This window comes from Fundulus heteroclitus, chromosome 1 (assembly GCF_011125445.2).
Source record: "Fundulus heteroclitus isolate FHET01 chromosome 1, MU-UCD_Fhet_4.1, whole genome shotgun sequence".
Classification (NCBI taxonomy): Eukaryota; Metazoa; Chordata; class Actinopteri; order Cyprinodontiformes; family Fundulidae; genus Fundulus; species Fundulus heteroclitus.
In genome coordinates, this window is record NC_046361.1 from 14,461,711 (window position 1) to 14,748,735 (window position 287,025).

The 287,025-nt window shown below is 40.8% G+C and overlaps 15 protein-coding genes and 1 long non-coding RNA gene across 26 annotated transcripts in view; 7 read left to right on the forward strand and 9 right to left on the reverse strand.

Annotated features, from left to right (window-relative positions):
* The window catches only part of ubr4 (ubiquitin protein ligase E3 component n-recognin 4), a gene marked incomplete in the record, with an annotated part of 74,416 nt that extends 35,783 nt beyond the window's left edge, over positions 1-38,633 (reverse strand). The window contains 37 exon segments of the mRNA XM_036135910.1: positions 284-431; positions 3,700-3,770; positions 5,697-5,888; positions 6,053-6,116; positions 6,310-6,697; positions 6,791-6,891; positions 6,978-7,079; positions 7,512-7,718; positions 7,809-7,966; positions 10,140-10,237; positions 10,321-10,439; positions 10,787-11,016; positions 11,102-11,224; positions 12,338-12,520; positions 14,013-14,141; positions 14,253-14,332; positions 14,478-14,610; positions 15,623-15,902; positions 16,906-17,075; positions 17,192-17,277; positions 17,880-18,036; positions 18,120-18,307; positions 23,329-23,370; positions 23,879-23,996; positions 24,224-24,361; positions 25,217-25,316; positions 25,986-26,176; positions 26,313-26,372; positions 27,452-27,576; positions 28,880-29,004; positions 30,400-30,541; positions 30,663-30,762; positions 30,933-31,078; positions 31,208-31,337; positions 31,575-31,678; positions 31,794-31,891; positions 38,472-38,633. Coding sequence (XP_035991803.1) covers positions 284-431; positions 3,700-3,770; positions 5,697-5,888; positions 6,053-6,116; positions 6,310-6,697; positions 6,791-6,891; positions 6,978-7,079; positions 7,512-7,718; positions 7,809-7,966; positions 10,140-10,237; positions 10,321-10,439; positions 10,787-11,016; positions 11,102-11,224; positions 12,338-12,520; positions 14,013-14,141; positions 14,253-14,332; positions 14,478-14,610; positions 15,623-15,902; positions 16,906-17,075; positions 17,192-17,277; positions 17,880-18,036; positions 18,120-18,307; positions 23,329-23,370; positions 23,879-23,996; positions 24,224-24,361; positions 25,217-25,316; positions 25,986-26,176; positions 26,313-26,372; positions 27,452-27,576; positions 28,880-29,004; positions 30,400-30,541; positions 30,663-30,762; positions 30,933-31,078; positions 31,208-31,337; positions 31,575-31,678; positions 31,794-31,891; positions 38,472-38,596 — 5,151 coding nt within the window.
* Positions 38,634-41,028: 2,395 nt separating this feature from the next.
* On the forward strand, positions 41,029-53,451 carry emc1 (ER membrane protein complex subunit 1). Of its 2 annotated transcripts, XM_012877222.3 has the most exons (23): positions 41,029-41,168; positions 41,581-41,708; positions 41,811-41,876; positions 41,977-42,070; positions 42,167-42,295; positions 42,375-42,501; positions 42,607-42,756; positions 42,910-43,077; positions 43,551-43,628; positions 43,821-43,919; positions 44,053-44,149; positions 45,500-45,616; positions 45,812-45,820; positions 46,754-46,953; positions 47,134-47,283; positions 47,454-47,615; positions 48,040-48,159; positions 48,255-48,392; positions 49,455-49,628; positions 49,781-49,991; positions 50,080-50,164; positions 51,386-51,515; positions 52,601-53,451. In XM_012877222.3, the coding sequence occupies exons 1-23, from the start codon at positions 41,077-41,079 to the stop codon at positions 52,778-52,780; spliced, it is 2,904 nt and encodes a 967-aa protein (XP_012732676.2). In that variant the 5' UTR covers positions 41,029-41,076; the 3' UTR covers positions 52,781-53,451. The 2 variants fall into 2 exon arrangements, with proteins under 2 accessions (XP_012732676.2, XP_012732678.2); XM_012877224.3 differs by lacking the exon at positions 45,812-45,820 and having other exon boundaries at positions 52,601-52,780.
* Positions 53,452-53,633: 182 nt separating this feature from the next.
* On the reverse strand, positions 53,634-67,074 carry LOC105936396 (ERBB receptor feedback inhibitor 1). The gene is made up of 4 exons (XM_012877226.3): positions 66,789-67,074; positions 59,507-59,662; positions 58,359-58,441; positions 53,634-57,235 (listed from the first exon to the last, which is right to left on the reverse strand). The coding sequence occupies exons 2-4, from the start codon at positions 59,548-59,550 to the stop codon at positions 56,241-56,243; spliced, it is 1,122 nt and encodes a 373-aa protein (XP_012732680.2). The 5' UTR covers positions 59,551-59,662; positions 66,789-67,074; the 3' UTR covers positions 53,634-56,240.
* A 15,393-nt stretch (positions 67,075-82,467) lies between these two features.
* Positions 82,468-93,227, reverse strand: zgc:154075 (Gfo/Idh/MocA family oxidoreductase). The gene is made up of 14 exons (XM_021323891.2): positions 93,044-93,227; positions 92,431-92,539; positions 92,098-92,182; positions 91,926-91,999; positions 91,783-91,842; positions 91,500-91,607; positions 91,236-91,292; positions 90,126-90,256; positions 89,809-89,863; positions 88,972-89,064; positions 88,733-88,867; positions 83,710-83,811; positions 83,421-83,582; positions 82,468-83,284 (listed from the first exon to the last, which is right to left on the reverse strand). Exons 1-14 carry the CDS (start codon positions 93,055-93,057, stop codon positions 83,156-83,158), a joined length of 1,314 nt encoding a protein of 437 aa, XP_021179566.2. The 5' UTR covers positions 93,058-93,227; the 3' UTR covers positions 82,468-83,155.
* A 401-nt stretch (positions 93,228-93,628) lies between these two features.
* Positions 93,629-97,700, forward strand: taf10 (TAF10 RNA polymerase II, TATA box binding protein (TBP)-associated factor). The gene is made up of 5 exons (XM_012877244.3): positions 93,629-94,033; positions 96,161-96,318; positions 96,438-96,502; positions 97,177-97,291; positions 97,396-97,700. The coding sequence occupies exons 1-5, from the start codon at positions 93,901-93,903 to the stop codon at positions 97,483-97,485; spliced, it is 561 nt and encodes a 186-aa protein (XP_012732698.1). The 5' UTR covers positions 93,629-93,900; the 3' UTR covers positions 97,486-97,700.
* A 1,024-nt stretch (positions 97,701-98,724) lies between these two features.
* On the forward strand, positions 98,725-134,244 carry ppih (peptidylprolyl isomerase H (cyclophilin H)). The gene is made up of 9 exons (XM_012877245.3): positions 98,725-98,899; positions 118,038-118,102; positions 118,234-118,257; positions 120,027-120,071; positions 124,951-124,993; positions 125,589-125,681; positions 125,817-125,904; positions 126,011-126,051; positions 133,951-134,244. The coding sequence occupies exons 1-9, from the start codon at positions 98,834-98,836 to the stop codon at positions 134,017-134,019; spliced, it is 534 nt and encodes a 177-aa protein (XP_012732699.1). The 5' UTR covers positions 98,725-98,833; the 3' UTR covers positions 134,020-134,244.
* Positions 106,157-107,762, reverse strand: si:dkeyp-100a1.6 (probable G-protein coupled receptor 160). Its single transcript, XM_021323897.2, has one exon. It carries the CDS (start codon positions 107,701-107,703, stop codon positions 106,600-106,602), a length of 1,104 nt encoding a protein of 367 aa, XP_021179572.2. The 5' UTR covers positions 107,704-107,762; the 3' UTR covers positions 106,157-106,599.
* A 2,853-nt stretch (positions 134,245-137,097) lies between the features above and the next one.
* Positions 137,098-141,813, forward strand: ybx1 (Y box binding protein 1). 4 transcript variants are annotated; one of them, XM_012877231.3, is made up of 8 exons: positions 137,098-137,376; positions 139,533-139,596; positions 139,856-139,889; positions 139,973-140,062; positions 140,149-140,487; positions 140,769-140,866; positions 141,129-141,415; positions 141,516-141,813. In XM_012877231.3, exons 1-7 carry the CDS (start codon positions 137,268-137,270, stop codon positions 141,367-141,369), a joined length of 975 nt encoding a protein of 324 aa, XP_012732685.1. In that variant the 5' UTR covers positions 137,098-137,267; the 3' UTR covers positions 141,370-141,415; positions 141,516-141,813. The 4 variants fall into 4 exon arrangements, with proteins under 4 accessions (XP_012732685.1, XP_012732686.1, XP_012732687.1 ...); XM_012877232.3 differs by having other exon boundaries at positions 140,769-140,854; XM_012877233.3 differs by having other exon boundaries at positions 137,099-137,376; positions 140,149-140,424.
* A 45-nt stretch (positions 141,814-141,858) lies between these two features.
* arhgef16 (Rho guanine nucleotide exchange factor (GEF) 16) lies at positions 141,859-156,031 on the reverse strand. 2 transcript variants are annotated; one of them, XM_012877229.3, is made up of 15 exons: positions 155,900-156,031; positions 154,704-155,364; positions 153,993-154,038; positions 153,116-153,279; positions 152,816-152,872; positions 151,285-151,445; positions 147,976-148,128; positions 147,753-147,882; positions 146,429-146,503; positions 146,238-146,330; positions 145,971-146,122; positions 144,578-144,763; positions 144,215-144,285; positions 142,419-142,520; positions 141,859-142,297 (listed from the first exon to the last, which is right to left on the reverse strand). In XM_012877229.3, exons 2-15 carry the CDS (start codon positions 155,319-155,321, stop codon positions 142,158-142,160), a joined length of 2,148 nt encoding a protein of 715 aa, XP_012732683.2. In that variant the 5' UTR covers positions 155,322-155,364; positions 155,900-156,031; the 3' UTR covers positions 141,859-142,157. The 2 variants fall into 2 exon arrangements, with proteins under 2 accessions (XP_012732683.2, XP_012732682.2); XM_012877228.3 differs by having other exon boundaries at positions 155,807-156,029.
* Positions 156,032-156,824: 793 nt separating this feature from the next.
* On the reverse strand, positions 156,825-221,366 carry espn (espin). 6 transcript variants are annotated; one of them, XM_036136022.1, is made up of 15 exons: positions 220,336-221,366; positions 215,542-215,735; positions 202,209-202,395; positions 201,913-202,095; positions 197,806-197,937; positions 194,324-194,579; positions 193,691-193,974; positions 188,033-188,191; positions 183,317-183,557; positions 181,387-181,440; positions 175,103-175,248; positions 174,534-174,956; positions 163,438-163,517; positions 161,468-161,479; positions 156,825-159,601 (listed from the first exon to the last, which is right to left on the reverse strand). In XM_036136022.1, exons 1-15 carry the CDS (start codon positions 220,633-220,635, stop codon positions 159,454-159,456), a joined length of 2,799 nt encoding a protein of 932 aa, XP_035991915.1. In that variant the 5' UTR covers positions 220,636-221,366; the 3' UTR covers positions 156,825-159,453. The 6 variants fall into 6 exon arrangements, with proteins under 6 accessions (XP_035991915.1, XP_035991892.1, XP_012732720.2 ...); XM_036135999.1 differs by having other exon boundaries at positions 156,825-159,603; positions 161,469-161,496; XM_012877266.3 differs by having other exon boundaries at positions 188,033-188,194; positions 220,336-221,365.
* On the reverse strand, positions 167,489-173,017 carry LOC118562892 (espin-like protein). The gene has a single exon (XM_036136029.1). The coding sequence runs from the start codon at positions 171,079-171,081 to the stop codon at positions 169,057-169,059; it is 2,025 nt and encodes a 674-aa protein (XP_035991922.1). The 5' UTR covers positions 171,082-173,017; the 3' UTR covers positions 167,489-169,056.
* A 4,137-nt stretch (positions 221,367-225,503) lies between the features above and the next one.
* On the reverse strand, positions 225,504-227,341 carry LOC118562988. The gene is made up of 3 exons (XR_004930943.1): positions 227,246-227,341; positions 226,582-226,756; positions 225,504-225,992 (listed from the first exon to the last, which is right to left on the reverse strand). It is a non-coding gene; the product is annotated as an uncharacterized LOC118562988 (long non-coding RNA).
* Positions 227,342-235,654: 8,313 nt separating this feature from the next.
* Positions 235,655-236,930, forward strand: LOC105936425 (transcription factor HES-2). Its single transcript, XM_012877283.3, has 3 exons — positions 235,655-235,805; positions 235,901-236,084; positions 236,200-236,930. The coding sequence occupies exons 1-3, from the start codon at positions 235,698-235,700 to the stop codon at positions 236,529-236,531; spliced, it is 624 nt and encodes a 207-aa protein (XP_012732737.2). The 5' UTR covers positions 235,655-235,697; the 3' UTR covers positions 236,532-236,930.
* A 13,347-nt stretch (positions 236,931-250,277) lies between these two features.
* On the forward strand, positions 250,278-251,671 carry LOC105936426 (transcription factor HES-2). The gene is made up of 4 exons (XM_012877284.3): positions 250,278-250,380; positions 250,475-250,570; positions 250,685-250,772; positions 250,871-251,671. Exons 1-4 carry the CDS (start codon positions 250,291-250,293, stop codon positions 251,203-251,205), a joined length of 609 nt encoding a protein of 202 aa, XP_012732738.2. The 5' UTR covers positions 250,278-250,290; the 3' UTR covers positions 251,206-251,671.
* A 765-nt stretch (positions 251,672-252,436) lies between these two features.
* On the forward strand, positions 252,437-281,160 carry acot7 (acyl-CoA thioesterase 7). The gene is made up of 8 exons (XM_036144052.1): positions 252,437-252,791; positions 257,497-257,614; positions 260,104-260,260; positions 273,125-273,216; positions 276,500-276,614; positions 277,525-277,539; positions 277,724-277,810; positions 281,123-281,160. The coding sequence occupies exons 1-8, from the start codon at positions 252,742-252,744 to the stop codon at positions 281,158-281,160; spliced, it is 672 nt and encodes a 223-aa protein (XP_035999945.1). The 5' UTR covers positions 252,437-252,741.
* A 133-nt stretch (positions 281,161-281,293) lies between these two features.
* LOC118564830 (taste receptor type 1 member 1-like) overlaps positions 281,294-287,025 on the reverse strand; it is a 27,349-nt gene continuing 21,617 nt past the window's right edge. The window contains 2 exon segments of the mRNA XM_036144060.1: positions 281,294-281,571; positions 282,845-282,955. Of these exon segments, the coding sequence (XP_035999953.1) occupies positions 281,294-281,571; positions 282,845-282,955 (389 nt within the window).

Genomic DNA, 287,025 nt, shown 5'->3' on the forward strand with positions numbered 1-287,025 from the left:
CTCTACATCAAACAATAAACAAAGAAACATGTAGTGGATGGTTTTCTATTCGCATGCACACTTACTAAACAAATCCAACATTAAAGATTAACTAGGAAAGCTGGCCTACAAACTGAGAACAGAGACAGGCATTCATAGCATTTTAGTTCTGGCCACGGGTGTGGACTAGCTATAATCCTGATCAAATGAAATGACTGGATGGAAGTCAATGGGGGAATGACTTGCAAACCAAAGTTACCGCTGTTGCTCTCTTCCCATGATGACCTGAGGTATTCGGTCTCACCTGGCAGCTGCCATCCTCTTTGGCACCGCAGTCACAGAAGAAAGAGCCAAATTTGGCATAGGAGATCTCATGGTCTTTGTGACAGACCCTGGCGCACACTGTGCACACACCTACCCCATCTACCATCTTACAGGTATGACAGTGGTACCTACAAAAGGAAAAAAAAACAGATCAGGTTATACGTCTAGTACATTAGTGTAGCGACTAGGCGTGAGCAGGTTAATGATATTGAGCTATACTGAGGTTTAAGCAAGCTGCAGTTTTAAACCCCTTAAAATATTATGTCCCCGTTCTACTGTTTAAAGTCCTTTTAAGGAGACGTCACCGAACCGGTTGTGTTTCCACCTTAGCAAACTTCCTCTGCCTCTGAAAAAAACCTGCTAACATAGCAGCAGCTTCCTGCTGGACCAGATGAAATGATCTCTTTCATCAGGAGTTGGAGCTGGAATAGTAGCACCATCAAAACGTTGTGAGCGCCACATTTAAAACTTGATTTTTATCTTGTTTTTAAACAAACAAAAATAAGAATAATGAAATGTTGTATTAGCATCAGACTAACAAACTGGCTGGCTATTATCTTCCTGCGGTTTATTTTTATTTTGGAATGACTCGTCTCTCAGCATGAATTGGTGAATGCAAAGCTTTAAACTGAGCTCACAACGTATTATTTCCACTGTACCCATAAACACTAGTTCAGACTACTGCCTTAACTACCCAGATGAACACGATTCATTTTCAGAAACTATTGAGAGAAAATGTGTGTCCACAAAAGAGGACGCAGCACCACTGAAAAACCTATAGTAGGTATGCTAAGCCCATTGGTGGCACTAACAAAGAAACATGTAAAAAAGAGCGAGCATGTGCTGAGCAGACAAGTCGGGAAGTAAACGCAGCACCGTGGCGGTGGAATCAGACACAAGGATCCCGCTGTGTAGAGCGGGCTCGTTAGAAAGGAAGAGTCTGAGGACGCCGCTAACAGCCACAACACAACATGGTGCCATGTTTGTTGTTTTTTTGTGAGAGTGAGGCATATGCGTGTTACAGAGGGAGGCAAAGCCACAACATAATTAGTAAAAAAGATGCGGCTTCCATGTACGAGCAGAAAAATTAAACCTCTGATTTGAAATTGATCCACTCTGGGATCCGTTTCCAAACTGATCGTTTACAGTCTTCCAAGAAGCCACATCCATGTGGACGCACAGCCTAAACCACAAAATACCTTTGTATCCATGGGGACGGGCCTCAGTCTGCCTTTAACCAGTTAAGAACTTGCTCCAGCACGAACCCTGGTTACTCACTAGACCCACTTGGTGGAAAACCCCAATAATTGAAAATGCTAGTGTGAGCAAAGGACAAGACTGCACTGTCTTAAATGTAGAAGGTGCAAAGCTGCAAGGAAAATACCAATTGAGCAGCCAACTGCTGGCTCTATGCAGATACAGACTGACTAGATAGAATAATCTTGTTGTAGTTGTCTTAGTCTATAAAGAGCAGAATAAGAAAGAAGGGAATTCAAGGGGTCAAAAGAGGAAAGCCATCACTAAACAGAGGAGTATTATGCTTCCAACTCTCCAGTGTTTACAGCTCTGTCCCCCAACACTTTCCAGAGAGATTACATCAGCAGTCTCGTCATGATTCAGGTGACCAAATACTCCGCTCACACCAAGCAATAGCTTCTGACGACCCAGGACAGTGACTGGTGGGTCATTGATATACATCTGACTTAGCATGTGCAGAGGAGGATGGACCTCCATGTGCTTAAAAACAGCAGCGCACCAACAACAGGTTGCTCAATACGAGCCACTAGAATTGACAAAGACTCCTGGATAGGTGTCGTTTTCAGAAAGAACAGTGAAAGTCCGATTGGGTCCAATTTAAGCCTGTTTGCTGTTGCAATGACCCGGATAACTGAGCATTCAAGGACTTAAACGACAATGATATTTAGTAGCCTTTAGTCTACATTTCGGCTTCAACAGACAGCAGTTGGGGAGACAGTCGCGCAGGAGTTAGGGAGTTCGTCCTGCAATTGGCGGGTTGCCGGTTCAATCTCAGTCCTTGGGCAAGACACTTCACCCGAATTGCCTGCTGGCAGCGGTCAGAAGGCGGCTGATGTATGGCAGCCTCTCAGTTCTGTCAGTCTGCCCCAGGGCGGCTGTGGCTGCTAACATAACTCACCACCGTCAGGGTGTGAATGACTGATTGTAGTGTAAAGTGCTTTGAGGTCGTCAGACTAGTTAAAGCGCTGTACAAGTACAAGCCATTTATCATCAATGTTACATTATGTTTGCAGCAGTCAGAATTTTTTGTGATTTAAAAAAATAAATAAAAATAATCAGATCATGTGGAATTTCTGTTCTGTTCACACAATGATACTGTGACATTTTCACTGAATGTTATGCCGTGACAATTTCTTACCAGCCCATGTCTAGGAACAATAACATTGCAATTGTTTATGAATAAATTGTGAACATATATGTAATAGAACTGATTAAGCCTTTCACCACGCTTCTATGTTCACGTTTGCCATCAGCTTGACTTTCTATTCAATCTTGCACTACATTTAGAGATAAGCATCACTTCGGTTTTTATTCATACAATTCTAGGCTCTAATCACAAATAGGGCTAAAAAGGATTGACTTTTTTTTTTTCCCGAATTCTGAATTGATTCTCATTAATTCCAAAAGATCGATTTAAAAAAATGCCTTTTTGCACTGTAAACTTAAATGTGTGAGCCGGCATTTTCGGCTCATGCTCAACTCTAGGAGGTGAATTTTTTAAAGTCATAGTTTTAAAAATGCACCAGTTTAGTGCCCAAACAGGAGCTGTAGATATGTCTGGTGTCTGTTTTCTACCCTGGATCTGTTTGGGTGTTCTGCCCCACAGCATGTTTGGGAAAGCAACTGTCTCAGCATTCAGGGAGATGCTTTGGTCCTTACAGCCACCATTAACTATCATTACTTTATTAATTTGCTGTTGAATGTTAATATAATACTAGTATCAACATGTTGCATAACTACACAGTCATGTAACTCAGGTGACAGCTAATAAATATTTATAATACCAACAATCCAATTTGAGATCGGATAAAAAAATAATCAATTCTAAATCTTGAGAATTGGAATCGAATCGATTCTTGAAATTTGAATCCATACCCTAATCACAAGTCAAACTAACTTTTTGCCTTTCTCCCTACAGAGTAAAAAAGGCACTACAGTCACATTCTGATAAATATATAAGCCCACATGAGCTATAGATGGATAGGTTGGCATTGTCATGGACAAGAGGTGTGGGATACAGTTTTACAGTTATTTAGGGCAATGTTTGGTACCAAAAAACTAAATATAAAATACATGAGGTATTTAAAAGTGGTGGAATTCAAACTTAAAAGCAAACTAATGGGAAAAACTTGTTTTTACCAATGCTGGTTCATGAACTCCTTCTGAGTCACGGTAAAAGTGCAGAGTTTGTTGCAGAGTGAGTCTTCATCCTGTCAAACAATAACAACACGTTAACACTGTGGTTTATTTCTAAATTTTCTTATAGACTGTGAAAAACATAAGCGTTTAATCCTCCCCAAAGCAATCATCGGAAGTCAGAAACAGTGATAGAACAGAATAAATGTCTGTAAAAGTACAGGTAAAAAAAATATCATGAAAAAAAGGTAAATGTTTTTCACTCATTTCAAGAAGCGAAACTCATTCAGATTCCTTACAGATATTAAAACAGTGTCGTCTTATTGTAATACCAGGATTATGGCTTATAGATAATGAAAACCAAGAATTATTTCTTGCAAAATTAGAATGTTCTGAAAAAGTTTTAGAAAATGTACTTGCAATAGATTAATTTTGTCCCATTTCAAATATTATTGTGCAAACCCTACAAAGAGGATTTTTCTGGAAAGCTTTTGGTATGTTAAAATATTAAAATTAGGGCTGTCAAAATAACGCGTTAATTTCGATTAATTAATAATAAAAAAAAAATAACGGATTAAAAAAAATAACGCAAATTAATCGTATAGGGTAGTTCACTGCTATTGTTTTCATCCGGGTTTTTCACGCCTGCGCGCCGGACTGGAAGGCAGAAGGCGAGCACAGCGGCAGACGCCAACAGAGCAAACAACGAGTTCTCGACGTATTTTTCTTCTTTAGGTAACGTATCACAAGATCGTTTTAAGGGTAAGTTGATGGTTGATGGAATCAGATTGCCAGATACCGTCCAGATAGCGAGTCTGTGAATGCTGGCCAAACGATTTAGTCCGGCCCGGTGGCCAAATGCATTATCATTATTCAACGGCTGTATCTCCTCGCTGCATCGACCGATCTGCACTAGATTTTTTGTGAGTCGTGGGCGAGCGCTGCCCAACGCGTTTGTGTGTATCGCCCGGTGGACGGGTGGGGAAAATGCGTGACAGCTTCTGCGGTGGCTGGCGGCCGGCGGTGCGTGAAGGCGCTTGGCTGCAGGGCCGATCGACGCCGCTTGCGGCTTTAATTATTTAAGTAGGACAATGACCAGTGCACAATTAAGTTGTATTTACCGGAGATGAAGTGTAGACCGCAAATTCTGTCGGGGTATGGAATTTGTCTGCCTGGGTACTTTTCACTGAAAATATCCATTTCTTTCTTCGTCCTTCGGTAAACGAAAGAAACGTACATCCGACGATTTGGAATGCCTCTGTGGGCCTTTTGCCTATCGCCGTAACCCGGAAGTAGCGCGGACGTCACTTTACTGTTGTAAAGTGTTGATACGTTACTGTGTGCCACATATGCCACAACGACACATGTTAAAACGTCTGAAGGCATGAAATGTGAATAAGAGTTTTTGAACTTTAATGTATCTAATGACGATTATTCACTGAATCATTTGAATTTAAATATTTAAAATACTTTCACAGCAAAAATTATATGCAATTAATTTAGATTAATTAATTACAGAGTATGTAATTAATTCGATTAATTTTTTTAATCGATTGACAGCCCTAATTAAAATAAAACATTTGGAAACAAAACTTCAACTAAAGTAGTAATATGTAATTGTTTTGTTTGTTGTTTGTTCAAAATGTAAAATATCACACTATGAAAAAAAAAAACTATTGTTTTCCTGTGTTTTCCTCTAGCCAAGGGATAAAGATGCATAACGTTTTGCATATCAAACCCGAAATATCTTCCAACTTGCCCCATAAGCTTAAGATCAGTTTCAAAGATATTTGTTTTATGGCTAGTTATATTTCTTTTTCCCGATATTATCAGGGTTGAATTTTCTATCTAACTTAGCTAAAAAACCCGCCACAGATTAAGACACAATTATTAAAAGTTTGCAGTTCCACAGAGTTCTTCTTCCACATTTGAGTCAGCGAGAGAGTTATTAATAAAACCTTTTCTTCTTAGAAAATAGGAGCTGAAGCACAATATCTTACGGAGTCCTCTGCCTGGGAATCGTCGTCCTCTACGGCGAGTTCCTCCACCCAGTCTGAGTCCACTTCCATCGCCTTCTCTTCTCCCTCCACTAGCAGCGCAGAGGTACCCTGGCCGCTGCTTTGCCGCAGGGCGTTCATCACATCAGCCAAATAGGAAATTATGTGGCACGAGCATTCTAGCATAACGGCATGCTGATGATGCAAAAAAAAAAAAAAGAAGAAAAATAGTAAACAAAGGCAGCACTTATGACATCATATTTACAATTTAGGCCAAATTTAATGAAACAACTTATCAAATAAAGCAACATGATAGTTATATGGATCATCCATAGCAAATAGTAAAAAGAATGAATTACCTTTCCATGAGATAAGTTTGTGCTAACTTTCTCCACCACGTTCTTCTGTGTCAAATATTTTTTGCTGCAAAAATTATACATTTTACATTAAATGTACAAATAACTACACATATGGGTTACATAACCCAAACTATTACATTTTGTATTAAATGTCTTCAGCCATGCAAATTTGAAGCATTAATAAACAAACAAATCATTTAATGTTGTAGTAATTAAATTCAGGATTGGGACTTAAGCCAATTCAAGAGATTTCTTACCATCTTGTCAGCCAATCAATAGCTGCCCTGTGAAGCTGCAGGTGACCGGCCCCCTGTCCAGCACTGGCCAGTGTCGCCATGATGGCCATGAGCTCAGGGAAGCCTGTTCCATCCCCATTGGTCAGCATGTCTGTCGCCATGGGGATAAGTGTGCTGAGGAGGACGGTGCAAACTCCTTCGCCAACCTGACTATTGTCGCGCACAATATGCGTGGTGAGCAGCTGCAGCAGCTGTCGGTTCTCTTGCACGACTTCCAGCTGCTCCGTGTCCTTGGGTGGAGTCGCCGTCATGCGTGTGAGCCAGGACTGCAGGCGGGACGGCTCCACGCAGGCCAGCTGGGCCAGGGAACCGCACAAACATAACAGGCTGGGGTTTGGATTCTTCTCCGCTGCACAGGACAAAATATTCACTGCATTAGTGAATCAAAACTCAGCGCTGACAGAGCTGGTCATTTCTAAACGAATCCCAAGAGTTAACCTACTGAGCTGGAAAAGCTTGGTGAAGAACTTCAGCACCCTGTTACAGAACTTTGCAGACAGGTTTTCGTTGGCTGTGGCCATCATGATCTGGACAAGCTCGCCGCTGAAAGAGAAACGTAATTACGGCGCATGCAGCAAGCGTCAGATAATGTGAACCACCGCCGACTACGTTGTTAGCGGAAACAATACCTGAATGAAAAGAATTCCTCCATGGCTTTGCGGACCTGACTGCTCTCAAGCTGTTTCTCTAGGTACTGAAGGCATTCCTCAAGAACCGACTCATCCAAGCCACTAAAATATTTATCAAACGGGGAAAAAAGCCATGAGTTGTAAGGAGAATAGTTTCTGTTCACTGCACAAATGGATCTAAAAATAAGTAAAATGTTCTTAAAGTTAGTGTATTTATGCTTGATTTGAGCAGGTAAATAAGATTATCTGCCAATGGAATGAGAATTTTGACCCCTAAAATAAGATTATTAGACATCCTGCACTTAAAATAAGATGATGGAGATCAATTGTTCCTATTTTAAGTGAAAAAATCTTATTCCATTGGCAAATAGTCTTATTTTTCTGCTTAAATCAAGGAAAAATGCACACATTTTAAGAACATTTTACTTATTTCTAGTTCTGTTTTTGCAGTGTTCAGCAATATCGTCAATACCACAACACAACATTATTTTCCATCATAAGTAGAATGAATGAATCCCATCTCGTGTGGTGTACCTGTGAGGGTCAGAGTGATGTGCAATGATATTGTAGCATCCTGTGACCAAACGCTCGTAGATGCGAGCTAAGAAGGCATCAGACTCTGCTGGGCCCAGAATGCGCTCCAGCGAGGTGCTGCTGATTTCTGCTACACACTCTGTGCTGCTTTCCAGCAACAGGGGCAGCAGCGTGCTCACAACCTGCGTGGGATTCAACTCCTCTGTGCTAAACAGGGCAGACACACAACCGCGTTAAAAACATCACATTCAGATGTCCAAACGTTTGAATTTCAAACAGATCTAAACGGGAACTTACACTATGAGGTCCCCGGTGAGGCGAACCAAGGAGAGAAGGATGTGTTTGAGAGAGGAGGCCAGAGGCAGGGACTGACAACTCAGGGTACCCAGGTGAGCCGCTTGGATGGCACTGATGTAGCTCTCGGATGGGATGGTGTCATTAGCAAACGCATTTCGCTGGGAGAAAAAAATAAAAATCCTTTAACTTACAGAAATATTTGGTACAAGTAAAACTTCTTGTTGAGCTGTCTTAGCTAAATTGTGTGGAAGTATCTTCCTAATCTACAGCTGTTCACAAATACATCGTCTTTAAAAGCAAATGCAGTCAATTTGCTGTCATTTATATTTGCAATAAAGACAGAAAAAAATGGAAATTTGCTAACAGATTATTAATCATAGTTGATATTATGGTCATTATACCATACTGAGAATCGCAATGCTAACATTTTACTTTTCACAACCAAAACATTTTACTACACACATCCTACAACCCGGCACCTACAAGCTCAAACTAGTTTATTAGAGTTTTACGTGATAGAGCAACACAAAATAGTAAAGTTGAAGTAAAATCGTTTGTTTTTGAATTTTTGACAAAAATCTGAAATGTGTGGTGGACACATATTATGCCCCCTTGGGACTTTGTATAAATAACTGTGGCTGCGATCAAGAGGACTGACCACAAATCCTTTGAGGCATTTCTCTACCGGCTTAGTAAATCTAGAGAATAAAATTGTCGCCCATTCTTCTTTGCAGAAAAGCTCAAGCTCCCAGAAACTGGATAGAGCATGTGTGAAAATTAATTTTCAAGCTTTGCCTCTGAATCTCGTTTTAATTTGGGTCTGGACTTTAATTGGGCCATTCCAAAACACGGATACATTTTGTACATCCATGTTCCACAATTAAGTCTGACCAGCTTCTATTTGCCCTCTGAAAAAAAAAAAAAAAAAAAAACATTCCCACAGCATGATCCTGCCACCGCCATGTTTCACTGTGGGCATAGTTTGTTCAGGGTGATGTGCAGAGCAAGCTTTCTGCCATACTTAAGTTACCTAATCTTTTCCCTCATCATTTGTTCTATTGGTAATTTGTTTGTTTGTTTTTAAAAAAAATACATACATTTTGGTCTAATGTGATAAAAACCACCTCCATTCATAATTCGTCACCTTCTTAAAATAATGGTCTACGTAATTGTTTTTTCTTTTTTGCCAAAAATGATATTTTTGCATAAATCAACATAATAACTTACTGCCGTATTATTTTGTGCGTTTTCTGAAAAACCTGAAGAAAATGCCATAGGCCATTATTTTAGAAAGGTGACGATATGGTTGCCGCGTCCACTACACACCTTTGTGTTTTCTTTCCAATCATCTTTATTTTTGCTATTCTCCTACAGAAGCCAGAATCGTAAAGTGTGCAATTAATAATCCCAACTACTCAGGCAGCAGGCAGCTGCACTTCTCTGGTTTGTTCAGCATGTTTGGCCTCTCAGCCAAAAGGCTTTTTCAGGTCTGAACATTGTTGGAAATTATAAGTTGTAGCAGGACTATGATGTGGATGGAAGTAACAGGTCACTGTTACTTCCATCCACATTCAGACTTAAAGAAGCCAAACATCTTCAAGCAACAATAGAAATCCAGTTGCCTCCTACCAAACACCAGTCATGTCCTGGATTACCCAGACTATACTGCAAAAAGGGAACTAAAAGTTAGTGAAATGTTCTTGAAATTAGTGTATTTTTCTTTGATTTGAGCAGGTAAATAAGATTATCTGCCAATGAAATAAGATTCTTGTAATTAAAATAGGAACAATTCATCTCCATCATCTTATTTCTAGTGCAGGATATCTAATTATCTTATTTTAGGGGTAAAAATACTAATTCCATTGGCAAATAGTCTTATTTAGCTGCTCAAATCAAGGAAAATATACTGAATTTCAAGAAAATTTTACTTACTTTTAGTCCCCTTTTTGCAGTGTACACCAGCGTGTGTAAGTAGGGTTCTGCCGACAGTTTTCTCAGCCCCTGGACTGGGATTACATAGACCCAGTAAAATACACTAAAATTTCACACCATAGGAAAAGGCTCATATGAACTCATCTGCCGATAATGCATATCAGCCAGAGAAATTTCAATGTTTTCTACACAACCAATAATTATCAAAATGATCCAACTTCACTCAACTTTCTTGCAAAGCTACAAGAATATAAAACACTGCATAGATAAAACTGTTAAAAAGGCGTAGTTCATGTAGCTGCATACTGTGGCCAGATGCAGCTAGTTTCAATCAAAAGATTTTTACATGCAGGCCAAATATAAACTACATTTTAAAAAAATAGATGAATAATCACATACCCATGAGCCAATGTTGGGGAACTCATTTGTGTGGACGCTGTTCCAAGTTACACATACGGTTTGTACAGCCGATGGCAGGTTCTGCATCAAATTATGACCTGTGGAGTTTCATTTCGGTTTAAGTTAAATCTGGTATTTTATTTCTTTATTTGCCTGGAGTTTTAAAGCGTTCTCAACATACCCAGCAGGTTTGCCTTGCAGCGAGTGGAGCCGATGGACAGAACGGCAGCGTAACCTTGGAGCTTCGCATCGGTCAGCTTGTTTTCACCTTCCTCTGGGATGTTCAGCAGGAGGTAGGATCTGTTAAAGAGAAGTTGGACTTTATTGTCATTCAACTGCACATTCACAATGTACATTTGAGTGAAGTTTTGTTGCAAGGCTGCGAGTAAAAATGGAAGACAAAAGAGAAATATTATATATTTTAAGCCTTTGTCAGGAATGTGGCGGCAAACAAAAATTACATTTTATATGTACAGAAAAGTCTTGTGCAAGACCGTATGAGTAGTGCAACTATATGTAGCAGCAGATCACAAGCAAAACTTGTGATTTGAGGATAATCTTAGGTAATAGTTGAGCGTTTTTTAAAAAAAATTTTACATACTGCTCTTCAGCTTGAAACTGGACTTCCACAAGTGTCTGTCTCTTACCTTGTGAAGGCAGTATAAGTGTCGGTGAGCTGTAACGCAGCAGGCAGCAGGTTTTTGGTGATATCAGAGGACTTGTGGGCGTCGGCCTCAACTGCAACCTTGGACAAATGCTCATCTAAGGAAACCTGAACTTTAGAGATGACTGCATCCAGCGTATAAATAGCTTGCAGCGAGGGCAACTGATGGAGCGGAAGAACGGCATTTGGATCAACACTTGAGAAGGTGGAAATCTGAAACAGAGCATATTTGTAATAAGGTGATTATTTGGTATAAAACACCGTTTAACGAACAGAGAGAGTATGTTGTAATCAGTACCTGTCTGGCAATGTACTCTTCTGCAAGATCCACATCATATTTTACAGTGCTGCACTTTGCTACCGTCGTGTCAACGAGAGATGCTGCTTGGTCCGATTTCATTCCCTGCTTCACCAAGTGCTCCTGGTGACACAGACAGGAAGATGGCACAAAAACCAAAAGGTAAGAAAGATATTTCAGCAAATGTTTAGCATGGTGCAACATTTTAAAGGTATACTATGCAACCGGGGTTGATTTTCCAGCGAGGAAAGTAAAAGTGCACTGTCATAAAGATGCTCAGCTGTTCTGGTTTCTCCGTCAAGCCAGGCACGGTTGTTTTGAGCTTAGCAGACAGGCGAACGCAACGAAAAGTGGAAAAAACGGCAGTACAGACAATGACTAACACAGTGAAGGTATGAACATCAAGCTTCCCGCAGCGCTATCTTGGCGAGGCGGCCGCAGCCTCGCCAGTTTTATTATTATTATTATTATTTTTATTTTTTTTATGTTGGCGAGACGCTACCGCCTCGCCAAGCCGCAGCCGCCACCGCCGCGGTAGCGTCTCGCCAACATAAAAAAAATAAATAATAATAATAATAATAATAATAAAACTCGATATGCTTGCATGTTTATTTAACGATAACACGCGGTTCTATGTTGTTGCTTTCGCGCGTGCATATAGTGAATGGCAGGGCAAAAATACATGGAGTTCTCGCCGTAAAGCGAGACTTCTGTGTGTGCGGGCCGTGAGCTCTTGCAATTGCAAGTGCGGTATTTCCCCCACAGACCCCCAGGGCGGCCGAGAAAACCTTTGTTCGACCTGAAATGACTCATTTAATCATCCAAAACGGTATGGAACACATTAATTAACTGAAAAATGCTGCATAGTATGCCTTTAAGTGTTTACAAAAACCGCTGCTGCACCTTTATCCTGAAATTTACTGCAATTTACTGTGATCTTTCAAGCTGTATGCAAACGAAATTTCGTTCTGTACGCACTTTGTGCTTACAAAATTACAATAAAGTTGTCTAAGTCTAAGTCTAATAAACACTGTATTCTACAAGAATAACACCCGTGGGGGGAAAAAGCAGTGATTTTCGAAAAGTAAATCCTAAATGTTCAGTTTTGATGAATAATTTAGAGTAGAAAAAAAAGCTAAGTGATTATAAGCCAATGTCAAATCATTTAAGCCTTTTCTGACAAATAGAGTCTTGTGATTTTAAGGCAATCAGTAAAACGTTCACTTTGCAACAAACCTTCATCCACTGCACGTATGTAGACACCCGCAGGCGTGAGGACCATCGCAGCGTGTGCAAGATGTCGCTTTCACTGGGGTCGCTGCAGCCATTCTTCAGCAGCTCCATGAAAGCTTTGGAGGGCGGTAACACACCCAGGATTCTCCAGAGAACCAGAAAGAAGTACTGAAGGGAGCAGGCCTCCTGTGTTGTGTTAAAGCAGATCAGCATTAGACCGCCGTATAATGAGCTTTGAAAGCTTTTTTCAGTAATTCCTTTCAAAAAGTGAATCTTGTTAGTTACACTGCAAAAACAGCACTAAAAGTGAAATTTTCTTGAAATTGGTGTATTTTTCCTTGATTAGAGCAGGTAAATAAGACTATTTGCCAATGAAATAAGATTTTTGCACTTAAAATAAGAACAATTCATCTCCATTGTCTTATTTCAAGTGCAAGATGTCTAATTATGTTATTTTAGAGATGAATTGTTCATATTGTAAGTGCAAAAATCTTATTCCATTGGCAAATAGTCTTATCTAGCTGCTCAAATCAAGGAAAAATAAACTAATTTCAAGAATTTTTTACTTATTTTTAGTTCCCTTTTTGGAGTGTATATTCATTCATTACACACAGACTGATATATTTCAGGTGTTTATTTCTTTTAATTTTGATGATTATGACTGACAACTAATGAATATATAAATATACAAGTTTCACTTTTTGAATGACATTACTGAGGGGGAAAATAAACTTTTCATAATTTCTTAATATGACAAGCACCTGTATTTCTTTCCCAATGACACCTCAAATATTGTAATAAAACCACAATTAAAGAGCAATCACCAAACTATGAATTCATACAATGTTGTTCAACAAAACGCCTTATAGGATCAAAAACTTCAAAAATCTTGTGATAATGATTATTTGGTAAAAAAAATAGTGATGACAATATAAGTAGTGATATTTGTCCATTTTATCTGTGATATTTGTGTATTTTGTCTTTTCTCTGTTCCTCATTTGTGCTTCCTACAAACTGATACCTTTAGGATTTTGCACAACGCCCGAGCTGTTCAGCATGAGCATCTACTGTTCTGAGACTCTGGATAAATGTCCTTTGCAATATAAATATTGCACAAACAGATATTGTGATCACAATATATTCACAGTATTTTGAGCAGCTTTATGAAAACATGACCCATTCCTACTGCATAAAAACCAACACTTCTACAGGTCGTCAGGAAGCCTAATTCAGAATTAAGCACCTTACAGTAAATTACAGCCTCACAATGTGTCTGTTCTGACTTTTGAAATGAAAAACCTTCAACCAAAATACCTGAGAAATGTGGATGAAACAAGCAGTATAACACTACTTGCATAATTAAGTTCAGAGGGGAACACTAAACTTTAAAAAAAAAAAAAAGGGTCTTCAAGAGCACTGCAGCTCGGCAGCATCACACATGTAAAAATATATATCATACATCATAGACTGGCTGCATCTGGTCTACGCCCAGCGCTCATCGGTCCTCCTGTTCTACTCAGAAATGTGAAACTAGCCAAGAGCGGAGACAAAATAACCAATCCTGTCTCATTGTACATCTGCTCAACAGATTCAGTGGAGTGCCGACTGATGTGCCGTAATTGTAGAGAACCGCTGTTCCAACAACGCAAGCCTGGGATCTACAGGCTTGCTGACTCACCATAGGAGTGATGGGCTTATTCTCCAGTCTTCTGGCTGTATCAAACTGAGAGCCTGATTCCAGGAGGGAGATAAGACACGCATACAGCTCATCATACTTCACTGCCCCACTGACCAACTTTGGAAATACCTGCCAAGACAAACAGTGCGAGGTCTTACTTCATATGCATGATGAATTGCATTAGATCTGTGGAGATTAGAGAGGATGCTGAAACCCTAAAGATACAAATGTTAACCGTACTTTGCTATCCAGCCTGCTGATATCGTCTTCAGATGCCTCAGGGGAAAGAACACAGTAGAACTTGGGCTGAACATTTGAATCTGAAACAAAAGACAACAAGACATTCAAATTAGTTTGGAGTTAAAAAGGGACGTTTAATAACGCAACAGCATCATATTAAGAACTCAAAAGATAGACAAGGAAATGAGGGTGAGATGAAATTGATGTGATTTATAGGCCCCCTACCTGCTGAACAGTGTTTGGCCCAGTTCTCCTCCACCTCTTTAAATCCGTAGTAAAGCGGGAGACCGCTACGTTTCCCACCTTCCTGAACAGAACTCAGTCCACTGGACGGTGGCGAGAGGAGGTTGTACTGCACCTACAATTAATGTTCAAGCCGGTTAGTTTTTTTTGTCATCACGGCAAATATTCTATAAGCAACTATTTATCACTTTCACATTAGGCGTAAACTCCTCGGAAATGTCACCTCATATGGCATTCTCTCCTTCAGTCTAAAACAACTCTAAATCAACAGTTTTACTATTAATTCAGTGTTTTCTTGCAACCATGATAAGGGAATTAATGCATTCACTGCAGTAATTAACAAAAAGTAGACAAAATAGACAAAGAACAGAAGGTAATAAACACGCTACAACAGTGGCATTCAAATTATTTTCTATTTCAGCCAATATCATCGAGATGAAAATAGGGCCAGATTGTTATTTAACTTTTTTTTTTATATATATAAAAAAATATATATATTACTGTGGCTTTTTTAACCTGCAGAACAATAAAACAGACAATATTTGAATGAAAAGAACAAGGTAGTCTGTTTTTTCAAGGAAATTATTTGTAAATCATTGTAGATCAAAACATAAAAATTGTTTTTAAGAAAGGCTCGCAATGTAAAGAAAACTGACTATTTTGTATTCTAGAAACCTTTTTTGTCTGTTCACAGGGACAGGAAAGGTAAATGGGTCGCTCTGCCTTCAGAAATGTTGGTTGTGTTTGTCAACAAGATGAACGGGCGCGCTCTGGTCTGCTATCAAGTGAAAGTTGTTGGATGTTTGTAGCTGAATTTACTATGAAATTAAACTGAAGGCAAAAAAGCACTGGTAATAAAAAGACAAATGCTTTGTGTTGTACAAAAAAAACATTACATTTTAAGAAGATTTTAAATTATCAGTGAGAAACCTAAACTAAAAACAAACTATCTGCGCTCATGTACTGGGGAGCCACATTTTTAACCACAGATGCAGGCAGTACAAAATCATTTCAAGGGCAACAAATGGCCTGAGGGCCACATTAGGGCATCCTAGTCTAAGACATAAAGCCATGCTTATTATTATTAAAATGTATCATTTTAATTAAGAAACAATAGAAGTATTAACCTGCTCAAAGAGGTATAAGGGAGCCTTGGAGTAGTGACGCAGCAGGTAGTCAAAAACAAGCAGCAGGCGGGCCAGGTTTAGGGGTACAGACTTCAGCTGGGTTTCTCTGCTTTGTGCCACTTCAACAATGGCCTGGGTGACCATGGCCAGGACCGATCGTCGACCACGTTCAGACAGATTGTGGAAAAGGAGCAGGAGCAACTGGAGATGCTCCACATTAAGGTCGTCCTCTGACTGGACGGAGCCCTGGATGGTGTGTTGCTTCAGGGTTCCTAAAAACCTAAAATAAAAAACAGCAGAAGTCAGCAGGAGGAAAATGAGGGGAAAAGGTCACTAAAGACAAACGTGAGCATACTAGTAAACCTTCAAGTATGATTACAGAAATAACAGTCCACCAAGTTCCCTACATTTACCTTATCTCGTTTCAATCCTTTTTAAAAATCTGACACTAGTCTACTTTTTGTGCCTCTTGATTATGCATTTTATTACAGCACAGTTAAATGTGGTAACAACTCGCATAAACTCCACTCTGATTCATTTCAACAACAAGCATGGACAAAATATGCCATTTTATTATTTTTGGACTTGCAAAGCTTTGTTTCTGCAGATCATGCAGCTCTTTCTTTGGCATTACTTTAAACTGTTTTGTTGAAAATAAACAAAAGTAATTGCATTATGGTGCGTTAAGATCAAACGTGATTGGAGTGTCAGCGGCGTCTGGTTTTCATGCAAAGTCTATGGTGCGAAATCTGAAGTCTTGCCCTGTCAACCAATCAGAAGTGCTCTGCTTTGTGACATAGTGACATATTTTATCATGAGATGAAAAAAAAAAAAGCCAAGTCACTGTCTCGATTTCATCTGCCGTTGTGCACAAGACAGCAGCAAAGGAAAAGAACAGGGTAGCTCCTCCCAACACACGTCAGATACTTTCACATGTGTCCACACCTTGATCAGATGCCTTTTTGACACGTGAAACACATTCGGTCTGAATGTTCTGTTACAGTAAACCAGGTTTTAGGGCGTAAAATGCAATTAGAGAGTCTGCAAGAAAAGCCTGCTGCTCAGGGCTTTAAAAATCTTCTGATAGTGATGAGTGAAATGAACTACAGCTCAGATTCTATCATTTATATATCTGTACAGCCATACTTGAAGTGAAAAAAAAAACTGCTTTCTGCATTTTATGATACAATTTTAAGGAACAGCGGCATATGGTAAGTGATAACATTACATAATATTTGGCAGTCCATGAAAAGCACAGGTGAAACAGCTGCTAACGGTCTTACCTTTCCCAGACTTTCATGCACTCCGGCACATCTGGTTCTCCCTGCACGCTGGCTTTGTGCTGCCAGATGAGGAGAAGTCTGGAAAGGACTGACAGGGACTGAGGGTGAATGTACAGAGGCCAGGGACCTTCTGAAAAGGGAGCGACACCCAACTGCTGCAAGAGGGTGTTCTGTGAATGACAAGACAGAACAGTATCACCAGCCATTTCTTTTTATATATACACTTTACGGCACAAATCACTGGCCAAAGATCCCATCACTTTGGAAACATAAGCATTCGTCTTGCCTGAAGAACCGGAGATGGAAGATCTGAGGTCACCAGGGTGTGGTTGAAGTGGTACAGAGCTAAAGAAAACACTTCGTCTGAGGAACCTGAGACAAAATAACACAAAATCCTTTTATTTATATTCCGTAGAGCCATGAAAGGTAGGTTTATTAGACTTAGTGTTGCACCGATACCAGTATCGGACGGGGCCCCTATCCAGCACTAAAATGGTGGCATCTGTATTGCCGAGTACCAACAAATAGGGCACCGATACCATTTTGATGTTTGTATGTCACTTGAACGCAGCCTTCTCTCTCCCGACTAGTAATATACATGTTATTTAAGTTCATGAAAGTTGCACTATTTTAGCATTTGAGAGCCAAAACTCAGGGTTTAAAAGAGATTATTCAATTATTAATGTAATTATACTGTCTTACTGTTGCACTACTATTATACATGTTATAATTTCACAAATGTTGCACTATTTTGGCCTTTGAGAGCCAAAAGTTTATTCAACTATTGTCACCCATTCCAGGTAGGCAATAAAAAGTTCTACTACCCTAAGTAGTATGCAGTTCTTCATATATACACACATACATCAATTTCAAACAAATGGTATCGGTATCGGCCAATACTGCACAGCCAGGTATCGGGGGCAAAAAAATGGCATCGGCGCAACACTAATTAGAATATTTCTGCTAAAACGTACCTTTGACATCTTTATCTACGTCTTTAATGATGCTGGCAAGCGTAGCCATGTGCTGCTCTGTAAGAGAGACGCTCACATAGTTGCGGATGAAGTTGTTCCTGGACTTGAGCATTGAGGTGGTGATGAAGTTCAGAATGCTGGAGGCCAAACTGAGAAACTACAAGAACAGGGATGACTCGGAGGGGTGCCACAACATAACGTTTTTATAAGCTGCCGCTATGAAAAGCAGACGTGATTTACCATTTCTGGATCCTTCCGACCTGCTAAAATGTTGCCGTTCTCACTCGGGTTCTGTTTGCTGGGGCTCTTCAGTCTGGGTGACGTCTCCAGGGGTGGAGGAGGCGGGGGAGGTGGAGGAGCCACTTTTTCTTTGGTTGGTGAAATGGCCTCTTCAAACCACAGCCCCAGGATAGGTTCACTGTCATCATCTGCCAGACAAGTTCAGGTAATTTAACCACATTTGAGTGAATCCTGAAAAATCTTCCACATCTACAATCAGCCATTAGTGGAGGTACGACAGAAAACATGAAAAGCCTCGCGTTGCTTCGTGACATCTTTAAACGGCACAAGCAGTGGACAAGAGCCGAGGACCAGAGTGAACGGTGAACACTTTTCTATTTACTTCTGATTAACCACATAAATTTATTCTTGGATAACATTACACAAAAACAGCAATCCTTGCTTGCCAAGATAATGTAATTAACTTTGTATTTATTTGCATATATTACATAGTAAAACAAAAAGCAAAATGCTGAAACGAAATCTTTATTTCTTGACCTAAAAAGCTTATTTTCTAAAAGTTCTTCTTTAAAACAAATTTCCACCACTATGTTCACTACATTAAACTGAACAAAACTATGTGCCTGAAACTTAAGATGTATGCAAGTGTCTACTAAAGTACGTCTATCCAAGATAAGCACTTTGCAATGGCCTAAAGGTAATAGCAGTTTCTGATTGAGCACATTCTTGTCATGCATTTACGACACAGGCAACAGACAAATGACAGTGGGCTCACACTTTATGCAACATACACAGCTCGTCATTCTCTGAGGCAATCTCTATCTCACAAATAGGAAAACACATCAACGTTTTATTAAATAGCAGAGGCCATCATTTATGACGTGTTAGGAGTTTTTTTTTTTGTCTGATAGACTAACAACATGCAAAATTCCCATTTCCAAATATGACATTTTGTGGCCCGTTCACCTTTATAAACAAGGACAATGCTTTAAGTTGGTAATCAAATGCTAATATGTGATTTTCAAACAATAATAAAAACAGTGATCTGCTAAAATATTCTTCAAGACATTTACAATCAGTAATTTTTTTTTAATTTAGGACAGAAAGGAAATAATGTTTTCTTTCAGCATAAGGCCTGCATGAAGAAACAAGCAACGTATACTAAAGAGCTAAAAGAGCCTCTCATTGAGTTGCCTTGGTCTCATTTAGGTGGACATAAACACCGATTCCTAAATGAACAACATAAACTAACTTTGATCATGCAAAGATGGTGAAAGTATTAGACATTGCAGACAGAGAGGTTACTCATCAGTATCCAATCAAACACGGGATGTTTTCATCCGTAAAAATCCCAAAACAGATATTTTTAGGACTTGAACCTCAGAATTGAGGCGCATAGATGAACGCAGATAACTTAACATTTGCTGTTAAAAACGATGGTCTGGGAGCAGGAACGCTGAACGTTTACACACCTGCCCTTGAACTGTCCTGGTTACCGTTATAAGGAATTATTTCTTTTTTTTGTCTGTGATAATTTTGTCAACATCTGATTTAGCAGGTTTGTCTTTTATTTTATTGTATTTAATTATGTAGTTGTTGGGATTTTCCTCCAAGGTTGTTGTGAAAAAAAGAAAGAAAAAAGCAAAATGGCTGTTTTATATAAGAATTATTATAAAGTGTTAAAAAAAGAAGAAGAAAAGATGGTTGGTCCTTTTTTCTCACCCGACTTTAAATCACACAAAATGTTTCTCACCTTAGCCAGTCAGGATTACCACAATTATTTCTATTAGATAAATGCAAGAATGATGAAATAATTCTTATTGAGTTTTTGGTTTTTTACTTTTCTCTTTAAAGACGGACCTCTGTGTGTAAACGCTGCCAGTTTTACACACTTAATATAACAGAGGTCAATATGCATTTCAAGAATAAAAAAAAAAAAAAAAAAAAAACAGATCCTGATAAAGTTACACCAAAAGCAACATAATAAAAAAGCCAGATTACAGCTTGTCAAATTACTCTGCAATAGAAACCAGGATTTTTAAGATATTTCATAAGGTCATAAGTCCCTTTTACACAGGCTGCATTTGGCCGGGCTCTCCTCAGCTCTGCGAGCCTTTCCGTTATATTTATTTTTTTCCTACTGGGCTGGCTTTTTTCAGCCCTGCTCAGGAGAAGGGCCGATCAGAGCAGAATAGGGCCGAGTAGTGACATGAACAGACGACTGACCAAGGACGAGGAGAAACGAGGAGGTTTTTCATCAACGAAGAGCAGGGAATAGTTAAACTGTAGGTATGAAAAGTATAAGGGGGAAAAAAAATCTTCATGAACCACAACTACGGGCATTATCTTTTGAGGACCATCAAGATATTAGATTCCTGTAATTGCTGGAGATGCAACAGGAAATGGGCTGGTGACCAGTTTTAGAAACAACAACCAAAACCTCCTAATACCAGTCAGTGAATGAACCGTAGCACTTCATAGTCGAGCAAGTAACATTCTTCAGTGTGGCGACTATTGCTAAGAGTAGAAAAATTAGTTAGCCAGCTTCAGTTTTGATGGGTGGCTAAACTATCAAGGCAGGAAGCACAAATACAGTATGAAGCTATTTAAAAATAGAGTTTAATTAAATACAAAGATTTGTGTATTGTTAGTTTTTGATTTAAAATACAAGTAAAACCGTGTTTTATAGTGTCTGCTCTCTAACTTTCATTATGTTAAGACACCTCCGTTCCAAATATAGGTGATTAATAGCCGCTTATTGTGGAAGGGCACAAAGAAATGCTTTCCACGCCGTTTATTAATGTTCTTTTATGAGAAATCACAACCAGATGTTATCAGCAGCTAAGATGTTTAAAAAAAAAAAAACCTAGTGATTGGAAACTGGCTACATATTCCTTTACACATTCAACAACTCATAACTTAAAACAACCAACCCAATAAGCCCTATCCAGCAGGTTAACGCGTTGCTTAGCATGTCACAATGAATCCATTAACATACACTTCATTTCACCACCAACAAAAGCCATAAGCCCCCTTTGCATTTAGACAATTAAGCTTCAATTTACTCAATCATGCCAACACCCTTGCCTGTCCTCTGACCCGCAACACACACAACATACAAGCCTGGCGGTGAAGCTACCCGACAACAGTGAAATCATTTCAAGACACAAAAAGAGAGACACAGCTTTCATGTTGTAAAAGAACATCACATCCAGCTGTTCTTCACATCTGCATGCAAAACACAGAAATCAAAACGTTTTTGGTGACAGCGAGATGAAGCATATTGTGTTTCAGACCGTTACGTACAACTTAAAGTGACCGCATTCAAGAATGATACCAATATTTTGATGTGGGTTCTGTATTATTATTTTAATCAAGAGTCCAGAATTACCACCTCCGTGATAAAATGGTTTCAAACGTTCAAATTTGAAAACTGAAAAATAAAAAAGTCTGGGCTAAAGGGCACAAGGTCACGTGGGATTTGGAGACTCTCTTGTGTTAACCAGACTATTTTTAAATCATCAAATACAGTTCAGAGCTGTATTTGACAAATAAGTTATTTTTTTATTGTAATTAGTAATAAATATAAACAGAACAGTGCACATTTTAAACCAGAGACACTGATTTGCCTGACTTTTTAAAAAACATTCAAATGTCAACGAACCTTGTAGATCAATTAGGATTATGCATATCACCAGTCTTAATTAAGGTTGTGTTTAACACTTTAATAATAAAGAATCAGTGCTTCTGTCCCAGGATGTTACAAATGACTGGTTTAAAAATCAAACGGCGAGACAATCATAAGCTTAGACTGGAAGAGATAAGAGTGTTCTAGATATATAGGAACCCAAAAAAGTATCTAGTCACTGATTATGTTTAACACACAACCAGGACCGGGTTGAGTAAACGGCATTCTAATTTATTCTGAATGTAAATTGTGACTTTAAGCAAGCCTTGATATTACATTCAGCCGTGGTGAGAGGTCTTGATTATGCGTTATCAGACAAAGTTTAAAACTTCTACACTTTCACGGAGGCTCATTCACCACAGGAAAAAAGGTGTCTTTGTTCTCAGTGGGTGCTGCTAAAGCGATCTCATCAATTTACCATAATGTGTTGAACAGTCGTCCATGAGATGACACGTTAGTTAGGTGTGGATCTGATAATTCATCGTGGAGATGTAGCTTATCCAAATCTTCTAGGGATGCAATTTATTCAAATTCTATTGCGATCCAATTCACCTGTTAGTAGGTTGACAAATATTCATATTCAGTTTGGTGCACATGGGATTATTCAGGTGTGATTTAGAGCCAAACGTCTGAACAGGGAGGTATTAAAATTTGTCTCGCCCACATGAATCATAGTAGGATTCAACATCCCCTTGTTCTGTGTCATCAGACACAGCTTGAAGTCTACGAGTCAAGCTGTAAAAGGAGGACATTCACCAGTTTAAGAAGTCACTTCCTGTCATAAGTGGGTGGAGCTAATGCAATGTCAGAAAATGACAATGCCAACGTGTTGAATGCTGATCTCTGACTACATTAAAGCTACTGCTTAGTGGTTGGAAGATATGACACCTTCGTCTTTTATGTCAAGAAGCCAGATTTAGGGGCTTGGTCACACCGATATTCTAGCTTATGGGTCTAAGGTGATATTGGCAGCTGACCATTACGTTTTGCTGAGGGGCCTGATATGGACCAGTCTAAAAGATTTTGGTGTATATAACAATTTTGTTTTTCTTGCCGACAAGTCAAAGTTTGAGGTCTGGCCACATAAAGGTCAGGATTTTAAAACCTTTGGATCCCCATATGCCTTAGGAGCAAACTCGCCAAACTTTAACCTAATTAATCAAAACCTTTAGGATCAAAACGGCCAAAATTCCATTAGGCCTTCACAGTTTTTTTGCTGCTCGAGCCTAAATATAAGCACCCACATTTTAAGAGCATTGGTATTATCCTTAGAAAGACAGTGAGCCACAGATGAACCTCTGACAGAAACAATGTGAAATGGCTGCTAATAATCACAAGAAAATACTATTTTTAATAGTATTTTGTTACTTTTATAGGGCTGTTCATCTCTGGCTTGATCATTTTAGCTCATTAGGTTTACAACTCAAGAGCCTAATTTGTGTAACATAACATGAAAGAAAATGAATCTAAAACAGCGATGTGGACATCAAGTCTTTGACCTGAGGACAGAAAACTGCTGACCTGAGACACAAGCTGCACTTGTCTTCTCCTCTCTTCTCTCTGCTGAAATAGTAAACACTGTCAACTACACTGGCATTGTTTAAAGAAGGGAAGAAAAATTAACATCACTGTGCGCATGAATATGCATTTATCCTTCACTGCTGCCATTACCTGACTATAACTTAACTGATAAAACAGCTTTTTTTTTTTAAATCACAAAAAAAAAAAAAATCCAGTCATTCGACCAGGCCATCATTCTACACCCCGTCAATTTAATATTGTTTATTTTTAAGTTTCATTTCTAAAACTCTTATCTTCAAATAGCAAAACAATGTAGTTACCCACCAGCATTTTCTAAATAAAAGACCCCTATTCTAAAACAGCTAAATATTTCCCTCATCTCCAAAAGCCCTGAGTATTCATTTTTTCCAGCTATACATGCAAAACAGCCATTGCTTTCACGTAACTTAAAATATTGTCACGTTTCTCAAATTACAACTGCTTTGTTGAAATACATTCTAGCATTTATTAGCCCTTGATGCTTTGCCCAAATCCAGAAAGACAAAAGTACCTTGGCTGCTATCCTCCTCTGTGCTGCTGAAATCGTCTTCGTAGTAGGTGTTTGAATCTGTTGAAGCGCTGGCATCGCTGCTAACTGAGCCCTTCCTTTGGCGCTGGAGAACACAAGCCTGATAAAAGCAAACAGAAAAGCTTTCAACATAGCATTAAAACAGTATTTGTGCTTTATTCCTGCAGTTCATAAAACAAATCCACAACAGCAATATGCCGACATACCTCTCTGAGTACAATAAATCCAGTTGGCCACCGTTTTATGTAACACTACGTTGGTAAAGTCATCAGAAAAGCAGAATAACTCCCTGACGAATGTAATTGCAAACTATATGATCATTTGCACCTTTTTGTAAGAAGTGGAGAGGAGGGTGAAGAGCAGATTGGTCAGAGGAACAGAGTCGATGAGTCTTTGGACCCTCTGGATTGAAGTGCTTTGTGCCATGATGTTGAGCTCAGCGGGTGGTCCATCACTTAACCAACTCTGCAGAAAGCAGGAAGGGAGTTGTTGAGAAGAAACAAGTTCAGTGTTCCCTTGTTTATTTTTTCTGCATTTGAAATATGCTTTCAAGTTATTCAAACAAAACTCTACAGCACTGAACTCTACTAAATCATGCCTTGAATACTACTATTTGGGCTGGGCAACATGGCTTAAACATAAAACCTCTGGTTTTATTATACCAAATCCCATTAACAGATTGTTTTCCCCCTTCTATCCATTTTAAAAAACAAATTATTTTAAAAACTTGCTCTTATGTCAAGCATTTCTCCCAGGGGTTGACCTGAATTCAAGGTGACACTAAATGCAAGCTGTGAAACATGCTTGTAAAAGAAATGGGCCTGTCAGACACTTGGGATATAGCTTTGATTCTGAGATAACTTTTTATAAGTACTTTATGAAAGGAAAAACATATTGAGTTCAATATCGTATATCAGCATTCAGCCTAAAAATATTGAGACATTATTATTGGTTCATATTGCCCAGCCCTAGTTATTACACGCGTGAAGATTTAGGCCTCTTGCCATACATATGTGTAATTAATCTAAACGCAGCATGATGGTTTTCATATAAACACATTTTGCTGTGTTTTAATGAGTCCCTAAAATCTGTGGTTGATCACAGCAACATTTATTTTCGCACGTGTTTCAGAATAGCCAGAAGAAGTTTTCTTTCAGTTATTTTTGTAAATGGAAGAAGGTCCATCGACGGTTATTTCTAAATAAACATATGATTAAAAATCTAAACAGGATTTAATACCAGTATGTTTATTTAATAAAGGTTAAAGTCCTTTTTAGAAGATAACAGAATGCAAACAAAATTGTTGACAACTTTACTTACCCGATGCAGCGCCTCAACTTGCAAATCCTGGAAGAGGGACGTCAGAAGTTTGATGGCGTGATTGGCCAGAATAACAGACAATATTCCAAACCCTTGGTGTCTGAGGAAAAACAAAAAGCACAGAAACACACAAAATTGCTTAGAAAAAAACGTTTATAAAACACATAAAATAGCTAATTTGTTTAGTAGAAAATGGTTAAATTTTAGTGAAATACCTAATGAGACTGACTTACTATGGTATTTTTAAGAAATGCTAAATAAACAGAACAGTAAGAATAAAAAAAACTGAAGGAAATATTTAATACATGAAACAAAACCTGTTGTCTGAAAGTATTCATACCCCTGGCAGATTCAGATTTTTAATTATTTTCCTTTAACCAAGATTTTTTTTCTTATAGGAAATATGACAAGAATCTCTCAAAACGTAAAATATTTTACACGAAATATGAAAAAAAGGTTTTACTTTTCATTTTAATAAATGGTACCCTTCTCAATAATGAACAGAAAAATCTTCACTGACATTACAGCAAATAAAAACTTATAATTGGTGACCAGCTTTTTGTACGTTCCTCTATATTTTGACTTTATTTTTCAGTGATGGGCTGGAAGTCTGGCTGTTTCACTCCAAAACGTGAATAATGCTTTCAGCCAGAAGTAAAGTGCTGGTAAAAGTAAAAGATTACTTTTAACCCAAAATCTGCCTGGGGTGCTAATATTGCAGGTTTTAACTGTATATAGTTTTCTTCCATGTTAATAATTCAAAAATCACCCTTTGCCAGGGCCAAGTTTTGGCGATCCTGCGCCATCCTTGGTGCGAGCAGCAATATCCCGGACACGCAGGGCGGCCAAGGGGTCCTTCTCTTTGCCTTTATCTGCCAGGGCGGTCGGGCTCAGGTTCAGAATCAGGTACAGGCTGTTTAAGAGGCACCAGGCTCCGAGCAGCTGGAAGTTCTGATAATGCTAAAGTACACAAAGAGTGAGAAATATTTAAATATTTTCTTAAAATGAACAAGAAAATCTTTTATCATGTGAATGAAAAGCGTTAAGCGGGTTTTTCTGCATCTATTCTAGTTCACTAATCAAAGCTGGAACTCACCTCTCCTCCAGCTCGGCGGGAGTTGCTGATTGTTTGTCCGATCATTTCATAGATCTCCAGCTGGTAGAACACAAATTTTTCATTATTATATGTAATATTTTTAAATGAGAGTAAAAAAATATATAAGTCTTGACCTTTCCTTAAATTTAATAATGTGCAACTTTCCTTAACCTTATTCCTAAGATCTATTTTTATAATCATTCCAACATACATGAATTTTAGAAAATAACAAAATGAAATAAGTTAATATATACATATTATTTTTTATTAAACTTAACTAGAAACTTCAGCTAAATATAATTGTCAACTTAGGTTGATCTTTTAGTTGGCTATTGTTGCAGCATCCAGTAAATTATAGAATTACTACAACCCAGAAGGAACAAATGCCTGAAATGCATTTATGTAAAGGAGAAAGTTGATGGAAGACCCAAAAAGTGAAAAAAATAAAAATAAATAAATAAATAAATAAAAGTTTACGCAGGCGGCTTCGATCGATAATATTCTGAAGACTTAATGCAGAAGCCCAAATTACTTTTCCATCATGCCATCCTAATCACATAAGTAAATGTCCAGCCTCCACATAATAGAAATAAATTGTATTTAGTTTTGTCATTTTGGAGATGGCATTTAACACATATTATTCATTATTTTAAAGTGTAAAGGTCAAATAAAGGTTATTTTATGGGACACATAAAGGAGGGTGAATATTTTTGTAAAAAAAAAAACACAAAAGATGCTTCTAATAGTTTAAAATAATAAATTGATTTAAAAAAATAAAAAAAAAAATATATATATATATATATATATATATATATATATATATATATATATATATATATATATATATATATATATATATATATATATATATATATAATATTTAGTGGCAGCAATAAAACAAATGTTCAAATTTAAGATGCAAATAAATGTAATTTAGGAGCCATTGTGAAAAACCAAAAAGTGAGATTTGAAAATGTAAAACAGTAAACAACTTTTGTTTTCTTGTCTTGACTGTATATCTTATGAAAACATTTGAACAATTTAACATAATAAAGACAAAACCCTGAGCTTTAGCACTGAAACATTGCCAAAACTATTCTAAGCATAAATACTAATGATTTGGTACTCATGGCACTTACACATTTCTGAACAATCGTGGCAGCGTCGTTTTCATAATCCTCCTCTTTAGTTCCAGTGGAGGCCGAGCGCAGCTGCAGGCCGCTGCCCACCTGGAGAATGGCCATGCAGGTGGCCACACTCACACCTACAAAGAAGGATAAAGTGCTTTTAGATTTCACCAGTCCTCATACAAACAGTGACTGCAAGGAGGACAGGAAGGAAGGATGAAAGCAAGGAGGGAACAAACAAATACGGAATTACAGCAAGAAAGGAGGGAATGAAATGAGGACGATCACAAAAAGACAAACATCATTAGGAAGGAAAGTCACGGGGAAAGAAGAAAGGACACAAAGAAGGAAAGGAACAAAAAAGGGAAAAAGTAATAAGAAAGGAAGGAAACAAAAAGAAAAGGAGGATAGAAGGGTAGGTAGAGGAACACTAGTAAATATGGGTGGTTGGACACACGAAAGGAAAGAATGACATGAATGGGAGAGAGAAACAACACTCGTAAGAAAGGACACAAAGAAGGAATGACGGCGGGGGAAGGACAACCTTTAGACGACAGAACAGGGCATAAAGTCTGGAGGGGGAAAATTTTCTCCACACTCTTAGATCTCGTCCACACAGAGATGAGATTAGTTATTTTGATGTTTATGCATCAAAATATGGATCCGCCGTTTTGGGAGACCTAAATTATCACTTTAGAAACCGGGTCTCAGGGAGTAAATATTTCAACATTTTTTTTGGTTTTGGTTTTTCCCTGCGTGTTCATGCTAGACGTGTCCGTTCTGAAATGATGACGCCGTAGCTTCACCTCTCTGTAACTCGCATGCACCTCACTCTCACAACCAACAACAAACATGGCGCCGTTCAGTGTTGGGTTCACGCTAAAGCGACGAGCGGCTTTGTTATGACTGGTCCAGCTCATTCTCCTCCTCCTCGTCTACAACCATGAGCTCCAACTGGCTGCAGAGACCCGCATGCTTCTGGATCCACACCGAAGAATGAGATTGTTGCTGCGTTTACTTCATACAAGTTGTGGGCACATGCCTGGTGTTGTGTGTCTGTGGCAGTGTCACAGCGCCACCAATGGGCCCAGCATACCTACTACAGTGTTTTCAGTGGTGCTGCGCCCTATTGTGTGGGCTCACAGGTTTTTTTGTAATTGTTTATGAAACTTTACCGTGTGGACGGGGCCTTATTTTCTTTTTTCATACTTAAATAAAATATCACAATAAAATGTCATGGTTTTTACAGGGCGTATGTGCCCTGCTAGCAGTTATTATTTAGCCTATTGGGTCTACTGCCTTACAGGCTATGGAATCACTGTCAGAAGATCACGTACAACTTTAATGTCCTCGCTTCTTCTTTTTTTAGATTCTAAATTTATAGCAAACTGCTCCGCTGGATGATGCACCTTATTTTGTCCAAATAAACGTAACACTTACCAGCATAAAGACAGCTGAGGGCCAACACTGTCATATCCAGTAGTCTTCCTGGTGTCAGCGGTTCCAGTACAGGCAAGGAAAGTGTATCCAGAGCCATGGTCACATCAATTACCAGAGAGTGAAATCTAGATACAAATATGGAAAACAACAAAAGCTCAATAAAAAAAAAAAAAAAAAAAAAAAAAAAAAACGAAAGGTAGAGGTCAAATAAGCCTTCAAAGAAGACATTTTCATAATTTAAAACAAAATCATAGACGGGAATGCAAAAGCGTAACACTAGATCCCATAAAAGATATTTATTAGGGCTGGGCAACGATTAAAATATTTAATCGCGATTAATCGCCCTGATTAATCGCGATTAATCACATTGTATTTACAAACTCCAAGAATGAATTCAAAAGTAGTGTAAAGAGCACTTTTATTTTAATGTTCTGCTGCCATATGAACAAAAGTGTTGTAACATTTGTAGCACTTATTTTATACTGGATATTTTCCACCCATCTATTGAATTTAGTGCACTAGTTGATCTTTTCTTCATAAGAGAACAGCAAGCACTGCAGCCAAAATATGGCCTTTTTTGACCTGCTGTATATTAGCCAGTCCCTAAGCTTGATGTATCATGAAACTGTTGACCTTTTGGGTTTTGTGGTTTTTATTTTATTATTACAATTAAATAATAATAATAATAATAATAATAATAATAATAATAATAATAATAATAATAATAATAATGTTATGTTCAGTGTTTTTTCGCTAATCCACCTCTTATATATTTCAATCCTTATGTAATTTTGTCTGTGTTGTGTGCACCTGCCTGTTGCTTTAATCCTATAAATTTCCCCGTCGTGGGATAAAAAAGGATTAGCTAATGTTATCTTATCTTAAATAACACTTTTTAATATATGTACTAGGTTCTTTCAAGGTCTTAATTACATGTTATGTGTGGGCTCCAGTAACATCCATCCATCCATCCATCCACTGATCTACCTGGATGTTCCCTGGAGGACTGAAACGCCTCAGTCAGTGACGTCAGTCTGTGGGTCTGTCGGGGCAGTGAGAGAAGTTTCGTCTCCTCTCTCCGTTTCTGGGGCTCGACGTTTTCATGTTTTTTCACGTGCTTAGATAAATTTGTTGTGTTTCCACTGAAATGAACCGGCTTTTTACAAAACATACAGCTTGATTTCATTTACGGTATTAAAATAAAGCCAAACGGTGCTACTTCCTCTGTTCATGTTTTTTCGCTGCTGCAGTCTCTCTCAGCTGTTTGTGTATTTAGTTTGTGTGAGAGCTGAGCGGACGGGCCAGGCTGAGCCTGCGTGCTGATTGGCTGGCGCCGCTGAGCCATGTACGAGAGGGGAGGGGGAGCGGGAGAGTGCTGCTGACTGACACTGACTGAAAGCATGTGAGCAACATGCGTTAATGCGCGATAAAATAAATATCGCCGTTAATAGTCTAATGAATTAACGCGAAATTAACGCGTTAACTTGCCCAGCCCTAATATTTATAAAAACGATACGAACCCATTGCGGACGGCAGTGGCATCTGCCACTGTGGCCGGCATGATGAAGAAAGAGTTGGCTGAAACGGCATCTTGGAACCGGTTGATGTAACGTAGGAAGTACGGCAGGTTTAGACACACTCGTAGTAACTTTTCAGAGCCACCTGGGAGAAACAAAGAAAAAAGGGTTTTCAATTCCTTTCCCAAAAACAACAGGCTCCCACATTGTTAGAGCCAACCAGTCAACGCTCAATAATAGGCTGAAACTGATCGAGATCTACTGACCAAGTTCCTGTAAGCTCGACACGTTCTGAGAGACAAACGCGTTCTTCATTTTGGCCTGAAGAGCTTGATCTGTCGTTTGGTCATCTGAGTCGCTTTCAGCCTACAAAGTCGGCAGATTAAAGAAATTTGCATAAATATTTTTGAAACAAAAAGTGACAGAGCTTTCAAAAGGATGTGAAGCAGGACGTTTCCTGAATGACAAAGTGTTTCCATTCCAGAAATGTTTTTGACCCAAAACAAGTTGGTTCACTTGAACCGGTGTCAACTGACCTGCATGTGCGCTGCTGATGGCGAAGCCAAGATGGTGGTAAGGTCTGGGTTAAAAACCGAAGTCAGCTGATTAAAGAAGTTCATCTGCACTTCTTTATGTCGAAGCTCGGGGCTCACAACACTGGGCAGGTCCTTCTGATCTTCCACTAAAGAAATTAGGAACACGCATTTTTCCAAGTCAAGGAAAAGCAGGTGGTTTTTCAGTATTTGTGTATATTTGGCTTTATTTAAAGTTCTTCTATCACAACTACTATTGTTTGTTTGGGGGTACTCACCATCCGAGAGGGTCTTGATAGTTTGAGGCAACTTGGCAGACTTCATCATTGCAGTAAATGTAATGATCTCTGTGCGATCCAGTCTGCTGCAGCCAGTGCAAAGTCCTTTTATTAGAAGAATCAGATGTTTCTGGAAGGGGGGAAATAAACAGCATAATATAACGTAAGAGCAACAGGCAATCAAACAAAAATTGGACACATAAGCCAAAATATTAGGGATGATTCGGTTAATAAATAGATGCAAAATTATGCCAAATTAAGGCGGCAGACAGAGAGTCAGCATCTTGAAATTTACACAAAAAAATCCTTTTCAAATCCTAGTCTGAAAATAGCACAATCTGCTTCCTGGATTTTTTTTTTATCTCACCTGTGATACAGCACATGCTTCATCTGGATTCTCCAGTCGCAGCAAGGAAAATTCGATGAGTACTTTGCATGCTGCGGCCACAGAGAGCAGCTGATTTCTCGGTACTGGAAAACAATTTAAATATCAGTCAAGAATGCAAAAATCCAGCCTTTTCTTCATTAATTTAGAACGAGGAGTGTCTTATCGCGAGCACAAATGAGAAAATTACGGCATACTTACTTTGACCACAAACTGTGGTGATGTAATGTGCAGAAAGAGCCACAAACGAAGAGTAGAAAGGCTCATATTGTTTGTCGTGGTGAAGAATGTCCGATTCACTGCAAATGAAAGATGTAACAGTTTGTTACAACCCATGAGACGTGAATTTGTCTGTCAGCTTTTACAGCAATTTCATAAATGTGCCTTCACTGTAAGTGAGGCGTGAGGCGGCCTGTAACTCAATCCTGGAGGCTTGTCAGCAACTGACCAATCAACGCAATTTGTCCCCGAGTGAAACGCCCCTTACCTGCAGGTGCTGCGGACCCTTTACCCTGGACTTTGTTGGGATTTTGCATTATAGTCAGAGGGATTTCGTTAAAAACATCGGGAATAGTTAAACTTTGTCGGTGAGGAAAGTGCAAATCAGACATGTATTGTGCCGAACGTTCAGAGGGTGGAATACAGTTTATTCTTTTCCCAACACCTAAAAGGAGGCTGAACAAAATGTAAAAGATGGATGTAATGTATGTTGCAGGGTTTCCCGCAGCACTCTCTTGGCAAGGCGGCCGCCTCGCCAAACTCACGCTACTGCCTCGGCAACATTAAAAAAAAAAAAAAAAAAAAAAAAAAACCTAACTCGATATGCTGTTTATTTGACAGTAACAGGCGTTTTTTTGTTGTTGCTTTCGCGCGTGCATATAGTGAATGGCAGGAAAAAACACAGGCGCTCCGCTCGTCCGCGCAAAGCTTGTCTTCTGCCAGACCCCCCCCCCCCGCTCCGCGGGTCCGACAACTCAACGCCTCGCCTAAGCAAATTCCTGGGGGAAACACTGTGTTGCAAATTCTTGTTGCATAAGTTGAGTCTCTGTTGCCTATAATCAGTTAACAGGAGTTTTCATAAACCTCTTAATAGGTAGTGCAATATAAACTTTGAATTTCATTGTATATTCTGGCCATGGATAACTCAATGGCAGCATGGAAATATCTTCTGCAGTGGCAATTTTAAGTTACTAATATATTTTTTCATTCGTCCATTTCTCTGACCCTGCTGAGTTCTTCTACTATTATCCATTTTTGCCATATTTGTTGTTAATTCAACTTTTAGTGCTCTTTTCTTTTTTTTCTCTTAATAGTAGTCTTTTCTGTCTCTGCTCTGTCTTCTTTAACCCCAGTCAATCGAAGCAGATGACCGTTCACACTGGTTCTGGTTCTGCTGGAGGGTTTCCTTCCTGTTAATGGGGAGTTTTCCTCTCCACTGTCGCATCATGCTTGCTCAGTAATGAGGGATTGCTGCAAAGCCATGTACAATGCAGACGACTCTCCCTGTGGCTCTACGCTTCCCCAGGAGTGAATGCTGCTTGTCAGGATTCAATGCAATCTGCTGGGTTTCCTTAAATAGAAAACTTTCTGACCAATCTGTCTGGATGATTTGATTGATTTGACTTTGTAAAAGTGCCTCGAGATGACACGTGTTGTGAATTGGCACTACATGAGTTGAATTGAATTGGTACAGGACTCGTTTGAAAATGTTTTTCTACCTCGTCTTGTTTACCTTAATGATGGTAGAGAAAGCAAAAATGCCACTGTGAGCTTCACTACCATCTCCATTACATCGTCTTTGTTTGTTGGAGATCAGATCTGCCTGGGGTTCACTTCCACAGGGGCCAAGTGATCTTACAGTCACCGTCCCGTTAATTATTCACAAAAGAGGACAACACTGCTCCCTGTAGTGACATTTCTAAATAAATGTAACCTATTGCCGCTGCATGTAAACTATAAGAGTAAACAAATGGATTAGAAAATACACAGTTTATCCAGCTACTATGCCATCTCAACCAGATTTTATTAAAAAAAGTTGCTTCCAGCCGATAAAACAACTTGGTTCTAGTTTATTAATGGCTTAACCACAATTTATTTACCTTCTAAAACTATTTAGACCAATTTAAACAAGTGCAACCAAATATATTAAAGTCAGAGAACTTAAATCAATCAATCTTTAATGTCAACTACAATTTGTATTGTAATCGAAATTACAGTTTCAGTACAAACTGTCCATCAAGAGAAGTTTATTTTTAACTTATAGGAACTTTCAGCAACAAGGCGATTCAAAGTGCTTTATAAGAAGACACAGAAAAGCGTACATTGCAACGGTATAATTGAGGAAAGAAAAGTTAACAGCTTAAACAGGTCAGTCAGAAGCTATTCTAAAATGTGGGTTTTAACCTTAATTTGTGAGTTTCATAATTTTTGCAGTTTTCTGGGAGCATGTTCCAGATTAGTGGAGCATAACAACCAAAAGCTGCTCTTCCATGTGTGGTTCTGATTCTGGGGATGTAGAGTCAAACCAAAAGACCTTGGTGTTGTTGCTAAGTCATTCAGTGATTTATTAACCAACAAAAGGTATTTTAAAGTCTATTCTTGGAGATACAGCCAGTGTAAGGACTTCAGAACTGGTGTGATGTGATCTACTTTCTTTTATTGAGCGTTCTGATCGACGTTTTAGGCAGACCCAATGCAGTAATCAATTTGACTAAAGATAAACACATGGATGACTTTTTCATCCTGCTGGAACATTAGTCCTTTAATCCTCAAAAGGTTTTTCAGGTGACAGAAGGCTGACTGTAATTATCGTTGTGTACATCTGAAGGTCTCGATTTTGGGACTGATAAGTAGTTCCCAGCTGTAATAACTGAAGCCGTGTGTTGACTCTTGATCATTTCCTCCTTTGATCCAGAAATAATTACTCAGATTTTCTTTTTCTTCACCTGAAGAAAATGATGCTGCATCCACGCATTGATTTGTTCTATGCATTTACCCAGCGCTTGAATGGGTTTTAAAGCAAAATGCCTGAGCAAATTCTCAGTTATCCGGGTCATGACAAAGCAGATAGCTTAAATCGGAGCCCACTGGACTTTTGCTCAGTTTTTTATCTGAAAACATTTCACCGTCTATCCAGGCATCTCTCGTCAATTCTGGCAGCTAGCACTTCAGCAACCTGCCGTTGAAGCGCTGCTGTTTGTAAACAGAACAAATACACTGAGTCTAACACAGAGGGGAAAATGGAGACAGAAAAACATTGTCATTCCATGTGTCAGCCGTTTCTGAGATATTGCCTCAGAATACAGCAAACCCGTAAATTTAAACTATAATCACATTCATGAATACCGATACCAACTATTAAGCAACTTTTCAGACTTCTCTAGCGACTATTTTCTACAAAAGCGACAAGCAATGGATCTAGCAAACTTTTTCTGCCTTGTTTGAGACTTGGGCAACTAGTAAAAGCACTGATCACTCCGAGTTTAGCGTCTCTTCAGCAAACTGCGAGTGCAGCTGTGAGCCTCTCCCGCTTCGACGGCTCTGACAGGCGGTCAGTCAGCGTCGCCGTGCTGCTGCAGCAAACTCAGCTTGTTACCCATTGAAAACGAGTCACGCATGAGCAAAGCTTCCACTAGATTACAAAGCGGGATGTAAATATATTATAAACATAATCTTTAATGGGTAATGATCATTTTTTTCCTCCTCATGAAACACTTAAATAGATCCTTCCCAGTAACTGATTCACACGCAGCCTCTGTCATTTATTCCCCACATCCACTGTGGGTACCTCTGCTATCTTCTGGTTAAAATCGATAATCTAAAAACATAAATGTAGTCTGTATTCAGGTAAAATATTATTTAAATACTTTTAATTATTTTATAGAGCTCTTTTTTAACATATTTAAGGTGTTTTTAATAATTTTCTGTCTTGTCAGTGTTGATATTCCTCCCTCCTACAACATGTGCTTTAGCCTTTTGTTTATACATTATTTATGTTTCTATTGCTCTATTTTTATAAAGAAATATTAATTTTATACTTCTGTTTTGTTTGTTTTTGTTCCAAATGTTAAAATAAACCAGTTTTTTTTTTTTTTTTACCCTTTCATTTGATACAAAAAATAAAAAAAGAATTGATAAGGATACCAATAAAATACCGGATAGATAAGGAGTATCGCTAAGAGTAGCAGTTTCAATAAATCCTTAAACATAACCATCCCTAGTCCTCACCAGGAATTTTTTTTCAGCGTAACAGCGCGTGTTGCTGTGTCGGTAGGCTGGTTTGCACTGGTGCGTCGTTCCATTTCCTGAACGCATTCCCAAAGCAGAGCGTGGCGTAGTGCAGCTCGAAGGGGGCTGCTGGTTAAGCTAATAAAAGCTAGCATTAGCTAATGTGGCTCGGGAGCGTTACCGCTGCACTGATGTACGTTCAAGAGCTTTACTGACCTTTCTATGTTGCTCTCAAACATACGTGTCGTACTGACCGTTACGCTCGTCAACAATGAGTGTAACGGTCTAATTTCAGCATAACTTTGACAACTTTCAGCAGAAGGGCCCATTACACTGAAATGCGCTGCAAAGACAGAGCAGCCAAACCAGAGAAATACTGGGCCAAAGTCAGGTTGCCTCCGATTTAAGACTGTTTGGCCTTGAATGGATAAATAGTCACATTGTGGCCCGTTGTGATGTGGAGCTGTGTGCCGTCTGCATAGTTATGGTAACTTATCTTGTTGTTATAATCTGAGTTAGTGGGAGATTGTAGGTATTAAATAAGAGGGTTCCCAGATGTTACATCTGGGAACCCAAGCGTGTTTTTTGTCAACTCTGATGTAAAGTTACCTACTGACACAAAGAAGTCCCTGTCCTTCAAGTAACTCTCAAACCAGTCAGGTTACCGTGCCCGAAAGACCGACCCCAAAATCATCGTGTACAGCGATGCTGCAGTAACAAAATTGCAATAAGTCGTGCAGCACAAATATATTACACTGTTACTGAGACGTAAGAGTCAGCCAAATGTTTTCCTGTGTTCATTTTTACCTTTAGTGTTGTTTGCAGTGAGGCAATCCTGTTTAACCTACACAGCATTTACCAACAAAACAAATTAACACGACATTAACTTTTATTGTTGTGTTTAGTTGGTTGTTGTTTGACTTCATTGAATGTGTGTATAAGCTTCTGTTGATTGGTCTCTAAACAAATTAAAATTATTTTACTGGATTGGCATCAACTTACACAGAATACTTTTGAAAGAGTTGACCTTTAATTTGAGTCAATTTATTTGAAACAAAAACAATAACTTTTCAAACAAAATCAATGGTGATACAATTCGTGGCTCCCTTCTCAAATTGTTTAGAATAAAAGCAAGTACACTTTTATTTTTAAAATGATCAGTGTGCCAAGGTGCATAGAGCCGGAGGCCTGATTCTCTCAAAGACTCTTTATAAAAAAGGGAAAAGGGGACTCAACGAGTCAGGAATTTGCTCCAGTATATCAGCTATTCCAAATTGCTAGTTAAAAAAGGTCAAATCAGCTGGAACCAACAAGACTAGTACAGGCTGTCCTCTGGGTCCAGCGCTAGACAAGTCACTTTGTTCAGGCGAGATCACGCCATCGCAGGAAAACGTTACCGTTTTATATTTCTTCAAAGGTAGGTTGTGGGGAGTATTCCAGCTATTTTACTAAAAGAATAACTGAGTGAAGCGAAATCTATGACGTCAACGGTTGAATTAAAGATCAGAAACTGGAATCGAAATTATCAAAAAGTATCGTCCCGTCATCATCTTACACGTTAACGGTTGAAGATCAGAAACTGAAATCGAAATCATCAAAAAGTATCGCCCAGTCATCATCTTGCACGTTCTGCTCAATTCATATCCACAATAAGTCGTCTGTTTTAAACAGTAACTCATGATACAAGAGAAGCATGGAGCCAAGGGAGATGTTACAGAAATGCTGCAGAGATGTCCCTCATCCATAATGTGTTACATTCAGTGGCAACGAGCTGAAGGACCCTGATCCTACAAGGATTCTGTCCTTTTACTTTTAGTATTCTCACAACCTGGGTTGTTTTGGTGCAGCTGGCTCCCCCTGCGTTTTACTAAATCGCCTGCCTCAGGCCCTGAAACACACATCGATCCGTTTCTGGGGAAAATGAAACTCCTCGGCTGAACCTCCCGGGGGTGTATTGGTTACTTGTTTAAAAAAAAAAAAAACTCTCCAGGGAGTCCCAGAGGACAGCCTGGCTATTTCTGGCGTGACGGTCACTTAGCAGCGAACTCCTTGGCGTTAAATCGCCCAGGTTAACGCTTTTACTGACAGGCACGGGTCAGAGCAGATCACCTGATACAACAAAAACTAGCCGAGAAGAGGCTGCCCCCGCCTACTTTCAGTCAAAACACCCCGCAAAGACAACCTTTTTAACAGCTAATAGACCCCACGTCTGCGTTTTGGCCGGAGCTCACAAGCTCGGTCCACGGTCCGAGTCGTGGTCAGCGTGGTTCCTGCGGCTGACACGGTGCCCGAATGGTTCTGACAGCCGCGTTTCTACGCTACGCTGGAGTGCAGAGTTGAAGGCCCGCGGTTAGCTAGCTAGTGATGAAGCATATTTTTTTTAAAAGGCCGACGCTGCGGCGTTTCTAAACGTTTAGGAGACAACTGCGGTAGGCGAGCGAAGCGCACACACCTCTGCTAGGCGAACGTCGCGACGTGCCCGCAACGCGCCTGTCGGTGCAAGCTACGCGCGTTTCGAACAAGTTGGGAGACGCTAGCATGTCGGAGAGCAACTCGGTACCAGCGCAAGTTAAGCTGAGGCTACGTCCGGGGTAAACGCGGCCGGTCTGGAGGCAACGGGGGCAGGCGACACGCTGACACGTAGCCGGTTACCTGTTAATTATGGAGCCGATAAGCTGAGGTAGCTCCTTTGTTTCGAAAGCGGTGTATGAAGCTGATAAAAGCGGTCGCACTGCCGCTGTCCATTCGTGCTCCCCTTCTCCTCCGCTCGCCGCCATCTTGAAATCCCACAGAAAAAAAACTAACTGCCGAGGAAGAAGCTGTCAAGGGAAATCACAGGGGGCGCTCGGCAGTTCAAAGTTACACCAAACATTTTTTTTTTATTTGTTCAAATATTTCTCTTCGGTCTCGGTTTGCGTTTTCTGCACAAATTATTTCACATCACTTTTTGTCTGTGTATTTTTATTATTTTTGATTCTCTGGCCGTTTGGTGTACAGCTTCGTGCTACCTGTAGGCACGTGACAGTAGATTGGAAGTTCCTACATTTAATAAAATAAGTAAATTCATAATAATGTTTAAATAATGTATTAAATATGATATATATATATATATATATATATATATATATATATATATATATATATATATATATATATATATATATGTTGAATTTCAGTATTTCCATCATTAAGTCCATCATTAAGTGGTAGGGGTAGGGTCTATGTGGGATATTTTACAAATTATTTATTGGATTGTAATAGTGATGGCCATATTGACATTGTCCTAAAACAATGGCCTAAGTCTTTTTTTTTTCAGGAAACAATTAAAATAATATGGCAATAACTTATTGTGTTGATCTAGTAAAATAGAACGTTTTTCCACACACACACACACACACACACACACAAAATACTTAGGCCATTGTTTAAGGAAGGTGATGAATCCTTATTATAAGGAAAAAAAAGCGACAAGGAATTTTTATACATCGATAGCAATCAACTCTGTTCGACAATGTTTGTGTACCTTAAATGTGGTATTGTTTGTATTGTTACGTTTACTTCCTGAAATGCTTCTCTGCATTTGTTTCAATGAGCTCAACAATACATCTGTTTATGTTTTCAAATGTGAATAAATACAATTGTTGTTTTTACCTGTACAGCTGGACAACTGAATGTGACGTCTACATAAATGTACCCTTGTTGATAATGGGGTTTCTTTTTTTTTTCTTCTTTTTTGGAGGATGTGACTGTAGGATTCTGCTGTGTGCTGATAATCTTTTATGTATGTATTGCCCAACCAGATTGTTGCACACTTGGTCCTCAATACCTGTGTAGCATTTTTTACAGTATAAATTTATGTCACAATATATATTCCTTGCACCTTTATGTTCTTGGAAGTGAAAGGGCTATAATTTTATCCAAACCTCCAGTCAGATTTTTGTTGACAATTACTGCACTCTTCGTAAAACAAGGTTCACTTGAAGTTTTCCATGACCTGATTTCACCATGTGGAATGATGCAATGCTTACCATTTTAGAAGGACATTTTATGATCAAGACTTTTCTTTCAGTTGTTTGGCCAAAAAAAAAAAAAGAAAAAAACATTTTGTCCAGTTTGTTTCCTTTCTCAAAAATGTGTAATTAAACTGTACTCTAAAAAGATTCACATTTGTAAAGCCTTTCAATGTGTCTAAAAATGTGATTAAAGGTTAACTGTTCTGAATATTAGAGAGAGGCATACAGATGAAAAATGAAATTGAGAAAAAAGTCATAAGATCAATTCTGAAACACATTCATATCCTTTGTCCAGTAGCCTCACAATTCTGGAAGGAGACATCCACCACGATGAAAACTGTAATTGGTGTCCTTTCCTTTAGATGGGTTGCAAATTTAATCTTTATGGATAAGCTTTAATCCACAATGTCGAAGTTCATAACTGCAATTATCTCTTGATAAACACCTTATTTCTAAACATTTTGAAAAAAAATAATTAATAAAATGTATTTAATAGAAATTGCTGCTCATGTAATTTTATATATAGAAACAATCAAATATAAGAACAGAAGCAATAGCAACAAAACACCTAAACATTTCTTAAGTTGAGAAGTTTAATTTCTGTCCATACTGTACACTAATTAAAATAATTACTTAAGCAGTGATGGGGTAAATAAACTGTATTACGTTCATACAGCACTTGCTTTAGGATTTACTTGCATGAGAGATTTGAGATGAGAGACTTAAAATATGATCTTTTTATACTAAACATTTTTTTCCCAGACTGCTTTAAAATGATGCATATAAAAGGGATTCTTAAAATTCACTAAAGCCTCCTAGTTTTTAAACAAATAAAACTAGACATCTTGGATGCAATATTCCTATTGTCCCCTGTACATTATAAACTCATGATAAACTGTTTCATAGGAAATATGAAAGACCTCAATGATGAAATTATTATGTTTATATAATTGTATCACAGATAAAAAAAATCATGTTTAGAACACCCTTTTCACTTGAATTATGCATTTATTTACATAATGACAAATTTAAATGATTGATTTACTGTCACAGTTTTACTCAAATCATCGTTTAATGATCCTTTAAATTAATTTTTACACTATTGGCCCTCTGTACATTGGGGCTGTTGCGCATGCTTTGTACTTTTTGACCTGTTGGTGGCAGCACTGCGGTTTTAGAAGACAAATGGGAAGTCCAACAACTTCCGACTTCCTCCTCCGGTTGAGCAAGTCAAAGCTGCTGCAATGGAAAAGCTAATTTTGCTCTTACTGAAATTATGTATTCTGGTTTGTGTTGTGCATGCTGTATTTGAGGATCAAGTGGGAAAATTTGACTGGTAAGAGCAGCCCAATGGGTCATAAAAACTACCGTTGTTCTAAGGTATTTTTTGTACAATTTGAAGATGCTAATGCTAACACCTGTCAAAGGCATTAGCTGCGAGTCGGTGTGTCCAGTGAGCATTTTTCAGGAGAGGACTTTTTAACAGCAAATAAATTATTATCCGTAAATTATTTTTTATTAAGTCAGATTTCGAAATAATATTTAAGGAATAAACGAGCTACTTAAAAATCGTAAAAAATGTAAAGAGAATTAGGGTGATTTCTTTTTTTTTATAGAATTACAAGTTATTCATGTATGTTTTTTCATGTGTTAGTCATGACATCAGTTCTTTTTCTATTGCAAAAAATAGTGATGATTGTTATAAAAAATAGTGATGAGTGTTTTTTTCTTTGTGTGTTGTTTCACAGGAGGCAGCAATATGTAGGGAAAGTTCGTTTTTCTCATTTCGACACACAAATCCAGTCATCCAAAAAAGTCCTTGTAGCAACAGAGAGTAATGTTTTTGCTGCGTTAAATACCAGGACAGGAGAGCTTTGTGAGTATTATTTTTTTTTAGCTTTAAACAGACACATCTGTCATATATTCTCATCCTTCTGACAATGCACATAATACACTCTCCCATCCATGTCTAAAACAGTATGGCGACATGTGGACAAAACTGGTCCTGAGGGAAACATCGATGCTTATCTGCACTACGCACAAGGTGTCTCTATCGTCTTTTTTTATTTGGTTTGAGCTTGTGATTTTAGCTCTGTGTATGCGAGTTTATACATCATTAATAAAACTGTATATTTTCTCTTTAGATACTGTTCTTGTGGTTGGAAATGGGCGCATGTTGCGCTCCTGGGACGTAAACATTGGAGGTTTGAACTGGGAGATTTTGCTGGATTCTGGCAGGTGAGCACCGTTGTGGTTTGCAGTTGTGACGTATTAGATTGTGTATGTGGGCAATACCTTTAACTGCTTTTGTTATATTGTTGTTTTTGTTTTTAGTTTTCAATCGGCATGTTTAGTGGGGCAGCAAGGCATAGTCAAACATGTAGCTGTTTTGAAGAAAACTGTGATCTCTGTCCATTATTTGTCTAATGGGCATCAAAAATGGATAGAGAACTTGCCAGAAAGGTAAACATCTATTTTCTTCTTTAATAAAACATATGTAACATTATGTTTATTATTAATCCTGTTTTTTTTATTATTACAGTGAAACTGTGGATTATCAAACCGTGTATTCAGATGGAAATGGTCAAGTCTTTGTGTTGGGAATTGTTCCCCATTCCCATATCACTATAGTTGTTTACAGCATGGAGGATGGAGAGATAATCAAGCAGGTAACTCCTAATATATTAACCCTTAATAATGTTTTGTTTTTTATTATGCAAGAAGACCGCCCTGCCCTCTTGTTTATTCTTTGCGTTGGTTTGTGATTGTTTCAGGTCTCGGTTGAAGCTCCGTGGCTGTCCAACATACCAGGCAGCTGTGTTGTGGTTGGTCAGGGGATGCTGATGTGTGTAGACTCAACGACACTGTCCTTAAACATACTCGACTTGCACCAACAGCTACAGATGACACAGATCCCCCTGCAGGTATCAACCAAAACCAAACCTTTCAGCTCAATGAAACGACTTTACGATTTTGCCCATCTACACCAGTACTCTAAATATGTACAAAAATGATCAATGTGAATGCTTTCCCCCCTTTTTTTCCCCCCGCTAACTTCTCCAACATTTGTTTCACAGTCGCTCGGACTTGAAGTGGACCCAGGCTTTCATCCATCTCTGGTGTCACACCAGCCCAACCCTGCCCAAAAGCCATTATCAGAGTTCTTCCTTCAGCTTGGGCCTGAGCGCATTCTGCTCCTGCAGTTGAACAATGGGCAGATTGTAAAATTAAACGATTTCAAGCCTGTATGTAATTATTTCCTCATATTTTCACTTTTTGTAGTCTTTTCAAGTTCTTTGTATTACTGTATTCCTGTATTAAACTAATTCCAACGCAAAGCAGCTTTATTATAGCAGACGTTAGGCAATGGGGCCGTTTGGGCTCCTTTCACCAGAGATTAGCTGCCGACTAAACTCTGAAAGATGGTAAAGCTCTGATCTCTTAAGAGTCTCAAAATTCCTTTTGGAGAAAATTTGTTGGGGAAATGTATTCCAGGTTCTTTGGGTTCCAATGTGACCCAAAGCTCGATTAATCTTCTTGGCTCTAGTGAGTTTTTTTTAATTCTTTTAGACTCGTGTTTTTTTTGACGTGCACATGAAGAATCGCCTAAACTTAAGATCCAGATGTATTATTTTTGTACTTTGAACATAAAGTGTGTCCAAGATAAATAGTGTTAATTGAGAGTAAAAAAAAATCAGTGACATTTATCTCTCTTAAGTTGAAGGTTCTGCTGGCTTCGTTTGCTACCACTGGAGAGAAGACTGTAGCTGCTGTTATGTCACCCAAGAATGCGACTGTAAGTAAAAATAAGACTGCTCTGTCACATCTATTTATCTGGGTGTAAGTAGTATAAACTTTTAGTTTTAGTGAATATCAGTGAATAATTCTGGGTTTAGTCTGGCATTTTATGGAAGTGAGAAGCGAATGGATGAATGCCCTTCCTCAAATAAATGAATAATAAAAGTGATTACCTGTTACCTCCCCACAGGCTTACAGTATAAACCTCTTTAGCGCTGACACTGGGCGCAGACTTCTTGACACAACTCTGATTTTCCCTGTGGATCCTAACGGAGGCAAACCAGAGCGGGTAAAATTAACTTATTTTGCTTCCAGTTTTCATGCATTAAAATTATCTCACCACTGCTGGGCCATTAGTTTATCACATTTATGAGTTTAAGAAGCCTTTTTAATAGTGGTATCAACTTACATCCTGTTTGCAGCTGCATGTCCAAGCATTCCTGAAGAAGGATGACTCTGTTGGCTACAGGGTCATGGTGCAGACAGAAGACCACGCACTGACTTTCATACAACAACCAGGTAGGATGAAGCAAGGAAAGGGAGTGATGTTAGTCTTCAGTATTTGCATTTTCAGTCCTAGAATGAACTGTTCTGAATGCTATGGGGCAAATATGCCTGATTCTTTAGTCTTTATTACAGCTTTCTCTAGAGTTATACGAATGAACTCCACAGTTCTTTCAGAATGAGTATGTTGCAGCTTAATTGAGACTTATTTTCCTCTTGAAGCAGATTGTAAACACGAGTAAAGATGCCCTCACCATGCAATCTTATGCTTCACTGGCAGCGAGCAATGTTGTAGCTCCGGTCTGACATTCCCCAACTCTAGTGTGGCTTGCTTGGCCAAAATCTTGACTCAGAACTCTGCGTCTCTTTGTTGGTTTCATTGTTAAAAGAGGATGTGTCTGGAAGGTTTAACTGAAAGGACACACCAGCCTCCTATTTGTACAAATCCTTTGACGAGAGAGCCCCTTATGTCATTTTCAGGGTTTTCGCGACACTGGAGCCTATCCCAGCAGTCAGTTGGTGATGGGTGGGTTCACCAGTAGGTTTCCTGGCCAATCACGTGCATGTATGCGCTGTATAAAGTGACCGTTTAACCCTACATGCACATTTTTGTATCGCAGGGGAAAAAAAAAATCAACATGCACACAGGAGGAATGTCCACACGTCGCAAATTTAGGCCATAGCCGGGATTTGAACCGGCAAGCTCCTTGCTGTGAGGCGAGAGGTGGACCTGAACAATGACCAGAGATTGCTCAACAATTATGTGGAGCCTGAATAGAGCTGCCCTCTTCTAAAGAAAGTCAGGATCACATACTGTACTGAAAGGTTGTCGTCTCCTCCCACCGTTATTCTCGTCCACTTCCCAGGAGAGTCTTAGTCATGTAGGAGCCCAGAGTTCATAGTAGCAGAGGTATTTCCTTGCTGTGCTAAGTATTGCATTTTCTGTCCTATTTTTTAAGGCCATATTTTATATTGCCAATGTTTTCATTCATAGATAAAAAAAAATCTAGGTGAGCTCTTAAAGGTAGACTGTCTTTCACTCTGTCTGCTTTTATAAAAATGTCACTCTTGTCTTGTTGGTTTTTGAGAGCTAACAGGTCCATGATCTTTCCAGAATACGAATTAGTGAGCCATGCTTTGCCCCCCCTGGCGACATTAAAACATACGCTGCCTTTTAATCATGATAAATAACTCCAGACTCCCAGATTTCCCTGTGTGCAAATAGCTCTGGCCTTTTCCACAGGCCCTAGGGGAACAGAATGCCATGTTGTGGCATTAACGGAAAGCCCTGAACCCTGTAGGATTTCACAGGGTGTGGAGGGTAGAACGAGTGATTGCGGCGGAGTAATGAGTCTCTTTTTCCAGGGCGTGTAATGTGGACAAGAGAGGAGGCCTTGTCAGATGTGGTGACAATGGAAATGGTGGATCTGCCCCTCACTGGGACGCAAGCTGAGCTGGAGGGCGAGTTCGGCAAAAAGGCCGGTAAATGCTTCAACGTTTGTCCCAAATTTAGGAAATGAGCCAATGTTGTTGTTTTTTTTTTTCTCCCAAGTTGTTTTTGGCCGACGGCCATTTTTACCAAGTAGGTCTTAAATGGCTTGCGGTTGTGATTCACCTGGTTGGTTTGTTATCTTCACTCTTGTTTTGTTCTGTCTTGATTGCTGCGCATGGATTCAGCCATCCAAGGTAACGCGCCTCTCTTCACAGTTTGTTTGTGTTGGCCATCTCTATAAATGTTAGCGGCACGTGTTAAAGCCAAATCATTTAACCTTCTCTGTGATGGAGATGCACCGATCAGACTTTGTCATACCGGTCACTTTAAGAACTATAAAGAACGATAAATAAAGCATTCAGAAATGTTTTCTCTTGCCTTACTGCTGTCATCAGTTATTCATATTAGGAGCAGAGGTGATTTCTTGTCATTTGTTTATAAGCACAGTGCCTGTAAAGGCTTTAGAAAAAAGGTTTTAAAACAAAGTGATCAGTGTTTACATTTTAAACTGTATTTAACTTGTTGCATCAGCACAGCTAGCATTTCTAATACCACAGTATCATATTGTAGATGAGCTGAAATTTCCAAAAAGCTGCAAACATTTCCAAAGCAACTTTGCTATATTCCGATTAGCCTTCCTGTTCTCTGCTGATAATGTCTACTTCTCTCACTTTTCCCTGCCTGATTCCATTAACATGTTGTAGAAAAAGGTTTCCGTTTATCTACGTGTTTGCCTCTGAGCGCAATCTCTTTATTTTACATACCTAACTAATGTTAAAACGGCAAACCTTGAGCCTTTTTTTGGCCAGCATGACCTGATGCTGGCCGAAAAAAGCCGGAAAAAAAACCTGATTGCGCTCAACGTACGATGTGTTCACTGATCTGGAAAAAACATTGGATATTTGAGCTTCCGAGCAGCCAGTCAAAGGGTCAGAGCAGATCTAGCTGAAAATCGACATATTCAGTCACCAGATGATGTTCAAAGTGCTTCTCCTTTTAGTTTAGTCATCCATATTCTCCAAGAAGATGGTTGTATCTTGTTCCATTGAGTTTAGTTAAAATATGTGAATTATGACTCTTGGCGCTTAAAGTAGAGAACATATTTGTCCTTTCTTTAACTCTCCCAGATGGGTTGTTGTCTATGGTGTTGAAGAGGCTCTCGTCTCAGCTCATCATGCTGCAGGCCTGGATCGCTCACCTCTGGAAGCTGTTCTACGACGCCCGAAAACCCCGCAGTCAGGTCAAGAACGAAGTCTCCATCGAGAACCTGTCCAGGGACGAGTTCAACCTGCAGAAGATGATGGTTATGGTTACGTCATCCGGGAAGGTAAGCGCTCACCCTCCTATTGTCCCGTGTTTGTTTGTTTTTTTAGGGATGAGCTGGGGGGCATGAGCGTGGTTAGACCGGATCTGCTGAACGCGCTTTGAGTTCAGACCGTGTCCATAAAACGGGAGCTTCGAGGGATGTTTCTGTGCTCCTGATTCTTGGTTTTCTTTTCCCGTTAAGCTGTTTGGGATCGACAGCAAGACTGGGGGGATTTTGTGGAAGCACTACCTCGACAACGTCCCGTCGAACGCCGCTTTTAAATTAATGGTTCAGCGCACCACGGCGCACTTCCCTCACCCTCCGCAGTGCACGCTGCTCATCAAAGACAAGGTATCTAATAACAAAGAGTTTAACCCTTCAGGTCACTGGCTTTTATTTTATTCTAAAACCTGTGACCACAATTAGGTAAAGGACAACCATCTGGCACAAAAAGTGCTCGTCTAGCCCGTGTTACACAGCAGAAAAGGTTTATTAATAATACATGCTTGTCTTTGTCGCAGGACACGGGCCTGGCCACGCTTCATGTGTTTAACCCCATCTTTGGAAGGAGAAGTCAGGTCACACCACCCGCCCTACCTCAGCCCATTCTCCAGTCACTGATGCTCCCACTCATTGACCAGGATTATGCCAAAGTCCTGCTCCTCGTCGATGACCAGTACAAGGTCTGCAGCAAGTACCAAAACGGATCAGCACCTCTTATCGTCAGCTATGCATTATGCACAGGCCTATAATCACGTGAGATAGTTGCACTGCAAAAACAGACCTAAAAATAAGTAAAAAGTGTTGTTTTTTTTCTAGATTTGAGCTGGTAAATAAGATTATCTGCCAATGCAATGAGTATTTTAACCACTAAAATAAGATAACTAGACATCCTGCACTTGAAATAAGATGATGGAGATGAGTTGTTCCGATTTTAAGTGCATAAATCTTATTCCATTGGCAGATCATCTGATTTACCTGCTCAAATCAAGGACAGATACATTCATTTTAAGACAATTTTACTTATTTTTAGTTACGTTTTTGCAGTGCTTTAATTAAAGCCATTTCACGTTTACAACTGTGTCCTTATTATTGATTTTGTTGCAGGTTTCTGCCTTTCCTTCAACCAAGAATGTCCTGCAGCAGCTTCAGGAAACGGCTTCTTCCATCTTCTTTTTCATCGTCGACTCCAGTCAGGGAAGACTCTCTGGTTACAGACTGAGAACGGCAAGTTCATCTGTTGACGTCCCGTTTTATTCCCGCCGTAAACCAGCGTGAAATTATACTCGAACGTTAACCTTGGGGGATTTTTATGCTCTCAGGACTTGTCAACCGAGCAGGTCTGGGAGGTGGCCATTCCAACAGAAGTGCAGAAGATCGTCTTTGTTAAGGGCAAAAGGCCCAATGAGCACGTGCACTCACAGGGCAGAGTGATGGGAGACCGCAGTGTGCTGTATAAGGTACGATCTTCCTTTAAATGTAAAAAAGACTTCTAAAACGGCTACAATCACATTCCTTTTTGCCCACTCTGACTACAGACGGCTGTCATAATGTCTCATATTCAAATAGCAGTAATACAAATCTCTGTGTGCGCTCAGTATTAATCAGGATGGTGGCACAAACCCAGAAGGACCTCTCCAACGATGTGAGAAGGTTCTCCATCCTGCGTTTTAACATCTGTGCCCGTCGACCTTTCTGTCCTGCACATGTAGACAATTTTCCTTCCCAGTCAGGAATCTGACTTAATCATTTTCCAGCTCTGGATAAATGTGTATAAAAGAAACAAATCTCTATATTTCCACTTTGTTTCAATGTGTAATAGTTGTATTCATCCATCCATTTAGCACCCATGTTTTTTTTTTTTTTAGATAAATTTTTAAAGTTTGGCCACAGTAGAAACATTTCTCATAACTTTTCATCGTAAAAATGTCTTTATTTATACTTTAAGCCTTGGCAGGAACCTCTGGAAATAAGGTGTTGAGTTTGGCTATTTTATTTGGATAAAGTGGGGAACCATGTGCTAAGCTTTGTGAGGAATTTTAGCAGTTGTGTCTGTTTCTAATTATGCTGGATGGTCAGGTGAGCCGATGCATTTTTAGACCCCATCGCTACATGGGTAGTCTTCCAAAATCCTGTTTATTTCCCCCGGAACATATTTTTCCATTTTGCCACTGCAAAAGGGGAACTAAAATTAAGTAAATCTTTCTTGAAATTAGTGCATTTTTTTTTCTTGATTTTAGCAGGTAAATAAGATTATTTGCCAATGGTATAACATTTTTGCACTTAAAGTTGGAACAATTTATCTCCATTATCATTTTTCAAGTTCAGAATATCTAATTATCTTATTTTAGGGGTAGAACTACTAATCCCATTGGCAAATAGTCTTATTTACTTGCTCAAATCAATGAAAAATAGACTAATTTCTTGAAAATTTTACTGACTTTTAGTTCCCCTTTTGCAGTGACCGCAATTCAAAGTATTTAAATGGTTTAAATGTTATTTTTTTATCTTCCTGTTGATAGTACCTGAACCCAAATCTGCTGGCCGTGGTGACCGAAAGCACAGACTTGCATCAGGAGCGCAGCTTCATCGGGATCCTGCTGATCGATGGCGTGACCGGTCGGATCATCCATAAGGCTGTTCAGAGGAAAGCCAGAGGACCGGTGCATGTTGTGCACTCTGAAAACTGGGTTGTGGTAAGCAAGGAGAGATGTGTGAGGTCCCTAATGGCCACGCCCGTCCTTCGTTTTGTAGATGTGTAGTATCTGCAGCTCCCTAATTATCAGCAGGTAAAACCTTCAGGGCGAAATCATCTGTTATTCTTATCTTCCCATGCTGTCTCTGTCAGTATGAATACTGGAGCACAAAGTCTCGCAGGAATGAGTTCTCTGTAATTGAACTTTACGAGGGGATGGAGCTGTACAACAGCACGGTGTTCAGCTCGCTGGATCGGCCGCACGCTCCTCAGGTACTCCAGCAGTCTTACATCTTCCCCTCTTTCATCTCCACCATGGAGGCCACCCTGACTGAGAAGGGCATCACCAGTCGCCATTTGCTCAGTAAGTTTACTAATGTTGTCCTCTCCAAACGGTAAACCACCACGTTTAACACCTTTTTGTAAACATTTTTTTTTTCCATTTGTCACAGTTGGTCTGCCGTCCGGGGGGATTCTGTCGTTACCAAAGATGTTCCTGGACCCACGCAGGCCAGAAATCGTGTCTGAGCAGACGCGGTAAGTCTAGTCGGATGAGGTCTAACGCTGAGCTGATTTACAGCGTTTGGCAAAGGCAGCCATGCATTAAAATACATTTTATATGGCGTTTTCTGTGGCTATACCAGCACAAAGTAGTTCATATTTATTACAGGACTGTCTCAGAAAATTAGAATATTGTGATAAAGTTCTTTATTTTCTGTAATGCAATTAAAAAACATGAAATGTCATACAATCTGGATTCATTACAAATCAACTGAAATATCGCAAGCCTTTTATTGTTTTAATAACGCTGATTATGGCGTACAGCTGAAGTAAACCCAAATATCCTATCTCTAAATATTAGAATATCGTGAAAAAGTATACTAGTAGGCTATTCAACTAATCACTTGAATCGTCTAATTAACTCGAAACACTGCAGGGTTTCCTGAGCCTTGAAAAACACTCAGCCTGGTTCAGTAAACTAAATCACAAGTATGGTAGTGGTTAAGAGACGACATAAGATTCTCACAGTAACTGGTGTACTGACCATGGCATTACTGTCCTTGATTGGCCTGCCAATTCCCCTGACCTGAACCCCATAGAGAATTTGTGGGGTATTGTGAAGAAGAAGCTGAAAGACACCAGAGCCAACAATGCAAATGAGCTAAAGGCCGCTATTGAAGCATCCTGGGCATCCATAACACCTCAGCAATGCCACAGGCTGATTGCCTCCATGCCACGCCGCATTGATGCAGTAATCTGTGCAAAAGGATTCCCAACCAAGTACTGAGTGCATTAATGGACATTTTCAAATGTTTGATTTTGTTTTGCTGTTATAATTGTTTTTTAACTTGGTCTGAGGTAATGTTCTAATATTTTGAGATAGGATTTTTGAGTTTTCTTCAGCTGTACGCCATAATCAGCGATATTAAAACAATAAAAGGCTTGCGATATTTCAGTTGATTTGTAATGAATCCAGAATGTATGACAATTCATGTTTTTTTAATTGCATTACAGAAAATAAAGAACTTTATCACAATATTCTAATTTTCTGAGACAGTCCTGTATATGGAAGGACATTTGTACACACTTTCTGAGGATTAATACAATCATAACAGCACTCAGGCTTGTAAAAGATTGTGAAAATAAGCTATGGTTTTCCTTCCACTTCACAATTATGCACAACTTTGTGTTGGACTATCACAGAAATGTTATAGAAAATGGGGGGGGAAAGTCTGACATGGGCACTTTCTGTTCCAGGGAAGAAAACCTGATACCGTACGCACCAGAGCTGATCATCCGCACCGAGTGGTTCATCAACTACAACCAGACCGTGTCAAGAGTGCGAGGCATTTACACGGCCCCGTCCGGACTCGAGTCCACCTGCTTGGTGAGTCTGGTATTGAAATGCTAAACATTAACTAAAAATTACAAATTCTGTTTGTGTTTTAGCAAAAAAATGGCCTCTCTGAATTTAGCTGCGTTTCCAAATAGGTTAACCTGACTCCGCCAGATGGATTTGCTTCGCATATCCATCTGGAAACCTTCCGTTGAAGTAATTTTGGGAAGGGGCGAAAATACTGGTTAGCTGATTGGCCTATGTTGGTGATAGACGGGCCAAATAAACCAATCAGATCAACGAAGCATATGACGTACTAACAGCGACGACGAAAACACAACCACAAGCTCTTTCCGAAATCAGTCGGGAGAAGAGCAAAAACATCTTTTCCTCTGAGAAAAGCCTCCAGAGCAGTGTTTTGCTCTTCTTTCAGTGAAGAAATACTCTGTAATTCCGATAAAACTTGCTCGATAGCCACGCTAACGCTAGTTTCATCGGCTGAAGCCGCCATGTTGTTTAGACTGAACTGACGCGCTTCTCGTTGCGTCACACCTCAACCCGCCTCAAAGCCAACGCTGATTGGACGTTCGTTTGGTGAACGGCTCCAAATTTTCTTCAACGGAGAGTAGCCAGACTGATCTGCGAGTGAAACCTTGAAAGCTCGCGAGATCAGGATGGTCTCACGAGGCTACAAATAGGTAGCTTCTAATATCTAGTATTTTCGATTTAAAATGTCAATATTTATAGAATAAAGCCATGCCAGCCCTCTATGGTATGTGTTGTGATGCTGTTTAGGAAGAAATGTCTGCAGTGTTGTTAGGTTTTTAAGACAACCAGAATAATCAGGATCTAAGGAGACACTTCAACCAGGACGTGTGTGTGGTTGTGTTCGTCTACGGCATAAACGGCAGGCCTAAGCTGATCTAAGAGTTCAGTGGGTTTTCAGGCAGGCCGTTCCATCCTCCCAGCTATAGGATAGTGTTTGGTCTTTAATAATGGAGACACTGGCTGATCCTGTTATCCATCAGTATTCATCCTGTTTTTCCTGACTGAATTTATTTCCCCAGTGTCGGGCATTAAGAATGAATTATGCGCGAAATCTTTTCTTTTTTTTTTACATTTATTTTGCTCTCCAGGTGGTGGCATATGGTCTGGACATCTACCAGACCCGCGTGTATCCCTCGAAGCAGTTTGACGTGCTGAAGGACGACTACGACTACATGCTCATCAGCAGCGTCCTCTTCGCCCTTTTCTTCGCCACCATGATCAGCAAACGCCTGGCAGAAGTCAAACTGCTCAACCGGGCCTGGCGGTAAAGGCGACCGCATCGAGTCCCGCACCTGAGAGCGCCGCGGCTTGTACGGAGGCCCTCGCTCCGAGGAGAGGAGAGGAGACTGCTGGGGCTGAGCCTGCAGGGGGAAACACAGGCCCAACGTTCAATAAGGCCCTTAAGGAACTGCAGGGGACGGTGGGGAGGGGGTGAAACAAGGGGTTACAAAAAGGTTTTATGTGTTTTTTTTTGTTTTTTAACTTATTTTGCAAAAAGACTTAAATGCTCCATGATAGAAACATCTTTCCCCCACATCACTTTTAATAAATGTTGAACACATAATTAACTCCAAATTAATTTAACAGACTTGGGGTTATTAAATTATACTTGTCCAGTTAGGTGCTTATATATCGTTTATTCTTTAGAAATCGTACATAATTCAGCAGTTCTAAAGGAAAGCTTGTAAGAAATTAGAAAAATCAGAGCAGAGGAGGAAGAAAACTGATTGTGAGCCTTAATGGTTTGTGCTAAATTGCCTTGATGTAGTTTTGAACTGATGGTAGAGGAGCTGAACTCTGATGATGATCTCTGGTCAGCCGCTGAGATTACTAACAGAAGGTGCTGTTATTAAATTAAAGGAAAATATCCAACAGTAGACTTGATTTTTTTTTTTTTTTTTTTTTTTCCTGTTTTGAGCCATTAAAATCTTTTAAAGAACTCCAGAATGTTTTCCTTTTCTTTCCAAAAGCCTAAAAGATATTGAAGCGTTAAACTCCTCCAATATGAGTCACTTTACATGTGAACATTATGCATTCTGGTGTCTGTGTGCAGGATTTTCACGTGTTCGGTCACACTTACACCCGTTTCATTAGCATCTGGCAGAAAGATCACACACAAAATTACACAATGAATAAGTTATTTATTTAATTAAATAGACCATGAAACAATATTACAATCTGCAGCCTTTCTAGGGCCTAAATCCATGTTGAACCTTCATAAGGACTTCCACGAAGTCGGCGTAACAAAGGTTGTAAACGTGAGTCTGAACCTCAGCAGTGTAAACCTAACGGGATTTCATCTCCATCCACAGATCTTTGTCGAATAAATCTCAACATTTCAACACGTTAACACTACGTGTGCACATGGGAACAAATGATTATCATAAACGTGACAGCTGATTAGAGCTAAACAGGCCTCTTGTTTAAAAAAAATATATAAAAACTCAACCGCTAAAGGAAAGTAGGAGACTACGTATAAATGCAGGAATGGTAAAATTAAATTAAGAGCGCTGATGCCTCATTTTGATTTCCCATCAGTCTTGAGGTGCTGGTTTGTGAACCTTTCATTATAATATGTGCAAGTTGGACACTAATGCAACAAAATTACACAAGTTGGATGGTTACGCCTTAAAAATCGGTTAATAATCAGAAACAAGCAAATCCATTTCCAAAATCCAAACCTGAAAACATGACATTTTAAGCTATGAGTCCAATCAGCTGATGTCTCTAGCTCCGTAGGGTGTTTTACAAAGCAAACCCTTCACTGTCACATTTACCATAACTCTAAATGTTTAAAACGATTTGGCAAAATATCACACGTATAAATATACTAGACCCCTCGAGTACTATTACAAAAACTTGTGCAATCAGTCATAAAAACAAGCCCAGCTTGTACATTTTAAATCATTCGCTCTCTTAAGAAAAAAAAAAACTGAATCAATTCAGGCTGGTTTTAGTGGCATTAAGAACAAATTTAGGATTAAACACGACTCAGTGATTACACGCAGAAAACCGCAGGACGAGTACATCTCAGTAAAGTAGAATATCATTAAAAGATTCACATTTTTTAACAAAATCACTGATCCAATTTCTCAGAAAACGTAAATGTATGACCAATAAAAAAGCGGTTTTAAATCTATTAATGTTTTGTTATGGCCACCAGGGTAGAGCTGTTTTTTTTTCCAGAGAGCTGGATGGAAACAGTCCGTTGGCAGAAGCAGCAGGGAAACCCGCAGGCTTGACAGGGTTCTGAAGCAAAGTCCATTTCTGAATTTTTTGGGAGACCCACAAGGTGTGGACTGCAGCAACACCGGAAAGATCATGGACGTACTTCTCAGTAGGCTGATACTTCTGTATATAAAAAAAATCTTTTACCTATTGGTCTTATGTAATATTCAAGTTTTCTGAGAAACCGAATTTTGAGTATTTGTTAACTGTGAAGCCAGAATCACCTAAATCAACAGAAATGCATCACTGTGAGGAATAATTACCTACTGTCTGAGATCTTTTTTTTCTTCTTATTGAGTTACAGAAATTACTGATATTGTAATTTATTGAGACGTACTTAGTCGTGACGAGTTGTTACATGAGGTAAGTATTTTTCCTCCACCACTAGGGAAACGCTCTAATACTGTAGATTATTGGCGCAGGGTGAACAGTGAAAAAAAAACATCTCTGGAAAAAAATACTGACCGGTAGGATATTCAGTCGAAAACATCACAGTGAAACCAAAAGATAAAATAATCGATTGACAGGAAAATACCATAAGTACAGCAGTGTATGGTGTACACGTTAGAGGGGCCGGTCAGGCATGGGCCGAGGTTCTGCTTTACCGTCCCAGCGGTTCCTGGTCCTTTTAATAAAAAGGTACCAGAGAAAGTGCTGGGGTATTAAATAATGCGGCGCTGCCCCCTTTCCCACCGGTCGCTTTGTACTGCCAGTCAGCTGGCTGAAAAGAAAGGTTACTGCTGATAACAAAAATTGCATTTTTTTTGGTCAAATTTTATTCGACGAAAATGTAAAAATGCTGAGTAGATGCATGTGTTTCACATTGGTTTAAGATTAAATGGGATTAATTATTGTTCATTTGGCCCATAACATTTTGCCTTTCAGTATTTTGCTTTTTTGATTTATTGACTGAACGCACATAAACATAAAAAAAAAGAAAATGAAAAGAAATAAAAGCCATATCGCCCTTAAATCTGAGGTGGAACTGGCCCTGTGCTCCTTAAACCAGGTTTGTTTAAACTGCCAAACAGCACACTAAAACTTTGGGTTTTTTTTCCTTCTTTATATAAAAAGGTGCCAAAGTTCACAATTTGCGCTTTGAAGAAGTTCCTCGTAGTTTTGGACACTTCCGATATTTTCATAGACCAGATTCCTGAAAAGCTGTGAGACTGTGCTAAGCAACAAGCACACATCGGCAGTCGGTTTCAGCATTCACGATTTGTTTGAGCTTAAGTGATTAATAGTTTAGCAGTTCACGGTTAAAACCTGAAAAATTATTTAGGTAGACAGCCCGGCTAAGCTAGCAGCTGATGACATCTTGATGGTCTCCTAATGTCACTCTATAAAGAGCAGAAAGGCAAAAAGGTCAAATATTCTGCACAGGATGTTCCTAATTTTGTTATTAAGATCAAGAAACTGCATTTTTTTGGACCTAAAAGTGAGACGGTGACCGGCCCATGCCTAACGTCAGCTACTGTTTCTGTATTCACTGGAAGGTTTCTATCTCTTCTGCCAGACACAGCCGGTCCTGCCGGGCTCGCTGAGGAGCCGCGCCCGTGGCTCGGCGTGAGCAGGCCGCCCCGGCGGCAGCAGGATGTAATGCGTGGCGCTGGCCTGCTTGCCGTCCTTCAGAATGGGGACGATGCAGGGCGAGAACTGGGCGGCGGGCGGCGCCCTTTCGCTCTGCTGTCTCTGTAAAGTCTTACTCACATAATTCGGATTAGCAGCGAAGCTCTGAGTGACGGGCATCACTCCGTTGATGTAAATGGGGAGGCTTTTGGGGCTCGGGGTGCGCGGCGGGCAGGGCGGGACCAAGGGCACCCTTGGGGGGACTTTGGGGGGCTTGTCGTCGTCGTTGCGGCTGCCGGGCTTCCAGAGAGCTGAGGGTTTGGGCGGGATGGGGATACGGGGAGGGATTTGAGGTTTCTCAGGGGGGATGGGGGGAGAAAGAGGCCCCGAAGAGGAAAACGGGTTTCTGGGTGATGATTGGGGTTGCTCTGATTGTTTTTCTCCAAAGGCAGCCATGACAGCAGACATTTCATGCTGGTTGTCTCTCTTCTCGTGAGCAAAGTAATGCAAGTTATCGGCCGCCATCCTGCCTCCTCCACCCAGCGGTCTGTCCTCTCTGCTTGGCCAAGAGAAAGCCAGCGAGTCTCTCCCAGCGGGCCTGATCCCCAGTGAGCTCCCCCGGTAAGCGCTGTTAACCTGACCGCAGTCTTTGTCGCTGCCTCTGGTTATGGCCTTTGGGCAGCTTTTAGGCAGGAGGCGCTGGCGGTCGCTGGTGAAAAACTCAACCTCGCTGTCTGCAGCTTCGTCTGACATAAGGTCCTCAGGGTCAGGCGGCGGCGGCGGCGGCAGCGGCAGCGGTTTGGCCTCTTTCTGACGGCCTCTTCTCTGGGAGGAAGGGACCACCTGGTCTCCCTCGCAGGGCCGCAGGGCGTGACCCGACGCCGGGCGGTAAGCCTCCGAGTAGAAAGCAGGGAAGGAGATGCCGGCTGTGGAGGGAAGGAGACGCAAAGCATTAAAACCAAATAAGTTTCCCCCCCAAACTACCCCTTTAACTGGGAACTCGTTTTAGCTGACATGAAGTTTCCCGCAGAGGCGAGCAAAACAAAAAAAAAAAACAACACTCACAGAGGAAGAAACATGGAAAAAACAAGTCACAGTGAACACAGATAGAGGACAGGAAACCAGAGTGAAAACAGCCGCCTAGCCTATCCCCTTCTTCGTCAAACATCAGTCACAACACCCTGATTAACACAGGAAGCGTCATTATCTGCAGGGCGGCCCGCAATCTCAGCCGAGCTTCCCATAACCTTCTCCGTGGAAACATCCATCATGCCCCAGACTGCCGGAACAGCTGGTGACCAAAGAGCGATAGCTTCAACTCCTCCTGCTGCGATACGCAGCTCAGCGCCCTGATGCACACTCACCCGCTCCTTCTGAGGCTTTTTTTATTAGACAAACAAGGTTAAACCCAAGAAAATAGTCTCTGACGCTATCTATCTATCTATCTATCTATCTATCTATCTATCTATCTATCTATCTATCTATAGTTCAACTGGTTGTAAAATTAGAAAGAGTAATTCCCAATGATTTTTGAAAAAGAAAGTAAATACTGATAGAGACACCACTCTACTCACTCGGTTGACGATGTGTAAAAATCCTTAAATTAAATACAAAACAATGACGTTGACATTTTTTTTTATAATTTCCACATTTGATTATATTTAATGTGGAGAAATATCCTATATTGAGCTATAATTCACCCTATTTTTTTAATATCCCTAACAAAACCTAGGCATTTTTTTGTACAAATAAATAAACTCAAAAAGTACAGTTTACCTATACTTTATTTATTTTTTTTATTATTCAGAGTATCTAGAAACTTATCTAATTATCAGTCCACAATTTTCTGATTCTTGGGGTATAAATATGATGTTACGCAGAGATAAAAATAATTTAGGCACGTGTTAAATTTTCCCATTTAAAATCGACACATACACTTAATACAAAATTACTCAAAATAAAGTTTGTTTACTTTTCCTGAAATTGTGGGTGTGAGGGGGATGTAGTTACTGTACAACAAGTTACACGCAGCAGTAAGACGTGACTCACAGTTAAACTCCTTGGCCATTTGCTGCTGCTGCTGCAGCTCCTGCAGGTCGTGGTCCATGTCGGCGCTCAGGCCGAAGCACACCCTGCAAAGCAAAGCAAAGCTGACAAATCCGCACAGAGCTGTGACAGCGTGTGAATGATTCCTACGTGTAACCGGCTGTCAATCAGTCATTGCATGCTGAACGACAACAACGGGGCATTCTCCACCTGCAAATAGGCTCCACATGCTTTTTTCATTCTTTTACAGGTTAAATGAAATCTGTAAACACTTTTAACCAGACATCTAAGTGAATATTACATCGCTTTAATTGATCCCACTGATTCGCTTTGAGCAGCGATTATTAGTTGTCTGTGTGAAGGAGCTTTGCTCTGCTGCCTTTATAAAGATTTTTGGGGCCATTTTCCAAACAAAACACAACGTGATCTAACCCATAAATATAGAAACGTTTATTTTCATATTTTTATATATATATAGATATATATATATATATATATATATATATATATATATATATATATATATATAGATATATATATATATATATATATATATATATATATATATATATATATATATATATATATATATATATATATATATATATATATATATATACACACACACACATATATCTTGGAGTATTGTATTGTTTAAGTGTTCCATTTATTTTTTTGAGCAGTATATCTATATATATATATATATATATATATATATATATATATATATATATATATATATATATATATATATATATATTGCAAAAACGGATCTAAGAACAAGTAAAATGTTCTTAAAGTTAGTCTATTCGTCCTTGATTTGAGCCAGTAGATAAGATTATCTGCTAATGGAATGAGTATCTTTGCCCCTAAAATAAGATAATTAGACATCCTGCACTTGAAATAAGATGATGGAGATGAATTGTTCCTATTTTAAGTGGAAAAATCTCATTCCATTGGCAAATCATCTTATTTAGCTGCTCAAATCAAGAACAAATGCACTCATTTACAGGAATTTTACCTATTTTTAGTTCTGTTTTTGCAGTATATATATATATATATATATATATATATATATATATATATATATATATATATATATATATATATATATATATATATATAAAAATAAAAAAGAAGCATATGTTTACCTGTGCAGGTCTTGGCCCCAGTAGTTCTTTTGATTTCCGTCCATGTTGTGCTTCTAACAGTCCAGGTCCGAATGGTTTTGATGCAAAGCTCTGGCACCGGTCCGCTTCATCGAACCCATCGCGGGATCATTTTTAGGCAGCAGCTGCAGCAACAAGCTGTAAAAGACACACAGAGACCTGTTTGAGCTGCCGAGGTAAAATTATACAGCGAGGACTGAAAGAAAACAAACCCTCTTTCATGCGTGGCTTATGGGCATTACCTCTGCTTTGGCTTCAGCAGGATTTAGGGGTGTGATAAAGCCCACGATAAAGCTGCATGTACTGGGTATACGGTTAAATCTTCCAACCCCTCCAGCTACACCAGGCAATTAAAGGGCCCTCTAACCTGATTAGATACTGTAGGAGAAGCAGGAACAGAAGAACGTATGCCTCATATACATTAATAAAGCCTTTCTGCAGCAGTAAAAACGGTGCGATTTAATAATAGCTGGGCAGGAAGCTGAACATTTGAAACGGCGTACGACGCAGTGTGGTGAAAAACATTTTAAATCGCCCGTGTTTTTCTTTAAAGTCGGATCTCTTGTCACCGTCGAAGGCCTTGGTTGATACGCTTTTCGCCGCTATTCTCATTTCCTGTCCAGTCCTTATCACAACAACAGCCACTCAAAGACATATCACGCTGGTTCAACTTCAAAATAAAACAACTTTTGTTGGACGAGTCGTCTCAACTCAACAACAATTAAGTTGATATTGTAATTCTTTTACAGTTTATCCAAACCAACACAATTTAACATGACGCCTGCAAAGCCTGATCACATTCAACCTAAATAAAGACTAAGGTTTGGATCATAAATCGATAAGACAATGTTAGCATCACCAGTTCAGTTATATACAGCGCCTCGCAGATGTTTTCACATCTTTTGTAGGTTTTCCCACATTTTTAATCACAGCACAACCAGGAAATTCAATGCAATTTAAACGGGTTTTCATTCGATAGATCAACACCAAGTAGTGAATAATGGTGAAAGGAAAAGACAGTTTGAATTTCTTTTCACCAACAAACAACCTGAAGTTTTTACTACATGCAGTCTCTTATTTGTATTTAAATTCCAGCGCGACCAATTGTCCGTAGAAGAAAGTCACACACTGATCTACGATGAAAGCGAAAGAAAGAAGTCCCATTCCAGTTTTTTTTTTTTTAAGTAGGGGATACAGAAACCACGTGGAAGACTGATTTACTGCAAACACTGATCTAAAAATAAGTAAAATGTTCTTAAAGTTGGTGTATTTGTCCTTAATTTGAGCAGGTAAATAAGATTTTCTGCCAACGGAATGAGTATCTTGACCCCTAAAATAAGATAATTAGACATCCTGCACTTGAAATAAGATGATGGAGATAAGTTGTTCCTATTTTAAGTGCAAAAATCTTATTCCATTGGCAAATCATCTTATTTTCCTGCTCAAATCAAGGACAAACACACTCATTTTAAAGGACAATTTACTTATTTTAAGTTCCGTGTTTTGCAGTGAGGAAAAAGAAAAAGAAAACCTGCGAGGATGGGATTCTTCCTTAGCGACAAGGAAGCTGGCCAGAGCTGATGGGAAGATGAATCCCGGCAGAAAACTTGTTTACATGCATGCATCCAGCCAGAGCTACAGTGGAGTTTAGATCCAAACACATTCATGCACTGCAAAAAGAGAACTAAAAAGAGATAAAAAAATTTCTTAAAATGAATGTATTTCTCCTTGATTTGAACGGGTAAATAATATTATTTGCCCGTTTTTTAAAAAATAGTATTTTTACCCCTAAAATAAGACAATTAGATATACTGCACTTGAAATAAAATGATGGCGATGAAATGTTCCTATTTTAAGCGTAAAGATCTTATTCCATTGGCAAATAATCTTATTTACCTGCTCAAATCAAAGAAAAATACTCTAATTTCGAGAAATATTTTTTGTAGTTCTATTTTTGCAGTGTGTATGAAACAATAACCTGTTGGTTTGAAAATTGATGCTCATGAACACTTTCCATTCAGTCCCACTGAGCCTGAGGTGTTTTGGAAAGAAAAACAGCCAACATTGACAGTCTTTACATGTAAAAAAAATAAATAAAAAAAAAGCCAACCTTGTAGCTTTTTGCTTCCACTTCACAATAATCTGCTACTTTGTATTGGTGCATCATGCTAAACCCTGATAAAATACAGTAAAGTGTGTGGTTGTGAGGAGACAAAATGAGGAAAGTTTCAACGTGTATGAAAACCATAGCCAGGCACAGCACATTTACGTATTTATCAAAACTGGACAGTTTTGATGAATACTGGACATCAAAACTGGACAGCCACCAAATACACACAGTCTATTTTCACTACTGCTCAGGGCGCGCTTAAAAAAGACGAGTAAGTTGTTTGGTCTCCGTACGACTCCACTCGGTACATCATACCTCACAGACGTGTGGCAAAACCCTTTAAATGATCAGCTGCTGGACTTAAAAAAAAAAAAAAAAAAAAACTTTGAAAGACCTGCAGAGCTCCTGATGAACTTATTCGTCAGGTCGTCTTTAAGAGGAAACAGGAACACTCTTAAAATCTGTATACACAAAAAAATGCTGACGCTTTAAAACTAACCCCCCTTCTTATTTTTTCAGGCACAAACACATGAAACATGCTGTACTTGTGCACAATTTTCGTGGAAGCAAATTTGAAAAAAAAAAAAGAAAAAAAAAAACCCCGACAACAACAGCCTCTAGTAAATGACTGAAGTGTGCTCCAGCCCAGCTGCTGAACAGTATGTTTCTCTTTGTACTCTCGGGCCGTTGCGCAACCTCTGGGTCAGATGTGGGAGGGAGACGGCTCTGCTCGCCCTCCTTCCTCCCTCTCTCTCTCTTTCTCTCTCTCTCTCTCTCTCTCTCTCTCTCTCTTTGACCATGAAACACGGCAGCATCCGCCCGCTCAACAGGGGCTAGTTGTACGGCATTCCTCTGATGCCGGATCACAAACACAGCCCGAAAGCGCAGAGATCAAAACACAAAATGCAGTCTGAGCACAGCGGCTATCATCTGGCTGTTCACTAATCAGTTGAGGAACAAGTGTCCAGGTACCCTGAAATTTTCCTAAATCAGCCAGGACCATCAATCAGATCTTTTTTTCCCCCGTGTTGCCATGACTGGATCGAATTCCTCTTATTATTAAAGCAATGTGATTCGACACTTACTGAACAACGGGGAGCCTATCGCGTTAAAATCTAGACGCCTTAACTAGTTTATCATCCTCTGAAGCGGACAGTCCTGCTTCCTTTCATGTCAAATAAGAGATGTCTGAAAACTGAAGTGGGAAGCAAACAATTTAAAGCATGCCAAGATAAGCCCCCCCCCCCCCCCACACACACACACACACACACATCCAAACAAAACATTGGCTCATGTGTGTGTTTGAATATTAAAATCATCCCTAAACCAACCCGCCCGTGGCGTCATTTCCACCCGAGAGCCTCGGAAGGTGGAAGGCGCTGAACAATCAGGTATTCTGTGGGCCATTACTCAGCATCCATGAATGGAAGCACTCTCAGCCATGAATGGGCCTTTGTGCCACCCCGGTGCGGACTCGTCCAAGCCTGAAAAATCCAAGTGAACTCTCCCATGAGGTTAGGACGAGAGGTACGCCATGGAGACGGGCCGGCACGGCCAAAGCATGAGCCCAGCGGCCACACGGCTTCGGCGGGGTGAATGTGTGTGTGTGTGTGTGTGTGTGTGTCAGCGTGCTTGGAAAGGACGACCCGCAGGTTGCAGGAGAGGGTTTATTTTAGGTCATGCAGGAGGCTGATGCCTCACATTGGTCAGGCTATTATCTGGAGAGATGGGTATGGATGAGCTAATTGCTGAAGTGTGCTGGCACAAATTATGGGCTTTAAATTCACAAATAGTTACGTTGATCTGTATGCAGTGACATCTTAACCAACCAGCTTGAAGGGTTGTTTTTTTTTGTTTTTTAGCCACAAGAAGAAGAAAACAAAAGCTCATTCTGCAGCCTGTTTGCCAAAGGTTTAAAGCCACAAGGAAAAATAAATCTCATGTTTAATATATTTACTCAAGTTCCAGCCATTGTTATCCTCCTGCCACATTTATAGCCACATATCACACAACTTTACTTTCGGTTTACCCTGGAAAACATGTAGACGCCTCCGGCCAACTGTTTTAAAGTAGGGTTTTAAAGGAGATGAATAAAATCTAGAACCTGATTACACATTGTAAACCATTTAAAGAAAGACCAGACACGCCTAGGATCCAGTCCATAAAGTCACGTAGGCAACACAAAACAGGCCATGAAACAAGAGGCCTTCTGTTTCCCCTTCTAATAACACATTTCATTAAACTACGGCCAATAAATATGACAAAAAAATGGATTTAATTAGCAGAAAACACGTAATTCTACAGCTATGGTTCTCAAACTGTGGTGCAAGCAACACTCAGTATAAGAGTTTTTGTATGAAATATTTCTGAAATGAAAGCAAATGAACTGATGTAGTGGACAGCAGTTGTCCAGGATCAGTGCCGGCGACTACTCCTGCTCCGTTTCGTTATCCCAGTTCTTTTAGCACACCTCTTTATTTATAAAGCACCTTACAAAGAGCGATCCAAGGTGCTGTACCATAAAACCACCAATAAAAAGGTCCCAGCATGAACATACATAAAACAGCGAAGATTAAAAAAGAAGCAGTCACAATAACTAGGATAATAATAACACAATGATGTTAAGTCAAATCACACAGGGTCAAAGGGCGAGGAATAAGAGTGTGTTTTTAAAAACAGCGAGACAGGCCAACAGTGAGTTAGCCTGCCTAACACGTAGATGCAAAACCTTGTTCCGGTTCCAACTTTCCCAGCCAATGGGATTTTCTGATTGATCATCGACCAGGCTAACAGCTAGTAGGCTAACAGCTAGTAGGCTAACAGCTAATAGGCTAACAGCTAGTAGGCTAACAGCTAGAAGGCTAACAGCTAGTAGGCTAACAGCTAGTAGGCTAACAGCTAGTAGGCTAACAGCTAGTAGGCTAACAGCTAATAGACTAACAGCTAGTAGGCTAACAGCTAGTGGGCTAACAGCTAGTGGGCTAACAGCTAGTAGCGACCCTAGATGATACAAATGTGTTTTTGGCATTTTGTACTTTTGACGCTGCAACACGACATCCACTGAAGAAAGATGACTGGTAGTGTTTGTGTGAAAGATTGAGTGAAATATAAATCAAATAAAAATGGTAAATGGCACTTGTATAGCGCTTTATCAAGCCAACAACCCCAAGCTACATTAGCAGCCATAGCTGCCCTGGGGCAGACTCACAGAAGCAAGGCTGCCACACACCGGCGCCACCAGCAGGCGCCGGTGAAGTGTCTTGCCCAAGGACACAACCGAGACGGTCAGAGTGGGGGATTGAACCAGGCACCCGCTGGTTACAGGACGACCTCCCAAACTCTTGCGCCACTGTCGCCCATAGACATGTTTTACGCTGAAGATGGCGCCAACTGGTATGTGCAAAGGTGGCCATGTTGGATTTAAGTGATGAGGATAGGTGAAAATCTGACTCGTGGGGAGCTCTCTGTTGGTTTTCCTAATTTCAGACATGGAAACGTCTGAGCCAAAAACCTAAAACCATGATTTCCACAAGCCCATCACCTAATCATACAGAAAGAAACTGGACTCTGTATCATTGTGCTCTACGTTTTATCACTGGCTGGGAGATGTGGTCACCACAATCATCCGTACGCAGCTGCCACACTTCCTTCCCTTCCTGTTTGCAGACACACATACTCTGAGAATGAATGTATACCAGGACTACTTCCCCCTTAATGGGCTGCTGTTATGACCAGGTCCTGCACCCGGTATTGGACTGCGCTCCCATATTTGTCCCCAGAGGTATAACCGAACTGGGTGAGAGAGCGTTTAAACACGCTGCCCCCTCAGCCCGGAGGATTTTCACCAAACCATCGGAGCAAACGACACTCGGTGAACTACAAGCACGACTGAAGGACCACAAAGAAGAGAGCTTTTCAGTAATTCATATTTTGTCTGGTTTTTAGCTTTGTTTTATACTTTTAAAACTATTTGTCACTATATGAATTAAATTGTTGACACGTGTAAATTTTTTGCAGCCTTTAAAATATTTCCTTTCAATGTTGCAATGCACTTAGCTCCGTACATCTCCCCGTCCACTTCTAAACCAGCTTCCTATTCTGGCCGAAGAAAAGCATCCTCCTAGCATGATGCAGCTACCCGCACATGTCCCCCAGATTGTCCTGGACGGATGATCCCAACGGAGCTGTGAATCTCTGTAGCTCCTCCAGAGTCACCACCAGCCTCGCTTCTCTGTCGCTTACCCAGCCTGGCAGTTCAGGTGGACAGCCAAGTCTTGGTACATTGGCAGTTGTGCCATTCTATTTTCATAATTTTATTATGCAGATGGTGGATTTAACACAGCACTGAGATATCCAAAGCTTGTTATAACCTAACACTGTTTTCAGCTTCTCCACACTGACCTATCTTTTGGCTTCCTTGCTCTGCAGGATGCTGTGTGTTCACCATCGTTCTCTGTCACACATCTAAAACTTTGGTAGAACACACATCATTTGGTGAGTTTTTGTGCCAAGTAGTTCAAATGGATTTTTTTTGTTTGTTTTTTTTGGCGGTATCACGGTTTAAAAAGATAAAAAGTTGAATACATAAAACTACACTTTTCAGATTTTAATATATAAAATGTTTTAATAAATATATGTACATTTCTCTTCTACATTAAAATTAAGTTACTTTGCCTGCCAATGACATATAGTTTGTATGGTTTGGTGAAAACATAAAGTTTCTCTAAATATTCCTGTAAGACCCTTTGACCCCTGCAGCGCCCTCTGTCGGATGCGAGGGGAACGGCCTGCCTTTCGTTGCTGTCAGCGATCCAGTAGCGGGACAGCAGGACAGCTGAGAGTCCCAGCGGACAAATAAGATCATCTAACGAGGATTAGTCGTCTTTTCGGACCGGTTTCACGAGCAGAACCCAGACTAATGTTTTAAATAAAGGCTCTAATCTGATCCAAAGCTATTTTTGACCAAAGGTCAATTTTCTTTTAAATCAAATTCCCGTGAGGAAAACAACTCCCATCGTAGAGTAGCTCAAAAACACAGCGCGTTCTTTCGGGTTATCAGACACAAGCCTGTTCAGTTTCTGGCCCCCCGCCTTTTATCAGTGATTTTCTAAAACCCAGTTCATCACTCGGTAAAAAAAAACGAGAAACTCTTACCACAAATAAATCCGGGACTGTGTTAATCACGTAAACGCGTCCTGGTCGATCTTTGCTGCTCCGGAGCGTAAAAAAATAATAAAATAAATCTAGATCAAAGAGTCGCGGTTGTGAGCCGGGGTCCCATCAGAGCCGAACCATGTGCAACATCCTTCCTCTGTCAACAAGGCTGGGAGGTGAAACTGATTCGGTCAGAGTGACGCAGTTTTCCATTATAAACCGACCCAACACCCTGTGAGCGTTACGCTAACTCCACCCATAGCTGCCTTAACCGCGGTCAAGCCAGCCCTCACGCCGGTTTTAAAGGTCACGTCAACACTAGGAATTACGGTAGGGACGCCTGAGAAGGCTTTTCAAAGTAAAAGCAGTATGTTTGACCTGTATTGAACCTTTTTTTCTTTCTTACATATCGATTAGACTTAATTGATGTAATTTCTGCTGCTTTATGTAATATTTTTATTATTCAAGTCTGCTGGTTAATATGGAAATGTGTTTATTTCATTAACCCCAGTAAATAATAAACTAGAACTAACCTCAAGATGTTACCCATCAAAGTTTATCTACATGATTTCGTTTCAGAAATAAAGCCCTTCAAAATCTCTACACCTAGACACTTTTACCCAAGTTGCTGTCAATGTTACTACTAAACTCTTTGTTTTCAGTGAGTCTTTTCAATTCAGGTTGAAAGTAGACCTCCTTCAGATATTTTAACCACATCTGAAGTGAAATTTCAAAATTAAAGCCCCTCAACATCACTTTTACCTAAGTTGCTTTCAATGTTGCTACCAAACTGTATGTTTTCAGTTGATACTGTCACTTCAGCATGACAGTAGAAAACCTCCAGATGTCGATCAACAAATTTCAATACACATCTGACGTGGAATTTCAAAATGAAAGCTCTTCACTTGACTAGATGTAGCGATTTTGAAAAGCTTTAGTTTCGAAATTCCACATCAGATGTGGTTGAAATATGTTGAGCAGCACCTGGAGGAGGTCTACTTTCATTATGAACTACCCACTGAAAACAAGCGACTTGGTAGCAACATTGACAGCAACTAAGGTAAAAGTGACTAAATGTAGAGATTTTGAAGGGCTTTAATTTTGAATTCCATGTCATGTAGATATATTTTGATGAGTAACATCTGGGGCCTTCATCTGTTATCTATAAGTGAAAATAGTCGCCTGGGGAGGATTTTGTTTTAGTATTTATTGAGGCTAATGAGAGTGAACAAAATATATATTCCCATAATCACCAGCAGACCTGAATTATAAAAATATTACATAAAACTGTAAAAATTATATCCACTAACTCAAGTTGATTTATGTAAAAAAAAATAAAAAATCAAAGGTCGCTTAAAGTCAGCCATACTGCTTTTATTTTGAAAACTATTCTCCGTCATTATTACCGTAATTCATGGTGTTCGCGTGACCTACAAAGCCACGTGAGGGCTGGCTTGACTGACGACTTCGAAGAGGAGGCTGGCTGCCTTAAAGGGGAAAAAATCTCACTGAACACGAAAACGTCCAACCTTTCACAATAAATAAATAGATAAATAGCTAAATTAAGTAAAAACGCATCAAATCCAGCTCAAATCATCCATGGAAACATTTGCTCAGCGGTCCTTTGCACTCATATTTTAAATAGGTTTCAATATATTCGCATTTAAAGAAGCGCCTTCCTCACAACATACAGATTTGATACTTTTTTGTCTTAAAGCATTTATGTATTAAATTATTCTTAGTGTTTCATTAAACACTTAGAATAATTCACATTTTCATTGAAGTGAGACATGTTTAAGTTTTTGATATCAAATATGCTCCTTTCGATCAGAACCATTTTTTTGGAAGGCAGTTTACACTTCATATCTATATTTCTTCACAATCAAAAAGGGGAAACCATAGTAGTTGTCCACTTCGTGTTGACATTTTATTTCCAGTCGACAAAAAAAAAACAAAAAAAACATGTTTGTTGGGTTCAAAACAAACAATTATGTAATGTTTCCTAGAAAGAAATCAATGTGACCCCACAAAGACCTTTTTTATGTGTTAAACGGAAATGAAATGTTAAGATTAGGTGGACAACTGCCCCGGTTCACTTTTTCAGCATCCTTAGTCTAGTACTTAAACTGTGACAGCAGGCCTCTGTGAGTGCTGTGACCAAGATATCTGTCAATAATATGCTTAGTCGTGCAAAACTTGCTGCATTTCCATTTTATGTCACAAAATGTGTGCGTCAACCTTGTCTGTGGAAATAACAATCTGCTAACAAAAAAATCCCTTACGGTAAATATCAAAACAGAAAGAAAACGTGTCGGAAAAGCCTCGGATTCCTTTCGTGTTGTTTAATGAGAGTCCAGCGGAGGCCTTACATCCGTAAGCAGCTCTGATGTGACCTGCGTGGGTGGGAGGCAGAGAGCGTGTGGGTGGACTCGCTCCGGCGCATCGCTTGTACAGGAGAAGAAAAATCGATTGGCGGCCCACTCATGGTAGATGATGGCTTGTTTTTTGAAGCCTTTTAAGTCTACCTGACCGTCTGTGTTTGTCTTTGCTCACGCTGAGAGAAGCTGAAGGACAATGCAGAGAGCCATTTCCCAGAAAGCAACAGGAAAGTGAGTCCATTTTTTTGTTTTCTTTAAAGGACCCATGTGGACCTGAGACAATCTTCAGACATCAACTCATCATCAGTACAAGTAACTCCTCGGGCCCAGAGACGCTTTAAATTACAGAGCTGAATCAATCCGATAAAAGTTTTGGCGAAACAGCTAATTAAACCCCCCCAATCATGATTGGAGCGGCAGCACAGTTACACACCCATATATGGTCATATAGGGATTAAGGACCAAAAGCTGTGTTTGCAGTGTAAATCATAAACCTACACAATGAATACACCACATGCTGTGAGGAAATCTGGGTCTGCAATCACCTTCTGTCCCCCGAGGACATTTGTTTGCTCAAAGGAGGACTCAACGTTTTCCAGCAACGCCACCGTTTCGTTGACTTTAGGGTTGAGCAATGAAGTGCGCGGCTGTACCTTCGACCTCGGTGTGACACGGTGGTGAAACCGCAGCCTGTTTTCACGTAGGCGCCCCCCAAAGCCAACAGTGCCACGCAGAAGTACTGATACCCCTTGAACTTTTCCTACATTCAGTCACATTAGAAACACAAACATCAGCTTGTTTTTTTGGGATTTTGTTATTTTATTGATGGGGTGTATAGCAACACAAAAGAGAGCATGAAGTGTGAAGTGGAGGATAAAGGACTCCTTTTATGGATAAAAACCTGAGAAGTGTGGCAAACATCACATTTCACCGCAAGGCCTTTGAGGTGTGTCTGCGCTGACTCCTCTTTGCAAAATAGCTCAAACTCAGGTCAGAGAACGTCTGTCCACGTTTGCATATGTTTGGCGTTAAGAGCGAAGGTTCAGTGCTGGTTTCTGCTCACCCAATCACAAATGGAAGTTCTCATGGATTTTGTTCACCAGTGGTTTTCTTCTTGCCCCGCATATCAGTTCTGCGTGAATTTTTGCAAAGCCGGGCAGCATCTCCTTTCCTAACCCAACCCTGCTTTACACTCCTTCACAACTTTCTCCCTGACCCGTCGACTTTTGTACGGCTCTCCGGATGTTTTGCCTTCTTGAATTTAGGAAAAAAAAAACATTTATCCTTTAAAGATCTGCCCAGTTATTGTTGAATTTCATCACATGGAGGCGATTTAAAGTGTTTTCCACACTGACCGGGGGCCTCCTGGGCTCCTCCGTGCGCACGTTTTGCGGCGACCTTGGATTCTCAAAGCTGTGGGAGTCGTTGTCGGGGTGGGCCGGTCTCCCGGAGCAGAGGTCAGAGGTCAAATCATTTCCTGCTCTCACAGACCTCTGTCTCTCACAGCTGTCAGGGCCGTAAGAAGCCCACCTTCCACATCTGTAGCACCTCCCACCTCCGCACTTGTTTTTTTCTGTGAAAGGCTACTTTGACTGAAGATATCGAGGAACCTTTTATTTTTTTAAATAACATAAATCATAAGCTATAGGATTTCCCAGCGAGAAAGACTTTTTTCATCTGGCTAGAAACTAACTGTGCGGCCAGCACTCATTAAACAATGTCTGGAGCTGGAACGGGAGACGAGGGAAGGAGGTGTTAACATGTGTTTTCTATGGTAAATACATCCGTGTAGGTGGATCTGCCGACATGGTGACACAGGGAATTCTCTTATGGAGGAACCAGCTGTGCACAAACATGTGATAGCAATTAGAAGCAGCACCACGGACTGCAGGAACGACACGCTGCCTTCAAAGCCGCAGCCAACCTGTCCCTCTGTTTGAGTTTCACATTCCTTTTTTTTTTCCATCCTGACGTCGTGCTAGCGGCCTGCTGCGACCACAGCGGGGACAGCCTTGTTCAGGAGACACCCGGATGTGCAAAAAAACATGATAAAAACGTCTGATTTACAACAGCTGCAGGTTGAATGCGTTAAAATTCCTTTCCATTGAGTAGACGTGTAAGCGCTTACGCACGCAATCGCGAAATCTCGGGCCAGAAATTCTGATGAAACCCCGGGATCTAATCAGCTGCTGCTCTTCGTTTACCACCCACCACTTCCTTTCGGCAGCACGACCCGCTCCGTTCCCGTTTCTCACCTTCAGTGAAACACCCAGGATTAAATGTTCTGAATTATCACGGCTGACGCGAAGCACGCTCCCTCCCCTTCGCCTGTTCTCGTCACAGTCTGATTGTTACAAGGCCGGGGTTTGACAAGCTGGAGGAGGAGGAGGAGGCAGGAAGAAAAAGCGGGCTCCTCAGATGTCTGAGTGGGTTTCAGACCCCGACCTTTGACCTCTTTCTGTGAGCAGACAGCTCAGTTATTGGAGAACCGCCAGCTGTCGGGAAGAAGAGGCGGGTGGGGGGGGGGGGGGGGCTGACGAATGATGCTAGGCTTCAGCTTCACTGCTGGACAGTTCGGCAAGCTTTGGTACCCAAGAAAAGAAGTTACGCTGCATTAAAAAAAAAAAATCGTGAAGTGGAATACGAAGACAGACGCGCATTAATAAACGTAGGAATAAAAAAACAACAACACTTGTTTCACACGGTACAAGCAAACTGATGAAGGACTGAACGAAGGCAACAGTAAATCCTTTGGTCTTTAATTTAATTAATTTTTTTCTATTGTCTCACACCAGGGACGATTTCAATAGATGAAAGACAAACAAAACTATTAACAGCCTGGTAAAGGTGTTAAATTACCAGCATTAAACTTTCTGGCCAACATGCAAAGCTCTGTGTGGTGGAAAACAGCCTGAAAACAGCACGGCTGGTGGGAGAAAAGGGTGGTGGCCGCGTCATGCTGCGGGGACAGCTTTCTCCAGCGGGCACAGAGAAGCTGGTCAGAGCTGACGGGAAGATGGACGGAGATAACAAAAAGGGCAGACCTAGAAGAAAGCCGACTGGAGACTGGGGCCGAGGTTCACCTTCCACTGGCGCCGTAGCATCAGACAGCCAGAGCTGCGACGTAAGCACAAGCCCATTCTGATGATAGGAGGGCCTAGTCAAAGCCCATGCCCGAATTCAGCTGACAGTCTGTGGCCAGACTTTAATAGTGATGTCCACTGACCCTCACCAAGCAGTCTGACTCAGGCTGAGCTGTTTTACAAACCGGATTTTGGGGGGGAAAAAATAATAATTTTCCAGATGTGCAAAGCTGGTAGCAAAACAAGACTTCCAGCTGTAAATGTATGTGATGTTTTGCAGTTCTGCAGAACACTCTACTCCGATCTTTAATGCATGTGAAAATACAAATATGTAAGTGGACAGTTTTTCTGAAAACCCTTTATGTTGCTACACCTGCTTCGGTCATGTGCTCCTAGGTGTTGCTCTGTCACATTAAATCCTGTTAAAACACATTGAACGCATCTGAAGTCTGATTGTCACTAAATGGGACATAAAAAATCCTTTTCACAGTCCAAGAAAATGAATCCAGACTTAATTCTGACTTTTTCAGCCATTCAGCACTTTGTCTGAATGAAGTATTTTTTTATGGCCCTGATAAATCTAAGGTCACTGGGTAGTGTTTTAAACTGGTTTCAGTCAAAATGCAAGGAATGGGTAAAAAGGTCCATATTTGAAAAATCTGCAGCTTTGACATCATGCCCAGACGGCTGAGTTGTTTTGAAGGCACGCGATGTCTCCTTAAGGAAAGCAGGATGTTTGTCTACAGTGTGATGATTTAACGGGTAACGGTACAGGATGAGGCCCGATTCCTCGAGAAAAAGGACATAGCCGGTCTCTCCACGCACTCCAAGCCTGGACTCTTGAAGCATGACACGGCCGATCTTCCTTTATTTGTCTTCACTCCTTCTCCCTCTTCCCTTTCCGTCTCTCCCACCCCTTACTCCAGCTCCATCGTTTCCTGTTGAGTCACACAGACTCAAGAAGCCAGACTGCTCCATGTTTTAAGGTTTACCCGTGCAGAGGGACTGTGACGTTCTGAAAGCAACCTGGAGTGGAAATGGGAGTCTGGAAGGAGCCAGAGGAGAGAGAGATGGCTCTCCTCCTGGCAACGGGACTGTTTCATGAAGCAAACTTGCTTAGAAGATTATAGGATAAGCAGCACCGCAGATAAATCACCACCTCGTTTGTCACAACATGTCATCAGTCTTTTTCATCAATGGGTGGTGGGGGGGGGGGGGGGTATGTTGCTTCAGGCAAAAAACAAAAAGCAGCAGTGAAAGACGCAGTGATCATTCAATAACGCTTGTTCGCCGAGGTGAAATTCCTACCTGGAAAGCCTTCGCCTTCTGCCTTTGCGCACTTGGAGTCGTCCCCAAAGTAGGAGGAAGCGATGATGTAAGTGAGGTTAGAGCTTGTGTTAAACATATTATTGGCATGCCTGTGTGAGAAGGAGGGCCGAGGGCAGGGCGCGGGGAAACGAAAGGGCTCAGTGGTGGATGGGTTGAGTCACTGAAAAATGCAGCTGCTGACTCAGTTGGCAAACTCGCCTCCTGGACTATGTCTTTAGCCGGTGTGTGTGTGTGTAACCTGCTGAAAATGGAAGCCTTTTAACAGGATCAGTAGCGATCTCAGAGAAAAATCTCAAATGTGAGTCAGAAATGTGGCCTTCCGGTTTGCTCCTGAGATCTCTGACTCTCGGGCAAATCGAAAATAACGCTCTGCTTGAAAGGCGTGCCAGCTTGAATCACCGCCGTAATCCCGTCCTGGCGGCGGGTCAAAGTTTTTTTTTCTGATTCAACCGTTTCGTCATGTTTCTCTACACGCCCTTCTTTCCAAAGTTAAAACGTGGGACAATACAATCTTCGGTAAATCATAATCCCTCCACAAAGTGTGGGCTGTGGGATACAATATGGGATTAGTCATCCTGCATGTGTTGCAAAGGTCCAGGAATGGTACGCTGCTGTTGACATTATGATGCTCACAGGGTAATTAAGGCCACCTCCCTCCATAATGCAATGTGACGTCCTGGTAATCTGGGAAGCTATTCCATCTGATTAAGACGATTGGAGGAAACGCTCGTATCAGGGGTATGAATCACTAGGTTGTTAAGAGTATTTGCAGAGTAGATTACACTGTATTTGATGACGATACTGACACTGCCGCGCGCTAAATTAGCTGTTGCTCATCTGTGAACCATTAAAGAATTCATAGTTACCCAAGAAGATAGGATGAGGGATTAAGCAGGGAAATCCTCATTTCAACTTTTTTTTAATGGGTTCCATTTGAGCAGGTGTCCAAACCTTTTGGCAAGTTGTCAAAATTGTCAAATAAGTAATTTAAAAAAGGTAGTTGAGGGCCAAAACATACAAAACTATATATTTTTTTACCTTTACATGCTATGCAAAATATGAGCATGTCATAATTTGACTAAACAGATATTTTGTTGTAAATCCCAAAGCTAAAAAGGATTTTGCACATTTTGCTCATTCAAAGACGGCCAAAGAGTCCCGCATGTTCAATAAGAGCAGGATTCGGTTCATCTTTTGAAATTGTCTGCTGTGTTTAGCCAGTTTTAATACCTCAGCTAGCATTAAACATCAACCTGCAGCACAATTTTACATTCAGAGACCGTTGTCTGTGAAAGGCCAGCTCAGACGAGGCATTTTACCAGACAGGAGGGAGGCGCTGAGTGGAATCCACGGTCTGAACGCTAGCTGGGACCGTCAGCGAACACCCTTTGGGGAATTACAACATGGCAGCAATGTTCACTGAACTGTAAGGTTCTCGTGTGAACATTTGTCCTCCATTTTCTACTGAGATCACTTGTAACAAAACTGAAAATTTGATTCCATTTTATTTATATAGCGCCAATTCACGATACATGTCACCTCAAGTCACTTTCCAAAGTCAAATTCATTCAGATTATACAGATTTGATCAGATTGTAAATATTGGATTGGTTCCAGCCACTTGAACACTTGGCAAAGACATACCAATTTAAAACATACGTTTGCACATACAGCAAGACAGCAAAAATGTGACTTCTTATTCATTTTCTCCTGGTTTACCTGAACCTAGTAGGTTCAGGCCTTAGGTGAGATCAAAGCATTAATGACTGCAGAGGCTAAATTAATGCTAAACAACATCACACTTTGATTAGAAAAAGATAAATGATACAGATCATCAATTCTAGCGCAATTGCTTTTGGAAGACATTATGAAAAAAAATTTATTTAAAACATCTACTGCTTAAAAACATTGGTTCAGCATTGTTTTGTGTTTTCTCGGTTTGTCAGTAATCACTCTCAGTGTGAGTCCTTAGAGCCTTAAAAATGGCTTTGTAACCCTTTCCAGACTAGACAGGACTGCACAGGGTTTGTGTATATTAAAAAAATTGCTTTAAAATCAGCGTTTTAATGTTTTCTTTGGCCCCAGAAACTGACACCTATCTAATTCTGTGTATTTTTTTTTTTTTTTTATAATACAGCTGTCAGTTATGATCTCAAACTAAGAACAAAAATCCTTGAGTAAGGTGCTGATTGGGAGTGAGAGGGGAGGTGAGGACAATAAATGTAAAATCTTTGCTCTAAAAGGTCTGGCTATTTAAATCAACTTTACTCTGAAATCATATTTTGTTGTAGGAAAAAAAAATAGTGCTGGGTAGCGATTATAAAGAACAGTTCTTATACAAGATTGAACTGAATCACAGCTGAAATTGTGGACTGAACACGATCTAAAAAGATGGAGGTTTTGGGAGAACTGCCACTCTGAGCTAAAGCTGATAGGGAATATATCATGGTTCAGACAGGGTATTAACTCAGGGGAATATCAGTGACCTGAAGACTAAATGCACAGCTACCTGCATTCTCGGGGAAATCATGCAGCATTAATCCGTAAATTTTATATCTCTACAACCCTTAGAGTGTCTTGCAAAATTAATAATGCTTCTCAAAAGTTTTCATCTTTCATAGTTTTTAGAACACAGCTGTGAAGTTCAATGAAATGGACACATGGCTTCATAATTTTGAAGAAATCTAAATCTGAAATGTGTATATATGTATTTAGGTGTCGAACTATCATTTGCTGAAACTACAGCTGCAAACCCTTTGGGGGACGACGACTAAGAAACTAAAGGTAGACATTTCTGCTCCCTCTCCAAAATAGTTCAAGATTGAACTCAGAGCATCTGTAAAAGCCACTTTCATTTTGTTACAAATTCCTGATTGAATTTAGATCTGGACTTTGACTGGGTCATTTGAACACATCAATATTCTTTCATCTAAACCACCCCATTGTTTCTGTGGCTGTATGATTTGGTTCTGATGGAAGAGGAGCCTCCATCCTAATCTCGAGTGTTTTGTAGCCTCTGACAGGTTCCGTTACCAGGGCTGAATTTAGTTTTATCCCTCTTTTAAACTCTGACCCACATGCCTGTCCCTGCTGAACAAATGTATCCCCATGGCTTTATGATTTCAGCATATGCTGGATTATGTAATCAAGAAAAACAAAAAAGTTACATTTTGATTTCATCTGACCAAATGAGCACCGTCTGTTATATTTGCTAGCTGTCTGCAGGCAATGTAAGTGAACCTGAGGAGGTTGTAGGTTTCCACTTGTGCCATGTTACATCCATTTTAAGACTGTTTGGATTATCAGAAGAACCTTGATCAGTCAGATGTTTAAAGTTTGAAATGTTTTAAAAAAAAAACTTACCCTGCTGTTATTCCCTACGGAAATTAATTGCAGTGGAATTTATTTTGCGGTCATAATTTAAAAGGGGTTGGATACTTGTGTGTGCCAAACTTTTCAAAGTTTTTTCATTTGCAGGCTACCAAAAGTTTTTAAGCCACATGTTCCTGCTTGGCAATTATATGCAATGTTGTGTTGGTCTATCCTATAGAGCTTCAGTTGGTGATTGCAACATGGAAAAAAAAAGATAAAAGTGCAGGAGGTGCGAAAATGTTAGCAGGGACTTTACAGTAAACACACTGAGTACATCAACCAGAACATTAAGCAGAAAAGGGTACATTTAATCCTAAAGAAGTTGATTATACACATTAACAAGAAAAATAAATTAGCCACAGATCAGAAACTAATTTACTTGGTACTGATGTAAGGATCAGAAAGCCGTGTGTTCCCTGCAGTGAGCAGTTAGGTATGTAATTAAATATATGCTGCATTAAAACAGATCGCCTGCATTTCTGTCCCTCCTCTGTTTTATATAGAACTGTTCTTTTCAGACTTTTTAATGTGACACATATGATACTTCACATAATTTTAAGATGTTCCAGTAATCAAGGTCAACCTGAGCATGTATTTCAGCTTGACTTCAACCATGTAAAGCGCAATAGTGACATCTAGTGTTAAAGCGTAACCTCAGCGACTACTCAGAGAAGATCAACAAACGTCACTTTTAATACTACTGATTGTAGGTGGCTCAGATATCTTCACCATGTCTGAAAAAGTATTTAGAGCAAACACTAAATACAACAATATTATATTGTAGTGTGAAACAACATTGGCAGCTGGATACAAAAGAAATGCAGCTGAGCAGTTTATGTTGCAGCATCAACGTAAACAGCATAAACAATTTTTTGAAATCTGTGTATTTTCCCTTAATTTGAGCAGGTTAATAAAATTATCTGCCAATGGTATGAGTATTTGGACCCCTAAAATAAGATAATTAGATAGACTGCTCTTGAAATAAAACGAGAGTTAAGTTGTTCCTGTTTTAAGCAGAAAAATCTTATTCCATTGGCAGATCATTTAAACCTGCCTGCTCAAATCAAAGACACACACGCATTTCAAGAAAACTTTACTTACTTTTAGTTCCCTTTTTGCAGTGCTGGAACCTTCTCTGCTTTGCAGTTGTTTTAAGTTTCCTCCCTCCACCTGTGGTCTGTTTTCTCATATAGAGGACATGATCTGTTCAAACCCCTGTAAGATCTTTTTTTTTTAATCCATTATAACTCCATACATACTCTCAAATCTCCTACTCTATTCTTTCTGACGGTCTCAGACAGATCTTTTGATCTTACCATGCCGTTGTTCACTTTCACTTAAATGATTAGGAGCACATTAAAGAAAATATCTCAAACTTTAAAGAACACTCTGGGTTGAAAACCTGAGTTCTTATTTTATAAGAACTTATTTTAATACAGCAAATAAGCAAAACCCATTTTTAACTTTGGATCTACAGTGATTTACACATCCCTTTCCTTCAGATGATTAAAATGCTCATATTTTGTAGAGCAGGAAAATATATTCACAAAATTGTTTTTTTTATAGACTTTATACATTTTTTGGCCTTTGAGAACTTTTGACTTGACTTTTTTTATATAATCCAACTGCTTTTTCCTACTTGCTTTTTTCTGCTTTATTTCCTGTATTTTAATCATGTAAAGCACTTTGCATTGTCTGTGTACTGAATTGTGCTATATAAATAAATTTGCCTTGCCTTGCCTTGACAATTTTGCCACAAATACCGAAAAGTTTGGACACCCCTGATCAACAGGATCCTTATAGTATAACTGAAGAACCTTCTTAAGAGCAAAACAGGCTAAAATAAGTCTAAAGAACAACCTAGATAATTGCAGCAAACAGGCTTAAACTGGACTTTCACTCAGTTTTTCTCAAAACGTTTCGACACCTATTCAAGAATCTTTGTCAGTTCTGTAGTGGGAGTGCTGCTGTTTTAAGCACATGGAGGCCCATCCTCCTAAGACGCATTCCAAGTCAGATGCAAATCAACAATGACCCACCCGTCACTGTCCTAGGTTGTTGGAAGCTATTGCTTGATGGGAGCTTCTTTCACCCCTCTTGCCATCAAAAGAGAAAAGTCAGCACGGTATAGAGGGGGAAGACCACCTCAACAGTGTCTACTGGTCGGTCCTCCAACTCATTCCAAAGAGATTACTTCAGCAGTTTCATCATGCCTCAGGTGACCAAGTACTCCACTCCCACCAAGCAATAGCTTCTATCAACCCAGGACAGTGGCGGGTGGATCGTTGATTTGCACCTGACTTGGAATGCGTCTTAGGAGGATGGGCCTCCATGTGCTTAAAACAGCAGCACTCTACAGGTTTCTCAAGTGTGAATGCCAGAACTGCTGGATATGTGTCAAAGGGTTTTCAGAAAAACGGAGCAAAAGTCAAGTATCCTCCGATTTAAGCCGTTTGCTGCTGCTATGAACCGGATAACTGAGAATTTTCAAAGGCAACCTAAATAATGATGATAATAATAATTATACATTTTATTTCAAGTGCCTTTGAAAACGCTCAAGGACACTGTACAGGTAAAAACAATAAGTGGTAAAAGCAACATCGTCATAATTAAAAGAAACAACACAAACCACACACAGGAAAGTAACAGAAAATCATAATGAAAAGGCAGTCTTGAACATGTGGGTTTTGATTTAAACAAGGGTAAAGCGTTGGTATTGCAGATGTCAGGGGAGAGTGTGGGTGCAGACTGAGAAAAAGCTCTGCTCCCCATGGTGCTAAGATGGGTGGAAGGAACAACGAGGTGAGTGGTAGAAGAAGATCTAAGTATGCGAGAGGGAGTTAAAATTTGAAGTAAATCAGAGAGATGTGAAGGGGAGAGATTGTGAATAACTTTAAAAGTAAGTAGGAGGATTTTGAACTGAATTCTGAGCTTCACAGGTAGCCAGTGGAGCTGCTGCAGGACTGGGGTGATGTGATGGAAAGAGGAGGTTCTGGAAATAATGTGAGCTGCTGAGTTTTGCACTCCCTGAAGCTTGTGAATGGATTTTTGAGGAAGACCGAAAAGAAGAGAATTACAGTAATCAATGCGGGAAGTGACCAGACTATGAACAAGAGTGCAGGTGGAACCAGGGGAGAGAGGGGGGCGAAGACGATTGATATTGCGTAAGTAAAAGTAAGCAGAGTGAATAAGGTTGTTAATGTGAGAGGAGAAGGACAAGGTACTATCAAGGATGACACCCAGACTCTTGACCTGAGGTGAGGGGGAGATTACGGAGTTGTCAAATGAAAGGGAGAAACTTTGGATTACATTATCAACAACTTTGGATAATGTAGATTTGGTTCCCACAAGGAGGATTTCTGTCTTGTCATTATTCAATTTAAGAAAGTTGGAGGTGAACCAGGATTTTATTTCGGTTAAGCAGGAGATTAATGAAGGAGGTGGGAGTGAAGAGTTTGGTTTACAGGAAAGATAGAGCTGGGTGTCATCAGCATAACAGTGAAAATTAATGTTGAATTTCCTGAAGATATTGCCAAGAGGGAGAATGTAAATGTAAATAATCATAAGTAGACCGACAGTAGATCTCTACTGTTAATATGAAAGCAGATGTCTGTACAATCCTATGGAGACTGCACCACCTGAACTTTCACAGGAGGCGTGTAAGGAGGAAACCTTTGGTCTCTGAGAAAAACACGATGGTCAAACAGAGGCTAGGCACAATGTAGACAACAACCTTGACTTCTGGACTAATTTTCTTTGGCTAGATGAGACTAAAGTTAATTATTTTGGACACCATAGCAGAGGACATGTTTGACATAAAACAAACCCAGCATTCCAGAAAAATTACCTGGTATAGGGATGTCGTTGTCTGCTGACCAGAACGCCATCATAAACTCCACGGTGAGTTCTATAAAGTTTTACTGGTTGCTTTGAGGAATGTGTGAAACTATCTGCAAATAATTTTAGGGTTGAGACAAATTGGACCATGCAACATGACAAAGATTTGAAACAGGCTGTACATGCGAGAAACTCATCAGACTTTTCAGAGCTGAAATGGAGGAATGGGACAAACTTTCTTCATGCCGATGTTAGAGACTTGTACCAGCAGTGTCTCTGTGACACTATCAATGCTAAAGTGTATTTGAAGGATAGGGTGTCTTTACCTTTCCCTCAGAACAAACCTTATTAAAAAAAATAAATACAAACCTTTAAGAATTCTGACTTGTTGAATTACTTGTAATGAAATTATTTTTCTTTCCAGAGATAAAGTAGAACATTTCTTTTGAGAAAATATTGTTAGTGTCCCAATTTGCCTGATATAACTGCACCCAGCTGGAAGCGTCATATTGGTCAGTTAAGACAGGTTTTAGCCATCTATACTGTAGAAGATCCTGTTTTCAAATGTCATTAAATATATTATATTATTATTAAATAATTTATATGAGCAATTTGTGGATAATGTAGCAATAATATCATCATTGTATTGAACAAAAAAGATAATATAACAGCAGAAAGTGGTTTGCAGAATCAAAAGGAGGTCAGCAACTCCAATTCTGGAGTGCCATTGGCCTGCAACTTTTGAATGCATCACTGTTCCAAATGTTACGGATTGTTCCAGAAGTTTATGGTTCCACTGACTGCTCCAGAAGGGCTGAAGATGTCACTGACTTTTCTAGAAAATTGACTGTTCTAGAAAAATGTTCCAGATGTTTTAATGATGATGCCACTGCTGTTCCAAAGGTTTTGATTGATGTCAATGACGGTTCCAAAAGTGCTTATAATGAGTATGACTTTTCCAAAATAATGGTGATGCTGACTATTCCAGAATAACTGATCATACCACTGCTGTTCCAGAAGTTTTGATTGATGTTGATAACTGTTCCAAAAAGGCTGATCATGATGATGACTTCAAAAAGTGCTAATGATGTTGATGACTTTTCCAGAAGTGCTTATGATGCTGACTGTTCCAGATATGCTGATGATGCTGTTGACTGACAAATGATGTCACTGACTGTTCTAGAAGTTTCAAATGATGTTACTGACTTTTTCAAAAGTACTGATGATGCTGTTGAGTGTTCCAGAACAACTGATGATGATATCACTGACTGTTAAGAAGTTTTGATGATGTCATTGAAAGTTCCTAAAGAACTGATGATGCTGCTGTCTGCTCCAGAAGGGCTGATGACATCACTGATGGGTCTTTGCACAACGTGCTGAAATGCTAAGTTGGTAATTCAGCCTTTTAACTTGGGTGTGTTGGAGCAGGGATGCATCCAATCGATGCACATTGGCCCTCAAGGAGTGGCAGACCCCTGCTATTGAATTAATTAATTTAGGACAGAACTAAGTGACATTAATGTTCTCATAATAAAACTACAACACAGGAACCTATGAGGCCTAAATAATATTTCTCTGTCATTGCAACATAGATTCCAAAGAAATTTATCCTCTGCACCCAACCCATCCCTTATGAGCTAGAAATGGTGTCCAATCATATTCCATCCACACAAACCGCATGCAAGTTAACTGAGCTGCAATTTATTAGTTTTTAATTCTCTTGTAAAATCCTTTTACAAAACAAACAAATAAGGATTGAACCCCAAGATTATTGCCATGATAGTGAGAGAAACAAGGAAAGTGTTTGATAAAAGGTGTTAATCTTTGTAAACAGTCTGTTGTTCATAGAGTAATAGTTTTTGGATAATAACTACTAACAGCTACTGACCAGGGAAATGAATCTTAATTCCCAGTACGTTTCCACAAAGGCATGACAAAAAGGTGTGAAAAAAGAAGATTTTTACAATGAAAATTGAGTAGACACCCTGATGCCTGTTGGTTTTGGTAAACAGTGATTACAAATTTGAACAAAGTGAAAGAATTAATTATCTTGTTCCGTCATATAAAGCATATAATGTGCCTCCATTGATTAAGGATGTGTTACCCGGAGTAGCACAAGAAGCTCATCATTGTGAGTAATACGCTGACACAGACATTTAAAGGAACGGCACAACCCGTCGACTTCACATTAACATTTATGACAGTACATTCTCTTTCAGGGAAACACAGCCATCATTCAGGTTATACATACATCACGCATGATTCAGGTCCCTTGGTTTTGAGTCCTGTTATTATCCTGTAAAAGTTGTGTTTAAAAAAAAAAAAAAAAAAAAAACGGAACAATCGACCCACTGGTGTTTTGTCGCCCTCTAGCTTCGAGCAACATCTCCACAGTGCACCACTCTGCCCTCCACCCTCGATCGCTCAGCTTCAAACACCAGTAAGTGGCTGACCAGAGTATCCCGGGGGCCTGATCGGATCATGGACGGATCATTGTTCTGCACACACAAACAAATATTTAACGGCTGGAAAAAAAAACAGAGTTTGCATGGATTTGTACGTAGAGACACAATAAAAAAAATCAACTCAAACTGCTGTTTTAGCTTGCCAGATAAGTAAAAAGAAAAGACTCACAGCCACTGCAGAGATAAAGGCATTTATGAGGTGGTAGTCTGCCCCACCATGCCCGCCCATGCCATAGTGTTTGAGAGCCTCACTGCTTGCTGTGTGCTTTGTGGATCTCTGGGTCAAAAAGTCAAACACGCGTATCTCATGGCCGTTATACGACAACTCCCCCTACGAGGACACAGTTTATTAGGCAGCAAGCAGAAAAAAGCCCACCATGTAGTCTAAATGTGTTAAGTTAAAACGTTGACAGTAAATAAATGCATGCTGTATTTTAAAAAGGGAACCGTGATCCTACCTTGCTGCCGTATATAGTGGTTTTCCGTTGGCAGATCTCCTCGGTGAAAGCCACCATAGAGAAGGCAGCTGTCAAGCCGCCTTCAAACTCCATGTTCACGACCTGTAAGGAAATCACAGGTGAACATTTTAATGAGATTATTGTTGCCAGTGGCAACCATACAATTCCTTTAAGGTAAATTTAACTGAAGCATTGCTTTTTTTCCCCCCCTCAATGAACATAAAGGGTACTGTATATATCAATGTCACCAATTAGGTAGTAACACTTGCTGTGGATCAATTTCAGCTGCTGCTGTGCAAACTGAATAGACAACAGGCGGAAATGAGAGGCAATTAGGAAGACAGCCATAGATCATTTATCTGTTTTTATTTCTCGTCCTTTCTGGTTGAACTTTTAGTCACCTTTTTAGGCCTCTTTTTCTAGGCCTCATGTGGCTGCAGTGTGTCCACTGTCTCAGTGTTTTGATATTTTCAATCAAGCTACATTGAAATACCACTGATACACACTAGTTAAATACTATAATTATTTTCAAATTCTGATGGTAGCCTTTACCATTACTGACTTTATTATAATCCGTGTGTGCATTGTTCAGCTGTGTTTTTGAAGACTGATGTTGTTCTAAGTTTGACAGAAAGGCCTCTGATAGACTATTGCGGGTGTTGAGGGGATTAGAAAAAGGGTTGATATAAAGACATTGTTGTCAATGAAGCCCAGTGTTACACCATTTCCACCAAATTTTGACTCTAGAGCGCACTGTTTTCTGGACTCCTGCAGAACGAACATATTTTGCCCCAAGTACACAAAATATGCAATCTCATAGCCCCAAACCAGGAAAAAAATTAGGCTCAGTGACTCATCAGGTATCCTACATTAACTTCTTGGTCTCTTCTTCATGTTCTCCTGAAAAAAGCAGCGGGTGGGCAATTACCTGAATTACTAATTGTCAGGATTCCTCTCTCTCTCCCCACAGATGGCTGCTCAGTGGCAGGGAGGCATTGACCCGCAAGGTGATCCATGTTACACTGCTCTTGCGGGGAGCATATAAATGGAAGGCTGCCAGCAGAACACTGCCAGAGTGTTAACCTTAAAGTGGTATGACCCAGTTGGCCTTTGTCTTTGAGACATCCCTCGTTCCCGTGACTAACCCGTATCTCCTGTGCTCCAGGTCATTTCTGCTCCGGATCCCGCTCCGCAGCGCTGCCTCGTCTCCAAGAAAGTCTCAAGCCATGTCCCGTCGTAAAACCTCTTCAGCTGGCAGCCGGCCGACTTTGCTCCCTCAAGCCTCGCCCATCGGATTCCGCTCATCCTCCATCACCCCGTCTCCCCACGTTGTTGCCACCTTCTCCGTCGCAGCCTGACGGAGAAGGTGGCAGGCACCTCTGGCTGCCTGCCCCGCTGAATCCACTCACCTCCTCCCCCCCGGCGGATTCTCGACGTACCCGCAGTAAGCCACTCGTTTTGTCGTTCTCTCTGAGCCGTAGTCCCGGTGTCTAACCTCTTGTTCTCTGCTCCGCGGTCAGATCTCGTTCCCACGCCTCCTGAAGTTCCTGAAGTTCTCGGCGTCCTCCTACGCTGTAGACTCCGTCAACCCCCCTCGCTGTCATACACCAGCTACTCAATAAACGTTGTAAACCTGATCTTGATCTCCCAAGTGTGTTCTGCATGTGGGGCCAAGAACCTCAAAACCATGACACTACTAGTGTGCTCCATTTGTCCTCGGTGGTCGGAACATTTCACTGGAGCGGTCCCTAAGGTCAGTATTACAAGACTAAAGGTCTTGTAATTTTTTTTTATTTATTTGTATATACTTTCTCCTGGATGTTCGAAATAAAGATATCAATTCAGTTCAATTCAAGTCTAAAGGTCGGTGTAACAGGATGGTACCTGACATTCACGATGGCTGCTACTCGCAGCAACATTGAGTAAAACCTTATACTTTGACTGTAGCAGCTCTCTATTATTTATGTAACATTTAGTCAGTCGTAGAGGTGCTACCCTTCAGTGTTCATCAGACAGGATGTTTCAGCTCTGTTTACAAAATACCACCTGGAACATCGTTAATTTCATTGTTCTTGTTTTAACAACAGTGCGAGTGTCCATGTTTTTCCTACTGCCCGACAAAAGGGAAACGCAAATAGGCGGAGATGACATAATCTGCGGCTCGTTAGTTTCAACCTCCGAGGCAAAAGGATTGCACCATTACACCTGGCTTAACATAATTGCACCTCCTGAGCCTGGATTGGCCTTCGTAGAATGGACAAAGCCAGGATGCTCTGATAACACTAGTTCAAGCCTAGCTTTATTTCTTATTCGGTTTTTGTGAAACAGCCCTCTGATATCCCACAATGCAGTGCAGTGGTTACATCACTCTCGCCAGCAGAGAAGGCAAAAGACAGCACAGCGTGGTGTGAAGAACAGGTCGGAGGGCTCTCCATCACAGCCTAATTGAATCGTACGCTGCAGATGGAGAACCAACTGCTTTGGTCAGAAGAACGCTGACCAGTCGCTTACAGAGCTTCCTCTACTTCATGACTCATTGACGGCAGACACAGCACACCCGCTGGTCCATGGCCCTCCCTGAACTAATGCCGTTCATTGCCATCCTCCTCTAGTGGCGAAGACTCTATGCGACACCTACGCTTTGATGACATGGACACGCACAGTGAACGGGTTATTGACAGCAGGTTTGCTGCAGTCTCTGATGTTTGAAGGTCTTTCGTTGCTAACTGCATCTCGTCCTACAACCCAGGCAGGTACATCAACATTGAAAAAGCAACTTCTTCCAACAAACACTCGCTGCCGTTTCCTTCAGTATATTGCAACGAAACCTGACATGTTATGGGTGTCATGTCATTTGAAATCTAGGTACGTGTGCAATGTCCTCCCATATCTTACTAAAAACCCTAGTCATTCCACTGGAAAGAGACTATCTGAAAATGTGGTGATGGAGCTAATGGAACCGTTCACGGACAAAGGAAGAACAGTTACCAGACACAACTTCTTCACATCATTGTTACTTGCACAACAACTGCTCAGAGGGAAGACCACCCTACTTGGCACCGTCCATACGATTCACCAGGAGTTTCCAGTATCAGCCAAACAAACTTTGGACCGCAATTAATTCAGTACTCAGATATGTGGCAGATATTTTCTCTTATGTAGCTAGGATTTATTTTTTTATTCTTGCTTCTTTTATTCATCAGGTGTTTTCAACCGCTGGTGCCACACTGATGGTTTATGCGCCTAAATGGAGAAAGACCGTCAGCATTCACAGCAGCGTGTACAGTGTGGTTGAGACTGGGGATATCCAGAAAAAGAGGCCATACACAGTCACTGACTACAACAACATGAAAGGTGGTGTGGATGTGACGGATGGTGGTGTGAATGTTTGTGTCAATGGGTGAATGACGAGCATGTTCAGACAATGTAGAGGCCTGAAGGGCTGAAATGCAGGTCAAACACACGAACAAGGACATGCCACCATTTTGGCACATATGATATTTTTTGTAGCCTTATTGCATTGGGTGTTTTTATTCCCATCTACTTAACTCACATATTGCACAGACTTGTGTATTTGTATATTGTCTTGCAATAATTTCTAAGAAAAGATGTCCTGTTTAAATTTGTCCTGGTTAAATTTGACCTCTTACTAAGAAGAGATGGGAATAGAATTTTCTGTGGTGATCACAACTGGCTGTGAATAACCTGGCTTATGTTAAAGCTAGGGTCTGCAATTTTTCCAGAGGTTTCCCAAAGTCCCTTTTTGAATAACGCAAGACCGTCTTACCTAGCTCTTCCGCTCTTCAGGGGGATCGCGAGAAATAAAAAATCTCCCAAATCCACTCCGGTCTTACTTCTTTGTACTGAGGCCTTCCTTTTCTGATAAACTGTACGCGGTTTGCTTCTTGCGACTCTCAGCCATGTTCAAAGTATACAGTGTGACCAGTGGAGCAAGAATGAACGGCTAACACCAAAGCTAACTGCTAAGCTAACCGGATAAATAAACACTATAAGTGCACATGTGCAGCCAAGAAGCGGAAACTAACAAGGAACGAGCACGGTTACTGGCGTTATGTGAGCAAATCAGAATGATGGCATGTAAGACAACCAATAGATAAGGTGATACCCCTGGAACTTGAGGGACAGAGGGGGCTGAGAGCAGGAACAAAACTATTTTTATTGAGTTTTTTTTCAGGCCTGCAGCTCCCACAGAGATCAATTTTTAACCTCCTTTTTCTGAATACATAATGTATTGACTACTTTCAGGATGGAAGGACGATTTTACCCAGTATAATAAAAAGTGTTTCTGAACAGTATTACCAACTATAACTTTAACCTTGGACTTTTCCCTTCAGGGGCAAAGTCCAAGGTTGAACCCCCTCTCTTAACAGAATGTAAGTGATAATAAGGTTATTTTCACAAAGATCTTTGGTCTTTAACTGGAGAGGTCCATTTACAAACATATATTTGGTAACAAATCTTTATATAGGTGAGACAGTAGCGTACAAGGTTACATGTGTGTTGTTAACGTTGGCCTCTACCATCTACTTGTGTGAGGAGATATGAATGCACACTCTGTATCTTCTATAGGATGTAGGATGTTTGCCTTATTTGGGATAAGCTTCCGCTTTTCGCTTTTTATGCACACAGCTGCAGCAACACTTTGTTCTTTGTGAAGGCCACTTAAAACCAGATACTGATATCTATGCCCAGTTACAAAATGATAAGGCTGACACATACACAGGGAAACATCATGACAGCTCAGAGTATAAAAAGAGATAAAAACTGTTGTTTTTTGCAACACTTTGCCAGTTCTTCTAAAGACGGCTGAGCTGTGGTCCAGTGATGTGGGTCAACTGATTTTCTGTATTATTCACATTGTGTTATTGCTTTGTTGCTTTTTTTTTGCCTATCATCGAATAAGTATTGTTAATTTGAATTTAATTCTTTCTCCTTTTGCATTATTCTGAGAACTGTTCCCTCTTGAACAAAGAAACCGGGGCGATACATGGCGATAACCAACCTGGTTACTGCAAACGTCGTTGTCGCATTCGTAGACGCAGCGGCCATACGGTCCAGTCCTCAGTGCCTCAGTTACCGACTCAATGTCGGGGAGGGAGTTTGGGCAAATGACCGACACTGGCCAGCCCGTGTGACCCTAGCACAGACATACACACACACGTATGATTTTTAAAATATGCACAAGAAGTAGGTAATTCCTTACCCTGATGATAATGTGATTTATGTGTGAACTACATTTACCTGCTTCACTCTGTCCACGTAGATTTTGGATGCAGAGTATGGACAGGTTCTTTCTACTGAGCAGTCGAGGCATCGATCTCCAGCTCCTGTTGGCTGATGAAAAACTTTTGAGCCGCGTTTCACATGCGCAGCATCAGTAATCACACCGAAAATGCTTCACTGAACACAACGCAATGGCAAAGAAAACAGTGTTTCATCCTGAACAGGAAAGAAACAACGACAGAGACCAAAACATTTGCTTAACGACGCGAGCACAGAAAAAAAGGGAAAAAAAGATCAGACGCCGGTGAACTAATCAGAAGTCAAGCGAATACACGCCAGACATACTGGGCACATTTTTATTTCAATTGTTTTACTTTTAAATCACTTCTAAACCTTATACTGTATTTTAAATCTACTGTAATTTACAAGCTGTATTCTTGCACAAATGCCCATGCACAATCAATTCTGCACATACAAATGGTTTTAAAAATACTCACCTGTACACTGTGACTTTTCCTGCATTGTCTACATTTAAATTGTTTACTTCTAAATCACTGCAGCACCTTATACTGTAATTTAATTTTACTGCAATTTACAAGCTGTATGCAACGAAATTTCGTTCTGTACGCACTCTGTGCATGCAAAATGACAAATAAAGTTGTCTAAGTCTAATAAAGTCTAAGTCTACAAGCAAGCCTGCAGAGATGGTTTATTAATAGGGCGGTATGTCAAAAGAAAAAAAAATGTATAAGGCTTGCAAGGGTTTCCCGTTTACTGCATAACCAGATTTTCTAGAGATAACACAAAAGACATAAAGCTGTAAAGTGAGCACAGTCACTGGTAGTTTGGACACACCTTGTATTCTTTCCGGAAGTGGCTAACAGATCCGAAAGATGACACTTTCAGACACCTGCCAAGTACAAAGGTTAATGGTTTATCATCAGGAAATGCAACCCCGGACTAAAAAGATGTAAATACTGGTGAAATTAATTTGAGACAGACTCCCGCTCAGAATGCACACAAACAATATATGCAGGTAGACACAACATATGACCTGAATATAGCACCTAAATTATTACAAATTATAAATAACCCACTGCAGGGCCAAAAGAGCGTAATTTCTTAGCAACAAACAACTATTGACTAATGTTTATTTTATTTTTTATGCTTACTTGCGGGCTCCAGCCCAGTGATGTATCAGGTCGATGTCATGGCACGATTTAGCCAGCAGAGCGAAGGAGCTTTCTGCCTCATTCCTCCAGCTACCTCGAACAAACGAGTGAGCAAAGTGATAAAAGCCAACCTAGAACCAGAGTTTCGGATTATTTTAAATGCTTGCACTGATCGGCTACAAATCTATGTTTGCAAGAAGGTGTAAAAAAATAAATTAAAAAAATGATGCGAACAGAATCTACGTAGCTCCTGGAGAGAATCAATTACATTTTCTGCTCTCCTGGAGACTCCAAATAAACAACAAAATGTATTTAAGGGCCAACAAAAGTGTATTTGCATGCTATGTGAAGATACTTTAAATCATAAGTGGTTTAGGTGGGGCCTCCATGGATCAGACTCGTTTCTCCAGCACATTCCTTACATGTTCAACTGGATTATCCGCCACTGCTTTTAGTCCTTAAACCACTGTTGATGAATACTAAACATTGCAGACCAGGAACAGCTCACAGTAGCTGCAGGTTTAGCGACGCTCCGATCCATTCTTCTAACCATCGCAATTTGGCCCTAGTCAAACCCACTGAAATTCTGGCCGATTTTTTTTCTGAGATCAATTTCGAGGACAGTGTTAGCTCGCTGCCTAAACTATGCCACAGGCACCCCGACAAACAGATAATCGACGCCATTTCCTTCACCTGATTTTGTTAATAATGTTAGGCCTCATTGCTGTTTTTCCCCAACTACAATGGCTCTTATTCTGAAAAAACTAATTTGAGATTTGTCTGGAATTGACCACAGTTCTGTATACTTTGATTATAGAATCAAAAGTGGTTATTTTTTGGATATACGTGTCATTTCTGTGAAAGAAACCTCTATGTTCAGATGACACTTTTGTCTTCTTGTGCCACATGCAAAACAGAAATTTAAATGAATTGCCGTAAAATCTCAAAGAGCCAAGGAGTTCATAAGGTTCTGCAAATTTCACTCAGATCTTTACGCCCATGATCTTTGCCCGAAAGGCAAATTCAGTATGAAGCTTTTTCACAAATGTCCCTACAGCATCCACGAGTAACAAATATGCTTGAATAATTCGGCAGTGTTCGCTTTCTTACCGGCTCAAGGTGCTGTATATGAATCACGTCTCCAATCGCTCCCGCATCTATGAGCTCCTAGAAACAGATCAACATGCTTTTAAAACTTAACCTTTACATGGCGTCAGACATATACTGTGTAACAAAACTAAATAAAGAAAAACAAAATAGATGCTCTTTGTTGAGCAGATTCTGCTACTACTGCAAATTCAGACACAGCTATTATGTAAAAAACTGAAAATGATTGAATTTACTCTACTTAACATATTTGAATTAACAAAATACCTTGATCTTGTGAATAAGTGGATCATATCTGAGAACATGACCCACGGACAGCATCACACCAGCCTGAGTGCAAGCCTCCACTATTGCTGTGCATTCCTCTGCCGTTGTCTAAAGTTACAGTGCGAAAGGAGAGTGGAGTCAGAACATGCAATGCAATGTAGGAAAATTAAAGATAATAATAAAAAGTGAGACTCCTAAACCATAAATGCATGAACAGTAACTGAAATTTTATTCAAGGGCTTAGAAGCATAATTTTTTTTTGTATTCATTTATAAACACTTACTGCCATTGGCTTTTCCAGAAGAATGTGGTATCCCTTCTTTGCAAAAGCAACAGCCGGATCCTAGGAAACACAGACTTGTTTACAAAGGTTGGCCATAGACGACAGAGATATATTCCAAATAAATACACACACAGTAGGCATACCTTATGAATGCGATCAGGAGTGCAAATCAACACAGCATCTGCAAACTTCTCTCGCTCAACTATGCTTTGCCATTCTATAAAAAAAAAAAAGAGACCAACGGCAGTAAACTTCATACCTGTAGAAATAATTTAAATGAATAAATCCATTAAATTTAGCTCCATTAAGCCTCACCTTCAAATACATTGTTATCCTCAATTTTGTGTTGCTGTTGCAGTTTGGTGCGGGCAAACTTTCTCGGATCAGCCACAGCAACAACCTAAAAATTTCAATACGGAGCACAGAAGAATAATGCTTTTATAATAATCATGATAATGGTTTTTCAGACAGTACAAGTTCCAAAACAGGACATATGTAAAAATATATTTGCAGTTATATTTTTTTCAAATGTTTTCTTCATTTACTAACAATTGAGTCATGGGAGATGTGTCTTTGTTTACTTATTAATCCATTTATTTATTAAGACAATAAAAACATGCTTATGAGTGAGCACTAGGCTCCCCCGACCTTCATGCGTTTGGGATGAATGGAAGCAAACTGGGCGTAGATCTCCCCTCGACAACCGGCTCCCACCACGATCACACGGACAGGTGAAGTCATGCTGGACAGCTGTGAACTTTGACACAAAGCAAAGTTTGCCAGCACGCCCAACACTATAGATCAGCATCATTAGTACGCCACCGTATCACATTGAGCGGCGAGGGCGGCCAACGCGCACCCTGTCTTCAACATGCAGCAAGCATCCACACAATCTTACACACATTAACGAAATCAGTGGTTTACTAAATTTGCCACTGTGTGTTAGTAAACTAAAGAGCTCATTAAAAGGCCAAATGTCTTAGGTTATATCGCCGTCTTGCCGTTCGTCGTGTATTGTAGCTAGCTTTAACGCCGGCGATGAGAAAACGAGCGGACCCTACCACCAAGGAAATAAGTGATTTGTTTTACAAATGTACTATTACTGCTGACGAGATTGTCTAGCCTGGCTGTCATTCGTAGGAAACATTTCTAAATAAGGAATAATTTATCTGATAGAAACGAGACATATCAGACAGCAACCTGCCCCATTACAAACAGGATCTTTTGTTTTACCGTTGATTTGACACATCATGGTGTTTACCTGTTCTGTCCCATAAACCTATCAGATCCCGCTAGATTTTATCTGCGTTGCTCCACTTTTGCCGGAAGTAGATTAGACGTAGCTAGAACATAAAAGCAAAACGCTACTCCTTCTTTGTCCAACGAATCACCTGAACACCAATTTGTTTCCTTAACGCCACCTACGTCGTGAACCGGACACATCTGCTGCATTCACTGTCCATCGGGAAACTACACGGTCTCATTTTTTACAGTTGACGCTTTGATTGAAAAATAATACAATACTATTTTTTTAGGTAAATTACGTAGATACGTAGATATGGCATACAACCTTGCAACACCTGCCCGCATAATAGATGGTGATCACGTTTTGGGCGCACATGTCATCTTGACTCCCATTCTTTGTAATATCAAATGTGCCAAAACTGTAAGGGTCGGATCCAAAATGGAACCCGTTGGCATCTTAACTCTTTATTTGGATTTTTACAATGACAATATTGCTATTTTATTTGCTTTAACGCAAACAAATAGATTATGTTTAGACAGTCGAGATTTCCAGAATCCAAAACGCAACCTCCGGAGGTCTTCGGCTAAATTCGGCAAAGCCTCGTGTCCTCGGGAAATGCTAACCGGGGCGGCCGGTCACGTGACAGAACTGTAGCGCGACCTCAGCTTTCTGATAGACGATAGCAACAGACAAATCGTAGTTCAAGAGCGAGATCATGCCATTTTGATTCAGTCAAGTGTTTTTTTCCTCACGTCTTCCACTTTAGGAAAGCACCGGCGCTGCGGCCAAACACCACGGGGCTGCCGCTTTTCTATTTTTAGACGCCTTTCCGAGTTAGCTTGCCGAGGTTTAGCCCGTTAGCTAACATCAACATGAATATGGACAACGTGAATCAGTCTGTTACAACCGGAGTCTCCGCTACGACGTCTTCAACTTCAAGCAACTGCATCGCCAATGACAACGCGACGACGAACGCCAGCAGCACGCCCTCAGCAACGAGCAACGGTAACGTTTCGGAACTTGGGCTAATGTTTGTGTTGGCGGCGTTGTGGCTCGGTTTGCTCGTCTGGATGGACGTCGACGTTCTTTACAGGAGCGTGTAGGGTTGCATCAAGTGTTTTATATAGTATTTGGCCAGTGCACAGTGTTAGAAAACCGGCAACACACATGCTTCGTTATACACACACACACACACACACACACACACACACACACCAAGTTTTAAGTATCAACGTACAGTTAGCTGCTGCAATAGGAATGCGTAAAAAATATATAGATTTGAGTCCAGTTTAACATGTGGCCAGTAAAAAGAAATGACAGCGTTGCTCATCTCTGGATTTACTGCGTTCAGTGAATCTGGAGTCTGCGTCACCACAAAGCTCATCATTCTTGAAACCTTGTTCACACCTTAGTTTTTAGGATAAGAAGTCCAAAGAGCCTTTACAGGGTCCCTTTGAAGCTTCACAAATCAAACAGGGGGTCCCCAAATCTTAATCTGTATTCTGCGGAATATAGGACATATCTGTCTAGCTGTGAGCTGTCTACGCTGCAAAAAGAGAACTAAAAGTAAGTAAAATTTTCTTGAAATTAATGTATTTTTCCTTGATTTGAGCAGGTAAATAAGATTCTTTGCCAATGGAATAAGTATTTTTACCCCTAAAATAAGACAATTAGATATACTGCTCTTGAAATAAGATAAAGGCAATGAAATGTTCCTATTTTAAGTGTAAAAATCTTATTCCATTGGCAAATAATCTTATTTACTTGCTCAAATCAAGGAAAAATTTACTCAGTTCAAGAAAAAAAAAAATCATATTTTTAGTTCTATTTTCGCAGTGTAGGTATTGTGGTTTTCTACTTCAGTAGGGCTGGGCGGTTCGGACCAAACGTAATATCTCTATTTTTATGCTGAATGCCGATATACGATATTTATCTCCAATATGTTTTTCTTTTCTTAACGTAATTATCAAAAGTCACCTATGAATCAAAGCTTTATCACAGATGTCTCACAGGCATTTTTTTTTTACCAAACAGCTGTAAATAAACATGAGAAAAAGCTAAAATATAACCAAGTGGAATACGTAAAAGTATAATTATAACATGGACCATCTCGATACAAACTATATAGTCTCATCTTATCTCTTTTTCTCTCAATATGTTGCTACTGGACCCCCGTCTTGAAGCGATGAAGAAGCCAAAAATAGCCTTTCAGCTTTTCAAATTACACTCTCTGTTTTATAATATACTTAAGCCATCATTGTAGGGCAATTCTGTCCAGCTTTGACTTTTTCTAGCTATTGTAGTTTTTAAGTAAGGTAGTAAAAAAAAAAAGCCTTCAAATTGCCCTTCTGGCTTTAGTTTCAGATAGAACATTTTCTTATATGATCTTTTAATAAGTATAATGATTCCAGTTCAAGTCTGACCATTTACCTATTTTAGATTTTTAACTAATGCTGAGTAAATATACTCCAGATTCATTCAGTTCGGTGAAATTGTGCCTTGTGTAAAAGTGAAAGCTGGGGATCAGATTTTACCTTCATCATCAGCATTGACATCAGGAGTGTGCTTTGACAGAGGAAATAATTCATGATGCGAAGAAGACAAAGTTGGCAAGAGTGATTTTGTACAGAGGTAGGGAGGCAATACTTTCAAATCGGCCCAAGATCAGAAACAGTTTTTCTAGAAAAAAAATTAAAAGCTATAAGAACAAAGCATTATGGGAAAGAGATAAATCCACTATTTGTAACATCAGTGATGGTAAAATTCACTGATCTGATTCAGGTCTTGGCATCAGAAATGACGTTTAAAACAATAAACAATGTTCTCTGTGGCAATATGCATAAATGGGAAGGAAGTTCAATGAAATGTATTTGTTCATACGTACATACATGTAAGTGCTTAGATGCATGTTAATATATCTTTGTAATGCACATGAGTAAAAAAAATTATAACATAAGAAAATGAAAAAGGATGAGCAAACTGAAAATTGTAATATGAATAGAGGTGATGGTTTAGGGTTATAAAAAAAAAAAAATCTCAAGACTCCTCCTGCTCCATTTTTTTTTTTAAAACACGTTCAGATCCATTTAGCAAAATACAATAAATAGATTCATTCAACTTTCTGATTTCCAGCTGGAGCCTCAGCCCCCGCGGTGACACCATCCGCGGACTCATCAGTTTCCAATGGGGTTTACCTTCCGAGTGGCATCACAAATGGAGACATCAGACCTGCCGTCTCCACCACACCTCTGGCGGACTTCCTCATGCAGCTGGAGGATTACACTCCCACGGTAAGAACCTTGGCTTTTAACATGGAGAAATCAGTCCTGAAGACACGTCGTCACCGAGCAAACCTTGTATAATTACATTTCTTTAATTTTTTTTTGTTTGTTTGTACGTTTGGTTTCAGATTCCTGATGCAGTTACAGGCTACTACCTCAATAGGGCAGGCTTTGAGGCTTCTGACCCAAGGATGTGAGTACAATATACATGGTTTACCTGCAGCCGCTGTCAGTCAGATCTGGAATCAGTCAGAGGGGGGGCACAGATTTTAGCGTATTGTTGCTGTTTATTGTCAGAAGTAGGTCCGCCTGCTATACAAGTGCTTGTATAAGAAGAAAATCTGGAATTTTCAACCTGCTGTTTGAAAAACGGTTCAGTGGAACTAAAAAAAAAATGATGCTATAGATTGTTTTTCAATAGTTGTCTTCTTAGTTTGCTTTAAGTGTAATCGCTCTAGTTTTATACATTTACAGTTGTCATTGCATAACTTATACATCCCTCAAGAGTTTTATTTTTGGCATAATTAATTTGCACTTGCAGTATAACCAGACAAAATATATTTTTTTATTTTTAAAGTATTCTATCCCCCCACCCCCCAATTTTCTTCAACTGTTTCTTTTGTTCCTGCAACCCTTTACATGAACATTTTTTGTGGTCATTGAATATCAACCATTTGTTTTCCACTCATGAATTTGATTAATGTAAAACAAAAAAAATCCAAACACCTTCTTAAGCTGTAAAGTTCTTTAGAAAAGAGTGCGAAAGGATCTTTGAAAACAGTATTTACACGTTTCTTTCAGATACTCATAATGGCACATGTTGGGGGGGAATGAAAACCTTAATGATTTTCTTTGGGACTGTTACAGAATCCGCCTGATCTCCCTCGCTTCTCAGAAGTTTATCTCAGACATTGCCAACGATGCGCTGCAGTACTGCAAAATGAAGGGGACTGCTTCAGGCAGCTCCAGAAGTAAGACGAAGGTGAGGCCCGACGTAGCGCTTGGAATCTGAATGTTGTATCTGTAAAAGCTGTTTTGAAGGTGTTTTGTGACTCCTTTCTCAAAATGTTCTTCTTTTCCCCGTAGGATAAAAAGTACACTCTGACGATGGAAGACCTGACACTTGCCCTCTCTGAATATGGCGTAAATGTCAAGAAACCTTATTACTTCACATAGAACGCATTATTTCAACCTACGTTTTGGTAGCACTGAGTGTCTTGCTAACCTCCTAGAGTCTCTCGCCAGCTTTGACAAATGTTTTTTTGACCATGGTTTGGTACCGCTTTGTAAAATCTAAAGCCACTTGTCATTTTTTTGTGACGCTCTCTTTGCATTTAGTTAACTTGTGGAATTTTGTTTTATGATGAAAATAAAAATATTAACCAAAACTGTTTGTTGAGTGGTGAAGCTGTTTGGAAGAAGAGTTTCTCATGCATTTGCAAATGCTACTCCTAATTTTGCACATAAAGTGCAGTTTGTGCAGAAAAGCCAACGCTGCACATCCTCCCAAAGCCATCCCCATATCATAATATTGTAATGTGGTGGTGGCAGCATCATGCTGAGGGAATACTTTTCTTCAGCAGAGCCAAATAAGCTGGTTAGAGTGGATGGAAACACGGAGAGAGCTAAATGCAGGCCAGTACAAGAAGAAAAACTTAGAAACTGGGAAATACATTAATACTAGACAGGATATTTACTTTTCAGCAGGCCAGAGAGCCTAAATGTACAATCAATGCTAAAATAGAATAGTTCAAATCAAGATGTATTAATGTGTTAGAATGGTGTAGTCGAAGTCCAGACCTAAATGCATTTGAGAATCTGTGGCAAGACTTGAAAATTGGTGTTCACTGATATTCACCTTGTGATGGAGAGGCAGCGGGTCCAGGGTTAATTTTATCATTTTATTCAGAGACATTGAGTGGTTTGAAAGTGTTTAATAAGCATTTTGATGCAAACAGTTGGAAAGCTAAAGCTATGACGATGACAAGATAATTTAATGCTATTTTCTGTTATGCTCATGATATTAGTTATCTATCGTCAAAAATAAATGTGTAAACAGTTATTAACGTCCTAAACAACCTTCTTTGTTGCATGGATCTGTACTTATGAATGGCCCAAATTTCCTACATGTCTGGTATTCTTTTTAGGAGCTTGTTCCAGCCATACACCGAATTGTAATCCACCTTTTTTTCATATTATGTAGTTAATCTAGAAGTGTTATGTATAAAAAATAGCGTGGAAATTAGTGGAGAATAAGTTTTGTTATCAGAGAAAAGTATTAATTTCCCCAAATCGAAAACCGGGTCCTTTCAGAAGAGTACATCTGAGGTCTGGTTGTTATCTTGCGTGACCATCAGGGGGCGCTCTGGTGCAATGGTTCACTTTCGCGCTTGTCTTTTGTCCCTCGTGAGCTGCCGTCTGTTTTCTCTTGCGCATGCTCCCCTGTTTCCGGACCGTTCAAATGATTCATGTGTGGACTTAATTGTAGTTTCTTTTCATTCATAAAAGCGGACAGAACCCCAAAATGTCTGTTCAACCATCGAACCCCAACAACCCGATTGTCTTCTTCGACATCACCATAGGAGGGCAGGTGAGTTTAACGTTGAGTCGACGTCACTCACTGCTTCTCACCACCCTGACAACAACGTGACGTTCAGAGTAAACCGCTGCTACCCGAGCGGCGTCACACGCATAGATATCCATAATAAATTTATTATGGATATCTATGGTCACACGCGTATATGCTACTCTAATTCACTTTCTGTGCGTACTTTACAACAATTAGCAACAAACGAACAAACTTTCCAACTGTTTCTCCTATTTTCGCTGAGCTGAACGCAGTTTAAGTGAAGCAGAGGAAGTCGGCGCCATAGCGGTGTCCATGGTTACACAGCTAGTGAACGAGGCACCTGTCCGGCAGATAAAGGTGCTCTGCCAAGTGTTGCTGCATGGCTCATAGTACAGCCCCAGCCTGTATAATATATAGTAACCTTTATTTAACAGTGCTTGACAAAACGCACCGTTAACAGCGAGAATGCAAACATACTTGAAGGTTTATGCAAATCAGTGAGAGATCCTTGACGGGGGAGTGGTGGCCTAGTAGACTTGTTTAGAGCATTGTGCTTGTGTCCCGGAGGTTCTGGGTTCAAGTCCCACAGACTACCACTCTGGGTCCCTGAGCAAGACCCTTAACCCCAGATTGCTCCCTGGGCACCGCATAGTGGCAGCCCACTGCTCCCCAAGGAGATGAGTTAAATGCAGAGAACAAATTTCATTGTAACTATTATTATTATCATTATCAGCCTACTGTTAGAGTGAATGTTATTGAGAAATCAGAGATGCAGCAATCGATTGACTATTGGTCAAAATTGACCAACTTTCTTTTAATCGACCTTGATGGGTGATCGGCAGGTCAAATGGTGAAAATTATGTTTTTTGCTGTTTAATAGATGCAACTAAACGAACAACCCCCCACCCCCCCACCACCACCCGCTATTTCTGATTAGTAAACACATCAACTAACTATATGTACCTTGATTTACTTATTGTTTTTAGAGGTTTTGGAATTGGTTTAAATCATACACGGGGTTAATGTTTTAATTCCTTAGTTGTTTTTCTCTTTTTAAATGAAAGGATTTTAAGTTTATTTTCAAAAGACAGAGACAACGCTAAGTCTCCGTACAGTAAAAGGAGAACACGTAACTGATAGGAGATAAACAAATAAAATATGAAACAGTCGCAACAACAACAAAGAAAGGTTAAACAAAACAATTATACAAAATTTGTAATGACAGCACGGGCTAAGGACACAGCAGCGTCCCAATCTTAGCTGTACAACTGTCCATCAAGCCTGGAAGACGCTTAAGTAAGGAAGTTGAGCAAGGAGAGCATGATTGGTCCTTCATATGTTCTAACACTGGATTCCATACTCTGTAAAACTTCAGAGTATTACCAGAAAGTTAATATCTCAGTCTTTTCCACGTGCAGAATCCCTATGAGTTCCTTCAGCCAGGTCTCAAACTTGGGAGCTGAATCAGATTTTCATAGTTTTAAAATGCATCCCTTAGCGATCCACAAACTAAGCGTTAGAGCGGAGCATGTATCACAGTCCAGGTTTTTCAGGGTGTTGGAGTAAACAAATAAAGCAATTACAGGTTCGGGCATAACGGATGAAAACCAGTGGACTATGAGAGACCAGGAGTTATGTAATTTTGGACAAAAGCACAAAAGATGTGCAAGAATGCCTTCTGCTATTTTGCATCTATTACAAAATGAGGATAGATTACGGAAAATGTTGTTGAATCTAGTTTTAGAGTAGTGATCTATGAACAATCTTGTGTTGAATCAGTTGAAACCTTGCATTGATTGAGCAAGACTTGATGTTTCTTAATATTTTATGCCATGTTTCATCCTCAAACTCAATACCAAGCTCACCTTCACAATCTTGTTTTATTTTAACATTAAATGCATCTAAAGCGCTTGTGAAGAAGCCGGCCAACACAGAGATTAAGTGTTTTGCTGCGGGCGGACCGAGGAGAAATTTTGTTAATGCATTATTGTTAGACAATGACTCATACGACATTGTGGACTGTTGAATAAAGTGTCTCAGTAGTATGTGTATAAAAAAACAGAAATTTAGCTTGAGAGAGAATATTTGGTATGTAATTGTTTGAAGGATCCCAAGTGTCCACCTATATCCACCTTATTTTCGAACGCGGAAGTAACTATGTGTCCAACTTCCGTTTTTTTTTTTTTTTGTGTGGCACTTCCGTTTCAGCGCTTCAGGCCAACTAACAATAGCTTGACTGAATTGGTGAACTGTCGTGGCAACATTTCCAAGAATTGCAGTCCTCCTTGTGGCAGTTACATCCCCATCAGAGGACTGTTTCCTTTATGACTGAATGCTGGTAGAACAAAGTTAAATCTCCTCTCCAACGGCAGATCTCCGATGGTAAAGCCTCTGTCTCGCATCACTTCATCGCCAGGATGAAGATACTCCAGGAAGCCAGTGTTCTCCCTGCCACATCCATTCTCCTAATGTGTAGGATCCGTCAGTGTAGCATTTATGATATTATGTTACAATAAGGAAAGAATTATTTACAGTAAGGGCTAATTACCAGAAGACCTAAAGATTTGACTCAGAGAGGATCAGGGTTGTATATAACACACTGGAGACAGTAAGATTGTGCAGAAAGTGATTTATACTAGGAAAACTATTTACAATATATACAGACAAACTTTGTAAAACAGAAATCCTGCACACGCAGTAACAATCCAAGTTGGAGAACCGATAACCAGTCCAAGAGTCCAAAGAACTAAACGTGTCTGTCAGATTTAAACGTTGACTTGAGTCCTTTGGATGTTGTGGGGGCGGGCAACAATGCCTCCTATCACACAGATGGAGATTTAGCAGTCTAACATCCAGGTTCCTTGGCCTAAAGGCCTAGTGGGTAGCTCACCATCAAATGGGGACCTAGCCAGTTCATTGCTTCCCATTTCTGAGCCCAAGAATACCCATTCAATTTAGATTTCAGCATCTAGAAACTGCAACAGCCAGCCCTGAACTTCCTTGTTCAGGAGACCAAACATGCTCTGACCAAACAATGGGCATCACCCTACTTTTGAAAACTAAAATCCCACAAAAACTCACGGGATTTCACACTTAGTCCAAAAATGGTGGACAGGATGGAAAATTGAAAGGGAGACATAACCTTAATTATAAAAGATATCTGGATTACCCCCAAAAACCTGGGTTACATCAGCTTCTTTTTTTAATAGGTGACTGACTATGCAGCGGTCCGGTCAGCCTCTGCATCACAGCGGCGTTATCTGTCAAACACAAGACCACATAAATCCACAATCAGTTTAGCAAACAGCATAAAACATATCAAGACTGCTTGAAACTACGTCAACACTAAGCTAATAAAGCAACACCTGTATCACTACTCATACTCATTCAAACATTCATATCACACATTCCTTCTAGTTTTTACAAACGCCCTGTGCTAATATCTGGGAAGACATTTGTAAGGTTACACGGTCAAAATCGAACAGCAATATTTTGTCCTTTTAGCCTGTCATATCAGAGTAAATGGGTTTTTATTTTTAAAGTCACATTTTCAGCATGTTATACATTTGTAAATGTCACAGTTCCAAACTAAACTAATATATTGTAAAGTATATATTAGTTTTCAAATTAAATATTTAACTCCAAATTAAATGTTTTGTTTACAAACTAAGCCTTTTACTATGGAGCTAAATGTTTAGCTTGTTAAATATTTAACTTGGAACTGACTTATATATAAATTTATGAATTACAAAAATATGAAAAATGAACCCTGCCTCTTATCTCTGACAGGCTAAATATATTTTACTGTAAATCTTTCATTGTATAACTTTATAAATGGAACCCCATAGACCTACCAGCAGGGATGAAAAATATCCACATAATAATTTACAGAGAGAACAAACCTAAAAGATGGCTGTCCTTATGTAAAAGCATAGGTTTATCGGAACTTCATCGTGGGTCTTCTATAAGTCTTTTGTCCACAAAATGAAAAGAACAAACATACGGTGGTTTCTGCAAATTTAAAGCTTTTAACCACAGGCGAAGGGATTTCTCATTCTTCGGCTGGGAGTGAAGGACGTAGGGCGCCTCACATCCTCTGCTCTTGTACGCGGTCGATGATTAAAACACTCCTGCTCCACGTAAACCTTTCTTTTACACCCGTTATTATGACAGCCTCTACCTTTACAAACGATCCCAGTCATCCTTGAAGTCATAATGACGAGTAATTTGGTACGAAGTAGCTGCTTTAGTCTCTTTTCAGCTAGCTAGCCGGTGACAGGAAGTGACCGACCAGAAGTCTTGCACAAAAAAAAACTGTCAACTCCCTGTCTCCGTATTTCCGTTGAAAATAAGGTGGCCAGAGGTCCTTTACACAGATAATGCCCTTCCAGCTCCACTCTCTGAAGCCAGTATCTGCAAGGGATGGTAAAAAAGCCTGATTCTGCCAGATTTGACCATGAACCAAGGTTTGGGTCGGGTGGGGGGTGTATGATTAGCCTCGTGAGACCACCCTGATCTCGCGAGCTTTCAAGGTTTCACTCGCAGATCAGTCTGGATACTCTCCGTTAAAGAAAATTTGGAGCCGTTCACCAAACGAACGTCCAATCAGCGTTGGCTTTGAGGCGGGTTGAGGTGTGACGCAACGGGAAGCGCGTCAATTCAGTCTAAAGAACATGGCGGCTTCAGCCGATGAAACTAGCGTTAGCGTGGCTATCGAGCAAGTTTTATCTGAATTACAGAGTATTTCTCCGCTGAGCTAACGAGCCTTTACCTGCAGCAGCAAGAGTAGCTTGGCTTGTGGTTGTGTTTTCGTCGTCGCTCTGTTACGAGCGACGGCGAATCTGATTGGTTCATTTGGCCCGTCTATCACCAACATAGGCCAATCAGCTAACCAGTATTTTCGCCCCTTCCCAAAATTACTTCAACGGAAGGTTTCCAGATGGATATGCGGAGCAAATCTATCTGGCGGAGTCAGGTTAGTGTATGATGTCTCTAATTATAAGATCTCTGAGTCAATTTCATCAGGACGAATCTTGTTTAATGTTTTCAAAGCCGCCTCATATGCAATAATTTGGCCCCTCCATGAAAACTTTGAATGTTTCCCATAGGCTGAATCGCAGACGTCTGACGTGTCATTGATGTCAAGATATTTTGTGATTTTTTTACTGACATATTTTTACAAAAGTCAGCTAACAAAGATGGGCGGTAATGCTATCTTGGTTTATTGAAATTGAGTCATGAAGGTTGGGCCGTGATCAGAGATCAGAATGCTATGGTACTGAGTGTTTGTAACGTTTGGTATAAGTTTGGCGTCCAATTAAAAAAGAAATCAATATGAGTATACGATTTGTGTTTATTAAAAAAATCGGAGCCGCCAAATGTCGACGAAACTAGTAGAGGTGATTAGATTATTTAAAACCATAGAAGCGTTAGAGGGGCTGCACATTTTACTAGCTGGCCTGTCAAGATGGCAGTCAGGTATGATGTTATGGTCTCCAGCAACTATTAAATTTGTGTTTGAAAGGTCAGACAATTTCTGAAAGGTTCTTCTGAAAAATGCTGGGTCATCAACGTCGGGCCCATAGATATTCTGCAGCCTCTTCTGCATCTTCTTTAGAAAGGATAGCCTCCATCGGTTCATCCCAGAAATCAAACAAAAACGTTGTGACTTTTACGGTTGTCTGCATAATAATGCCTTAAAGTTGGGCTGGGCAATATATTTCTTAATTTCGGTCAATACTATATAGTTACGATATTGATATTCACAAAATAAAAGCATCAGAAAGACTGCTAAGAAAGGCCACATCAGATGCCTGTACAAACCTAGGACAATTATTTTGCCATGTTTATAAAACTCCTCCGATATAACATTTTGGAAGTATTTGCTTTAAAAAGTAAAACACATTAAAAATACATAAAACCCAAAGCATCAGTTAGTGACAGATGCCGTAATCATAAACTGTAATGTATATTGAAATATCGGAAATGTCATATCACCATAAAGTTATATTGGGGAAATATATTGATATTGAATTATTGTCTACACCTGGCTTAAAGTAAAATGTAATTATTCTGAACTAAGCTGTAGCTATTTCTTAAATGTGACAATTTGTTTTAGGAAAAAAAACATTCCCTCCATTGAGTCCCGCTCTGAGATCAGTGCGCTCGTAAAAGAATTAGAAAAACAACAACTTTCATCTGTTGTCCAAATGAATTTATTTTATCAAGTAATTTTGTCAATCTCTAATCTTTGAAATAAATGTTTTGGCTAACTGCTTTCCAAGTTATCTTTACACTGGAAATATGAGAACAAATATTGCATTCAGACTAGTACTTATTGCACGCACTGATCTTACAATTATGATATACTTGAGACATATAATGTGCAGCCTTAGTGTTCAGAATCCTTTCTTCTTTGCCTATTCTTTTATATTTTCCTACCAACCAGTCAGAATTTAATTTGGTATTTTGTGTCTTTTCGCACACTGCTAGAATTTATTCCTAATCTTACGTTTATTATCTATGAACTGTGTATCTTCATGCTTTGTACATTATATTGTCTTCAAGACAGTGTGGTCTTAACTGGACAGAGAATGACACGCTAAACTCAACTTTGAAAGAGCCTCCAATAACGTTTTATATAATATGGGGAATTTTCAATCTTTAAGTATGATCTTTGTCCCCTTTTATATTTTGTCAGTAATGTCTTTGGTCCAAAATATACTGTCATGGTATATTTTTTTAATAATAGTAATAATAATGAGATGGTAAGATGAAACTGGTCAGGTAGGTAGCCAACAGGCTGACAAGTTCCCTAAAAAGCTGCATAAAATGTCTGTCCAGTGCAGATTGAGTTCTACAACATTCTAAGCAACGTTCTTCTAAATTCTCCAATTATCCGGTCTAAGGGGTTGGCTTTTGCAAAACAGAATAATTTTCTTCTTAAGAAAACATCCAGCCAAGGGTAAAACCTTATAGAACCTTGTAGAAGCATGTCTTCTGGCTAAATAAAATCCATTCTGAAAATTCGGGGTCCTAATACCGTCACTTCATACATGCTCAATATGAGGGATTGCTGCAAGGCCATCGACAATGCAGACGACTCTCCCTGTGGCTCTACCCTCTTTCCGGAGGAGTGAATGCTGCTTGTCAAGACTTGATGCAATCTGCTGGGTTTCCTTAGATCGGAAACTTTTTGACCGGTTTGACTTTGTAATGATGATGTGTTGTGAATCTGCACTATATAAATAAAATTGAATCGGACAATTCCAAATAATTCTGAGGTGACCCCCTTTGAACTTATCGAAAAAACAAGACGGGACTATAAATTGTTTAATGTGAGAAATATGAGAGGAGGAGACAGTATTTTATTCAGATTTTATTTTTTTTAATACAAACATGTATCCATTGAGACTGTAAAATAAAAAAATGAAGATAAAGGAAAAGTTGGCGACTCACTGCAATGTACAGAGATTGAAATTTTCCCATCCTGCGTTGTAAACAGTGCCTTGCAGCACTTAAGTCCATTTATAGCTGCAAGATCTCACGTCTTGGCTGCTGGAGACGGCGATCCGTCCCCGAGTCCTGCCTTAATGACATTGGGCCACAAGGGAGCTGAGGCATCAGCCACAGATTCAGATCACTGACACATTCTATACCACATCATTTTCATTTTAATATATTTGTGGTGCCTTGGCATTGGGCTGTTTATTTTATTTTTTCTACACATGTGAAATGTTCTTTTCATGTGGTGGAATAAACACAGACACAGGCAGAAGAGAGAGCTGTATGTCTCTGCTCAAATGCCAGTACACCTGCCATAAGCACACGTTGTCCGGCAGACTGCTGTAAGGTCCCCTGGCGCTGCTCTTGGCCCAGAACACCAAACCCACCAGGAAGCTGTTGGAGCACTCCAACCAGAGGAGGTTAACCGAGAGGTACGCCGGTATTCCCAAGCCAAAGATCAGGCAGGACACGGACATCAGCAGATATGGCATCCAGAACCATAAAAAGCCCAGCATCATGCTGAACCACAGCGGAGGCCTCGTCGAGCCGTCCTCCTCCAGATGTTCCTCCAGCTGGCTTTTAGTTTGCGGGTTGTGGTTCCAGGAGGAAGTGAAGAGCAGGTCGCTCCCCGCGTTTTTCTGCTCCTCCCGAGCTTCAGTCAGCTTGTGGGCCTCTCTTACCCACCGGGGGATCCTGGTCAAAAACGGCACCAGCGTCAGGAGGGTGGCGGTGAAAAGCCCCAGAGTGAAGACTGTGATCAGTGCCGACTCTCTCACTTCGCAGGCCAGCGCCTTCTTCTCCCCCACTGAATCCAGTTCCACTGGCCCGACGTAGCTGGAGCGCAGCGAGTGATTAACAGCGACCGCCCAAACCACCAGCGTCAGGAGGACATTCCTCAGCGTTCTCCACAACGCTGGGCGGTCGCTCATAAAGATGTCCTCTAAACAGTAGTCCACGAAGCCCAGGAGCATCATGGGGAGCGGCAGAGCGGCATATGCTGTCGAGGCGTTGGCCAAGAGGGCGCAGGGGGACACCAAAGACTTCTCAGCTCCGAGGAACCAGGCGGCGCCCATTAAGAATGTAACAACGAAATCAGCCAGCAGGACAGACAGGCTACAGACGCTCAAAAAGTACGTACACTTTTTGGTGCCACACGAGTAGAAGACGCCTGCTTCCAGTCCCAGTTTGATGAGCAACAGCATAAAGTACTTGTTGGTGTTGTCCGTGTGTCGGTCCGACGCCTCGTCCCACTGCTCCACGACGGCAAACATTTTCAAACCCTGACCGTTCTCCGAAGACAGCAACGACACCGGCAGCATGTTGGTGCAGAGGTTGGAAAAACGAGGCTCCACGGAAATCTGCAGCAGACAAAACAGAAAGTTGTTGTTTTTTTTTTGTGTGTGTGTCCCCTGTCTAGTAATGTAGCATTAAGAATTTGTCAAAAAGTGATTGTGATTTTACTTTCACAAGTGGAGCCTTACTGCTTTAGCCATAGTGCTTCGCTTGATTTATATATGCAAGAAGCTTTATTAGGTTTTATGCAGGGAATATTTCATGTTCACAGAAATGGGAAGGTAGAAGAGGACAAAAAGAAGAGAAACAGATGAGACAAAATGCTAAAAGGGAGAAATGGTGAAAGAAAAAGAGGAGAGGAAAGGGAGAGAACATATAACATCCTCGGAGGTATTACAGGTACAAACAACCAATACCTTGATACCATCACTGAAGAATATAGAATATTATTTAATACGAAATGTATAAAGTGGCAGCTAAATATAACAATAGGGTTTTTTTTGTATAAAAGTGAATCGGTAAGTATCTGAATCCAGGAACTTTTGTATGTAAGGGCTACCCATAAGAAAAATGCTCAATAGTGGTTGAGGAGCCAAAGACCCCCCCCCCCCCCCCAGACGCCAGGGGTTATGAAGATTAGAAATGCACTGATCAGGCTTTTCCCGACCGATACCGACACCTGGTTTTAAAGCCCGATCTGCTCTCTAGGGACTCATAACACACCCAGTTCTGCACGCTCTTTGATAGAGGAAGTAGTTTTCAACAGAAGATGAAGACGTTGCTAGATAACTCTTAGTCATGCATAAAATAATTTATTTATCTTCAAAAGTGCATCAAAATTGAGTCTCTTGGTTGGTTTGGACCAAAAATATCGTACATTCTTAGTTCTGTTGCATTAACCAAATACTTTATTCTCTATAATGGATTCCTTTTACTGTTAATTCCTCTTTTTATCACCAATAATGGTTCTATCTCTTTACACCATCAAACTCACTTCTGTATTGGGCTACTTTGGCATCATGAGGCCAATAAAAGGGTGGGTTTCGCATGTATAGGTGATACTTTTTATTTCATAATTTCATTTCTATTCATATATATATATATATATATATATATATATACACACACTATATATATATATATATACACACACTATATATATATATATACACACACTATATATATATATTAGGGCTGGGCAACGATTAAAATATTTAATCGCGATTAATCGCACTGATTAATCGCGATTAATCGCGATTAATCGCATTGTATTTACAAACTCCAAGAATGAATTCAAAAGTAGTGTAAAGAGCACTTTTATTTTAATGTTCTGCTGCCATATGAACAAAAGTGTTGTAACATTTGTAGCACTTATCAGTAACACATATTTAGTGTAAAGCTCAACTTAAACATGTAAAACAAAAAATAGCAATAATAATAAATTAAAGCTTATTGCCACTGACAGGGAATTCTCTTTATGGGGAAAAAATCTACCAAAAACAGGCAATTTCTGAGGTAACAGCAGGGAGCAGCATTACCATTTTATGTTCAATACCAAAGTTTAACTTGGCAGTGGTTACAACTAACTTGTTTCTGTCATATTCCATGCTGGAAGAAGAACTTTAAACTGAAATGCTTGCTAACTCGATATGCTTGCGTTTATTTGACGTTGACACGCGGTTTTTTGTTGTTGCTTTCTCGCGCGCATATAGTGAATGGCAGGGAAAAACAGGCAAAAATACATGGATACTTTGAAACGAGAAGCGACTTCACCGACGGCGTCGATGCAGACCCCCCCCGCTCCGCACAAAACTTATTCCGGCCGCCAACTCACCGCCTCGCCTCGCCTAAGCTCGCTCGCGGTACCTGCGGGAAACACCGCCTTCCGCAATGTCAGCTGTGTTTTTTTTCCGGCCAGCACCTTTCTTCCTCTTTGAATCTGAGGCTGGGCTGACAGCGAGGTTATTGGCGCATTATCGCCACCTACTGTTCTGATTCAAACCCCTACACCGCAGCAACAGACCTTCACAAAATAAAAGCATGTGACCAACATGCGTTAACGCGCGTTAAAGAAAATATCGCCGTTAATAGTCTAATGAGTTAACGCGAAATTAACGCGTTAACTTGCCCAGCCCTAATATATATATATACACACACTATATATATATATAGATATATATATATATATATATATATATATATATCTATATATATCTATATATTATATATCTATCTATCTCTCTATATATCTCTATCTCTATATATCTCTTAGTGTGTGTGGTGTATCTCTCTTCTCATCTCTCTCTCTATCTCTCTCTCTCTCTCTCGTGTGTGTGTGTCTCTCTCTCTATCTCTATCTCTCTCTCTCTCTCTCTCTCTCTCTCTCTCTCTCTCGCTATCTATCTAATATATCTCTCTTCGTGTGGTGTGTCTATATTCTCTATCTCCTCTATATGGTGGTGTGTCTCTCTCTCTCTATTTGTCTAACTCTCTCTTCTATCTATACTCTATCTATCTCTATTATATCTCTCTCGTGTGTTTGTGTATATTCTCTATATATATCTCCTATATAGTATTTGTGTGTATATATATATCTATGTGTCTGATCTATATATATATATATATCTATATATCTCTCTCTCTATCTCGTTGTGTGTGTCTATCTCTCTATCTCTCTACTATCTCGTGTTGTGTGTCTCTCTCTATCTCCTGTGTCTATCTCTCTCTCTCTATATATCTATTCTCTATATCTCTCTCCTATCTCTCATGTTGTTTCTATCTATTCTATGTGTACATATGTTATTATCATCTCTGTGTCCTATTCTGTGTCTTCTATCTCTTTTTCTGTGTCTATATGTGTCTCATCTCTCATATATCTATCTTGTGTCTCTTCTCTCTCTCTCGTGTCTCTGTCTCTCTATCGTGTGTGTGTCTCTCTCTCCTCTCTCTCTTCTCTCTCTATCTCTTCTCATCTCTCTGCTCTCGTGTGTGTTGTGTCTCTTCTCTCTCCTCTCTCTCTCTCTCGCATCCCTCTCTTTGGTGTCTCTCTCTTTGTCCTCTCTCTCTCTCTCTCTCTCTATGCTCTCTATCTCTATCTATAGTCTACTCGTGTGTATCTGTCTCTATCTCATCTCTATCTCTGCCCACACCTATATCTCTATACCCCCATCTCTCTCCTATACACACCCATATCTTATAGTTTCTTCTATCTCTCTGTGTTCTCTCTACTGTTCTCTCTCCTGTCTCCTGTGTTATCTTACTCTCATCTCTATCTGTGTGTCTCTCTATCTGTCCTACTATCTTTCTATATATATGTGTATATATCTCTTCTGTGTGTGTTTCTATCTATCTATGTGTCTCTCTCCTCGTGTCTCTCTCTCTCTCGGTCTCTGTAGATCTCTCTCTCTCTCTCTCCTCTATCTCTGTCTGTCTCTGTGTTCTATAATTCGATCTTTCTATCTATATGTCTATATTCTATCTATATGTGTGCAGTATCAAGTTTACCACTCTTAGGCCCAATTTATACAGTTTATCTGCAAAAAAAAAGTTGATGTTGGGGTGAGTTGCATTATAAACTCATCACTCTGCATCACTTTTTCTCTTTTTGGACATGCTGTTGAAGATTCTCAGTCATCCAGGTCATGGTCATTCCAAAAAAAGTAAAAAACAAAGCAACTGGACTTGTTTTCCGTAGTTGAAGACGTTTCGCTTCCTCTCCAGGAAGCTTTCTCAATTCAAAAAGTCTGGAGTAATGTGGAGTACCAAGCTTTATACTACTGCCAAACAAAGGCCTTGTAATGGCTTAGATAACATGCAAATTCAACAGAATCAGGTTCCCCCCTTAGTAATGGGCGGTCATTAAAGTCATTAAGGCAGCAGATTAAACCGAAACATGTCCACTCCTCTGTAACGAGGAGTCGTTAGGGTTGTTATTGGCTTGGCTTAAAGGAACGATGTTTTGATCACCCGAATGAGGGTGAGTATTGAGGTAATGATTGTCCGGAATTAATCCTATAGCTTTGTTGTAAGTTTTTGAGAGTTGGAACCTAAGGCCTCCTCCTCTGTTCAAAGTTGTATTTTCTCTCAACGTAGATGGCTTCCTTCACACCCCTTTCAAACCATCTGTCTTCTTTGTCCAAAATGTGATCATTTTGTTCCTCAAAAGAGTGTCTTTTGTCCTTAAGGTGTAGGTGGACAGCAGAGTCTTGACCTGAGGAGGTAGCTCTCCTGTGTTGACATTTCGGGGTTGTTTTAAGTGTTGTGTTACTACACAGTTACAAAAAAAAAATCCACATTCGCTACAGGATGCACAGTTTTAGCCACTTTAAAGGATGCATGTTATGCCTTTTTTTCGCTCTTGAGGGCCGGATAAATTGCCGTGATGGGCCGTTTTTGGCCCACGGGCCTTGAGTTTGACACATGGGCTTTGAATGTAATGTGTTTTTAACCTCTGTAAAGCACTTGGTGTTACCCTTGACTGTGAGAAACGTGATCTGTAAATAAAGTTTGATTACAATAACTGGAGCATGGCTTGTTGGTTGTTCCGCACCGCTGGTTTGAAACAGGATGCAGTCCATTATTGACCGTTGCAACACTTGTGGTGAATAAAGCTGTTGACGTTGGAAGTTCGTTTAAGAACAACTTGCTTCCTGCACTCGGTCTCTGTTTCTGATCTGTCCCAGGCACAGGGTGACAGCAGCACAGTAACAAACTAAATGTAATCATCTCAGTTTTAGGCTTTAAAATGGCTTCGGTGTGTCTGGATTTACCGTACTTTCTGTACGCCGAAACGTCTCGTTTCGTCCAAGGACTGGGAGCTGTGTTACATGGTGACAAAAATGTTAAGCTTGTGATACAGGTTGGCAAGCAGGTCTGTGCGATGGAATTTATTGCTTTTAATTCAGCTCTTCTCACAACCCATAAAAGAAAACCACACATTAAACCGGCTCTTGATTGCTTATGGGGCTGACATCAAAGTCCGGATGGAGACTTTATCCATCACTGCTTCCTTCAGCAGAAAGTGTATTCACCAAGGTGTTGTGTTACATTTATTTGCCAGAAACCACTATGAAGCTTCCTTTAAACATTTACTTAGAAAAGGCATTTGTGACGGTTCCTTCCTTTCTCTAATTCATGCCCTCATGTCGTACTGCCACGTTGCCGTTCTGACGATGGATGTATATTGTCAGAAAAATGCTCAGCGCTAACGTGTCATTGCATTAGATTGTATCTATACAGTTGAACCCAAAATCATTGCCTCTGACATATTTAGATTTGAAGTTGGCCTTCAACTCAGAAGTTTGTTCAGGCAAGGGGAAAAAAGTTGTTTACTCGTATTTTTATGAACTTTATGAAACATCTCTTTGGGGATTACCACCATAAAAGCCTTGTTATTGCTTGCAAACGTTTTGCAGAAACCTCCGTCATCACCTCTTTGCCATTACTAGGAAGCATCTGCTCTCAGCATGTAAATAAACTTCCTGGTTGAGTTAAAGATCGTCAGCCAGAGCAGCTGTTGGCAGATTTCCCTACACTTCTAGTCCTGTTAGGAGTCGAGACTAGTTGAGAATCTTATGACTGGTCTTTTGTTTCAGGCATATATGCTAAATTCCCTTGTGTCCCTCGCCTTCAGACTCTCATTTGAATCAGACATACTAAACTCAGTTACATTTGCTTTGATAAGCATCTCTGTTCTTGTTTCACATCAGCATTGCACACAAGCCCCTCTGAAATTGTTAGTCTGTCACATGTAAAGCAAATCTTCCAGGAAGCGTCCCGAAAGGATGTTAAATGTCATAATAAGGTGAAACGGTGAGTCATTGAGACTGTACCTGTCTTCCTGTGGTTTATGTCCTCTGGTTCAGCGAGCTTCAGCAGAGATGCCCGTCCAGCAGGATGCTGTGCATGCTGGTTCATCTGGGAGTATTCTCATCAGGTAGTTCACTTATAAACGGCTCCTTCTGTGGCCCCACCCTTTTTTCTTTTGTGTTGCGAAAGATCCAAGGACACACCTTCCTTATAGTCAAGGAAGCATTCTCTAAATGTCGTAAAGGTAGCGCTCCCTGCTTAGAATGATCTGTACTGTAATTTGTAGCTCAGGTCATCTAAAGAAGTTGCTCTGGTGAAGTCCCGCCCTGTGGGCAGGCTTCGGTAATCTACACCTGAGCTATATGGTTGCACCTGATTCTAAGAAAGGGATGTTTGGTTTTGGATGCTGGAGGTTTATGGTTGCTTCTAGGAAATATTTTTTTCTCCTCCCCAATAGGCCTGGCTAGAGTTGTTTTCCTCTTGTGTTCCTGTTTGCTCTCTGTGGGCGTGTTCCCCCCCGCCGCTTTGAGCTTTGGTGACCAGGGATGCAAACGGCGGCCCAATTCCTAGAGTTTTGAGTTCTGCAGAGAACCTCTTGTTCTTCTTTTTTGTGTACCCACAGCCTGCTGCCTCTTCTCAAATTCACTTCTGCCTTGTTCTCCCACTTCCAGGAAGAGGCAAAAAAAGAAAAAAAAAAAGCTTTGACTTTCTAATGATCATCAAAGATCCGCCGTGCGCTCTCTTTTAATCTCCTAGATGGAGCGTAAGTCCTTACCTTCCGCTGCTATGGTGGACGTTGGACTGTGGTCACAGAAGCCCTCGCTCAGATCAGAAGCGCTGCGTTAGATATTCGTTCTTTGTCCTTATCTGTTTCGTTATACATTTGCAGCAGGAGGGGATCCATTAGCTTTTTGTTTCACTGTGAGTGATTTGCATTACGTGAAGAGATGTTTGTGCCTGGAGTTCGTCGGGACAGACAACTGTTTGTGCTTTCATCTATACACGCAAACAACACACACAACACACATTGTTGTACTGCCAGCCGCTTCCATGGCCGTCCTGTATCTTCTTTTGAGGAACGATAACTACGCTGCCTGATGAATGCTCACACAACACGCACACAAGAGAAATCAATGCACATGGATGATTTAATGTGTCATCAGATGTGAGTCAGCGCTGTTGTACTGATTTATTAAAGTGTTTCTAAAGCTTTCTGCGATGGCTGCTAAGTTATGTTAGACCCGCTGTGCGATTATCTCCTGTGTCCTTTTTAAGTGAAGCTGCTCGTATCTAAAACCGGTCATTTGCTGTCAGACATACACATCAGGTAGAGCTAAAATTGAAACGCTCCCCTAACCTGGTCGCACTTGTGTGCGCACCCTAATACTTTATTGGAGCAGTGTTTGATTCAGTTAGCCCACTTCTTCTAGCCTCGTGAGACCATCCTGATCTCGCGAGCTTTCAAGGTTTCACTCGCAGATCAGTCTGGCTACTCTCCGTTAAAGAAAATTTGGAGCCGTTCACCAAACGAACGTCCAATCAGCGTTGGCTTTGAGGCGGGTTGAGGTGTGACGCAACGAGAAGCGCGACAGTTCAGTCTAAACAACATGGCGGCTTCAGCTGATGAAACTAGCGTTAGCGTGGCTATCGAGCAAGTTTTATCGGAATTACAGAGTATTTCTTTGCTGAGCTAACGAGCCTTTACCTGCAGCAGCAAGAGCAGCTTGGCTTGTGGTTACGAGCGACGACGAAGCATGTTGACGAGTACGTCATATGCTTCGTTGATCTGATTGGTTTATTTGGCCCGTCTATCACCAACATAGGCCAATCAGCCAACCCGTATTTTCGCCCCTTCCCAAAAGGGTAGCGTTTAGCGCAGCGTTTGTGTCAAAAGCTGTCGTTCAGGTTTAGATTGTAGTCCAGACACATTGGGAAGATGGAGGATTACGATCACGTGTTCAGTTACCAGGAACTGCTGCAGCTCCTCCAGCGCTGGTGTCTGCCTCCTGAGACCCTCCCTGATTAATTTCTGTCCTGTGTTTCATCAGTTTTAGTAATGCCACTGTTGTGCAATATTGTCTCTTAATTATTGATGCCTGTCTTCACTGCGTCAGGGTTTAATAAGCTTTTATACTCTTCGCTGTGCAGATGCTGTCATCCGAGGCATGGCAACTAGAACAGGCCTAGATCAAGTGCAGCCGGACTTTTCCTCAGTTTTTTTTTTGTGAATATGTTTCAACACTGATCCAGGAGTCTGACAGCTTTGCCGGCTTGCAGCTGAGCAACCTGGAGTTGGGGAGTGGCTGTTTCTGAGCAGATGGAGGCCCATCCTCCAAGTCAGATGCAAATCGGCGACCTGCCCGTCCCTCCCCTGGGTCATCAGGGTTTATTGTTTAGGATGGGTTGGTCACCTGAATACTGGCGAGACGGCTTGTGTGAGTTCTTTTAAGATGAATCTCAGTGCTGGGTTACAGGTGTTTGAACCTTTTACCCTCAGCTCAGTGTCGGTATCTCTCTTTAGACAAAGACGGCTCTTTCACGCCTCTTTGAAACCACCTGTCCTCTCTGTATGAAATCTGAACATCATTGTCATCAATAGTGTGTTCTGTGCTGTTCAGCTGCAAGTGGACCGCTGAATCGTTCCCTAAGCTGCTGGACTGCAGGTCCTTGTTTGGTTCCTCCGACGTAGAAGTCAGAGGAATCCTGGTTACACTGGACAGCAAACACAATGCCGCTCAGCTTTGGTTTGGGTGTTCTGGCCTTGGGATGAACTCCTCTATCTGTTGTTGGGTTTGAAATTCAATAGTATGTTGTATTTTAGGAAACATCTCCGGGGTTTCTCAGAACCTCTTGGCACACCTGGAGTGAGGGTTTGAAGCTGAGCTGTTTTTTCTCTGACCGTTTAGTTGGCCGACTTTACAAGGGCCTAGTTCTGATAGCCATTGTCCTTTAAGGGATTTCCTGACGTTCTCGGGTTCTTTCTGGTCTCCCGCTGCCTTGGTGGGAATGTTGTTCGCCCTGTAACTCAGAGTTTCAATAGCGGACAGTTATTACAGGCTTCTGGTAGTTCAGAAAAGGGCATCATGCCATAGGGTGGTCTATGGTGAACTCGATGTTGCTCTCCGTTGAATTGATGTGATTGGTGAATGCCTCCGTTGCTTGGATCTGGCTTTTGTGTCATCCATGCATCTGAACCAGTGACTTGGTGGTGTTGCCTCGTAGGAGCCGGGCGCTCTGCTCTCCTTGTAAATACTGGCTGCGCTGGGTAGAACTCTGGAGCTACTCGCACACCCACACAGCTAGGAGGATGGATGCTTTTAAAAACAGCAGCTCCCTAACTCCAGATGGCTCAACTTTGAGCCTCCAGAATTGACAAAGACTCCTGGAACGTGTGGAAACGTTATTCAGAAAACAGAGCTGAGTTAAGCCTCTTGGAGCTGTGCTCTTCTCCTCAGTGAGATTATTCTGATCCTTTGTAACCCTTCCACAAACTTGGACTCCGGATAAAAGATGCAAATGAGCAAATGTTTGAAACCCTGCTTGGTAGCTGAACCGTATTTCTGGTTAAACATAAACTTTAATCGGCGTGCCAAGATAAGCTGGACACTGAAATTAAATCCAAGCCACCCTGAGCAAGAATTTCACAGCTTCACGGAGGCACAGTCATACAGCTGGGTTGTCGGTGCATTGTTGCAACTTTCACTTGAACTGTACAAGATAAACGTGAGGGAAGCACCTGCGTTGCATTTATATTTCACAGACCTACTTGTTCACGCTGGTGAAAATGTACGGCACAGCTAAGTAACGATACAGGAGTGTCTGCCTCTGATCTGGAGGGCTTCATCTTGGCATTCCTCCTGTAAATTAGATTATAATTAACTTTTTAAGTGTTTCAATAGATGATTGTTTTAACTGCAATATGCTCAAGACAAAGTATTTTAATGACCAAAAAGAAAGTTCACCGTTTCCTTGTAAGTAGATGGCTCTAACATTTTCCGTCTCCCCGAAGGTGTACGCAGGAAAAACATTCCCCTGGAGGGAGTGTGCTCACCATTTATCTGTTCTGGGATGGCACACCAACAGGAAGTGCATTACAGCAGGGTGTGCTAGCAAGCTGGTGCTTTTAGATGTTGATTTTTGGAGTAATTAATGGAATCAAATTAAAATATTTTCAGTTTGTATGGCTTATTTTTTTTGCTCCCGATTTATTGTAAGCATTGTTGTATTATTTTTCTCTCTTAATTTGTATCGTTTTTTTTTTTTTTTTTTTTTTTTTTTTTTTTTTTTTTTTTTTCCCTGGTCTTAAAATAAACAAAGAAGCTGAAGTCATTTTGGGGCTTTTCGCTGCCGTTTAGGTCCCTCCCCTAGGCCGTCTGACCAGTGTGACAAAGCGTGTAACATGGACCTTATTCTTCGAAAAACTTAACAGATTTATCAAAGCTGATTTTAACAGGGGTGTGCATACTTTAAGATCCAGTGTACCGTAACAGCATTTAGCACCCGTATACGCTCTCTCAACCTTGCATTCAACATTATGTCAACTGTGCGGCAGGATGTCGGCCGGATGAAGATCGAGCTGTTTGCTGATATGGTCCCAAAGACCGCTGAGAACTTCCGGTAAGGAACGCGCTGGCGCCACATCACGCCTTCGATGCCCTTTTACCAGGTTACACGGGCGTATGCGTGTGAACAAGAATAATGTAGTGGGTTTTAAAATGCGTTACTAATGTTGTGATCATCCTTCACAGGCAGTTCTGCACAGGAGAGTTCAGGTAAGGCTGCTCCATACAGAACCTATGCATTCACTTCTGCCTACATTATTTGGAACTCTAAGGGTAAATATATGTAAAAACTCTTAAAATAACTCATCTTTTATTCATAAAATCCAGTATTTAATTTGAGTTCATTATTTCTGTAGAGGAGGATAAAAATCCCACTTTATAAAATTATGGTTTTAGATTACATCGCCAGCAAGTTTTTTTTAAATCCCCGCTTGTCAATACTTAACTAGTTTCTACAAGGAGCAGACACAAAAAACAAGGGATATTTAAACATTCCTCTTTGTGCACTTTCTCTAGAGCTATGTCACCTAGATATTTTCTCCTAAGCTCATCCAATGCCAATTAGGACTGAACACTGAGTTGGCACATCTCTCTGTTGCTTTGCCTAAATGTTTTGGATGTTGCTGCGTCGTGCCGAAAGATTCAGCCACCAATCTTTGTCCTCACCTGATTTTTGTTTAAAAACTCTTTTTTTTTTTTTTTTTTTTATTCAAAGAGTTACGAGTGTGATGCATTAGACTTTATTGGCAATTGCATGTGGCAAGAATATTTATGACTTGATGAATAAACCACTGACAAAAACAGTAGCAGTGAGAGGGCCAGATTGGAGATAGGGATCAGTGTTGGCAATGATACAGAGTTGCCAAGTGTTTTCACGCCAGGTATAAAATGCAGTTCCACTGGATCAGCATAAACAGACATGACAATAAATAACTCCTGCTGGGCTGCTCAACTGGATTTGGTTAGACTTTTCCAGGCATCAGGTTATAACAACAACAATAATGATAATACTTTTTGTATAGCAACTTTTTAAACAACTGTCAAAAAGTGGTTTCCATTAAAAAAAAGATATATCAAAACAACAACATAAAGGATACAACAAAAACACAAACAGAAGTCCACAAACTTGGAACCATAAATTCTTTTCCTCCTCCTGTCGCCAGTCAAACCCGGGGACTGGAAAGTAAAAACTGATTTGAGGATCTGAGATTGCGAGAAGGATTGTAGGGGGTAAGAAGCTCAGAAAGATATGATGGAGCAAGACCCTTCAGGGATTTAAAAACATTTAAAATTTGAAATCATGATAAGAGTGATGTGCTAATATTCATGGGATCCTGTGAGAACTGGTGCTGCAGTGTTTTGCATCACTTTAAGAGGATTGAGGGAATTTTGAGGCAGACCAGCAAATATGGAATTGCAATGATGGCGGAAGGAGATGAAAGCATGAAGTGTTTCTGCATCAGAGAATGAACTAAACGGTCTGATTTTAGCAATATTCCTAATTTGGAAACAGGCTGTTTTGGTGATTTTTTTTTTTTTCTTAAAATGTTTGGAAAAACTAATATTGAATCAAATTTTACTCCCAAGTTTTTCAGGAGTACCATTAAATCCAAGAACAGAAGGGGACTTAGCCACTGAAACTGTCCTTGCCTAATGCATCCAAACACCACCACTTCAGTTTTCTCATTACTGAGTAAAAGATTTATTGTTTGAAAGACAGTAAGTTTATTGAGAGTACAGAGGTCTGACGGGTTAACAGCCAAATAAATCTGGGAATTGTCTGCAAAAAGTGATTAAGAGACTTTGAAATTACAGATAACCTGTGGCAGCATAGAAAAATAGTAGTGTCCCGACTGGGCTCCATTTTGGCCAAATCTGAGTTAAACAGCTTACAATTAAAACATTTTTAACATTTTTTAACATTTTTAACATTAACAAACATTTAAATAAAATTTCTGTCTCCACCCTTTGCCTTACAGGAAGGATGGCGTTCCCATTGGTTACAAAGGCTGCACGTTCCACAGGTACGTATCAATTCATGTAGTGGGGCTTAAAGCTGCCTTACAAAGAGAGGTTTAGGTCTAAAGAATTTTTATCTGCATCCAAAATGTACAGTCAATTTGAAAATGAAATCCTTGAAAAGCTAAAGGTGTACACTTTAGGACATAAGACATTTGTTGATGCTTGTCCTTTCGGAGGAGGAGAGGAAGCTGGCGTCTGTTTGTTCACTGCTTCTCCGTCTCTAAACTAATGTGCGTTTATTCACAATTTTACTTACAAACTTCCCAGTAATCTTGTCATGCAAAGACGATGTAATTAACCTGACTTTATTTTCTACTAAAAACACTTTTTTGCTCTGGATTTGTTAATCACTAACTGATTTTTTAACCTTATCTTATTCTTTTTAATTCAGTGTTTTAATTTCTTTTACCTTGTTTTTAACTTCTCTTAACTCTGTAGCCCTTTGAGAGCTTGCTGATTAAAAGTAATTTAAAAATTAAATGTTATGTTATTATTATTATTATTATTATTATTATTATTATTATTATTATTATTATTATTATTATTATTATTATTATAAGGAAAATCAGACGAATATCCATTGACCACTGGAGATAGGCGCCAGACCCCAGCGACTCTGCAAGGACAACCGGTTATAGACGATGGATAGATCTTAATACCGTCACGTCAGAAACCAAAGTGCTGCTCGGGCTCTGTCTAAAAGGCAAGACCCTAACCTGGACTCCTAATGGAGATAGAAAAAGGAAAAATGTTGTACAGTAGGTGCACAACTGGGCTATAGTGCATCATACATGTAAGATAAGATAAGAGATAAGATAGGCTTTATTGATCTCACATTGGAGAAATTCACATGTCACATCGGCTCAGTAATCGATAATAAGAGGAAGTTGCCAAAAGTAGGACATGGTGCATCAGTTATATAGTGTCTCCTCGTTTATAAAGTGGATAAAAAAAAAGAAGTAGATAAGAAAAATAAGAATATAACAATACAAAATAGAAATAAGGCAGAGTCTTATGTACATTCACGGTGACTTATATACATGTGTATTGACATATATTCAGGTGGTAATAGCAGCACCTTCTTTCAGGATTATTGCGCAGTGTATTAAATAGAATTGCACATTAGTTATTGCACGTTGGTTATTACAGTTATAGTTAGTTGTGGTTACAGTTATAATTAGTGTTGCGCCGATGCCATTTTTTGGCCCCGATACCTGGCTGTGCAGTATCGGCCGATACCGATACCATTACTTTGAATATTTATGTGTGTGTGTATATATGAAGAACAGCATACTACTTGGATGTAAAATAATTGCTATCATGGCTTTGTCAAGCTGCTACCTTATTAAAGCAGGAAAAAGACTAATACAAAGTGAATCCAGTAGAACTAGTGAGTGTCGGGAGAGAGAAGGCTGCGTTCAAGTGACATACAAACATCAAAATGGTATCTGTGACCTATTTGTTGGTACTCGCCGATACCGATACCACCATTTTAGCGCGGTATCGGCGCCCCGACCGATACTGGTGTCGGTATCGGTGCAACTCTAGTTATAATTACAGTTATTGTTAGTTATTGTGCAGCATTGTGTAATCTGGTAGCAGCAGGAATGAATGACCTGCAGTAGCGCTCCTTTTTACAGACAGGATGTCTAAGTCTGGCACTAAAGGAGCTTCTCAGCTCCTCTACAGTCTGGTGCAGGGGGTGGAAGGTGTTGTCCATGATGGATGTGAGCTTGGACAACACCCTCCTCTCAGCCACTTCCTCCACAGAGTCCAGAGTGCAGCTCAGGACAGAAGTGGCCTTCCTCATTAGCTTGTTCAGCCTCTTTCTGTCCCGCTCTGTGCTGCCAGGAGCCCAGCAGACGACAGCGTAGAGGAGGGCTGAGGCCACCACAGAGTCATAGAAAGTTTTTAGCAGAGGCCGGCTCACTCCAAAGGACCTCAGCCTCCTCAGGAGGTGGAGGCGGCTCTGGCCCTTCTTATACAGGGCGTCGGTGTTGTGAGTCCAGTCCAGTTTATTGTTGACGTGAACACCCAGGTATTTGAAACTCTCCACAGTTTCTATGCCCTGCCCCTGGATGTTCACAGGTGAGTGAGGTGGGGGTCTTCTCCTGAAGTCGATCACCATCTCCTTGGTCTTACTGCACCAGACTGTAGAGGAGCTGAGCAGCTGCTTTAGTGCCAGACTTAGACATCCTGCCTGTAAAAAGGAGCGTTACCGCAGGTCATTCATTCCTGCTGCTACCAGATTACACAATGCTGCACAATAACTGTAACCATAACTGTAATAGCTAATGTGCAATAATCTATTTAATACACTGGTATAACCCGTGCAATAATCCTGAAAATTCAGCTGCTGAATATATAACTGATGCACTGTTTCCTACTCTTGGCACCTTCTTCTGACCATTGGTTTACTATTGAGCCGATGTGACAAGTGAATTTCTCCAACGTGAGATCAATTAAAGCCTATCTTATCTTATCTCTACCAGTCCACAAAGTCCCTGATGACCGACCGGTACTCCAGCTCGTTCCCCTCAGACACACAGCCCACAATGGCCGAGTTATCAGAGAACTTCTGAAGATGTAAAATCATCAGAAAATGTTTTGTGAGTCGTTTTTTATAAAAAAAGGATGTACACTTTTTAAGTTTTGGAAAGGTGCATTTAAGAAACGATGTCATCCGGACAGACGAGGTCAAATTAAAGTTTGTTTATTTTACTCAACGCAACATTTTACGTCGTTCAGTCACAGTCTCGCAATACAAGTTGTCAGGCACGGCGGTCAAGGGCTGATGATTTAATCTTGTTTGGCATTCACAAAAGCTCAGCACTTAAGGGCTGTTAAATTGAAGCTGATGTGTCTCCAAGCCTCTAGCAGTTGAAACTGTGGAAATTAGTCATGAAAACATGACCTTGCTCACAAACACAGCAGCAACTCTCCAAAAATGAATAATTTATCTATTTAAAAGGTTTCTCTGTAAAGTGCCTGACCAAGAGGCATCCTAATGAGATACACAGACCACCTAATCACACAGGTTTCATTTAGAGGAGTCCTGAGAGCTCTCCCTGGTGTTGTTTACTTGGTTAAATGAAAGCAGGTTTCACCTAAGAACCACAAAAATCAGGATTTATGGCACAATGCATACCTGAGTAAATATAGCACTGGGCTAAATATTGGTCTTTAGTGTTGGTGGTGCTACGGTGTTTTGTAGTTTTGCTGTAATTTTAACACAACGACCAAGCAAGAATAAAAAAATCACTCAATCATAAGATTTCCTCTTGGTTGGAAACTCGTAAACATTTTAACTGCAGTTTTGCCCCTTTTTGTTCCTCGAGGACAGAAGGGCCAGCGCCCCTGCTCTGTCGGGACAGGGCGGTAATGCCTGTTTTTTGAGTTTTGCATGAGTTACTCTCGCCAAACAGGTTAAAGCTGAAAGCACAAAAAGAAGCAAAATCTACCTGCATGAATAGTTCTTGAGTGAAAGGAGGTATACTCCACACACTGTTCTTGAGCTAATCTGAAGGCCACAGGAAGTTTGGAGGTGTGTAGTGATCGACTGAGCAGAAGGTTGGCGACCCATGCACACTATGCTACACTATGCCCTGAGCAGAGAGGGGCCCATATCTTAGCAAATGATATGGGTCCCTCTCTGCTCAGGGAGAGGGAGGGGGGGAGTGTGTGTTTGTTTTTCGGAATATATGTCGCATCAGTCAAAAAATGCTTCATAAAGAGGAAAAAAAACAAACGTTGCACCAGACTATATGCATTCATTTAAACATTTATTTCATACAATCCAAGACTAAAAACTGAAGCCAATTTATTAAATTGCATCTACAACCAGCTGAATAACATGGGACATACCTGTCAGGATGAATGGGGTAAGTTAGCAACTCCAACCAGCAAGGTTTTATCCAAAAGTTGTCAAAATTATGCCTAAATTAGACCGTGTGCGTAACGGTGCTACATGCTAAGCTAACAGTACGACACGGATGTTTCAGGGCAACATAAAGCTCACGTGCATCAGTTGTAAACAGCAAAACAACATACATGTGTTTAGTCTTTGTGTATAAGTTAATGTCTCAATCAATTTTTAAGTTAAGGCGACCAGATTTCTCTAATGAAAATCAGGGACGTCTCTGATTCTGTTGAGAATCTCTGTCTGGGGGTTGGCTGGTTTTGCATGATCTGTAGGGCTGACAGGGCGGGGAAGGCACATTCGGCTCTTTTACCGTGTCAGGACAGTGGCAGGGCCGGGTAAATGCCTCTCGTTTTGCTAAACTTTTTTACTCTATCACGATACACTGAAATCAGGGATATTTCAGGGGACAGCTTTTTCCAGGGACAGATGTTCAAAAACTGGGACTGGTCACCCTGTTTTTTTTTCCCATTCACTTTTTATTGAAAAGATGAAAAACATTACGATCTGTTTAGACGCACAAAATGAGTCGTTGTCATGATTTAACATTTTTTAAAAGTGCATACAAAAAAAATACAACATTGTGGCTTTAACTGGGAGCTGCCGGTACCTGTTATATATTCAGTAAGAAAAACAAATATCTAGCCATCTTATATTCCAGTTTCAGAAGGTCAATACAGTCAATATAGTTAGAATCCAAGAATTATACAAAATCACTTCGATACAAACCTCATAATTTTTTCCAAATATTCTAATTTTTTTCTGTCTGGGTTCTTAAAGAAAATGTGGTCACTCAATCTATATATATATATATATATATATATATATATATATATATATATATATATATATATATATATATATATATTATTAGATGGATGATATGTTTTGGTAATGCGTCTGACTGACTATGGTCTGCTGGTATGATTGTGAACAGTTGTTTGTTTTCTGTTTATTCACAGGGTGATAAAAGACTTCATGATTCAAGGAGGAGATTTCGTAAATGTAAGTACATCCACACCTTTTCTACTTTGTGGTTAGCATTTCTGGCATTTTAATGCCATTTATTATTGTTTATACAGTTTGTTTTAATTAAGACTAAAGGAAACCAAGTTTATAGTATTTTTGCATTTCACTATGGTCATTTGCTAAAAGTAAATATGTTCAATGTAAAACCTATTATTACTGGACCATGATTAACCAACGGGAAATTGTATTTCCTTTTGTAAAAACTCTACTACTCTTTCTACTGTGAAAACATTATCCTTTTTAGCCTGTGTGAACTAAACCTTACAAATAAATACAAAATTATGGAAGTTGTAATCAATCTGCAGGATCCACTGAGGTAGCTCAACCAAGTTGCAATAGAAATATGGAAAAACGTCTCTAATTTATTATTTTAGAAAATTTGTTAAAATGTTACATCACATCCGTTTTTATTAGAATGAAACTTTTCCTTGTTAGAGAAAGATTGTTCTTTGGACAGAAAGAGGACAGTTCGTTTTGACCAAGATGAAGTTGTATGTCTCCCTCTTGTGGTGAATTACATTGTCCTGTCTAACTGAAACTCAAAGTGATTGCTGTTTGTCTTCTTTAAAAGGGGGATGGTACTGGTATCTGCAGCATCTACAGAGGTCCCTTTGCAGATGAAAACTTCAAAATGAAGCATTCTGCTCCTGGACTGCTATCTATGGTATGTGTGCAGATACATGCCATTAGATTATTAAGTAGGAACAAATGCAAACCTCTGCAGAAAGAAAATCTAATCGGATGCATTTAGGTGAGTTAATTCTACCGTTTTATTCTGTTTATTTGATTTCTAATACAGGCAAACAGTGGACCAGGGACAAATGGTTGCCAGTTTTTCATTACCTGCACTAAGTGTGACTGGTTAGATGGGAAGCATGTTGTTTTTGGTGAGTTAATCCACAGGACTTTACTCATTTAAAGCAGTGCAGTCCTCGTTTTTAAAGCTGTAACAGAATTCCAGTCAGACTTACAATGGATTCTTGGTTGTTTTAGGAAAAGTGGTGGATGGACTTCTGATCATGAGGAAAATTGAGGTAAAACTATACTGCCCTGTTTGTAACATAAGGCCCAAATAAACGTACCTTTTCTATTGAATTAACTTACTAGGTTTATTGTTGCTAGCGCTGCTTAAAGGCTCCCACCTACTCAGGCGTACAATGTGCATACTGTGAGCTTGGCGGACTCCGCGCTGACTCTCTGCGGACGTCTTACCAATCATAGTCAAACGTACTGTTACCTACATTTCTTCTGGCAAAAGGATGGTAAAATGTGTGATTAGCTAGCTGAGCACCTAGAGCCGTGTGTTTTCCAGCAGGCTCCCACCGCACACCTGTCAGTGAGAACCTGGTGACAGCCTGCTTGGAGCAGCTCAGTGTATCAAGCTCGTTGTCACATATAAAACATTTTGATGTAAAGACTTCTTTTCCCCGAGAAGTTGTAAAAATTGAGCTCCGCATATACTTGTACATGCGGACCTCCACAGAGCGAACCACACCAGAGTCTGTGGGAGCCTTTACATTAATGCACTTCTAGTTTAGACGTTACAGTCAGGCAATCTTGTAGACAGCTCAGGGGTCTGATCAGGTAGTGACACAGTGTACCGTAATGCTCCGAGTATCCATTGAGCCGAGCGGCTTCATTGCTTACCAAAGTCATACTTACACATTTTGTAAGTCAGTGAGCGCCAGGTGCTGATCAGAGCGCACCACTGATTGATCGGTTAAGCCGGGCGTACACTGTACGAGTTTTTCCCCTTTTCGGGCCGATTCTTCAGTCGTGTGAGCATTTTTTGAATCGGACGAATTTCAGCTTGATCGTAGAGGGGGGGAGGAGGGGGGACTGGCTTCTCACGACTACCTCCCGCTCAGGAATCGGACGATCGGTGAAAATCAAACATGTTTGAAATTCAGTCGGCTGTCGTGAGGTTTTTGTGAGCGCATCCTGCTGTTCAAGCAGAGCTACGAGGGGGCGCCCTCCCCTCCTCTCCGTCCCCGCCAGCGGAGGGAGGGAAGCGGGCGTCCCTGAAGCAACCTCCGGCCGGTGTTGGGGAGGGCGAGCCGTCCGGTCCGCGCAACGCGCTGGCCGCCTGTTTCGGCACTCCTCCGCTTGCTGGGGGGGTGCGGGCCAGGCGACCTGCCGTGCCGCGCGGCCGCCGGTGCGTCTCGTCCCTCCTCTCTCCCCTCCGTTCCCCCGACGCCCGGTGCCTCCTGCGGGCCTCGCCAGAGCTGGGCTCGAACCCCTGCTCTGGGTCCCTGTCACCTACCGTCGCTCGCCTGCCTCTGCCACCACAGTGAGCGGTCCCAGAGGGGGACATGACGTACAGTGTGAGCAGTCCGGTCTCGTCCGAGCGTCGCGCCGCACAGATCGTGAGCGGTGAACTTTTTAAACCCCGCGGTTCCGTCGCACAGTTTGAGATGTATATAAGTACCACGACTGAAAAACTCGTACAGTGTACGCCCGGCTTAAGGCAGACGCCTTTATGGTTGGGCAGGTTGCGCTGTGCGTCTTTGTTCTGAGCGTCGTTTCAGAAAAAACGGCTGATCTACACTGAGTAGAAAGCTGCTACTCTGAGTAGTTCTTCCTCCCTCTGTCATACTCAGCATGTCTGATTTCAGAACAGATGATGTTAGTCAGGTAACTAAACACAGCGCCCGATCAACCATTTAACGTGAGCATCACTGGAACGCAAATAATGTGATTCACCATGGCAATGACAGGAAATAAGGTTGGAAGTACGCATTTCCTACGAGTAGAATTAAAAATCTTTAAAGAAGGCATATGGACAATATTAAACCATGAGAAACGATGCCGTTGCTGCTGAAAACCACAAGAGAAAATTGTTGAAAAAGTCAATGCATGCGCGATATGAAAGTTATGTGATGGAGAATTAAAGCAGTTTTCACCACACTTCACTGTTCAACACAAAAGGGTGTGTGTGTGTGTGTGGGGGGGGGGGTGCATTGAAAGGACATGGCAGCAAAAAATGTGTAAAGAAATAAATAAAAAAGCCAGTCCACAAGCATCCTCTCTCACAACAGGTTTACTTAGAGGTTATTATGTTATGATACAGGTTCACATTATTTATTGACTGTATCTAAAAAAAAATATATATATTTTAAATTCAAATGGAAATATAAAATAATACAATGCAACACACAATGACTTAAATTGTATTATTGTGTGTACTTGGTCATCAAATCAGTGTCAGTTAACTCTGTCAACCAGGTTGCCTGTAGGGATTTTTAAGGTCCAGCAGGTGTCAGTATTCAGTGACACAGTATCAATACAGTTTGGCAATGTGTCGAAACAATGCCTAATGGACCCATCACTAATATATATATATTAGGGCTGGGCAACGATTAAAATATTTAATCGCGATTAATCGCCCTGATTAATCGCGATTAATCGCATTGTATTTACAAACTCCAAGAATGAATTCAAAAGTAGTGTAAAGAGCACTTTTATTTTAATGTTCTGCTGGCATATGAACAAAAGTGTTGTAACATTTGTAGCACTTATCAGTAACACATATTTAGTGTAAAGCTCAACTTAAACATGTAAAACAAAAAATAGCAATAATAATAAATTAAAGCTTATTGCCACTGACAGGGAATTCTCTTTATGAGGAAAAAATCTACCAAAAACAGGCAATTTCTGAGGTAACAGCAGGGAGCAGCATTACCATTTTATGTTCAATACCAAAGTTTAACTTGGCAGTGGTTACAACTAACTTGTTTCTGTCATATTCCATGCTGGAAGAACTTTAAACTGAAATGCTTGCTAACTCGATATGCTTGCGTTTATTTGACGTTAACACGCGGTTTTTTGTTGTTGCTTTATCGCGTGCATATAGTGAATGGCAAGTAAAAACACATGGATACTTTGAAACGAGAAGCGACTTCACCGACGGCGTCGATGCAGACCCCCCCCGCTCCGCTCCGCACAAAACTTGTTCTGGCCGCCAACTCACCGCCTCGCCTAAGCAAATTCCTGCGGGAAACACCGCCTTCCGCATGTCAGCTGTGTTTTTTTCCGGCCAGCACCTTTGTTCCTCTGAATCCGAGGTTTGGCTGACAGCGAGGTTATTGGCGCATTATCGCCACCTACTGTTCTGATTCAAACCCCTACACCGCAGCAACAGACCTTCACAAAATAAAAGCATGTGAGCAACATGCGTTAATGCGCGTTAAAGAAAATATCGCCATTAATAGACTAATGAGTTAACGCGAAATTAACGCGTTAACTTGCCCAGCCCTAATATATATATATATATATATATATATATATATATATATATATATATATATATATATATATATATATATATATATATATATATATATATATATATACACACACAAGTCAGGGTGGGGTTATAGAAACACTAGGGCTGGGCAAGTTAACGCGTTAATTTCGCGTTAATTCATTAGACTATTAACGGCGATATTTATTTTATCGCGCATTAGCGCATGTTGCTCACATGCCTTCAGTCAGTGTCAGTCAGCAGGCGCGCTGACTGCAGCGCGCTGTCACGGCAGCACTCTCCCGCTCCCCCTCCCCTCTCGTACATGGCTCAGCGGCGTCAGCCAATCAGCACGCAGGCTCAGCCTGGCCCGCCCACTCAGCTCTCACACAAACTTAACAAACAAACAGCTGAGAGAGAACGCAGCAGCGAAAAAAACATGAACAGAGGAAGTAGCACCGTTTGGCTTTATTTTAATACCGTAAATGAAATCAAGCTGTATGTTTTGTAAAAAGCCGGTTCATTTCAGTGGAAACACAACAAATTTATCTAAGCACGTGAAAAAACATGAAAACGTCGAGCCCCAGAAACGGAGAGAGGAGACGAAACTTCTGTCATCTCCCCGACAGACCCACAGACTGACGTCTCTGACTGAGGCGTTTCAGTCCTCCAGGGAACATCCAGGTAGATCAGTGGATGGATGGATGGATGGATGGATGTTACTGGAGCCCACACATAACATGTAATTAAGATCTTGAAAGAACCCAGTACATATATTAAAAAGTGTTATTTAAGATAAGATAACATTAGCTAATCCTTTTTTTATCCCACGACGGGGAAATTTATAGGATTAAAGCAACAGGCAGGTGCACACAACACAGACAAAATTACATAAGGATTGAAATATATAAGAGGTGGATTAGCGAAAAAACACTGAACATAACATTATTATTATTATTATTATTATTATTATTATTATTATTATTATTATTATTATTATTATTATTATTATTATTAAATTGTAATAATAAAATAAAAACCACAAAACCCAAAAGGTCAACAGTTTCATGATACATCAAGCTTAGGGACTGGCTAATATACAGCAGGTCAAAAAAGGCCATATTTTGGCTGCAGTGCTTGCTGTTCTGTTATGAAGAAAAGATCAACTAGTGCACTAAATTCAATAGATGGGTTGAAAATATCCAGTATAAAATAAGTGCTACAAATGTTACAACACTTTTGTTCATATGGCAGCAGAACATTAAAATAAAAGTGCTCTTTACACTACTTTTGAATTCATTCTTGGAGTTTGTAAATACAATGCGATTAATCGCGATTAATCGCGATTAATCAGGGCGATTAATCGCGATTAAATATTTTAATCGTTGCCCAGCCCTAAGAAACACACATGGTACCACAACAAGTCTGTCTGGAGAGGTTCACCCACCAGAACTCAGACCCGGTAAGGAGGCGCAGAGACAAAAGGAGCTGCAGAGCTCCACAGCAGAGACTGGATGTACGCTCATGTTTTCTGTTTTTGTCCTATTGTTTGCTTCACAAAAAAAGTGTAAAAAAAATAATGAATCTGTAACAATCCAATTTAATTCCAGGTTGTAGGATATTAAAGATGAAAAATGCCAAAGAGGGGGGGATTCTTTTGCAAGGCACTGTATGTCTGATTAAAACCTGGAGAGATGTGGGTAAATTCAGCCTCATTCTTTTCCAATAATATACCAAAACAAAAATTCATCAGCTCTTTATTCACTGTCAAAATGTAAATACAGTTTTAGGTGAACATAACAAAGGACCATCATTGGATTAGTAATGTGTCAGACATGTAAATACATTTTCAATTGATGAATTTATTTACTACGGGGAAAAGTCGATCCAAACCCATGAGACATTCCCTACTTGTTATGAATAGAGAGAGAAAGCGAGAGAGAGAAAGAGAGAGAGAGTCCTTTCAGCTGCTCCCTCATCCTGGGGTCATTACAACTCACACACAGAGTTGGCAGAGTTTTTACGCTGGATGCCATTCCTGATGCAACCAGGGTCCTCTGAGATAAAGTCATAGACTTAATCCACTACACCACAGAGGGACTCTGTTAGTGAGTGAATTAACTGGAACTAAAAACATATTTTGGTCCAGTTTCAATGACCACATCCAAGCCTGATAACTGTAAAATCAAGAAGCCATTAAACAGCACCTGATGCAACGAATTAGAAGAAAAACTCCTCAAAAGCAATTCATCATACCCTGATCTAGGCAAATTCAAGAACAGACAAGAGAACAAGTCATTACTTGTATCAGTTTGGGGAGGATTATAAACCTTTAAGACTTCGGGACTCCAGCAACACCGATCAAAGCCATTTTCCATTGATCAGCTCTGAACAGTGGCGTGCACAGACATTTTGGGGGACAGGTGCTCAAGTGAAGAAAAGGGCACCTTGTGCAGCTTTGTAGTATGATATTTATTACTGGCACAGCTTGAATTTAATGTGTATGTATATATTTTAAATGAATAGCCATATGTTGTCTGATGCAGAGTTTTAATAATGTTCAACACTGGATGTTGGTTTCTCAAACAATCAAACTGGCAACGACAGAAAAAAAGTGTTAAATTGCCACAAAAACTGAGGAAAACTCAACTCAAAACAAGGGAGCGTTTTAGGTGCATTTTACAACGTTCTTAAGACTAATAAAGCAACATTATTACTATAAATTAATTAAGGGTTAGATTAGTGACCAGCCTAGAGGAGAGAGCTAAACTTTCTGGGTCAAATGTGAACTTGCATTACCTTTTTTTTAATGCAGTGAGCACAATGTGTTTATTCTTTTACGAAAATTTCATCCGCACCATATAACCTTAAGTTGTAACAAAACAGGTTACCCTGATAAATTTATCAGGTGTGGGTGACATGAGTTAAGTTCACTAACTACTGACTATTCAACTTAAACCTATAATCAGAAAAAGAGTTACAAAATATCTGTAGTCAAAATTAAATCGACAGCAGAGAAAGCGGTCATAAGAAGTATCATATACATCTGCATGAGGCCAGTGTGATATATAGCATAAAATATTCTTAGAAAGTTAAGATCTGATGCAGAAAAGCAGGAATTTCCCCCCGATCGAAAATCCCAAAGAAGGATTTTGGCCATCATACCATACGATTAAGCTCAGGCACTTTTAGGTTATGCAGCAAGACAAAGATCCCAAAAGAAACAAAAGGATGGTTTTAAAGTCATTTAGTTAAAGTCCTAACCTGACTCTGGTCAGATGGATTTCGTTCCGTAAAGCTCCACACATCCTTCTGGGATCGCTCCATTGGAGATGTAGTTCAGAAGGAGGAGCCTCATCAGAAATCCTTGCATTTGATTGTCATTTTTTACAGACGTGCTACAAGCTCTTGCCAAACCTGGTCGGTAGAAGGGCGAAAACATGGTTCCCACTAAGAAAAGCCTTCAAAGCAGTTCTCTGGTGTTCTTTTAAAGAATTAATATCCTGTAGATTGGACCACACTGATGAAATGGCATCAATGTTACCGCAAGCTTCCTCGCTGCGAGCCGCCATTGTTGACTGAATCCAGTCGCTTCTCTGATCCGTCACATCTACGAAAATCCCACCTGCCGGTCCTGATTGGCTCGTCCATTTTATGTGGTATTGAAATCCCATCCAATAGCAGCGATTCCAGGTGGATGTGTGCAGCTCTGCGGAACGAAATTTATTTGGCGAGAGTCAGGTTATCAAAGTCCAGCTTTGAAGACAATTTAGGGGCTTGGACTTAAACAGGCTCCAACCTGGCAGTAATAAAACAATTTTGCAAAGAAGATTGAGGTAAGATTTTCCAACGCAACGAGAGACTCCGAAGTGCAGATCAGCCCTCTTTATCAGTGAGGGTGAACTAAGCCTGCGGATGCTGTCAGCTGGCTTTTTAGGTGCTAAGGTGTTTGTTTCATATTGGCTCCAGGTCAGTAGCTCATCCGTATGCCTTTCATGACCTACATGTTGCTGTTTATTTTCTTTCTAAGTCCATTTGGTACATGTAGACTGTTAATCACCTATGTACTTATGCTAACTGCGTATCAGTGTATGTTTCTTTGTAGGCAAGGATCTTAATGAAATACAAATACTCAAACCTTTTAGCTTGACGTTACTGTGTGTGTGTGTGTGTGTGTGTATATATATATATATATATATATATATATATATATATATATATATATATATATATATATATATATATATATATATATATATATAAACAAATATTTTTTTTTTCCATCTTTTTTTACATTGTGTAACTCTCCATATGTTTGGTTCTAATCCCCATTTGGCCCAGATGACTCTAATATGACGGATTGTAACCTCTGATCTAAAGAAAATAACTCATCTCCTGCAGAGATATAGAAATAAATAACCATACTGCAAACCACCCCATTTCTTACAGTACAATATGGGTAGATGGTGGAAAACAATGTATGATTCACACGAAGTAGCCAACGGTTGATGGGAAATATCTCATCAGTTTATTGTTTCATTCCATACAAAAAAAGTCGGGTACATAAAGCACCCCCCCCCCCTTTCCCCAGATGGCTACCATATCCACCTGTGCTCTTTGTGCATCTTGCATATATAATCTTCCTCTTAAGATTTAGTTTTGACTCTGAGTTTGTTCTCTCTTCAAACAGAATGTGCCCACTGGACCGAACAACAAACCAAAACTGCCCATCCTCATCGCTCAATGTGGAGAAATGTGATCCGACCTGCTCCATTTAATCACACGAGCACAGGGCAACGGAAACATTCACTTGTGTCGTTGCTCCCGTGAACGCCTTCACTGTACAGGTTGAGTCACAGCTATGATCTTGGTTTAGGCTTTCCGGGGGGAAACTGCTCACATCATTGTAGTTTTCGGGACTGTCACTCAGTGTTTGATTTTAGAATAAAGTTTGTGAGGCTTGATTTTTTGTTTTGTTTTTTTTACTCAGAAAAAACAATGCTTTCTGTCACAATGTATGTCAAATACAATAAATTGTACTTTTTCTAATATGTATGTTTTGTCTGGTTTCTTCTTGTTCCATATTTTCAAACCAAATAAGACGTGAACCGAGTTTCCAGTTTACGTATGTAATCTGTGGGTTGAGTAACATAAAAACATTGTCTGGATGAATATGTGGATTGGAGACTGTTTTGCTAAAAGTCTAAAAGAGTGGATTGCGTAATGTGATCGCAGTCTTGGAGTGATATGCGTCTGCACGGAAACGCAAAGGTGGGATTAATGTCAGCCTTATCCATGGAGCAAATTAGGGCACACTCTCCAGTGCCAAGCAGTCTTCTGCTAAACCTAAGGCTACCCCCTTCTACCCCAGCCAAATCCAAGCTTCCAGCCCCCTCCCTCCCCCATCGTCCCCTTTAACATCATTCTCTTGGCACAAAAGAATCCTTTCAGATGGAGACTCTCTTCTTATGGAGGCAGGAAGAGGGTTGTCTTCTGTTTTTTTCCTACTTATGAAAAGAGGTTTTCTCCATGGGGAGGCTTTCTGAGACCCGTTTCTGTGTGTGGGAGAGTGGAGCTCGGCAGTTAACAGCAAGTGTTTCACACGTCGGCCTGGCCTTCTAAACTGTGCCAGTGGAGCTGGAATTACCATGACAATGTGTTTTTTATTTGGGGGGGGGGGGGGGGGGTCTTGTATTGGGGGTCTGTTTACTCATCGGTCGAGGAACGTTTCATCTTAACTCTCAAGATGACTGCTCCTCATCAGTTATGCTGTTTCTAGGTTGGAAATTAAGGTACATGTTCTAACCACATTGGAGTTATTTCAGTTTTTGTTCACATTTGTAAGACTAAGGTCCAAGTTCCTTTGCGTTTCTTTTGTGTCAAAGACTCATAGGATACATAAAAAAAAGTACAACGGGATGAATGTCCTGTTATTTTATGAAGAATGACACATGTTCTGTAAACTAGATGTAAAAAAAAAAAAACACGTAAAATCTTGGGCGACACCAGTCTTCGGAGAAGCTATGTTTGCAAATGAATGCCGATACAGTGCCTTGCTGCAACCCATTGAACTTTTGCACATTTTGTCATGCCACAAGCTGAGGACTTCAATGTATTTTATGTGATTAGAAAGTAGAAATTAGCCCACCATTGTAAGATATTGGATTGGTAAAGTTTCTAAATCAGGAAATCCGTTTTATCTTGATACCCCCATCTGTTGCAAACAATTGCTTTTAGAAGCAATTTGATATGAAATTATAGTCAAAACTCAGTGTAAATATGGTTTGTTCTGGAAATGCATCAAAGGTTTTGTTGGAGAGCAAACGGCATCATAAACATACCGTGCAGCTTATGGATAAAGTGGTGGAGAACCTTAAAGCAGAGTTGGTTGTGAAAATAATATCCAAGATTTTCAATATCTCCTGGATCACTGCTTCATAATCAATGTAAATAATACAGCAAACCTGCAACCCTAACATGGCCATTCGCCTAACCTGGCTGGCTAAGAAAACCCATGTTTTGTCTGAAGGAGCTGTAGAGATGCTGAGCTGAGGTGAAAAGAAAATCTCTCCCCAGAACAATTGTTAGTTGTGCATTGTGTAAATATGGCCTTTATAGGATTGTCAAAAAGAAATAGATTGTTGAAATAAATACTTATTTCATCCAGTTGCTAGCAGTTTGTCAGTCTAGCGCATAAAATCATGTGTCTGGTTATAAAGTGAAAAAATGTCAGATGACAAAAAATTCAAGATGTGTGCAAACCTTTAAAAGCCTGTACTGTGAGTTGAATTGATTTTTTTGTGTGTATTGTGATTAGATGCTTCAATGGCTGTTGATTTAATGAATTCTTAGTAAAATGGTAAATCCCGGCATTAGATAAAAGGACTTCATACTCTTTCACATGGTTCTTTTTGTTTAGATTAGATGATTAGATTAGATTTAACTCTCTCCCCAGAACAATTGTTAGTTGTGCATTGTGTAAATCTGGCCCTTATAGGATTGTCAAAAAGAAATAGATTGTTGAAATAAATACTTATTTCATCCAGCTGCTAGCAGTTTGTCAGTCTAGCGCATAAAATCATGTGTCTGGTTATAAAGTGAAAAAATGTCAGATGACAAAAAATTCAAGTTAAATTCAAATTTAAATCCCGGCATTAGATAAAAGGACTTCATACTCTTTCACATGGTTCTTTTTGTTTAGATTAGATGATTAGATTAGATTTAACTCTCTCCCCAGAACAATTGTTAGTTGTGCATTGTGTAAATCTGGCCCTTATAGGATTGTCAAAAAGAAATAGATTGTTGAAATAAATACTTATTTCATCCAGCTGCTAGCAGTTTGTCAGTCTAGCGCATAAAATCATGTGTCTGGTTATAAAGTGAAAAAATGTCAGATGACAAAAAATTCAAGTTAAATTCAAATTTAAATCCCGGCATTAGATAAAAGGACTTCATACTCTTTCACATGGTTCTTTTTTTTTTAGATTAGATGATTAGATTAGATTTAACTTGATTATTTAACTTTCTCTCTCCTTACAAGTGCATACAATGTTTTATTTTGCAAATGTGGCAGCTTTATGTAAATACAAGGATTCTAAAAGTGTTGGCACCTGCATACACCTACTGCATGACTCCACCTGGTAGACTCTTCATTAACTGCCATAGTTACACGATTTGTTTATGTGTGGGGGAACTGTAACATTTTCAGGCATAATCTCCTTTTAGGAAACCCGTTGACATCTGGACTAGCCAATCAAAAATGCATTCTGTTGGTCGTCACTCGCTCCAGCCAATCAGAGGACACGGTGGGCAGGACTTGGACGGTGGACATTCCCCTGCACAGCGACGCGTTCTGCCCAGTTCGATCGGCAACGGGAGCGGAAAGAGGAAAGCTGAGAGCCCGAAGGCAGTAAGCCCCCACCACCGCCGGCCCAGGTTACCATCTAGCACCGGGAAAAATAGCAGAGAGCCGCCGCCGGCAGAAGCCATTACCAACGAGTAGTAAGCATGAGCAGCGAGGCCGAGACGCAACAACAGCCTCCGCAGCCTGCTGCGGATGCGGAGAGCCCGTCCAGCCCGGCAGCCGCAGCTTCTGCGGGGGATAAGAAGGTCATCGGTAAGGCTGCCAATGCTAGTCGAGCTAACTAGGCTGCTAACGTGGTTTCTGTTACAGTAGGGCGATCCCCGCTGTCACCGCTGCCGTTAAACGGAGCGTTAATGGGACGCGAACGTTAAGTCGCTCGGTACCGGACCCAGTAACGATGTAACGAACCTCCGTCGGACACTTTCCGCCGTACGTTTTCTACAGGATGCAGAGATTAAACTGTCTTTAGTATTTTTACTTAATTTGTGTCAAAATGTATTTCGTGTCCAGTGGCCAAACGTTAGCCTGGCCGTTTTTTTTGTCGGGGGATTTGGCGTTAGGTTGAACTAGCTTGATCCCTAACGAGCAATAAACGTCCCGAAATTAGCCGTTTAACGTGTCGGTTACGGACATTTTCGGGGGAAACCGCGTCGGTTCTCTTTGAGCTCGTGGCTTCAGCACGAGGATCCGCTCCGCGCAGTCGTCGGCCTCCTTGCGTCAGATGTCCGCCTGAGAGACGCGTCCATCCAGTCGGCCGTCACATGGACGGTCGTTGGCGGACGGTTTCCAGCCGTTTACCGAAACCAACCCGTTGACGGACACACGCTTTTCGGAGACGTTGGTCCCCAGCGAGTTAACCGCTAACCGCCGAGGGGGGGGGTCGAACCGTAACGGTTGATGGGGGGGCTACGTGGGAATTTCACCAACCTGTGTTGTTATTTCGTTATCAACTACACAAGCTAGGGCTGTTAGCCGCTTATCCATCCCTTTGTTCGCTCGGAAAGAGCCTGCTGGTTTCACTTTGAAGCCTTTTATACGACTTAAACACGCGTTCCGTCCGACTGGCCAGGATGTGGGGCGGGCAGCAGCTTTTCTAACGCCTCCGACCGTTTGTGTCAACGGTCGTGTCATTTTGGGTCGAATTTCTGGGTTATCGTTCTGGCCTACATACCTCATTACCCGAGCTAACGATGCTACATTAGCCTAGCCGGCTAACGGCAGCTACCTTCAGAGGCTCGTAAGGCCCCCCTTGCCCACCCCCAAAAGAAAGATGTCCGCCGTGGCTGTTCGCTCGTGTCGACATTTGGCAGTGTTTCTGTTCGCATTCTTGTAAGACATCGGGTTGTCTTTTTGTTACACGTTGACAGAAAACGGGCCCGGAGACGAGTTGTTGTGCTAGTTTCGGTTTGCTGGCCGAGCTCCAGCCACATGGCTCAAAGCCTCCGTCGGCTACATCGCTATGCTAACACATCCGGGTACGTCTCTACCACGTGTGAACCGCCCCGAGTCCTCCCGAGTTGTGTTTTAGAGCAGGTTGAACAGGACGGGTAAATGTGGCCAGGTGACGACAGATGAGACAAGAAATAAGGGTGTGCGCGTAGGATCTGTATTCCACTCTAAAGTTCCCGGTCAATTAAAAGAAATGATCTCATAAAATGAGATTAGATAATTGCAGTGCGCATGGATTACATAAAGTCTTACTTTACTCTTTATTCTAAGCGGATGATTGGCAAAATGCGATAGATTTATGTTTGGCTGAATAGATGTCTAGAAGCGATTGGTATGTGTTTTTATTTATTTATTTATTTATTAATTTTTTAATATAGACTAGGGTTAAAATACAGTGTATATGTCCCATTAGGGTTTCCCTATTAGTAATGACAGCGATTGGTCTCAATCAGTGACATTTACAGATGATCTGTCCATACAGGCTGGGTTGTCATTAGGGAACGGTCCATTCTATGGCCAACGGTCTGGCTAGTTGAGATCTTTCCCGTGGGGGGGAAAGATGAAGTGAAAGTAAGTGTCCTGCTGCTGTTCTACGGCACAGGAAAAACACGTTTAGCAGCCGTGACGCTCGGGATCATGCCTCTGTCTCAGAACAGCGTTTGGTGACAATGGATCCTTGAACCACCCCGCACAGTGGTCTCCCGCTGCACACTTTGGCTCCTGCCTTGCGCTGAGAGCAGCTGGTGCTGGGTATTCCTAAGCATCCAGATCTATAATAAGAATGACAGTTGAGGGTTAAAAATAACTCGGACATAATGCGTGGCCCTGGTTAGATTTTAATCATCTGTCCACGGGGCGAGCCCTTCGGTCTGTCGCCGTCTATCGGACCGTTTTAATTGCGCTGTGTGGCGAGAGGCTATTGAGTGGTTTTAAAAATCATCTTTTTGTTTTCATTCCAGCAACAAAAGTCTTGGGTACGGTCAAATGGTTCAACGTCAGGAACGGATATGGTTTCATCAATAGGTAAGCGAGAACAGCCCTGGTCCATTCTTCAGGGATTTCTGATGCGGCGGCTGAAGGATGGCTCTCAGCCCTGGTGCCGTTTTTTTTTTTTTTTTTTTTGCGCGTCCCCCAGAGCTGACCGGATTACGTTTTCTGCCTGTGTCCATACTGCTGCCGCCTGCATTAATCCCTGCTAGCTTAGTTTAAGTCTGTTTACATTGAGACATCGCGACGCGTGGCTCAGCAGGACGCTGCTAACCTCTCGTTCCTTTCCGTGTAGGAATGATACAAAGGAGGATGTCTTTGTTCACCAGGTAAGCTTTAGTTTCTTTTTTCCTCTCTACTTTTAACATCCGCAGCGTCTGAGAGTTCTCACCCACCCGTTTCATATTTGCAGACGGCCATTAAGAAGAACAACCCCAGGAAATATCTCCGCAGTGTTGGAGACGGAGAAACCGTAGAGTTCGACGTAGTCGAGGGAGAGAAGGTGAGAGTTTCTTGGCCCGTTGCTTTGAGCGCTGCTCGTTGACAAAATGTGTCGCTGACAAAATGCGTTCGTCCCCCCCAACGCAGGGAGCAGAGGCAGCTAACGTCACTGGCCCAGGAGGCGTCGCGGTCCAGGGAAGCAAGTACGCCGCAGACAGGAACCGCTATCGCCGCTACCCACGAAGGAGGGGCCCTCCCCGCGGCGGAGAATACCCAGAGAGCTACCATAGCGACGAGGGCGAGCCCGGCAGCGGAGGACGCGACAAGAGCAGAGAGGGGGGAGAGGTCGCCCCCGAGGGAGACTCGCAGCAACAGCAGCGCAGACCAGGTTACCCTGGCAGGCGGCGCTACCCACCATACTTTGTACGTAGACGCTACGGCCGCCGGCCCCCGTACACTAACGCACCACGCGGAGAGATGACTGAGGTACGCCGTCAGAGGGCTACTCTCCTGAAGCAGGCACCCAGTTGATCCTTAACTCTCGTCTGAGCACCCAATTTTTTTGTTAGACCCTCTCCTCTCTGACAATCACGTGGTTGTGGTCGGCTAATCTTGGTGTATCGGGGGTCTTAGAGGCTCTCTTAGGTCCCACATTTCAAAACCGATTCAACACGAAGCCCGGCGTTTAAATGGCTGACCAGGCAAGTTCTCCTCCGAGTGTTCTGAAGGTGTCTTGTTTTCGGCTGCTTTCTCCTGTGTGCCCCCAGGGAGGGGAGGGCGACGAAGGCCAGGGAGGTCCAGACCAGGGCAACAAACCAGTGAGGCAGAACTACTACAGAGGCTTCCGACCAAGGTTCAGACCAAGGTTTGCATGTTGGCTTCGTTGGCGAAGGGTAGCGGTGTCAGAGTAGCAACGCTTTGCATGTGCTTGTTTGAAGTTCGATTGCTGCAATAAAAAATAATAATAAAGCTGCAATAGAGAGTGATGTAAATGTCGTAGATTCAGTTTCAGTCACAAGGCGCTGCTTTGGATGCTGCATGTTTGTAACCGGTGTGCTTTCTGATGATTCACTCCCCGCTTCACCCTCGGCCGCAGTCTAATCCCGTTTTATGCCTGTGCGACCCAGAGGTCCACCCCGTCCCAGACCGGTGCGGGACGGCGAGGAGGACAAGGAGAATCAGGGCGGCGAAGGTGGACAGAACCAACAGCCCCGCCAGCGGCGCTACCGTCGTAACTACAACTACCGCCGCAGACGCCAAACGACCGACGGCAAACCCGTCCCGGAAAACAAAGAGGCCAAGACAGGAGGTGACCCACCTGCAGAGAAGACGTCCGCTCCCGAGGCCCAGCAGGGTGGGGCTGAGTAGGAACCAACCTGCACACCGGCACCTACCATCTTGTACCATCGTCCGGGTAAGCCTGGGGCCCGCTGGGTTTGGGGGGAGATGGTGGATGTTTGTGCTGCCTTCCAGTAGACTGACTTTCTGCCTCCTGTTTTTTCTTTTTCTTCCAGTTTTTCGTTTGTCAACAAGAAGAAATATCAACCAAGATCTGAGCAATAAGATTTGACTCTAAGACCGTCACAAGCTTGCACCATGCGTTCGACCAGATTACCACTGATTGCCTGCAGAATCTATGCAGACTTGTTTTCTTTTCCCATTATTTTTATGTGACAGCTACAAAACATTTTGGGGAAACAACAAATGTTTTTCTAAATCTGACCTAAGTTTTTGCACCAAATGGTTTTTAAAGATAAAATTTGATATCTGGTCAGTTTGACATTTTTAAATAACTTTTTATGTATTCAGACATTTTAACAAAATGCAAGCTCAAATAAATCAGAAACCAGGAAAAAGTGTTTTTGAGTCTTTATTCTTCTCAAGTATACAGGCTATGGACAATTGTCGGGTTTCTACATCATAGTGGATGTTGACATGTGAGTGACTAAACCGACCGGGGCTCCTCCTCTTGACTCAATTCTACTAAAACCATAACATATTTGGCACCATATGAAGACAGGAATATGCAGCAACCCTCCCCCATGTTGCCCGAGGACGCCTTTTGCACATTATGCCATGTGCGGTAAAGAATTTCAGTCTGCCGTAATGGACTTCCAGGGCTCAGTTTAACTCCTCCTCAGCGGTGCAGCTTCCGCTCAGACGTTGGTCTCTTTGCGCAGACGCTTCATCCGTTGCACGTTGTCCTCCACGGCGGTGGGGTTGGTGATCTCCGTGGCGCAGCTGGCAGGAAACCAGCCGCTCTCGCCGTCCCGCATTCTCTCGCCGTAGCACCATTCTAGGCAGGGCAGAACGTTTCTATCAATTTCCAATTATCGGTAATTATCGCAGAAGACAATGGCCAGACTGAGTCCAACTTATGCGACTGACGTGCTGAGGGGAGCGCGGCGAGGCCTCACCTTCTTCCTTTTGGAGAACAATGACGAGCTCGGCCTGACGCAGGCCCAGTTCATCCGGCTCCTTTGGCATGTACGTTTTGGTGACTTCATACTGCGGCAACCCTGAAACACATTCCCGTTTAACTGAAACGTCTACCAGCATTGACAGCTTACAAGGATGGATGGTAAAATGGTGTTATCAATTTATCTGGTGCATCCTGAACCATTCATTTATTTCAGTAATTTGTATTAAAAAGGTGAAACTTGCATTTTTTTTTTTTTTAAACAAATGATAGGCTTCAACTCGAGGCCTACGGGCTTAATCTGGCCCGTCACAGCAATTTATCTGGCCTTCAAGAGCCAAAAAGGCACATCATGTCATAAAGTAGAGGCATGCATCCTTTTAAAGTGTATATAGTGGCTAAAACAGCCTCCTGTAGCAAATTGTTTTTTTTTGTTTTTTTACTGTGTAGTGACAGTGTCCTGCCACTAGATGTCAGTTTTCCCACAACATTAAATTCCAAGAAACGAAGAATGATGAACTCGCCCCAATGTCAACTTTTTTTTGCAGATAAGATGGACCTAAGGGTGCTGTTATTGTTGTTTATTTGTATGTGAACTGAAATTAAATTATGAAATCAAAAGTATCATCTAATACACGTGCAACCGGCCTTTATGATGCCATAGTGGCCCAATATAGAAATGAGTTTGACACCCCTGGTTTACAGGATTATGATGAAAACCTTTTAAGTTTTTCAGAACATTTTAAAATTCCATACCAGGAGATTTTGAATAGAGAAAAGTCTATCAGTGTTCTATCAGGGCTCTTCAATAAGGTGCCAAGTCCTGCAGGAGAATAACACCAGCGTCTCTCTAAAGCTCGTCAGCGGAGGGAAGGTAGTCCTGATAGACGGCTCCTCTGGGTTTGGGCCAATAACATCAGAATCAGATGTACTTTAATAATCCCAGAGGGAATTACTGAAGCTGCAGTTGACACGGCCACCCCCACGTCGTCGCTGAGTGGAGCTTTCTAGGAATTCCAGAAATTCTTTAAGAGGACCAGACCAGCGCTGGCTCAAGAATGGGGCGTTTGTGACCTGCTTCCTGGGTATGTGTGTCGTCAAGATGACAGCAACGACTCCAGCCGCCGTTTGGGACTCGTGAATTTCCCCAAACTTTTCGATGAGCTTTGGTTCTCAATCCCCTTCTAGTTGAACATTAGTTTTTCCTTTCACTCAACTTTCCATTAATGTATTTGCATATGGCATTTTGTGAACATCATGGATGACTTGTCTTGTTTTCAGTTTCTGCTGGACTGCTGTCACGGAAACCGTCTGCACCACTATTGTTTAGGCCATAGCCAAACATTTCTGCACTAAGGACTATATTTTTGTTCTTCCACCATTTTGACCTTATACGATAGTAAATGAGGATTTTTCACAGATGAAATATGTTTTACACGTAACGTGTCATCAGAATGACACAAGCATCAAGTTAAAGCAAGTACATTTTAAATAAAAAGTTACCATAATCGCTCATTTGCTATTTTAAAGAAGGGATCTGGCACAGCTACTTCAAACTCATGCTGGTAGGGACAGTACTGCCGAGCTTGGGAGTAGTGGAAATCATTTTACGATGAATGCAACTTCTTTTCATGAAGCAACGTGTACTACCCATCTGTTTAGGATTTAAGGAGCTTAAGATGTGCAAACGACACTACAGACTAGTCATCTGCTGCTCAAGCCTTACATGCATTCCTTGGGCAGCCTGTTTTCCGTATTAAAAATTACCCTCGCTGTAATCAAAACGGGTCTTACCGTCTGTGCAAGTGACGACCTTGTCCTGCTTTTGCTCTTTAAGAGCGATTACCCATCGTGCCCGGTCCACCCTTGGCAAAAGAGAGCGCAGGAATAACAATCAGGTCTGTTTCTTGTAAAAAGGGCCACAGATGTTAGAACATCTTGAACTGCAACCCGAGTTTTGTCAACAGAGGGAGCCAAAGACAACACATGCCGTTTCTAAGACATACAAGTGAACAAAGGTGAAGAATTACTCAGCTGGTATTATTATTATTATTTCAGAGATCCACACTACATCTGTCAATAATCATTTTATATAAAAAGATGGTGGATGCCCTCCACCATATAATTGATTCCAGGGCTTGATGAGGGCTGCAGTACCTGGAGTCGGCCACCAGGGAGATCTGCTCTAATTTGCCCTCACTGTTCTTGGTCATCCGCAGTTTGAAGGAAAGGTAGCTGGAGTTGTTTTTGCTGGGCGAAGACGTCTGTCCCTCTGCGTCTTTCCCAAACTCGACCTCTACCTTATCCAGAGTGGCGTAGTCCAACACGACGAAGCTCTCCTCCCTGGATGTGCAAAACAAGATGGTTAGCTGATGAGATTTCAGATGGCGTTTATGAGCCACACTTTGTTGGCCCTGCAGAAAACCTCGACTAGTACATGTTTCCTCCTGAACACGGGGTCGCGGTGCTGACTTTATAACAGCATTATCATAGCAGCGTTGTAGGCAATTCCTTCCTCTGAGATCACATTGTTTGCTCTCTCCCTAATTCAAAACAGAGCTGAAGTCAGTCGAGCTGACAAGCTGAATGCAAGAAGGAAGAATCTGAAGTATGCACACACTCCTTTCCCTGTCCCCTTTCCTCTTTCCTTATGTTCCCAGGGAACAGCTGGATCTGGTCAGCAGCCACAGGGGCCAGGATGCAATAGAACAACTTTATTCGTAATATGCAACCTTAAGTCGGCCTGATCGCGCTACACAACAATCGGTTTCTGAAAAAAGCCTCCCATAATTGTGTATTTTTCATAAATACAAAATATGTGGCACACATACTGTACCTGACAAGTATTTTTTGACCTTAAACTTTTTCACATTTTATTTCGTTACAAACTTGAACTTTCATGTATTTTGATGTATTTTTTACAATTGTATGTCATAGACCAACATGGTTATGCTAAATTATGACATGGAAGAAAAATAAAAAAGATTGTTTTTGATTTATTTATTTTTTTACATATTACATACAAACACAAAAAGTGTGCTGTACACTTTAAAAAAATAAAATAAATCGCACGGCATTAACATATTTAAAATTAGACCATATCACAACTAATCCCTTTAATTCCATCTCACACCAACTGCTAATTTTTGTTGCTGTATTAAATTCAGAGAAAATAGATCTAGGATTTTAGTAGAAATTTGGCCTTTGTTTGTGCTGTACTTGAAATATAAGAGTGATAGTCAATGCTGAAGCTCTACTTTCTTGTTGAAGCGGTTAACAGCTTCCACTTAAGGAATTTTGCTATTATATATATATTTTGCTATTATATATATATATATATATATATATATATATATATATATATATATATATATATATATATATATATAGATAGATAGTGTGTGTCAGTGCACAACTAATGCTCATAAATCAAGACTAGCAGTATATTTTATGATATTAGTATTGATGAAATACATCAACATTTTAAGAGTTTTGAAATGTATATTGAGAAGTGTTGGTTTGAAGAAGCTTTTTAAAGGATGCCACTCACGACTTCTTTTTGGTGACGATCAGCACGTCATTGAAGAGAAACAGGTAGTAGCTCCTGGTGGTGAACGCCTTCCATATGCTCAGCTCTTCGCTGGAGACGGCCAGCTCACCACGCTTCTTCAGCCATCGGGATGCCGACACCAGAGGAAATGGCTGTGAGGAGAAGATGACAGGAGACACGACTGAGACTTTTTTTTTCTATGAATGATCTATGGAGGGATTTAAGAGATTATGACTACCAGGCTAATCAAACAATGTAACCTCATACCTTTATTTTTCCAAAATCCATCTGCTTTTGGATGGTGTACATCTGCTCGGTCCTTTCCATCCGCCTTGCTCCATCGTTGCATTCAGTGACCAACTGTTCACATGATAGTTGTAGCAAAAAAACAATCCCATCAAAACCATGAACCTGTCATGCTTCCTAGGATCAATCCAAGTGATCTGCAGCGTGCAAACCTTGCTCATAGCTTTCAGCGCCCAAACAGCAGCGAAGTACTCCGCGGTCTGTGCCTGGGTTTTCTGACAGATTGTCTGAGAATAAACAAAAACACAAATAGAAGAAAATGAATATTAATAGCTCCAAATTCAAATAATGATATTTGTTACATTGGCGAGCGGAAATTTTGATATCTTATCCCAAAATTTGGATTACTGTAAACAGCACTACAACTTTTTTTTTTTTTTTTTAGATGTTTCAAAACAACCATGTTTAAATCTGACAAAGGCTACGCTCACACTGCAGATCTTGATGCTCAGTTCAGAATCAGATTTTTTTGCGGTGGCCTTTTAAACCATTAAGTGCGGCAGCCGTCATGCTGCTCTCTGAATGGTTCAAGACCGCAAAGCCAGCCGCTTGTGCAGATAACAGAAGGAGACGTCACACTGCAGCGCGCTGTATACAGAAGTAATGATGGATGTAATTGTTTCTAGAAGTGTCCAATAAAGCTTTATTAAAAAATATAAAAAAAACACACCAAACAAACGTGGATACCAGCAGTCGTCGCTCCTTGTTATTATTAGGAAGATTAGATTAACACCACATAATAGCAAGAAGAACGCGGCACGGCTATTATCAGAATCAGACATACTTTAATAATCCCAGAGGGAAATTACTTAACAACGGTCTTTCATGGAGCACTAACTGCTAGTGAGAGCCAGGACAGTGACTTAAACTATGGATGAAATGCAACACGACCGTTCACACTGCAGATGCTTTGAAAAATATCTGATAATTATCTGAATTAGTACCACATATGGAAGTGGATATCGGATTTTTTTGGGGGTGAAATGATCGGAATTGGGCCGTTCACACTGCCCTGAAAAAGGTGCATTTGGGTCACATTTCCCTGCAGTGTGAACTTGGCCAAAGATTCCCCACGTAAATGCAAAAAAAGCTGTTTTCAAATCATGATTTTGTTGTTTTTAAAGAGAAAAATGCCACCCAGTGCTATCCAGCCCTATGTATTCAATTAACAATTTAGTGAATTAATGAGAAAAGTGGCCCATAGCCATGTCAGCCACTTGAAGCATTTGTCATGCATACAACAGAAATATATTATTACCAAGTGTGCTTAAATCCTCACAGTCCACACGTGTTTAATGGATATGTTGACCGTCACTTTATAGAACCATGCCAGTTTATGGTGTTTATAAATAGTTTACCTTCCAAATTACATACATTTTTCTCATTTTTTTGTGTTTTGATCTACTAATAATGGGGCAGAAGGAGCACCGTCCACTTTTGGAGCTTTCATAGGAAGATAGTAAAGACTAAACTGACGTCAAGCAGGAGTGGTAGTCTGGTCACACGTTGCATGGGCAGGATGAGGAACGAGAGCATGGGCAGGCCTCCACATTCACCACTTGTCTCGATGTTTTTCAAGGTCTCTTTGAACGCAGAGTTATCATTCCTGGGCCACAGAAGAAGAAGAAAAAAAAAACAGTTCAGCTCATCTTCCCGTGAAGCTGTATAATCTCTTTTTGTAGGTCGTTTTACCACCCACAGCAGCTTCTGCAGCGTCCTCTGCTGGAAGGTCTCATTGGAGCAGTAGACGATGTATGGTTCGAAGTGGTGCGCGGCGTGGTTCTGGACAATGTCGCTGATGTCCCTGATCAGCAGCTGATCGTTGTGACGATTTTCGAGGTCCTTAAAAAAACTGGAAATGGTGAGAGTGGCGGGTTACTATTGAGGTATAATGAAGTTTTTCTTCACCAACAGACAGATCACCAGAGCAGAAGACACTGCAGGTTTATCCAAACAGTCTGGTCACTTCTAGATCTAGATTACAGGGTCTGAGTGAGTCAATAGGAAACTTACTGTTTGTGTGTTGAGTCTACAAAGCCTTTAAAGTCAGTTTGGGAGAATATGACAGGTAAGGCCTTAATCAGAGAAGAAGCAAGATATCCATTAATGTCATGCCAAAGTTATGACCTGAATCCATGTAAGAATCAGAGGGAAGCGTTGAACCGTTGTTCATAAATGTTTTCCATTCAATCCAACTGACCCAGAGCTATTTTGCAAAGAAAAATGGGACAAATTTCATTCTCTAGTTGTGCAAAGAATAAAGCTTAGGCCGAATAACGGGGAGGTTTAATAATAGAAGAAGATGGTTCTACAAACTGATTCAGGGAGGCTGAACACATAGGAACGCCACACTTTTCAGACTTTTGTTTTGAAAATATGAAAATTGTTTATCGAACTGTGCCTCTGCACAATTATGCACTACTTTTTCTTTGGGAATCACATAAATGACAGATAAAATACACTGATGTTTGTGATTGTAGTACCCTAAAATGTAAAAAACAAAAAGTTCAAGGTATTTATAAATTCAAATGGTAAATATTACATACATTGGTAGGGACAAAGAGCAACTAGAGACTTATTGCAATATATTTACAATATTCTTACTGAGGCTAGGATTACATTTGTCCCCAAATCTGTTGGGCTACATGAATACAGACAAAAAGATTCCCATAATCCAATTCTGCTAAAAATCAGCAAAAGGCTTTCCAAGAAAAGAAACGATTCTTGGTCTTGACCTTTTAAACAAAAACGTGTAAAACGGTACAGAGAAGAAGAAAAAAATCAGCCCCACCCATGGACCCAGCTACCTGACAGTTTCCCATACAGAAACTATAAGTTTCTCCTCTTTATCCCATTAAAAGGTTTCCAATGTATTCTGTCCTTTGGGTTCACTTTACTCTTTGAAGCTCAAACAAAAGAAAGGGCCTCTCTCCTTTTATTCACTGTAATGTTTTCTACTTCCATTCAAATTGAAGTAGAAACTAACAAACAACGCAAGCCTTCAAAAACATTATCATTTCAAATCCCAGGAATACCACTCAGAGTGGCAGAACCAGTTTGGCCAGCATGTTTTAACACGTTGATGGGGCCTACAGGATATCTAAAGACATGCTAAGGGCAAATACTTTGCCTGAAACCTCAATTCAACTGTCTTTTTCACTTGGGAACAATATTCTCAGCAGGGAACATAAACCTCAGTAAATACTGTACTAGGCACTAGATCTAGTCCTGTGTTTGTCACTATCCGATGAAATCGTTAAAATCCCTAAAACCAACTTTTATTTCAACGTATTCTCAAATATCCTGGAGCAAAGAGGTATTTGCCTCCTATAGATGTCTTAGTTGTTTCCCTTGTTGCCACATTTAACTGTTTCAGTCAATCAGATTAGTGAAAACAAAAGGTCGTTGTCAAAGAGATGAGAGCTATCCAAACCAACCAGGTCCTATGTAATAACATAACTCCTCGTTAAATCATAAATTAACTGTAGTTAACTACACTGTTTGGCTCCGAATCACAAGCCACACTCAGACCTGATTGCTGTAGAATCAAGAAATTATTAAAAAGGTCTTAGAAAGGTAACACGTCAAGGCCAGATATAAAGAAATTACCTCAAGAACAGATGAGAAAAATCTGAAAGGGTTATAATTTCTAAAGAATCCCCTGTGTGTGTGTATACAAACCATGCTAACCCTGTCATACACACAGAGGCAAACCTCCCCCGGAGTGGCCGGCCTTTGAAATTTACTCCAAGAGTGCAGTAATGGCTGAACCAAGAGGTCAATAAAAAATTAATAAATAAAATAATGTGGTGAGAAACTCCTTAAGCGTAATGTCCCGCCATCAGTTCATGAATTCAAGGTCAAGTACTCTTGGGTTACGCTGCACAACAATCATCCAAAGTATACCAGCATCTCCACTTTGGAATGGTTCAGAAACAAATTAAGTTTTTGGACTGAGCTAGTAAAAGTCTGGTATTAAAACGTCAATGAGATGCCTTGGTATTACTTTAAATCTAACCTGGCCAGCCAGATTGATAATGTGTAGCACTCTACGTTCTGCACATTATCAATCTGGGAATGCTCCCGTCAAATCCGTTCGGGGAAAGGAGCAGAACACTCAGCAGAACTCTCCAAGCTGATTGGGTGAAGCGACACCTAGCGCCCGCCTACCAAAGTTTGGTTTTAGCCAATCACAGCATTAAATGAAAACGTAAGCGGCAGGAGCCATGAGAAGCCACAAGATTACGCCGGTCAAGGCACTTCTTACAGTTAATCTTTTAAAGATGAAATTGTGGATTCCTAAAAAAGCAGATGTGATAGTAGCAGATACGCATGCATCCTCCTGAGCTGCCATTTTTAATTTGGTTCGGCTGTGGGCTCGGCACCGCCTGCTTTCGTCACAGCTGGTATGTCCCAACTTAAACCATTATACTGCAATGTGATTGGCCCAAACCGTTTTAGGGTCGGACTTAATCAGTTCAGATGGGCTCGGGACAAGATTCTTCTGTGTTTGTGAACGCACGAATACCGCGGCAGGATTCCTTTAAACCAGCCACCGGAGCTCAAATGCACTCCAATGTGGCTGAATACAGTAATTCTGCAGAGCAGAGATAGAGAGGCAAAGTTTCTCCACAAAAAAAGTAAAAGACTCTCTAACAGTTATAGCTCAAATGAATACTTTTTTCACATTGGGCCCGGTTACTTGGCATAGCAATTTTCTCTAAACGACTTAAAACATTTTTTATTATTTTGGATTTACTGGGTTTTTCTTAGTGTGATTTTAAAACCTGAGTATCGTAAGTAAACAAAAGTAGTAAAAAAAACCAAACATGAAATCTGTAAAAGGGCAAATCCTTTCATTCCTACTCATATTCTGCATCTGCATTATCTCCACATAATCATTATGAATGTTTGTTTTGTTTTGTTAACAACCAACCAAGAACAATATTATACAAAATGCAACGGCCCCACAAGCTAGATTTGACATGGATGGATTTGCTGTACCAACCGTTGGCTAACCGTGTGGATGACAGATATGTTGGAGAAGAGGTGGTGGTGCTCAGTGGTCGTCATTGTGTTCTTCAGCTCTGCGTTGTTCTTGAAGTGACGTACCAGGATGCCAAGGCTGTGCAGGTACGAGTGCTCGGAGGTGATAATTTCAAAAATGGCCTGTAAAGCAAACCACACATACACACACACACCAGTCAGTGCTGTTAAACCCAAAATATGTTGAATTAAATCTTTGATTTCAACTTTAAAAACAATATTTTTCTTGTTTTCCATCTCCCTGATTGAGCAGCCAATGAGAAGTCGACATCGTTTTCCACATTTGGATGTTTTAGGTCATGACCAAAACTGAGCTTGGCTGTGAAGACAGCTGCAGGGCCGTCCGTCGTGAGAGGAATCACGCGGTCATAACCATAACACACCCTGGTCAACATTTCTGTTTCTAAAGGTGAGGTGGCTCCGAGAGGACCAAAGGGCACCAAACGCAAACATGTTCATATTCGGTCTCAATTGAGCCTCAAAGCTCAGCAGAACGCTACGAAACTTCAGGAAGTTAGAGCCACTTTGCACTTGGCCCAATTTTTGAGCATATTTCTTCAGCAGAAAACCAAGAGGCCCAGGAGACGACAGAAGGCGGCAAACAGAAAACCGATCACCTGTTCAGAAGGCTGTAAAAGCACCATTATACAGACAGGGTGTGGCGTTATTCAGCAACAGCACACAATGTGGACCTTGGTATTGACATCTTGGACGGCCTCGGAGTACACATTACAAAGACAAATCCGCCCACACGCCGTGTTACATTACACCAACAGTTTCAGTTTTTACTTTACTGAGGAATGTCGTTTTGCGGGGGGTTGTTTGTTTTTTACCGACTTTTCTGTTCACGCTTCTGCTTCTTTGCACTCCTGGGGTACCATGAGAACCAGTTTGAATTTCACTGCCATCACCATTGTATCTTGAAAGGCAAATGGTTTCATGCGAGTACAGTTTGACAGATCTGTGCATTTAAAAAGAAAACGACTAATCGTTTTCCTCTGTGGGGTTTTATGGCTGGATTAATCTCGATTTTATGTTAGCCAGTTTAAATATTAATCTAACCAAAAGCCCAGCATCACCACTGAGCTTACAGTAATGCTGGAGTTCAGGTACAGGCATAGTGTGATAACTTCAGCAAAAAATATTAAAAGGTCTTCAAACTATAATAAAACACAGGATTTGTTTTTGTATTTTTGTAAAACAGCAGGTTTTTTTTATAAAATTGTATATTTTAATGCTGCCAACCGGCCCAAGCTGACCTAAGCTAAGGTACAATACAAATTATGATAATGTGGATATTAATTTTACTAATGTTTTTCAATTTTAGATGCACAAAACTTTAAAAGTAACAGTTTCAGAGAAATCTATGAAATGTCCCCTAAACAGTTCCTGTTAGCACCTTCTCTTGTGCAAAAGACGATATGGAAAGCAGAAATGTATCCAATGCGCACCCAGGACGTTTTAGGCATGAAAATGCCCATATATGCACCTACCTCTTGTCTCTTTCTCTCCTGAGGCGTGATTGTTGACAGAATACCAGACTCCTTCACCTTTGCAGGACAAAAACAGAAACCAGAAGTAAATCTCCAGCCATTTTGTCTAGATATTTAAAATAAAAGTGCATCTAATATTAGTAAAAATATGTTGTTTTATTAGTCTAACATCAGAAACCCCTAATATTAAATTTCTGCAAAATATAAATAAATAGATTATTATAGCAATGTATTATTTATGCGAGCCCTTATCAGAGTTCTCGGTCTTGGCCTGATTTGCTTGTCAAATCTGCATTTCACCTGAGGTAACTGGCTCCAGGTGAGGTGAGCTTGTTTGTAGCTTTTCATCACAATGCCCTGGTCCTGCGCGGGAGGCTCCACCACCACGAAGTCCTCGAGCATCTCGTCCTGGTTGGTGGAGTGCAGGCCGCGCTCTCGGATCTCCTGGTACAGGCGCGGCGTCGCTGCGGAGCGAAACGGATGTTGGCGAGCAACCATGAATTCTCAAGAAAAGGCTCCCGGTAAAGGACTTCAAAATAGAGCCGCGGGTTTATTATGATAGGAATCACATTCACGGAGGCATGTATGGTGGACATCCAGTTTCAAATTTGTCATTATGATAGTTCTGGTGATTCTGTAGGAACTGACCTTACTTGAAATTTATACACAATGTAATTTTTCTACTTGTCCAATGTACAGTTATAGATATAAAAATAACAGTTTAAAAGGCCTGAGCCTCATTAAAGAGCTGCCTAGGTCAGCTTAGAGCAGCAAACTATATATATATATATATATATATATATATATATATATATAAATATATATATATACACCTCAAATAGACATGTAAAAACGATAAAAGACAGTAAAGAGGTGAGAATCTACAGCGTCAGCCCCTCAGGACTCCATAGTTTGTCCTGGTGAGCACATTTATCGGGACTGTTTTCCATTTTTGTCCTCTAGTGCTGCTCTGAGACCTTTCCAAAGATGTGACTTGGGGACCACTCAACCCACGCATCAAATTCAGATTACCATGAACCGTTTTCGAGTAAAGGAAGTCTCCAATGAGCGATAATGTTTCCAAAAAAAGGGGCAAATGTCAGTTATTTCCCAATCTATTTGTAGTGCGGTGACCCAGTTTAGCAAGGCAGACGAAGTGACACATGGATGAACATACCATCTTTGAATGATCCACGCTGGTTCCTCTTTCTGCCCAGCGTACGCTAGAGAGGACACAGAAGCACAGGCTTTATTTCAGTCATGAATTGTGCGGTTTAGTCACAGATCTGGAAGACGGGAAGGAATATTGGTCACGTTGATCATCAGAAGGGTTTCCACAGCTGTTGTTTTTTTTACGTAAAATGACCATACTTTACGGACTCAAATCTTTTAAAATGCAAAAAGTTCACCAGGAATTCATAGCAAATATTTCTTCTGTGGTTGGTATTTCTATAACCTGTAAAAACATGGGTCGAAGGATGGATGAATGGATGGATGGATGAAGGAAATAGATTTTTAGACAATGTGTGAGACTGAAAAGTATTTTTGCCATACTGGTCCAGATCTGGAAACTACTCAGATACCAGACCACTGTTTCATTGAGCAGGCAAAAATGAAATATCGTCACAACCACTATTGGCTAAAGCCTCTCTGGCAGCTGAATCAGGCTAAAATACAATGAAAGGACAAAAATCAAAGCTAGTGACCTCAAATTTCACAGTTTCTCTTTGCATGTAACAACAAGACTGCTGGAAGATCGGTGCCCAGGATTCCCATTTGTTGATGTAAAACTAAACTAATAGATAGAATATTTGTTTATACTAGAAGTTAACGGTAGAAGAAGAGGAGCTTCCCTTTAGCCCACCAACTCTTTGGATAGTGTCTGTACCTTTCGTCTGTGACCTGAAGCAGGACCAGGACTGCTTTCTCTGGTTTCATCAACGCGTTTCAGAGTGGTCGCACTCGCCGTCCCGGCTGTCATGGCCTCAATGTCCAGGCTGGTCACGGCGGCCCGGTATGACTTGTTCCTGCGGTTCCTCCGGAAGGCTAAACCGTCTCCGTCGCTGTCATAATCGTCCCAGGAAACGTCCGGCCCCTGGGCCGAGTGACGGCTGCGGCTGTCGCTGCTGGTGTTCTCCAGTCCTACTGGGAAGGTCACCACAGTGGTGTGGTGGCGGTTCTTGGGCCTGCTGGCCACTGCTAAGCTCTTAGGAATCAGCTGGTTGATGCCGAGCCTCTTTGCTGCAGGGCTCTCGGTGCTCAGAACCACCTTTTGGCTCTCGGGCGTCTTTGCTACAGGAGTCTCTGTGCTCCGGATCACCTGCTCTGGCACCACCACCCTGTCCACTTCATCTCCCTGCGGGGTGGCTGTTTCCTGCTGTGCGGGGGGGCTTTTCTGTTGGTAGCCTTCATCTCCTGGCTCGTATATATGAAGTACTGTAGAAAAGAGGGTCTCCATTTGAGGGGACTTATTGTCCGTGCCGCTATCTGGCTCGCTGTGGGACATGGTGTCCTCCTGAGGTCTTCAGCACCTACAGCATTGGAGGAAACTGAGAGAAGGAAAGCAAAACAAATTAGACCGCGGATTGCCGCAGGAGGTTTGGACAAACGGAAGTATTAATAATCCTCAACTTAAAGTCCTTAAAGTCCTCGGGGACATTCTGACATATTTTCTGTATCTGAAGTTTTCAGCGGAAAGAAGTTCCAAAGTCATATGAAGGGACTTGACCCATGACTCATGGCTCACTCCCACTCACATATGAAAAAAAACACAGACATCACTACAAGGAATCAAACATACGTTCGTCCTGATAAATGTTCCTAACCTGCTCAACCAGGAGCTGATTCATAAATCAATTAAACAGACATGTTGTGACAGCCTTTAAACTGACTTGTGCACAAGCGTCTGGTCTGAGCGCAGAGTTCACGCTGCACCAACTCTTTTAGTAAATAAACTAACAGCTTCGTGCGAGACTCCTCTCTGTTACGTACCTTAAAGATTCAACGTCGCCAGGCAGACGGATTAGTTTTGCGGGAGGAAAAATGTCCGCCTTCGCGTTCCTGCGGTTGACGGAGCGTCTTTACCTGAGAGAGGTGCGCCTCCAGCCGCAGCTGTGATTCGGTGGGCCGGGTTCTGGAGCGGCGCTGCCGGGGCGGAGATGCGGTCCGACGGAGCAGAAATGCGGCTGGCTGTATTCCTCCGCCGCGCTGCTCCGTCAATCCTCCGCCGTCTTCTGCTGACGTCACTACAGGTGAGCGCCAACCAGTCACCGCTGAGCGACGCTTCGGTTAAAAACAAGGCCTCGCGCAGGAAGGAACTGCGACCCCTTACTGACATGGAGATTCACCTAGAAGTGTGACGAGCCCTCATCAACTCGAGGAGTTGCAACTAATTTCTTATAGAAGCAATTAAAATTTTGACTAAAATTTACAAACATTTTAATAGTTTGGTTACTCAAACTCCGCCTATATAATATTTTATTCATTTTCTACTGCTCGAGCTCTCACCTGATTATTAAAAAACTGGCTCTTTGTCGCACCCTGGTGTTCAATGGTATGAACTACACCCTATTCATAAAATCCCCCCTAAGATTTTATTCCATCGCTGCAGAATCTCAAAGCAACGTTCATCCTGATAAACACATCCACTTTTTGCATACAAACGCGTCATTTGTTTTATTCTTTCTTTGTGTTTAATTGTCTGATGTTTTCTTTAGCCTCACGCAAGATTGCTCTGTCAGTGAATATGTTGTACATTTTCTAATTCCCTCATACCATTTCTTCATTTTGGAGGGGCTACATTCAGGAAAATGAAAATCCACGTGCCTCCTGCTGTGTTAGTTAAAACTATGCATTACTTTCTCATCCTAAAAAGATAAACAAAATCTTGTGCTTTCATTCAAAATTGTTTTTAAGAACAACAAATACAACAAATCTAATCTATTTACACAATCGATTTTAAAAACGTTTCAACATAAAGCGGAATACAAGAATGGAAACACACAGCAAACACTTTTAAATGATCTGGGGTTTATTCTGCTCATTGTTAACAGTGTGACGTTATTATGACAAGAGAACAAGCCAACATACTACATCCGAGCGAGGCTGAGACATGTAATATAATGAAATATGGAAATAATGAAACGACAAAAAAAAAATCTGAGGGTCACTATATACAGAGTTTATATATTTATATATGTATAGAAAATTAAATGGCAATGACATTTACATTTCTTTTCATTTTAATATCATATGGCATCTGATAAGAAGTGAGTCAGAATATTTCCAAATGATCAACCAAACCCGACCAGACACAATGGTATGCTTGAGAGCTTTTCTTTGTAGAAAAAAAGAGGGCATCCTAGGTAGACGAATTAAAGGGCGTATTTGTAATAATCTGGTATTACAGAGAGAGGACGACTTTATTAAACGGCAATGCACTGATGTGTGCATTTGTATCATTCATAAATCTATCGCCAAATACACATTTTTCTAATGACCTTTTAAATCAGTGGCTCCCAAACTTTTCCGGTTCTGACCCACAGTTTTGCCTGTTGCTGTTCGATACGCACAATTACAACTAATGACCCAAATAACGAGTATAGCGACAAGACAGCCTCAACAACTATTATAGGCCTACTATTTTAATCCATCTATGACTACAGATTTTATCTTATTTTTTATTATAGCTTTTAAGGTAAAAAAAAAAAAAAATCTAATATTTAGTTTAAAGTTTCATTGAAAGTTCTTTAGATAATGTAAAGCCCAAACACTCGGTCCTTCAAGACCCAGAGTGGGATCCTGACCCAGACCTTGGGAACCACTGCTCTAAGCAGATAAACGCGGCTCTAATGTTTTGCGAATTGTACGAATATTTAGAAACCTGGAAAAGGTAGAGGCGGTGAAACAGTTTTCAGACTGGACTGTCAAGCAGAAGCGCTCTAAAAGTCAATCATACAGTACTTTGAAGAAGTCTTGTTCGTCTTTAACATGCGTAGAAGCTCGACCACAGACAGGTTAGTATTACATTTGGACAAACTAAAGCAGGTAACTCACCTAGTTAGCAGCGCAGTTTGTTACCAGCGCGCCCCGCCCCTGAAAGACAGAGTGGTCTCTGCGATGCTTAAAGCTTTGATTGATTCTCATGATGTGGCAAATTCACAATCATGATCAAACAATCAAGCTTAACGTTTTGATCACATTAAAAATAGTAATAGTCATAAGTTTGAATTTAGCTTTATTTTTCTAATACACCTACTATCAGTTAAGTTACAATTACACTACTGAGCATTATTCCAAATTCTCCAAAAAAAATTAAGTGTTAGCTTAGAGAGGGCATGTAATCGCAACAACTTGCAGTAATGTCTGCCAATCTACTGGCAGCGCATTTAAGGGGTAGTTCAGGTTTAACTGAGGTTCTATTAAAATGCAATAAGAAGTTAAAATCCTGCCTGCAGGAGTCACAGTGGTTTATGGCAACGCTTTTTTTTAACCTTTAAACCGCTATGCTTTGCATTGAGTTCGTATTTAAGCAGAAGCTGATGATTATTTACGTGGGAAGCGGAGGTCTGAGGAGGTCAGCCACCAAGGATTTTTCTGACACGAACTGAGGATGGAACATGGAAAACATTTCCGGCCAGACTAACTAATTACTTTTGCGTCACCACAGCTGCTTTACATTTTCCGTTGTGTTTCACACAAATAGATCACTGGTGGCACGATGCCTCCCACCTCTGCTTCCTGGGTAAATAATCTCCTGATGCAAATATAAGGATAGCTTAAAGGACCCTAATATACGTTACATAAATAACTTGCAGTCAGTGTCAGCCTACTAGACCAACTAAACATGATTTATACTAAAAAAAAAACACCAAGATGAGTCACTACTGGAGGAAAGATATTAACCGCTTAAAGTCTTTTAAGATAACCTCGGTTTAAAACAGTTGCGCTATACTTTCATAGCACAGGCAGTGCAGCTGTGAGCTTGATTTCATGACTAAGATTCAATATTGATGGGATACAACTTATACTCCGAATGCTTAATGATGTAACAACGATGTTTTGAACTGACAAAGCTACCTTCCTTTGATTACTATGACTGAAAAAGACAATTTCATAGCAACCACAGTCTCACACGTCACTTTTTTTTAAAAAATCTATCAAAAACCGCAAATCTCCTAAACTAAACACCCTCCGGCGATTTGCAGTTTTGCAGAAATGTAAATAGAGACTAGATGTGATTTTAATTTAGTGCTTTTTAGCAAGTGTCTGAGCGAAGAGAGAGAGAGAGAGAGAGAGAAACAAAGGGTCAGTGCTTGTCAGAAATGCTGTGCTAAAAGAACAACCATGTGTGTCCATGAGACGTTTAGTGAGAGGTTTAGGATCACTCTGCTGTGTTTCACCCGAGCCAAGTCTCAGAGCTTGTGTGGGCAGCAGCAGCAGCAGCAGCAGCAGCAGCAGCAGCGGCTGCAGCAGCGGGTCTGAGTTACCGGGGTCCCGAAGAGCGACACAACAGAGGTCAGGGGGGAGACGAGCTCTCCTCTCCTCCGGCTGTTCAGTGCGGGTTAAAGGACGGAGGAGGGAGACGCTTTGGACTATGTGTATGAGGGCGCAGAACGCTGCAAGGAAAACGATCCAGTTCACTTTTTGGCTATGTCCCCTTTCTTCAGAATGATCTGCCGCTGCCAGGGGGCCAGCTTGGTCTCGTCGTAGCCGAGGGTCCGTAGTCGCTCCAGCTCCTGCTTCTCCTCCGTCTCCTTAGCCTGTTTGGCCTGCTGCTCTGCTTTTCTGCACCGACCCAAGGGAGAAAGGTTCACACACATTAGTGTTGTACTTTAGGTTTACCTGATACAGTATCATACAAGAAAGTACAGTATTTTATCCTATTCCTAGAACATACTCAAATAAGTGTTTTAGCGTGAGTTTCCTGTGTTATACTCAATTCATGAAAAGTAAAGTCCTGGTAAAGAAAAAGCATCTGCCCCCTTATAAGTTTTGGAGAAGCTTAGTCAAAGTCCAGACTTAAACCTGATTGAGATGCTGTGGTATGACCTAGAATAGACTATGCATGCTTGTAAACCTCTAAATATTGCTTAATTCTGATGTAAAATATGCATTGCCAGTTATCAAAGAGTTTTTACTTGGACTTTTGGCTATTTTTAAGTTAAGTTCTTGTATGTGCCATTTATGGAACCGTGGGACATGATTCACTCTGTAATCAAATTGTATGTGAGTAGGATTCTGTCTGAGTTTTGATCCATCACAGCAACATAATGTGACAATAATGTGCAGTATGTGCTTGCATAAATAATGACAGGGGGCTGGTTGAGGGAAACTTAAGTTGTTCTGAGCAGAAAGAAAAAAACAAAACAACGTGCCACAGATGAACAGTCACGTCTTCAAGAATCACGAGAATAACTATCAAATACCTCCCTCAGGACCGGAGAGTTGAATCATCTTTACTGTATTCTTTTTTTCAGCTTGTAGCACTTTGGCTATAAGCTGAAAATAGCGCCACAAGGTGCAATGCTTTTGCAAAAGCATGGTTTTATATCTGTCAAACTGTATAATTTGGAGTTATTAGTACATGTAATTCAATAAATGGTTAATGTATTTGTGATGGGTGAGTAGCAAAGAAGTGCATAAATTCCAGTTTAAAACAGCATTTCTGTTGTGTAGACACAACACTGGTATAATACTGTAATTATAACTGTATAACTGTTTAGACTGTTACCTTCAGTTCAAAATTTAGAATCCTTGTATGAAGCAACTTGGTGATTAAGCTGATGCTGAGTGGATGAGTTGCCTAATTTAAAAAGGCATTGGGGTGAAAATGAGTCAGAATCCAGCCAATGTAAACCTTCAGATTAGCAAAAGTCTGGCTCCTTGGATGCAAATGACAAAGAAATTAGGGATGACTCAGGACTTTTGCAAAGCAGTAGGTCACATTTCCTCCTTGTGGACCTTTTTTAATGGCAGACATTGTCGACTGTAATACACAGCCTTAAAAAACAAACTTCTAGAGGCACCAAATTAGTCAGAATGAGTGCTTAAGTAAATGTTGATCATCCGATGTCAATAACAGAGAAAAAAAACACTAAATTACTTATTCATGTTCAGTTCCTTCTACAAGGCTACTTAAAACCCATGCTGAGTGTGCAAATAATAAAACATCTGAAGTCCACAACCCTGTATCGTGCTTTACAGCAATGTTACAAATATCACACAGCGAGGAGAGTGTGTAGCTCTGTGGTAGAGTTTTTGCTTTAGCTTTCACAATATTCAGCTGATGGTGGACCATAAAAACACAGCAATCTTATCTATGGTATCCCAACATAATGCTGGATTAATTGCATAGTTTAATCTGCGTTTGTTAAATTCAACTGTACTGTGCCAGCTGTGTTAACAAACACACTGGCTGAATTATTTGTTTTTGTGTTGTGAATTATACTCTGGAGACACAGTTGTATTCTTCTAACTATCTAACACACATTATATTTGGTAGGTTGACTGGTTCCACATTCATTGCCTCTTCCTCAATTTGCAACAAGAAAAAAATAAAAAGGATCTAATTTGTTTTATATTTAAATTCAATTAAAGCATTTATTTTCAATATTGAAATCATTGGTGTGTGGAGCACACAAAACATCTTACCTTTTTTGTTCCCTGTCACATCAGGAGGTCAGAAAGACAAGAAAAAAAGGCGTAAATATCTGGAAAAAGGTATTGGACAAGTTATAGTAATAATGTTATGCACAGATAGTTAAACGACACCATGTCCGAAAAGATGAAGAAATACTAATACTAGGATTTTATTTGACCAGAAACACCAACTGTATATATTTTTTTCATTTCAGATAATTATTCAAAATCCTGGCGTTAGTAAATTAAAAAAGGTGCTCTAAACATAGTTCCCACTTTCCACTGCCACTACCTCATGCCTCCATATGGGGGCGCTGTAAGTCACACATGAATGCAAGAAATTTGACTGAAATTTAACAAAGCAAAGAGAAGTAAGTTGACTCTAACAACGGACTCACTATCTATCTATCTATCTATCTATCTATCTATCTATCTATCTATCTATCTATCTATCTATCTATCTATCTATCTATCTATCTATCTATCTATCTATCTATCTATCTATCTATCTATCTATCTATCTATCTATCTATCTATCTATCTATCTATCTATCTATCTATCTATCTGTGTGTGTGTGTGTGTTTTGTGGCCGTTAGCATTTAAGAGACATTTTATAATTTATAAATTAATAATTTTTAAATCAATTTATAAATTCTAGGATTGTCATTTTTGTTGTTTTACTTGAACAGAATAACTGGTCAAGTAAAAAAAATTTTTAATAGGATTCACATTAAGTGCCATATATTGTGCATTGCGTCATAATGTGGGCTACTGTGTAATTTGCGTCTTTAGGAACCCAAATGTTATTTTATGCTGTGAGGTGAATCCTCTTAAAAAAGATGTTTTAAGCAAACAGAACACAAATCGATTTCATCAAAAGAAAATAGTTGGATAAAACCAACAAAGCTAAACTGAAAAGCAATTTGTGCGTGCAAAATAAAAAGAATGACCAAAAAACCCATATTGTCCATTTAAGAACACCCTAACAAAAGACCGTAAAGATTTGTGCCTTTATATCCATGTTACTTGTAAACATTGCAATTGTGACTTTTTAACATTTACTAATATTTTTATAGTCTATTCAATGGTCTTCTGCAAAAAGAGAAACTACCTGAGTCAGGACAGAAAATTCTACTTTTATCATTTTATTATGTGCTCATCTGTAAATTCCTGGACTATGGTGAAGTAGGATTAAAGATCATTGAAGGAATAAAAGCAGTGCTATCTTTATGTGATTCAATATTTCTTTAAAGCCTTTGATACTATCATTATATATATATATATATATATATATATATATATATATATATATAAATTTTTTTTTCCCTTTCAACAAAAAAATTACGTAAGGGTTTTCAAGATATCTTGCAGAAATAACTCAGACAATTCAGATAGATGACTTTCTAAACTCCCGTAATAGTTCCACAAGGCTCAAGCCATGGCCCATTATTGTTTTCTCTTTGCATAAGTAACCCAGGAAAACCATTCCAAAGTCAACTTTCCATTTACTTGCTGATGGAAATTTCATTATCTGCTTCACACCCACTCCTGCAAAATGCTGCAACTTGGCTCCCGTTTCATAAATAAATGCATCTACTCATTGTCTTTGCATGTTGGATAATATTTTTGCCGCTGTCCTGATGCATGTCAATGTTTGTACTTTTACGCTGTGTTTTACTACTAGCTATGCTTTCTCACTTATCATGGTCTGGTTGGTACTAATCATGTAAACTCAACATCCTTACACGCTTGTATTTGAACTGTATTGCTAATATCTTGGCTAGGCCCCCCCTGGAAAAGAGATATATGATTTTATTGAGGCAGGTTAAGCTCCAGAACAAATGTGGGTTCAGAAACGGTTTGATGTCACAACAATGAAGATTGATCTTAAACCTCTTACGTCCTCTGCATCGTAGTCTAAGAGACGTTTCCAGAACTGAAGCGTGTTAAACGCTGTAAAAACAAATGCCTTTTTACTCACCTCTCCTCATCCATTTTCTTCTTCATCATGTCCCTCCTCCAGGCTGGCATTGAAGCCAGCCGCTTTGCTTCTTCTTCAGCCTGTGAGGAGACAGAGAGGGTCCAAGACGGGGGCAAAGATGGGGACCCAAATCGGTCAGTTAAGGCATTTAAACTCTAACGGTGTACCTCATACCCCCACGTATTTTTAATGATCAATGAAATTTTTGTCAAGCTAAATATGAGGCCGGTAAACTTTCCAACTGCATCTGACAGTCAGCTGGTTTAGAAGGCAAAGCTTACTCACATCTTTTTGGCTATAGCTGATAATCATAAGAAAAAGGTGTCTTGGACCTATGTATAAAAAAAAACAGCAAACTGCAGATTTGACGTGGCTGTAACATTAACAGGGTCAAAAGTGAAAATAAAACACAGGCATATCTATCACAGTCATTCAGTGGTGATACTGTGCTGATATATTTACAGGTAAATCCTTTCACCGTGCTGAAAGAGCAGGCCTACACCTGCAGGGAGAAACTGTGATGAAACATGAATCCAATCTTTCTGTCAATTCGCATTCCCAAGTGTACATTTCCTTCACAAAAAGCCTTTAGAAAAGATAAATCCCCAACAAAGGACCCTCTTTGAACAGTTGGATAAATCGTCCGAAGCAAACAAACCTTCCGATGTCTATTATCTCTCTTTTTTTTGTTAGGAATAAGCTAAAGGCTTTTAAATGATTTAAAGAATGTTTTTATTGTGCACATAATGTAACTGGATCCCTTTTTCTCCTCTGCGTCTGTAACAGAGGGCGGAACAAGAGGAGAAAAGAGGGCAGCAGTGTTAGATTTCTCATCTTTGCCTGAGACACGTTACCCCTTTTCTTTTTCAATCCTTTTACTCAAGGATTTCACTATAGCCATTGAGGATCCAGGTAAGATTACCTGAGCCATGAATTTTAGATGATTCCCCTGGGAATTTCAAATCAAGAATAAAAGAAGAAGAAGAAGAAGATGGCTGAAATCATATTTCTTCACGTTCTAATTTGATCAAAATGAAGTAAATTGGTGAAACAGCTTTAAGACTAGACCAAAGAGGTTCACTGCTAATTTAATATTGGGCCACTCATGCAAAAGGCTGAACACATCAGTCTATTAAAACCTGTACAGTCAAATTCAGCAAATTTGAATATGTGTTCTGATGAAGCTTATTTGTCAGACTAGAAGTACCTTTTGAAAAACTCAACCTTTGTGTGGGCATAAACACATATTTTCATTAAGCCCACATTTCTCTATCAATGATTTATTTTTTTTGGTCTGATGTAATGTGCTAATCTTAAATGAGGTGTTTTCATTATCTGTTAACAGCAAATCATCCTAATTAACAGAAAGTAAGGCTTGAAAACTACTGAAATAAATTAACTTTTCAGGAATATTCTAATTTCTTGAATATGACTATATGCACATAAAATCAAAGCCTGCATGTACTAATAGGAGCCTATGTGTCAACTTTCTAAGGTTTAACCAGTTTCACTATCGTTCTGTTAATGTTTATCCTTCGGTCATTTAATCTGCATGACGTGAGTTACACCGAAACTACAGCCTGCATTAGTGCACAAAGCAGTGATTTTAACCAAGGATTATTGTTAAGGAACAGAGAAGGGCACAATATTTTCATGTTTTCCTAAATTTCTAAAATGTAGAAAATTCTTGCATTTCCCCTATTCTAGTCTTTGGCACCAATACTTGCATTTCTTTGATGTAAGTCAAAATGAAACCCATTAACCTGGCTAGCATCTGGTCATTTAAACAACAATAAAAACAAAACAAAAACTACCATCTGCACCGGGGAAAAACTTCCAACGCTAGACTTGAAAAAGTATTGAGGCATTTGTAGCTTATTAGTATTTCAGCTTCCATGGAAAAATACTTTTTTTTGGTAATCTTTTACAGTGATCCTGATCTTTCTTTTTTTGGGCTATCTGGGGGTCCTTCATAGTTTTGAGTTATTTCCAGTCCATTAGTAGAGGAATATTCTTTCTTACTAAGGCACTTGTGACCATTGTTTCTATTTCTGTAGTTGAATCAATGAAAAATCCCAAAGGCAAAGGAACATAAATAATTAATATATCTGAAAAAACAAAACAAAAAACTATTTACTGAAAACCTGGTCTTCACTAGTTTGTGCACTGTATGTCTGAGGTCCTGTGTCAACTATTGGCTGGATTCCTTTCTCCAATTCGTTGAAGAGAAAAGTTTTAGATTTAGTTTTGTTATTTTTGTTAAACATGAGATTTTATTTAAGCCCTTCCTATGTCCACTTTACTTATTTTCTAAATGCATTTCTTATGCAAAACAATGTGCTGTAAAAGTCAGGTATAGGTGGGACTGATGAAATCTTCATATCCTTAAACGTTGTGTGAACATGAACGAATCACAGAGAATTTAGAAAACCTAATTTCAAAGGAAATGCTTTTCCTTCTCCTCCTCCTCCCTTTTTGCTACAAGAGGACTTTTCTTTGATAGTAAGAAACATATTTTGCCTTTGAACTTCAGCCTGAAAAACTCACACATCTCCTTGACTCCTAACAACAAGCTATGGGACAATTTGGAGGTGTGCGCACATCACCAAGGTGGAAGCCCTGTTCCATGGGAAGCCCATTACATACAGATGTCTATGTACAAGGGGCCTGATAATAGCATTGTATTTATTGGGATGAAGGTTTTAGCTTGTTTGTTTTAGCTAGATGGTGGAATACTTTCACAAGCAACCAGAGCAAATTTGTGCATGCTCAAAAGAGTCGGGGGAACTCTCAAGATCCACGGCACACAATGGGAAATACACATCATTCTTGATGCACCACAGAAAACCTCCCCAGGACACTACAGAGAATACCCACTGTCCACCTGCTTCTTGAACAATGCCAGGTGAGTTTAAAGAGCCTAAGAAATATTGATGAGGACCACTATAAAAGATAATAAGGAAGTCTGGCTCCTGTGTACACATGCATGTAAAGATATCGTGGTGTTTTACATTTATCCACTTTACTGCAGATGACTAATAATGACATTTTATGCTGTTTTATAATTAACCTAATTTACCTTAATCAATACTCTGTAGCACTTTATATCTCAAATCAATATGAGTTACCATCAGCACAGACTCTGTAAGGTGTTTTTATTCTTTAAATCAAACAATCAGAAGGCTACGTGCATCAACGAATGCAAATGTACCTCTTTAAAGTAAATGGTGTTTAGCCTGCCAACCGAATGACTTCCTTTTGAGCTGTGAGGTGATGAAGATTCACAGTAACCTCCTTATGACTCTTGTAAGCCATGGATAGCATGACAGCAGGTGGCACTAAGAGGGTTACTGCAGGTAATCTTGATGCCACAGAATAGACACTGTAAGAATAGTTGTTTCAGCGAAGCCATTGGCAGATCCCTGGAGGATTTCACGCTGAGTCTAAAAGGGGCAGTCGATCTGTGATGTGTGTTAAAGTTTTTTTTTTTAAACATCATTACCCGTAGTGGTAAGGGTTTAGCAAAACCTTTTAGAATTTTAAATGCAAAAAAAAAAATTCTATAAACTTTATTTCTTAAAGGAATGTAGAAATCATGTATTAATGACAAAAACACAATTCAGTTACAGAATCAGAGAAATGTGTGAAACACAACTAAACAACAGAACAACAAAGGCAATAAAATAAATGCTCAGGAACTTTAAAAAAAAAAAAACTCCCTTTTAAATGTTTATAAAGATTTAGAGCCTCGAATAGTAAATTCCTACATTAGTTCACAGAAATGTGCTACTACCACGTTTTAAAGAACATTTTCTCAACTCAGTACTTTTTTGGTATTCCAATACTAAAAAGCCCATATACAAACACAGTAACGTACAAACAGGTATCATTTGTGAACCACAAAGTGCACTTAAACTTTAACGACCAGGTTCCAGTAACAACCAGCACACGGAGAAATCATTATTGAGAACAAAAGGGCATGTTTCTGTGTGACATTTAAAAAGCAATTATGAACTAAATCATTGGACCTACTGATAGAGTTAGATAGAAATAGAGATAGAGACACAAACACAAAGATTTGGACAATGTGAAAAACAATACGACTATTATTCAATGTTCTACCGCACAGATTTTATTGTATGCTATCACTCCAACTCATCGCTACATAGCTGTCATTTCAGTTTCTGCAACCGGATGTTGTTCTGGTTTTATTGCAGCGTTCAGTTTTTCTTGGAAGTTTAAACTCATACTTGGGGAAAAATGTCCCATCAGACCTGAGCACATTCTGGTTAAAAGGCAGAGAACTGGTGATGCAAACTACTGGTAGTGATGTCCTGTACATCGGGAATGTTATGTTGTTATTGTGTGTGTATTTCCCTTGCTTTTGTTGTCTCCTTGGGGACAAGAAAGTTTACTCTAGCAACATAAACTGGTAAATATGCATTTCTCTCCATCTTATGAGTTGAAACAGTGAAGAAACATGTTAACAAATGGAGGTTTTAAAGCTCCATGTGATGCCAGTGGTGTAAAGACAAACTGTCAGAAGAGCTAATAAATAGTTTTACACCTTCAACTTTCACTGTTTTATCCCATTGAACCTGAGGGCGGTTGGAGAGCTGCGACTTTCCAACTATGGATTCTGACCTCGAGGGCGTTATTCCTGGATTCTGGCTGGGAGCTCAGAAAATCCAACTTCCTGTTTCAAACAGAATGCACCACTGTTGTAATCTAAGCTTGTGACTAGAAATATTGCTTATGTTCCTCATACTTTGACGCTTCTATCAGGGAGTTGACCTGTTGTGCCGTTTCGCTCCTCTGTTATCATGAGCCTTTTTAACAAAATAAAGAGAGCTAATATGTACCTAATGTGTTCATTGAGTGCTATTCATTATGTTACAATGTTCATGCTGAAGAGACTAATGATTGTGACATGACTGTGCCTGATTAACTGAATGTCGTGAAGGATTCCTTTGAAAAACAGAGCATGACAGAGCTTTTCCTCTCTTATATGTAATCACTGGATTACTACTGAAACCTCCTCTCAACCATTTTTTGAACAGTCAGCCAATCAGCTGCTGGTGTCTTGGTGTCACTAGCAGCAGTGGAGTTTCAGTGTGAGGGACAACTAAAACAATTAAATGTATACACATGTAAAGGTAAACATATGTATTGGTAAAGAAGAGAAAGGTATCTAAGGGTCCAAACATGGTTCAAACATTTGAGTCTGAAGTCTGATAGAGGTACAACAATTACAACAATGAGACAATTTTAATGTAAATAGTCACACCAAAGAATAAAGAGATCAAATTTTTTAAATGGCAAATCTTTTCCTTAGAAGACCATTTTGGATCATGGCTGTATTTAAAGCTTTTCATTCAAATGTTCCCATTTTAACTCAGGTCAGAATAAAATGTCAGGAGTATATGTTCTGTCTCTGCGTCCAAGGATATGGAAATGCGAGTGCAAGTCCAACCAAACGGAGGCTATTTGCTGCAGTTTAATCCCCTAGGTGACAAGGCCTAAATGCTAGCACAACCGATTAGTTTCCTTTTTTGGTAGGTTGCACTGTGCAGATTAGCCTCTCAGATCCAGCACCATCTCTGCTGGTGGACACTGCTGTTAGACATCAAAAAGCTCTGCTTCTTTCTCCTTCCAAAAAGCAAAGCTCCGATCAATGTATCTGATGATTTCCTCATTGCTGAACTCTTTGAGCTCATAAATCAATTTAATTGCATCCTCAGAAGCTTCGTCTCGGGGTGAAGCTTGATCAACAAGGGGTTCTTCTGTGAATCTAACTTTAACAGGTGGAAGGTCTTTCTTTGGATCCCGTCCTGAGGTGTCTGTAGAGTTCGGTTTTGTTTCCACTACTTTTGGACTTTTAGCTTTCAGGTCCTTCTCTGATGTGATCACAGGCTCATCTGATGGCATCTGCTCATTGGAAGTGACCTCCAATGACGTTCCGTTGTCAGAGACTCCATTCTGGGCCGCAATAGGTGATTGTGATGGAGACACATCTAATTGGGAGGCTGGTGGAGAAGATTGTGTTGTCGCTACAGATGTTGCAGACTGTACATTTGGAGATGGGGGCGCAGGATGTGTAGGTGGAGGAGGGGGAGGATGGGAAGGTGGGGGAGGAGGTGGTTCCTGTAGTGCAGACATATCAGGAGATACTGAATTTAGAGATGCCGTCATCACACCTCCGCCATCTTCCACGTCTCCAAAATGCTTGACCTTTATGTCCTCGAAGCCGTCCGCCCAGTCTCGTTTCCCACTCTCGACTTCCACCATCACTTCCTTGTGAAACTGTCTTATAACTTCCCATTTATGGCTGCCAAGACGGTCAAACATCTCGTAGCACAAGAGGTGGCGGAACTTCCTCTCGCTGCGAGACATGTTCATTTCCAGTAACTGGAAGTATCCAAGCATGAAGAGGTCCAGGGTTAGACTCTCATAGCTCACTGGGGATCCGTTGATGTGGGGCAAGAAATGCTCTGGCCAGTAGATCATCTGGGCGCGACTCAGCCTCCGAATCTGCCGCGACGGCACTTGGCTCATGATTGATCGCCAGTGGCCAATCAGATTGCCAACCACTTGCTTCGACTTCATAAACATGATCAGTTTGTCATCTTCACTGTGCATTTCATCGCCCATTTGAGCATTGAACTGACTGTAGTCCTCACAGCCCACATCCAAGTAGTGTCCCCTCCTGCCTGCGTATTTAGTCCGATAAGATTCTGACACGGTATACTTCCTCCAGTGTTCAAGGAACAGAAGGACAATTCTCTCTTTCCTCATTTCAATGCACTCCTGGACATAGCTTAGATCGGTCTGCACCTCCAAGCTTCGTGTTAGGTGGTCATCAGTTAAAACAGGGTCTGACAAAAGAACCTGGTTGAACTCCTTAATGTTGGTTGGAGCCATTGCTTCAGAGGAGACATACAATGGAGAAACATGGGATTGAGTGACAACTGGTTCTTCAACAAGAGGTAATAGAGATTCCTCTACTGAAGGCAAAGGCCCATTGCTTCTCTCCTCCTCAGGAGCTGTAGGTAAGGAGGAGGGAGCATTACTCTTGCAGGCTGGCTCTAGACCATAATTGGACTCACTGACCACTGGGAGTGACATTTTGCGTTTGTAAACCTTATTAGCTTGGTCGTATGTAGACTGTGTCTGATTTTGAAGCTCATAATTAGCCTTCAGGTTCTTCACGGAAACCCCACACTGCTTTATCTCCTTTTCCACTTCTTCTCTTGTTGAGAAGGACAAGGATCGGCCAATATTTCCAGTGCCAACAGATGCTTCACACTGGCCTGAGCTAATACTCTTTGCTTCTTCTTGAGAAGTTCCAGAAAATATAAAATCTAAGACGTCTAACTCCTTGCCTCCCAAGGTGGCAAGGAGAATCGCCATACTCTTGAGCAGGGTTGAGATTTTGCTGCACCAAGCCGGGAGATCCTCAGCTTGGCCATGCACCTGTTTAGGATTGACTGAGAAATACTCCTGATTAAGTGCAGCAGAAACAGGCAGCAGCTGGTGGAGCTCTCGCTCCAGTTCCTCCAGTTCTTTCTCAACTTCGGACATCTTGTGCATGACCTGCAGGTTCTCAATTTGTTTCTCAATTCGATTTAGGTCCGCTTCGGTCATCAGCTCCCCAAACGGGCCTAAAATGGCATTGTGGACGTGGGAGTAGTGCCATTCCTGAGGCTGGTAGTGTCCACTTGACGCAAACTAAATCAGAGTCAAAGGAGACCAACAGGACAAGAAGAACAAAAACAAGAAGGAAGGATGGATTCCTTCAGCAGGATGTTCCTTGTTTCAAACACGCTTCAGTGCAAATCCATTCTAACACACAAGATTTACATGGATTTAGTGGTGCAATGGCACAGCCTCATTACAGGCATTAAACTCTGTGTTGTAATTTAGACTGAACGCATACAGAGAAACATTTGTTCTTTTAGAAAGAACTACCAAAATTAAATGTTGAACCGACCATATTCGTACAAATTCAATATCAACTTTAGCGTTACAACATCTCTATAGCTATTCCTCGTCCCTTTTTACACCTATATGATCTATTATTCTAACACCTTTAAATCCTATTTGGGTCCTGCTACAAGTACAACAGACACTACAGTCTTCCCAGCAACGGAGACTGATTAGGTGTGGACAATGCATTGAAGTTAAAATCGCAAATACTGGTCATTACCTAAGAAAAAAAAGGGTCAAACTACGGCATAGCAATCTATTATCTGCATCCCTGGTAAAGATGTTAAAATGGCCTTAAAGCAAATTCCTCCTTTGTTTCTGTAGCATAATCTCACATGTAAATAAAATGCTTTAGTTGCTGAATGATGAGCTTTGCAGGATTTTTTTTTTATATACCTCCCATACCATCTTCCTAACCATGTGTGCTGGCAACAAAAACATGGGTCCTCCTCCAATCTTGTTTATTACATTTCTTCTTGTTTTAAACTGTTGTATTTTTGCCCGTTTTCTTGTCTTACCCATTTTGTTGAGTGTCTAAAAGAATTTGATCTCTATGTCTATCAATATTTGAACTACTAACGAAAAGCTCATTTACACATCTAACCATAATTAAACAGAAAAAGGGTAAAGTATACATTAAAAATAGCTTTTTATTCCTTAATATAGAATGTGTTGCTGAATTATTTATTTAAATATTCTACAAAAAATGTGAGATTATGATGCTAGAATAAAGGATAAACATTTTTACCAGGGATGACAATAAATGTGGAGGACATTCTATCTACATACTAACAAACCCCATCGGGGAGAAAAAATGAATAAACAAAAGCAAAAACAGCCGTCAAAATGCTCTTTCAGGGTCTTTGATGATATTAGCACTGGTTGACCTGTAGTGTGAATGGGCCCAGCATCACACCACTGAATCTGCATGTAAGGACTTGAAGCCACAGAGCTCCATCACCAAACACCAGCTCACACTGTAAATTGCTTGGTCAAGTGTCTTGGTGCTGTGATGGTCGATGTAGCCAAGTTTTCAATTCACTTCACTTCAAAGTATCTCAACGTATACGAATAATTAAAAAAAAAAAGTCATGCAGAAGCCAAAAACCAATTTCTAACTGCTAAGCACATATATTAAGGCTTTAACTTTTGTTACTTTTAACTGTTGTTTACAAGTAGACACAAATGGATTTATCTTCTAAGCCGAAAACTTGAGGCATCAGAACCTTTAAGAAGAAATATTGATGTATCCCCACAAATTAAACCTCTCAGGCATGCATCACTGAGTGACATTCAGGATACATTTATTCTTGCCAGACCATGTAAGAGGAAAAGCTGGAGAACTTTGGTTGCAATTAATAATTAAAAAGTCTGAAAAAATTATTTATGTTTTACTAGAATATTTGTTTCATGACACAAGCCAAACGAGTGGATTCTGCTTTAAAAGTTTTCAAAGTGCCTAAGAGAGGGTTCTCGATCTCCGGTCCTTGAGGGCTTGTGTCCTGCCGCTTTTAGGTGCGTTTCTGGTCCAACACGCCTGAATAAAAACGAGCATCTCCCTCCTCACTACACAATCAACTCCTACTGAGTTTTGCTAATGAACAATGAATAATGAAACTTCTGGACTAGGACAGAACGTTTTCTTTGGTGTTAAAGGTTGTAGCTGCAACTTTCTCATCAAAACGATTAATAAAAAAATAAAATAAAAATCCACAGAAACGTCTATGGTGGTGCTGAATAAAAGGACTAATTTTACTGAAAATAAATATATAGTTTTTAAGTTTTGACGGGTCCAAAATATATAAATATTCAATACTAGTTACAATGGCAACGTTGAAATGAAAAGATTCTGCATCAATTAGAATAGTAGATTGAAGTCACGTGAGACGGAGCTCAGGCGTCTCGTGCTGAGAATTTAATTTCTCAGATTCAAGCATATCAAAAAAGAAGCGAAACAAGGGTCAAAATCAGTTAAGCTTTTGAGCGTTGGCGCCGATTTAAAGGCATACTATGCAACATTTTTCAGTTAATTAATGTGTTCCATACCATTTTGGATGATTAAATGAGTCATTTCAGGTCGAACAAAGGTTTTCTCGGCCACCCTGGGGGTCTGTGGGGGAAATACCGCACTTGCAAGAGCAAGAGCTCACGGCCCGCACACACAGAAGTCTCGCTTTACGGGGAGAACTCCATGTGTTTTTGCCCTGCCATTCACTATATGCACGCGCGAAAGCAACAACATAAACATGCAAGCATATCGAGTTTTATTTTTATTATTATTATTATTATTTTTTAATTATTTATTTATTTTTTTTTATGTTGGCGAGACGCTACCGCGGCAGCCGCGGCGAGGCGGCGGCGGCGGCCGCGGCTTGGCGAGGCGGTGGCGGTAGCGTCTCGCCAACATAAAAAAAATAAATAAATAAATAATAATAATAATAATAAAACGGACGAGGCGGCTGCGGCAGGGGCCGCGGCTTGGCGAGGCGGCGGCGGCGGCAGCGGCCGCCGCCTCGCCAAGATAGCGCTGCGGGAAGCTTGATGTTCATACCTTCACTGTGTTAGTCATTGTTTGTACTGCCGTTTTTTCCACTTTTCGTTGCGTTTGCCTGTCTGCTAAGCTCAAAACAACCGCGCCTGGCTTGTCGGAGAAACCAGAACAGCTGAGCATCTTTACGACAGTGCACTTTTACTTTCGCCCTCTGGGGGGAGCCTCGCTGGAAAATCAACCCCGGTTGCATAGTATACCTTTAAGGATGCAAAGGTGTTCAGAAGCCAAGGTTGGAATGAGGACAGGCAAGCCTTGAGTGCGCCACCTACTGGTCAGGAGGAGTTAAACCTGTAGCAGAGTGGACTTTTTGTCTTTCTTCCTTTTATTACAAGTTTCTGTCTTGCACAAACAAAAAATAAATGAATAAAACACCAAACCACACAAAGATCAAAGTACTAGCTATCCCTTTTGCGACGTATTTATATAAAAAAAGCTAAATATAAAAGTTTATGTATTTATTCTTTTGCATATTTTGAATTTAAGAGACCACAAATGGGATAGCCAAAACACACAACACACCAGTTCCTATCTGGGCACACCACCCCGGCATAACACCTACCTTGCGCTTGTGCTCTTCCTCCTCCTGCATCTTGGCCTGAAGCTTTCTCACCATCACCTGCCTTTTCCACTCAGGGATGGCTTTCCCCTGCTCATCAAGAGTGGGCACCAGCGCCTCGATGTCGGCAAGGCTCAGCTTCCTTCCCGACTCCAGCTGGGGCGTAGCAGCTCCGCCGGTCCCATTGACCACAGGGCTGGAGGACCGTCGCTCGAAGCTTGCAGAGCCTGACATGGACCTGGGACCAGTAGGACTGGGGGTTGGGCTGGGGCTGGGGCTCGGGGTGACAGGCGGGGAGGTGACAGGCGGGGAGGTGACAGGCGGGGAGGTAACAGGCGGGGAGGTGACAGGCGGGCTGGCTTGAGGAGGGGAGGCTGGTTTGGTGGGTGGAGGAGATGATTGGGTCTCTGGAGGTGTGGCGGTTCCCTTAAGGGAGATAAAGACACTTATTGCACGACATGGTTTTCCCAAGTAATGGCAAAATTTGCGACTGAGCTGTTGGAGCCTGCATTTCTGCATCGTCCTCAGCCTCGTAAATGAATTAAAAAAATGGCGGAAGGGTTTAGACTTACGTTGTTTCCTGTTGGCCCTGTGTTGGAGAACACAGTGGTGTAGCCTTTAGTGTGAGGCGTGGGCTTGAGACTCTTCCCTGCTTTGATCTCTGCCAGCAGCTCTGAGTTGTCTCCGGTGGGGGACATCATGTTGAAAGATTTTGCGCCTGCAGACGAAAGGAGAGGGTGGACGAGTGAAACCAGGTAGAAAGATGGAGGAGAGAGACCCAATAAATAGAAGAGGAGACACGGGGTGGCGTTTCAGCGTTTAAATATTTTATCCAATCAGACGGGTAACAATGCGGCACCGGAGAGTGTTGAACAACGATGGGAGGTCACTCGGGTCATCATGGATAAGCTGGATATGGATATTTGTTCACTGAGGGATGCCTTCATATTGAATGTGTGTGCTCGCTTGAGACGTGCCTGATTAGACCACTGCTGCATCAGCAACAGCTGGATCAAGCCCAGATTAAAAGGTGACCATAACATGCAAAACTTGGTTAAAACCTCATTCTCTGTAAAACGTTTGAGGGCAGAAGGGACAGAAGCAGGACAGATAATACACAATTCTCTTTTTTTTTTTATTTACTGCCTATGGATTACAAATTACTTGTAGAAGATTTTTTTAGAGAAATAATCTTAAGAAAGATAGTACAGCTGTCGATTTTAGATCAGCAGCTTTTTACATTTATTGCATCTTTTTAGTAGAATTTCCTGCAATAAAGTCAATCCCTCTCTTTAATTACCTCCTGGTCTATGTACAGTGAGATTTCTTTTAATTTTCCAAATTCAAGCCTCCATTCAGGAAGGCATTTTGACTGTTCACAACACGAAGAAAAAGAAACTAATGCATCTCATAAGGCAACCTAAATAAACCCAGGGCTGCATCACTGGATTAATCAGAAAGTAAAACAGGCTAGTGACCGGAATCGGACGATTTTCCACTTGGCCAGCACGATTTGTGACCGGTTAGTGGGAAACATAAAACTCCAGTGTTTTTCCAGTCAGTAAATGCACCATGCTGTCATGCTGACAGCTTCACTCTTTAGTGTGGAAGTTGTTATACTGGGAAGAATGCTCAAAGTTATCTATTTTACGTTACGGGGTGCTAAAAGAACCCGTAAATAATTTAGCTTGTTTTAAATAATGGAAACGATGCTTTACAGCAACAGTTCTTGCATGTGTGGCACGTAAGAGCCATCTCCCCAAAGTTTAACTAGTGAGAGCACATGGAGGAAGGCTAGAAATAAATATTTTGAACACTTCATTTAAGTTTTTCAAGAGAAATTGGAGTTGGCTAAAATCGGTATCTGCAGCACAAATTTATGCCAAAACATGATTTTGAAAAACAGGCTTTTATTTCTGATCGGTGCATCTCTAGCTTTAACGGGAGGAAACCCCTACTAGAGCGCTTTATGAATGCAGAAAGTAGAAGAAAATTCTGCGTATAAAAGTGTCCGGCCCTTTGGACTCATCTTTCATTTATGCTCATCTGTTTGTCGTGAGAGGAACATTTCAGCAAAGCTCCAGCTACTTTCAATAGCAAACAATGGAAACTCAGAGAAAATCTAAAAAGGTGAAATAATTACTTTTACAATTTTTTGATTGTTTTTTTTTTCTTGTAAATGTTTACAGTTTAAATATAATAGCATAACATTAATGTTATCCTTAAATATCTTTAAGAGTTACTCATCACACTATTCACTGTCAATATGTCGTTTATTGTTCTCATTTAAGCCTCGAAACAGCTTCCAGTTTAGTAATGAGGTATTCTTAACAGATTTCAAAGAGCCAGTAAAAGCCTCACCTGGTTTAGAGAACGTCAGCCTTCAATCTAAAAAAAAAAAAAAGTCCTCAATTCCTCATTGTTTACTCAGCTTATATTTGCAGAACGGATAAAACAAAAGTCCCTTCGTAAAAGTGTTCCCCGTCGAGGCGACCACAATGGACTAGATGGACACAAAGACTCGCTGGCGTGCCACCCCTCCTCACGCTCAACCCCGCTCCCTTTCTCCCATGGAGGCTGAGAGAACAGCTTCCTATTAAAGAGCCATCATCACATGGGGGGAATCCAAAGGAATCACCGGTAACTGGAAGTGACAGCGAGCCACTGGAAAGCTGGCCAGGAATTAACACGCAAGCACACGCACACAGAGAGGCCGTCGAGTCGTCAGCTTGTCAGTCCACTCTCTGCCAGACCGATCCTCTAAAACCTCACACACACACACGGGTTAAGCTTTGCCTGCTCATGATTACTAGTTTCATGTTCGCTCTGATTTCTGCCTGCCTTTCAAAAGTATTCCCGAGCTGTTTCGTCACACGTTTCGTCAAGCTGCGACTACAAAACCTATTTCACAGGGATTTAAGTCACAGACCAACACAAAGTAGTATGTGTTGTAAAGCGGGAAGGAAAAGGATGGTTTCCATCAACGCTCCAGATTTATCCCTAAAAATCTGACGTGTTAAATAAAGTTCTTTAACCTGCAAAACACACTGTATGGTGGAAAACTAGCACTGCAAGAGTGTGTTTAGGGACTGGAAATCGGGCCGTGAATTAAAATGCTAACACAGGAAGGACGAGAGGCTGTTGAATAGTGGTCCACCACCCACCCACACCAGTCTCCTTGGTGGGGTGGGTGGCAGCATTGTGCTGTGGGGATGCCTTTCTTCAAAAAGGAGAAGGAGGCTGGTTAGAGTTGATGGGAGTATCGATGGGATTGTGAGTAATTATGGCCCAGTTAAATACCAGACCTAAATCCAATTGAGTACATGTGGCTATACTTAAAACCTAAAACTGAACGAGACGTGCATCAAACGGCTTCAAGCTGCAATTGCAGCAAAAATTTGTACTACAAATTTTAACAAACACATATACCACACCCTTCAGATTTGCATTTACACACAAAAAGTATGTATATTTCTCACATTCTACTACTTTGACTTAGTTTGTCACAATCCAATATAAATATGTAAAAATCAGCCTTCGTATTCTGACAAAGTGTTAAAATGTTCAAGGGCTAAGAATATTATTGGCAGAATAATGCCTCGGTTAGGCTTTTACTTAGTCATTCAAGCTGTTATTGAGTTTGACAAAGCTATGCTGCTGTAGAAATGATCTTCTTTGAAAATATACAAAGATCAATGACGACAATATGACAACAAAAACAGCATACCTTAAGCCTTCATAGATTAATCCTTATTACAAAGATCCGGAACAGTTAACGGTCCATTGCAAGTTATGCATTAAAGGATTAAAAGACACACTGAAGTTACAGCGGTGCATCTGTCTGAGTTTTTGAGCAAGCAGCTGTGTCCGCTGACAGCTAAATCCTGTTTGAAACGGGGCGGGGATTCAGCAGGTCTGTGTGAGGTTGGAGGAGAGACAGGTGGGCAACATGCGTACGCGATATAGCTTCACCTAAAGAGATACAGTAGATGGGCCATTTTATGCGACAAACCTTTTTTTTGTGGCCCTTTCCTGAGCTACAGAGATCAGCAAACAGCTGCTTCACTTGAATAAAATGTTCTCCTGTGTTTCTCTTTTACAGATTGCAGATTACATATTTTCTCTTGGTCTTTAATACTCAAGATGATGTTGGTGTTTGTTGAGTTTATGCCAGTTTTTTTCTAAGTTTATTTTTCCTATGTTGTTTTGATCAACATTACTGAATTTAATGCTGTTTATATTTGTATTTTTTTGTACATCACTTTGGTCTCTGTGTGTTTAAAGTGCTTTTTAAATAAAGTTGGATTGGATTTTAAAGACTGGCTAATAGAAATGGGCTTGACAGTCAATATGGAAGTCATGGAACCCTAATTTAAGGATCCTCAATATTCTGGTAAACTTATTAAGTAGGACAAGAAAACCTGATACTGTAATATCAGCGATGACCACTGCAGTGACATCAATCACAATTATTCCACATATTCCTTACTAGTTTTTTTCCCCCATCATCTTCTACCAGTACCAGGTTCTTTCCTGGTACTCCAGTTTCCTCCCACAGTCCAAAAATAGGATAGTCGGGTTAATTTGTCTCTCTAATGAGTTCATAATTGTCCTGTGTGTCTCTGTGTTGCCTGGTGATGGACTGGCGACCTGTCCAGGGTGAACCCCGCCCAATAACCACTGGAGATAGTCACCAGCCCCCCATGGTCCTGTATGAATAAGTGGCAACAGAGAATGGATGGATATTGAAAATAGAATTCATTAAGCTCAATGACTGAACATTTAAAACATAATAATAATAATGAAATAACTGTCAATGGAAATGCAAATAGTAAGCTTTCCAGGTCTGTTTACTGGAAATTAAATTTAAAACAGTAAATATCTCCTTAATTATTTAATGTGTTAAAGAGGAACTGTTTGTTCACATGATTTGTTTAGGATCAAAACTTTAATGCTGCCAGAAGGAAAACACTGTGTTAGTGATGGATAAAAAGTTCTGAAAGTCATATTTTATGGCGCTACACAATCTCCCACTGATGATTCTCTGCTTTTTTCTAACACTGAGCTATGGAGAGGGGTTTGTTTTATTTTTCTAACTTCCTCATCTTCTTAACTGCGCGCAGAGAAATTATTGCAGATCATTTCCAACCATGGGATTTTTTTCCCCTCCACTGAATAAATTAACTATGTTGAGGGTTTGATTCCTGTGTGGAATCAGGAAACTGAAATCAATTTTCAATTTATATTGAAGCATTTCACACTTATTTACAAGGGGCATCAGCAAATGTGGAGCGCACTGTAAACTGTATGTTTACAGATGATGATTTATAAAAATACATACTAAATAATCTAATTATCACTTGAGAAAACGACTACTGCTGATTTCTTCCTTCAAGTATTTAGTTCTATGGTATGGTGATCATCTAGTCATTATCAATATTTTACGTCCATGTGCCGGTTTAGCCTAATAATTTTTTGACTCAAACTTTTAATTTAGTTTGAGAAAATAGCTCTTTTGTCTCATGTGTTAAAAGAATTTAGTCTCAGTGATATACTTTAAATATAAAAAACAGCACATTGTTAAGCTTATTGAGATACATTTGGTTGGATCTAGGTTAATAATTAGGAGGAAAAGTGTAAAAATAAATACAGTCATGTGAAAACAATTAGGACCGTCTAGGACAGCTGTATGTATTTATAACATATTTAAACCTCTGTTTTTAAAAAAAAAATGCAATAAAATTTTTTATGTTAAGGCATACATTTAGTTTTGTGTTGTCCTGACTATTAAAAGAAAGACTGAACACAAGACTGAGATTGAGAAGCTGTCCGCGTTCTTATGAGTCTCATAAATGATTTAAGGAGGCCCCAAAATAATGTGAAAGCAGCAGTTCCATTGTACGGAAAATAGTTTACATGTGGATGACATTCAAAGCTGCTGCCAACATGTCCCGGTCTGGCTGTCCAAGGAAGTTCACCCTGAGAGCAGCCTGCAAGATGCTAAAGGAAATCTCCCAAAAATCTCTAAAAGGTCATCGCAGGACCGACAGGAGGCCGTCACTAATGTTGATATAAGAGTGGATGTCTGTAAAATAATAAACAGACTGCACAAGTTCAGCTCTCATGTGAGATGCACAAGGAGTAAAACTTCATTCTCTACTAAAAAGATTAGGCCCCGATTGATAGATGAATGAATGAAATTATTTGGACACCAGAACAGAGGACATGCTGACCTAAACCAAATACAGCAGTCCACTAAAAATAACCTCACAGACATTGTGAGACAGGGAGGTGGAAGCGTCATGGTTCGGGGTTGCTTTGCTGCAGCAAAGTAGTGATTTCTAAGATGCTGCATCCTAGAAACCATCATGAGTAAATCCACACCGCACTAACCAAAATTAACAATTGGAAAGACCTGAACCGAATCAAAGCCCAGATCCTGATTTCATTTAGATGTTTTGAGGCGACTTCGGACGGACTGAACATGCTGGAAACCTTTCAAACATGTCCCAGCTCTAAGTAAAAAGAGGAGAAAGTTTCCTCAGACCGATGCCAGAGACGGGTAGAGGCATCTTACTGAGGTTATTTCAGCTAAAGTTGGTGACACCAGCTGTCAGATGTTAGTATGATCTGACTAACTCACCCAAAAAACACATTTAGTTATTATATTTTGTTTTACGGAGTAGATTTGCTGTTTAAATGCAATTAAAAATAAAACGTCCTATTATTTTCCCATGACTGTATGTAGAAGCAAACTAAAGTCCAGTCTAAATGTCTTCTAGTCTGCATATAGGAGTCTATGTGGGTCCTGGCATCTAGCGTCTCTAAGAGGTTGATCGTCTCAGTCGGTACTTACTCTTCATCTGTCTAAGCAGCCCTCCCTCTGGGTGGGAGGTAGAGATATTCCCGCCTTGGGAGCAGCGAGGAAAAAACCACATCAAGGGAAGAAAAGACAAATGCATGCAGAGGAAACAGGGGAAAGTGGACAGACGTCATCAAAGAGGAATAGACAAAGATTTAGGAGGTAAAAGCATAACCACTAATAAAATCGTAGCTTGATTTATTTCATTTTGTAAGGTGATTGATTTATCTTGTCACTCATCACCTTAGTCCTAATTTATGGATGATTAACCTCGTTCCAGACATTTTCTTTATTTAGCCATTACTTTAGTGCACTGTGCCACATTTGAATGTTCACCACTAATACTTTTAACAGCCATTGAGGACCGTTAATCAGCAATACTGCAGTACATATAGGGCCTGATCTTCAAAATTACAAATAAGGATCGTTAAATTGCGAGGGTAGAAAATAATTGCAGGTACAATAAGCGGGAGTATCGCGAGCGATCTTCAAAGATTGCCTCCATAATGGATAAGATGTGCAAAACCAGTTTGGTCCGCCCCATTTAAATGAGTAAATGGTGTGTACTACTGGGAGTTTGGGTGCTGCTGCAAAAGAAAGATGAAGTTCTGAGCAATCTTTGTGCTTCTGAATGCAATGTCAGTCAGAAGCGGTGGTCACATAATCTCTCCAGACACCCAGGAAGTTGAGACCCATTTTTAAAGAATGGAGAACTGCTGTTTGGCTTTTTGTTTTTTATCAAAGACCATATGAATTATTCTAAATAGAAAAAACAACGGTTGTTTGGTCTGAAGAAGTTCTGCAAACACTGTTCAACTACATAACAAAAAAAACAGAAGACAAAACTTTTATTTTATTTCTGAGTTTAATAAGAAAATATTACAGCTGATGAATCAGATTTATCCCAGTTTATCGTTATTCTGCCGATTTGTGTGCCTGTGACGGGGGACATGTCAGATTCTCCTGTTGACTGAAACCTCCCTCGGGTCATTGGAGGTAATAATTATTAATAATAATTAATAATAATAACTATAAAAATATTAACAATATTTAGATCCGTCCTGGTGCCCATACCAGCCCCAATGACCCTGCACGGGTAAAGGGGCAGAGAAAATGGATGGATGGAATAACATTATAACAATTATGTGCAATATTTACAGTATAGCACACTTTACTTTAATTCCCCCTCAGTGTCTGAGCCCAGGAAGAAGCTGTACAGCCAGACTTACAGCGAGATTAATCTACAAACAGCTGGATTTATCTCCACCAACACTTCACAACAGACATTGCAAACCAAAATAATTTAACACAAACTAACTGTGCTTTGATCGCTGGAGATCCCTGCAAACCTGCACTGATAAGCAGATATAGACGATTGATGGATGGATGGATGGATGGATGGATGGATGGATGGGTGAGGGTGGGAGATTTGCGTATCCACCTCCCGCAAATTTGCACGGTTCACATCCATGAAGGCACGCACGCAAAAAAAGTTTGCACCCGCTCTTCTGCTCATTTTGTGCACGCTGCTTAGTTTGCTTGTGTTTTAATACGCACAAACCTTTTGAAGATCAGGCCCGTAGTAACTTCTAATTCCTAAAACGTCCAACAAGCGGAGCAGCGAGTGAGTTTTGTGAGTGATGTAGGTCAGAGGGCCACTTAAGGAAATAACTGAACACTAAACCAGATCTCAGGGTAACAGGATCCCTGCATCATTAATTTATCATCTGTTATTTAGAAGGCTGGGGGCTTGAGCACAACTCATCTTCACCTGCAGCGATAACCTGCTGGCTGTCACTGACTGCAACATGCTCTGCTTTCTAGGAATAACACAGTAAATGTAGGCAGGCAAAAAACATGCTGTAGCTCATTGTACAGGAGGGTGGAGTTAAGGGAGAAAACAGGCAGAATTGGAGGCACTCACTCCCTGATGAGGAAGATGGGCGCCTCTTGTCGGTGGAGCTGGAGGTGGTGCTGCTGCCATTATTCTGGGAGGCTTGTGGTCCAGCGGGCAGCGGAGGAGGAGGAGGTGGTGTTGGCATTGGATTGCTGGGAGGAAGGGGGGGCGGTGGAGGTGGTTGTGGAGGCTGCACAGATTCCTCTGTGGCGCCGTTCTCAGAGGTGGGGGCGGGACTCTCAGTAGGCTCCTCCAATAACACCGAACCCTGAAGGAAAAGGAAGAAAAAGACGTGATATAGGCCCTTACCTAATGCCATCACTTTTCCAGTTTGTCCACTTTAGAACAGCTTGTCCTCCACTGGTCGCTGATAACATTTAATAATAATAAAATTAATAATAATAATAGTAATAATAATAGTAATAATCTCTCATGGAGCGCCTTGTAGTTCACATTTTCTCATGGTACAGCATTGTATTGAGATTTAACAAAACAATACAAAATGCTGACTGTTGTTTAGCATTAGGAACAGGAAACATGTTCTATTTAGGTATTTCAAAAAATACTAATCTGAAAGGTGTGCTGTGGATTTGTATTTAATATTTCTATAAATATATTTCTATATCTGAACAGAGCTCCAGGAGCTGTTCACACCTCCACAACTTTCTCCCTGACCTGTCTGCTGACTTTCTCAGCCTCTGTGACGCTGTTTTATGTTCCCTAAAAAAAAGTATGAGGCCTTCACAGAACAGCTGTATTCATACTGATATTAAATCACAGACAGACAGACTCTATTCATCAGGTGACTTCTGAAGGCGAGTGACTGCAATTAATTTTGTTTAGGGGGTTTTGGAGTAAAGGGTGCAGAATCAGAAGTCAAACTTTTGAGATCCCTGTTTGTAAAATAACTTGAAAACCTTGAATCTCTTTCCCACCGCTTTTATAATTATGCACTACTTTGTGTCAATTTAGCTCATAAAATCCATATAAAAAATATTAAAGTTTGTGGTTGTGAAGTGACAAAATAAAAATTTTTTCATTTGGCACTGGATTTGTTTCTTACTCAGGGTAATATTAACACAAAAACTGAGATAAATCACTATTTTTCACTTCTCATGTTTTGTGCGTGTTTAAATAAAAAAATTTAACTTGCATACTAAAAGTCCTGCACTTCTGCAGAGAGGGGTGAAAGCGTTAAATTCTTGCTCAGGCTGCTGACAGGGGCAGATGCAGTCCTTCTCCTTGTTTCCTGACAGCTCTAATCAGCTCATAAGGACACAATACCTTTACACTTATAAGAGAGCTAATATGACCTAATCCCAAAGGATCCCTCCCATTCTGAGAGGAAAATGGTGCAAACAGACCATCTGTCCCTGCTAGTGATAGTCAGGCACGCGTCAGGCACGCTCCAGAAGCGTGCCGTAACTCGGCTGGAGGCGAGTTAATAGACTGTGACATTTAACTGGGCCCCCACCCCTCAGACGCGTGCTCATCATTGTTACTCCCATCACTTTCTAACCATCCCCGGGGAGTTGAGGCGGGGCCACGATATCCAGATGGGCCATGGCGGCACGTGCCGTTTCCGTTGATTAGCCCTTCCATCTGCTGGGGTCCTGAGAGACAGGGAGGGGCCCTTCTGGGCCTCTAATTGGCTCGATGCGGATTATACCATGTCCCCCCCAAACGCCCGCCACTCCTGATACTCGTGGGAGTTTAAAACCTCTCCAGGGATGCTGATCATTGACTCCAACAGACTCAATGATTTATTCATTGTCTTATGCTTGTGAAGTTATGTGGCAGCAAACAGGTGGTTTTACATGTCTTTAAAAAATACTTCAGTAATTATTAATTAAGCCAAATTGGGACTTAGAATTACACATGACCATTGATGCATTTTTAACAAAAATCTGCCATTTAGAATTTTTGTTAAATTCCCCTTTTATGGGATCCGTTGTTGTGAAACACAAAGGTATATCAGGGGCCAGTTCTTCATACGTCGCTAACTCATTTAGCTGGATTTGATTGTTGACGATTTGGCATGATCTTGGATCGTTTGGTTCTTCGAAAGACTTCCTGGACTTGTTGTCATAGCAACATGTGCACAAACGTAAGCCTGCTTGCTTAAGCGGAGGAGATGGGGAAGTCTGTCGTATCCATGTTGTTCATTTTTACGACAGCAACCTGTTGCGGAAGGTGCAAGAATAATTCGCAGAGCTTTTCGAATTAATCGCGTATTGCGCAATAGACAGGATACTTTAGCGCAGCGTGACAGTTTAATTGTAGAGAGATTTTTCTTGGTGGCTGTTATAAACAGACAAACACATAATATAACAGTGGCTTTTAAACAGAAAAGTGATGTTAGAGCCATAAATAGAAAATATTTAAGTTATTTGTATGATAGTTTGCTTTTTATTTTTATCATATTCAGTAAGAAGATTTGTTCAGGCCATTTTATTGTGAAGTTTAGTTTTACTTTGAAAGGCTTGCTTCCTGTCGAGTCGTATATTGTATTAGAAAAATCTATGGCTGGATTATTTAGACACGGAGCAATACAGTTTTTGACAGTGTAAACTGTGGATGACTTGGAAAAGGGAAAAACTTAATTTTTTTATAGATAAAGAAATTTTTTGTTAAAATTCCCAATTTGCACGTGTCCTTTACTTCCAGTGTCTAAGGAATGACACCAATATTGGATCTCTTGACATAACAAATGCCTTTTTAAAATAAAGTATAATAATTAAAGGCTACCATTTTGTAGAATATTCTTGTATTTCACTTTTACTTGTCCTCATGTTCTAGTGGGTCCCGTGGAGGCTCTGATATAAAAGAACAAAGTAAATATGAAATTATTAAAATGCAAAAATTCATACTGTAGAAAGTGATAGAAACATCTACCATGGACAGTATTTATGCATTAATTTAATTTAATTTAATCTGCTACTTTTTGCCAGCCCTCTCTCCTGGCTTTAACAGACTTTGAGGTGTTCCCTGTCGTTTTAATTAATTACTCAAATTCATCATAACCTTCCATTAAAAGCTCTTGTTCTGCTTGGGAGAAAAACTGTGGGCGTTCTTTGGCCATGCTGAACAGCCAATAGCAGGGCTGCTGATCATTGTTTCTACTATCGATACATTTCCCCTTTTTAAACAAACGCAAGAACGCGTAGTTGTCTCAGATAACTCAATCCAGTGATACTAATCGTAAACAACAGGTGTGTTCAAAGAACCCAATTAGCCGGATCATGATTAGCCGGATGAAATCATCTTGGATGTGTCATTTGATCTCGGATGTTTTACGCAACGTACGTAGAACGGGGCCCAGAACTGAAGGCTGGCCAAGAAGCATTTCTAAAGAAACATCTTCTAGTTCAGGTCTATTCAGCATAAAATATAATAAACCAATTTGACCGTTTTTATGTAGGGGCTTTTACTTTTATTATTATTATCCTCAACAATAATATAATAATAATAATAATAATAATAATAATAATAATAATAATAATAATAATAATAATAATAATAATAATAATAATAATATTAATAATAATTTCACAGTATTTAGTAGAATAAATATAAAATCAAAGTGTACAATTGTTGTGTACAGTTATTATTTTTTATGCATATTATTTTCATACATTTCCCAGTAATCTTTCTGCATAGAGTTTGCATGTTCTCCCTGTGCATGCGTGGGTTATCTCCGGCAACTCTGGCCTTCTCTCACAGTCCAAAAACATGACTGTTAGGTTAATTGGCTTCTCTAAATTCTCCTTAGGTGTGAGTGTGTGCGAGAATGGTTGTTCGTCCTGTCTGTCTCTGTGTTGCCCTGCGACAGACTGGCAATCTGTTCAGGGTGTACCCCGGCTCTCGCCCAGTGAACGCTGGAGATAGGCACCAGCAACCCCCACAACCCCATGAGGGATTAAGCGGGTCAGAAAATGGATGGATGGATAATAACAATAATCTTTGGTATTTCTGCTGCTGGCCATCTTCTATACTGCCCATCATTCAGTCTGTCCTGTATTTGTCCACAGGCTCAACCACAAAACCGGACAGGTCCACCCTGCAAGAATTAGGTCTGCAGAGAGGATCATTAGGGATGACCTTTCCAAATAAGCCAAATAAAGATGATTCTGATTTTCACACTCAGTGTTTGGACCTGATCCAGTAAAAAAGAGTTATAGAAAGCTATATTTATCACGAGCCTATAGTCAAATAAAATATGAACCATAAAAAAAACCTTCTAATACGCCTTTTGTTTGCATGTTTATAGGAAGCTCCGTGTCAGGTGGGGCCTGTCCTGAGTTTATCAAATGCTGCCTGCATAGACAGTTTGCACAGAGAGGGTGGAGACAAGTGGCGATGGAAATGAGGCGTTGGGGGCAGTTTGCATCAACTGCAAAACAAAAGGTCAAGACAGTAAAAGATTATGTAACACACTGAGTGGGAAAGGCTCAGGCAAATGCTGCTGTCGGTGTTGTAACCTTATGCCGATGGACATTGACTCTGCTAAACCACACCCAAAACTCTGACCTCACACGGCAACAGGATGTCCTACTACACTGGAAGACCATCTGAAGACTGACATGATAAAATTATGTCCCTTTATTTCAATGCATATTAAAAAGGGGAACTTGTGCATATTAAGTAATAAAACAATATGTTTTGATGCCTTTAGAAATAATGCAATCTTGTTTGTTTTGAGGCAATAGCAACATATACATTTGCATATAATTCTGGACTTGCCTCCTCGTTGGGCGCCATGCCTCTGCTCCCACGGGGCTCCGCCGTGTCGCTGCCCAGGTTCTTGTAGTACTCCCCAGTGCTGGGCTGTTTGTTGAAGCTCCTCGACTTCCTGTTTGAATCCACCCGCCGCAATTTCTCGTGGTTCTCTTCAGGAGTCAGCTGCTACACGCATTTAAAAAAGGCAAGAAATGCACATTTTATTATTATTTTTTTACATTTCCTAGGGTTTTGTTTAGATGTTTTTCTTATAGTGTATAAAAAAGAGTCAGTGTTTTTTTTTTTTTTGAGTGTGGGTGTGTGTAGGTAGCAGGAAAAAAGCTGCTCACCAACAGAGTACAATGTATTCAGTTTCTTTTATTGCCAGATTAGCTCTCTCGTGTGACTAAAGCAGCTTTATTTGAATAACAGAACAAAGTGCTAATTTAGCCCATGTAAAGCCCCTGGTATCTACTGCATGTTTCACCAACAAAAGCCAAATTTTATACTGAAGAGCATGAGACAGACTGAGCAGGTCATTAGCTTGGCCCTACTCTGTCAGCAATCATCAACTCCTGTATTGATGCCGTACAAAAAAGCTGCAGTTCTAATAACACGACATTCGAATTTCCTCAATCTGAGTCTTCACCCTATTGAAACACATCTGACAGACTTTACATATTAAAATCCTCCGTGGAAAACTTCATGTTTCAATTTCAGATGCTATCATAAGAGAAAATATTCCATTTCCTGTTGGTCTATGGATGCATTTCCTTTATGCAAAAAGCCTGCAAGTTTGCATAAAGCAGATGCCTCAAACATAATCCTGCACCAAAAACATGCTGATTCTCACACTTCCAAACATGGTCTTTAACAGCAGTGATGTAGACGGCGTTGTGCCATCAGACCAAGGGCAAAAAAAAAAAATCAGACTGAACTGGGAACAACGTGTAAGCAAAGGAATTTCACACACCCACGCAGAGACAGCCTCTCACAATGAACTTTGGTTCTTTAACTCAGATCTGCAGTGAACCAGGATTCACTGAGTCATTCTGATGATCAACCACTTTATTTTGTCTTTTGTTTCTTTTGTGTGTACAGAGTTCCTTAGCTTCTTTTATCTTCATCTTGCTCAGTAGTTTAGTTAAGTTTCTCTAGCCCAGTAGAGAGGATTTGTTGATTGAAATATAGTGTTAACTCAGATAAACAGCACTACATAGTGGTGTTCTCTGGATGTTCACTTCCATCCATCCATCCATTTTCCAAACCGCTTTATCCCTCATGGGGTCGCGGGGGGTGCTGGTGCCTATCTCCAGCGTTCAATGGGCGAGAGGCAGGGTACACCCTGGACAGGTCGCCAGTCTGTCGCAGGGCAGGATGTTCACTTCATTTCTGTTAATAAATTCTTGAACTTGAAGAGAAGTTGTCACTCATTTATTCTATATATTAATAATATATATATTTATTCTATATATTAAAAGATCGCCAGTGCTCTAATTCATCCCTTTCAACCATTGTCCTGATATCAGCTTAAGAGCTGATCATCACCAGAGAATACCTAACAGACAGAGTTATATATTAAACATTAAATAACTTTAAATCCGTGTGTAATTGCACAACAAATGGACATTTTTTTTTTACTATATATTCTCAACACTGGCATGAAAAAGACATGCAAGCTCTCGAAGCAAGAAAGAAAAAGCTGCTTTGCCTTTCAAATCTGAGGCTCAGGATCAGATTTGTTTTTATTTACATCCAAGTGCCGGCACACAACTTGACTTTTTTTCTTTTCTTTCTTTGGTTTTGTTTGTTAAACCCTTCGATGTTGGGACGTATGACATTGATGTGAGCAGTAATGGCTGACAGCCGACCGCTGACCTCCTCTCCTCCTGTGCGCTCTCGTGTTCCGAGTTCCTACAAGCCTCTTTAATTGTGTTGACTCCTGTCTGCTGTCAAAGAGATGGTCCCTGAGCACTCATCAGCGGGGAGGGTAACGCGAGCCGGGAGAGCTGCAGATGGATTGTCTTCCCCCCGGGGAGGTGGGTCAACAATAGCAAATGTACAAAAGCGTTTTGTCAAACCCCCCCACAATCTCTCTCGTTTGTCTGAGCATACGCCAACACCTTTTCCTTTCACTGTACCGATCGGTCTGTCAGCAGAAAGTGATATATGGCTTCGGTTCACGTGCATCCTAATGTCTTCTACGGTTTATCAGCATCCAGGACAATATCAAGTTTGTTCACTCTGTTTGTCGTACGTCTGGATGAATGCAAACACAGGCAGGCGATTTGTGCCATAAACTAAGATTGGTTCAAATACATAAGCAGATTTTAAGACAACAAGCTCTTAAAAGCTAAAAAAAATAAAATAAATCAAAGACATTTATTGTTCGCATATAAAACAGCTGAAATATGCAAAGTGGCAAGAAACGTCTGTGCGTTGGCCGGAGCTAAAACCTTCACCCTGTTAAATGTTCCACTTGAAAAGCAAAGAGACTTTACCTTATCGTTAAGAGTCCTCTATTACAGCAGCTTTCTGCTCAGGACCGAGCCACATCCACAAAACTCTGCAGAGCCGACGGAGACGAGCTGTCACCAGATCCAGCGCCTCACCTTCTCTCCGCTCGGTGCCTACGCCTGTCACTCTACCTGCACTTCTCACTTTACCCTCAGCTCTCATCAATAACCAATTGGGCCAGCTCAGCAGCGGCCATGATGTCACCACCATCCCGTTTGCTGACCACACCCCGACCCTGCCCAGTTCCACTTTTATGCAAACTACAGATGCCCATGTGTTCCTTTGGCCGTCGCCTTTCTCACACGCAAACCCTCCGAAGCTTTGGGATTATCAGGATATTCCAGCTTTCCGTGCGGCTGCACAATTTTTCAGGAACCCTACTTACAGCAGGGAGAACGCCAGAATCCAAGGTCTCTGACGGACTACAGTCCAAAGAATTAAACCGTGACAGGCGTAGTGGTCGTGGCTCAGGGTAGCGTGAAGCACATGCTGCCTAATAAACACTGGATTCAAGTCAAACGCGGACGAATTAGTCAAACAGAGCACCAGCCACAAAATGTGCTTTAAGGCTGACTGTGGCTTTAAGGTGCAGGATTGTTTTTCACTGTTTGGTACACAGAGATCTCATTTGTGTGTCTTTTTGTGCACTCGTGTGTGCATGTGATCTGAGGGCCAGACCTTATTTGAATTATTAAGAAGGGGTGCGCCCTGAGCTGATCACCTGGGCACAGAGGGGACAGGGGGCAGCGCTAAAGTTTCATTAAAACATCTCCCCCGCGGAGCGCATGCTATCCCTCTGAAAGACACACAAAGAGCTCACTATGGGGACATAGTGGGAGAAGCTCACTGACTCATGATTTTATAACTTCAAAGTGAACTGCTTTGCATATTAAAGGTGCACACCCTGCCAATGCACCTTTTTTTTTTCTCTGGAAACCAGCAGGTTCTGTAACTTTTTACCTTCCAGCTGTTTGGATAAAATGCCAAATCCAGTCGATCTCCAGTCAGATTTTGTTTAGTATTTCAAAAACCAGATAATACTTCTCATAAATGTATCTGTTCATATTTGAAACACATAACCCAGAATAAATCAAATATTGTAGTAGAAGATCTTTTACATATAGTTTGTTTTTCTTTTGTTACGATTGTTGAAGCGTGACAAAAAAAAAAAAACAGATATGAAGTGCCTTGCAATGCTATAAAAAGCCCAGGATTTACATTTTGCTACGTAACAAACTCGTTTTACGTGATAGAGCAACACCAAGCAGCACGTATTTGTGAAATAGAAGGTAAAGGAGTTTATGAATATTTTTATGAATAAAAATTTAGAAATTTGTATTCAGGCCACCATGATTTTGAAATCACTTCATATATGGTTGACTTCTGATTGTTCAGAAATCAGCCAACTCTGAAATAGCGCACCTATGTGTAATTCAGTCTTAGTATAAATCCAGCTGTTCTGTAAAGGCATCAGAGGTTTGTTAGAGAAAATTAGAGAACAAACAGCACCGTGAAAACTAAGGAACATAGCAGACAGGTCAGGGGTAAATTAATTAAATTTATACAGCGCTATATATTTTCTAGTCATACTGACCACTCAAAGAACTTTACAAATAAAGATTAAAATTAAGTTAGATTATAAAACAGTATCCCAATCTTTGAAAAGCTTAAACCACTGTCAAATCCATGATTTGAGAACGGCAAAAAAAACTTGGCACAGCTGCGGGCCAATCAAAGAGGCCAAGAGGGTCACGATAACAAACCAGCTGACGGGACAATCATTAGCTGTGAACTCCACAAACGTGTTGATGAGTCCTTATTTCACCCAGGGAAATATCTGAGAAACAGTTCTCATTTACAAACAAGAGCTGGAGGCAAACAGAGGTGTTCTGATGGAACTCTCCGGCCTACGTTCAAGAAGCAGAACTTCACTGGAATGGTTCAGATTAGTGGTGTCCAGAGTCCGTTCCCATGGACCGGTGCCTGCATGTTTTAGATGTGTCCCTGGGACAACATGACTGATCCAGTTCATCACAAGGCCCCTGCAGGTAATGGAGACTGAGGACTTGATTCCAGCATTTGAAATGTCAGAGCAAGGACACATCTTAAGCAAACAGCACCTCTAAAGCATATAGTAACGCATATACTGAAAAGAAGAATAGGCAGAAAAATGAGCATCCAGATGTGCAAAGCTGGTAGAAATATACCTCTATAAGGACTGGAGCTGTACTTGCAGCAAAAAGGTGATTTTTATCAGGCGTTGACTCAGATGGAAAGAATACAAATGCATGCCAGATTTCTATTTGTGAAATTGTTTTAAAAAAAAATCATATTTCAATCTCCAGCTAGTACCCCGCCTCTCGCCCATTGACAGCTGGAGATCGGCACCAGCACCCTTCGTGAGCCCAGCAGGGATAAGCATGTCAGAAAATGGATGGATGGACTCTCCATCTAATATGCATTGCTCTGTTGGTCAGTCACACCAGATCTCAAACAAGATTTGTTGCAGTATTTGGATGTAACGTCACAAAAAGTGACAAACAGCAAAGCACCCCGTGTTACAACCACACTCCCAGACAAGGCAACCATCAGAGAAAACACATTTCTCATGTCACGAGCGTCCGATCCCTCATTGCGGCAAGGCTGCATTGACTCATTTACACATCGGTTAGAAATGCAACTAGACAATTTTTGTATCACCAAACCCGCAGAAGCAGAACTGACATCTATATTATTACCAATCCCTGATACAGCTCCTCTTAAGCCCTTAAAAGGGCTTTTGAGTGATGTGTGGCCAGATTAATTAGTGTAATTAAGAGCAAACCCATCACATTAGTCCCCATACGTGTCAGATCAGAGGCCTGGCACGCTAACAAGCATCTTCCGTGGCCTCGTTAGCCATGCTTACACAATAACATCGTTGTTGGCTCACCAGAGAAGGTACACTGTTACAGAAGAGCTGCAGTCCAGCTCATTAAACCCCCTGGTGAAAGAAAAAAAAAAAGCAGCTAATTGCCAATTTATGAAAAGCAGACAGCTCTCCCCATTTCTTTATAGTACATGCTGTTGATCCAAAACGAAAATGTAATTGCTGGGAAATGTTATAATGTCAGCCTTGGGGTCTAGAAGCTTCACTTAGAAATTACTCATCACCACTGTTCATACCTCTTTTTTGCTGCTTTTATTGTCCACGCGCCGTAAGTTGCTTTTCACCTTCAGGAACTCGGCTGATTGAGGCTCTTGAGGGGGCTGGGGCGCCGGGTAGCTCGGAGCGGCGGGGGGCTCTGAGGGAGCTTGAGGGGGAGGCGGGGGAGGGTACGCTGGAGGAGGTGGAGGGTTGGGCCCAGCGCCGACCGTTTTCTGCTCCCCGTTGGCCGTGTCAGCGCTGGTGTCAGGGTTCAGCATGTCCATGTAGGCCTGCATGTCGGAGATGGCCGACTCTGGTGCCCCTGTGATGCAGACAGTGCATAAGGCGATGGCGGTCTCACAAGAACACAGCGGGAAAGAAACGGTACACGGCTGGCTCTTAATTTGCACACAAGGTTGGTTCTCTGAGATCTGATTTCCTCGTCTTAGTAAACAGTTTAAAACATGAATGAGAACTATCCGCGGACACGCCACCAGGGTGCAGCACCTGTATACGAAGCGCCTGAGACAGTCCCAAGTGAAGCGAACTGTAAATAACTCGGTGCTTTTAGTGAATGCAGGCATAACGAATGAAGGCAAGAATCTGACAGTAACATTATGAAACAATAAATAAACAGCAGCTATCGCTCTGCTGTTTAAATCGTCACAGACCTTGATGTGCAACTGTGTTTAGCTGGGTGGGTGGGCCTCGAGACGTCGTAAGGCTGCTTCTCTTCTCCCCAGTGCTGGACTGGCTGGAGTTGGCAGAGTCGTAGTTGGACAGCGAGCTGGACGGGGAGCCGATGTCGAAGTGCGCTGCCTGGCTGGCGGGGGGCATGGTGGTGTTCGGGGAGGACAGGCCCGAGTCCGGCTGCTTGGACTCAAGCTCCGTCGAGGGGTCTCGGGACAAAACCCGATGCTCCACGCTCTGTCGCGGAGGTTATGAAAGAAGTCATCGCTGTGGGGTGCTGTTCAAAAATACTGTCCCATTCCAACCCCCAAACTTTAATGCATGTAGTTGAGATTGCATGCGACAGACCGACACAAAGTAGAGCATCGTTGTAAAGTGGAAGAACGCACGTCTAAAGAGTGAATTATTCAACTACTCTTTGCAAAACAGCTCAATCAATGAGCTCGACATTCAGCTCCATCCATCTTCTCATCAACTCCAACACACCTTCCTGTCCCTGTCAGATAAAATCATTTCCACAGCACCATGCTGCCGTCACCAGGCTTCACAGTTAAGATCATGGGTTAAAGGTGATGTGCAGAGTTAGTTTTCTGCCACAGAGGAAGCTTGGGTCCACTGGATTGTATTTTCCCGTATCAGATTAAGAGTTGTTGAACACCATGCATCATTTTGGTTACACTTTATTTGAAGGGGTGTACAAAAGACTGACATTACACTGTCATAAACATGACATAACACCTGTTATGAACATAAATGACTCTTTATGAATGTTTAGGACTGTTGTCATTAATTGTCATTCGGTAAATTATGACGCTATTAAAGCAAAGTTGACATTGTTTAAAATGTCTTTGTTATGACAAATCCTTAATTTAGCCTAATCCCAAATCAAGCCCTAAATTTAACCTTGTTTCTGTTAATGTCAAGTTGTCATAACAAAGACATGTTAAACAATGCCAACTTTGCTTTCCTAAACATTCATAAAGAGTCATTTATGTTCATAACAGGTGTTATGTCATGTTTATGACAGTGTAATGTCAGTCTTATGTAAACCCCTTCAAATAAAGTGTAACCCATCATTTTTCCTCTAATTCACAACTATTCCCTGTTTTGTGTTGGTCTGTCACGTAAAATCCCAACAGCAATAACATGACAAAACACATGTAAAAATTAAGCTGTAAAAGAAATCGACAAAACTTTAACAGCTCAACATTATTCTTTTAATTGGCAGCTTGTTGTCATTAAGTCCTATTTTACCAGACAGAAGAATTCTCAGTATGAATTATCCATATGTTCAGACATCACTTCATAAACCCTATTACCTCCCTCCCCCTGGTGAATTAAATGAGGAGAAACGCGTTGTGAGTTTAATTACGGCGCAGTAATGAAACTTCTCACAGCTGATCAGGACGGCTCTGGGGCTTTTGTCCTTTCCCAAAGTGCTCGCCTCATGTGGCGTCCCGTCCCCCGCGGCAAAGAGCAGAAGACAAAGGAGTTATGTCTCCCCAGCACCAGCATGGTTATAATTACTCTGCACTCTCTGGGACTTTAATTTGCTAGTTATGCAGGATGCTGTAAGTCAAACTTTAGTAATTAGCTGAAAAAATCTGGAATACAGTCAGTTCAGCGAAAGCTGCCTGGTATAGCAGGTAAAATGTGTGTTTCTTTCAGATGTCAGGTTTCTGTTTCTCTAGGAACAACCAGATAAAACAAAGCGTCAGGTTTTAGTGTTATACTATTATTTATATGGAAGCATCTGGGACGTATTTGTTTGTTGTGGCATCAGACTTTTTCAGTTTTTTTTTACTTTGGTTCTACCTAAAGTGTAGCTCCCATTAGGGGATCCTCGTTTTGCCAAACAACCATCAATGCAAAACCTGAAAAAACAGCGCAATAAATCTTGTAGGAAATCAGCTGCTCCTCAGACTGTCAAGATAGGAATAAGATTTAGAAACAATCTGAATGCAGAATGCATGTAACTGAGTTAAATGTAACAATCTGTGAAAGTGCCGGGCTTGCCTGAGTTACCCCTCTGCGTTGCTGGGCCGGCCGTCACATGCACCCTCAGCCTTATGTAACACCAGCGTTCTCCCTGCACTGCCTCATTCACCGCGTATTAGTCGGCTAAAAAAAGCCCGGTTTTAGTGAATGAAGGTTAGTGAAATGTTGAGGAAACTTAGCAAGAAACAAAGCACACTCCTCAACTTTTATTTTATTGTGTTTGGCTCAGTTAACATTACTGAGCCGTCGTCAGTCCAGAGACTGGTACGGTACAATTAAAGGCATCGATTTTTGTCAAAATGTTTACTGAAAATATATATATATATATTATATTTGGACCTACACAGGTCCAAATATAATCAGTTCAATTTAAAAATAGTTTATTTTATTAACACCAAAGGGATTAAATGTTGTTTTAACTCATATTATAGGGGGTTGCTTCAACGGGTTGTAGATGCAGATGGCTTCAGGCAAGAAGGATCTCCTGTCAGGTCTGTCTTACAGCACATCTGGAGACGCCTCAGACCGAAGACACTGTTGTTGTACGACAGCCTGAGGAAGAGAATGCTTAGGATTGTCCCTGATGCTCTTCATTTTATAAAGAATCCTTTGTGAAATCATCTCCAGAGGTTCTAGAGGAGTCTTTCAGAATAGAGCCAGCTTGCTTTATAAGCTTGTTGAGTTTTTTTTTAAGTGAATTGCTCTGATGCTGCTGCCCCAACAGATGATGGCAGAGGAGATCACCGTGAATGTAAATAAGACATCATCTGCCCATTCCTATTTCTTTTTGTATTTTTATTCTTATTTTTCTCTTTTTCTTCGATCCACTGTATATATGAAGATACACTGTATATAACTGATGCCCCTTTCCGACTTTTGCACCTTCTTCTGATTATTGACTAACGAGCCGATGTGGCAAGTGAATTTCTCCAATGTGAGATCAATAAAGCCTATCTTATCTTATCTTATCTTATCTTATCTTATCTTATCTTATCTTATCTTATCTTATCTTATCACACACTATGCAACACACTTATAGAGGATCTGCAGCATCTTGCTGCAAACCCTGAAGGACCTAAGCTTCCTCAGGAAGTCCAGTCCCCTTCAGAGGTGCCTCCAAAAATTTTGGGCCCCATGACATAAATCCTCCCAAAAGCTCATAAATATATTTATAAAATGTATTTTTTGGGCCTTGGAATTGTCCCAAGTTTTAGGAGCTTATAGTTTAGCTTATAGTTTCAATGTAAGGATAATCATCTACCTAAGCGTGCTACCACCGCTGATAGTTGTTGTAATTTTCTTTTCTAAAGTATGTTTATTTAACAATCTAACGTTTAACCTTATTACAAACCTCTCTTCCGCCACAAAGGACTGACTCAACGATTACCTCACAGCTTGGCTCTGTTCACCAGAGGATCGGAGTTCAGGATTCACGGCAGTAAGCCTCGTAAGCCAGACATCTTACCATGTTCTCCACTGTGCGCAGGTACTTGGCACACTGGGAGTGGCCGTTGTATTCGGCCAGGTCCGCCGCTGTGAAGCCGTCCCGGTCCCGTATGCCCAGGTCCACCCCATTTACCACAAGAATCTGACAGCACTGCCGAGCAGAAAGAGGACAGATCAGTCAGAGATGAGGAGGAGAAACGTAAAGCTTTAGTGTTTCAGTCAGTCTGGATTACTGATGACAAACTAATCTATGTAATTACCTTTGCGGTAATTGGTTTTGCACAAACACAGGGAGCAGTTTAAAGTACTAAATGTGCTGAACCATAACAAGTTTTGTTTTGCCATTTTAAATGTAGAAACATCAGAAACTTAACCATAGAGCAAAAAGTCCAAATCCACTGAAAGGTTAATAGTAATGTAACACATGAAGGTCACATGACCTCTCTCCTCTTTCTAGTTTTTAGCCCTTTTCACTAACAACTAATTACACTTCAAAGTAATTGATCCAATCACATTTGCCCATACATGAAATTCTGAATTCAGGAATCTCAGAAAATAAAACCGTACTCAATGATTCTCAACAATGAATGATTCCAACAATATATAAAAGAATAAGAAATCTAAACATCAGAAACAGAAGGAAATATTTCATATATGAGTACCAGTTGTTCGTGGCATCTGGTAATCAACAACTGACCTCTCCTCAACAGGCGGGACAGTTCATGAGGTAAGTATTTAAACATAGGAGACCATAATTTAGTAAATATCTCCTCGTTTTGTCCTAAAGCGGCTCATATTCTCTCATGAGGGACGATTCTAAATACTTCCGTGTACTACAGTGTGACAGTAAGTGGTTTATCTTTCATCCAATATCTTTACAAGCCAGCAGAAGAAATTTATTACATAAGTTATAGTGTGATGGAGCAAACATACTTTCCTTTAGGGAAGACCCAGAATAAAAAAACAACAACAACAACAACAACAATAGGGTGTTTCTTGACCTGGACCTTGAAGATGCCATTAAGCTCTTGAGATTTAGCATCCCAGAACCTTTTAATTAATTTACAGCTCTACAACTGATAGTAAATAGTGTCAATTTCTTTCTGACATTTTGTACATAAAGGTGATACATAGGCAGCCATTTTATGGAAAAATGTTTAGAGTGAAATAAAAGAAGTGCAGAATTTTATACTGAGTTTTCCTTAACCCCTTACAGGTAAAGGTCGACCTAAATATGGCTTCTTCCCAGTCATTATCTCCCGTTTTCATTTTAGATTTGTAATATCGTAAACATGAGCCCGCAGCAATGAGTAAAAAGCAGAAACAAGGTGAGCCCCGCTTCTTCAGGTCAAAAGAAAATTTGCCAAGTTGTCATACAGGTGACAGGTGCTGCTCGTAAAGAGCCAATCAAGACCTGGATAAAGGGGAGCCGGTTGGTTAACTCTTATAGAGTGGTGAACAGGCCTCTTCGTGCACACCTTGAAGAACCTAGATTCCTCTGTTTCTCACTACTCCCTGTCGTCTCCTCGTAGATTCAAAGCCCTCGCTCTTCTGGACTCCCTCTGCTGTTGCCTACTGGTTCCAGTCCTCGCTTCCAGGTCAGCATTGTCCTCCTCCGTGATTTCCTGTCATCGCAGTTCCCGAGAAAGCTTCACCTTCGCCAGCCTGTCCATCCTCCAACGTTCTACTGCAAGGAAGAACGTTCCCAACACTGCTGCCGCCAACCTCTGCTTTGAGACACACTTACCCCCTCCTTGCAATACTTCTTCACCCCCTGCCACACTTTCCAATAAATCTGAACTGTCACCTGGGACTAGCTGCTTATGAGTCTCCGGAAACCATGACAGATTCAAAGTAAGCGTGTCACTGTCTCCATAAAAAAAAAAAAATGGGCGTGGCAAGCCCAGTCATTGAACAATATATTAGGAAAGCTATTTGTTGATGAGCTAAAAAGATCTTTGCCAGTCCTGTTTATGTATTATGACATAAAGGATTTTTATTAACCAAGCAACACAATAACATCCCATTATTGGTTAAATGTTGCTACGGTTTTGGTTTAAAGACTCTATCACATTATTGGCAAGTTATCAGCTCCATTTGCTAGTGGCAGGTATTATATTAGTAGTTGTTACTACATTACCAATTCCTACAACTTGTCTTTAAGCTGTCAATGTCCGATAATTTTATTAAGGCAGTTTACAAATAAGGCACAACATAAATATTCATTCACTTGAACTTTTTCGCATTTTGTCAAATTACAAGCTACAACCCTTTATGTATTAAACTGAACTTTTAAGTGACTAAACCAAAGCAAAATAGCTGACAGTTGTCAATTGGAAGGAATGTCTTAAATTGTTTCAGAAAGTTTTCAAATAGAAATCCAACAAGGGTGGAAATTCATATCATTTCTTCATCCACATCATATCCACTCAGTCATGTCCCCAGTCTTTTGGGGCTGTATTCCAACCAGCTTTGCACATTAAGAGACTGCAACTGGTTTGGAAACAACTAGAGCTTTGCACCATGCCTCCTGCTAGCCAGAGTTTTGATACAATATCTCAATTTATTTAGGCATTGAGTACGCCATACTATTACATGAAAATGCCATGGGTGGTTGTCCTGCTGGAAGGTGAACCTTCGCCCCACTTTAAGCCTGTTGCACCCACTAACTAACCTGACAACAGCCAGACGCATGTCGCTCCACCTAGCTCCACTCACATCCATCTGGGACACCGCCATAGGAATTGCCTTTATTGAAGGCTGGGCCTTATCAAACATTCTTGCATATGATTGGATAAGCCACTTGTCTGTCATCTTTATCGACGTGCTATTTCAACCACTCACACCGAAGCTAGCCCGTGACGCTGATGATAGCGACGCAGAAAAAATAAAAAAAAATTTATGTGTTTGCGGCTCTAGTGGCACGCGTTTTATTGACAGTGAGCTGACAGGAAGAGGGGGGAAGACAGGCGGCAAAGCGCCGCGGGTCGGAGTCGATCCCGGGCCGACCGCGTTAAGGACTAAAGGCCTCCTAACATGGTTCGCGCTAACTGCTAACCGCTAACCGCTCCAGGGCGCTTTCGCGTCTGCAGCCCCGGAAAACAAAACTTGCCAAATCCGGTCGGGAGAAGGGCGAAAACATGGTTTCCACCAACAAAAGCCTTCAGAGCCGTTCTCTGATGTTCTTTTAATGAAACAATATTAGGTAGATTGGACAATACGGAAGAAATAGCAGCATCAATGTTAACGCTTGCTTCCTCGACGAGCCGCCATTGCTATCAAAACAGTCTCACGTTACGGTTGCTTCTCCACTACGTCACATCTATGAAACTCCAGTCCTGCGTCCTGATTGGCCAGACCATAAAATTGGTTGGAGAAATCACTTTCTATGGAGATGTCCCAGATGTATGTGAGTGGAGGTAGGCGGAGCGAGACATGCATCTGGCTGGTGTCAGGTTACCCACTAACAGGCTTTCTTCCATGATTTATCCTGTATTTAGCTCCATATATCTTTCCAGCAGCTGTCACCAGCTTCCCCTCCTTGGTGAATAAAATTATCCCCACAGCATGATGCTGCCAGCACCACGTGTCACCCAGGGGACGGCGTGTTCAGGGTCACGGGCGCAGTTGCTGTGGACCTTACATGGCTTAAAGGCCATATGAAACCTTTTCTCTCCAATTCACAGCGAGAAGCCTCGCTGCGCTGGTCCATCTCATAAAATACACGGGTTACTCACTGTAACCTGTTTTTTGACTATAACGTGACAAAATGTGAAACTGTTCACGGAGTGTAAACGCTTTTGAAAGCGCAGTCGATTCCTGTGGCGTTTCGTCTGAGCTTGACCAGATTCTGCCACAGCAAAACTGTTAGTCAAAACAGCAGGTTAGAGGGGAGGTGAAAACCATATACCAGAGGCAAGTCATTCAAAACAGATGGGATGTAAAATCCAGCATGGATGAGTGAGCACCGAGAATAACAAACTCCTCTTTATAAACCCTGACTATCGTTTCCATTAGTATCTCTCCAAACGTGTCCCCTGTGACAGCCTCTTTTTTTTATTGCGATTATTAGAAAAATTAGCAAAGCCTAAACGTTTTAAAATACTCCAACTCCTGATTGCCCCACCTCCAGTTCACCATTCTCCGCAGCATCGTGGAGGGGGGTCCCGCCCCAGTTGTCGGTGACGATCTCTCCGCCGTGCAGCAGCAGCCAGCTGAGCACCTTCGCATGGCCGCGGCTGGCTGCAAAGTGCATGGCCGTGGCGCCGTCGCCATCCCTGTCTGCCAGGCTGACGTCCGTGAAACTCATCTACAGGGTGACAGGAGAGGAACACAAAATAAATGGGAAAACTCGTTTTTTTCCAACTAAGACATGCTGGGTTGTCAGTGGTTGATGAGGATCTAATGAATGCATCAACGCACCAGCCAGACGATGACGGTGTTGTGGCCCATCTGAGCAGCAGCGTGCAGAGGCGTCATCCTGTCGTTGGCTCTGATGCCCGGATCTGCCCCGCAGTCCTTGACCAGGTATTGGACAACCTCCAGATGGCCCTCCTGGCAGGCCAGGTAGAGTGGCGTGGCACCGTTCTTAGTTTGGGAGTTGACAACACTGCGGGTAAACAAAACCACAGGGCTTGAGAACCGGGGATACAATGAAAATAAACCTGATTACCGCTGCTATATTTAAACTACAATGAGCGCTCAAGCCCGTCATCAAAGAGGTATTAGAAAGGTTTGTCTGACACTCCATGTTAAAGCGGTTAAAAGAGATACATGACAAACTGCAGTAGGTTTGTGTTGAAGCCATATAAACATGTAAAGAAATAAGCTGGGATTTTACTAAATTCTGGAGTTTTAAACACTACATGCAAAAAAAACATTGACTGAGAAGTGTGACATGCATTTCTATTTAGCTTCCTTGATTTAATTCTTTATAGAACCACCTTTCATTGCAGCTGTAAGCAGCAACGCATGAATGTGATTTGAAGCAAATCCTTGCATTGTTGCTCCGGCATCCTCTTTAGGCCAATGGAAGTCACTGCTTCACCTGGACAGTGAACATCAGCACCAGTCTCAAGTCCTTAGGAGTGTAAATGGACTGAATTTCATGCACCATAACGCGGATCAATCGAGCACATTGACATGCGACTGGAGGAAGTTTGAATTGAACCGTCAACTTTAAGATTCAGATTACCAAACAACTACTCTGTTTTCTGGTTGCAATCACCCTGAGTGGGTTTCATAGCCGGGATGCTTCCGTCCATTTTGGTCTTACTAGACCAGGACTCGTCTTCCACATGCTCGCTTTGTAGAAAACCGGAAACATGACGTCTTATGGGTCTAGCCAACCTCTCTGGCCTTCACACGGGGGGATTCTTTTTATTATTGGGGGACCTTTGAAAGCAGTAAGTTGCACTGGAGTTTATGAAGGATTATCAGAGCAAACTATTTCTAGACTTGTATTTGTGAAATGTTTTGTAAACCATGCCTGATGGCTGCATTTACAGCCACACGGATGCGGTAACAAATACCATTTCTGTAATTTCGTTTCTTTGTCATATAGGGTTTCATTTACAGAGCCATTTCATTAGTTGGAATTTATTTATCACCATTACACTGTATTTCAAAATTAGTGTGCACATTTTGGTTTACCCTGTTTTGTTATAACTCTGTTTAACTTATCTTCTGAGTGGTTTAGTTTCTCTAGTCCCTTGTCTGAGGAACCAGCAGGTGGCCGAGGGGCTGAGCTGATTTGGGCCATACCACATCAGTGCTATGGTGGAAAATGGGGTTTTGCTTTATTTGTTTTAGTTAGGGTTGTGTATGTTTTGCCCATGTGTTTCTTTTGTGGATTAATCAGCCACCGTTTAAGTTCCTCTTGGTCTCCTCAAGGCAGGTCAGTTTGTTTTGAGTTAGTTCTGTTACTAGTTATTTTGAGTAGTTTTGTTCCTTTGACCTCTTTTCTGGATCCATTTTTGTACTTGTTATATTTCATCCTTTTTGGGTTAAATAAAAGAACCCTGTTTTTTTTTTTTAAATACACCTGTGCCTGACTGTCCTTATTGCTCGATCCATCACACCATGTATCATTATTCCTTCCACTTTACAATTATGTGCCGCTTTCTGTTGGTCTTTCACACAAAGTTCAGATAAAATCTGCTTGTATCATGGCAAACTTTAAAAGAGGTTAAGGGATATGAATACATTTGCAAAGTATTGGTATCAGAGCTTTTGGATATGAGGTCCATCCTGGCTGACATGATTTGTGCACATTTAAGGCTGGTTTGTGTCCCTGGTTGTCAGGACTAAAGGTCTTAAACCACATTTTATTTAAATATGCAACAACTTGAAGGGTAATGAGAAAATTGTGCTTTCTTGTCGTTCCAGCAGTTCTGTGCGTTCCAGACGGAAACCTAGCTGGAAAAAGGCTTTTCAACATGCATTCACCTATTTTTAGCATCAGCTTTAGACGACTACACACGCTCTGACCGTAAGAGCAAATCACCTTTTGTCTGTTCGTAACAGCAGACAAGCAGGCATGCCCGATCGAATCTCACTCACTGTTTTATTTTTTTTTTCCAAACGACCTAGCGCCGCTCTTAAAGCAAAACTTGATCCTCACATCTCTTCTCGTCCCAGATATTCTCCGTGGCAGCGGGAGGTCACGGAGTAAACGCGCGCTTCCCAGCTAAATCCCATAAGGTCGTACTTTATTTGGACTCTGACAAATGAGCAACGAGTCTCCTAAGAGGATTATCAGCCCGCTAGCTTTGCCTGACTTGCGATGTGCCTAGGTAAGAGTTGTGGAACCGAGCTGTTAACATGCACAGGAAAGCTAAAGGGCTGTGTTGCCTTTATAAGATTGGGCTCATTAAAGCTTATGCAGGTTTTGTTGAAGCATGCCAAACTAGTTCTTTTTATGATCAACTAGGTTTACTCTGAGGCACAGGAATCACCAAGATGTGCTGTCTCTCAGACAAAAACAAACATCGCAGGCCTCTTCGAATGATTAAGTGAAAAGTCCCAAGTGAAAACAATTAGATGATAAATATTTCAGCACAGGAGGAAGTCTTTTTTTTTTTTCTTCTGCCATCAGGAAGTGAGCAAGTTAATGAATCTTTCATTGGTGTAACTAAAGTGGGCTTCGCTCACCTGCTCATGCTTTTCCTAGAAGGAGAACCGTTTGTTTCTTTAATTAATCCTATTCAGAAAACTTCACCGTAGACTGTGCTAAAGGTCGCACACTAAAACATCCAGGGAACATACTCCTCAAAGTGGAGAGGCTTAGAAAGTAATCAGGTGCTTCTGGAGGACGGGTGTAGATTTCAAAGGGTCAGGAGAGAGGTTAGTCTATTCTCTGACGCAGGGAACGCCACTTCGCCATATAGAAAACATCACACACAGTCAGAGACATATGATATATTTCCATTTCGGCTCCAGTGAGCGTTTTACCTCGGTGATTAGTCCGTCCTCAGCACCTTTCCTTTCCACAGTAACAAAGAGCAAGGTTATCTTCATTACAAGTAATGTAATTGATGTCCTACTAATGGCCTCTTGGCTAATGAAGGCTTTTGACATGCTCAGCGTTTTCCCATTTTTAAATAATGAAGATTGATGTAGGAAAAAGAGCACGTTCTTAAGCAACGTGTCCCTCTTACATGTGCATGTTTTATTGGTTATAAAGGGGAAAAAAGCATTTTAACTACTGTGTGAATAAAGACAGAAAAGTGTCAATTTAAAAAGATTTTTGATGGAGTCCTAAGTCAGCCATCTGCTTTATTGATATTCTGAAAGTAAATTGACAAAAATCGGATTCTCCTGATGATTTTTTTTCACTCCAATAATAATAAAACAATACATGGAAAGTTTGGCATTTTTAGGATGGGATTGTGTGGGGTCGTCTTTAGCAGTCAGTATCTTAGAAATCGGAAATGTGTCGAAATGACCTCAGTTAGAAAAATTTAAAATTTTTGACCAAAGTCAAATAAACAAGCTGGAGCGGAGCCAGTTTTAGTTTAAACATATTGACAAAAATAACCGTTTTCCTTGCTGTTGGTGCGTGAAAGGACAGCAGACTGGCTTCAATAAGGCTTTAAATAGACTGAAGCCACTAATGGATCGCAAATATCAACAAAATACATAGTTAATGTTACAAAACATTCACATTTATTTTAGTCTGTGGGTGTTTGAGCTCATCCTTTTCTGAAGGACAACAGCATGTTTAGGGCCATTGCAATATTTTAGCCATGTTCTCTATACCAAAAAGTTTTCAATAATGCTGTGTTATTTTGCACTTCTTTGCTTTAAATCTCTTTCTGTAATCGGAACGGCTGAATGGAGCTTTTATCCAGCTTGCACCAAGAACTTATTAGGAAGATTATAAAGAAAGAAAGTGCAGCTAAGCTTTTTGTTTGATGAAATACTCCCTCATTTACTCATTTCTCATTGTGTGCTAAGACACTGCCCGACTTTACGAATTAAACCACCCAAAGTCAGGAACAGTTTTGGGCAGTAACACTGAAACATATTTAACACCACGCTACCTGCGTCTTGAAAATGTCCTTGAATACAATCACATCTTCATCAATACACTTATTCATACTCAAGATAGTCATTGTTAAATCTTTTCCTGTCTCTGCTGGGGTTATACGGGTTTCCTACATATTTTTCCTGTAAAAAGTTAAAGATTTTTTCAGCCTCATCTTTCCCTGTACTTTTTGTTTACCTCATGAGATAAAATGCTAAAGTTCAGTATGGCAAATATTTCTACAGGAGGCGAACTTTAAATAAGCATCTTGTCGCTTATTTATAGCAAGGACACATGGAAGCATGCAAAGTAAGAAGGAAAACCACCAGAAGAATGTTTTTCCATACTCTTATTTGCCTTTTCTAAATACCTGGAAAACAGTGACATCATATTCTACATTTTCCTTTTTTACTACTTGCTTGTAACTCTTTTACTTTCAGGGTGAGCGTTTAACCGCTTTAAAGCCATGGAGCTGGTGGTGGATTTCTGCAGGCGCAGACCACCCACACTGACACTGGTGAACATCCAGGGAACAGACACTGAGATAGTAGACTCTTATAAGTAGCAGGGTGTTCACCTGAACACTGGACTGGAGACACAACACTAATACTCATTGAAGAATAAATCTTTATTTGTAACTGCAGTTGCATACTCCAACAAAACTTGTGTTCTGCATTTAACTTATTCCTTAGGGAGCAGTGGGCAGCTTTTGCAACACCTAGGGAGCATTCTGGGGCTCAGGGTCTTCCTCAGGGACCCATAGTGGCAATATTTGGGGTTTGAACATGGTACTTGCACTGTTCAAAGAAAACAAGCACACTGCTCTAATCAATAAGCCACCACTTGTACATTTGCCCTTACTCTACAATTTCCCATACTGATTTTGTGTTTCTATATTCCCCCCCCCCCCCCCCCTTTGTGTGTATCTGCAGGCTCCATCTGCCTTTCACTTTGCTGCTGACACACCTAAATTTAACCACCTCGGAACAATAAAGGATATTTCTTCTTCTAACTGCATGCAGAACTACAATTAAACAAATACCAAATTCAGAAGAAGAAATAACATCAGAAGAGAAAAGGAGCCATTCGACAGTACTATGTTCTCTAAGTCCACACTTCTGATTGAGCTTTAAATGGCTAACTTTCTAGATTATTCTGACACAGAGCGGTGCCCTTTTAAACTTTAAGTTGGAACGGTCTCCAGGCCAAAGATCTTAATCCGCACTAATTAATTACATAATATGTCTGCAGCTTCTGGCTTACTATCTCTGTCTTTCACCATCGTTCGTTCATGCATTCATTCACTCTTTTTGTAATGAGGCAATCAGCACAAAAACAGCACATTGTGTTTTGGATCACTGGAGAGAAAGGTGCCCATTCAGGGTGGTTCATAAATCTTAAACAAAACATCTGGGAGCAGAAATGCAATGACCTACTCTGTAACACCTATTATTAATCAGTGTTTTCATGACAGAAGAATATCTGCATTAATTTCATACTAAGAGTTTTATTCAGAAATGGGGGTGGGGTGAGGCATGGGTCTCCACTGCAAGTTAATATTTGCATATGGATTTAATTTAAATATTTTTTTTGGAGATGCACTAATTTAAGATTTGTAAACAGAATTAAATTCTGAAATTGGTATCAACAGGTTAGTTTTAAAAATCTTTTTACAACTAACCTGTTGATACCAATTTCATTTATTTGGAGTTCTACTGTAGGGCTGCAAATAAAACACTTTTTTTCTACTAAATTAATTACATTAAAAACTGATCTGCCTTACAAATAGAATATTTACAATCATATAAAACAGTTTTCAGCCCAAAGTTAGAACTGTCCCTCTTATCTGCATCACAGAAAATCTAGAATTACAGCAAAATCCTCCAGGTAATGTGTCAGAGGTATCTGTATGAATCCCAACTAAAATTAAGTATCTCCTTTACAGTTATTAAACATGAATTATAACGGGAAAAATGATTCTTTGCAGACCTGGATGTAATAATCATAATGTCAAAAATGCTTTTTTTCTATAGGATTAGGATTAGGATTCTGTAGGACAACACCTATGTCTATTGTATTATTTGAGAAGACAAAACTCCAATAAATAGTTACACATTTGATAAATTAATAAAATATTAATTAATATATTGTAACTTTTGAGAAGCCTTAAGAATACTTTATATCATAAATAATAACTGTTCTTATCAGAAACTAACCTGGCCAGCCAGATTGATAATGTGTAGCAGTCTAGTTCTGCACATTATCAAGCTTGTTCTGCTCCATTTGAATCTGTTTTGGGGACTGGAGGGAATTTAAGTTGGACTCTCTGAGCTGACTAGTGTCCACCTACCAAAGGTTAGTTTTAGCAAATCCATCCATCCATCGTCTTCCGCTTATCCGGGGTCGGGTCGTGGGGGCAGCAGCTTCAGTAGGGAGGTCCAGACGTCTCTCTCCCCGGCCACTTGGGCCAGCTCCTCCGGGGGAATCCCAAGGCGTTCCCAGGCCAGCCGGGAGACATAGTCCCTCCAGCGTGTCCTGGGTCTTCCCCTGGGTCTCCTCCCGGTGGGACGTGCCCGGAACACCTCTCCAGGGAGGCGTCCAGGAGGCATCCTAACCAGATGCCCGAGCCACCTCAACTGGCTCCTCTGGACGTGGAGGAGCAGCGGCTCTACTCTGAGTCCTCCCCGGATGACTGAGCTCCTCACCCTATCTCTAAGGGAGAGCCCAGACACACTACGGAGAAAACTCATTTCAGCCGCTTGTATCCGGGATCTCGTTCTTTCGGTCACGACCCAAAGCTCGTGACCATAGATGAGGGTAGGAACGTAGATCGACCGGTAAATCGAGAGCTTCGCCTTTTGGCTCAGCTCTCTCTTCACCACAACGGATCGGTACAGAGCCCGCTTCACAGCAGACGCTGCACCAATCCGCCTGTCGATCTCCCGCTCCATCTTCCCCTCATTTGTAAACAGGACCCAAGACACTTAAACTCCTCCACTAGGGGCAGCACATCCTCCCCAACCCGGAGAAGGCACTCTACCCTTTCGGCTTTTAGCAAATCACGGTATCAAATTAAAACGTAAGCAGGTGGCATTGTGAGAAACCTCAAGAAGATAAGCTAGTCAAGGCACTTCTTGCTGTTCTATTATCAAAAAAGAAATCGTGGATTCTTACTAAACAGACGTTTCAGCAGCAGCTGTGCATGCGTCCTCCTGCACTGCCATGTTTATGTTGTTCAGCTGTGGGCTCAGCCGCTCTTGCTTTCATCGCACCGGTAAGTCCCGCCTTAAACCTCAACACTGCAACGTGATTGGCCCAAACCGTTTTTGGTTCGGACACAAACAGATGAAGCCGGAGCGGGATCAAAAATACTAGCCAGGATGCCTTCGTAGAAACTACACTTTTAGAACTTTAGAGTTTTAGCTACCTGCAGGTCGTGGATCTTTGCCAGTGAAGCTTAAAATCCGCCGATTCCAGTCTGCAACCAGTTTCTCATTGCATCTCTACTAAATTAGACAAGTGTGTACAGTTTTAGTTTCAAGTACAGCGAAGAAATGGCAAATGGCTAATAGTTGAATAGCGCTTTAACAAGTCTGATGATCCCAAAGTGCTCTACACCAGCAGGGAATTCGGGTGAAGTGTCTTGCCCAAGGACACAACGACTGAGACGGTCGGACCCGGGGATCGAACCGGCAACCCGCCAGTTGCAGGACAAACTCCAAGTTTAAGTTTTCTCTGTATATTGAGTACAGATGATTATTCCACTTCAAGTGGACCCCCTCTCTCAGTAGATCATGAATTAACTGTGATTAACAACATCTTTTGGTTCCGTTTTACCAGCCACAGCCAGGCCGGATTTGTGGCATGTAGAATAAGACATGAGAGAGTTCTCACGAAGATGCAAAAAGCATCACATCATGCCCTGATCCAAAGATATTCCAGAACAGATGGAAAACAAAGTCAGTGGCATCCATTAGTCTGGAAAGGACTGCAGTATATCCAAGTGAGATTCTTCAACCACAAATGGAAAACCATGGAAAAGTGGTTTCCTGGAGTGGTCGGTCTACCAAAGCTGCTTCAAGAGTTAATTGACAACTCATCCAGGAGGTCACAAACCAGAGAAAACCATCTAAAGGACTATAGTCAGTTAAGGCCAGTGTTTATGATTCACTAAAATAAAAGACACTGGGGGTGTGCAGTAGTGGTAGAGTAAGCGCCCCATAGACATCTTAATTCAATTCAATTCAATTCAATTTTATTTATATAGCGCCAAATCATGAAACATGTCATCTCAAGGCACTTTACAAAGTCAAGTTCAATCATATTATACAGATTGGGTCAGATTATACAGATTGGTCAAAAATGTCCTATATAAGGAAACCAGTTGATTGCATCAAAGTCCCGACAAGCAGCATTCACTCCTGGGGAACCATAGAGCCACAGGAAGAGTCATCTGCATTGTACATGGCTTTGCTGCAATCCCTCATACTGAGCAAGCATGAAGCGACAGTGGGAAGAAAAACCACCCATTAACGGGAAAAAAAACCTCCGGCAGAACCGGGCTCAGTATGAACGGTCATCTGCCTCGACCGACTGGGGGTTACAGAAGACAGAACAGAGACACAACAAGAGAAACAAAAAGCACAGAAGCACACATTGATCTAGTAATCTGTTCTACATTAGATGGTAGTAGCGGGTGAAACCTCAGTCCTTAGTCCTAGACTTAGCCATCTAGGGGTGGGGAGGGGGGGGGGGGGGTCACAATAATGTACATATATACCTAAGGTCCTTTCTGCAGTTCAAATATTTTTTTTCTAGAAATTGCCTGTAAAGACTGAAGAATAGTGTCTTTGTTACAATTTGTACTGTCCATAAGCTGTCAAGTCTACGTGTAATGCCAAGAACAGAAAAGTCCACAAAGGTGTTGCTTGTTTACTGTGACTGTATGTACTTTTATGCCCTGCAGTCACACTCTCATTATGTTACACCATAATTGGGCTGCTTGTTACAAATGCAATGATGTAACCAAGGCGGTCCATATGACTGTTGTGATATTTCAAGTAGCTATAAAACCGCAATAACACTTAAAACACCGGGACATGGGTTTGCACATTATATTGAAGCCTGAATATTTAATTTAATCTCCACTCTACGTTCAGGGTTGGAGACTAAGCAGCTCCACTATACAAATGGATTTGTGTCCCTCATTATCTTATCACTGTTTGGTGCTTCTGTGTGTGCTTCTGTGTGTCGCCGTGGAGACGATGGTAAACAGCAGTAGTGGGAGGAGCGGCACACACAGGACTGAATGGGGCCAAGCTATCAGGGAGCTGCAGTGTCCCTGAGGAGCATTAAATTTTCAGCAGGTATGTACCTGTCTGGGGTGCATCCATACAATATTGGAGGTACAAAGCCCAACACTGCCTGCCTTATTCTTCTCATCTCATAAGTCTCGATTTAGCTGTAGTGAGAGACCATATTTTGTTTAATTGCATCAGACATTAGTAATAAGAAGTCTTCCTTTATTATTTCCCATTTTCTCAACAACCAGACAGTTTTGATAAAGCAAAGCCATAAAGTAACAGTCAGGCTACAGAAACCTCCCGTCTTCAAATGCCAACTGAAATCCCTGAATGAATGTTGCACTTTAAACCATCTGGGTTTCAGACATATTGTATAATGTGCAGCCCATGTGCTGTACATTGTTTTATTAAAACATAGAAACGTACCAGTTGGGAGGAACCAATCAATGAGTCAGTGGGCAAAATCAACCAACATTACCATGATGAGATCTGATCAGTTAACACCGGGTCCAATAACTCAAAAAAAGGATTTTCTACTTCATTCACTCAGTGAATCAAAATGGAAAACTTTCACTTTTCTGGGCCATAAACTTCTCACCAAATCACAAATCACATTCCTACCTGTATCAAGTCCATGCCTATCAAGGAAACTGCTGCCTTTTTTCTTTAACTGTCAGTGTTAGCAACATTCAATTTCCAGGTTCAAATAAAATTAAAAACAAATAGGTTTGTGTGTCTTTAGTTCTTAGGAAGAAAAACGCGATTGGAAACCATTGGTATTAACAGGTAAGATCTCAAAGAAAACTTGAAATTGAAATTGGTATTTGCCCTGAAAAGGCTGATCAGTGAATGTCATGTTTCAAGTTCCAGATCCAGCCTGATGTTCAACAAAGCTCAAAACACAAAATCAACCTAGCCAGCTAAGCAAAACATTGCTGTTAGGTGACTATCCTCTTTTTTCAGTCTGCGCTTTATTAAACCCGCCAGATACCTAAACCTGCCCAATGTCTATCAATTAACATTTTATGTCTGCGCTTGTACGAAAACAATAAACATTTGTTATTAACTTGTATTGCTAGTATTAGCCAAGTTGGTCAGTGAACTTGGCGGGGTGTGACCTCATTTCCTGATCTGATGTGGTAGATAGATAGATAGATAGATAGATAGATAGATAGATAGATAGATAGATAGATAGATAGATAGATAGATAGATAGATAGTCACAACTGAATAGCTAAAATTACAACAGAATAGCTATAATATACTAAAAGAGCCTACACACACATCCAAACACAGAGTAATTTCAGGTACATTGGTTGTTTTGGATGGCATTAAGTTTGGTTATTGCTGTAGGGTATAAACTGGTTTTAAATCTATTAATCCTTGTGGTCATTACTCTGTACCATCTTTCCCGATGGCAACAGTGTGAACAAATAGTGACCAGGGTGAAAACTGTCTTTTATAATATGACTTCTCTGGGAAAGCCAACGCAGCAATACTTAACTGACAGGTGTTCGATCCTAAATTAATTTTTAACAATTATCCCTCTTTTTTGGCAATATTAGTCACAAATCTGATTGCAAATCTACCAAAGTTACTAAAACAAGAAAATACCAATAACAACCAAGTTTAAACTGAAATTCACCATAAAAAAATTAATCTAACCTGGTTGCTAAAGTACTTTTAGTTATTGGAGGCAATTTGCCTGTCAGAAACAACTGTGTGCAGGTAACCTTTTATGCAACCAGCCTTGTTTAAACATAATTAGACTCAGCAATAATTACGGGTGTGGTTCCTCTGTCAATGGCAAGTGGTGTCAGCTGCCCAATGGGCCAACATTGTTTGATCAGTCCCAAAAAGTGTCTCCTCTGCTGTACATATGTTAACCTTCTGAATATAGTCTATGATTAAAGCAGATCTATTTCTAAAGAAGGGTATTTTGTAAAGGTATTCTGTGAATATAACAAGATAAACTTGGTTTCAGGAGGACTTTATTTCAAGTAGAGATATCTGAAACCTATTTGCGAAGTGTTTAAAATTAGGTAGAATTGTGTCTGTATTTACAGGTGTGTTTGACCAGAGCTATCCCCAAAGATTCAGTAAGTCACACTGCACAGCAGCTCATGCACAGCACTGGCAGGGGATAATGTCAAGATATAAGAGACTGCACAGATCCACAGAGATCTAACAACAATTACTAATCACATTGATTATACTTGCATTCACCAGACCAGGGGTCTTCAACCCTGGTCCTCAGGAGCCACTGTCCTGCATGTTTTTCATGTGTCTCTAACTCCACCACACCTGAATAAAATAATTGCATGACCTCCTCCGTTGTCATCGAGGACTGCAGAGGCCTGATAATCATCCATTTATTTGGGTCAGGTGTGTAGAGGCAGGGAAACACCTAAAACATGCAGGACAGTGGATCCTGAGGACCAGGGTTGAAGACCCCTGCACTAGAACAATATCACCAGATTTTATAGACCTATGTTGTATGGTCATGGCTGAAGCAAATGACGGCGCTATCCTTGTATAAAATAACTAAATGTTGAGGAAAATCTGCTCTGAAAACTAGAAATGTTCCAAGAAATTGGATTGCCCTGACCGTGTCATCAGATAATCTGAGACACACCATAGGTAAGTGCAACCAATTTGCGTTGCCAACAGAATTGTTTGCCTTTTGAATTTGTTACTGCAGGAAAATGACAAAGTTAGCTATTTTCAGAACCTATGCTTAAAACGCAGAGGATACTCAAAAGGTATGAAAAGCTCTTAAAAGGAAGGGTTTCCTGCAAGGAGGCTGCACAGTAGAACAGCTGGAGGCACTGATGCCTTGCAGAGTGAAGGTCTCTGCTTGCACAAGTTCTCTCTAGGTACTCTGGCTTTCTAACATAAAAAAGTGTAACTGTTAGATCTCTTTAAATTGCATGGATTTCTGTCCTGTAATGGACTGGCGAGCGGACCAGACCGGACCCCACCTCTCGCCCAATGATCGCTGAAGGTAGGAAACAACCCCCTCCACTGAGAAGCAATAAACAGGTCCAGGCAATAGACTGTTTGATGTTTTCTACAACATCTTGAAACATGAGGCATGTCTGCAGTTCATCCAGTGAGGGAGAACACAACTTTCATCAGATAACAGGAAGGCTGTTGGAACACTGTAAAGTTGCTGTTTTATTCTTTTGGTCTCTGTCATGAAATGAGCTGGATTTGGAAATGTTGCAGCATCGTGGTAAGGATCTGTGCTTAAGCCGTTTAAAAAAATAACATTAACATAATTAAAACCATTTATTGTTTCTTTTTTAAATAAAAAATTGAATCCGGTTTTCTAGGTATGTCACTTTAATACACAGTGAGATGTTCATAACCAGTGCTCAAAATACAAATAACTAATGACCGCCAGGAACACTAGACAAAGTATTTTGAATGTTGTTCTTATATTGTCCAATGTTATAGATAATGAAGAGCAACTGGAATTTATGTTGGCGGAGGCTGGAAATAGGTGACAATGTTTAGCAAGTTTTGCTAAACATTGCGAGTTCTTTAGTATAGCCTAATTGTAAATTGAACAATTTAGTCTTCTGTAAAATCTGGTTGACCAAAAACCGTTATCTATCTTAATTTTCATCTTGGCCGTTTGCAGCATCTATTCAACAGCATTAATTGACAAGATTTTAGCCTCCGTGTAGGTCCTGCCAGATGAGCAACACATTTCCACCCTCTTTGGATGCATTCACGCAAACATTGGCAGCTTGGCCCTGTAAACAAAGTCATTTGTAGCCTCGGCTAAAAATAGCTCTAAAATCCTTTACATTACCCAGATTAAGTCATCAGAGATCAGGGGAAACGGGCAACTTCTAAATCATACTTGGTGTAAGAGGAAGCAAAAGAAGCATTTTGAACGTTGTAAGGACAAGACTTACTTTGGGCTTTGTCCCAGTAACAGTCGGAGCGAAGCCAGGTCTCCCTTGGCAGCAGCGTAATGGACAGGTAGGGCTCCTGTATCGGTGGAGGCCCCGGCGTCCACCTCACCGCTCTTAAGCAACCACTCGGTGATCTCGTGGTGACTGAAGCGACACGAAAGGTGGAGAATTGTGGCTCCTGAGCTGTCCCTGTCCTGCAAATTGAACCACATGGACCAGACTGAAAAAAGATTTACACTCACACACTTTTCTTTTTTTTTCATTTAGAGCATGATCTCTCTGTGGAAACCAGTAAAAGCAAGGTGATCAGGGGACATATGTTAGAAAATACGAATTTCACAACACTGAATTAAGATTATATTTTCTAAGTTGTAAAAATAATTGTTCTTCCAACTGAGGAAGCAGATACAAAGACAAAAGGACCCGCCGTCCCAATTAAAATTCCTCCTGGCTTTGCATGGGTCAAACCCTTTATTTTTACATTGTGTAGCACAATTTTACTACAACAGGGCAGTAAACAAAGGCTCTTTTGAACCTTCTCACTCGAGCAGAACTTCGTCAGATGTTGCATTGGTCTGTAGTTTTTTAATTTATGTGGCATATAACTCATTGGATTAAAATTTGATGCTTAATTCTACATCACTCCCTCTTGTTTCTCATTTGGGAGTTTCATCTACAAATACAGCACATTTAACCTATTGGGCTTTTCTCAGATTTTGTCACAGCTCCATCTTGTTTCACTGCCTGATTTGGATTTCTTTAATTCTGGATTCTCAATCTCTGGAACACACTCAGGTTAGTTCCTTTTCCATGAGGTAAAGTCGTTTTCTTGGGTAAACAACTTTGTACATGTGGGTCAGCTGTGTGTCTTGGTAATCTCAGACCTAAAGATTTGTAATATAAAATGTTGGTAGCAACAATTGCAATCAAGCATTTACAATGACTCACACTGGGTCTTCTATATCACTGACGGATGCAGCCCTATTGGAGGACTGGGTGGACGGACAGCTCAAGGAAATGATCCAACATCCCTAACACATTAAGTCCAGACTTCGACTAGACCACTCTAGAACCTTCATTTTCTTATGGGACATTCAGAGGAAGTGCACTTTGGGTTGTGGTCCTGCCGTGTAACCCAAGTGTGATTAATCTTAAAATCATGAACTGATGGCCGGGCAACCTCCTTCAGGATTTTTTGGGGGAAAGCAGAATTCCTACTTCCATCGGTTGCAAGAAGACATCCAAGTCCTGCAGGATCAAAGCATCCAAAGAACTTTTCTACGCCCCCATTTTTTAAGGTTTGTGTTAACTCTATGCCCGATGTGTTAGTACACCCGCCAGTGCAATGCATCAGATGGTTTTATGGGTGTGTTTGTGATGCTAGTATTAATTTAGGTTGGCCAGCTACCCCTGGGAAGGTTCACCAATGTTCCATCTTTTCTCTAGATGTGCATAAGGGCTCTCAATCTGTGATAATTACCAATGAGTCTGTTTCACATGTCTTGAGCATGATGTGTTTGGTTTTTGTGATCTTTTAGCCTGATTTCTTGGTTATACGGGTCTGGCAGTAATCAGACCTGGGTATGGCTACTGAACCAAACACATTTTGATAATCAGAATCAGAATCAGAAATACTTTAATAATCCCAGAGGGAAATTGTTGTTTCACGGGTCATTCATGATTTAACAAGAAGATACGTGATATTTTCACATACAGTCAGATTGGTCTGGATATTAACATCTGAAATTAACTGTTTAATTTCAGTCAGATCTGCTTTTACTGTAGTTATCTTTGTCTGATATTCAAAACGGATTGCCGCTCTGAAATATTTAAGTGACAAACAAGCAAAACTAAACGTCTAACCTTTACCACAGCATTTAGTAAAACTTTTTGGAAACACAAGCTGGATCTCTTTATTGACAGGGATTAATATGCATGTACTGGGAACACATGGTGTAACTGACTCAGCACGGGGTTTAAGTCACCATGTGAGGGTTTAACCATTGTAGCGCCAAGCACGCTGCCATATTTCACATCAACTGAGCTGATGTTATGTTTTTGTGACCCTCATTAGACACTGTCAGTGTTGTATAAAGGATATTAAGTATGCAAATTAAGATTTGCATATCTCATCACCGTGGTAACATCAGACTGTCCATAATTATTAACTTTTTGCACATATTTTAATGCACTTCTAATCCTGAATGTATGTACAAAGCCACCTGAAAGTATTCAAACACTTAGCTTTTTCCACATTTGGTAAAAAAAAACAGGCCTATTCTACAACTGACCAGAACTTACCTTTCTTTTTTTTAAATTAAGCAATACAACCCAAAATGAAACATTTTCAAACCAAATGTTTAATATATTTATTAAAACACTAACATTTAAACATAGATAGCAGACATAGACGTATTTACACCCTTTGCCATGACACTGGAAATGGAGCTCAGATTGACCGATTTTCCTGTGACTGTCTTTGAGATGCTTCTACAACTCGATGGGAGTCCACTGGTGGTACACTGAGTTGGTTGAACATGAGTTGGAATGGATGACACTTATACAGGATCCAACAGTTCACCATGCATATCAGAGCAAAAAAAACAATCAACGAAATTGAATGAATTGTCTGTAGACCTCCCAGACCAGACTGCGTCAAAGCACATGTCTGGGTAAGGATACAAAATCATTCTGCAGCATTGAACGTATTGGACTTCCTGGAGCTGCTGAACGCCCAACCCGATCTCAGATAAGCAGCAAACAATTGATGGATGGTCTCCATTATTCAGAAATAAAATAATTTACCTCCATGAACCTCTCTATATCCGGCTGCCCAACTGAACACAGTCAGGGAAGACGGGCCTTAGCCAGAGAGATGACCAAGAACCCAGTGGTCACCAATGTGGAACTCTGATGTTCCCTTGTGGAGATCGGGGAACCATAAACCAACCATAGGTTTATGGTTTGTGTTCGCCACCAAACAGATCTTTAGTATGCAATGGCCAGATGGACACTAAAAAGGTGCATTCTTGCCTGTTTGTTTTTTTTACCTAAGAGATTATCAGAGCAGGAACAGCAAATTTTAATGATTCAACAAGACCAAACTTTGAATCCCCAGTGTCACGTCTAGAGAAAAGACTGGAGACCATCTGTTAAAACAGGTTTTCATTTTGCCATTTTGGGATACTTTACAAAGCAAACTGTACTCAAGTCAGTTTTAGAATAAATCTCTAACGTATATATGGAACACAGAAATCATGTTTTGCTTAATTTGACTGCCCTATACCGTATTCTTTTGCTGAAAATTTATTTTATTCACAGCCGCTTCTCTATTGTGTACTCAACCAAAACTACAACAGAAGAGCCTCAGGGAAGGTGTTCGTTTATTTGAAGAGCTGTTACCATCATTTGTAGATGATAATAATAAATATCTACAAAAAAACACCCAAATTCAAAGTAGGCTAGTACCTAAAACAGTTTAGGTCTGTGTAGCCAGTGTTCCTGCTAATGACAGCTATACGAACATTAACTTATTTTCACTGATTAGGCATAACTTTATGACCACCTGCCAAATAGCAGGTTGGTTCCTCTTTTTTTGCCAAAGAGGGCAATGGCCCTTCAACGAATGAACTCCACTGGTATATGTATTCATATACAACATATCTTAGGCTGATTTAGGGATCATTGAAAGTCAGTACAGCAAACATCACAGATAAACGTCTGGTAAGCTGACAGTACTCCATCAGCTAATGCTTGATTCATTGGTGATTATTAACTTTTTGCAGGAAGTCAGCATAATGGGTGAAGTTATCGTCAGCATTTACAAAACCACAGATTGGTCTGTGGTTCTCTCACCAGAAGGGAGAGAGATGTAATCTATATAAAAACACAAAGCAGTCTAACATGTGAAACAGAATGTCCTGAATCCATGGTTCTCAAACTCTGGTAGAAGAACCATTAGTTGTATTTTAGCAGCGGGCAGTGTGACTTAATACGGTACTTTGCAAGGTAACTTGGAGGTGATGTAGCACTAAAAGGCTCCAACAGCCATAAATTCCCAGTATGAACTGGAGCGGATTACAGTGAACCAGGAGCAAGCTCCGGTTTGTTCTTATGAAGTGGTCTACTTACTACTGAAGTTGGAACTTGGATGTAGGAATAAACCAACGTAGGTTACTTTCAGTTCCAAGTCAGAAAATCAAAGATATATTTTAATGTATGTGTTCAGTGCCCAACGCAATTAGTAACAGCAATACAAGCTAAAAACATACTTTTTCTATAGCTGTACAAGTAACTTAGTTACTTGTTTGCTAAAGGAGACTGAATAATGTGTAACATTGTTACTGAAACACAAATAATAAAACTATAAATGAACTGTTTATCTTGTTGCTATCACAGAGTGTGGATTGGAGGGCATCTGTAATGTATTCTGAGGTTTAGTTTAGTTTAGTTTTTTTCCCACTTGGAATCTGACTTCAGGTTAGGCGGTAGGGTTATTTTTTTTTTTCCAACTTAGAAATGTTTTGAAACGTTATCTTCAGAGTAAATATGTAAACGATATGGCTCAACCAAACATGCAAAGCCAACAGACCTTCCAAGTCATGATGGACTACTTCTTATTTGCTTATACCAAAATATTTGAGAACCAATGTCTTAAATCAAACTGTATGTCTCTTATTAACCGTTATGTGAATCTATAGTCTTTTTGTCACATGAATAATGATAATCTCCCATGGAGTTAAAGTCAGGTCAGAATGAACAGCACTGAAGTGTTGCCTGCTTCAGGTTACTCACCTCCGGCCGGCATCCCCCCTGCGTCAGGAGCCACTGTAAGCAGGCCAGGTTGCCCGTGGCCGCCGCGTCATGCGCCGGAGTGGCCCCGTTGTTGGCCAGGCAGTTGCCCTGCAGCCCTGCGTCCTCCACCAGAAAACGCAAGCAGGTCAGCTTCCCGGCCCGGGCTGCGTGGTGGACCGGCGAAGCCCCCAGCACGTCCTTCACCTCGCCGCTCAGGACCTTCGCGGCTAAGAGCGCTTTGAGCGTCTGCACGTCCCCTTGCCGGGCCGCCAGCAGCGCCCTGTCGCCCTCCGCCACCATGGCTGCTGCAGGCTGCTGCTGCTGCGGGGAAAGGCGGCTCCTTCTCTCGGCTGCCTACTTTGACCCCCCACCCCCCGCCCCCCCGAGCGAGTTCACCGGGTGGTTAGCAGCGTTGCACCCATAAAGCCTCCGATCATCTCAGTCCCCGGGTTAATTCTGTGGACGGGCTTAGTTATTGCTCCATGGGTCTTTACTGAGCGATGATGAGCGGATTCCGTCCCAGAAATAAATATATAACATCATCTTATTTTTTTATTTTATTTTTTTACATGCTGAAATAAAACTCACCGCATTCTCCCATATTTATAAATGAACTAACCTCTGTTTGCTGGCTGAGTTATCCGCTTCAGCTCTGCCTGACAAGCAGGATTCTCCTGATCACCTGTTGCATAAGACCTTCTAAGTCCTGCTTGATTTTTTTTTTAATTGTGCGTTACTTATTACTGTTTTTCTTTCTAGTTAATGTCTCCTATCATGTGGCTCGAAGAGTCTGGGTGTTGTTGTTGTTGTTGTCGTTTTTTCTTCTTCTTTTTCTTAAAGCAGATGGCGACATGGGACTGAGCGCCTGATAAATAATCCAGAAGGGGGAGGACCGCTGAGCCTGTAACAAGTTGCTGTTCCCTGAAAATCGGCTCACATGTTAAAGGAGCAGTACGCACCAAGATGCTGGAAGTTGGCTCTGGTGAAAACAATGATCGAAACGTGGGTGTCTGTCTATCTGTAGCTAAATGCTGATTTGAGATGGTTTTATGGTCTTTATTTATTTATTTATTTTTCAAAAACATCCAGTGTCGTTTGCAAAACTTCACCAACATAAATGCTGCATTAAGATGCTGAACACCTGCGGCTTGCGCATTGTAGACTTCCATCTGGTGGCCTTTTGTAGAATTAGTTCTAACAAAATAATTATTTTTAAATAATAGCCGTATATATTAAAATGTATTATCTTCTTCTGTAGTGACAAGTCACATAATCAGGCTGTATTATTAACTGTAACAGTTTGCCAACAATATTGTTGGATTTTTTTTTTTTTTTTTTTTTTTTTTTTTTTTTGCTCCAGATGGCTGCTCCACTTATATTGTGATAAAATAGTTCTAATGAAATTCAGATGTCTTTTGTTTTATTTTGTATTTATTTTGTATATCATAAATTTTCAGCACTTTCAGTTTGCAGTACTGTACATCTTCTGACCTATAAAGAACCCAGAACAGTTTCTTCCTACAAAAACTTATATAATAACCCCAACAGCCACTTTTGGCCACTTCAGGGTATGTTATTCACAATAATATGACTTAGAAGACTCAGAAATATTGAATTAACAGGAAAACTGTATTTAATTTGTTGATGAAGTCTGCCCTGTTGTTTTCTGTTAGGCAATATGACTGTAATGTAAATTATGCTGACTTACAATTTTTGAGAATGTATTGTAAAGTAACATGTTGTAAGCCATTATTTTACTGGATTGCTGATAATACCACAGTTTCACTGTGAAAACCACTAACTCTGCATTGGCAGACTACAGATTGCTTAAGATGTAATAAACTGTTAAAGAATACAGTTACTTAAATACAAAACAACAAAATATGCTCAGTGTGTGAGCTAGTCATGAAGAGGATGCAATTATTTTACGTGCACATCTTGTGTGGTGACAGAAGTAATTTTTTTTTAACCTTAATCAGCCATAAACTCTATATCGTACCGGTTCGTACAAAGAACATGACATTTTGAATTGAGTCACTCGACCTGTACCTGTACCCATACATCCAAATGTGCTCATTGTGTCTTTCTTTGGTTAGTACAGTATCTCCCAACCAGGCCTCAAATGATGTTAAACACGATGGTTTGTAAAATACAATAAAAAAGGGTGATGTTACTTTACAATATGTACATCTATGGAGTTCATTAGTGCATCTCCCCTTTTTTTTTTTTTTACCCTGCTATAGCTCCAGTACTGCTATAACAGCAGTACTTTTCCTCACCAAATGGTGGCAGTGAAGCCTCACATTCTAAAGTCCACCTGTAGTGTTCACCTGTAAAATTGTTGGACGGTCATGTCCCCCAATTTGGTTTTAATAAGCCCGATGAACCATTTCACACATGGTTTGTATATGGAGTAACACAAGAGAAGGCTAGTACCAGGTGTGATCTCCAACAGTGGTACCTAACTTTTTTGCTTCTGGCACACAAAGTAACTGTAAACGATCTGTGGTCCAGACAAGCGGATGAGTAGCCTATTACAATAAATCGACTAAACAAGGATAGGCTAGGGCAACAATGCAAACACTCCCTATTGTCAATATATTGTGTTATACATTTATACCTACTGTTTTATTAATTTCTTGTAACTTTACAAGGCTAAATCTGCTTTCAATATTATAAATATTTGCTGTACATACTTTCTGATAAGGACCTAAAACGAAAATTTCAAATAGGTGCAACATAGAGGTGCAACGCGCACGAAATTAGATCCGTTTTGTTAATATTTTAACTTCTGTTTGCTGATTATTGATATATTGTGGGCGTTTAAAACAACATCTTCTTAGCATCACCTGGTGTGACGCCGGCACCCCTTTCAGATTAGTCTGATTGATTTTTTCCGCTCAAGCTGTTTATGCGGTTGCTTTCCCTGTGGACGGAGGGGTGGGGCGGGGTGGAGAGGAGAGGCTCGTGCCTGGCGCGTGCTTCGCCGTCCCATCTGTTGCACGGCCCCAACTGTCACACACACCGCGCGCCAGTTTTGAAGGCTGGGGAGGGGGGAAATTCCCACGAGCGGACTGATAGGTACAATTCCCCAGAGGAAGTGGGCAATAATGGACCTCTAACAGGCTTTAAGGGGGAGCGCAACATAAGACGCACCCGAACCCAGAATATCAAATGGCCCGCAATGGCGCAAGGAGGGTATTCTGTAAATAACAGGACACATTATTATGGCGTTTATGCTTAGTTGATTCTATTGTTTTCCTTAGTCTTTTCAGCCAAATCAACGTACTGTTAGGCTGTATAACAACACTGAACATGCAAAGTAAAAGTAAGCTTTTTTTTACAACTCTTGTATGGATTTCTGTATTTTTTTACATACTCTTTTTTGAACAAATGCATAAGGCAAAACCTATACATTTTATTCCTAAAGTGATATGCTAGGATTTAGATTCCCTGTTTATTCATTACTATGTAGCTTTGCCAGTTATTATTCTTGTTTATTGTAGTTTTTGAAAAATATTGTTGTTCTTATAATTATTTTTGTTGCAGTTGTCATTGTTATCTGAGTGCTTCCATCATTCTCCATCGCTTTTGCTGCTGTGCATGCTGGAAAGTTGTAAGCTGAGGGACAAATAGAATTATTCTATTTTATTGTATTATGTATTTTCACCCAATTTGCTTTCTCTCACTATAAATCCAAAATAAAATAATTTTAAAGTAAAGACCAATAATTCAAAATGTTACTTTTTGTATTACATTGTATCATAATGTACCGCGCCTTTAACAGTCAAAATCCGTCTCCTAAAACAGGGAAAACATTGACTCAAGCATTATTTTTGAAAGCAAGCCGGACCATATGCAGCTGCGTTTGATGGCTGCTGTCTTACAGTTTTATCGAGTGTTGTTAACAGTGGAGTCTTTTCTCAGCGGTCTTAAAAGATCTTCCCACAGACGTTGAACCAGCCAAGAGTTAATTCCCTTTTGAACTGGAGAAGGTGGGATGGGAGGGGGGGGGCGGGGGGGGGGGGGGGGGGCTGCCAACGGCTTTTTTCCTCCTCCACCGCGAGCCTGGGAAAGCCAGGATATATCTCGCACGCGTCAGACGTGCGACTGTTATTCAAATTGGACTCAATTATTCTGCGCGTGGGCCCCATATCTATTGTATGTTCACATCTGCTCCTGCGCGGGAACATTCAAATCAGGACGCGCCCAGCTTAGGTTCAGGCCTCTTGAACGTCAACGACCCATGTGATGGTTTTTGATTGTGGCTTTAAACAATGTCTCTAAATGAAAACAAAGCTCTCTGATAACATTATATACCAGTTATACAATATTTTACATTTTGCAACCGTTTTTATCGCTATTTTAGCACTTAAATGAGACCTGGAACCTGTTATAACTAGGCCTATATTTAGATTTTTAAAAATTGCCATTATTAACACAAAAAATATTTTCTTTATTTGTAGATTATTATGAAATTGTGACCACAGTGTCCCAGTTTTGCAATTGCGTTTGTCCGGAAATAATGTCTGGAGATAAATCTACAGAGCAGCTGCAGAACAGCTCCTCACATGCAGGCAAACCCCCAGTCGGTTGGCGCGTGTCACGCTTTTGCGTGGGGCGCGTGCAAACAGACGTCCATCAATCTTGGTTGGAGTAATAGGTTTTCACGATTTCATCTTTAACAGCCCTTGTATTAATTTTATGACGTAGGCCTACGACTCACGTAAATCTTTGACGACTGTTTGAAAAAAGTAATAGTTATGACAGCGTAAACCTCCGTTTCAAGAAGACGAAGTACAACCGTATTTAATACAACTGCATTGAAAATCTCATCCTCCATGAAACAGCAAAATTGCAGATTTATATATAAAAAACACACTTTAAATCAACATTAATCCCACTGATGTGTTTTTGATCAAAAAAGAAAGCACACCACACAAAACAAGGTTTATTGAGCAATTAAAAGAAGCAACACACACAAGAGAGAAATATTCTTTATTCATACATTTCCTTCCTTCCTTCCTTCCTTCCTTCCTTCCTTCCTTCCTTCCTTCCTTCCTTCCTTCCTTCCTTCCTTCCTTCCTTCCTTCCTTCCTTCCTTCCTTCCTTCCTTCCTTCCTTCCTTCCTTCCCTCCCTCCTTCCTTCCTTCCTTGTGTCTTATCTCTGATCCTTTTTGGAGTCCTTCCTCCCTTTCCTCCTTAGTCCATCTTGTCTGTTTGTCTTTTAAGTGACATGGGAGGACATTTGTTCAGTTGGTATTACAATAATAACCTGAAGTAAATTGAATTAATGTTTTTTTTATCAGCACTAAATTAATAATTAAGATAACTAAATACTTATCATTTGAATTACGCTGCTATTTTTCTAAATACAATTAATCAAATGTTATTGCATTATTTTTCTGACGGCACCTTTTAAAACACTCTGAATAACTAAATGGTTTATTATTCAACCCCCACAAATATGTTGTAATTCTATTTTTTTTTTTTACAGATCCCGGTGAGTTAATACTTGAATCAATGAAAGCTTTTCTTTTCTCTGAAGGAACTGAGCATATTTTTTTGAAGATCTAACACAAATATACCTCTTTGGTGACCTCGACCTCCCCCTTCAGCCGTGATGCCCCTCAGACCGCGACTCAGTCATCCGTGAGCTGCAATGAGAATAACTGTGGTCAGACTTTCTCACACCCAGACTCATTAACAGCCGGCAGACAGAAACAGGTCAATTATATATAAACAGGCGTTTAAAGACTGCAACACAAAGAGCTAAAACCTATAATGACGCGATTGACTAGATCATGGTTTGATTTATTTAAAAAGGAAACGTGTTGTAACTCTGCAAAATATTCCAGAATGGCTTCAAATCCACGGGACAGTGCTCTCTCAGTGTGCGAATAAAAAAGTATTCTACACTACATTTAATCATAATAACGAACAATGATTTGATTATAGTTAATATTTACATGTGAAATAAAACGGAGAGGTTGTATGCGGTGTTCAAAAGTCATAATTAATGTTTCTCTATAAAAAAAACAACAAGCTCAATAATAATACATAATAATATTAATACTACTAATACAAATATCATTAATCAAATCACGAATTACCAGGGTTAGATATTATATACACACACAGCCAATGATGATTGGTTTAAATAAGCAGAGCTGTTATTTGTCTACACAAATTAGGAACATTTTAAAATAACATCTTTTATGAAATAATAAAAAAAAAAAAACATACCAGAAGTTGCGCTGTGGCAGCTCAGCTGTCCATGTGTCCTGCAGGTCGCTCCATGCTGCCAGCCGAGTTGTATTGAGCGCCGTTTTTACACCATGAGGTTTGGGGCTCAGTGACAGGGACGCTGCTCTTTGTGGGCGGACACTGCGCGCAGACCACGCCCGCTGCTGAGTTGAGCCTGTGCACTGATAAAGGTGATTTAATAACAAAATAAAAATGACTTTATTTTAGTTTTTATGTGTTTTTTGTGTTTGTTTTTCGCAGTGGATCCGTTCTGTTTTAACTAAATAAAAAAATACAACTGAAATAACAGAAAATCTGAATATTATATGATAAGATTTTTTTCCACACTGCAGTAAAATTAACATTGTTTATTGAATTGAAGTTGTTCTGATGCTAAGACGATTTAGATATTTAAAGCACGGCCTGTGAATATACGTTGGAGATTTTTACGCGCACATTTCTATGTGGACTATTTTGATTTCCCCTCGGACAGTTCTTAATGGCTCCTGCGTCTCTGTAACATGGAAAATAATTTAGCGGAGAGGAAAAAGCCATCTGCTGCCATTGTTCCATGAGGCTCGTGCTGTCCTCGTGCCCCTGACATGGCCGGACAATGATTTCCCCTCAATTAGGAACCAACACGCTCTTGTAAACCGCTGCTCACCTCACAGGGCTGCTCTGCTACGATACTTTGACAAAAAGAAAAAGAAGCAGGCTTAAAAGTTTCAGCTTCGGTGCACCATTCACGCACCGCGCTCATCGGCAGCAGCAGAGAGACTGACGGGAATGTTTGGATCGCGCTCTGAAGCGCATGGGTAAAGACACTGTCAGTGATGGAAACTGCAGCCATTGGTGGAGAAGCCCATGCGACGCTGACAGCTTACCTTCGTAGAAGTTTAGGAGAGACAAACAAAATAAAATTTGCATGACCAGATGCGAGCTTTGAGCTTGGCTTTTGGCTTGGTGAGGCGTCCTTGGGCATTCAAATCCTGTCTGAGCCATCAGGCAATGCGCAAAAATACTCGCCGCCTCTAAAAAATGGACACGACGCTCAAGAACGATGCTTTGCGCTGCAATGGAGTTCCTATTTTTAAATTCTAATGAAGACAAAGGATCCAATCAGTGACTCGTCGTCTGGAATATAGTTTATTAGAGACAATTATGTCTTTACATTCAGCGTTTGAAAGGCATTCTTTACCCTCAAGTCTGAGAGGGAACTCTTCATTTGTAATGCTTCAGTGTTTGTAATATAGACTTTTAGTCATAAACAGCCTCGCCTGGTAGTGCAAAAAGCTTTTAAAATATGTTCATATATCGCCAATGTCATGCGATAAGATCTGAAACAACTTAAAATTACCAGACACATTATGATCAGATTTATGTTTGGGCATTTTATTGAAATTCTAAGCAAACCCATCCTCTCCTGTCCCATAACACGTCAATTAATGAGACGCCAACGGAGCTTAGACTGAATCAAGTGACGTCAAATGGATGCCATAGGTTACATCAGAAAAAAAAAAGCCTTAATTTCCTTTGTGGCAGCAGAAGCGTTATGGCGTTGGTTCACAGGTCAAAAGCTAAGAAAAGGTTTTCAGACGTTTTTGTTTTGCACCACTAGAAGACTGTATAATGTAAAATATGTAGGTACTTTAATAAGGCTAAAAATACAGTGATAAAACAAAAAGAAACTCCACAGTAACAAATTGAAAGGCCAGTTGGTAAAGATGCGTTTTGAGCTGCTTTTTAAGAGACCACTGATTCCACTCAGGCTCATGGAAGAGAGTTCCAGAGTCTGCAGCACCAAATACTCATTTTTCTCCTTTTGTCTCCTTTTATCTTTATCCTGTCAGCCTGGTGCAGAGCATAACCAGCAGGTTGTGTTCAATGAAGCCCATGAACATGGGCATATAAGGATTTAAATGCTCATGGATACATTCTGGAACTTGTCAATGTAAAGCCTTAAAAATCAAAACCAGAATCTTTAAGTGAACTTTGGAATTATTATGCAGTCAGTGACGCTCAAAAACTAGCAAGATGACATGAAACTTAGCCAAAAGCCTGTCAAAGAAAGTTTTTTTTTTAAGACAAGTGAAAAGTAAATTGAAGTCTTCCAGATGTGATTAAAAGAATGCACAGATGACAATTTCTAGTTCAGTGCGTGACACAATGGAACTCGACTTAGCAATATTTATGATACGATATAAGCCATAATGTGTTATGAGCCTTATGTCATGGTGTTGAGGATTTTCATGTTTTTCATAGGTTTTCCAGTTTATTCGCGTGTTCTTTCTATATTTGGGTTTTTCTTGTTCCACTCGTGTTATTAGGCTTTCTCCTTCAGCTCTGCCACCATAGCAATCCAACTTATTCAGTTCATCTGTGTCCGCTAGTTATCCTTCATGCCACTCACCTCTTTCCCCCATTATTGCTGGATCGTCTGTTCCTGTTCATGCCTCACCTGTCCAAGTCTTTGGTTTGCTCTTGTTTGATGTCTCATGCTCCTTTGCCTGGTCTGTAAGTTTTACTTTTGTTTCATTAAATATTTCAACTTACTATGCTGCCTTCCAGTCTGCGCTTTGGTCCAGAACAACCTCACAGATCAAAACACATGAGGTATTTGGGTTTGTTTTATGTCTCTGTTTTCATAATTTTAGTATTGTTTGTGTTGTCGAGGTGTTGCTTTATTAGTTTGGTCGTTTAGGTTTACTTCTGCTTGTATTCTGTGGTTCCTGTGTGTTCTAGTTTATTACTTGTAGATCTCTGCTTGTCTTCCCCTTGGTTAAGTGTTTCTCTGTGTCTTAGTTTAGCTCCCCATGTGTTAATTAGTCTCCATCCCTCAGTTACCTTGCCTTTATTCTGAATCCTATGTCGTTCTTCTCACTTCACTCAAATTCACTGTGGACCATTGCATTGCTCCTCGATGAATTCTCTCATTACTTTATGTAACTTCTCTCATTATTTTCTGCTTGCTTGCCCGTTTCCTCATTGGTTCCTAATTCTGCCTGTGACTGGCCCTGTGCTCCATGTTATGAAATTGTTTCAATTTGACATTTGTTCTAATTTGCTCTTAACAAAGACATTTTGAGTGCAAATAAATAAAGTGAAATATAAATATTCTTAGTAAATTTGTATATATACCCGTACACAGGGCCGGATTTAGGAGGATGGGGGCCCCTGGGCTAGAATCTCTCTCTCTATATATATATATATATATATATATATATATATATATATATATATATATATATATATATATATATATATGCGTAAGATGCGTCAAAAGTGGACCAGTAACAAGCAAGCATTCAAGATGGATGTTTGCCAGAACAAATGGCGTTCCGCGAGCGAGTTATTTTTAGAACGTGATGTCATATCACGTGGTACAGGTAGGGCAAATATGCGTTTTCCTCCACTCTTTCGCTGTACTTTACCCTTGGTTTTACTCAGTAAAACTGCCACTTTTTCTAAGTTTAAGATGTCTCCTAACCATGGTTTTTAAACATTGTTGTTATGGAACGTGCAACAGCGACTCGAGGTACGCTGATAGGCCGCATATGAAGGATGTTAAAGCTGCAAGCAGCGTCGATCGGCCCTCGCAGCCAAGCGCCGCTGCGGTGCTGGCCGGCGGTGCTGGCCGGCGGTGCGCAAACCCCGCCCGCCCGCCGGCCGGCCGGCGGTGCACGGACCCCGCACTATCCATTCACAAAAATAGAAAACATACTTCGGGGCCCCCGAAATGCCGGGGCCCCGGGCTGCAGCCCCGGTAAGCCCCTGCTAAAATCCGGCCCAGCTCGTATATGTTTTTGCAAAAGAGGAAGAAGGGGTTGGATTGGTGCAAATATGCATGGTATCGATCTGGGCACTGTGACTGTTACATTTTCGTTAGGCTGACAGCTTGGGGGAAGAAGCTGTAGTGGTGGCTGGTTTTTGGTCAATAGTACTTTGTAGCACCAACCTGAAGAAAAAAGTCTAAACAGTTTGTGTACAGGATTTTTGGGTTCTGCTGCCCTTTTCCTGACCCTAGACCAGGAAAAGTCCTGGATGGATGGGAGGTGAGCCCTGATGATCATCTCTGCAGATCTACGTAACTGTTTGTTGTCTTTTGGACCTGTCTTGTTTTGTGGATAAATAATAACACACAGTGATGGATGTGCACAAAACAGACAGAATAATTTCACTGTAGAAGATGACCAGCACCTCCTGTGCAAGTACAGCCTCTCCTGGGCCTTCTTCCCCACAGTGTCTATATGTAAGAACTGGCTCAGGTCTTGAGAAAGGATTGTTCTTAGGAGCCAGAAGTGAGCCACAGCAGACAGTGTTGCTGAGGATTGAGGGGAGATAGTGTGGGGGTGTTTCCCCAATGTGCACCATCATCTCTACTGTCTTCAGTGGGTTATGCTCCAGCAGGTGGTTTTGTGTACAAAATTGTCACCATCCGGGATCAAAGAATTTCCGTAAGGTCAACAGGGACAAACCTGCACACTTTATGAGGTTTAGATGTGATTAAGAACAGAACATGGAAAGCAACATGAAATGGGTTTACAGCTGCATACCAAGACGTTTTGAACAATTTTAAGCTCCTGATTATGTGGGGACAGTTGGGCATGGTCTTTTCTGTTTCAACATGACCTTGCACCAGAGCACTAACCAAGGTCCATGGACACATGAAGAAACAAGTTTGGTGTAGAGGACATTGATTGGCTTTCACATAGTCCAGACTTAAACCCAATAAAACATCTTTGAGATGAATGAACTCTGAGCCAGGTGCTTTTGTAAAACATCAGTGTCTGACCACACAAATCTGCTTCTCGAAAAATTGCCATAAACACGTTCCTAAGCCCTGAGGAAAACCTTCCTAAAAGAGCTGAAAGTGTTGTACCTGCAACCGGTGGGCCAACGTCATATAAACAAACAAGCAACTTAGTAAGAAAGTGAATTTTATTCGTGCAGTACCTTTCACAGATAAAAGTAACAAAGTGATTTAAAGGACATCCATTCATCGTCTACGTATGCTCGCCCCAGGGTCACACAGGCTTGTGTCTATCGCCAGCGGTCATTGAACAGTTCACAAGTCCCTTACAAGTGCAATTTAAAAAGACGAAATAACCTAAAAGTCAAGTTTTTGCACTGTGGGGGGAAGCTGGAAAATCCCGAGATGCATGCATAGAAAGCACAGACAAACTCCATGCAGAGAGACTGTGCCAACTGTGCCACTGTGCAAACTGACAAACTGACATGTCTATTAAGTTCTTATCTATGCAAATGCAGATGAATAAATACTTTTGGCAATGGGTATAGCATGGCTTAAGTTCAGTCAGACTAGATCAATAGAGAGCATTTGTGAAAATCTGTTTTTCAAGTCACAGACTCACAACTGCATTTCGGTTTTCGGTTTGGACTTTGACTACCACACAATTATGCTTTGGTCTAAACCCCTCCATTGTGGCTCTAAGTGTGTGTTGAAGGTCCTTATCCTGGTGGAAAGTTCATCTCTGAACTGTCTGACCAAAATATAACAGATTTTCTTGCAAAGTTGTCCTGCCTTTAATTCTATCTTCAATCGGCTTGAATGTTTCTAATGAAGAAAAACACCCCCACAGTATGGTGCTGCCACCACCATGTTTCACCTTGGGGAAGGTGCATGGAGGGAGATGTGCAGTTACACTTTTTTCTCCTCGTTAGGTGTTTGCATGTTGCCAGTTTTGGTCTCCTCTTACCAGAGCACCATATTTGCTGGGTACATTGTGTGTGCCACACTTCAGATGTGACTTGTTAAAGCCATCTTCCCACAATGTTTTTCTTCTTGCCACTCTTCAATAAAGGTCAGATTTGTGGTGGGCAGGACTTATAGCTTTCCAGGTATCACTTTCTCACACCTGAGCTGTGGATCTCCGCAGCTCCTCTAGAGTTACACCTGCTCTCTTGGCTGCTTCTCTGTCAATCTAGGAGGATGGCTATGTCTTGGTAGGTTTGCAGATGGGCAATACTTTTTCTATTTTCAGATAATGGATTGAGCATTGCAACGTGAAATGTTCAAGCTTGGAATATTGTTTTATAACCTAACCCAGCTTTGATCTTTTTTCACAGCCTTCTCTCTGACCTGTACGTTGGCTGTTCTTTAATGTACTCTAGCAAAATTAAATTAAATTAAACACCGGCAGCAAACATTTTATGTGAGGGTATCAGATTAAAAAGGGTCTGAATACAAATGCACTCCACACTTTTCAACCCTTTAAAAAAAAATGTGAATCATGTCTTATTTTCCTTCGACTTCACGGTTGTGCACTTCTTTCTAATGCACAGTCACACAAAAGTCAAATGCCAAACGCTTTGGTTTGTGGCTGCAACCTCACGAAATGATGAAAGGTTGGGAGTTGCAGGCTTTGTTTGATAGAGCAGGACATTGGCCAGGATAAAATTAACTGTAATTTATTTTTGTCTTTGAACTGTATGATTTTTTTTTGTTTTGATTTAATAAATTAAAAATTTTAAAATCAGCACTTTGTTGTCTTTCTTATTTTTTTTCTTCCGTATCTCTCAGGAAGCGTTTTTGTCAAATCTATTCGTCATCAAAATTTCTCAAATGACGTTTGTCTCTCAGGCATTCATTTGTAACCTGTTACAGGCTCCATTATATTTCTTCCACGTTGTTCCATCTTAGCTGTGAGTCATTTTCGCTATTTTTCAACAAATATACGTTGAAAGAGTTTTTTACCCTTTATCAAGCTCAGAGGTGCTGAATTAAATTCAAATACAAATGTATATCCTCGACGACGTGTTCAGACGCTTCGCTGCCATGTGGATGATGATGTTGGCGTAGATTTTGGCGTCGGAAGCCAGGTGTCCTTACAGAAGCCTGGAAGCTTCCATGTGGTTCTGCTGGTATACCATTATTCCTCAGACGAGACGGAGCCCATCGACGCTTCAGGTGTCACAGTCACTCCTAAAGGAAGCGCCTCTATCTGTCTGAGTGCTCCGGTTCTGCCTCATGCCGCTGTCACGCAACCTTTATCAAACTGAAGACAAGAAGCTTTAAATGCTCCGTTAAAAGCATTTAGAGTTCAGCTGTTTCTTTTCACATTTTAATCCGTCACCGGACAACGAAGTTGCTTTTTTGTAAAACTTATTGTTTCTTGTGTGATAGTAAAATCTGATCAACCGTGTCTTTGAGGTTCTTATATTTATTGAAAAAACTGATCCCACACGTTTCCTTCAACAAAGGATCCCTTTGCGCCAGGCTTGCGCATATGGATACCCACGCTGAAATCAAGACAAAACAGGTCCCAACCGATCCCTCCCGTACAGTTTTTTTTTTTTTTTTTTTGGGAGGGGGGGGGGGGGGGGGGTCTTATGTGAAATGGCCAATTCCCAGGAGTTGATGGCAGTTATTTGGGGGGCCCATTGGGGGCAGGACGCGTGCATAACCCCCCATCGACAAAGGCGTGACAAAGAACAGTATCATCTTTACCTCAAAAATGACACTTTTGAGCTGAACAACGATCAAATGTCGGAACTAAAATTTAACAACTTGATGCACACGTCCCCGCCCTTTACCTTTCCATAAAGAGTTGAGTTTTAATCTGTTGTGGGGATGCGTAAACTCGTGCTCTGAGTGCGTAAAACTGGAATTTGCTCCATATAAACTTTTGGTCGTGCCAAAAACGATGAAGAAATTGCTGTTTTGTAAAATTAGAGTAGTAAAACCAATAAAAGAGAGAAACAAGTTTTAATATTTGCTATTGTCAGATATTCATTGTTGTGTTTTCTTTAGTAACAGAAAAACGAAGCACAATAGCGCCATTGTTGCTGTGGCGCTGCACACCAAAGGCGCACAGAGCCGGAGCCTGAATGCTGACGGTGGGAACATGCAGCAGAGGAGCGACGGAGCCGGGGCAGACATGGGAAGGGAGTGGTGTCTGTGTGGTTTGGGAGGGTGGGTGGGGGTGGGGGGAGTCATGAGGAGAAGGCTCCCATCTGTTGCCCCGATAGTGGCGCGTGCCGAACGCGTGAATCCACCCATGAACTCCGGGCCTGCATCAGCAAAATCAAAGATGATAAGAAGTTAAACCCGTTAAATTTAAAATAAAAAATTAAGCTGTCTGAAATATTGAGAATTAATGTCTGAGTGTGCCTTCATAAAACGTAGGAAATAAGAAACCAGTTTAAAAATCCTTTTTATGATCCTACATTTAAATATTCCCCTGTGTGTTATCATTCCAGTTCTTTTTTTGATAGAACTATTTATGTTTTTATTTTGTATTTATTCTCATTTTAAACAGCCAGATATTGCGTATTTTGTGTTCCTGTAACTTCGTTTTAAAGAGTAGGCAAACCTCGTCCTGTTGATAATGAAACAGGCTCTTCTGGGGGTCCATAAGAAGCATAAACAGATGTTAATCTATACACAGCGTGGCTTGGGTATCTGGTTCCCTTTTTTTTTTTTTTTTTTGGCTAGATTAATCTCGTCACTTTGGATTCATCCATTTTGGCGTTGCGTATGTTTTTGCTGTGACATAAACAGACTCCACACGTAGAAAAAAAGCTCAACTTACTTATGCTTTTACATTTTGTTATCTACCTTTTGAAATTATTAGAATAAAACGGTACAACTTTACCTTATCTATAAATAAATTGAATTTCGTACATGAACCTGAAAAGAAGACAAATACCAAACTAAAGAAAACCGTTCGTAGATAATTGTTAAATCCTAGTTTTATTGACACCAGACATGTAAAAGAAAACACCTTCCAGAGATAGAAAGACAAATTAGACTTATCACTTTCTGCGCCTTAAGAGGGAAAACGCATTTACTTTACATAGCGCATGTGCAACTGGGTTGAACTTTAAAGCTTTATATTTTAAATATAAGAGGGGAAAACATAGTGACGAAACTCCGCATACCAGTGTACAAACGCGGGTCCCCATCGGCACCAGATGGTTCAGACAGCAACTCTGCTCATTTCCCCAAAGGCATCGACCCCCTCCTTTCCCCCCCAACCCTTCGGCTTTGCGTTCCCTCCCCTCTGACGCCCCGGAGCCATATAAATAGGAGGCGCTCCAGCGCTCTGGCACACTCGAGCTCAGCTCCTCCGAAAGAAAGTACCAAACAAGCACACATGCAAACAGCGAACGAAATGAGTCCGAGCATCACTGCTGAGGGCGCCCAGCCTCATCCTGCTCGTTCCACCGTGGCCCAGAGAAAACAAGCCCACGAACTCAGAAAGGTAAGGAAAGGAGAGACTCTGAACGTGCAAGAAATGTTTTGAAATTCAATGACTAAAAAGAGCAGCAGCATTAAAACTGTTGTTATTCCTTCCAGACTTTGAAGCCCTTGCTGGAGAAGCGAAGACGCGCTCGCATCAATGACAGCCTGAATCACCTGAAGAGCCTGATTTTGCCTCTTGTCGGCAAAGACAACGCACGTTACTCCAAGCTCGAGAAAGCTGACATTCTGGAGATGACCGTGCGCTTCATCAGAGATCTTCCTTCCTCCCCAGTCAAAGGTGAGCGTCATCATTCCGCCAAAGGGATTTAGTTGTCAACTTCTCTTTTTCGATTATGCTTAAAATTGGAGTCAGTCCACTAATCAGATCTCTGATTTTCTCCCCCCCCCCCCAGAGGCTGCAGACAGTTACAGAGAAGGTTACAAAGCTTGCCTCCAGCGGGTCTCTGCCCTGCTGCCCAAAACCAGCCTGGACCAGGAAGCGTGCCGGCGGGTGCACGACTTCATCCAGCAGACCATGTCCTCCGCAGTCACGCCGACCTGCCTGAACTGCTGCGCCCAGAGCACCAGGGCTCTCCCTCAGATCCAGCAGAGGCTCTTGAGCCTCAAGTCCAGCTTCGGGTCCGGCCTGGAGAGCCAGTCCCGCGGCGGCCTGGGCGCCGGGGCTCCCACCCGAGCGCAGGCCCTCCAGCAGCCGCTCAGCGCTGCCATGTGGAGGCCTTGGTAGATCTGACGGACGTAGATTTATCTCGTCTTTGTCGTTCGTTAGAATGTAAATTATTTGTGTTTTATCGTTGCTTTAGAAACGAAAAAAAAAGTGATGAAACTGCCATGTAGGACGTTGATTTTGCTTTTGAGTCTGCCTGAAAGCAGACGCACAGATCGCATGATGGACGTTTAAGAATGCAATCCTCTTTGGGGTTTCAAAGAGACGGGTTGTAGACAACACTTTTGTAAAACCCCAAGGGTTATTTTAATGGAGGGTTGCACTGTGGGCTTGAAGCTATTTTGGTCTGTGCGACGGAAAAGTCTGTAAACACTATGTGTTCAATATAAGTATTTATAGTTTATTTGTGACATGTAAAAAAAAAACCTGTTTCCTGACATTTGTGATGTGTATTTTATTTCATTGCAAACATTAGAAAAATAAATAAAAGTACCTAAAAAAATGGATGTCTTGTTTAATTTTTTTGCTGCAACAGCTCAGATGTGTCTTTAACCTTAATAAGAAGATTTAAGGGGCGGGGAAGAAAGGAGGAAAAAAAAAAAGAGGCGCGGAATCACAGAAAGCCACAGGTCAGAAAGAGCAAACTGGTGCTGGTGAGCAGCTGCTCTATTGTTGGTGATGGTGGGCGCCTCTCTGGTTACCGCCAAAACTGTGGGAAGATGCGTGTGAGGGGAGCCACCCTGAGAGCAGGAGCCATTCCAAGCATGGAAAGGAAGCACAAACAGCTGGCCATCATACTCTTTGTTTAGCAGCTCTCAATGCATCAATGGCAGCTTTATGACCAAGTTTTAATGTCAGGGTGTAATGATGTTTGCAACGGCTGCATAATGTTAGGATCGCTCAACAAGTGAAATGAGATGGATTGATCTCTCTTGCCTAATATGTCCAGGTTTCAGAACACCTAAGCCAATATTGTTTTGTATTAAACGTACATTTCTATAATTAAAGGCTTTTGTATTCTGTATGTGCTAGACAGCATTGCTAAAAATCCTATTCTTTGAGGAATATATGGGAAGAATGTACATTAATTACTACATTTTTATGAAAAAAAATTTGATGAGGGCTTCTATGTTGAGATCTTTTAAAATGTTTCATGGTTAATGCTAAAGTTTTTTTTTTTGTTAATGTAACAGTAAGCTTACATTCAGTTTATTGGGACTTTAGGTAATAGACCAACACAAAGTAGGCTAGTGCGTAATTGTGCTAGGCAAGTCTTGTTTCTTTTTTTCACAAATAAAAATCTAAAACAGTACAATTAAACATGAATCCCGACCTGAGGAGACTACTTTACATCTTAAAACAACTGTTCAAACCTTTTATGAGCTTGTTTCAAACTCAAGGACAAATAGCCACAAATAGTTGAAATTAATCTTGGTAAATAAAAAAATAAATTGTCATTTCTCTAACATAAATTTCCACACACTTCAAAAAAACCACAGCACATTTCCTTGGCACTGTTATCCACTGGTATCACTATAACAATTAATGTGCTTTATACATTCAGCCCCAAACAATATTAAAAGCACTGAATATCTCATAGTGCACTGCTCAATCCTTCATCTGAAGATGGGAAGAGTATGACCAGGGGCGGTGCTAGCTATTTGGGTGCCCCAAGCGGTGCCCCGCCCCGCCCCCCCCTCCCAACCACCACATAAATAAAAAGAGAACAATAATACAGTATTCAGCTATGTTTTTCTCTTGATTAAAATAAAAATAAAAATGGTGGAGGAAACATGAAGAGGTCCAAGCGGAGTTCGGTGTTGGATTTATTTTACACCATTTAATGAGGATGGAAAATGCTCTTTATGCAGTTCTGCTAAACATAAATGCTAAACACGTTCCTTGTGTTGTCAGCTAAACGGCTCTCATTCAGCTGGGCTGCCTGGCGGAACAGAATCAGGTTCTCAGCCAATATTCACAGATTTGCTAACAAGAAAAACAGAGTGGTGTCATGATTTTGGGTTTTTGTTTCTGGTGGGACTATTCTGGACTAATTATCTGAACTCACTGCATGCTGCCCTCAGCTCAGTCACCTCCCAGCCGCCACTCAGCACCATAATCAGATCCGCCTGCTGCCACTAGTTACCTTCAAGTCACTGCGCTTGTTGCTCTGCCTACATATACCTGCCTCAATCGTCAACTCCCTGCCAGAACGTCTCGTTTTGTCCTGCTGCCTGCATGCATTGCTCCCCAGTGTCTTCTTGTCGCTCTGCCTGTTTATTCCTTGAACCTGCTCTCGCCCTGACCTCACTGGTTTATTTTACTAGTGCTTGTGTGCACCGCATGGTAAACATCAAAAAGATCTGATGGAACTGATCCAGATGATCATGACAAGTTTTGTTTTTCTGAGGATTAGTCATAAGCAGGAATTTATCAAAACCAAAAAATCCTCTCTCTTGCATACACCTTATAGTATTTTAGATTCACAGACCTAAATACTGCTGTTAAAAGTAAATCATTTTTAAATTCAGACAGATGTAAAAAGCTAAACATGGGATCATTTCTCATGCCCTGTTGTATTTTTCATGTTTTTCGTTTGCTGAATCAAGTTTAGTCTTGCTTCTGTAGTGAACGTGTGTAATGATGCCTTGCCACGTTATTTTTTTTAATCTATGACAGTTTTCTCTACCTGTCAGCCGCTACTGAGGGGGGCCGTCGCCCACAGCTCCTCTCAGTGCTCCCGACTGGGAGAGACAGAGGAGTGAAGCTTTTTCTCATTTGGCAAAAAAGGTTCAGTGTTATTTCAGGAGTTAATCCAGTAACTGCACTTTAAATGGTGCCTTGCTGCGTTTTTTTTAAATTTATTTACAACAGTAAAAACCTCCAAAGGTTCTTTCTGTTTCTCTCCCTGTCGACCGCTACGGAGGGGCATCCACAGCTCCTCTGAGCGCTCTGAGCAGGACAGAGAGCAGCTGTCTCGCAGACTGTTTAAGAAACTGGAGAAACCACTGAAACAGAAACAAGATAGGGTTCAAACTGCAGGTCAGACCAGGTCCAACAAGTATGGATGTTATGTTAATCGATCATGAAAACAATGCACAGTCGTTTTTCACATGAAATTGAATGTGTTGAATTTAGTGACAACGCTATGAAAATCTTTGGGTACTTGATTACCCCACACCTGTATTTATCTTCCAGTCCTTCTATGGCAGCAGGCCAATATGGTACATTGCCAAAGTATCCATCCCCTTCCTGCTTTTCATACTTTTCATACCCATCTGGTATTTGCATTTTATGTGATTTAACAAAAGAGATAATGAGGATGAAGGTTAGTCGATTTTTGTAAATAAAAATGGGAAAAGTGTGCAATGCACTTCAAGAGCTAATTCCAAAAATGATACATGCCCCTGGCAGATGTAGATTTATAAATATTAATGTTTGACTCACATGTTTTTTTTTCCAAGTCCGACTCACAGAAAACTCTGTGTTTTTTCTCACTGGAGGGTAATGTTTTGGATCGTTCCAGCCATAGTCTCCAATTGAATCTGTAGAGGAAGCTAAAGACTGATGGCAAGTAGACATTTTAAGCTCAAAGACTTGGAGCTCCTCACCAAAGATAAATCTTCATACTACCAGTGGAAACAAGCTACTCAGCAATGATAAGAAGGAGTTGATTGCTGTAGTGCCATGCAGCAAGAAGGTCCCTGGTTCAAAACCTGGCTTTGGGTTTTTCTTTGTGGAGGTTGCATGTTCTTTTCATGCATGCTTTGGTTTTCTTCAGATACTCCTGCTTCCTACTACAGTCCAAAAAATATTTAAAACAATTATCATATCAGGTTAATTGGTCTAAATCGCCCTTAGTTGTGTGTCTGTGTGTGCATGGTTACTTGTCCTGTGTGTCTCTGTGTTGCTGAGCGATGAACTGGTGACCTGTCCAGGGCCTACCCTCAGTGTGCATGGACTTTACATTAACTTGATGCTGAAAGTGATTGGCTGTCTGGGACTTTATTTGGAGGGATTAGAGTAACGGACTAAATGCAAATGCACACCACGTTTCCCTGAATTTTACTTGTAAATATGTTCACTTCAGCTGCTTAAGGAGAAGCATTTTGGTTATTTTGGGGCAGCTCCTGATGTATTTGATCTATAAAAAAACAAAGGATACAGTTTGGTCTTTCGTGAGTTTCAATTGAAAAATAATCCAAGGGTTTCACTGAGAGGGGTAGGACCTTTAACCCCTCCCCCAACTCTGCTAATGGGTGAGACACCCGATTAATTCAACCTCACTAGACAGGGTCCTGGTGGAGGCTTTTAGAAGGAGTTCTTGTGATCATTGGAGCAGTTTTAGTGCTGCTCCGGGATCTTCCTTTTCAACCAGATGGAGGATAAGGAAGCTGGGTTGCTACCTGACCAAGCAGAAGGGGTCTTATAACCTTGTTCTAACATTCAAGTAAGTTTATACACCCTGGAAATTAAGACAGCCAGAATGTCTCTCGACAACAGCTGTCAGTGTGGAGGAGCCTGAAACCCTGAGAAACCAAGCCCCCTTACCTCCACCCCCATCCCATCGATTGGTAAACAGACTAGGGACATAGAAATATTAGTAATTACTCTGTGAATTGTATGTGAAATTGCAAAAGGAAATGTAAGGCAACTGAAAATGGGAAGGGGAAGGAGGCAAGGCAACATTGGCTAATTCTGAAATACTGCAATCTCTGAAGAGAACAGAGTCTACATTAAATCTGCTCTTGAATTTGAATGATCTGTAGATAAAAAGATGTAGGACAGGAGCCGTTAATTTACGATTTTTAACTTCTTACTTTACATACCTACATCTTAAGCACCCAGGGCAGCATAACACAGTGCAAAGGTAAGGCCTACCAGGCAATTTCCCAAAAAATTAACAATTTGACTAGCTTTCCAGTGAGGCTGTGTCTACTAAAAGAAGGCCTGCAAAGATTATAAAAAAGTAACAAATGTATGAGCTTCATCTCAGGCTCTTCGGGAATCATTGTAAAGCTCAGTGTTGTTGAAAGTTATAATTCAATTCAATGTTATTTATATAGCGCCAATTCATGAAGCATGTCATCTCAAGGCACTTTACAAAGTCAAATTCAATCAGATTATACAGATTGGTCAAAAGTTCCCTATTGATCCACTAATCTTTTCTACATTACATGGTAATAGCAGGTGATCTGTCTTCTCTGGATGATGTCACAGCTAACAGAACACCAGACCAGGTGTACCTACTATGAAGAAAAAAGAGAGAGAGCAAAAAGTTAAAAGCTGAAATGACGACAGGCAATGCAAAACTGGAGAACAGTAGAACTCAATAGAGTGAGAAAAATAGACCCTGATGTCCTCCAGTAGCCTAAGCCCATAGCAACATAACTATAGAGGTAGCTCAGGGTAACAGGAGCCACTCTAACTTTAAGCTTTGTCAAAAAGGAAAGTTTTAAGATTAGTCTTAAAAGTAGACAGGGTGTCGGCCTCATGGACCAAAACTGGGAGTTGGTTCCACAGGAGAGGAGACTGATAACTAAAGGATCTGCCTCCCATTCTACTTTTAGAGACTCTAGGAACCACCAGCAGACCTGCAGTCTGAGAGTGAAGTGCTCTGTTAGGAACATACGGGGTAATCTGAGCTCTGATATATGATGGAGCTTGATTATTAAGGGCTTTATACGTTAGAAGAAGAATTTTAAATTCTATTCTTGATTTAACAGGAAGTCAATGAAGTGAAGCTAAAATTGGAGAAATATGATCCCTCTTGTTGATTTTCAATAGAACTCTTGCTGCAGCATTTTGGATCAGCTGAAGACTTTGAACTGCATTTTGTGGACTTCCTGATGGCGCTCTTGGTGTGTAGAGCACCATTTTCTCTCCAATTTCCTAACATTGTGCTTCAAGGAATGCAGCTCTGAATTAAACCAGGGAGCCAGCTTCCTGTGAATAATCACCTTCTTTTTCAAGGGAGCTACATTGTCTGATGCAGAACTCAATGAGGGAGTCACACCGTTAACAAAGACATCTATTTGTGAATGGAAAGAAACAAGATTGCTGCTATCTGCAGGGCATTTCTGCAATACTGAAGATATTAAAAGGGGGACAGACTATAAAGTTTGATGCAGCATTATCCGATAAAGATCTACTATAATGGAACCCTCTTTTGGGGGTGGAGAACTCAGTTAGATTAAACTCAAATGTTATTAAAAAAAATATCAGATAGGACAGGGTTGTATGGAAATACTGTTAATTCTTCACAATCAATGCCATACGTCAGCACAAGGTCTAAAGTATGAAGCCAAGAGTGCGTCGGTTTATGCACATTTTCAGCAAAACCAATTGAATCTAGGATAGTTTTAAAGGCTACGCTAAGGTTATCACATTCAGTGTCAACATGAATGTTAAAATCCCGCACTATAATAACCTTGTCAGAGTGTAAGGGCCTAGTGGACGATATAAAACAACAAACAGAAGAGGTTTTGTTGCTTTGCAATTTGGATGAGGGAAACTGAGGGTTAAATGTTCAAAAGAACTGCAGTCATTAATTGTCCTTGGTCTAATTAATAAATCAGACTGAAAGAGGGTTGCTACTCCTCCTCCTCTTCCCGTAGATCTGGGAATGTGGAAATTTGAATAATTGAAGGGAGTTGACTCATTTATACTAACGTAGCCCTCTTGTAGCCAGGTTTCTGTGACACAAAATAAATCAATCTGATTATCAGAAATCAATTAATTAACTAACAAAGTCTTTGGAGGGAGAGACCATATATTTAATAGACCACATTTAATTGTTTTATTTTTTATTTCAAGCTGTTGCTTCTTTTTTTGCTTCTTTTCTCACAGTTAGAGATGGTGGAGCAGATTTGGAGATGGACACAATAATACCCTGGAATCACACTTGACTAATTCAGATAATCAAATATTGGTGAATCTTCCCAGGATTGGCAAGCCTCAAAGAAATAAAAACTTAACTGCAGGCCTCATATATCTCAGCCAAGGTCAGTGGCTATGATTCAGCTATAAGAAACAGACTGAGCAAAATGGTCCAATGCAAAAACCATTGCTGACCAAAAAGAACACAAAAGCATGTATCAAACTTCCCATGATCCTAAAGACATTTGGGAAAATAGTCTGGGACAAAGACTGAACCTTTATGGAAGGTGTCTGGTCCATTATATCTTGCAAAAAACAAAAAGAGCATTTAAAAAACAAACACTGGGGCGGGTAGTGCGACCCATGTACATAGGCCTTAGTCCTTGACGTGGTCGACCCGGGTTCGACTCCGACCCGCGGTCCTTTGCCGCATGTCTCTCCCCCTCTTCCACCCCCTTTCCTGTCAGCCGACTGTGTTAAACAGCAAGCCACTAGAGCTGTGAAAAATTCTCCAAATAAAAAACAAAACAACAAACAAACACTATACTTACTCACCAGAAATGGGGGGGGGGGAGATAATGTGATATGTAGGGTTGCTAAGCTGCTTCGGGACCTGGACAACTTGCTGTAACAGATGGACAATGAATTCTGCTCTCTTACAGAAAACATGAAGAACAGCGTTCAACCTCCAGTTTTTAAGCATAAAGAAGGCAGGGACAAGTTTAACTCATCTCGGCAAGTGGTTAGCACACTCGTGCTCTCCCCCTCTCTTTCCAACCCTCAGTTGTACTGTTTGCCAGCCAGTTGCCAGGTCCTTTGGTTAGCATTAGCAAACATTTAACTTACCTGTCCAGAAGGAAAGCAGCATTGGTGCCGACTTACGTAAGGAAGCAAAAAGGCTTAGCTTATAAACTTGACAGACGTTCATCTCGTTTTGCTTCTTTTTTTGTCTCCTTGAATCTTCTAAATGTAACACATAAAAGTTGCCATTTCTCAGTATCAGGAAGCTACGACCAGCCAATGCCTGAGCTCCATCTCATGTGACTTCAACCTACTATTCCACTCTAGAAGTTCTGTGGATGCATTACTTTTGAAAAACTAATTGTTTTGATGAAAGACCTTCCCTCTTTGCTGGTTCGTTGTTTAGGAGATCAGTCTGTTGATGACTGTGCCATCTGTGAATGTAATAATTGTTTTTGAGCTGTGGTTTGGGGGTGCAGTCATTGCTCTAAAAGAACACGAGAGTGGGCTGAAGACACAGCCTAAGGGGAGCTAATAGTGATGCCTGTGCAAACTCTCAGTTATTTGGGTCATCACAACAGCCAACAGGCTTAAATCAGAGGTAACTGGACTTTCGCTCAGATCTTTCTGAAAATGTATCAACACCTATCTAGGAGTCTTTGTTAATTCTGGTAGCTCGCATTTGAGCCACCAGAATGAGGCAGCTAATAATGACGTGTGGCAAACAAGCCTGTCAAGCCACAGTTTGTTCTTGAGGAAAAGTTTTGATTTGGATACAAAGGTAATTTACCAGCTGTGCTGAAAACAGTTTTTAAATGAGCATCTACTTTAACCACTAGTTGTTCATCTCTTCATGCTTCTGAAAGCTAAGATCAGAATATTTCAAGATGAAAACATTGGCACAAAGTTTAGCATCAGGTGCTATGAAAGTAACACTTCATGAAATAAGTCTCCAATCAGCAGTCCTCCAGAGGAACCCAATGGCTTTTGAGCACTCTCACATGCAAATACCCTAATGTAACATCTGAGGATGCTCAGTCAAGAGTTGCTCTATGGCCAATTCCATAATATTTTTTTTAAACATATATCGTTATTTACATTAACTTGAGAGGTAGCAGTGAGTTGTTTTTTCACCTCATGATACTCTATGGTATGGGAACTGCACAGTCCAGGAGAGGAAGGATTTAACACGGGTGGTGAGAACAGCGCAGGGGATTGTGGGATGCCATATGCAGGATCTACACTCAATTTATGCATAACGAGTCCAAAAAAGGGCCAAACACATCTCCAGTGATTCTACCCACCCAGGCACTTTGCTGTTTGCCCCTCTCCCATCAGGTAAACGCCTTAGAAGCCTCAATGTTGTCAAAACAAATAAGCTTAGAAACAGTTTCTTCCCAAGAGCTGTGAGGGTAATCTCCCCCTGATGGGAGACTGCAGTCCAATGCTTTAACATCACCCCACTGTTACTAGCCCGCCATACGTTACAATCACCTTAATTGTTTGTTTGTCAGCTTTTTTACCTTCATTATGTGTAATGTGAACCGGAGTAGCCAAAGAGAAATTTTCCTGCGGTTATACACAGAGACAAATAAAACATTCTTGATTCTTGATGTCATGTTTCTGGTTTGTTGGCTGTCTGCATCCTGTCATTCCTCCTTTTCATGCAGCCATTGAACATTATTCACCACAGCAGTGTGACTACCTCACAGCCACTCTGCAATAAGGTTCATCTGCTCTTTGTAAGCTCTCCTCAGACAAGAGAATGGCAGATTTTTAAAAGCTTCAGCAAGTAGATGTCCGACAGGGGCTTGGCAAGATAGGGACATCAGTGGAAACGTGGTAGAGGACAAAACTTGAAAACAGGCAGGGGAAAAACATTGGACATCTACGAGCACAAGGCTTTCAACAATCTGGTTAATGGTAAATGGCTTGTACTTGTATAGCGCTTTAACTGGTCCTACGACCCCAAAGCACTTTACACTCCAGTTAGTCATTCACCCATTCACACACACATTCACACCCGGACCGTGGTGAGCTATGTTAGAAGCCATGACTGTGCTGGTGCAGACTAGCAGAAGCATCTCAGTCTGTCCTGGGGCCGTCTGTCTGATGAAAAGCAGTATGTAAAGGCAGAGGAACAGATGAAGTGGGTGACCTTGCTACCGGAGGAGTCTCACAGGTTCCTGAGATGATCTTGATTGCAGTGGTGCAGGAGGAGTGCGAGCTCATGGGCAAAGACGGATCAGAACATGACATGAGGTACTGAAATCCATTTTAGTAAGAGAGAATATTAAACCTACTGTTGCTTTGGTTTGTTTGTAGTATTTTTAATATGTAAATGTATTTGCGTTTGTTCATAAATAAATAAAAACTTTTGTTATTTTTGACCAAGACATGTCATTTAAATCCAACATTAATCAGCTTTTGAAGGTTTCCTTTTTTCATCTCCAGAATATTGCCAAAATTAGAAATATTCTGTCCAGGAGAGATGCTGATATACTAGTCCATGCATTTGTTACTTCAAGACTAGACTATTGTAATTCTTTACTATCAGGAAGTCCACAAAATGCAGTTCAAAGCATTCAGTTGATCCTATTTTAGCTTCCCTTCATTGGCTTCCTGGTAAATGAAGAATATAATTTAAAATTGTCCTTATCAGATATGAAGCCCTTAATAATCAAGCTCCATCATCCATCAGAGATCTGATTACCCCGTATATTCCTAACAGAGCACTTCACTCTCAAACTGCAGGTTTATTGGTGGTTCCTAGAGTCTCTAAAAGTAGAATGGGAGGCAGATCCTTTAGCTATCAGGCTCCTCTCCTGTGGAACCAACTCCCAGTTTTGGTCCATGAGGCAGACACCCTGTCTACTTTTAAGACTAGGCTTAAAGCTTTCCTTTTTGACAAAGCTTAGAGTGGCTTAGGTTACCCTGAGCTAGTTATGCTGCTATAGGCTTAGCCTGCTAGAGGACATAAGGGTCTATTTCTCTCACTCTCCTGAGTTCTCCTACTGTTCTCCAATTGGGAATTATTTGTTGCTTATTTAAAATTTTAACTTTATATTCTTTCTGTCTTTTTTTCTCTTCATGGAAGTATTTGGTGCTATTTATATGCTGTTGTACTTGTCTGTATGATTTTATTTTTTAAACTCCATAGCAGTTGATACATGTTGGTTATCATGTTTATGACGATTTAAATCCTGAAGCTGCACATTGTGTTCATTGTTGAATGGCAAGTGAAGCGCAGAGTTTGCTGGGTGTCTCAAAGTCACTTGCTCTCGAGCTTGTGTCTCTTAATTCCCATAATGTGTCGCTCCGCGGTCAGACAAAGGCTCAATATTATCCTGCCCTCACAGATGGGATCCAGACGCGGAATTTGCTTAAAAAGACAAAAGAAGGGGACTCTAACCGTAACAGGAAAAGGGAGAAGTGACCCCCCCTCCTTCCCTGGCCCTCCCCCTCCTCCTCCCCCCTGCATCCCTGCGGGGGGTGTGGGACGCGTGCAGCAAGTGTGCCGCTCAGTCCCAGAGAAGGGCTTGGCTTATACTGCGACACAAAATCCTCCATTCAAAATGTGAAACTAATATGTTGATTTATTAAACTTTAACTGATGCTTCAAATCTAAATAAAAAAATATATTCCTGTCCTTGTCCGTTGTATGTTTTCTTTTCTTTGTTTTTGTCTTTAAGATTTGTAGCATTGTAAGATTTTTGCACCCTCTTAACTTTGCTCTTGAGCTGTTATTTGTTTTATATTTTTATAGTTTGGATTTAATTGTGGATTCTGTATGAATTTTGCTTTAATGCCAGAAGTCGAACCAGGAGAAGATAGCTTCAGCAAGAAATCCGCAGACTTGCTATCTCTTTTATACTTCATGGGAGACACTGAGACAGTGCTTGTCTTTGTTCAACGAACGCCCAAACGGAATAATTTAAATTATTTTATTCTGTTAAAGATTAAGGCAGTGCTTGGATAAAGCTCTATCAGCAAGGACCGTCTTACTAACATTTCTTTAACAATTTTCTTTTTAAATCTACGTTTCTATTGAATTTTGTGTTTTCATCAACTATAAGCCATATTCATCAACATGATCATCAATATCAATGCTTGAATTATATTTATCTGTTTGTAATGAATCCGTGAAACAATTTTAATGGGAATGATGAAATAAACAAACGTTTGATATTAGAATATTATATACAGAGAGATGCTCCTGTCTGTGTCAGGAATGGTCAAATGATGGCAGAACGTTTAACAATCTAGTTGTGAAAGGCTTGTTAGAATACGAGACACTATTGTTATGACTCATCTTTGCATTTGCAACACCTACTATTTTTTATTTCACCATCCGTTTCAACATAAAACTGCACAATTTCCACGGGAAGACCATGCAAAACTCCTCCAGAAAGAATGAGAGTCATACGCCGTCCTGTCCTCAGTCCTGCATCTTTTGTCCTCTCCAACAGACATGTCCTTCCCTTTTGTCCCCGGCGTGCACAACTGAGACACACGCCTTTCACGATAGCGTGGACGCTGAAAATATCCAAGGGTGAACCTAAAGAAGAGAATGGTGTGTTATGATTGGACCAGAAAACAGGGGATTTATGAGATGCGTGCAGACGGTATACCCACGCCAAAACTGCGTGGAGATCATGTGTCCTGCTTTTGAAGTTTGGAGGGGGGAAAGGTGCACGCGTGCGTCCCACTGCGTTGGATGAAAGTCTGTGGGACCTAGAGGTACGACGCATGATGTGAATGGGGGAGGGAGGGTAATGGTGATGAATGGAGGTACAGGGTGAGGGTGGGGTTGGGATTTGTAACAGACAGCCATCTGGTCCCCGTGGCGCGTGCTGCACGCGTGATTCCCCTGAGTGCAGAGGCATTTGGTGTGCCGTCATGTCTCTTCAGTTTTTATTCAAAACTAGAAACCTTATAGCACTCTTTACAGGTTTTTGCAGAAAATCTCAAGAGCAAAGAGGCTTATTCAACGAACACTTCGTGTACAGCTCCAAAAAACAACATAAAAAACAACAACAATACAACATTTAAGCTCTGGAAAAATAAGTCAAGGGGTTGTAATTTTGTGTTACACAAAAGCTGTTCTGAACAAATAACACCCCATCCACACTCCATCCCCCATTTTTCCAGCCCCCACCTCTGCATGAATAGGTAGCAGCCGTCGGTCACTCCCCACAGGTAGTGACCCCCCCCCCTGATAGAAACAGCATAAAATCGTCATATGGATATGCAAAACTATTGTTGTCAGAATGTAGGAGCAGATGTTGTGTAAAAGTAGCGTGGCTTGGGTGTGTGATTGGAGACGTGTGTGTTTTTTTGGTGATAATTTCTTACACACACAAGTCTGACCCCTATGTGAGTGAATGACGTACTGCATCCTGTTGTGGTCTGGATTTTTGTTCAAAATACACAGGACGATATAAATGACATTTTGAAATTATAAAGAGATCCAGAGCGTATCGCATAAAGGATCGTTTACGGTTAAACGCAATCGTGGAAATGCGCCAGAACATTAATCCACTCACATATGTTATTTATGAGCTTGGATAAATATTGCTTGGAAACATCTATACAGCCCTCGAAATAAAAAAAATATTTTGGCTTGAGTTATCTTAAACGTATGTCATACTTCAAGAAGCACGAAATCTGAATTGTGTTTTTCTATTCGCGCTAGATGTGCGTGATTACGCACAGATTTCATTCTTTATGTTAAAATAATAAAACACACATTAATTCAATCACTATGCAAAAAAGAAGGAAAAAGGAAAAACAAACAGTGTAGATTTTTGACTAGTGGGTTAGAGAATTAGTTACTGGTGGGTTAAAAGCCTATCCCGTGCTTCATAATGTTGTGCGTCTTTACGCACAGATTTCTTTAGCTTTCTGACGCAGCTTTTGTTTGGTTTGTGTCTGTGGATCAAATTGCAGACACGCATTTAGGCTTCGCATAGTTTAAAACCTGCAGCCAGATGGTTATCTTATTAAATTCGATGCTTTTGTGTGGTTTTCATCGTATTTGGGCCAGTCCGGATCGTTCGCGTTGGCTTGGGGGCGTAGCCGTGACGCACGGAAACCGACGCCACGGACTTGGATAAATACCGCACCTTCCGTCCGTTAGAGACACATCGTCTCCAGTTTTGCCCTTGAACACATCTGACACACAAAGAGGACTCTGAAAATGTCCCCAAACATGACCTACGATGCTCTCCCGTCTCTTTCTCCAAGGCTGACTGTGGCCAAAAGGAAAGAGGCTCTGGAGTTGAGAAAGGTAAGCCAAATAATTGGATTTTCATGCATCACCTCAAGATTTGAAGCAAAGGAACATTATGAATGTATACTAAAACTCCCTGTGTTCTCTTCAGACAATGAAACCACTGATGGAAAAACGACGGCGCGCTCGCATCAACGACAGCCTGAACCACTTGAAAACCCTCATCCTTCCTCTTACAGGCAGAGATGTAAGCCGCTTTATTCTGTTTTTTTTATCACACGCAAAATAACGTTTCCTCAGAAAGTCAAGAAAATATTAAGCTCCGTGTGTTTAACACTCGCTTTTGTGTTTTCCTTGACAGACAAATCGCTACTCCAAGCTGGAGAAAGCTGACATCCTGGAAATGACCGTTAAGTTCCTCAGTGATATTCCTCCTGTTAACGCCAAAGGTGAGCAGGAATTCTGACTCTTTAAAGTGTTTGATTCATTCTTTACGCCGTGAGCTCCTTGTATGAACAACAAAACTCACTTTCATTTGTCTTTTCAGGCTCAGCAGACAGTTACAGAGAAGGTTACAAAGCCTGCCTCCAGCGCGTCTCCGCTTTGCTTCCTAAAACCAACCTGGATCAAGAGGCGTGCCACCGAGTCGAGGGCTTCGTGCAGAGGTCTATGGCTAAGAACAGCGCCCCAACCTGCCTAAACTGCTGCGCCCAGAACGCCAGGGCTTTTCCTCAGCTCCACCAAAAGCTCCTGACTCTGAAATCCTGCTTCAGCTCCAGCCTGGAGAGGCAGGCTCACAGCTGCGCTTCAACAGCATCAGCTCCTAGCCGTGCGCAATCAGGCCCGCAACCGGTCAGCGTTGCTGTGTGGAGACCCTGGTAGATCTCTGATGTTAGATTCTTTAAATACTGTATTATACTTCATAGCGATGTGTTAGAGTTTAATCGATTTACTTCTAAATATGTATTGTTCTCCTGAAGTTATTTTTAAGGTGCTTCGATTAAGTATCATATACTTAAGTTTTTTTTTTTGCGCGCATGTCTGTTGTCTTGTGTAAGTTGACAATGTTAGACAGTCGTATTCTTCTTAAATCCGCAGGTATGTATACGTTCGGTATTTAGTCCTCCTTTTGGACTGAATAATGAAGGGCTATTGAAACAGCCCTGTAAGACCCAAGGGGTCATTATGTGTACAGATTTGCACAAAAGACTTCAGAGTTCTGAGTCAGTGCAGATGGACCTTGTAGACATTAAATGTCTCTGTAAGAGTATCTCTTTTGGGACGAGCTGTAATTATGCTGTATGCAGCATCTGTTGTGTATATGATGTAAATAAACAAAAACTACGATATCGTGGTTACGTCTTGAGTTGTTTTCTTCACTGCGCACACTTCATGGTTAATGAATGAGAATGTTGGGATTAGATTTTCAGCACTGAAAAAGAAATTGTAAACAAAAAGAGCTTTTAAATCAATGATTTTAAAATTAAAGCTACAATAAAAGGAAAAAAAAACCTTGAAAAGAAAAACTATAATAAAATGTACTAGAACTACTACTACTACTAACAATATTAGTCAGAAATATTCCAAGTTTAACCATGAATCACTACGGTCTTAATGTCTATTTACTTATTATTTGTTTTTCCCACATTTTGGTTTTAAGACATGGGTTTTTGGTTGAATTGTGATCATTCCAATTCTACTTTCATGTTTTGTTACCTTTTTACTTCATTTTTAAACTTATTTGATGAAATATTTTTCATTTGGATTCCCCGTTAATTTTTGAAGTGCATTGGTTTAAAGAGGCATATTTTTATTTTAGCTGTTAAACTAGTTGTACAAAGCACCTAGTCCCTTAATGCTTGTTGGGAAGGGACTCTACAAATAAAGCTTGGCTATTTTAATGTTGAATACTGGTGCAAACATAGCTCAGAATATGAATTAACACAAAAAATTCTGGAAAAATAAAGCACTTTTATAAACACGTCTGTGCTATGAAACAAATGTTTAGTTCAAAAGCGCCACCTATAGGCCATATAAAATATAGCTCCTGTGTGAATGACGTTTGAGCGGTCTCTGCTGCCCCCATCTGGTGAGTTTACGGTACTGACATAGTTTCAGTTTGTGCTGCACACAACGTGCATTTTCCCCTTTCAGAAGGGCATCAGACCGGATATTAACTGCTTTCAAGCGTCCTTCACTCTGTAAAGTGTACTCTAAGTGGGAGGAACTTATATAGGGAAAAATAATAATACTTTGTTGAACTGGTAAATTTCCGACAGATCTCCGTTACTTTCCCCACTGAAAGTCCTGAAAGAAACCGAAGCAGCCCGTGGACGGCGCCGGAGCGGTTGGATTTCTCTCCACATCACACAGCAGGGATACCGCTGCGACACAGGGAGAGATCATCCGCCCACCACCATGTCGTCGCCGGGGATGCGCGAAGCATCGTCCCCCCTCCAGTTATGCAGGTATGACGTTCGCTGGCTCATTTTCCACATAGATGTAAGACGCGCCAGGCTGTCGGCGAACGATGAGCACAGCGCTGCAGTGTGACCGCTCGTTCACCCGTATGACAACCCGGATAATCCGCCGCTGATAAGACCGGCGTCCTTAACGCACACCAACATGTCTTCTGCTTGTGTTTCTGATGATTCACTGTAGCCATCTCAGGGATCCATAGCTGTGTGATGACCTTAGCTCGGCTAGCGGTGGGGTTTAACAGCCAAGGACAGCGCGCTAGTCTCGCCGTGAAAACCTAAAAATATAAGCGCGTTTCTTTTATGAACAAGACGTCCACATTTGCGATCCAGAGATTCCCGTTAAAGAGTCAGGGATGCGTTTTAAATGTAATGCCCAGAGCAACAAGCTAGGAGGAAACAGCCACTCAGCATGACTAAACCGTGGCTTAATGCCGGCTTATCTGATAGCCTGCCTATTAAAAATAAAATCCCGTCTATGAATAAACTCTAGTTCTCAGTAGCATGTGGGCTCGCAGCTAGTCGCCTGTAGAGGGCGCCAAATAGCTCACCTGCAACGTTATGCATCTCTATCTGTAACACCGTCACAGCCCAGTCTACCTTCTAGCTAACCAGTAGTGTGCGATGTCGTTTCATTCTGGACAATATTTATGATAAATTTAAACTTTATTTTAAAGATGTCTTATTGGGATTTACAAAATATAAAAAGGAACTTTCTGACCATTTCTTCTTATGTAATCTTTTGCTACTGTTGGCCAAATTTTATATTCACAAATGTAAAATTATTATGACTAAACCCTCATGTATCTCTTTTTTAAAGGAAGCAACAACTTATTTTCTACATTGTCCTCCTCCAATAACAAAAAGGCTGTTAAAACTTTATCTTTATGCTCTAAATTTAAAGTATTTATGTAATCCCTTTACATGCTTATTGCTTTTTTATTGCTACTTTTACTTTATTCAGTTAGTTTTTATTTATATCTTTATTTTATTTATTTATTTATTTTTAAACAAACCCCTGGCAATTGTTCCTTGGATTTGTACTTCTTTCTGTATTGTAAAGCATTTTCTGATAAAGCTTATTTAAAAAACAAAAAAAAACAAAAAAAAAAAAAAAACAGTAGTGTGCGATTAAAGTGAACTGCATCAATTCAGTTCACTTTAATTTATATAGCATCGCAACCCGTGTCATCTCAAGGCACTTTACAAAGTCAGATTCAATCAAATCATCCAGACAGATTGGTCAAAACGTTTCCGATCAAGTCTTGACAAGCAGCATTCACACGTCATGAAAGAGCGTAGAGCCGACCGACCGGGGGTTGGAGAAGACAGAGCAGAGAGACAAAAAAGCCCAGAATCATACATATTATGTGTTAGAGCGTAATGGCAGATGGTAAATGGTAAAACGGTAAATTGACTGAACTTATATAGCGCTTTTCCAGTCATGCTGACCACCCAAAGCGCTTATGCTGATCTGTCTCCCCTGGTTGGTGTCACCGCTAGCATAACGCCAGACCAGGTGCACTTTCTATAAAGAGAAAAAAAAGACAAAGAGAAAATAAGGTTAAAAGTTGTAATAACAACAATCAATGCAAATAGGAGAACAGGAGAACTTAGTAGAGTGAGAAAATAGACCCTGATGTCCTCCAGTAGCCTAAGCCTATAGCAGCATAACTATAGAGGTAGCTCAGGGTAACATGAGCTACTCTAACTATAAGCTTTGTCAAAAAGGAAAGTTTTAAGATTAGTCTTAAAAGTAGACGGGGTGTCTGCCTCACGGACCAAAACTGGGAGTTGGTTCCACAGGAGAGGAGCCTGATAGCTAAAGGATCTGCCTCCCATTCTACTTTTAGAGACTCTAGGAACCACCAGCAGACCTGCAGTCTGAGAGCAAAGTGCTCTGTTAGGAACATATTATCTATGCAGTTTTTCTCCCTTAGGTTGTAAATTTGTCCAAACTGCTCAGTGTCCTCTATGAAATAGAAAACAATAAGCCTTGTTCCCAAACTTAAAAAAAAAAAAAAAAAATCCCTAAAACCAAACACTATATAATCTAACTTAATGAAAGAAAGAAAAATTGCTGTCTTTCCTTCATGCCTTTCGAAAATTCAGCCTCCTTTGCCCGTGCTATTTACAAGACAAATTTTAACCAACGAGGCCTAATTTTTTATTTTTTGCACAGCGCTGTGTGTCATAGTCTGAGACATTTCCTGTTCTTCCAGTCTGTTGTAACACAAAAACCTTGCTCTGGTGACGGCGGGTTTAACTAGACTGACGGTGGGTGTGCTGAGATCCAGTTTGGCCGGTCTCTTGACTTTCCCCGGGCCGGGTTAGTGGTTTGGTGTGCGCAACATCCCTCGCAGCAGCGCTGTCAAGGAGCGAGCGCACAGCAGCAGCAGCAGCAGCGAATATAAAGATCAGAGAGCAGGGAGGCTTCGGAGGAGAGAGTCAAACGAGGCGTGAAGATGGATCGTAAAGAGGCAGCGGATGAAATGGATAAAACGGTAGCAGCGGTGAAAAAAGTCTGCAGGGATGAGGGAGCTGGATCTGAGCAGGGAACCCTATTCCAACTTAGCAGGTACTTCATTACACACAAACTTTTTTGTAGTGGTAATCGCGTCCTTAAACACCTGTAGCTCATTAACTGAAACCAAAAGCAAAAAACTTTTAAGTCATGGTTGGTCTTACTTTTCAAACAAACTCGTGTGACACTCGCGACTGAAGTTAAGTCACGCATCTGTGTCCTCAGAGTGACTCTGTCCCACATGCAGCATCCGCACGCTGCCACCGATACCAGACACTGGAACGGTTGGACGCCGGCCTGGAGAACTGGCGTCAGTGTATCAGATAGTAGTATAAAATGTCATAAAAGTTCGCCTTCATCCGACTCATCAGCTTTCACAACACTAGTTTTTATCACCGTGACATTATGTCACACCATAGAGCCTCTTATGACTGTTGCTTTACTTTGTTCTGAATCATAAGTCTTGGAGGTGTTTGACCTTATTCTGCCCTGAAAACTAATTTTCCTCCCCCTTCGCCGTTTTACAGGAAGTCCTCCGCATTCCTGCGTAGGACGCAGAGTGACTGCCGTGTTTTATTAAAATTTAACCGCATCGGAGGCGTAGGATTAAAGGATGTCGTAATGACGGGGATTTCCTTTCGCTGCGGATCGCTCTCTTTTGTCTGGTTCTCAGGATTGTTCGGCTTTGGCCTGACTTTGTGACTTGTTAGACCTGTTCTGGCTCCGTATCGCAGATCTGATTATGACCCTGATATACTGTTCCATAAATACTGTAATGAAGAAAAAGTAGTTCTCATAGGACTGTGCAGGATATTTCCCCCCGTTTCACCTGTCCATACGTTACAGTTTGATAATATCATGATGCTATTTGCTCAAAAGATGCACAACAAAATGTGTACAACATGGCCTAATTATTTTTTTTAAGGAGAAAAGTAATTATGTCTAATGCTGCAAGGAACACAGCTAAATATCACTAGTTATTGTTATAATCTGCTCTATTACGTTCATTTATTATTTGGACTTTGATATAAACAAAAATAAACAACACCTGTTAAATTAAGTCGTGTTTTCAAATGTTTTGGTGCGAACAATACTTTCCTGTTTTAGTTTTGCTCTTTGCGCAGTAACATTGTTAAAAATAACCTGATATTACGGCGATAGCTTAGTCAGGCTTTCTGTTCAGAAGGTCAGGCTGAGGACAACAACGAGCGCGATGGGCGGCGCTCCCGTAGCCGTCGCACCATCAATGTAGAAGTATTTCAAAACAGCCCAATCTGTCTCTGTTGTAAGGGAAGGAAAAAAAGTTCATTAATCGTTTTTTTTTTTATCAGCCAGTTGAATGGCAGTGTGCAAATACCCTCTGGGGGCGGGGCTGTGATGCTTTACTTAGTGGTTCACACAACCAGAGAAAACATAGGCCACCCTGACCCATGACTTTTAAACATAATGACGGAATTATTTTTATATGTTTGAGAGTATATATCTATCTATCTATCTATCTATCTATCTATCTATCTATCTATCTATCTATCTATCTATCTATCTATCTATCTATCTATCTATCTATCTATCTATCTATCTATCTATCTATCTATCTATCTATCTATCTATCTATCTATCTATCTATCTATCTATCTATCTATCTATACATACAAAAGCCCTGTGACCATCTGCTCACATATGTATTTCCAGTAAAGTTATTAGAAGGTTGCCGAACAATATCTTCATTTTGGAGTAATTCATATAATCAAACAGTCCCAGTAATAACTTGTCTGGTCTGTTGAACAACAAATATGAATATGCAAACGCACAAAATCCAACAGAGCACACGTGCCAGGGCATGTTGGCTCTACAAAAAGGATATCATGAATTACTTTATTATATCGAGGCTGCATCCTCCATCACAGTAGACAGGCCACATTAGTGAAACAGGAAGCTGCGTTTTTATAACCATTTGGATTGTGTGTTCGGGTGTCTGGCTAGGGGTGTGTGTGTGCTCGCTGTTGGAGAATATCAGCAAAGGGGTGGCCTTCTCCAAGTCTATTTTGCACACTTTTACAAGGAATGCCCAAAATTGTGATGGAGGACTGTATCTTAGTCCAGCTGTAGTATTTAGTGATGCAGAAATGTCACCGTCGGATTCAGACGCATACTATTGTTTCATTGCTGCAGGGTTATGCTGCCTGACGACGCCAATATTATGGGTACTGTACACGGTGGCATCATCCTCAAGATGATCGAGGAAGCTGGAAGCATCGTCGGCACGCGGCACTGCAACACGCAGAACGGAGTAAGCACCGGCCAAATGTAGTCATTGTTGTTTTCTACTCCTGAGGTAAAATCTAAAATTCAGGTCTACAGTGAATCTCTGCTTCCACAGAACTGACCAAACAAACATAGAAATCTGGAAGAAATCAGGGGAATTTTCTGCGCTCTGAATCCCCACAGCGGATCTCGTTAAGCACAAGACCACTGGTGACCTTACAGGACGGCGGCAGTGTCGGCCGTTTGTTGGGTCTCCTCCGATTGACTTTGGCTTCTTGTTTGGTTTTATGAGGTTTCTGCGTTGCTGGTTTATGATCAAATTTTCCCCCCACCAAAAAAAGCAGTTGTCATTTAGCAGTCCTTCCACCCGTTCTGGTATCTATTCCGGCTTACTTACGCTGCTCGGCTGCTTTCATCTTGTGGAGGAGACGCTCCATGATGCCAGGAGGCGTTCATCAGAGACTGAGATCCTCCATCAAGTTCATCTACGGGGTTCGATATCCAGTCGAGCAAATTTTCGGCTTCCTGGAGAACACTGGGGGCTTCGTTGGATCTGAGCCGCCGGTCTTTCCCTCACACGTGAGGGGCAACCAGTCTCCTCTACCCACGGTGACTCCTCCTTCGTGGCAAAGCCGGATCCGGCGCCGTACCCGCAAACCTTCGATTGCCTCTACACCCCTCTAAGAGGATCTTGCTGTCTTTTTGTTCTCTGATGTCAAAAGGTTGTAAATATTTGACAGAAATATAGCATATTCCACAGTTAAGGGCATACATTTGCTATATTAAAACTAGTACATTCTGTGACATCTCATCTCGTGACCCCCATTAACTTTTTCATTATCGACATTGTCGCTAACGTCGACAAATCGTTGCAGCCCTGTATGGGGGCCATGTCAGGATTTGTGCCTGTCTGCCTTTAGCGGTCCGCCACACCCACCTGCTCCGCTGCAATCAGCCTCATGCTTTGCACCTGCGTCCTGGACTGCTTCAGCAATCCACAGCTCCTGGTACAGTGTCAGATTATCCAAAGCTTTTACCTGTAGATGTCCAGTGGTTTTTCATGTGTGATCACCACGGCCTTGGTGACGAGTTTGTCTCCTGGATTTCCCTGCCTTAACCTTTTCGGACTTCTGCCAAACTTTTGGTCTCTGGACCTCGACTTTGTTTCTGCGCCCCGACCTTTGAGCTTTGCCTTACGTTTGGGATCTCTCTGCCTACCTCTTGGATTAGACACTGATCTCTGGTATTCTGCCTCGTGCCTCTGCAGTGACTAAAGCTTTTCTCTTGTCTCTGCCTGGTTGTTCCAGCCTGCTCCTACAGAGGTTCCCTACCTGGATCCAGGTTACTGCTCTGAATAAACCTTTTTTTGGGTTTCTTTACCGCACGATTTCGCTTGACTTAACGCATCTAAGACTGGTGAGAAATTGCCTGCGTCGGTTGCACAAAACAAGTCACACTTTTTTTTTACAAATCTGCCTGTTTGTGAATGGCCTTACAAGCAGAAACGGAGCTGTCACTGTTGCAGGCTGATAAGACCCGAGACGCCCGCAGCAGCTGATCTCAGGAACATGGAAGTACTTTTGCACGTTCCACCTGAACAGAGAGATATCTGATAACTGAAATTTCTCATTGTTATCTGAACTAAGCTGCCCCCACAATGCAATGCTGAATGTACATCACTTAACCCTGGTGCGTGTTAAATACTACAGTTTAAAATAGAGGTGAAACAACTATTGGAAAAGCATACTTGCAGGTTGGAACTGGGTTTGCAAGCTTATATTTTACAACCTTGTTTGCAATGACACATTTAGTCAACGTTATTGTTTTTTTTTTTACTCTAACGGCAGCTTTTTAAAGGGAGGATCTCACACGCAGTATGTTCAGACTTTAAACGTTTGTCTGACTCACTGAAAGAGATCTAAAACCAGATGGAGGCTATTTCCAGAACTGTTTTTTTAAGCAAACTTACCACCATGATATGACACCACATGCAGAACATTGCCTTGTTTTAGTTCTAGGGTTGAACCTCAAGTGCACAAAACTCCTAAATACAAATTTCACCGTGACGTCATTTACTGGACAAAAGGTGGAAGAATGAAGTACACCCAAAAAACCTTTGACATGTCAAACTGTAGTATATAAAGTGGGGAACTTTGTTTTAACTAGAACTGTAGGTGGTGGTGACTCAAGTTAAGCTTGGACGCAGGCGAGGCCTCGGGCTGTTAAATATTTACCCAATATTCAAATCAGCTGGTGAGATAAAACCAAAGAGAACTTGCCTTACAGGAGTGATAAAGTTTAATATTTTGCCAAAACTCCCTACAATGTACCTGACATTTTCTGGTGCTGAATCTGTTTTGTTTCCTTTGATATAACACCACAATCTTTATTTAAAAACCATAAAAGTCATTGTACTGGGATGATGCACAAAGTTTGCCAGTGTTACCAAAGAAAAAACGACTTGCCCTTTACTCTGGGATGGGTAATTATTTCTACCTTGCTGTTTCTCTGTAGGACCGCTGTTTGGCAGCTCTGGTTCGTGTGGAGAAGACGGAGTTTCTGTCCCCCGTGTTCATCGGCGAGGTGGTCCACGTCTCCGCCGTGATCACTTACACCTCCAAGCACTCGCTGGAGGTTCAGGTCAAAGTCATTGCTGAAAACATCCTGACAGGTGACTCACTCTGACGCGGCCGTTCAGTCACAGAGCATGTACCGTACATGTCGTTTGGTAAAGGTCAGAGACAGTAAATGTAAACCGGCTCATCGATTACACTCTGCTGTACTTTCTAAAGCTACTAATTACGACGTCACGTCAGCAGAAATGATGGATTTTACATCCATAAAGGATTTTGTGTGTTTGTGGGTCTGTTACGTTCTTGCCGGGAATAAAATGAGCACTGAGGGATTTACAAACAGAAATATGTTTCTAATGGCAGGCTCACAGATATACCTGCCATCAGAAGATGACCTGTGTTTTGTTTGATCTGCATTTTAAGGCTTTTTATTGTAGCAGCCAGAAAAAAACGTACCTTGTGGAGAGGCTAGGAGCGATGACAGAGTCCATTACCTTTCCATGATAAAAATCGATTCTTCAACTCTAAAGCTGCTCTGCTATTCTGGGTTTTGCATTTTGGAGTTTATATCTACCAGGCAAGAGGCAGGGGATAGTATGAAGCTGAATGTGAAAAGTGGGTGCAGAGTTGAACTCCAGGGCTTACTCCCTGAGTCATATTGTGCAATTTGTGGCCATTTTTCATGCGCTTTAGTAATTAACATCTATTTAGAAAGAAACAGACTTCAATTTTATTTTATTTTTTGCATCAAAGCATGCATAGCATCTTGGGAGATCAGCAATGGCATAATTCTGTATTGACCAATCAGACTGAAGTTTACAGAAGATGCAAAACTTAGCTTTTGGTTGAATAAAGGAGGGGAAGACATCAAGTGAACAAAAATGACCCAAATTGTGTTTGGCCATTGCATGAAAACGGCATTTTCTTTGTGACAAGTTTTTCTGTCGACATTTAGAATTTTTAGGATGGTTTGGGCAATATTATTTCATTTTAGCAATGCATGATTAGCAATGAAGTATTGTACACGCCATACAGGACAGTTATGCAAGCAATGCGCACAACAGTGGGAAGCCGTTTTTATTTGCATCATGTAAGAAAGAGTGCAAGAAAGAAACACAGTATGAGTAGATATCTGAGCAATGAGATGTTTTATTGCAGGATAACACCAATATAGTTTATTACAAAGAGAAAAAAAATAAACCAAGGAAAAAATGCGCTTCTCTTCTACACTAAGCCCAAATGAGTCCAGTGATTAAATGACCTCAGAGCTGTGTACAACATGTCCAGGCTTAAGGCTTTAAACTTTTGTAAAGTTTCTTTAGAGGTGTTTTTGATCTCGTTTTCCTCTGAACAGCGCTTATTCTTACCTTAACCATGTTTATATCCTAGTTATTTAAACCAATAAGTTAACCCCTATGTTTGCATTGAGAGATGGGTCGAGACCAAAAGAAGATGCTGCAAGCATCTTTGTGCATTTGCTGCTTGTTGTGGCTGCAAAGTTCCCTGCAGGCTAAGAAATAAAAGTGGGCGTTGTCTTGAAAGTATTTCCACGAAGCATTGTTTAGATTTCTAAATGCATGTCAGTTTTCATCCACTCATGCAGCGTAAACGGTAAAAATAAAATCCCTGTTTGGTCAGTAGAGGGCAGCAAATCATACATCAAAAAGCTGAAACTGCTGCAAGAAGATGCTGCGTTCTGCTCTACAGCTTATAGTAGTGCTGGACGCTACACCTAAACAAAGCAAGAGGTGAACCTTCAAATCCCAGCTGCACAAGAAAAAATGCAAACTAAGCTGCAACAGCCTGTATTTATATTAAAGTGTGTTTTATCTGCACTCACACATAAGGTAAAGTGTTTTTTAATTATTCAGCCTATGAAGGAGTTTCTGTATTCTGAATTTTCACATAAATTGCTGACTGTGCAGCTTAGTTTCAAATATGTTCAGTTGTTCTAACCCTAAAGGATGAGAGGGAGACTGACAAAAGCAAACAGAGGGAAGCAGAAGGCAGACTTATGTGGGGAGCTGGCAATAGGGAATCTAAGGAGACGAAAGACTGTATGTAGGGACTAATGGTTTGATAGATGAGGAAAAGGAGTTGTGAGAAACAAAAGTATCCCCCAGACAGCTGTCGCCGTAGCAACAGGCTCACACGGCTTGGTTGTCTCGTTGCTGGGCCGAACGCTCATTGACGGAGGCAAAGGCAGAGATATGAGGCGACAGGTGGAGAGCGGTGGGCACACATGCAGGCATCAGCAGGGACAGCCCCCTGGGGCCTTGACAGGAAGGACCCCTGAATGGCTGAAAATGAGCTCATTGAGTGAATTCGTTCAAGACATGGGTTGAGTTCTGCTACACATGCAGCTATATTATTATTTCTTTAGCCAGGAAAAATAATCAGAACAGTGCATGTCAGAGGCAGTGCCGTAAAAATACCAGGATGTCCTGTTGCGTCTGGGGCTAGTTTTTAGACTTGATTCGAACAGAGATCCTGGTTGGGCTACTTTGAAACATTAATTTTGCTCCCTGTGTGATGAAACATGTTAAAACAATTGGTACTACTTTAAAGAGGCGTTGTAGATATGTTAATTAATCTGTAAACACTTTATAAATCATTAATAACTGTTTATAAAGCTTAATAATAATAATGGGGAAAAAGAGCCCAACCTATATTTGGTCAAAAAACTTCCATCCATGTAATATTCTGCTTTATGTCATGGTGTACACTTTACAATAAGGCTCCCTTTAATAGTTTATAATGCAGTGATAAAGTGGAATGTTACTGAGTGCCGAATGATTTTTACAAAGGCTTATTGAGCTAGGTTGTAATATTTAGTAAAGCAACTCAAGAGGAAATGTATAGTTTTAGCCAAATATAGAATTGGATCACTATTTGGCAAGACACCCGTCAGTTTTGTCTATTTCTTAGTCTTTCTTAATGCATAATAACATAAGACTTTATTAACCTCACAGTGGAGAAATTCATCCGTTACATGAGCTCGTGTAACAAAGAGTTAAGAAACATAGAACAAAATCAAGGAAAAAGCTATATATTAAAAAAAACACACAAAAAAAATCAACAAAACAACATGATGACACATGCACACGTATATATGTACACATACACAGACTTATAAACAGTTATTAATGATTAATAAAGTGTTTACAGATTAAATTATGTCTACTAACCATTTATAAACCTCTATAAAGGGAGCCTTATTATAAAGTGGTACCATTTAAATTAAAATCTTTCTTTAAACCTAAATCTGTCTGAGGGCTGAGTAATTTTGGGGCTTAATTGTATGGTCTCAACAAATCCAGTCAGCTGTAGATCTTTCAACATTATATTTTTGACTAAAACCAGGGGAATTTCAGAATAGGCAGTCTGAGACAACATTGTTGTGAGACAAACGAGACAACAGAGGTTGGTGTTTTTAGAACAGCGAAGAAAATAAATATTTTGAAAATAAATATCAGCCAAGATCATACTAGTAATTGCGATTAGTTACAAGAGTTTCTGTTCTCATTATCCCGAGAAAAAGAAACACAAAAGTGCTTGTCTAAACAAAAAGAAAGTGTATTAATCTAGATTTTACCTCCTTAGTCAGTATTATGTAGATGAGTTAAGCCCCAGCTCATAAACACAGGGGCCACTGAGCTCTGATCCACTGGGATAAACCTGTTTGACTTAATTGACTAAAACACAGCGTCTACAACTTCGTCTATTCATATTATAGCAAAACAAGTTGTATCCTAATTCATAGAAGTTATAACACACAGCAAAACATATATTCCATATATAAATATTCACACCAGCACTAAACAGAGAAGAGGGGCTGCAGCTTTATACTGATTTAGGTCATATCTACAGAGCAGGAAGTCGGTCATATCAGGGTTTATACGGTATGTATGGACATGTGTTTGTGTGCATGCATTTAGCCTGAACCTTTTTTTTATCTATGTTTAAATGCATCATGTTTCTTGTTTTGGAACATGTAAAACCTGGGTTTATATCATGATCCGCATCGTTTTTGCGACGTGCGCTTTACATATGCAAGAGCATATTTTTCTTTTTTTTTTTTGCCTCAGCGTTTGGCCCCTTTAAAAGGTTCCTGCGGGGCGGAGTGGGAAGAAGAAGAAGATAACGGGAGCAGACATTATTTGCTTCTGTCATGTCGGCTTAGCGTCAGGCCTCGCACGCTGCGGCCCGGTCAGAAACGGATGCACAAAGTGGATGTACCTGCACACGCGCCTGTTCCCCATCGCGCCGCTGATGCACGCGGATGAGCGGGGAGTGCTGGGGGGAACGGGGGAGGTGGGGGGGGGGGGGGGGGGTGCACACGAGGAGCCTGATATGCTGACACGTTCGACAGAGGAAAAAGTCACACTTCCACACGTCCTCACACCCACACAGCTGCACTCTGAGCAGACATTCCCCTTTCTCAGTGAAGTGAGGCAGGGCTGGTTGGCACCATTTTACACATTCGGGGCCAGACTTATTTTAATGCAGAAGTTTGTACATAACAGAGTGCGCCTTTGCACAGCCGCGAGGGCTGTTGTGGTTTTAGTGCCCGATGAGTAAGACTCGCACGTATCGCTTTTTTTTGCAGATACGTCTTTGCGTTTTTTTGTACTTATGTTTATTTCCCCGGCGCGTTTGTGTGTGTGTCTGAGGCAAAGCATCCAGGTTCCACAGTCAGTCAGCCGGCATCTCGTCAGGCGGGCCTCGGTCACAGACCCCCAGGGTAAGGCTGCCTACTGTGGGCACGAGCCGTGATGATTGTCCCCGCTGGGGGGGGGGGATCGCACATGCGCACTGACTCATGCCACGGTGCTTAGAGATTTTCTTGTGCCCACCCATGTACAAAACGGTCTTAGGACGCACGGATACCTCAAGCGCAGCGCACACACACACACACCTTTCTCGGGAGCTGAAAAGCACCCACACACACCCCAAGATCTGCTCTGCGTACAGATAATATATGACGCATGCTCTTTCAAGCACGGATTTGCATAAACATAGAATAAGCGGACCATGTCCTCTCACCATACGCACTCTTAGAGACATGGCTGAGAGCAGTGCATTGTGGGTTGTGCACGTCTGACGGCTCCCTTCCTTGTCACACAACTAAGTACGCCGCACGACCACGGTCAACGCGTACCGTTTCATGCTCACACGAATCCATTAAGTGAAAAGTTGACATAAAGGAAGGAAAGACAAAGGACTTTGGTCAAAATGTTGATGACGGTACACCACCAGGCCTTTCAGCCTGGTCCTTACAACGTAAAGTGTAAGGCAAGGCAAGGCAAGGCAAATTTATTTATATAGCACAATTCAGTACAAGACAATACAAAGTGCTTTACATGATTAAGATATAGCAAAATAATAAAACGCAGATAGAAAATAGAATAAAAGCAAGTAGGGATAGAATGTAGTAACAAAAAAGAACATTAAAAACAGTAAAACTGTTTAACTAGAACAGTCAGTAGGACATCCTGTGGCAGCCTGGGTGTTTTTTCCAAGGTTTAAGATTATTCCACATTTACTCCCACTTGAAAATGGCTAAAATGACATACGGATGATTAGAACGTCATTACTCCGCTATTTATTAGAGGTGTGCCCTGTTTACACCGCCGACATTTTGTTTGGTCTGCTCCTGACTGTTGAAGTGAGGGTGAACACCATGGAGAGCTTTCTGAAGCCTCCAGAAAGAAGATTATGTGCATGGTAAGGGATCTAAAGAGGTCTCAAAGGGATTTGAAGTCAGCCATTTCACTCTATGGAAATTTGTCTACAAGTGGAGGACGTTCAGAACAAATGCCAGCAAGCCTAGATCTGGCAAATTCGCCCTGAAAGACTAGCCTCGTGAGACCATCCTGATCTCGCGAGCTTTCAAGGTTTCACTCGCAGATCAGTCTGGCTACTTTCCGTTAAAGAAAATTTGGAGCCGTTCACCAAACGAACGTCCAATCAGCGTTGGCTTTGAGGCGGGTTGAGGTGTGACGCAACGAGAAGCGCGTCAGTTCAGTCTAAAGAACATGGCGGCTTCAGCCGATGAAACTAGCGTTAGCGTGGCTATCGAGCAAGTTTTATCGGAATTACAGAGTATTTCTTTGCTGAGCTAACGAGCCTTTACCTGCAGCAGCAAGAGTAGCTTGTTGTTGTGTTTTCGTCGTCGCAGTTAGTACGTCATATGCTTCGTTGATCTGATTGGTTTATTCGGCCCGTCTATCACCAACATAGGCCAATCAGCTAACCAGTATTTTCGCCCCTTCCCAAAATTACTTCAACGGAAGGTTTTCAGATGGATATGCGGAGCAAATCTATCTGGCGGAGTCAGGTAACTGAAAGACAACTGCAAGAAGAAATCTCTATAAATTATAATTACAGGTCCTACTGCAGGTTTCTCCTACTGTTAAGGTGAAAGTGCATGCCTCTACAATCAAATGGGCTACTCGGGCCTTAACTTTCATGGTAGGAGAGCAAGAAGGAAACTTTTGCTTTCAAATGAAAAAAAGAAAAACATGAAGATCAGACTGAAGTTTGCCTGGGGAACATAAAAACCAGGACTTTTGGAATAGATCAGTCTAAATCTGAATTATTTGGACACAGAACAAAGGATATATCTGGATAGAGATTTCAGGAAGACAATATATATATATATATATATATATATATATATATATATATATATATATATATATATATATATATAAATTTTTACACTCATGGAGCCTGTGGGTGGAGGTGGAACAGTAAACTCCAAGCTGTCCCAGAGCTTGGAAAGACAAAGGAGGTTATTAGACGGCTTTGGATTGAGAGCATGTCGGCTTTCCTGCCTACAGAATATACTCTATTAAGATTGTTGAACTGATAATTTCTATTACCTTACATTCATATCCAAGATAAATTATGAGAAAGAGAAAAGATGGTCAAATCCGTTCAACCAAGTGAAGGAAATCTGAGGGCATATCTGAGATTTGCAGCAGGACCTGCAGTGGACTAAAGGCATAGTGTTAGTGAACTGCTCTGGAGTTTATCAGTGGTGGAGCCGTTTTTGTCCCACAGTCGGTGTAAATTTAGCTCAGGACATTAAGTGCAGACAAAAAAAAAACCCCAACTTCTTCTTTTAAACACCTAAAAGCACTCCGAGAGCCTAAAGTATACAGTTATGTTTAAATTCGGCAATGGAAATTCACAAAGAAAGCTCCGCCGCTAAACTTTTCCTGCACACATGATTAATCTCTTCCTATCAGGCGGGAACATCTCACAGGGGGGACCATAGTAAAGTTAAAAGTAAAATAGAGCCTTGGCACAGTGCAATGGAAAAATGTGTGGTTTTGATCACTGGGGCCGAGCACCGGGAACGATCCTCCCTGCGCTGTCTCCAGCGTTGGAACATATTGTCCAGGATGGAGGTGGAAAATACGTCGTCCTCTCCTCTGTGGAAGAATTAGGAGCAGTGAGTGGGGGACAGAGGGGTAAACAAATTGGCAGCGAAACCCTTTTGGGATGAAAGAAACAGAGGAGGCGAGACGTGGCAAGGCCAGAGATCAAAGATGCTCAGGTAGCCCGTCTGATCAAAGTGGTGGAGAAGAGAAAAGGAATAACAGGACGTCATGATTGATGCCTTAAACTTGGATTAAAGGGATTGACTATGAGATAATCCATGCCGGAGGGATTCTTCCTCCACTTAAGCGCCGGCCCTCTAAATGGCCTCTCTGTGTAGTCTTTGGGGTCTATTTTCCTCCTGTTTGAGTTACTTTGAGCTTCATTTCTTCTCTGGGTGCTTAGTTCTATCTGCATTTGCTTTTCAGTCTTATTTTTCTCTGAGTTGACTTTTCCTCTCTGTCGTCGCCGCTATTGTCTTCCCATTCTCTAATCCTGGGTCTGATCGCTCAACTCATCACCTGTTTCATCCTGTTTAACTCACCTGCCTTTAGAAAAATAACCTACTTTAATGCATATGCTACGTGGATGGCTCGGCTTTATAATTTTTTTTTTCCTGGTAACATTTGTTTTTAAAATGGTAGATCTCTGTAGATGAGTAGTTGGAGCAGCAAATTATTATTGTTTTGTTCTTGGGTTTTCTCTGTGTAGCGGGGAGGAGGGTGGCATCATAGCGTGTGCTGTGCCAGCCAGCAGAAAATACTTTAATGAGTTAATAGAACTTTCCAGTTTAATTGGGCTCCCCCTAGTGGATCAGTTGACGTAACTTTAATAAAAATAGATGAACAGTAGATGTGTGTAAAGCGTCCTCAGTGGATCAAGAAGTCGAGCAGATGCAGAGGTTAATATTTTTCCAAACAAAGTTTTTTTCTAGATAAAATACCCCACTACTACAGTTAAAATAAGAACATTGCCAGGTCAGTCAAGTGGCTGTGTGCCGCACAGGGTAGACGGAAGAGCCGCATGCAGCCCGAAAGCCGTATGTTTGCCACTCCTCTACCAAAGTTATAGAACACATTTCTGCCTTTTGCCCTAAATTTAAAACTGCATAATTCTAAAGATGGAATTCTTTTCAATACATTTCTGCATTGTAATTATTTGCAATTAGATTTTATGATGAGGATCACAGAAGAACATTTGGCATTTAAAGTCTGTATATACGTACCGCATAAAAAGAACGGATTCTGTTTTTATGTTGGGTTTTGTGACAGAATTGCACCTGATGTCTTACCTGGGTTGGATGAATCTGGAAACATCTTGATTTCAATTCAGTTTCAATTAAATTTTATTTATATAGCGCCAATCCATGAAACATGTCACCTCAAGGCACTTTACAAAATCAAATTCGATCAGATTATACAGATTGAGTCAGATTATGCAGATTGGTCAAAAAAATAATAATTCAGATCGATGCGGATTCCTCTGGAAGCTGAAATACCAAAGCAGCTCTAGGACATCTTAAATACTTCATAGTAGAGACACTGATAACTTACGGTGCCAGTTTTCAGTCCGCGGTTTCTGACAATTTTTATTGCAGCTAATTTCTCTTGGACAACTTTAATTATCAGCGTTCAAAATATTTTTAGTAAAAATAGTATTTAACCACTATTTCAAAAACCTTTTCGAAAACAAAGACAAAATGAAAATAGATCTGATATTTTAAGATATCCTTAGCTTCTATATGTACTATTTATCACAATTGTAGATGTTGATAAAAAGTATCTACAGCAGTTAGGATATTGACTGCTGTAGATAAAAACCCACGTCAAAATTCACAGCTCTTTCTTTAAGGGAGGTATTTGTTGACCATCTGTGTTTTTATAGTTTTCAGGAAAGGAACAAGTGAAATGGGGATTCTTCTCCTTTTGTTCATGGATCTAAACTGACCTGGTTACTTTTTTTAAGAGTCACATCAACATGAAAACCAGTCGGGCCTTGGAAATTTCAGTGAGCAGATTTGTGAGACTTCTGTTCTAGAGGGGGCATGCAGCCAAAATCAAATCTATAAATTATTTAGTAATCCTAAATAAGTATACCAGCTGTCTGTTTTTGCCATCGTTTATGAGTGAATTCATTTTATTTTCCTGTGATCGCTTATAAAATCAAAACCAAACCATGCTGGAGTCCTTTTCTTAGAAACACGGTTTCTCTGACGGTTTTTTATATAGTTTGAAAAGGTTAGCTTTGCTTATAGTATCTAAGATATTATATCTCATAACACGATAAATGTTCCCCAAGCATAACAAGGAGGAAATCTGGTCATTGTATTGGGGATGTGACGGATAAAGGATGCAGTCGAAGAGTCAGGCTCAAACATCAACATTGTCTTCATGTGCTGCAGAGGGATTTAACATTCAAAGCCAGCTCCCTGGATCCACTCTGGTCAGAAAAGGTCATCAGTCGTTCTGGGAATGATTCATTCTGGTGCTTCTCCCTTTGTCTTCCTTTTCATTCCTTGCCTTCCTCCCTCGATTCCAGGCACAATTCACTTAAAACTTCCTACTGGAGCTAATAATAGACCTGAGCTCTGCTGTCCTGGGTTGAGTCGAGGATATGTAAATATGACTCTCTCACTCCTGTGGGCAACTTCCTGGTTGTTGGCAAGCGCTGGAGCCAATAGGATGAGGAGTGGGAGAGAAGCATGGTGGGCATGGCAACAAGGCCCAGCTGCCTGCTCAGTTTTTTAGCTTCAGTATAAGCAGTGACCTGTGGGCTACTCTCTTCCCAGGAGCTTGTCGTCTAAGACCCTTTGCAGATGATCACAAGTCACATTAATAAGACTATTCCTGAATTTTGGCAGTTTAGCAAGAGATACTTTATAAGGACCCATGTTGCTAAAGTGTTTATTGAGTTCTGAACCGCTTTAGATTGCACTTTTAGAGTATTTACGCATACTTCATAATTAGGTTACCAGTTTGGTTCTAAACAACCAAACATGGGGGATGCTCTCTCTGATCTATGTTCCAGACTCGCATTAAAACCCGCGTTGTGGACATTAAACAACTAGTAAATAGGTTGATGTTTAAAGTCGGCTTCAAAGCGTAAAGTGTGCCCTTTAAAATATTATACCTGAGTCAAAGCTTTGTTTTTATACCGGGCTGCTCTGTGGATTATTTATGACGGCTCCATCCCTGCATAAAGCTGATATCAGCTTCTCACAATATGGTAACAACATTATATTGCATGGCACCAAGGTATTTCTAGCAACATTTAAAACAAACTGTATGACCTGATCTAACCGCTTTTTCAGATAATTAGTCCCTTCTATAACATTTATTTTTATATGTACTCAAGCAAGCAAGCTATCTAGCTGGCTAGCTAGTTAAAAAGGTGCTTTGGGTGCAGAAAATTGTAATTCTTTTCCCTCTTTCTTTCCATATAGGAACAGCAACACGATGAGCTAACAATGGCTGGTTAATTAGTCAGACTAGCAGAACAGGTAGCCAGCCTGTCTACATTTATTAGAGCAGTGGGTGCAGGTCATGTAGGTCATGTAGCATGACTGATTTTGCTTTTGCTACTCCAATTATTCCAAACAGCTGAAGCAAGGGAAACGTGAAGTAACCTTCTTTCAGCCTGTTAATGGGCAGTGTGCAACAACAGGTGGGGAAGGGGCATGGCTGAGTTACTCTGTGCTGTATACTCCTGGAGAAAACATTTCTCTGGCATCTGTTTTTAAAATGTAGGGGCAGTGAGATGGAAAATTTGAGAACGTTTAAGACTTTGGTACGCTTTGGTCCTGACAGCTGACCCCTACCTACCTACATACACAGGACATGGACAAAGAAAAGTCCTAAAGGTTTGTCCTAGAGTTAAAAAAAAAACAGAAAAAAATCTAATTATATAAATACAGATATGTGCAGCTCTAGTTTGGACAAACTTCTCATAATACAACCACACATGAACATGAAACTATCAGGAACGCTGATTTCTAGTCAGATTCAAATGCCTGTAATCTATCGACTCTTTAATTGTATCCATGTCCTTAACAAGCGCCTTTAATTAGTAGTAATATTCACCTGTAAAACTCTCAGTCTCAAAAGGACAGTTAGGAGACCTGTTAGCAGCTCTATTGCTCTGAGCTCACTATATTGCAAACAAAACTGTTCTAATTGTTATTTGCTCTGGCAAAGCTGCTTCTTTTTTTCTTGGCTATTTAATTTCTCTTATTGGTCTCTGGACTTAAACCAATTTATTAAGACGTTCATTCAAATAATACCCGGGTTTTCAATTCAATTCAATTCCATTTTATTTATATAGCACAAATTCATGAAGCATGTCATCTCAAGGCACTTTCCAAAATCAAATTCAATCATATTATACAGATTGGGTCAGATTATACAGATTGGTCAAAAATGTCCTATATAAGGAAACCAGTTGATTGCATCAAAGTCCCGACAATCAGCATTCACTCCTGGAGAAGCGTAGAGCTACAGGGAGAGTCGTCTGCATTGTCCATGGCTTTGCAGCAATCCCTCATACTGAGCAAGCATGAAGCGACAGTGTTCTTTGTAAGGGTCGTCTACTTTTTGGAAGTGCTTTGATAAAAATGGATTATGTAGCACCTACAGTTGTTTGTACATTTAAAGTACTTGTCGATTCTGAATCTAAGCTCCACAGTTCATTGTAAAAAAATAAAAATAAAGGGGGGGGGGGGATAAGCCACTTAGCCACAAGTGAAAGGTTGGAATACTTTAAGACAGTGATTTCCATTCGGCCCATGTCCTCCCGTGTGTGTCTTAATCCCACCACCTTAAAATAGCCCCTCTCTCCCTGTTTGTAAATGAAGTGACAAAGCGCGGGACGAGCGGAAATCGCTATGACAACCTCTCCGCCTGATCGCGATGATACGTGATTTCAGCGAGTTTCTCCTCCCGACTTTAGGCACACATACAGAACTGGAACCGCAGCATTCATGCTCGAGGGCCTTTGTTTTGCCTCGCTGGACACAACAACGCGAGTAGCTGTTCAGAGATTTCATTGTGTGAGATTTCATGGCTTTTATTGTGTTCTACAATTGTAGAACACAACTTCATTAGCTTTTTGTGTGCTTGTTTTTTCACACCTGTTTTGCACTTTAAAAAAAATAGTTGTTTGGATTGACACATTTTGGATCATTTTCTTGATGAACAAGAAGTTATGGGAATAATGTCACAGAAGAAGGGGTTGAGTAATATATGTTTATACTCCTGAACACTCCTCAAGTGTGTGAATTTTTATATATATATATATATATATATATATATATATATATATATATATATATATATATATATATATATATATATATATATATATATATATTTGCAGCTAAAGGATAATCTTTAAGCTGCAACGAAAGAATGGTTGAAAACTAAAACGGTTGTTTGCTTTTAATTAATAAGTAAATTTCGCTGCGTGTTTTCTTTAACCAAAAGACATATCAGAACATCTTGACTGCCAAAAAAAGCTAGAAACTGACCTGCTGACACAATTGAACAACAACTAATTCTGTTACTTCTTTGTTACTGCAGGTGCAAAAAAGCTGGCCAACAAGGCGGCGCTGTGGTACGTCCCCTGCTCTCTGCAGAATGTTGACAAGATCACAGAGGTGCCTCCGATTAAGGTATGTGACGTATGTGAAACCCTGAGGCTGTCTGCTTAAATGTACTGCTGAGGGCTTGAAAATTGGGGATGTGTGGAATATTTAGGGGAAGTAAGTGTCTTAACTGTAGTAGGTAGCAGTCTTATCTAAGTTTGCAGTCTAATAGGAAGCTAATGGGGAGGTTTAGCTGACATAAACTCAGAGCAGGACCCATCCAGGGGAAACTCTCTATTTGAATGTCTCCAATCAAAAATTTCCAAACTCTTGTCATGTCTGCATAAGACGTTTGTTCGTTTTTATGTATTATTTCAACCCATCAATATCACAATGCTCAATATCCACAGTTGGTTTTAAAATATCCTGAAGTTGAGCAATTCTATTTCTTCTCTCTAAGCAGTAGTTCTTGTGTGCTATCCAGCTCACGTCTTTTCACCTCCATGTAAAAATCTATGTTAACTTTCATAAACCTTCGTGTAATCGCTGTTTTGGAACTGGACTAAACTCTGATCAGATTAGCTTCCAGAGCCTCAGCACACGCTATTTACCAGCAACAATGAAACAGTTGTCCTGTTGGTAAAATCCTGAAAATATAAACTGCTGTATCATGTATCAAGTAGGGACCAAACAAGTTTATAAAAATAGTTTAAGACTGACTTATTTTAACAGCACTTGGTTTGACTATTCGCTGTGTGAGAGAGGAGAAGCTCTTAGACAGGATTTTACTATTATTTCAAAACTAAGACAAAATGATTACGGAGTTGATATTGTAAACTGGCTCTGTCATCTTATGTTAACCATTAGCATGGTTTGTGGGGCTAGCATTAGTGAAATGGGAGTCTCTCTGTTAATATTCTAAAGACTGGAGATCCTTACCTTGACTCTAAGAGTCTGCAAAGTATACCAAAATTACCAAATCCAACATAACAGAGATTAAAAGGTCAAAACAACAAAGCCGATTGATGTGTTTGTAGATACAAAAATATCTTCTTCCGTCTCTTTGCTTCCTCTGGTTTCATTAAAGGTACTGGAAATGGCTAATATCAAGTCACCTTCTCTCAGTATGGGTTGTTTTCTGCACAACCTAATAGTGCTTAGTAGTGTCTGATAGTAACAGATCAGATACTTGAGGTTCCGAGTAGCTGGTCACGTCTCAGAGCTGGTCAACTTGAAAAGTGGCAGACCAGCTATTACTCGGTACATTACAAGTAAAATACTGACTACTTCTGACTATTCCACAGAACAATCTGCTTTGTCAAAAAAAAAAAAAACATAATTACTGAAACAGGTCAAGCAGGAGGATCAGGAAAGAGGCCTTCTGGTATTATCCAAAAATATAATTTACAGACGTGAAAAGATCTTTTTAATTTAATTACGTTGTTGTGGTCAAAAGACTGTCTGTTTCTTTTCATTCTAAGTTTCGTTTTACAGTAGTACTAAAAGTAGCAACATTTATTAAAGGTGCCATGACACCACTGTATAAACTGTTTCATGTGGTTGATATTGCTGCATATGTAAATTATCCAAAGAATTTAATAAAAAAAAAATGCCGTCAGTAAAAGGGTTAGGTATGGTAATGATATGCAGCTGTACCGAGTTGACTTCACTCTGATTGGCTGCAACCATATTTGGAAAACCGGTGAAACGTGCCCCCACATCCATTCCCTCTCCATCCGCACATCTCTCCTCTGCCTGCAACGCTCTGGCACAAAGGCTTTAACCTGGCGGCGCCATTCATCATCCACACAGTGGGACTGAATACCGGGGTCCATGGCAGCAGAGCAGCAAGCTCTCCACCCTGCGGCGTAGAGCAGAGCACCAAAGCGCAGAGCACCACGGCACACCGGTCTCCGCCTCGCTCTGCTCTCTGCCACAGGATGGAGGTCAGAGCGCCCTCTCTGCCACGGTGCTCTGCTATCAGCAGCAGAGCGCTTCAGACAGTGCTAATAGGTTAAATGAGACGAGGCGGTATTTAGAAATTAAATAAACTTACGGGTAATGACAGCGATGTGGTGGCCACCCTCAGTGTTGGTACAGATGTTGTTGTTATTCATGATCAGTTTGCCTGAAAATCTCGACTTGAATTTACTTGAGTAAATGGCGCTGAACATAACACAGTCTTGTATTGGACCATGGTGACGTTGGTTTTAGGTTGGTTATTGGATATTTACGCTCCGCGGCTTCGGCAGCAGACTGAGAGCAGCAGCCCCAGATCAGCCTCCCTGTATCGGCTCGAACAGGAGGCCGTCAGCGCCGAAGCCGCGGAGCATGAATATCCAATATCCAAGCTAAAACTAACTTCACCGCAGTTCAACTTGAGGTTATACCTCCACATAAATGAACTTCAGCCTCTCTGATTCTCTCAGTAAGTGAAAACTTCCATTTGTTTTTGAGCAGCCTCGGACATAAAAGCTCCCCTTTTTAGTTGCCATCCTCTGCTTAAGTGGAGCAGTCAGACATGCTAGTGCTACTCACGCCATTGAATGAGCCGTCTGGTTTCAGCTGGGGGGAGGGGGGAGAAGGAAAGGGGAGGGGGGAGGCTGTTTGCTTGATGGTGTGCTCTGATTGGAGAATAGGAAACACGCAGAAAGATAAACTGTTTTGGGATCTGATAGTTGTTTAACAAAGGAGCATTGCTGAGCGCCCATGAGTTGGTCCTTTGTTACCCACATTAATACGACCTCATCAGTGTACAACAGATCATATTATACCCCCAAAACCACAGAACATTTTTATTTGTTGTCATGGCCTCTTTTAAAATATTTCAGATTACTCATGTGAAACTCAACCATTTGGATTTCCATCCATCCAATTTCCAATATGATTTCCAATCTAACGAATGGCCCAAAGCCGCCCGAGATGGTTTGGATTGAACCAGTAATCTAAAAACAGAACCTTCATGCCAAACTTTAGTGACTACATCTGCATCGTGTTCAATCAAATGAACTGACAGTAGACTAAAATTGAGGTCTATAAGAGCATTGCATACAAGGGGAAGGAAATTAAATTCTCTTTTTGATTTCACACATTATGTTTTATGGAGGAAAACATATATTATTAAACCGGAGAAATATTACCCCTTTTGGCAGTTTGAGTCACGTAAGAAAACCCGCCAACTTTGAGGTGAAGCTCTTCATGGGAATCAAGCAAGATTTGTTTGAAGCCGGGTTGCAGGAATGACCCGCCGCCTCGACTGATGTTTCATTGCAGTTTGTGCTGCACGAGTTTTTACCAATGCTTTTGTTAATATTGAAGCAAAGACGTGAAAGATGAACACCGGCGCGTACATCTGTGTTCTGTGTTGCAGTACGCTAGTGCAGAGCAGGAGGAAGAAGGCAGGAAGCGCTATGAAGCACAGAAAGTCGAGAGACTGGAGACCAAAGCGAGGGTTGAGGAGGCGATACCACCTCCACCAAACCCAGGTATAGTGCCGCTGTGTCGATCTGCTCATGTCAATAAATCAGACTTCCTATGCTGTCTGGAAACATTCTTGTAGTTTTAGACTTTAATCCCTATCCCATGGTCTAAATGTTGTCCGTCCTTCCCTCTTTACTTCCTTTGTTCCCTTTTTCCTTCTGCCTTTGCTTCCCTGTATCCTACCTTCAGTCCTTCCTTGTGTCTTATCTCCTTTCCTTTTTTGAGTCCTTCTTCCCTTTTCTCTTTAAGTTCATCCTTTCCTAATTTCTGTATTTCCTCTCTTCCGCCCTTCTCTCCTTAACTAATTTATTTTCTTCCTTTGTCCTGCTTCCTCCCTTTTGCTTTACTTTCCTTGTTTCTTTTTCATACCTCTTCTCCCTTCAGTCCTTCCTTTCTTTTTTCCATTCCTTTCATCAAACCTCCCTGCCTTCCTTCTTCCTTCCTTTTTCCCTCCTTCCAAGAGTCTTTTGCTTGTGCATTTCGTCCTTGTCCTTCCTCCCTTACTTGCATCGTTCTGTTGTATTTCTTTTACTATTTCTCTGATTACTGCGGCTGAAATCATATCCAGAGTGTGAAGTTTAAAGCAAACCTCCTCCACCTGTAATGGACAATAGCTGCGTTGTAGAAACTCTGTGGATCTGGGTACTTGTTTGGGACTTGGTTCCACATCCTGATCACTTTCACCTTACTGAAGAGAACAAAGATAAATTAAAGAGAAAGGAGGAAGAGAAAAGTCCCTTTGAAGATCACCGTCATACATGCTTTGTTTGGAGGTTGTGCCATTAAAATTTTTTGACTTTTACATGTAAACCCCACAAATAACATTCAGTCTGTTTTTAAAGATTTTCTTTTTGTGTGGACCAAGTTAAAATATTGAAATATTATCCAACTTTTGTCATTTTTGCTGAACCACAGAGGATGCACCGAAAGGTAAGCGAGCTACATCAGCATTTAGCATATATGGTGGACAATGTTGGTTAGAAAGCATTTGGCTCTTTGCTGTTTGGGGAGAGAAAGATGGTGTTTCGGCAAAATACACTTATTACTTTTTTCAGTGAATCCAGAATCCAGTTTTTGATAAGCCTTTGTTTGTGTGCTTGTGTTCACGCTGCAGAAAGATACACAGTTGGCTTCAGCCAGTCCAGCCTGATCCATCTGGTGGGGCCCTCAGACTGCACACTGGATGACTTTGTCTACGGGGGTGAGTTTTTATTAACTGGACAACTTCATCTGATTAATATTTCGCTGAAATGCTTCTGTGAAAGCAGAACTTTGCTTATAATGTAGAGAGGAACTCTTAAAAGTAAATATTCCAACCAGTTCCTTAAAAAATCAATCACACCTTTTGAATTGTTCCACATATTATCATGTTGAATCAGATCAAAGGTGTGAATGCTTTTGTGAGACGTTGTAGTTTATTGTAGAAAAAAAGCCTTCCATAATGCATGCATAAATTACAAACTAATAATTCTTGACTGAAATTTTATCCAATAAAAGGTCAAAGTTAAACATGTATTAAACAAAAGTGAACGTGAATCAGGCGAACCCAGTATTCAAACCAAAACAAGTGAGATATAAAAAAACACAGTATTTAATGAACATACAGGGACAGGCCGGCTCAATGGTCAGAATGGCAGTCCAAAATCCGGTACACGAAAAGCAGTCCAACTGGAAACATAAATACAATCAAACTACAATAAAATCTAACCTATTCCATAAACCAAAACTAACACAGAACCTGAACCTAAGACTAAACAGAACACGCAATCATAACAAAACCCATATCCTGACAAAAAGTCTATTTTCTCACACAAGAAATAAATAAAATATGTAGGATTCGCCCAACCTAGAGGTAGGGTAGCTTGACATAGAAAATGTTAATGATGTATAATTAAAATCTCGATCCTTTGACAACACTTTTTCTCCTTGGAACGACTGAATGACTGAGGCCTGTGTGTCTCACATTCACCCATAAAACCAACAGTGTTCCAGGAAAAGACTTTCAGATCAGGTTGAAGGCCCCGCCTGCTGTGAACAAGCTGAGAGCTGATGCAAGCCAAGTGAAATCGAGGAATGTCCGTCATGAAGCCCTCTAGTTTCTCTGGCTACAGTTAGGAATCAGTGGATTGGGAAAAAGTTACGTGGAAAGTATCTGTTTCTGTCTATTCCGAAAGCTGCCTGTTTTAGAGGGGAAAGCATTTATAAAGCAGATAACGTGTAATGGATACACTTAAATAGATCCAGTGTGTAATGCTTAAAGATATTGTCTACCTGAGTAAGCAGTCGCTTTTTCCCACTAATGGGAATGCAAATTAACTGCTTCGTGTTTAATAGCATAATTAATAAGATGAAATATGCATTTAGTGTGGTATATTAATTGCTTTTTGAAGCAAAGAAAAGAGAAAAAAAGCAGAGAAAAGAAGCAATCATATAGTACAGATATGCTGTAGTTTAGTAGTCACCCCCAACCCCCCAACCTTACAGAAAAAAAACCCAAAAAACTACTGGGTGCTGGTGGGCTAATGTGTTCTTGTAGTAAATAGTGTGTTAAGACTGGAGGACTTCAACTAACATTGGGTTTTATGATGAGAGAAGCCATTGTTTTGCTTTAAAATCCCTGTTTTTATTGGATTGTGCTGTATTTATGCCCCCAACAACTTGATGTGCTGCTGAGCAATTCTGACCAATTAAAGCATTCATTTTGAACATTGCCTCCAAAATGTATATTTTTGAGACATATAATAGGTCTGGAGAAACTGGTAAACAACATGGATTATTATTTTAGTTGTAATGTGACCCTGAGAGCTTGAGTTGCTACTAAGATTGAAGTAGAATTTAAGTCAAATGGTTGTTGCTACTGAGAGAAAGGCCTCACAGCTTTTCAGGATGATTGAATTGCACATTAAAGGTCCCATGAAGAACACATTTTTCTTCTGGTTTCTAATACAGTTTTGTTGGACCTCTGACCGGTGTGTGAAATTCCAGTCTAGTATGTGAAGTCTGAATAGAAGTGTTTCATATTTATATTAGTTACATTCACAATATCACAACATTTAAAACAAGTTGTATTAAGCAACGTGGAACTTGGGAGGGGGCAATACCACTACTTCAGAATTAGTTTAAAATTAGTTTGACTGATATATTCAGAGATGCCAAACAACAAAAACACTTCACGTGATCAACCGTTAGCCGATAAAATCAGAAATGGCTCACACGTTAATTAATACGCTCTGGCGTTTTGAAATGCAACTGAAGACTGAGACACTGAGGGGATGAGACTATTTTAAAAGACGTAAAACTTATTGGGACTAATGGTACTTTATTTAGTAAGAGCCATGTGCTTGGTGGGCCACTGCCAGCTTTTTCACATCGGGACACTGGGAAGTCAGTTTTAGCCCGAGTGCGGCAGAGCTAACCAGGTTAAGCTGGTGCCGGTATTTCGTCTGCGCGTGGAGAGCTTGGCTGAGTCCTTGCTCCACGAGATACGGCGTGGGGAAAGCGAGCAGCAGGAGACTGTCCCTCTTCCACTGCGGGGTAAAACACTGACCTTGTGTTACCCACGTCGCACACCAACCGGTGGCCCGGAACGTGACTTTTGCTGCCTTGCCATTCTGGAGATCAATGTGGCTCTCCTGGATTTCGGGCTCACAGTCGGCATCATCTGCTTGCCCTGGCTCCATCACCCAGTCAGGCACATCTAACTGCTCCAGCTAGCTGAAGCGAATTATGTCGGCCTTGACTGCCGGCAAGTGGTCGGTGTAGAGGAGCAGGTGGCGGTCTGTCCAACACCAGGGCAAGTACAGTACAAATGATTATATTGTGGTGTAGGCATAGCCTATCATATTCTATTATGTGAGCAGAGATAAAACGTAGTCTAAAGGCCTGTTCATACTCTGAAAGAAGAAACACATTTTTTTGATTTTCACAAGGTGACAAGAGCAAGAGCAAAGTTCGTTCTGGTCACGTTATTTCTTCATACACCACTCTTACTGCAGTACACATCAAACACGCTAAGGGAATCACTTGTGGGAATCCCCTTAGCGGAGATGGCAGTTTTGCGTTGATTCAGGAGGAGGAGAATACCATGTTACTGATATTATGCGCGATTGCGAAGGAGATGGAAATAAAGAGGCAACCAAGGTGGCATGTCCGATTCTGACCAGTCACACATTTCTTTCTTCTTACGGAATATGAGCAGACCTCAATTCAAAAGCCTACCTTGGCAACTGTGGAAGGTGAATAAATTGTCGCCTCCACAGGTTTTCTTGATAGTTTTGCAAGGAAGCCGAAGATTGTGGCCTTGGACTGGACCAGCGTCACCCCATCCCCCTTAGGGGGGGGGCCTACAAGGATGTGTCGGCCTGGTCAAGAAATTCAATGCCTGGCCAAGCAGTTGCCCTTTGACAGCCAGCGCACCTCTGTGTGGAGCAGCAGGCGCTTCGAGGCCTCATCATTTTCCCCACGCAGCTGTCTGAAGAGCTGATCATTCAGCGCATTTGCTTTTATTTTGTAGATCGCCTTGACCGCAACATCCAGAGACTGATGGAGTGACGGGGACAATTTTCTGTTAACACACGGGGGGCTTGCTGCTTCAGCAGGGTGGTATCTGCCGGCCATAGCTGGCACTCCATCCGTGGTACAGGAGATGATGTTCATCACCGGGATGTCCCTCTCCTGCAGGAACTTAGTCAGGGCGTTGAAGATGGTTTTCCCTCAGGTGTTCCCTGAACAGGAAATCCTCCACCAGGTCCCTCCCGGACACGTAGCGGACATAGGCCATCAGGAGTACATTGTTGCCGGCCGTGGTGGTCTCATCCAGCTGGACACTGAAGGGACAGCCGCGCAACCTTGTGCACAGCTGTTCCTCCGTGTCAGTTGACATCTCCCGTATGTGCCGGGCCAGACTGTCATTTCTGAGCGGGATGGTGCCGGGTCGCACCGCATGACGGTGGAGCTTGCCTCCTTTATGGTGGGAATAACAAGAGACTTCCCCAACGGTAAAACGGCCTTTGCAATCAGTAATGCTATCCTATAAGACGCCACCAACCAACTCTCTGGTTGACGCTATTATAATAATAATTATTATAATAATAATTTGAACTATATTGATCTCACAATGGAGAGATGGGGTTAAGGGTCTTGCTCAGGGACCCAGAAAGGCCGTCTGTGGGAGTTGAACATCTGGGACCCAAGCGCAATGCTCTAACCACTAGGCCACCACTCCATTGTAGGGCGCCTTGAAAGATGATCCCTCAGTGACTGGAAGTGGGTTTTTTGATGCCTTGTGAGGATGTATCAGGGAGCGGAGGGGAGATCACCAGGTGCGATGTCGGGTTTACTCCCATTTACCGAGCAGTGGAAGCAGCAGACTCGGATTCTTGGTCTCAGACAACAGCTTTTATTTTAGTTGGGAAACCATGAAAGTTTAAAATGTAGATTTCAGATGAACTTTGTACAAGCCAAATTGTGGCGCCACCATTCGTGCCTGAGCGCCACCATACCAGCGTCCAGCGCCCCCCCAAATGTTTATAACGACCTCCAGGGGACGGTACTGCCCACGTTGAGAAACCATACTGTAGTTTGATGTTTTTATTTTGTATTTGTTAGGTTTTATTCAGTTTAACTGTAAGGCCTTGGTGTTGGGAGTGGTTTAGTATCCGGGTGAAACTTAAGTAACTGCTTGAGCAGCTTTAGTTCACTGTTGGCTGCATTGACGCACTCCATTGTTATGTGTATAGCTGCAATGGAGATGGATGAAAACAAAGGAAAATAATGAAGAGAAAGTGGGACAGCAGTGTGTAGCAGTTGGAAGATAAAAAAGTTTTCATTGCTTCTAGCTTGTATAAAATGTCTAAATAAGCCACAGTCCAGGCCTGGACTGTGTTTTTGGTTTGTAAAATTCAGGTGGCTCCGATTTGTTATGAAATGGGGTTCTGAGGAGAGGTTATGAGAACTCAGTATCTTCCCTTTCTCCCTCAGCATCTTCTCTTTAATGAGATTGATTTCTGGCTTACAGTATTTTATATCGCTAATATCCCCTAAATGGTAAAGTGGCGTAAAAATCAATAAAATAGCATTAACTTTCATCCATCGTTCATTCCTGGTTATTATTGTATGGTTGCTGTGCCTATCTGCAGCTGTCATTTGGCGAGTTGCACCCCCCACCCCCATCCCTGACAGCTCGCCAGTCCATCACAGGGCTACACGGAGACACACAGGACAAACAACCACTCACTCTTAAGGTCAATGGCTGGATACTCCTGCCTCACCCTGGCATTTCTATCGAGGTCAGCTATGTAAGGAGGCCATGAGGCAGCGAAAAGCAAGAACAGAAGAAAGACGTTGACTGAGAACAAGAGGAGCAGAGCAGGAGACAGGATAGGGACGAGAGGATGGGTCACGGAGAGAAAGATAAACGTTACAGTGTCATGGTTGCCTTTTTAATTTGGAGGGCTCGCATGCAAATGTGTCCAATTAAAATCAAATATGGTAGAAGCTTGCAGGTCATTTAAACACACACACACACGCACAAACACACACACGTACGCGCTGTTGACCCGTTCGTGCCATTGCTCATTAGGCGATGTACCCTGTTGTTCGCTGCCGCTGCTTTCGCTACACTTATTTTGTTTATATAACCGAGTCAGGTCAGGCAGTCAGGGCGCTCGCTCTCCCTCTTCCTCTCGAAGCATGTCTTCCATCTCTCTACTCCACAAACGTACTGTATCCTCCTCAGCCTAGGGAGCCAGTGGTTCGACAGTTATGTACGTCATAGTCACTAACACAGGATAATTCAACCGTCCTGATGCGTTATCTTTTGTTTCACAGTTGTTCAGCCTGTTCATGTAACATTAAGTACCCCCCCCCCCCCCCCTTAGGAAAATAAAACAGCTGAAGCATTTAAACGTCAAATGCCCTCAAATGTCCTCTTTTTAGTTTTCAGATTATTATTTTTCAGAAATGAGGGGAGAGAATCAAGACCACAGTGGAATTTGTGGTCTTGTCTGGTACGTTTTCTCATAAATCGCTTCATATAATCCAGAATTGTCTCTGGACAGAAGGAATAAGGATGACAACAAATATGAAATGGTTGTGATCTCGAGGCCCTGGGGCAGCTCTGTATTAAAAATAGATGTGATTCTGTAAGTGGAAATCACTGCACAGGCTCCTGAGTACGTCTCGTCTATTGTCACTGAACACAGTTAGTTGATGCAATCCACTAATGCAAAAATAAAACCCTGCCATGAGGAGAGAAACCTTGTTCAGGCTTGAGTTGATTTGTAAATGGTTGAAATGTAAACACGTCCTGTAGTTAAAAACTAAATCTGCAACTTCCTCTAGGTTCAGAAATCTGCATTTGTGGCAATATAAGGTATATCAGTACAATGTGCAACCATGTTTTCCAGGGAATGCTTTGCTTTGTTTCATGTACCGTATTTTCCGGACTATAAGTCGCTCCAGAGTACAAGTCGCACCAGCCATAAAATGCATAATAAAGAAGGAAAAAACATATATAAGTCGCATTTTTGGGGAAAATTTATTTGATAATATACAACATCAAGAACAGACATGTCATCTTGAAAGGCGATTTTAGATAAAAATAGAACGGAGGCAACAACAGGCTGAATAATTGTACGGTTAGCTTACGCTACATGACATAACTGAGAATGTGCCTGGTATGTTAACAAAACATATTAAAAGCAATTCAGATAACTATAGCATAAATAACATGCAAAGAAGTTAACCAAAGCGCCCGTGTCACTCCAAATAACTAAAATCCAGTGAAATCTTCATCCTCGGTGTCACTTTCAAATAACTCCGTTAACCTTCGGAGGTAGAAGCTGCGGCACTTCCGCTTCTACGTCGCTTACGTCTGATTCAACACAGGCCTAGAGCGCCCTCTTGCGGTTTGGTGTGAAAATAACAGGTGTAATGATATACCGGTAAAAATGTGTAATAATTTCACACATAAGTCGCTCCAGAGTATAAGTCGCACCCCGGCCAAACTCTAAAAAAAACTGCGACTTATAGTCCGGAAAATACGGTAACTTTATTCCAAACCTTACTTGTATTAGGATAAGGCCGATATAAGTTTGAAAGAGTCATGTCAATACTCAAGGTTTCTCTTGTAAATTCCGTCCTAAGTGCTTAAGTTGTTGTGCAGGAGTTGTCATGAAACAAGACAACTCCTGCACAACGTTTCACCTCTCAGCCAAAATGCTTCTTCATATCTGAAGAAAGATGAGAGGCGAAACATCTTCAATACTCATCCTGATGTAAGGGCATAACTCCCTCCCCCCAGCCAAATTAAAAAAAAAATGGCACCAAAGTGGGTGGTCCAAGAGACACACGGATGAGCGGAGGGGATGAGCGGTGGGGTGGGGGTGGCTGTGGTCAGGGTGAGGGAAAGTGACATGTTGAAACATGGAGTGACCCGAGCTAATAATGCTCCAGCATTAGCTTACGTTTTTGGGGAGGTTTACTATGTTTAGTCGCAGACACAGGAGCTTTACTGACCTTTTAAGTGTTGTTCATTTGTATAACAAATGAACAACACTTAGCCTGGCAGGGAGTCAAGCTAATAATACCCCAGTGGGGGAAACCTCGGGTTCTCGTGGTCAGTATAAATGGCTTCTCAAAGTTGTGATGCTCACGCAGCACAATTTTGCAACATGTCTAAAGAAAAATCCATCCAAAAAACCTGCAATCTGATTACGTATAAAGTGTGTTTTAAAGGGATGCTGAAGTGTTATTTACTCAAAACGGCATGTCTTCAAGTACCACTGAAATCCATTATGCTATAACGGCGGAACAAAAGGGTAGAGGACAGAGTCTTGATAGCTTCTCGGTCTTTAATCATCCTAGTTGTTATGGGAAAAATAATTATCCTTGTGTCTAGTTTAAAAGTACAATTATTTGTTTTGTAGACAGTAATTGCTAACTACAGTTCTGTAGTTTATTAATAATAGAAGACTGGCTACTAGAGGATATTTCCTCTAGAACCTTTAGTAAACTGTTGGATTACTAAAAAAGGGATGAATCTTGTTTTTTAGGAAACAAGAATTTGGAGCTTAGGTTACCTGTAGCCTGCGCACTGTTCTTAGAACCGTTCTAAAGAGCACCTAAATCTCTTCGCCACCTGGTGAAAATTCAAGGACTTTGTAGTTTCTTCTCAAATGATGGCTGGTTGGGTATTATGGTGAGGCATCAGCTATGCCTTAAAACGTTCCAATTAAATGAAAGATCAAAACCTAGAACCCTCTCAGTCTCTCAAACCCTCCACACACTTTCTGCCTTTGCTTTTCTTTTCTTTTAGTGTCTTTGTTGTTTCTTTACTTCACCTTGTTATCTCTTGCTCTCCTCTCACTCCCATCCTCCCTTCGTGTCGTTAACAAGTGTGCCACCTGTTTCCATGGACACAGCTGCAGATAGCACCATGTGGACTAAAGCAACTAAGTACAATTTGTTACCAGCCGGGTTGTGTTTTGTAAAGTTTTCACGGGCATTTAGCCCAGAAGGGTCGTTGCCTGTTCTTGGGACAGTAATAAGAGAAAATGTATATATTATGTTGTGAAATCCGATAAAGGGAGAGTTGTAGAGCATCCGAACAGAGTATGGTATTACATGGGGTAATAATATTTGTTCTCTACTCTGGTCTTTGATCAGGGAGTATTTAAACATTTTAGTGGCTGACATGGAGGTAATCTTCTTTATCAAACATCTAGTTAAAATGCTTTTTTTTTAAACAGAAGTATTGGTTTTACGAATAGCAACATAATTAAATGACTTACTTAAAAGACTGAAAAAGAGACTGAAGATCTCTCAGACAGGTACTGTCAAGGTTCATGGCTATTTCGTAAGACAGAGAATGAAGAGAAATAACCGATGTGAGTCGTTGCAATTCATAAAGAACCAGAATTCAAGATCATCAAGATAGTTTTCGGCAGAATCTTTGACGTTGAAAAACTCTGATTGGAAAAAAAAAACGAATTTTTTAAAGGAGTCATAACCTAGTATTTTACACATCCTTCTGAATATGTCTTTCAATTCATGTTTAGTCATTTTTAGGAAAAAATTATTTTAAATAGAGCTCATTCAGACCCTTTTTCACACCACTTTTCTTTCTCGCGAGGGTTAGCAACGTGATATTAGCACTTTTTTGTGATAGCGGTCCTTTGCTCAGGCACGCACAAACACGTGGAGCAGTTTACAAGCATCCACACAGCAAAGCATTTTAATCCACCAATGCTAGAAATATGTATCTTACATGGGGATGTCGCATTAGCAACATTAGCATTTTGCCATGGTTCGTTTACAATCGTTTACCGGTCTATTACACAATAGGTAAAAAGTTACACAAGGAGCAACGCTTACTGACTGCACTGCAGATGAGTCCCTGGTTGTTGGCTATGCCCC

What these genes read in the sequence shown, in the direction of transcription:
- LOC105936425 (XM_012877283.3), top strand. Translation starts at nt 235,698, where the DNA reads ATGCAAACAGCGAACGAAATGAGTCCGAGCATCACTGCTGAGGGCGCC. An exon ending in AAGCCCACGAACTCAGAAAG is followed by an intron (nt 235,806 to 235,900) that starts GTAAGGAAAGGA and finishes TATTCCTTCCAG; the next exon opens with ACTTTGAAGCCCTTGCTGGA. An exon ending in TCCTTCCTCCCCAGTCAAAG is followed by an intron (nt 236,085 to 236,199) that starts GTGAGCGTCATC and finishes CCCCCCCCCCAG; the next exon opens with AGGCTGCAGACAGTTACAGA.
- si:dkeyp-100a1.6 (XM_021323897.2), bottom strand. Translation starts at nt 107,703, where the DNA reads ATGCTGCCGGTGTCGTTGCTGTCTTCGGAGAACGGTCAGGGTTTGAAA.
- zgc:154075 (XM_021323891.2), bottom strand. An exon ending in CTCCTGATCGCATTCATAAG is followed by an intron (nt 91,843 to 91,925) that starts GTATGCCTACTG and finishes TGTGTTTCCTAG; the next exon opens with GATCCGGCTGTTGCTTTTGC. An exon ending in CCTTTATCTCTGCAGTGGCT is followed by an intron (nt 83,285 to 83,420) that starts GTGAGTCTTTTC and finishes TTGTGTGTGCAG; the next exon opens with AACAATGATCCGTCCATGAT.
- ppih (XM_012877245.3), top strand. Translation starts at nt 98,834, where the DNA reads ATGTCTGTTCAACCATCGAACCCCAACAACCCGATTGTCTTCTTCGAC. An exon ending in AAAGGCTGCACGTTCCACAG is followed by an intron (nt 120,072 to 124,950) that starts GTACGTATCAAT and finishes GTTTATTCACAG; the next exon opens with GGTGATAAAAGACTTCATGA. An exon ending in AAGGAGGAGATTTCGTAAAT is followed by an intron (nt 124,994 to 125,588) that starts GTAAGTACATCC and finishes CTTCTTTAAAAG; the next exon opens with GGGGATGGTACTGGTATCTG.
- ybx1 (XM_012877231.3), top strand. Translation starts at nt 137,268, where the DNA reads ATGAGCAGCGAGGCCGAGACGCAACAACAGCCTCCGCAGCCTGCTGCG. An exon ending in CACGCGGAGAGATGACTGAG is followed by an intron (nt 140,488 to 140,768) that starts GTACGCCGTCAG and finishes GTGTGCCCCCAG; the next exon opens with GGAGGGGAGGGCGACGAAGG. An exon ending in CGACCAAGGTTCAGACCAAG is followed by an intron (nt 140,867 to 141,128) that starts GTTTGCATGTTG and finishes TGTGCGACCCAG; the next exon opens with AGGTCCACCCCGTCCCAGAC.
- LOC105936426 (XM_012877284.3), top strand. Translation starts at nt 250,291, where the DNA reads ATGTCCCCAAACATGACCTACGATGCTCTCCCGTCTCTTTCTCCAAGG. An exon ending in AGGCTCTGGAGTTGAGAAAG is followed by an intron (nt 250,381 to 250,474) that starts GTAAGCCAAATA and finishes TGTTCTCTTCAG; the next exon opens with ACAATGAAACCACTGATGGA. An exon ending in TCCTCCTGTTAACGCCAAAG is followed by an intron (nt 250,773 to 250,870) that starts GTGAGCAGGAAT and finishes TTGTCTTTTCAG; the next exon opens with GCTCAGCAGACAGTTACAGA.
- espn (XM_036135999.1), bottom strand. Translation starts at nt 220,635, where the DNA reads ATGGTGGCGGAGGGCGACAGGGCGCTGCTGGCGGCCCGGCAAGGGGAC. An exon ending in CGGAGAATGGTGAACTGGAG is followed by an intron (nt 197,938 to 201,912) that starts GTGGGGCAATCA and finishes TCTGCTCGGCAG; the next exon opens with TGCTGTCAGATTCTTGTGGT. An exon ending in AAACACAGTTGCACATCAAG is followed by an intron (nt 193,975 to 194,323) that starts GTCTGTGACGAT and finishes TCTGCATCACAG; the next exon opens with GGGCACCAGAGTCGGCCATC.
- LOC105936396 (XM_012877226.3), bottom strand. Translation starts at nt 59,550, where the DNA reads ATGGACGGAAATCAAAAGAACTACTGGGGCCAAGACCTGCACAG. An exon ending in TGGGGCCAAGACCTGCACAG is followed by an intron (nt 58,442 to 59,506) that starts GTAAACATATGC and finishes TTTGCTTTGCAG; the next exon opens with GGTGTGCTTCGGCCTGAGCG. An exon ending in AATGGCCAAGGAGTTTAACT is followed by an intron (nt 57,236 to 58,358) that starts GTGAGTCACGTC and finishes TTCCCTCCACAG; the next exon opens with CCGGCATCTCCTTCCCTGCT.
- LOC118562892 (XM_036136029.1), bottom strand. Translation starts at nt 171,081, where the DNA reads ATGACCGAAGCGGACCTAAATCGAATTGAGAAACAAATTGAGAACCTG.
- acot7 (XM_036144052.1), top strand. Translation starts at nt 252,742, where the DNA reads ATGTCGTCGCCGGGGATGCGCGAAGCATCGTCCCCCCTCCAGTTATGC. An exon ending in ACTGCAACACGCAGAACGGA is followed by an intron (nt 257,615 to 260,103) that starts GTAAGCACCGGC and finishes GTTTCTCTGTAG; the next exon opens with GACCGCTGTTTGGCAGCTCT. An exon ending in CAGAGGTGCCTCCGATTAAG is followed by an intron (nt 273,217 to 276,499) that starts GTATGTGACGTA and finishes TCTGTGTTGCAG; the next exon opens with TACGCTAGTGCAGAGCAGGA.
- arhgef16 (XM_012877229.3), bottom strand. Translation starts at nt 155,321, where the DNA reads ATGTCCCACAGCGAGCCAGATAGCGGCACGGACAATAAGTCCCCTCAA. An exon ending in ATCCACACGGTTAGCCAACG is followed by an intron (nt 148,129 to 151,284) that starts GTTGGTACAGCA and finishes CACCATTTCCAG; the next exon opens with TTTTTTTAAGGACCTCGAAA. An exon ending in AGGACGCTGCAGAAGCTGCT is followed by an intron (nt 147,883 to 147,975) that starts GTGGGTGGTAAA and finishes TCTGTGGCCCAG; the next exon opens with GAATGATAACTCTGCGTTCA.
- emc1 (XM_012877222.3), top strand. Translation starts at nt 41,077, where the DNA reads ATGGAAAAGCTAATTTTGCTCTTACTGAAATTATGTATTCTGGTTTGT. An exon ending in CTGGTTACAGACTGAGAACG is followed by an intron (nt 48,160 to 48,254) that starts GCAAGTTCATCT and finishes TTATGCTCTCAG; the next exon opens with GACTTGTCAACCGAGCAGGT. An exon ending in CACCAGTCGCCATTTGCTCA is followed by an intron (nt 49,992 to 50,079) that starts GTAAGTTTACTA and finishes CATTTGTCACAG; the next exon opens with TTGGTCTGCCGTCCGGGGGG.
- taf10 (XM_012877244.3), top strand. Translation starts at nt 93,901, where the DNA reads ATGAATATGGACAACGTGAATCAGTCTGTTACAACCGGAGTCTCCGCT. An exon ending in TGGAGGATTACACTCCCACG is followed by an intron (nt 96,319 to 96,437) that starts GTAAGAACCTTG and finishes GTTTGGTTTCAG; the next exon opens with ATTCCTGATGCAGTTACAGG. An exon ending in GAGGCTTCTGACCCAAGGAT is followed by an intron (nt 96,503 to 97,176) that starts GTGAGTACAATA and finishes GGACTGTTACAG; the next exon opens with AATCCGCCTGATCTCCCTCG.